At 38.3% G+C, this 288,358-nt stretch overlaps 5 protein-coding genes and 1 long non-coding RNA gene across 41 annotated transcripts; 1 reads left to right on the plus strand and 5 right to left on the minus strand.

The window, feature by feature from the left end:
- Positions 1-4,724: 4,724 nt before the first annotated feature.
- On the minus strand, positions 4,725-38,691 carry LOC121062210. Of its 6 annotated transcripts, none has more exons than XR_005815471.1 (6): positions 38,252-38,385; positions 36,986-37,087; positions 35,949-36,038; positions 29,706-31,595; positions 9,268-9,460; positions 4,725-5,091 (listed from the first exon to the last, which is right to left on the minus strand). It is a non-coding gene; the product is annotated as an uncharacterized LOC121062210 (long non-coding RNA). The 6 variants fall into 6 exon arrangements; XR_005815469.1 differs by lacking the exon at positions 4,725-5,091 and adding an exon at positions 37,789-37,881 and having other exon boundaries at positions 6,318-9,460; positions 36,986-37,171; positions 38,252-38,387; XR_005815472.1 differs by lacking the exon at positions 4,725-5,091 and having other exon boundaries at positions 6,318-9,460; positions 29,706-30,622; positions 30,723-31,595.
- A 33-nt stretch (positions 38,692-38,724) lies between these two features.
- OSMR (oncostatin M receptor) lies at positions 38,725-72,318 on the plus strand. 13 transcript variants are annotated; one of them, XM_040541940.1, is made up of 19 exons: positions 38,780-38,898; positions 42,414-42,562; positions 47,785-47,882; positions 52,234-52,394; positions 54,895-55,054; positions 56,689-56,973; positions 57,604-57,733; positions 59,033-59,199; positions 60,357-60,493; positions 61,774-61,930; positions 62,456-62,532; positions 62,950-63,172; positions 63,784-63,984; positions 64,705-64,806; positions 65,257-65,436; positions 66,841-67,005; positions 68,495-68,573; positions 68,849-68,921; positions 70,298-72,318. In XM_040541940.1, the coding sequence occupies exons 3-19, from the start codon at positions 47,810-47,812 to the stop codon at positions 70,745-70,747; spliced, it is 2,820 nt and encodes a 939-aa protein (XP_040397874.1). In that variant the 5' UTR covers positions 38,780-38,898; positions 42,414-42,562; positions 47,785-47,809; the 3' UTR covers positions 70,748-72,318. The 13 variants fall into 13 exon arrangements, with proteins under 13 accessions (XP_040397870.1, XP_040397876.1, XP_040397880.1 ...); XM_040541943.1 differs by having other exon boundaries at positions 68,498-68,573; XM_040541941.1 differs by having other exon boundaries at positions 42,414-42,477.
- Positions 72,319-72,381: 63 nt separating this feature from the next.
- RICTOR (RPTOR independent companion of MTOR complex 2) lies at positions 72,382-153,456 on the minus strand. Its single transcript, XM_040541935.1, has 38 exons — positions 153,285-153,456; positions 153,077-153,124; positions 137,648-137,745; positions 126,945-127,009; positions 122,388-122,519; positions 121,325-121,388; positions 117,595-117,721; positions 116,603-116,772; positions 116,286-116,353; positions 114,883-114,950; positions 113,201-113,283; positions 112,051-112,138; positions 110,915-111,005; positions 110,723-110,789; positions 110,524-110,604; positions 107,418-107,518; positions 104,981-105,143; positions 104,617-104,718; positions 102,565-102,611; positions 100,176-100,311; positions 99,419-99,618; positions 98,667-98,793; positions 94,002-94,166; positions 93,472-93,548; positions 93,284-93,362; positions 92,280-92,389; positions 92,057-92,144; positions 91,326-91,418; positions 90,309-90,415; positions 89,466-89,695; positions 87,477-88,506; positions 83,265-83,442; positions 81,926-82,010; positions 80,407-80,640; positions 79,429-79,581; positions 78,528-78,651; positions 77,457-77,595; positions 72,382-77,287 (listed from the first exon to the last, which is right to left on the minus strand). The coding sequence occupies exons 1-38, from the start codon at positions 153,331-153,333 to the stop codon at positions 77,213-77,215; spliced, it is 5,142 nt and encodes a 1,713-aa protein (XP_040397869.1). The 5' UTR covers positions 153,334-153,456; the 3' UTR covers positions 72,382-77,212.
- Positions 153,457-164,973: 11,517 nt separating this feature from the next.
- Positions 164,974-233,404, minus strand: FYB1 (FYN binding protein 1). 5 transcript variants are annotated; one of them, XM_040541133.1, is made up of 19 exons: positions 233,290-233,404; positions 206,205-207,354; positions 187,424-187,604; positions 185,681-185,739; positions 184,149-184,168; positions 183,327-183,373; positions 181,751-181,868; positions 180,030-180,186; positions 178,688-178,820; positions 175,703-175,731; positions 174,465-174,534; positions 173,747-173,887; positions 172,986-173,014; positions 171,858-171,924; positions 170,364-170,469; positions 169,883-170,045; positions 167,196-167,229; positions 166,011-166,042; positions 164,974-165,895 (listed from the first exon to the last, which is right to left on the minus strand). In XM_040541133.1, exons 1-19 carry the CDS (start codon positions 233,290-233,292, stop codon positions 165,873-165,875), a joined length of 2,562 nt encoding a protein of 853 aa, XP_040397067.1. In that variant the 5' UTR covers positions 233,293-233,404; the 3' UTR covers positions 164,974-165,872. The 5 variants fall into 5 exon arrangements, with proteins under 5 accessions (XP_040397067.1, XP_040397066.1, XP_040397070.1 ...); XM_040541132.1 differs by having other exon boundaries at positions 172,986-173,017; XM_040541136.1 differs by lacking the exon at positions 233,290-233,404 and adding an exon at positions 213,504-213,553 and having other exon boundaries at positions 172,986-173,017.
- Positions 233,405-235,789: 2,385 nt separating this feature from the next.
- Positions 235,790-256,729, minus strand: C9 (complement C9). Of its 2 annotated transcripts, none has more exons than XM_040540448.1 (12): positions 256,466-256,729; positions 250,501-250,594; positions 249,711-249,858; positions 248,222-248,369; positions 246,357-246,495; positions 244,869-245,087; positions 243,582-243,822; positions 242,343-242,471; positions 239,321-239,499; positions 238,853-239,079; positions 237,856-238,025; positions 235,790-235,951 (listed from the first exon to the last, which is right to left on the minus strand). In XM_040540448.1, exons 1-10 carry the CDS (start codon positions 256,549-256,551, stop codon positions 238,894-238,896), a joined length of 1,569 nt encoding a protein of 522 aa, XP_040396382.1. In that variant the 5' UTR covers positions 256,552-256,729; the 3' UTR covers positions 235,790-235,951; positions 237,856-238,025; positions 238,853-238,893. The 2 variants fall into 2 exon arrangements, with proteins under 2 accessions (XP_040396382.1, XP_040396380.1); XM_040540446.1 differs by having other exon boundaries at positions 250,501-250,618.
- Positions 256,730-258,444: 1,715 nt separating this feature from the next.
- On the minus strand, positions 258,445-282,800 carry DAB2 (DAB adaptor protein 2). Of its 14 annotated transcripts, XM_040540435.1 has the most exons (16): positions 282,195-282,397; positions 271,304-271,426; positions 270,910-271,085; positions 269,704-269,843; positions 268,827-268,925; positions 268,567-268,698; positions 266,682-266,765; positions 266,422-266,445; positions 266,127-266,174; positions 265,892-265,954; positions 264,099-264,734; positions 263,114-263,267; positions 262,077-262,604; positions 261,442-261,533; positions 260,610-260,677; positions 258,445-259,896 (listed from the first exon to the last, which is right to left on the minus strand). In XM_040540435.1, exons 3-15 carry the CDS (start codon positions 271,004-271,006, stop codon positions 260,615-260,617), a joined length of 2,160 nt encoding a protein of 719 aa, XP_040396369.1. In that variant the 5' UTR covers positions 271,007-271,085; positions 271,304-271,426; positions 282,195-282,397; the 3' UTR covers positions 258,445-259,896; positions 260,610-260,614. The 14 variants fall into 14 exon arrangements, 13 of the variants coding, with proteins under 13 accessions (XP_040396369.1, XP_040396372.1, XP_040396375.1 ...); XM_040540438.1 differs by lacking the exon at positions 266,422-266,445 and having other exon boundaries at positions 282,195-282,692; XM_040540441.1 differs by lacking the exon at positions 271,304-271,426 and having other exon boundaries at positions 264,441-264,734; positions 282,195-282,620.
- Positions 282,801-288,358: the final 5,558 nt, after the last annotated feature.

The following is a 288,358-nucleotide window of genomic DNA, read 5'->3' on the forward strand; positions in this document are numbered from 1 at the left end:
TTTTAAAGTTTCCTCCTTTTAGCTAGACTTGCCTAGAAATCAAAGTCATGCTAGTGCAAGTTGAGTTTCGAAAACCTGCCTTGTTATCAGCAGCATCTCTTTCATGCAGACAGCTGTCACCTTTAATGTAAATGTCAATGGAAGGCTCATTCCAGTGCACGGTTTACTTCTTTCTTGTACTTTTCATTTCATTTATCTGTACAAAGATCTTATTTTCCTTTATGTTTTAAGAAATAGGTGTTACCTTGTTTCTTTTGCTTCACATGGTTAAACATACACTTTTTTTTTTAATAACAACAATTCTTTTTCTATCAAATTCAGTGATTTCCATATTAATATGAGGAAAAAAAAAAGCTTTAAAATATTTGGAAATAAACGTCTCTTTTATTATGTAAAAGCACTAGAGTATCTTAAAGGTACTACAAATAATTTATAGTAAATGAGATTATTATTGCTGGGAAAAGGACTACTTAATTCAGGTTTTCTATGGGAAAAAACAAATCATAATAATCCAATAGGGATGCTCAGAAACATACAGCAAATATTAAAAGCTCTAAGGATCCAAAGCAGTAAGTGAAAAGTACATGCTGAGGCATCAATCAGGACAGCATTTGCCTGTTCATCTTTTTTTTAGGGAGGTAGTCTTAGTGTTCCAAAAATGAAGACAGGAAGCCTACTTTATCACTGTGCACCTCCACAGTGACACTTTATATCAACTCATCCAAAGGAGTTCCACCAGCGTAAATGTGGAGTAGTTCAGTTTTGAGACAAGCCTGGATATATAGAGCTGAAATAGGAAGTGTTCAGCATGGAGAGGGTATGAATTACTGTCTGGATATCCCATAAACTGATCTGTGTGGCTGCCCTCAAGAAAGCTGTCATGTCAGGGTAAATTTGGCTCAGCATACCAGTATGGCAATCAGCTAGTAATGGCTCACCTTCCAAAGATAGCACTACTACAAAATTAGCAACCCAGCTATATAGCCACATAACTGAACTGTTAAAAATACAAAATAAGCCTCGAAAATGACAGATAGATGCACAATATTTATTAGATATAGAAGTCAAGAAGTGTATTAGAGGCTGGTCTGTACTCTCTATCTTTTCTACTTTCGAAGTAAGACTTAACATTTTGTCCCATAGAGGTCCTAGATGTCCTGCCAAAAGCCTCAGCTGTAACTCTTAAGTCAAAGGTGATGATGGCATTTGGAGTTTGTAAGATCAACAGTGCAACAGGATCTGTTACCTGGGTGTTGAGGACCGGTCCCTCCCCATTACAAAGTGCATTCAGTCTGAGCTCATACTTGTGCTCTCATGAGCTCTGTTCTGGCTCTCCTGGATGGTTTATGAGACACCGTGGGATTCTGAGCTATTTAATACAAAAAATTATAGATCCATCAAACCTCACACACATGAAATTCATATTTCCTTAACATTGTTCCTCCCTCTCACCTACTGAAGCACTACAAGGAAATGTTTCTGTGTTTTTAACATTCGACACACCTATTAGTGCAAAAAAAAACGAACAAAGTGCCGGCACATGGAGGTGGAGAAGTCTGAATGAGTTCTGGATTTCATCTATCATAAACTTGCATGGTATGAATACCTACTCTAATGTTTAGATTTCCATGTAAAGTAACCCTTAGCATAACAGTTCGCACTTTGTAGAAATTTTTTGACCATCACATGCGATGTAGACTGGAACTATTTAATCTTCACAATAACTCCATCTTAAATACAACAACACTAAGAGACAGAGGGATTAAAGCTAAAAGGTATTTGCCAACTAGATAAATGCCCTTACTGACTTCAGTGGTTTGCTTGAAAGCCTCTTAAGTGTTGAACAGCTAAATATCATTTGGAGACAGGTTTTTACAAAAAAAAAAAAATTAAAAAACACACCTGGCACTAAGAAATTCATACAAGACCCCACTGTCAGGACTGTGAGTGTAAGAAGAACAGGCCTTACCTGCCCCAACCAGCTTTGCCTGGGCTATGCAGTAAGTGTACCTTCTGGATGGCTCTTAGACATATATTGTAGCCTGGTTTACAGTCCTGTCTATGGTTCCACCTCCTGTTCCTGGCTAAGCTCCCTGGATGGACCCTGCACCTGGCTGATCATTTCTACTTGCATGGGACTGTTGATAGAACCAGTTATCAGCATACTAACTCTGCCCTACCTGCTCAGCTCTGATGGGACTGTGTTCTGGTGAGGACACAATCTACTGTGGTTGCTCTTGATTTGTCGTCTCTTATAGATTGGCACTGCTCTTGCTGTTCCCTGACACGCAAGACAGATTTTAGGGATCTTCCCTACTAGGATGAGTGCATGTAAGATCAAAACCAAAACTAGTGTTCTTTTAACAAATGCTTGCACATTTCTATTCAATAGATTGGGCCATCTGCAATCTCAGCATCTACACTGTAAAAAGAGAGAAACTGCATGAAGTTCTCCTATAAATAATGGCATCTAAACAAAGTCAGAATCTGTCCAGAACAGAATATTATCTATGTAAATGTTTGAATGAAAAGGTAATATGTCACTGATAAATTAAAAAGTAACAGATCTCCTTTGAAGACCTATGATACGGCTTCACTTTTTGTTTTGTTTTGTTGTTTTTTTTTCAGGTAAAAAGATCTGATAAAAGCTTTGGGAACATGCAGGCCATTAATATATAATGAGAAGTTGCTCTTGGTTGATTACACATTGAGAAAAAAAATCAAGATAGTAGGTAGAAAGGAGGGAAAAGAAAAACACTTATAGGAAAGCAGATAAAAAACATGATCAGAAAAAATGAAGGCAATAAGTAAATTAATGGGACCTGCACAAATGAACAAAGTCAGGATCCAATTTGGCAGGCGAAGATGGTAGTAGAGATCAATGCAATATATCAATATTTTTTGCTCTATCCATTAGGGTATGTGCAGTAATTTTACTCAAATTCAACTGATGAGGAAAAAACGTGATTAGAACATGTGGACACAGTGACTGCAAGAAATGGAAATTGTGCTGCAATTTTTAAAGGCATAAAAGATAGAAAAAGTATAATGCTCATAGAGAAAAACAGAGTTCAAACACCATTAGAAGTACATTTTCAGCTGAGGGCATGTGGGAATTCAGCTGCAGAACTTTCATTAAGTTTAATTGGTGTCATGGTGTGAAGTCCCTGTGCATCAAGTTGCTAATGTACTCCATCAAGAGTGTATTTATGCTTCTGAAGGTGCGCTGAGGAAGAGAGGAAACTGTGAACTCACCATATTATGGGCTCTGAATCTCTAAAATCCTTTTTCTTGGAGGATATATTTTGTCAGTCCACTTTGACCTGCATGTTAGAAAATGACATTTGCAGCACAGAAAAATAATCAGTGTTGTTAACCATTCTGGACCAGGAAATGGGTCAGGAAGCAAATACTTCTACTTTTGTCCCTTCCTTTTTGCACTCGAGGGATTGTTTTGGCCTTTTGTAGTCATGCTTATTAAATTTATCTGTGTTCACTCAGTGAATATTCACCATGTGGAATAAGAGCTCAGCTGAACAATTTTCAAAATAGGTCCCAGTTTGTCTAGCTAAGTTCAGTATGCTGACTTCTCAGCTGTGACAACCTCAGGGGCTAGTGATTTACTGGCACCAGTGGATGCCAATGGAAAAAAAGGAACCCTCCCAAGTTAGCATTCCATTTCATTCTCCACAACAAATTGATGAAGTGTTGGAAAGCACTCTGACAGGGTTGTGGATTCAGAGAAAGAGGCATCTGAAGTGATTTATAGAGGGAATATATTTAGCACCGTCAAGATTTCTCATTTTTCTCAGGTTACATGTCTATCTTTATCCTGGCTGTCTTCTATCCTTTGCAGGAATGAAGTGGCCACTGAGAAGATGAGCAAGAAAGTGTGAGTATTTGTTATACATCTGCCCAATACCCATGTCCTTTCAGCAAATATTTCATCTCCTTTTAAATATTTTACGTTTCTTTTGTGGTTTCTTTATGATCTGAATATTTCTTTTTATATACCTGAGAAATCAACTTTTATGAGATCAATTATGAAGCAAAGTATATGAATTCAATGGCAGAAGATGATATTCATGATTACATGAACTTATGTCTGCTAAGAGATAACTTTTTGATTTCCAGGAAAAACATATTCAGATCTCGGAAAGCAAGAAACTGGAAGAACCAACATCATTTCAACCCCATATAGATAGTACTTTCCAGTGGGAACAACACCGTAGTTACATGTGGTATGTCAGATAGCGTGGTGCTTGGCACAAAAAAAAAAATAGCTATGCTTGGCACAGCTTGGCTGAATTGGGACTATTAGAAGAGGTAATTTGAAAGTCCAGTGCCTGTCATGACTGCATTACTGAGGTTGTGTGGCACAGGCCCTATTCCTGAGTACCATGCTGTGTGATCTTAATGGTGACTAAAAGGAAGAAGTATAGATGACAACTTTCACAGGGGAGTGGTTGCACAATTTTACCTTTCTTTTTTTTATTATTTTTTTTATTTTTTTTTTAAATTATTATTATTATTTTTCCTACGGAATGTGGCAAATGTCCTGTTCAGGATGGCTGAAAGGTACAGCTCATGTCAGTGTTTTCTGAGTGTATCAGAGCTCAGGCCAAATGGAGACTTCATGATGTCTGTGTGAAGACATTGGCAATTTGATTTTGGCTAAGGTTTAACAGTTTTGAGATAAAAGATCATAAAGAAGGAGAATAAACTCGGTTTAAAATAGAGGAGCTCATACTGAGACAATATAGATACTAAGAGAGTTTATAAGTCTTCTGATTACCTTGCTGTGGATTCAGGCTTGTTCTTATTCCAGCAGTATAATGACTTTCTGATGTGCAACCAGTTCCTCATAATTCCTCAGGTTCATGTATAAACTGCTCTCGGTACTTCCTCCGAGGTCGGCTGGGGGTGTGCTTCCTCCTCTTCTCATCAGCTTCCCAGTTTCTCTGGAAACATTCATACTAACAAGCAGCTCAAGGGCAGAGGCTGTTCCCATGCCCTGGGCCAAATGGTTGTGTCCGCAATGTGCAGAGCTGGCTCTGGGTCTCCTTTGTGCTCCATGTGGTGATTATATGGCTATAAAACATTTTTTTTCATGTTTTTTTCTTTCAATTTAAGACGTCTAAGAATAGAAAAAGCGCTGTGTTCAGGGGTAGGGCCTCAGTCTATGAATGCTTGTTAGGAATAGCCTGGCACACACTGTCTTATCTTCTGACCCATACTCAGGCAGTGTTTGGAGGGTGTTAGCTGGCACAGGCCAAAACTGTACCACAGCGTGGTACCAGCCAAGCAGCAGCGCAGCACTTTGAATTCCCCTTCTAAACCCATCTCATTTTGAAACAGAAACACAGCCTTAGTGCACCTCTGTCTTCAGCTTGCCACACCCCACACTGTGAGAAGTGCTGCCTTTCACCACCTTTCCCTCCTGCTCCTGGTCAGCACATTCCAGTGCTCTTGGACAGGAGTCGTCAAAAGCAGACATCCTCTCTGCTGCCTGACCTGCTTCTTCCAGGACTATACACAAACAAGGCGAGCCTTGCAGGCTCGAGAAAGGATTTAAGAATATTACACTGAATCTGTGAGTGGCTGTTAAGAACTGTCTAGACACAAACACAGGCTGGGAAGTCATTAAGTCACCAAAGGCCAACTGCCTGGACAGTACACCAGGCAGGTCACATTATTGTAGCTCTTTCTAGGCTTGTTACCAGACCCTGTCAGAGACAGGATACTGAGCAAGAGGTCTTGCCTGCTTGACATGCTTGTCAGCATGACAATTCTTACGAAGCCATCAGAGTAATCACTGGATCTTCAAGGAAAGGGGAGGAGGGGAAAATACATTTTTCATATGCCTACCACTTTGTTTTGGGAACCAGAACATGGAGGAGGTGGTCTGTTTTGGGAAAACTTGGCTGCCAGTTTCACATAATGGATACAAAATTAATGTGTTTTCTTACTATCAGACACATTCTTGGTTTTTTCATGTGTTTAGAAACACTGGCTTCTTAGGAAGAAAAAGGATTTTAAATACACGAAAGTTGTAATCTTAAAGTCTCTGTTAGAATCTTATTATTTTCAGCTGTTTTGCATACAAAGGATGACTCAGTTTTAGAAAATCATCACCTTTTTACAGACAATCCTTGCCCAAAGGCAAAATACACTAAATAATTAATCTGTCATTATTTTTCACATGCATGCACTCTTGCAATTATTCCAGGTATTTACTTGGTACTGGGACAAGGCAAATAGGTGTGCATAAAATCATCTTTCAGTATTTGATAATACATGCATTTAAGTTTTTATGAAGAGATAATCTAGCTTTATTTTCACCTCAGTTATTTTTAAAAAGTCACTTTAACAACAACAACAGCAAAAAAGACATGAGATCTATCCGTAGTGATATATTTCCATCATTTTAGAATAATCTTACTGATTTGGGTTTAAAACCTGTAGCAGAACAAGTTGAGGTATTCATTTTTCATTCATTAGCTGTACTTCTTTAGTCGTATCACATTCAGGCTTCGGGAGTCACAAATAAAACCTGTGGGTAACATGGCACTTGAAGCTTATATCTAATATAGGAACTAAAACTAATGTACAATTGACATCACAAAGTCAGACACTGGTCTTACTGCAAGTTGTAGATCTACTGCTATGTCTGAGAGAAGAAAGGAATGAGTCAACATTTTAGAAAACTAGCTGTTCACTGTATGACGAATGCAGACTTCACAGGTGACTTTCTGTTTGATATTGACAGATAGATGCATGCTAGGAAACACGAAGGGGAGTGTTTTCTTTAAAAACAGGGGCCAACATGTGACACAGTGGGACAGGGACTGCATGCTGTTCTGGAGTGTGCCCCTGGCAGGGATCGTTTATGTCAAAGCTGCTATGGGCTACCGACATCTTCCCTCTTTCTGTCCTGGCTGCAACACCTTATTATAACCATTATCTCACTAAGGACCACATGTAGAGGTATCAGTGATTAAGAAAGCACTGACAAGGTCAACCAGATGTATCTGGTATGTGGAGCAGGAGAGAGGCCATGATGCTAAGCTCAGCTCTGAACAAATTTATTGTATAAAAACCACATGTACTTCTCTAGTTGAAGGACAGACAGTTGTGTCCTTCATAGCAGTGGATAGCTTTGATTTTGCACAGTATAGTGCAAATGGAAGGAACCTGGGTTAGATTTTAAAAACATTTTGGTGACTTACACTCTTGGTCTTTTGTATTTTACAGAAGAAGGCCATTCACTGGAGCACCTACCAAGATCCAGTTCTTCTGCTTTCTAAGTGTCTAGCAGCAAATGTCACTATCTCTTTGGCTTACTTTCTCTCCTCTCCTTTCTCTGAGTCACACTGTTAGAGGAGATGGTTTAGGTTTTAGAATTATCAGCTGCAAAAGAAATTGCACTTAAATTTTTCCTTTAACTTCTTATCTAAAATTCTTAACAGGGCTAATATTTTGCTTAATAATAATAATTATTATTATTATTATTATCATTATAAAGCAAAACTTAGGGCCACAAATAGCGTAGGCAAGTATTTGCTAGATATTGTGTCTGTCTATCTCCAACACCTCCAGTTCCCTCATACTTGTCCCCAGATTATCTTAACCAGAGGTCTCAAAGTGTGCCAGCTATTTACTTGCCTAAGAAGGTATGCAGGAGAGAGCCAACTGATAACAGAGTGCATGCCACTTGTCAGTCCAGAACTAGAACAGCATTTCCAAATACTACATTATTAATAACTTTGGATTACCTGGCTGTTATAAGAAATGCAAAGGTCATACCACATCCAAAGCTTAATTTTCACATGACCAATGAATAACCTTCAAGATAAAAGTATCAAATTTTCTAAGAACCAGAAATCAATTACTTAATTACTGCCTCTTCTCTGTGGAATGAAGAATTAAATGAAATTTACCATAAACAAGGCAACTGGCAATATTAAGTTGTTACAATAACATCATTGCACACCTTCACTTTTTTTTTTTTTTTTTTCCCCAAATGTTAACCATTCAAGGAATGTTGCTATGTTATTCTGGTTTGCTTCCAGTTTTGGCAAAAAAACAAACCAAAACAAACAAACAAACAATCCATTCCTGAGAAAAATAGGGAGAAAATAGATTACATTACATTTATTAATCAGTTTCAAAGGATTTCCTTGTCAAGTACTTCAACATTTAAAACTTTTAAACTTTTGTTGCTGATCCCTCCTTCCCAGCCTGCTATTTTGTTTGTTTTAATTGTCTTTTGCATTTCATCATGAGCTTCTTAATCATCTTCTCAATATATTTAAGTAGGATGTGGTACAGTGAGGCCACACACCTCCTATTGGGACTTTGCACAGACATCTGATAGCACTCACAGCTGAAGCTGCAGTCTTGACAATGCCAAGTACCTCTTGACCTCTGATATACCTGGATGCATACACCATTTGTGTAAAAGTCCTTAGCTGCTCTCAGGTGGAATACCTGATCAAAGAACCTAGTGCTTTTTTAGCATTTCTCCCTGGCATCTTCCCAGCTCTCTGAGAAGAGAGTCAACCTTACTATTGTGGTTTGTCAAGTTTAACAGTTTTTCCTGCAATGCTTGTCCTTTTCCATATTAGTGCACTAATATTTCTCATTATGGATAAACATTAGTGTTCATCACTGCTGTATGGTTAGGTAGTTCTAGTTGTGCCTGCAATGAGTTTAAAGGTGTTGAAGTGGGGAAAGAGAAGCACACACACAGTTCTGAGATGAAGCATTGGTCGTGCTGTGTGCTTTGGGGGTGGAGTGTTGGATTTAGCCCTTTGGCAGCTCTAACAGAACAAACAGTAGAAAATATGTGCACAGAGCAGAACCAGGACCAAGACATGTGGGAGCTTTATGTTGTTTCAAATACTATTTTCTGATTCACGTATTTTAGGTTTGGCTATCTCTGCATTCAGAAAATGGGAAAATTCTTCTGTCTTCAGCAGTAGAAGACTTTGAGATCACTGGAAAAGCAGGTGGATAGAAGATATTTCCATTTCTGTGGCACTGGTGAGATCCTACTTGTGTACTTCTGTGCACGTCTAGTATGAAACTAAAACAAAAAGCCAAGAAACATTGCTCTGAGAAAATCAGTTTCTTTTCCTTACCACTCAGCTGCACTGAAACTTTTACTAGTGGGAAGCCAGACCAAAGGAAAGGAAACGTGTCATTACACATTAAAACAGTGTTTGCTTTCAGTGGCTGGAACAAGTCTTTCCCAGGAGACCTTACCACAAGATTTCTTTCTTCTCTCTTCCCTTTTACTCATGACTTTCACTTGACTTTGTCTTGGAATTTCTAAGCAAATTATTATTTTCAGGTTTCCAAAAGGAACATTTTTCCAAAGGTGAAGTTACTAGAACCCTCAGGATCAGTTCTTTGCCAGTTCAGATGCAGAACAAACTTGGATAAAGCTCTAGATATCCTACAGAAAAAAAGCAGAAAAAAAAAATGTTCTGATATTGTGACTACACCATACTAAGCATAATTAATAATATATTGTAATGTTTCTGTACAACAGAAATTATGTACCCTTTTATGGAATCTTATAATCATAAAACATCTTGAGTTGGAAGGGACCCACAAGGATCATCGAGTCCAACTCCTGGCTCCACACAGGACCACCCAAAAAACAGACCATGTGTCTGAGAGTGTTGCCCAAATGATTCTTGAACAATGGCAGCTTGGTGCCGTGACCACTGCCCTGGGGGGCCTGTCCCAGTGCCCGACCACTGTCTCTGTGCAGAACCTTTCCCTAACACCAAGCCCGACCCTCCCCTGTCCCAGCTCCATGCCGTTCCCTCGGGTCCTGTCGCTGTCCCCAGAGAGCAGAGCTCAGCGCCTGCCCCTCTGCTTCCCTCGTGAGGGAGCTGCAGGCCGCCATGAGGCCTCCCCTCAGCCTGCTCTGCTCTGGGCTGAACAAACCCAGGGACCTCAACCACTCCTCACATGTCTTGCCCTCTACACGCTTCACCATCTCTGTATCCCTCCTTTGGACATTCTCTAACAGTTTTATGTCCTTCCTATACTGTGACACCCAAACCACACACAGTACTGGAGGTGAGGCTGCACCAGCACAGAGCAGAGCAGGACAATCCCTTCCCTTGGCCAGCTAGCAATGCAGTGCCTGATGCACCGCAGGGTGCGGTTGGCCGTCCTTGCTGCCAGGGCACACTGCTGGCTCATGTTCAACTTGCTGCTGACCAGAAGCCCCAGATCCCTTTCCATGTGGCTGATCTCCAGCCTCTTGCCCCCCGGTCTGTATTTACAGCCTGGGTTGCCCCCTTCCCAGATGCAGAATCCAGCACTGGCTCTTGTTAAACTTCATATTGGTGGTGGTTACCCAGCTCTGATTTGTCAAGATCTCTCTGCAAGGCCTCTCTACCCACAAGGGACTCAACAGCTCCTCCTAATTTAATGTCATCCACAAACTTACTTAGTATGCATTCAAGTATGCATACAGATCTTTTATGAAAACATTGAAGAGAACTGACCCTAAAATGGAGCCCTGTGAAACCCCACTAGTGACTGGCCACCAGCCTGATGCAACCCCATTTACCAGAATCCTTTAAGCCTGACCCATCAGCCAATTGTTTACCTATCTCATTATGTATTTATTTAGCTGTATGCTGGACATTTTGTCCGGAAGGATACTGTGAAAAACAACATCAAAAGCTTTGCTGAAATCCAAAAAGACTATCAAGTAGTTTCCCTTGGTCAACTAGATGGGTGACCTTGTCATAAAAAGAAATTAAGTTAATTAAACAGAACTTCCTTTTCGTGAACCCATGCTGGCTATTACTAATGAATGAGTTGTCTTTCAGGTGTTCTTCAGTAACTCCCAGAATAATCTTTTCCATACTTTTACTGTGAGAATGGCAAGCCTGTAATTACCAGTGTCTTCTTATTTGCCCTTCTTGAAAAGTGGGACAGTTTGCCAACTTCCAGCCAACTGGGACCACTTCAGATCCCTAAGACCATTGAAAAATAATTGAGAGAGGTCTCACAAGGACATATGCCAGGTCTTTGAGTACCCTGGGATGAATCTCATTGGGCCCCATAGAATCTAACATCCAGCTGGAGCAGCAAATTCTGCCCAAAGTTTGGAGTTGGTTGGGAGTTTATCATTCCTGCAGCTTATGGATGGTTCTGAATTTCTCCTAGAAGAACCTACACGTCTGAGCTTTTCAAGGAAGGGAAAGGGTATTGAAAAGCTCAAGATATCTTACAGGCAAAGCTCCTGTTAGCTCTACTGTGTGACAGCAGTAACAATCTTGCTTGGGAACAGTATATGCTAAAGGAATTGAAGCAATTTCTAAACAGTGTTTCATTCTCTGAAACTTCTGAAGCTTTCTGTAGCTGTTTAAGGACAAAACAGGCTTTTGCTCTGAGATACTAGTATTGTAAGCATGCTCTGACTCTCTGGGCTATAGTCAGAACTGCTAAATGAGGTGGGGACAAGGCAATGCTGATGAAGGTCATTCCACTCAGGAAAAAAAGCAGAAGACAGAAATAAATTAGGAATCAAGTAGAGATGAGAATTAGCACTGTAAACTGTTGGAATCTAATGCACATTCTTACTTTTGAAGTAAAAGTTGAATTTTTTCAAGGTTTACTTCTATTTTTACCATGTAGCTCCCCACCATCTTACTCCTCAGGGTCCATTGGAAAAGAATTTGATGAGTGTCTGAAAATCAACCCCTTGGTCTTTACCTACTGTTTAAATATATGTGTATACATATGGCTTTCAGAAAACTTCAGGACAAAGAACTGAAACTTGTATTAACAGCTGATGGAGGGGTTTGATGTGCATTGCAGGAGTCATGAGATACAACCCTTCTGCAAGTGTTTCTCAGAAACCTTGAAGCACTCCTAGGAGTTTTCTGGAATGCAGAGAAGCCTGTAAGGATAAAAGATCTATGCAGATGCCTACATGCAATGGGAGGACATGACTCTGATTATACGTTATTTCCTGAATTTGTATGTAGGTATTCCTAGTATTAGCTGGTCTGTGGTTTCCCATCCTGCTCCAGAATAGAAAGTGGAACCTGATGGAAGACAAAACAGTCTCTGTTCTGTGTCAGCCTCCCCAAACAGAGGCATCAAGAGCTTCAAGCTTTTCTAAAAACAATAAAGTACTTTAAACAAAGCCCTCTTCCACTAGAGGGTAAACAGAAAGGGGCTTTGATTTCTGGCTGCAACAGATTTCCTGGGGTGAGTCAGTTAATGCCAGTGCCAGAGCAGTAAGAAAGAGAAAAAGGAGAGGGTACCTGCACTTATCAGCTGTAATTTAATATGCTGCAACAATACTTGGAAAGGCTCTGACAATCTACAGCCAAAAGATGCTTCAAGAGATGAGTATCATTATTTGATGTTTCTGCCAACTTTATTCACTTTGCAAGGGCAATATGTAGGGGCTTGCATTAGTTGTGTTCTTACATGGGATCAGGGCTGTCATACTGGGAAAGAGTGCTCAGAAGTACTTAAGATTTGTCTAATTATACTTCAGATATTTGAGAGATGGAAGTGGTAGTTATCCCCAGAACTTCGCTTTATAGAACTATCATTTGGCAAATTAAAGTCACCTTCTAGTATCAAACACATACACTGAGATTAAGGTACTGCTATATCATTTCACTGTGTTAACAGTAGCATTACTGCCAGTCATGGCAGTGAAAAACAGACTCTTAAAAGTCTCCTAAGGCTGTGCAATTTCTTCCATAATTGTGTTGGTTAGCAATAACTTATCAGGCCTAGAAAATGAAGACCCAGAACTGGTGTTCATTCCTACAGCTAAAAACTCATGAGCAGAGCTCTTAGGAGTTTTGGAAGGTAAGATCTCCTCCACTATCAGTGGAGACTATCAGTGCTCAATCAACTCTAAACACTCAGACTGCAGTCGTGACCTTGAATATATGGTTTCCTTCCCAGCAGAGTATCACAGGTAAGGACTCCATCCCTAGAAACATCATGCGTGAAGACAGAAAACAGTTCAAAGACACCAGGCCCAAAGAAAAGACTCAGTTCAGCCCTGGAACAAAATGAAATATAGCCCTCAAGGTTTGCTTTAGCAAAGTGTCTGGACATGCCTACTCAACACAGCTTCAGTGATTGATATACCCAACCTGATACAACATTCTTCACAGTGCAGGGAAAATCACATTTCAGAAGTAATTGACACAGATATTTCTTCAATGTGCTCCAAAGAACTGCACTAAAAGGATATAGGAATCCCATGCATGCACTGAGAAGCAGCCTAATCCATAAAATGTCCTACTGAAGCCAAAGGGATAACATTTATGGTACTGTGTCATCCTCATTGACGGCAATAATTCGCCTTATTTATATGGGAGGGCTTCTGTATTTAAGACAAGCATCAATGGATATGGATTGTATAAACTTGGAGACAACAGAAGTGCAAGTCTCTTCAGAGCTCCAAATGAGTCTCAGAAATTTCAAGAAAATATTTGATCTTAAAATTCTTGTTTGGAATGCACTGTCTTATCTGAATCATCCCCTTCATGGCTACCCTAGAAGCATCTGAGGGGTTTCAGCAGGACCTCCAAATGTGGGCCCTGCTGAAAATTTTTTATGTGGTCTGTTTGGGGAAATCTAGTTAAGCTCTTCCATGTTTACGAGATTTATTTTTTTTTCAGACTAGTGCTCAGTGCTTATCCTGAAATGCTCATCAATCCTGAAATAGAACAATACTGTAATTTTACACTGAAAGCTTAAATTGGAATATTATCCCCTTGTGAAGTCCTTCTCTAAAGCATGAACCACTGACAGTGCCCAAAAGACTTTATCACATCTGCTCTCATTCATAACTTTGGGGCTGATGAAGCTACCGCATTCACCAAGTAGGACAGCCACAGCCTCTGAGGAAAGACCAAAATGATCATTTTCTTCAACAGTAAATAAATTTGACATAATTAAAGATAATTCTTTTCTCTGTGGACAAGAAATCTCTTTCTTTTGTATGCCAGAGACAAACAATGAGGCATCTTACCGCCTGCACAAAGTAAAACTCCACTTGCTATCACTTGCAGCTTAGTTGTGGTATCAGAACAGAGCTATTTTATCTTCTAGATCACATTTTTATGTATCTCTTTGTATATATTATGTCCAACTCAATAGTCTTCTATTCAAAATACAATTTCTTCAGTATCAGTAGCAGAGAGTATCAGTAGCATTGCTCCACTGCACACAGGCTTGATCTTCTGAAGATCTGAAGTGTGGCATGTTTATTAGCGTCTAGCTAAGGCCATATGTAAGTGATGTGTGTCCTATTTACTGACTAGCTAATAGCTCAGAAGCAATGTGAGGGATCCCATCGCCTTGAGACAGAAAATCACTGACTGCTCTGGACGATGCCAGGTTTCAAACAGAATTGTGTGATATCCTAGGATGGGTTCTGGTGCCTCCTGAAGTCTGGAACCTATGGCAAATATGCTTTGTGGAACTGGAAAATTGTGGGAATGCTGTCAGTTGCCATTGTTCTTTGCTTTCTGAACTGCAGTGGAAGATTTTGATTTGAAACTTTCTAACAGCTACAAGTTTCTGCCATGCTCTGTTAACACCAATCATAAAGCGTATCCCATGGATCCATTCAGAAGCTAATTCCTAGACTGCAATTGCAAGAACCTTGCTTTACAAACCCCTGATCTCCGGGCACTGGAGAACCCCCAGTTCTATCCCAGACATTTGCCTGGTGCAAGTCCTGAAGAAGCTATAGAACCCACATACAGTCTTGCTCAAAAGAGCTTCTTTGCTCTTCGCTCCCTTCCCAGGCAATCCACTGGAGTTTTCGTCATCTTCCCCTAGGTCATCACTTCCTAACTACCTGTGGAGTCATCAGCCCCTGTATGAGTCAGATTTTAGCTTTGTTTAGATCCAGACGGTATGCCGGCCATCCCATCCCATCCTATAGATTTATTCCAACAGTTTCCTCTTTTCTCTGATGTGATAGGTTTTTCTTCCTTTAAACAGTTTCTTCCTTATTCATCATCCCCTTTTCAGTATCTAAGGGCTGATTCTCACTGACCAGTTTGAAATACCAGTCTCCATACCTCTTGCTCAAATTTCAGACACATACTCTGAGCTTACATATACAATCACGCAAGTCTGTTCCTTTAACATCCTTACAAATCCTTTTTACAAGGCCATCCACTGCTGATGTGCTATGATAACTGCTCACCAATATGCAAAAACTTTACAAGGGATAAGAAATCACCCTTAAGTACTGTGTTAGCTTTCTTTAGAGGAAAAAAAAAAAAGTATTTAATTGTCAACAATGCATAACTAACACAGCTATAGAAAGCACTGAATTCTGTTCTGCCTCATATATCATCAATAAAGCTATCATCTAAAGCTTTCCTTTTTGACGTTTGTCACTGGAGATCATGACTGGCCTAGAAGGAACTTAGCTTGGCTTTTAGAAATACTGGTATATTTGAAGTCATGAAGAAGGGCAGATGGAATGAAAATAAAATCCCACAGAGCTCTTTTTAGAAAGATTTTTCTAATGACAGCTGGACTTTAACCAAGCCATTGTCCCTGTTTCTAAATGTTGACAGCAGCGACACTTAGCAAGTACGCGTATCTGCTCAGATGAGGAGCTGAGGAAAAAATGTATCAAAAAAAAAAAAAATCAGTAAGCTATTTGACAGCAAATGAAAAACATATTGGAAAAAAAGATAGACCTGTATTAAAAATGAAAAAATGCTTGGAAAGGAAGATGTGCTTAGAGATTATGAGAACGCAAGAGTCTATGTTATAAAGATTTTGTTATAAAGGAATGTTACAAAGGAAGATGAGATTTGTTTAAAATCTCCCTTTCCAATATTTACTTATGCACACTAGGCTATTCCCAGTGAGACACCTTGCCTGCCACCTTCAGGTGCAAGGAACAAGGCTTGGGTTTTGGGTCAGGTAACTTCCAAATTATTATTTTTTTCTTGTGGAATTACAAGTATTCTTAATCTCTTCAAACTTCAATGGCTCCTTCTTTGGAGCTATTTTTTCTCCTCTCCCCTATCACTTAGTGCCCTGCTGCTTTCAGTCATTGTGATATATTCTTTCAGGCCACCTCTCCTCTCTAAGCTTTCCTATTAGAATGCAAAGCATATTCTGACTTTCTGTGAGCTGCAATTTGAATTGAGACACAACTGAGACACAACTTGGCTGTTCTTCTCATTTTCTCATATTTCTCTACCTTCAGCCCAGACTTTCTCCAAAGACTCTCTTATACAGAAACAGAAGAGCTGGAACTAGGAACTATTCTGCTGTCCCTGGTTTCCAATATTTGTCCTTTGCTTGAACCTTATGTGTTACTCTTCAAGAGAGTGGTGGTTCCTTGAAATCAGTCCAAACTATGAAAGATGCAAGGATGCTATCAGAGTGACTGTGAAAATCTTCCTTGTCAAGATCTTTGTGTAAATTGTATTTTCATTAAATCACTCACCTATTCTTTTGAAAGATACAAAATATCTTTCAAAAAAAGTAAGAAGCTAAAGAATCTCATTTATTTCAATCATGTTTTTCCTGATTATCTCTTTGGACAGCAGGGATGATTTTGCTGTTCCATGGAATGTTTAAAGCCATTGAAAGGTGTTCCCACATTTTTTTTTTCCAATTACACTGATGAGTAAGGAAGGCTGCTTCTTTCACCTAACAACACTACACTGAACTATGACACAGTCTGAACAAATTCACCCAGTTGCAGTTAGCAGTTAACTGAATGGTGCTCATTATATCAAGAGTCAATTGGCAAGACTACAGCAAAGTAGTTCCATTAACAAGTTTATCCTTTCGATACAGTTAAGCTGCTGGAATGTGCATTTGTGCTATGTTGCCAAAACAAATTACACTCAGGCATAAAAGTTGCTATTATTTTTTTCTTGTACTGCAACAGATTTCAAACACTTCAGGGCATAATGATCAAGGTACTTTTTCAGATAAACTGTCTCACTGAAAAAGGAGAAAGAACTTGATCGTTGGTCAGAAAAAAGGCCCACAAAAACTGGAAAGTGTGACGAGTTCCCTCTAGATCAATTAGCTAGCTTTCTTAGTAACCCATGCTAAATCATTTGCTGCTCTCTTGTCCAGTGAATTTGACTGGAAAAAGAAATTGCTGAAGTTTGACATTTAGAGCATTTCTAAATCCTGGCTGTTCCAGTGTAGCAGGGTTTCTTTGGTATAAATAGAAAATTAATTTGTAAATAGCTGTGGAGAATCAGAAACTAAGGCTATTTATCAAGGCAAAATAAACATTTGTCATGCTGAGAAGAACGTAACTGTGTCTTCACGTTCATAACACAGACAGCCAGTGAAAGTATGCTGGAAAAGTGGAGCTTACATCTGGAAGCCCAGTACTAGGCATTGCTGGAAAACCTGAACTCTGTGTTTGTCAGAACCTTCAGGTCCCTTAAACCTAAGTACTTTACAGAGATTTTGTGGGTAAGGACTAAGTTACAAAAAACTTCATATCGACAACAATTAAAAACAAGATGCAAAGCAGCTTGCTCACAGTCATGTAAGAAAGGCAGCCCATATCTCCTAATTAAAGTTGAAGCAAATACAAAAATGTTCAAGGCTTAAATACAACCTGATTTTCTCCCTCTACTCATAAGAAAGTGCAGACAGTTGGGAGGAAGTCAAAAAATCTGCAAAAGGATAATTAAAATTAGACTTTACCTGCCTGTTCAGTAATCAGAAAGGTATTGTGTATAGCTGTCAGCACACAAGAAGTATTAATAGACAAATTAAAGGAATATATAGAATAGTTTTATGAACAAAGACCACAACACCACTTTGGATAGATTTGTGCTGCATACTTGGGTGTATTTCTTTCATGTTGATATAGGCAAGAAAATTAAGACTTAGAAGAAAAGGAAGTTTTTGCAATGCTGACTAACAAAGAAAGGTTATATCTATATGGTCAAAAATAAAATCTGAAGAAAGTGCTTTTAGAATGAAAATATAAAATAAATCTGTGTTTCTAGGGAAAAATGGAAAATAAACACAACAGATATATGTGCATTATTTTTATAATGAGATGAGGAAGCTACATGGGTTTACTTAACATGTAGGTCTTACTGCAAAGGCATAGTATCTAGCTAATACTGTAAAATTAGAAAAAAAATCAAATTCATTTCTTACAGGAAATATTTTGAAAAAAAATGTTGGCAACATAATTTAAAAATTGGTCTAGATGATCTTTTGCCTTTTGCAATGAATGAAAATATTTCCTATATGTGTTTTCTTTTTTTTTTTTTTTTCATTTTTTTTTCTTTTTTTCAAGAAAAACAATAGGAAAAGAAAATCAAATTCTTTTGTCACCATTTTTCCTGTATGAGTCCCATACAGTATTCCTGAGTCTCCTAGCTGACTGCCTACATGCTGCCCTTCAGAAGTGACCACTTATGACTGGCTTACAAATACTGGTGTGAAAAAAATACATTCACTAAAGACATTCACTCACTCTTGAAATGCCCTAGGCACAAAAGATTTTGTCTTTTTTTTTTTTTTTTTTCTTTTTTTTTTCTTTGCTCTACTCTTTTAGTAGGTTTTAAGACGTTCATAGCATCAGAAATATTTTCTACTGTATTTGGGAAGAGTGGCAAGCCAGAGGATTTTGGCTAATTAAACAACAGCAGATCACCAGGATGCCAATTATGTTTTATCATGAGATCTGCTATTTTAAAGACAGACTGTGATTACAAGGGACACTTCAAAAGGCAGACTGCATCTCTCAAACAATGGCACTGACTCATGCTGAAAAAAAATCTGCATTCTTAGCTCAGCCCCAGAAGAGACACCAATGGTGTGATCTCACAATTGTTGATGGTGAAAAATTCTGCATCATAATGCAGAGCATGCTTAGAAGTAAAAGCAACCTGAATAATTGTCCTGCTGCTGTCAGAACAGGGCTGTGAGAACACTTTGTCCCACTGCAACCTCATATCTGACATACAATTCCCAGACACTATATACGCTTTTCCTCCACATGCTTCTAAAAAACAGCTCTAGGTATTACAGCACATTGAAGAAGAACAATCGTTACAAAAATCAGCATTTGCAAACCCATTTTCCAAGCATAAATGTTGGACAAATTAAGCACAGGACAAAATCAGTTCTGTGCCACATGCAGCTCTCAGAACTTGGGCAGTTTAGGAACGGCACTACCTGTTCCCTGTTCAACCCTACCCATCTCCTGAGCTGGTAAGGTCAGGGTAGGTACAAAGAGGCTACAAACATTTCATCTTGTGCTGAGCACAGATGACAGGAGATATGCCTTTCATGTCTGCACATTGGACTTCTACCCCTGGCTTCCCTGTCTGACTGTGACTGAAACCTTATATAGAAAAATAGTGGAGGCTTTTGCTTAGTACTGGAGAGTTCTGTGCTGCTCTATGTATGAAACTGTATGGAAATTAAACAGCAAGTTCAGATGTACAAATGCACTTTCTCATAAAATTGAAATTCTAAATGTGGGTGGATGCTGAACTAGGTAGCCAAAGACTTGCTGTGGAACAGCAAAGTATGGTAGTTACTATTCCTGACTCTTGCGTGTCTGCACCAAGCTGCATTTTCCTTAGCTAAAATGATAGAAAGGCTGTGCTATCCATACTGGGCTGAAGTAAAGACCTGGGCACAATTGCTAGAAGTCTCCAGAACACATCAATCATGCTGAGATTGGACAACTTGTGACAAAGCTGCTGAGTACACGAATGTCACACAAGATAGACAACTTCTGGCAGCACCGCTCTTCTCTCTTAAAGTTTTCAATTTAGGAACAGCCACAGTCATATCCTGTAGCCTCTTCAAGGTCATTTTTATCTCTCCTGCTTACACATGCACACACAGATAAAGACGAGACTTGACATTTGTGCAGGGGAGTTTTACTGCAGATGAAAAATTCAATTATTTCTGGCAGGCTGCACTCTTCCTAACTTCTCAGAAGATTCACAGGTGAACTTCCTTCACCCTATTCCACACTTCTTTCAACCCTATTCCAGCAATTAAACTGGTGCTGTACTTCCCACTTTGTCCAGGGATTATTGAGTATTTGCGCTGCTGATTAGCAGAGACAGAGTTGTGGCTATTCATGCTCATATTAATATCTCACTTGAGAAGCACAAACAAGATGCTGTATGTATAGCTGCTGTGTCGGATCAGTTTGGATTTTCAACTCCTGCAGAAAGTTGATCAGCTCTGGTATCACTTTCCTTCACTATTACCAGGCTGTCTGTGTCAAAGCACACAGCCACTGAAAAACTCTGCTTCTCTTGTCACTGCATCTTTGTACTAAAAGTACAAAAATACAGTATTTCTTTCAATTTACCATCTCTAGTCTCATACAGTACAATCAGCCCACTGTTGGTAAGATTTTGACTATAGGCATTTTTTGCTTGGGCTTGAGTTTATAATTTCAGGGAACCTGGCTTCCCTGTACTTTAATATTCCTTCAGTGAAACCCGAACACTTTTTCCAATGTGTTTCTTTAAAATCCTTCTGGTTCAAGCTGTTGGAAGCACCTGATATGTTTGGTTACCATTGAAAAGGGCAGATATAGAGGATGAGAAAAAGTAACTAAATACTGTCTGTACAAGTGAAAAATCTGTATTTAATAGAGAAACTGAATCTATGTAGCAAGTGATATGAAGAAAGTCCTGAACTAATCACATGCTAAAGCAGGATCTCCAGGTTACTAATAAACAGAACTGGAAATTCTCCTGGATAAGAGAAGTGCAGTCTCCAGGGTTGATTTACATGACTGAAATGAAAAGTCACCTGGTAACTTTGGTAGGGCCAGTGGAATAGTCCTGTACAGAAGAGATTAACTGCTCTGGAATTACTGCAACTTCAAACAGAGGAATATGCATATGAATCAGTTCACTAATATAACCCCGAAGAAAGTACCACTGAAGGTCCATAAGGAGTGCTCATCCTAGAAAATTATAATGAAACATTTTGTAAACATTCAATTTAGTGGGAGACTGTTGCTAGAGATGTATGCTGTGTTAGAAGATTGTTGCTAGATGCCTTCTGCAGATGCAAAGCAAACATTGTTAGAATTTAGGAAGTTTATACCAAACTCCTTTCATCACATTTAAAAAAAAAAAAAAACAATAGAGAGGATTAATCACTGAATTAGAAGCTGAGATTAGAAGTCTTTGCCTGACCTGCTTATGTTCCATTATGACAAGCATTTGTCAGACAAGAAGAGTTCTATACTTGTATACATACATAGACCCACACAAGTACTCATTTACCAGACTTGAAGAAATTATTATTAGGGGAAAAAATATAAAGAATAGTAACACTAATTAGAAAGTTTGTACAATGTATTTATTATTTAGTCATTGACTGGTGGTAGGAATATCTCACACTGAGGGAGTTGTTACACTATTATAGAGCCACTGAAAGCAGCCCAGAATATGAATCCATTCACCTCTTCCAAAGGATATGAATACAAACTGTGACTTTTTAAGATGCCCTGAGTACCCATGGTAGTAATAGCAGCCTAATGGTTTATTCATGCTGGAGTAACCTGAAGGGCATTCGAACGACATGGGAAAAACAACACAGAAAAGATCTTTTAATATTCTTAGATTGCGACTGGTGATTGTGATAGATAAAGACATACTTTAGCCAAAATACAAATCATGCTTCAGTAAAACTTGGATCAGATGAGGTTAAGAGATTTAATAGGTTTTCATCTATTAGGTCATACAGATTTTGAAGTCTGTATATAATCCTGCAGATATACAATTTTCTGGATATGGAATATAATTCTCCTTAGAACTACTTGTTCAAACAAAGAAGCAAACAAACAAAACAGATGTTTTCCTCACTGTTTGCTGGTCACCTTAAAATGTCTTTATTGTCTCCTGTCTCTCTTGCATGGTTTCTTCCTTGCCCAACATTCACACAACTACACTCCATTTATCCATAAACATCTACTGTTCTGTGAGCTACTGGACAGATTTCATAGTAGCTTTCAAGGCATTTTATTACTCCAAGTTACGACAAAGAAATCATGCAGCCGTGGGCAACCACAACAGAATTATCATGATCTTGTGATCCCTTTCTGTTACTCAAAATGAACCAAAGCCAGTGCAACCACAAACTCTTCAAAGTAAATCTAAGCACCCACTTGAAGCTTGAAAGATTAAAAATGTCAGCTACTTGAGAAAGAGATGACTGGTCTTTCATCATTCCTTTTTTTCTTTCACATTGCATGTGTAGGATAGCTGCAAGGTAACATTCATCAAGGCCAAAACAACAACAAAAAATTGATAAGATCAAGTTGACATTCATGTATATTCACGTAGGGTTTATGCACCTTCCAGAAAGCTTTTTGGGTGAATAGAATTGGTGAGAAGGTAGATGAGGTGGCCTTACGGTAAGAATTAGAGGTAACATAGGTTTGCTCAGGAGTATTTCGTTCTCATGAGGACTGATTGCGTGAAGTTCTTATAATTACCATTCTTATACTTACCATTTCTTCTGGGATAATGCCTCAGAAGAACGATTAAGCAAAATAAATGTGTTTTTTTTTTATATGAAAGGTATGACTTGCAATTGTATAAAAGGAAATTTACATGAATTTGAGAGCATTTCTTGATTTCTTCTCTATGCCTGCTAGGCGTAAGAACAACAATATTATACATATCAAATTACAAGCTAGTAACTGGGAGGTCATTCAATGCCTGGGACGGGATATAGAAGTTGATGGTAAAACAGTGGATTGGTAAGGACGTGGAAGGGATTGCCCTTCTGCTGTTCAGAGAATCACATGAAGAAACAGAGTAAAGAGCAGAAAGATGTTGAGTGGAAGTGAAAGAGCATTTTCTCTATGATTATGTCAACATGGAGTTAGACTTTGTACTTCAATGATTTAAATGGGTTCAACAGGTAATTCTGAGTCATAAGCCATAGTAGCACACCTCCAGTAATGATGAGTTCCCTGGTATAATCTTGATGCTACCATATAACATAGGGTATGAAGAATAATTCCTAAAAGGAGATTCCTAAAAGAATGAGCCAATGCTTACTACCCAATCAGCAAAACCAAACTCACTCTGTGACGTTAATTCAGCAGAATAAACCTAGATACACTAATAATTTGTCCAGTTCTTTTAATGGGTATTTGATTCATATCACCATATCACCCATAAATTTTTCCACCTGTAAACCATTTGCTGATAAATTTGATGATGCTCTTAACTTTCTCAGAAATCCGCTATGCTTCCCACACTCTTCTTTTCTAAGATACCTCCACCTAGTCACTCAGATCAATAGCCTAGAAATTATCATTGACTGCACTCTCCAATGTCTTTACTGGCAGGCTAGGTCTAAATTTTAAATATCCTTTGCACATAACTTTCCTACAACTTACACTTTTCTATCCACATAGCTAGCTAAACATCTTCTGAAGGTTCTTATCTCTCATGTCAGTCACTAGCAAATTCCCCTCTCCGGCCTTGCACAGTTTGACATGCTCATATCTATCCAGTGTGCTATTGCCAGCATCTTGTCATTGTCTTTCATTTTGACTGGTTACCCTTCTTCCTGTACCACACCACTGACTTCCCTTCTTTGTGATATCAAGCATCTTCACTTTGAAGGTCTTCCATGGACTATTTCAAAGACAGGCAACCTTGTTGACCCTTAAACCACAGGGCTAGGAGCCACAAGACACTTACCATATCCCTCAGAGAGTTGAGTAGAGAAAGAGCATAGTTCACACAAAGATGACAGTGGCTCCCCAGAAGGCCCACAGTTCTGTCTGTGGTTTGGGGTTAAGCTGGGTCGTAGGATTACCTCACAATGCCAGCTCCAGAAACCCCTGCTGGCTTACTGTCTCCCACAGAGGGATACTCCTTCAGAATACTCAGTAGCTTGCTCCAGCTTAGCCCTGTTGACATGGCATAGACCTATCATGGAAGCCATAGTTGAATGGTTTGAGAACCAGATGTACTCTGTTTGCTTCCACAGAGCACCTTCACATGAAATATCATAAGGGCACTGAAATTTCATTGTTGAGACTTCCATATAATCCTGCTACTGTAATTTATAATAAACATTGTTTCTTTGTGTTTCCCTTTCTGCATATCATCATCATCTGTCTTTTACATTACATTTCCACAGATGTTTGGGGTTTACACTTATTTTGTCCAATGTTTGTGCAGGACCTAGCGCAGAGGAGATTAAGGGTTCAGGAGAGAGATCCCTCAACAATTTAATTACCTATTGCTGGCTTTTTCATCTGAGTGCCTTACTACTCAAACTTTCTGCATATATCTCTTATGATTACACTGTACAAAGTGTGTGGACACTGACTCAGTAAAACTGGTTCAGTGGATCGAAGTAGGAGATATTTGCTGTTCTCAGGCAGCATCACCTTGGTTCACACTTCTATATCCACCTAGTTCCTTTCAGTTGTTTTCCTGCAGGATACTACTGTTATTTACCTTTCTTTCTGGTTTACACCTGCCAAAAAGAGTTTTGCAGTGTATGAAAACACCACATAAAGCTGGCATGGCTCTGGCAATTTCAAGAATAGGTATCCTAACAGAACATTACCAAACTGGACCTAAACAAGCCTCTTTCATAACCCCATGACAGGACAAGCAGCTTAACCTGGAACAATTACAAATATGAGCTGTGAGACTTGAAATGAGCCATGTGCTGTGATTCTTGAAATTTCTGCAGAATTAGCCTGCTAAGCAATTGCACTTCTAGCTCAGAGCAGAGCTTGGCAGCAGAAAGCTAACACCAATGTGTCCGCACACAAAGAAGTAGGCCACTTCAAACTGACATGCATGAAGATATCCTATGGATAACCTATAGGACATCTATCCTCCTGTAGGACTAAATCGTGGTGAATGGTGTAAATCCACCACATAAGGTTTTCATGGCCTCTTGCTCTCTGCAATTTCTCTGTGTTGTCTATAGCTTTTGTTCTTATTCTGTGTCTTAGGGCAGACAGAAGGTATTTTGCTTGCAGACGCTCAGCTCAGCCTTGTGTTTACAGAGCATCAGTAACTTCTGCAAGCCATTTCAGGAGTCAAAATCTTAAAAAAAATAAATAAAAAAATTGAAAGAAGGAAACGGATTTTTCCTACTCTCCATTACTGCCTGGATGCTAATAGCTTTATCCTGCCAGTGGCTGAGAATCTCCTGCTAGGAAGTGAGTTTCCTCATTATTTAAATGTAATTTGAGCGCACTCAGTGCCTTGCTGAGGCACTTGACACCTCACAGGAGCAGATGCTAAATGTTCAGTAGATGAACCATCTGACCGTTACCCTCAACCTTTTTGATAATTAGGGTTATTTAAAATTCCACATACTGCTGCTCAAATATTGATAACTCCTCTCCTGACCTCTTCTAAAGAATATAAATAACTCATTAATCATCACTTAGTTATCTTCTGCAAATAACAATACATGAGACAGAATACATGAGACAGACACTTATCTTGAGCTTTTTATGTAAACACTATTCTCTATCTGAGACATGAACAGTTGGCTACAACCCAATTTGGAAACAAAAAATTATTCCATTTAACACTTACTAAGTATCTTCACAAAACTGTCCACGTAGTTCTCCTCATTTTTTTATTTTTATTTATTTTTTCCCAATCAAAATGGCTATTTTTTCACTACTAGGCTCAGCTTTCTTTTTTTTTTTTTTTTATGGTAAGAGGCAGAAGTATTGAGGGCACTCTAATAGTGCATTTTCAGATTTTTTTCCTTTTCCATGGGAGAAAAAGCTGACATTGAGGCTTTTTTTAAAGTTTTGTAAGTATTTGAAGACAGTGGTTTATTAGTACACAAAACTTCTATAAACACACCCCTGCAGTGCTTAAGAGGGCAGAGAGAATGAAATAAACTCTAATTTTCCCAAATTAGAAGCAGCCAAACTCTGTTTACCCTCAGCTGTACTTCTGCTTGGAAGGCACCACACAAAAAACGAGAGCAGTTTTTTGGGGGGGCAGGAAGCATCTTGAATGCTTTTCTGTGTGGACTTTTACTTAGATGAGTATGAAAATGCATGAATCAGGAAAGCCACAAAAAGCAATGATGTTCTTCCACATTAATCAATGTATCAATATGTCAGTAAACATATGAGGCTGTGGAAATTTACAGGAATTTACAGACCTTAAAGCATCTGAAAAACTTTAGTGTATTAGCGTACTGCGCCACCTAGCATTGGCTGGAGGTTATTTACTCTTAGAATTTGCTGACATTGAACAGCATATCATCCAAGAAGTGCATTCAAATACTGAGTACACGCTGAAATACCTCTCCGAGTGACACAATCTAGCATGAGGGTGATATTTTTCTAGCCTGTGTTTCTTGCGTGAAAAGCACTAGAACTAAATCAGAAAAGGTACCCTTGTAGAGTAAGACCTGATCTGCACTATACATATGTCAGAAGAGAAAAAAAAAATCATACTGCCAAGTGATACAAGTATTCCAACCTTGTGCATGGCACACAGCCACACACCTTACATCAGCAGAAAAGCCACCAGTCGGCAGCACCTACTCTTCTCTGAGAAGCAGTGTGAGAAATGAAGAGAACAGAACTTTTCTCTAGTCTAAATTGTACCTGCATCAGAGTATTGCTGATTTAACACCAGGGCTGGAATAACTGGTGTAGGAATGACCAAAATCCCCCTAAACATGGACACCTGTGAGCATAGCCACAAACAGCTATGCTGACATATTCTCAGGGTTGTTTCTTCCAGAGTCTGCATCCCCACTAGTTAATGATTGTTACCAGCATCAGCAGCTACAGAGACCTCAACTCCCAGTACTCTACAGAGTATCTGATTGCTTTGTGTTCTCAGTCCACTGCTCCATGGTCTGCTTTCAACTGCTCTTATTCCACAAAAGCTAGGCTTTTCCAGCCTTGCCTAGAAGCACTGCTAAACCCAACACGGGGATGGAAGAGTGGACAGTGAGGTGGATTGAGAACTGGCTGGATGGCAGAGCTCAGAGGCTTGTGATCAGTGGCGTTGAGTCTAGTTGGGGGCCTGTAGATAGTGCTGTCCACCAGGGGTCTGTACTGGGTCCAGTCCTGTTCAACTTATTCATCAAGGACCTGGATGAAGGGACAGAGTGCACACTCAGCAAGACTGCTGACGACACAAAACTAAGAGGAGTTTTATAATACAGCAGAGGGCTGTGGTGCCATTCAGAGAGGCATGAACAGTTTAGACTGTTGGGCAGAGAGGAACGTCATGAAGTTCAACAAGGGAAAGTGCAGGGTCCTGCACCTCAGGAGGAATAACCCCAAGCACCTCTACAGGCTGGGGGCTGACATGTTGGAGAGCAGCACTGCAGAGAGAGACCTGGGAGTCCCGCTGGACAGCAGGGGAGTTGGACGAGATGATCTTCAGAGGTCCATTCCCACCCTGCCCATTCTGTGATTTTGTGGTTCTGTGATGGTTCTATGATGACACCACCACTTCAGGTAACCAAGAGATTCTGTTCGATTCTACCATCCTCCTTGGACAGCCAATAGCTGATAATGTTCCTGATATTCTTTAAACAGCTCTTGATTTCTCATGCATGTTCCCACTTTCTCGGGCCAACCTCCTCATGCCCAGGCTCTTTTTCACCTTAGCAGGTGATAAGTTGTTCCTCAGTTTCTTATTGTGTCCTCCTCGATGGTCTCTTCAGGGTATACCCCGTGCTCAGGTTTCCAGGACTAGATTATCTTCAGAAGTCCTTTCCAACCCTTCTAATCTGTGATTCTTTTATTTGGCATGGCAAATAGGAAATCCTGCACTAACTGATTCTGATTGTTGCTGAGGTACTTTCAGTTGTATAACATCTGAGAATGCATACCTCCTCTTCTAGATCTCAATTCTCCTTTCCATGAACTTTCTACTGAATAAGATTCCCCAGGAAAAAAATGCTGAATACAAGTATCCAAAGCCAAAGAATGGGACAAAATGAAGGTGTTTTTTTTTTTTTTTTTTTTTTTTTTTTTTTTTTTTTTTTTAACATCACCAAGGGACCTACAAATCTAATTTGTGATTAATTTCATTGACTATTGTGAACTGACATATAAGCAGGTTTAATAATAGTACCATTTATAAAGGTAGTGTTACCATTTGGAGATACTACTCCCAGTTGTTTATACATTTCAGACACTCTTTTGGGCTGGAGTTTTCTATGCTAGTTATCTACTGTAGGCTGCTGTATTTTTTATTAAACTTCAGTCCAAATAACTTCTGAGAACAATTTTTAAAGGAAATCTGGGGACTGTTCAGAGTTGCTCCAATACCCTCATGCTTGCTACAGTGGAAATACCCACACTCATTATAAATAACTAGAATAGATGTCTGAAAGCACTATGTCAAACCCACTTAGCCACTATTTCAGATTTCTCAATTCAGTCTACAGTTCATATTCTGAAACTGTGTGTGAACTGGACAATTCTCTCATGGGTTAGAATAGCATAGCACTAATTCTGGAAAACGAAACACCTATAGAAACAAGTATTTTCTGCAGCAAGCCAATACTCACCCTGTGGAAAACTGCCCTTTGCCTCCTTACTTGTGTAACCAGCTGGCAGAGAAGCCTGCCAGTGTTACATCAGATCCTGTCAGTTGCTCTGTGTGTCCCAGAACTCAGGAATGGCCTCAGGCTAGTATCATGGCACCAAAGAGACTTCAGAGAAGTAACCTTTGTGTCATCTCTTGCTAGCTGCTGTCTCCTACTGGAATACTGTTTTTTGCATCTGGAAGCATTAATGTCCATACATTGATCTGATCTCAGAGTATTCACTCTTAAATTCTTGATTTTTGCTCTGCAAATGTTGGTCAAATTGGGACCTCATTCTTATCTGGATCTCCTCTGGTTACCCTGATTCCATCCGTTCTATGCTGGACAAAAATGCGTATCAACTAAAGCTCTTTTACAGTTATTGGCTTCAGTGGGAAATAGACATGATTTCTGAGTCAGATACTGGGGTTTTAACTGATCTTACATTGGGGTGAAAAGTCCATAGCGCAGCAAGAATCCACAGCGAATCTTCTCTTCCTGCTTCTGGGTATGCCCACCTCCATTATACAGTCACTAAACATGTGCTGTTGTGTTTGGACATGACAGACAGTGGAGTAGAGATGACCTGAATAAGTTCAGTGTAAAGGAAAGCAAGCAGCTCTGCTAACACTATAATGTTTTGATCACACACACACAAATCCTGGGCCCTGTTTTACATTCTAGCAAACTTTCTCACAGCATGAAAAAAGCATGAACCCATGATTTTTTGAGCACGCGATCGCTATATATGACAACTTTGTCCCAGCACCCTAAGTTCTGTTTACTCTCCTGTCCTTGAGTGTTCCATCACACTCTCCGTATTTTATTAGTCTAATGATCCAAATATGGAATGAATTTTAACCCATGACACCCACATAAGAAAAAAATGTTTGCTCTTGATGTATCTTCCTCTAGTTTACCACAAGATGGTAGCACAGAGTTTCTCCTAGGAAAAACTAATGGAAAATATCCTGTGTCCCAACAAGTAGATGTTTTTGAGCTGATTCTATCTGGGATGATCCAGTAAAGCATGCAGTCATCTAAAGAGGTTCTTAGGCAAAAAACAATTCTCCCTCTGAAATCCCATCTAGTTATCCACTAACCTGGAAGTCTGAGTTCAATTGGCATCTCTTCATTCAAATTTCTAGAGCACTTAGACTTCACACACAGAATTCAGTGTGAGGTGCATATAGCCTGCAAAAACAATTCCGAGGTCAAAAGCTAGGTGGAGGAATGCCCAGGAGGTCCATTTCTCAGGGTATGATTATTTATGATTATTGCATGTTGCACATATTTGTCCCTCACAGGAACATGTTGAGGACACCTCCTATTAAAAAGTAAAGGCACACAGTACTTTTTTAACAGCCTACTGGCCACAATGCTCTACTTGTAAGTGAAGAGTGTGATTCAAGTCTATCCTCAGCTGAAAGACGTTCAAACGCTTGCTTGGAACAACCTCAAAGGATGACTAAAGGACTGAATTTAAGGATTGTACAGATGGGGACTTGAAGTGACATATTAATTCTTAATATATACCTTAATAAATATTGTTTAATATCATGAATTTTGTGCCATTATTAGTTAATGGCAAATAAATGATCATGTTTTTTCTTCAGCAGTCCCATAGTTTACTTATGCTACTGTGCTTTTCATTTTTAGAACAGACCTACACTTGTTACATGTTAGCTGAGATTGTTATCAGATTACACACATATAACACTTGCACCATCTCTTGTTAAGAACCACAATTATTACTTGATCAAAGAAATACGCCTGGAGGAGAGACTGTTGCTGGAGCCACACAGGTTTGTGTACCACACATTGCAATTCGATACAAGCTCAGGCCCTTTACAGCAACCTCCCACAGGCAGAATGGAAATGTCTACAGAAAGCACAAAGTTTATTTATGTAGGATACTCAGGGTACACCAGCAAAACAAGTGCAGACCATTCCTCCTACATTTCCAGACACAGTTCATGTTGGCAGCCAAGAATCCTAGCTTGACTCCAAGATAAGATGCCTATTGAGAGGCAAATAATATTAGCTCAATCCACCACTGATATAATTACACAGTTTCACTGGCTTTCCTCTGCAGCTCTGGGATGACCAAAATTACTCACAGAGGTACTCCATGAATACTGTTGAAATCCTGTTGGCATTCTGTCTGCACTACATAGTACACCTGATTCAATACACATTCTTCAGTCCAGTACAGCTCAGCTCGAGAACACAGTGCTGTCCTTTGCTCCAAATCAGTACCAAATCTTCTGCAACTACTGATGTCAAATAAAAGTTGTTTCTGGAGGAAATTAAATCTTGCATGAGGAACACTGTTTATGGAAAATAATAGTTTGTTTTATTTGGGTTTTTGAAGTTATCACTGTGCAGGCAGAAAGCAGTTAACAGTGGTTCACTGTTAAGAAGGAAAAATGTCTTGAGTGGAGTTGCAAAGAATCTGTTTTGTCTGTTAGCACTCAGCAATCCGATAAAACATAAGATGCTTATTGGATTTCCAAATGGTGTGAAGCTATGAAAGATTACAAGCACATTAGAAAACAGAATTAAAATTGAAAATAGACAAAATAGAGAAATGGTGTATCAATAGGGAAAGTGCAATGTTGTAGTGTTAAGCAGAAATAATCAATTGAACAATCAGGATAAAGAGGAGCTGACAACATGATCTGTGGCTTACAGAAGATCACAGGCAGATCTTCAGCCAACAGCATCCTTCTTCTGAAGAAAGAGCAAATAAACAGACAGGTAGGAACAGAAGTGTCATCTGTAAGAAAATGTTGATGAATGTTGATGAATGAGTGTTGATGAGGCTGGAAGTGTTGTGTCCTCTATTTCTTCTTTTAGAACTGGACTTTGGGAGTGATGAGGATAGCAGTGATCACAATCAGTACTCTTTAAACTACTGAAAGAACTGAACTTATTCAACCTAGAGAGGGATGAGGTGATCCTGTGATTTATCTTCAATACTTCAGAGGCGTCTGCCAAACAAAAGAGAATAATTTGGTCTTTGGACTTTGTAGGCAGAAAGTGGTGGGGATAAAAAGCTAGTAAGGATTTTTGGTTTACATATAGAATTTTCTACTGCTAAGGATAGTTAGGTTCTAGCTCTAGCTAGACTGTCTTGGAAAGCAGTAGAATTTCTGGCAATGAAAGTTTTAAAGAACATTCCAAGAATTAGGATGTGGGCATAATTCATTCTGCTGTAGGGTTAAGGATGGCCTTTCAGACTCTTTCACACTATTTTAAATATAAATTTACAACTGAAAGAACTTCAAGCTTTTTCATACAAGTTTCTGCATAAGAGATTCAACGTATGCAGCAAATCTCAAGGAGATTAAGTGTCATGACTACTTTTCTACTCAGTATCAGAATTGTAACCAAGCTCTTCTTCTCTCTTAGAGCAGGTTATTTTTTCTGTCTAGGCAAACATCAGCAAAGAGGATTTGCAAAATATGCAGAAAGATCTGACTATTTTCCTGACTTGTTTACTTTTTAACCCCAAAATCATGCCCACATGAATTCTTAGTGAGTTCAACCCTACACTGCCTGAATATGTAGGCAGACAATGTGAAGAATTCCTAACATTAGTACTTATTATCAACAATCCCTGTCTGAAGAAAGACACAAAAACAAAGATGCACACACAAAGAGGAATCTCTTTATGCCTTTTACTTATCTGATGCATTTAATCTTCTAGTGTTATACATTCCATGGACTTGCTATTTAGAATCCAAATTTTGGTGCATTGCCACTTAAAGTTTCTTACACGAGTCCAATGTAGGCTGCTGTAGTATCCTAAATAGTAATCATTTCAAAATTTGCCTTCCTAAAGCATAAGCTCAATACTTTTCACCTGAATGCTCCTAATAATGAAACCTGCTTATATTAGTACCTGCAGAAAGCAAAGCAAAGGAAAAGACATGACATAACAATGACAACTAACAGATGCAACCAACAGACAGCAGTTTACACATCAGTTTCCATGCTCTGCCTGTAGATTTTCTAGACCTTATGGAAACTTCCACTAGGTCATTGAACTCTCTGATGCCACACATCCCAGAGTCCTGAGGGAACTGGCAGATGGTGTTGCCAAGCCTCTCTCCATCTTATTTGAAAAGTCCTGGCAGGTGAAGTTCCCAGTGACTGGAGAAAAGGAAACATCGCTCCCATTTTTAAAAAGGTTAGAAAGGAAGACCAGGGGAACTACAGACCAGTGAGCCTCACCTCTGCGCCTGGGAAGATCATGGAACAGATCCTCCTGGAAGCAATGTCAAGGCACATGCAGGACAAGGAGGTGATCTGAGACAGCCAGCATGACTTCACCAAGAGCAAATTCTGCCTAACCAATCTGGTGGCCTTGGTGGCCTTGTATGATGTAGTGACTGCATCAGTTGACAAGAGAAGACTGACTGATGTCTTTTGCAAAGCCTTTGACATGGTCCCACATGACATCCTTTGCTCTAAATTTGAAGAGTGAACTATTCAGTGGATAAAGAATTGGCTGGATGGGCGCATCCAGAGAGTTGTAGTCAATGGCTCTATGTCCAGATGGAGGCCCCGGTGATGAGCAGCGTCCCTGATGGGTCCATCTTGGGATCAGTACTGTTTAGTATCTTTATCAATGACATAGACAATGCATCCTCAGCAAGACTGCAGATGACACCAAGCTGAGTGGTGTGTTTGATACAACAAAATGAAGGGAAGCCATCCACAGGGTCCTGGACAAGCTTGAGTATTGGGCCCAAGTGAACCTAATGAGGTTCAACAAGTCCAAGTGCAAGGTGCTGCACCTGGGTCGGGGCAATCCCAGACATGAGCACAGACTGGCAGAAGAACCCATTGAGAGCAGCCCTGCAGAGAAGGACTTGGGGGCTCTGGTGGACAAAAGCTCGACATGAGCCAGCAGTGTGTGCCTGCAGCCCAGAAGGCCAACTGCGTCCTGGGCTGCACCAACAGAGGGGTGGGCAGCAGGTGGAGGGAGGGGATTGTGCCCCTCTGCTCTGACCTTGTGAGGCCCCACCTGGAGTGCTGCGTCCAGGGCGGGGGCTCCCAGCACAAGAAGGATGTGGGGCTGTTAGAGCAGGTCCAGAGGAGGGCCACAAAGATGATGGAGCAGCTCTCCTATGAAGACAGGCTAGGAGAGCTGAGGATGTTCAGCCTGAAGAAAAGACTCCAGGGATACCTCAGTGAAGCCTTTGAGTATTTAAAAGGTGCTTATAAAAAAGATGTAGAGTGACTTTTTACATTGTCAGATAGTGATAGGACAAGGGGGAAGAGTTTTAAACTAAAACAGGGGAGATTTAGATTAGACTTTAGGAAGAAATTCTTTACTCAGAGGTGGTGAGGCACTGGAACAGTTTGCCCAGAGAATTTGTGGATGCCCCTTCCCTGGAAGTGCTCAAGGCCAGGTTGAATGGGGACCTGGGCAACCTGATCTAGTAGGAGGTATCCCTGCCCATGGCAGGAGGGTGGAACTAGATGATCTTTAAGGTCCCTTCCAACCCAAACCATTCTATTGTTCTATGATTCCATGAACTTCAGGGTGCCTGCTACTGCCAGAAAGAGAGAGCTTCAGGACAGAGAAAGCTTCAAGGTATCTTGACTTCTAAAATGGTCTATGAACTTCTATAAAAGGGTGTTTTAAGTTCTTCTTTCCATCATTCCTCTGAGAGGAAGGATGCTAGAAAGAGGCCTGTTTAAGTGCAGCTCACCAGAACTTCTCCAAGGTCCTACAAATCGGAGAGCCTGAATCCTCAATTGGAAGGAGGGGCAAGCAGCATGTGTGCATTGGGTTGGAAATGGAGACTCTCATGATGGTGATAGCTGGAATCTTCTAACTTCTGGCACCAGGAAGATGGCTCCTTCTCTGCCTGCAAATGTGCAGCTACAGAATAGGCTCACTGTCCTGGATGCAGATGAAGGTCTGGGAACTCTGTTTAACAGAGCATCAAAACATCTTGGGACTTGAATCCAGGACATTGTGGAGAGAGAGACTGCTAAGGCTTGCCTGGTACTGACACTAGCATCTCATGCTAATCTTGCATGTGGGCACCAATGATGCTATGAGAGGAGACTTGAGTGTATCAAGTGTGAACATTTGACTTGGAGGCGATGCTTAAGGACATGTGAACTCTGTTGGTGCCTCCTCAACCCTACCATAGAAGGGAAAAGGTTCTTTCAGGAAATGGAGATTTCTGAGGGTCAATATACGTTTGCACAGCTGGTGTCAACACAAAGGAGTCAGATTTTATGACCATGGGACACTTGTTGAGGACTGAGGAGTGCTGGGAGGTGAGAGCCACCTGACTAACTAGGGCAAAAACATCTTTGCCAACAAGTTGGCCATCCCAAAGAGATCTTTAAACTAGGAATACTGGGGAGAGAGATGATGACTGACAATGAAGTGAGGGAATCACAGAACGGCCAGGGTTGGAAGGGACCTCTGAAGATCATCTAGTCCAACACCCCTGCCGAGCAGGATCACCTACAGCACATTGTACAGGAGGGCACCCAGGCGGGTTTTGAATATCTGCAGAGAAGGAGACTCCACAGCCTCTCTGGGCAACCTGTTCCAGTGCTCTGCCACCCTCATGGTAAAGAAGTGCCCTCTCATATTCAGCCAGAACATCCTGTGCTTCAGTTTGTGCCTGTTGCCTCTTGTCCTGTCACTGGGCACAAGTGAAGAGACCGGCTCCATCCTCTTGACACCCTCCTTTCAGACATTTATACGTGAGTGGGAAGTGGTGGACTTGTTGGCAGCCACCCCAAGCTTATGCACACATAAACGAAGCCAAAAGCTTTATGGGGGGAGCTCTCATACTTTTGGGAGAAATCATCATGCCTGGGTGCCCACCTGAAGTGATACAGCATGGGGAACAAACAGGAGTCATGATAGAGCCCTGTGTGCAGGTGCAGAGCTATGATAGTCCCTCTAATTTGCAGTGAGGAAACTGGAATACTGTGTCTAGTTCTAGGCAGTTTAGTTCAAGTGAGATGTTGAGAAACAGGAGAAGATACAGCAGAGGGGTACCAAGATTGTCAGGGGCTTAGAGCATATGAACTGCAAACCTGCTTATTTTTCCAAAGCGGAGACTAAGAGACCACGTATAAGCAACCTACGTCTATCTGAAAAACAGTTACAAAGTGGACAGGCAACTTTTCTTGGAAATGGCAAATGACTAAAGATAGAAAGAGGCAACAGTCAGGAACTGCTTTGAGATGCTCAGGATGAATATTAGAAAAATGTCTTCTCTAGAAGGAAAGTGCAGTGCTAAAACAGGTCACCTAGGAAGGTTCTGAAATTGCCTTTCTTGAAGGCTTTCCAGACTTACCAGACGGGCAAATGCCTGCTTTGAATGGGAGTTGTATTATAGTACTCCTTGGTCAGTTTGTTCAGACGCTTTTAGGCAAGTGCACACACTCTGTAAAAAGAATATACATAGTTCAAAATAAAGCAGTTACTTATTGGCTAACACGCACAAAAGCTAGCTAGGGTTTAATGAGCTATTAGACTATGCCTGCCACTTTTGTTAATTTACCCAAGAAGCCTTTGCAGGGCAGGAAGGCATGAAGAAGAATTGGAAGGGTCACTTCCCATGGCTCTCCTGGACAGGATTCTCAGCATCGCCCAGTTGCCACCCTCCACCAGCTCCATCGACAATGATGATAAGACATATTGATTCCCAGCTAGTCCCCAACTAGACTGACTAGCTTGACTAGCCTTCCCCAGGTGATTTTTCCTTTGGGGATTTTATAACTCTTCATGCTGGTGTTTTCCCTCCTAAATCCTTGAACTGCCATTGATCTCATGTCAACAGCCCTACTTCTATCTGTACTTCTTCCTTGTCTCTCTACAGATGTTCTCACAACTATCTCGTAGCAGTCTGGGTTAAGGTTATGCAGCTGTGTCATGTCAGAGCAGGGCCTTGGACACTTGTATGTGAGCAACTGTACATCTAAGAGGGAGTGGGGGGGAATTCAGAGCTGAAGTTAAAGAGGATCTCAGGCTGGAATGGATGTCTTTGTCTATGCCTTTATAGTCTATATTTCTATGATTCAGTATATAAAGATCTCTGGGACCTAACTTGGGACTTAAAGTTTTTTAGACATTGTAACACTGTACATCGCAGTGCCCAGTTCTCTTTTAGATTTACCTGTGTGTTTTTCTATTCTATTTCAGTCTTTCTGCCTCATATATGAAAAATCTGGCAACTTGTTTTTTGAAATACTTCATAAATTCTTTATAAATATTATTCCATAACTTTTTAGGTTTTTAGATACTAAACAGTACCCTGAACTGATCAGTACCTAGACAACAGTGAGAAGCCTGTTCAGAAGTATGGTGCGTTCAAAAAGGATAAGCTACTACCTTGCTTATGCTGGAACTCCTGGATTATGTGGATCAGTGTGGAAAAGCAGCATCAGACATTACTGCTGCTATCCAAACAGTCAGGTGAGAAGAGGCTGAAAACTTGTAATCCACAGCAGAGTTGAAATGATTAAGAAGCCCTTAAGTATATTGGCAGATTTTTTAACATGTATCTCCAGTAAAGGCCTAAAAGAAGAAACTCTTTCAAACACAGACGAGGGGTCTTAAAGCAGAAAATGACATATTTTATCTTTAAAATAGTATGTACAATTTTTTCCACCCCTACACTAAAAGGCCAAAAGGAGTTCAAATACACCCATTCAAAATTTAAAAAGTGCTAGAACAAAGCTGTCTTAGTTTATTCCCTTTAGTTTTCATTATACGATATGCCATTTTTCCTACCAGATTGTTTAATGTATGAACCTTCCACGTTATATTTATTGCATATTATTCAAAGCCTACTCTCACATACAGAATTGATAAATTTTCAGTATGCTTTTCTAATTATACTGTCTAAACACATCAGAAGACAGAAATTATTAACATATTACAGTGAGTTGCTAACGACCATAAGGAAAAAAAAAAAGAAAAAACATGTCAGAATTTTGGCATCTGATCTTTAGGCATCTGTGACTTGAATTTTCAGTAAAACTATGCAGTTAGATGACCTTTCATGTACTTAACCCCTCTGCATTCTGATGGAGCAGTAAATGTTTAGTACTAGTGCCTCCAAACATCCATGTGGGCAATGCAAAATGAGTAACCAGTGACCATCTATGAAAAGCTCAGTTTACATGACTCACCATGCACAGGAACTCTATGGGTGAAATAGATGTAATTCTCCAGGGTAACACTGAAGAATAAGACTATTCTCTCACAGGAGATCATTTGCTTGACTATAAAATAAAAGCATCATGAAAAAAAAAGGAAAGAAAACCTGACTAAAGCAGCAGGGTGTTACTTAGTAGAGGGTGGGAAACATCTGCCCAGAGAACAATTGGGAAGAAAAGTGTCAGGGTGCCTCAATGCAACATGTTGACAACATTATGCTGTTATGAAAAAAGGTAAACTATGTATCAGAAGGAAGAAAAGTAATACTGGCTGTGAGGACTTCTCAGTCCACATCCTACTGAGAGAAAAGTAACCAAGCTCCAAGAATTGGCAACAATCAGGAGAGCAATGAAAACTGACAGAATGCCTGAATAAAGTTTAACATATGAAAGCAGCTTAGGAAAAAGAAATCATGAGACGGAAGACTTCTCTTACCTAAAACCGCTACAAACTGGGGAAACCTTCACTTTGAACACACTGAGGACGAGTGCTAGGCTTGAAGGAGGCCTTCTGATGGTTCAGTCATGCAATGGAAGCAGTGACCCAATGAGCTTGGGGCATGTCCTTCCCCGAACACCTCACACCTCACCAGGCGCGGTCCTGAAGCACCGGGAAATGGATGAGGAGAAAGACTTGTCTTCCTCCCATGGCGTTGGGAGACTAGAGTTCGGCCTGGTGAACCATACCCTTCATCAACCCCTGGTTCCTCAGCGGGATTTTGGGCGGACAGCCGGAGGAACCAGGCAGGCTGCTGCCGAGCCCCCCAGCCCTCGCCAGCCCAGGGAGGCACAGGAGCCGCGGGGACACAGCCCCGCATGACGCCTCGGCGCCAGCCCCTCGAGGAGCGGGAAGATGGCGACGGGCCCTGAGCAACTGAGGGAGGCGGGACCCGCCCGCCTCCGGGAGGGCAGCCAGGGGAGCCTAGCCGTGCTTCCCGGAGCCGGGAGGAAATTCCTGAGGCGCTCCTCACCCAGTCTGCCCGCGGAAGGAGGGGCCGCCCTGCCTGGCCTCGCCGTCGCCCTTCCCGGCACGTCCTGCCGGGGGTAGACGTGTTTTCCCCCGGGTTCCTGAGGGAGCTGCAGGTGAGTTGTGCCGGGCTCCCCCCCTCCCTCCCACCGCCGCGGTGTTGTTCGAGCAGCCGCCCCCTCTTCCCTCCTTCGTTGAGGGGGTTCACCCCTTCCCCGCCGGCTTTTCGGGAGCAATTTCATCATTTTGGGGTTCGGTGGCTCCCCGCTATTCCAGCCGCCCCTCGTCCCCCAAAACGGGCTTCGGCGCTTGTCGCTCCCCCGCCACCGGAGCCAGGAGGAGCGGGGATGCCGCCGCTGCCCGCCCGCTCCCTTCGGAGCTCGCTGCTCCGAAGCAGCGCCGGGACCGAAAGCCCAGGTGCGCCTCGAGCCTGATAAACCCTGGCCGCTGGAGCCAGGGTGGCACGGAGAAGCGCTGCTTTGCTTTGAAGCACCCGTAATCCCGAGGACAGCGCGGTACGTGAGAAAACAGCATGGATTCCTGTCAGTTCCACCGTGTTCGGTGGAGCCGGGCTGTTTTGGGGCGCAACCTTTCCATCCCTCTTTTTATGTAGACTTTGTGTGCCTGGGCTGGCTGCTGCAGCTCCTTGCACTGCGAGCAGACCATGCCTGCAGCGCATCGCGAGGTGCGGGCCGTGGCAGCCCAAGTGGCAGCGAGTGCTTATGGCTTCGTGTCCCTGTCTAACACTCTCCTTTAAACTTTTCTGGATCATAGGTACTGAAAAAAGCACACACACACACACACACGGTTTAATTACATTTTTGTTTGGATTTCAGCCCTCGTGGGACAGATCATAAGTAATGTTTTCCTGTTTTGGCAAAGCTGTTCAGAAGAACAACATCAAAGAGCTTTCTCTGTATCAAAATACAGGAGATAAAGTCATCCCTAAGTAATGAAGTGATTGTATGTGTATCAGACCTTAATTATATAAAATCCTTTCTTCCATATACAGCTTTTAAAATCTTGTTGTTCACTCATTAGATCTCAAAGGCTTTTTAGGAGCTTTCAGTGTCTTATACACAGTTGTATTTTCTGTAAATAAGCTAAGTGTTATTGAAGCTATCTTTAAAATTACTTGGAGAAAAAAGAGTTGAATGCAAGGACTAAAAGCACTGTTCATCTGCTGTGGATCTCAAATATGCACTTTTTTTTCTTTTTTTTTTTTTTTTTTTTTTTTTCCAGAATTGTTGCAAATCACATTTTGTATAAACTGTGTGACATTTATTTTAAAGAATGAGCTGTTTAGTTGCAGGATGCTTTGGCAGATGCTACTTTACCAAAACTCACAAAGTTTCAGATGATTCGACATTGCTCCCCACTTCGAGGGCAAGTAAAGCCGCCTCAGTCAGATGTCAGCTCCGCACTGTTTATTTGCAAGGGAGGATGCAATATTGGGGATTGCAGAGTCAGGAGAGCAGCAATACACTGCAGTCCAGGGTCTTTGTACAAATCGTTTGCTTAGGGCATTCTAGATCTTCTTGGCACTTTTCTATCTATCTGTCTGTTTAAGAGAAAAAAATGCCTGCAGGGGATGAGTTAGTCCTCCTCTCTATGGCTGCCTTTTTCTCTCTGGTGGCTGTGGAAGGAGTTTATAAAGATATGTTTTGATGCTAAACACATCAGCTACGATAGTGACCTAGTGTTGCCTGATAAGAATTGTGATTCCTGTCCTCAGTCTGTTTGTCTGCCAAGTAGAGGGAATAGGAATATATGATGAAAAATGTCATATGAATCCAAATCTCTATTACTGCATTTGCGTCACTGACAGTCCTCTTCCACATCTGGTTTGGGAAAATTTGTCTGATTGATAGTGCTTATGGCTTAGTGTCCCTGTCTAATACTCTCCTTTAAACTTTTCTGGATCATAGGAACTGCAAGTATTTCTTTTTCCAGCCTGTGTACAAGCTTTGGCTCATTTCAGGATTTGGGTTGCAGGTGGCAGCTGTCTTAAACAAGCAAAGGGTGGCTGAGAAATGAAAATTGTATGAAGCATGATTTGGAATATGTGATGTGACAAAGACAAGACAGATCAAATCTATGGTGAATTAATGCTAGAAATTCATAGCAGGGACCTCCTTTTCTTAGACACATGTGTATTCCAGGCACTGCAGCAGTATGTGCACTGTACAGCTCCAGCTCACAGCCACTGGCTCATGAATACCATGACCTTGATCCTGAAAGAGGTTTCAGTTGAATTTTGGTGCTTTAGTGCCTTGGAAGAGAACTTTGTCAAAATGTTTATCTTAAGCATATTTACGAGATGAATAATTGGAATTTCTTTTTCCTCTTTTCCATGGAATCATAAAAGCCTTGGCCAGAAGGGGACTTACAGCGATCATTTAAACAAACTTTTTTCTCTGAAGAAGAAACAATTTAACTGAAGATATTTATTTAGACTATTCACAAATTACCTGCAGGAAGAGATTTTATCTCTTCCCAAGGTAATTTGTTCCTGTGCTGTCTCCACTTCTTGAGTGATTGCTTGTAGTTGTCAGGTCTCTGAACAATTCCTGTTGCTGCATATTATTATTGCAGTTGCTGCCAGGTCTCCAAAGTGGTTCTGCGCTACTGATATATCTATCAGGACTGATTAATTCCAAGTTAAACTGGGGAGTCCTGAGTCCATTTATGTCTGTCTTATTACACCTCAGGTTACATGGCAAGGGAATTTTTCACATAGAAGAATTACAAGTAGAATATGTATTCATGAGTGGAAAAAACCTATCAGTGGTGCAGGCTACAGTCCAACAAGACACCTGTCTGCTTTATTTCCTGCACAGAACTTTTAGAAGGGGGAAAAGAAAGGGAGGGTAAAACGAAAATTTTCTTGTGCAGCTAACTTTTGTAGCTCTGACAGATCATTTTGTGCCCAATCATCCTCAGCCTAAGGCCTAGTATTATCACTGATTTTATAGATGATTTCACACAGTGTTCCTTGATTTCCTCGCAGAAATGAGAACTGGAGATACTGTTGTTAATGCTGGTGAAGAATTAGAGTGGGCTGGGGAAGCTGGCGGAGTACTTAGGTAAACTGTCACTGATACAATACTGCCTAATAAAGTCAGAGGGGTGAAACAGAAAAGTTTGCTTAAAGCTTGTGTAGTTTTAAGCCAACAGATAACACTTGAAGATGTGTATGGCAGTGTAGAGAAAGTGCATTGCAGTACAGAGAAAGTCACTGTCAACTGCTTTTGCTTTGTGTCCCTTGGAAACACCAGGCATTCTGTGGACCACTGTCTCTCCTTCCCATGTTAAAGCAAAACCAAGAAAAAACACGAGCAGCAATATTTTGCATGTTTTGTGGGGAGTGGGCTGGATGCCATCTTGCTTTTTGGCTTGTGTCAGTAAGTTTCACTAGGTGCTGTCATGCTAAATGTCATTTGTAATTTAAATGCATCTATTTGTCTGTGCTTTCTTTTGGTATCCAGACATCTGCGAGGCCTGGTGGCTCCTAACTGAGAGCATTCACAAGATTCTCTTCCCACAACCTTCACTGCATAGAGTAAAATCTCTTAGGTCACCAACAGCAGTAATTTAATCTTCTTTTCTTCCATTTGCGTATTTCCCTGAGGAAGGAGAGAAGTGGATGAGGAAAGTACAGCATGAGCAAGGAGAGAGAGAACTGAATGGAACAGGTGAGGGGGCAGGAAATCATCAGGGCAACTGCAGAATGAAGACCAGTAGAAGAAGATCTCATAAGAAAATTACAGTTGAAAACAGGTTAGCATTTCATGTATAAGGATGTTCCTTATACATGATCCCTATACAGTTAATGCATAAGGATGTTCCTTTTTTTTTGGTTTCTTTCTGAGAACCACTTTAGAACACTGGTTTGGACTGTAGTCAAATGTATTGTCTAAGTACAAGTATACTTTTCTGCAAGTATAGTAAGTATGTAAGTCAATAAATAGAAAATAATTTGAAGAAAAATATTTTTTGTATGGAAAATTGAAAGAAACTAATGTGGCATTATTTTTCTAAAAGAAACAGTAACAGGCTTATCTTCATTTTTGTGTATATTATGTTACATGCACATTACAGAAGTGGCTGTTAGTGTAGTTTTGTTTATACATACTTTAAACCTCCTTTACGTTGTCTGAGACCAATGTTTCACTTCAAGTGTAAATACAAAATCTAAGGGCCTGATTGTGTCATCTTTGTATTGAGTCATGCTTTAAAGTACTGTGGAACTTTTGTGAAACTGTTCAGAATTCCTCACGAGTGAGACCCAGTGTCCATCTGAAGATGCTAGTTAATTTATATAAACACAGAATAGTAACTGTGTAGGCACTGAGTAAGACGTCAGAGAGCAGAATTGTAACAGAATCATCAAATGATTCTGTGGTTCTCCTAAGAGTCTGTTCACTGTCTTTTCTGTTAAGAGTTCTGGAGATTGGGGAAAGTCCCTGATGACTGGAAAAAGCAAATGTTACACCCATCTTCACAAAATGGCAAGAAAGCAAACCTAAGAAACTGTAGTCTGGTCAGCCTCAATTCAGTCTCTGGGACTATTGGGAAGCAAGCCTTTCTTAAAGCCATTTCCAGGCTTGTAAGGGAAAAGACAGTGTTTGGGAACAGATGCCATGGATCTACCAAGGGGAAGTCAAATGTGAATGACACAATTTATTTCCAATGTTGAAATGGCTGGCTCTGTGGACAAGGACAGAACAGTGGATGTTAACGATTTTTTCACAGTATACGTGTGTCCAAATTAAGGCAATAGATTGGTAGACTACTATTTGGGGGCAAAAACTGTCTGGACTGTTAGTCTTAAGGATCAGTTCTTCAAAGTTTATGTCTGGTAGACATTTGGAGTGGTGCCCTATTTGAGCCAGTGCTGCTTAACATCTTTATCAATGCTCTGGACAGTGGAATGAAAAGTGTCTTTAAATAGTTGGCAGATGACAGCAAATTGATATAAGTAATTGATACTCTGTCAGGCAAGGATGCAATTTATAGGGACCACAACAACCAGGATGAACTGGGCTGACAAAACTTAGGAAATTTAGCAGAGACAAATGCAAACTCCTGCTGGGTGGAGTTGGAGGGAGCAGGGCAGTCAGGGAGCTGAGAACAGTCACACAGCAAAAAAGGACCTGCTGCATGTTAATCAGCAGTGGGCTTCGGTTGCAAGGGTGGCTCACCACGTACTGAGCAAGAACATGGTCAGCAGGTCAAGTAGAGTGGATATTTCCTTTTGTTTGGCACTTGTGATGCCATGTTTGTGTCCAGTTTGGGGCTCCTGATATGATGACAATCGACAAACTGGACCGAGTCCAGCAGAGTGACCAGGAGGGCTTGGAGGCTGGAGCACGCGTAGGAGGAGTAGCTGCAGGACCTGAGTTTGCATAGGCTTGAGAAGAAAAAGCTAAGGGCAGCTCTAACCGTTGTCCTCACTTAACTAATGTGAAGTCATGGAGAAGACAAAACTAAGCCTTTTGCAGAAAGACAAGAGGAAACAGCGCAAATTGTAGAAAGGAAAATTCAGTTTGAATATACAGGGAAAAAATATTCACATAGATACACTGGAAGAAGTTGTCTAGGGGAGCTGTGTCTTCTCCATCCTTGGAGTTCTTCAAAACTCAGTTGGGTGAATGGCTCTGATTCTAGAGAAAAGCTGTTGCAAAATTATTTTGATGACAGAAGTAACTAGAAAAGAAAAAGTATTCAAACTGTGTGTCTGCTGTCCATATTCAAAATCTCTGGCATGAGAGCTTCTTGTTCTTAACCTGCGGTTCATGGAAGCAAATGTCACAGGCATTCCAGGCTGGAGTGTCGTGACAACACATGACTTCTCTTAGGCTTCAAAAAAAAAAGTCAACAGTAATTCATTCCCAGATGAAGAACTGTGGCATACAAGTGTGGCATTTCTCAAAGAATGTTGCTCTATAACTTTTCAGATTGGCAAATAGACAACCAAGCTTTTTGGCAAAACGATGGTTGTGACATTGCCACTTTTCTGGTGGCATTTGGTAGTAGCTCAATAGTTCTCAAAGGCAGTGCTTTGCCTGTTTCAGGGTGGTGAATTTAGATACCTGAAAACATTCCCTGACTACCTTACTCCATCTCCTTTGTTGTTCAATTGCTTTCACTTTTGGCAAAGAAGTAGTTAATCATAATATCATCATGTTATTTTTTTTTTTCATTGATTGATATTGATGATGTGTTTTCTACAAATATTTTGATTCTCTTTTAATCTTTTTAATTTAGACACATTTTAAATGGTTGCTTTATAACAGTATTTAATTATTGATATTGCAGAGTAAGCACTTGACATTTGTTGGTAGCAGTTACTGTACATGATTAATTTGTTTGGCGTGAACAGAAGTTTCTGCATCAAGATGATTTAGGTCAAAATACTACTCATGTATTTCTTTTATGAGTACTGTAAAGGACTGTATATATATATATTTTTAATAACTTTTTTTTTTTTTAAATTTCAATATAAGTCATATTCTCTTTTGTTAGAGAATTTCAAAGCCTTTCCCATGGTAATTTGTTTGATAGCTACAATGTCGCACTTTATCACAGTTTACTTTACAGTGTTAAATGAGACTATTAGCACACTGAATAGTGAAAAGCATTGTAAAACTCCAAATAAGTTTATATTCCAATGGTCATTTATTATAATACACTTTCCTTTAGTAGAGTACAGTATTTGTAGTGTGCAGCAATAGAAATGAGATAGGATGTGTCATCAGTGAACTGGTAGCGTAAATGACCAGAGAGAGGTAGTTAAATTAGACAGGTATTTCAGTACAGTAGCTGACAATGCCTCTGTACAGCAGGAAAGGATTTTTTTTTTTTTTTTTTCCAAATAGGAAGTAGTTTAACAAGTACTCTACTATGTTTTGACTTCCACAGTACTTTCCCACTGGATGTAGTGTTTAGGTGATACATGACAAATAGGTCAAACAGATTTGTGTCCAAACCCAAAGATGTTTACGAAATCAAAATGTCCTGTGGGACCATGTTTTCTTCACACTGATATAATTAGGTGAGGAGTTATGCCCCTGAACCTAACTGGCTACACTTGCATGAAATTGGTCTTAGGGTACAGTCAACTCAATTGCCTTTAAAGGCAATTTGTTTATTTATTATTATTATTATTATTATTATTATTGTTATTGTTATTGTTATTCTTATTATTGTTTTCCTGAGAAAGGGTGTGCAAGATTTGGCTTCGTATTCATTTCCTATAATTCAAAATAAAAACAATGTACTGAAGTGTTTTCAGAATTTTTAGCACAATCTACTTTAGGAAAACTTTCTGTGCTACTTACTTGCCATTCTGCTGCATAGCAAAGAACCGCTCTGCAGTGGTTATTTCAACAAGATGTATCAAATGATTTTTCCTTTTAGATATTAAATTTAATCAGCTGATCAAAAATAAAATAAAATAAAATAAAATGAAAAAGAGTCTAAACTTTGAGAATTCATGAGAAAGCTGATTGCCTGTAGCTCCTGGAACACTCTTAGCTGCAATGTGAATTAAGTGTAAGTACTCAAAACTACATAGATTCTTTATTCATGTTGATTTTAGTGTTGTCCAAATACTCTTGAGGATATGGGCAAGAAAGGCTGCAGAAGCGCATACATTAAGGAAGGCAACTCTCACTATTTATGTTTGGGGGCCTACATGTGAAGCATCTGTACTTATGAGGAGAAGGCTGGGGTACACTCTAGCAAGGATACTTGAGGCTGCCGCATGGCACGCAACTCATCCCCATTTTCCCTTTGACCTTCAGAAACTGTCAGAAAAAGGTTGGAATCTTTTACCTCAAGCCATCGGAGAAATTCAGGGTTTTCCAAAACCACAGTGAATCTAAGACAGGGTCATTTTCTGCAGATCCGAGGTAATAAATTGGAGGTTTTCTTCCAGGAAGATATCCTGGAGTAAATTCCTGGCACCTCTGAAATTAGTAAATATTCTGTCTTTGGCTTTTGTGGGGACAGAAGGTCATTCTGGTTATCTTTCCTGCTAAGCAGTTTCTACTTCTGTTACGAAAGTTGACTCTCTTTATCAATATTCTACACTGCTCCAGAAATGTAGTGTGGAAGCCATAAGTTAAAGATAACTGTATCCAATAGTCCTGTTCCTGTTGTTTGTACTTCTGTACCCTCTGAGTGCTTTTAACCATACTGCTGCTGAATGTTTGCCTCTCCCTTCCACATGGGGGAATGTGCAGGCAATACTCATGTTTTATGAGGTCTGACATGGTCAGTCCCTCAGGACAACACTGAACTGTGCAAGTCAGAGTTTCATCCTGTCACAGTGTGAAAGCTGGAAACAGACTGCTAGGTAGAGCCCTATGGAGCTGGAGATGGCAGTCCTTTTAGGAATGGAAGGTGCTAAGACTTCAACGCAGGTATTTCAACTCCAGCCTAAATATAGCCCTGCATATAGTGTCCTGGGTACTGGCAAAGGCTGAGAGGGACCATGCTTGCCAAAGTTTGCAGGATTCATCATCATCCAAGCTTCTTGGTATGGCAGAAACTGGAAGACCTTTTGCACCTCTGATACTTCTTTTTTCCTTTTTAGAGTGGATCTCTCATTACTTACGAAAGAGGAAAGCCAAAAATACATCAGGACAAACTTTAGTTTTAACGTTCCTTGGGAACACATGGAGGAAAACCACATTTGTGTGTGGTTGTGTTTTATTTCTTTAGATTGAATTTAACTTTTTAAGCGTGATGTATTTTTCACTACACTGTAACCAGGTCCTAAAAATAAGTCTTTTTTTTTTTTTTTTTTTTCCATTCCTTATCTTTCTTTGTTCATTCTTCCTGTATGTCTCACAAATTGCCTGGAGTGTTGTGTGGTTGGGTTTTTATTTATTTATTTGCTTATTCTTACATGCAGTAATAGTATCTGGGCAATTGTCTAGCATATATTTTTCCTAAAAGAAACACATCAATAGAAATATCTTCTTTTTTGTTAGGTCGTGTGCAGGAAAAGGCAGATGAATGATGAATCACTTCATGATTCTGGCAGTACTGCTCCCCCTAAGGACTTGCCACACTGCATACTCACAACAAGGTAAATGCCTTTTTCATTGGAAAGCTATCTCTGAACTTTTAAGGACAACTGAAGCTTTGAACTTGCTCATTTGTAACTCTCCTGTGATTAAGCAACATGTTACATGACTAATCAAGTTATTCATTTTGTTACAGAGATGAAGCAACTTTAAAAACTACCTGTTGTAACTCCATGCAAAATTTCCCATTGAATCAATTAATTGTAATGCCACAAAGCCTGATTGTATTTGTATACCTGTTCCCACTCTCTCATATGTTTTTGATCTGTGCTTAGTCATCTTTAAATAATTCTTCTTTGACAAGTTTCATGCTTCCTGCATCTTCCCTTCACTTTCACTTTCCTGTCTTTCTCATCTGTGAAAACATTAGGACTTACATAGGCTCTTTCCTAGTCGTGCCTTCAAATCTCAGGACCACATTTTTATTTCATACACTTCACATCTGCATGTAATATGGAGAAAAAAATACTAATTTATTCCTATTTTGAAGGAACAAAGATGAATGTAAGGAATTTTCCAGAAGGTTGTGTGTTTTAAGGTAAAACTCTTGCTTGCATGCTTGCTACTGGCAGTAGTATTGGTCATTTTCCATTTAAAGGAAAAAAATAATGAATATTTTTATTGGATTTCTATGACCACAATTAAGAGGCAGAACTTAACAAACCAGTCCTCACAATAGAAATCGTATTGTCTTAACTGAGTTGTTTAAGGATGGAGAGAGTTTTTTGGTATATATATATATATCGATATATATATATATTGATATATATTGATATCTATATATCTCTCTATATATATGATATATATTGATATATATATATATATATATATATATATATATATTTTTTTTGTATGAATGTACTTGGTATCATACCGAAGAGGTGACATATGTATTTCAGATTTTTTCCTCCCTCCATTTTTGAAATTCGTATGTTCACACTGCATTCCGGCAAGTTGCCAGTTACTTAGTTACCAATATCCCTAGGGTGACAAACCATTGCAATGCAGGCAAGTCCAAACAGTTACTGCGTTACAATAACTAAGTCACTTGTTTTCACATGCTGTTTTTCAGGAGTAGAATTTGTCTCTGCTGTTAATCATAAAGCTATTCATGTAGTATGAGTTAGCTTTCAGTTAGAACAAGTCATAAGATGCCTTGATTATTTAAATTTCCTAGGAGGAGAAGGTTGCAACTGTGAATGCTACAAACATTCCTACATGCACAAATTATGCTACAGGAATCTTTATTTCCCAAATTGCAATTCAGTGGTGTTCAAAATCTTGGGCTCTAGAAGAATCCATAGCTATATTGCTTGTGCTTTTTATTGGTACTGTGTGTGAGCCCTGGTTGGTGATGTAGACCGTCTTAAGTTCTGTGAGGTCATCCAAGTAAAAGGAGATAGTGGAGGGACACTTGCACAGATGGAGAAAAAATAAAAAAAAAAAAAAAAAAAAAAAAAAAGAGAGCTTTGTTTTGGGCAGAGTAATTAAACATGGCAGGTAGGTCTCCATGGTGAGAAACAGGATGAGATTTTTAGCTTGAACAGAAAGATGCAGATGGAGAGAAAGAGGCAAGAATATCGTCAGTGTAATAAGCACAGTAGTGACACTTACAGCTAGAGTTGCCCAGAGGGAGAAGAAACTCAGTAGATATGCAAGCCTTTCTTTTAATAGTGCACCCTGAAGGGGCAAGTAAAGGTGTGAGGGAACTACATCATATTTAGTACTTGTGGAGTCTTTTACAAACAACCAGTAGTTTCAATAGCTATTTTTTGATCTGGTATACAGTAACTTTCTTCTGCCTGACTTCAAGGCGTCTTACATTCGTTAATAGATGAACTCTGGTATCTTAAGTCATTATGTTCTTTAATATGACCTCTGGAGGTCATGCTGTCCAACCTCCTGCTCAGTCTGGTCACCTAAAGCACACTGCCCAGGACCACATCCTCGTAGCTTTTGAATGTCTCCAAGGACTTTCAACTTCTCTGGGCTTCCTGTTCCCATGCTCTGTCTCCCTCATGGTGAGGAATTGTTTCTTTATGTTGAGGAGGAGCCTCCTGTGTTCCAGTTTGTGCCCACTGCCTCTTGTCATGTCACTGGGCACTGCTGAAAAGAGCCTGGCTCCATCTTCTCTGCACTCTCCCTTCAGTTACTTGCATACACTGATAAGACTTTCGCTGAGCCTCCTTTTCTTCAGGGGTCCAAGCTCTCTCGGCCTTTCCTCATATGACAGATGTTCCAGTCCCATAATCATTTTAGGGGCCCTTGGCTGGACTCTCTCCTGTACTTCCACTAAGTGTACATCTCCTAAAGGAGGAGTGCTCAGCTATTTTACTGGGACAAGACAGAGGCTTGATTTCTTCCCTAGGGTAAGGAAAGGCAGTCTTGTTCTGGCTCAGGTGAACTGTCATGAAAGAGCTGTCGTGGAGACATGGGCAGATTATACAAACCTGTTAGGTTTCAATTGCACAGCAATTGCACTCATCACAGCATCATGCCAATTTGAGTTCTGTGGTAGGAAGAGTTTTAAAACTGTCATAGAAGAACCATGATTTACTTTTGTTTGAGGCAACCATAACAACTTTGTCAAACTTTGGATTTATAAATCTTTAGCTGAAAAATCAGATATCAGTTTGTACGTATCAGTAGCTATCAGATATCAGTACGTTCTTCTTTTTCACAAGCCTGTTATATCAGTAGCATGCTTGACTTATGGGTCAGGTCTTAAACATTACTTAGAACTTATATGAACTGTTGTCCAGACAATTTCGTCATGTATTTTGGCAAGCCCGTTTACATACACAAAATAAAATCCCCTCAGAGCCTTGGTACATGGTGCTTCAGGTAACAGGGTGGTGAAGGTATAGGTAAGGCTGACCAGAAATGGGCAGTTAAGATTACATACTGCAGAGGAGCAACATTACAGTCAATTTCTTACTGTAAGTGGGATTTTAATAGCCTTTAAGTTGTTTTGATGGTGAAAATCTGTAGAATGTGGGGAGATGAAGTGTGTCTTGTTGTACTTTCCCAAAAGGACATAAGATACACTGATTTCCAGGTAATTTTATGGCTCACTTCATTGCTTTGGTTCCCTGCTTGGCTCCCTGCCTGGTCAGTACTTGTCAGTGAATCTAGCAATATTTCTGTTTTCTGGTGAGACCTAGATTTGCTACTCCTTCATCATTTAGGCAAGTGAAAATTGTTCCTAGGCCCTCAGCTTTGTTTACTCCATTCCAGACATCAACTCCTTATCACAGGTGCTGGGTTTCCTCATGTAGTGTAAAACCGATGGCCATTTTTTTAATTTACTATTTGCCATTCAAAAGCAACTGTCAAGCAGCAGATATTTTTTAAGCACTGTGCCATAACCATGGCTAAACCAGAAATTTTACTTCTGCATGCGAAACGTTTTTGCAGTTACCTTGCAGGAGACATTAATGCTGTCACATCCTGCTGTCATATAATCACATATGTTTGTCGTTTTGCAGTAACCATGTATTAAGGCTGCAGCGAGAATTGACAGAGGAGGAAAATGCATGCGCATGGATGCGTACTTTCCTGAAAACTTTTTAGGATAACAACAGTCCTGTGTCTGAGACTTAGTGGTTGAAAAATGAGACCTTGAATTCTCATTCATATTTCATCTCTTCCAAGAATTGTTTTTGGTTTTGTTTTTGTATTTGCTTTCATTTTTCTAATTTTTGTGTAGTGGTGACAAAACAGATACCTAAAAAGAACAACCATGCATAAGCTCAAGGAGCCTTTCCTTTTCTGACAAGTAAAAGGACTTTAGTCTGACTTCTAATCTGTAGTTTATCTTGGGAATTAAACCCAGGTCCCCAAAGTCCATTTGCATTAACTAGTTCAATCTTCATTACATCACAGAGTAAAAATGAGTCTGGATTTTCTGCCCTAACATTTAGAGGTTTGCTGTGTGTTGGAATTTCACGAGATTTAGTCCCTGTTAGTGTACTGTGTTGTTGCTCTTCATTGGACTATAAAGAGAAGGATCAATATTCTGATAAAGTAGCTAGTAAACTGAGGGCACAATGAAACTAAAGAGCACACTCAAAATAATGGTGGGGGGCTATTGAGTAGATTCAGAAACCTTGTTTTAGCCTTCTGATGCCTTAAGATGAAAGATTATAACTGATTTTGATATTAAGAGCATTGGCCTTGATCCTCCTGTGTTCCAGTTTGTGCCCATTGTTCTCCATTGTATTCCTTTGCCTTTACTAATGACTCCCAAAAAAGGGTAGTGTGGAAATTTTTAGTCTTTTGTAGCTTACCAACATCTGAAGGACTAAAGCGTACATAAACATTAATATTTTTGTGTCCTTTTTGTGCTCCTAGGATCCCTTATATTTCCTGTAACATACTTTAATATTTCCAAGGATTTGGCTCTTCAACGTCTGCTTGTGGAATGGGATGTTGACAAGTCAGCACATGATGCTGAACTAGCAATGTCTTTTGAAATACAAGTCCGTCGAGCAGATGAAGCTACAGTGTGGACAGTAAGTGTTTTTTGTTGTTGTTGTTTTGTTGTTGTTTTTGTTTTAAAGATATATTAGATATTTACATTATAAAAGAAGCTAAAGGAAAATCGTATGCTCAGGTGCATATACAGATCTCTCTGCCTCATAGGTTTATGACTTACAAAGTAGTATCTCCAAAACTGTACTAGAAGTACCTCCATATTTCACTAGGTGACAGACTTGGTTTAATGTTATGTCCAGTTTTTGTGAAAACAAAATATTGTCTCAATTGAAGAGGTAATTTCCACCTGAGGAAAATGTAGATATGCCTTGTATATCTTTATTTAGAGGCTGTGGTGGGCAGACTTAGGAGATCTAATTCCCTTCTGAGGTGCAGGTCCCCTAAGCAGCCTCCCAGAAAAAATCTTTCTTTGCTCCTGAAGGCAGGCTTTTTTTGTAGCATGATTACTGAATGTCACTGGGGACAAATTCAGAATGAGTCATGTGTTGCTGCAACTCCTCTCACCTTACAAACCAAACAGCATAGTCTCAATGTGTCTGAGGCCTTTTAAGAACTTGGCCCAGTACTTGGCCCTGTCAGCAATTACCTTATATTGAACTCTTCTGTTTAGGGAAGAATGTAGTTATGTCTCCTTTGCGAAATCCCTGTCCTGGTAACTTTCTTTAACACCTGAAACACCCAACTTTTCTGAAGAGATGGAGATACCATCACCCAAATCATTATGGCTTAGGCCTGCTCTGGATTTTTTTCCGAAGCCTGTGACTTCTGTGTGAGAATTTTTGTCTCCCAAGAGAATTTCCTCTCCTTGGATCTGGCAGAATCTTTTGGGAACTAAGTGCATGTCTTAGGGATGTTACAGCTTTTTAGGAGTCATCTGCTGATTGAATTACGGAATGAGATTAAATATGTTAAAACTTAGTAAAAACATGTTAAAACTTAGTAAAAACAGAAAACTGCTCCAACTCTTTCCAAACTGTTATTTTCGAGAAATTATATAGACTTGAGAAGGGCTTTTTATGCTGTCCATATTTTTATTTTTATTTTATTTTATTTTATTTTTGAGTATCCTTCCAGCAAACTCTTGTTAACTTGTTAGAGGAAAGTTTTTTGAATCCAGGGACAGAGTTTGTAATGTTACTCATAATAAAGATGACGAGGAAAATAAACAGAATATTCTGAATGTCAGTGCAACACAGGAATGTATTTGCTTCTGTGTTTTTCTGAAGACTGTGTACCAATAAAGAAATCCTGAGTCTGCTCATACCAAAGTGCATACAGTCTGTCTAACTTTCAAAGTTAGACTGTACAACTGTCAACACTCTTCAACTGAAAAATTAAATTGTGTAGTGATTGCAGAGTTCTTCTCAAAGTGGCGTTATTATGAAAGTGCAGGTGTTGCTGATGGAAAACAGTGATGGGGAGCAGTTGTGTAGCTGTCAGGGTGAGTCAGGGCTCTGGTACAGTTCACTGGAGCAGCACAGATCTGTACGCTCAGAATCTGGTGTAGTTGCTCTAAGTACTGAAATGTACGTTCTGTTCTGAAATGTATTTATAATTACAGGTGACTAATACAATTTTTGAGACATTTTTTTCCTGCCTTTTATGGGCTGTTATGCCAGCAAAGATTCATACTCAGGTTATCTTTTCATCTGTCTGTGTTACTACCTTGTGCCCTGGTTAATTTGAATTGCGGTGCTCTGTGTTAGTGCAGCCCACTAATACACAGGTTGGACTTAGTAGGTATGTGCTGAGAGAAATTTGTAGGATATTTTCACTTAGAGCACAGCAGAACTTTTTTTTTTTCTCTTTGCCTGCATTTATATAATTCAATATAAAAGTGTTTGACAAGTTACAGAGTGTTTTGCTTTGATGATTTTTGAACTCCGTTTTACATATTAGGCCATCCTTCTTCTATTACCTTTGTGGAGCTCTTAACACTTTTGGATGTGTTCTTTCATGTTTCTTGCATATGTTTATTACAGCAAACATTTGGGGGGAATCAGCAGGTATTTCCCTACTCTGCCTGGCACTGATGGTCCTCAGACACTGTGCCTCAGAACTACAGTTAAATAATATCTGCATAATTCCTTACTGACCAGTGCAGATGCTTGCTGTAATTCAGAACCAGAGATAGGTAATCCAGAGCATTGGACAAAGTGCACCTGCAGGCAGCAGCATGTGTGCAGAGTGAGGTAACAGCAGGCACATATAACCCACTGAAAGTCCCTGAGAGTGAATCTGTTTCTTGAGAAATGGGGCCTGACACAGCACACGATTACATTGTTAGAACCAAGTGGTCTTGCCAATGTCTCCATCACTCCACCACTGCTAGTGCAGATTTGTAATCCATCACTTAGAGTGAGATCACAAGTATCAGGTGGGATTTCAGAGACTTATTTATCAAAACCATTTTCTTCATTTAAACCTTTTCTCTCTCTCGCACTCTTGGTCATACTTCCAGAGTATCTACATACTGCTGTGTTTTCAATAATTTGCCTTACTGGCCTCTCTTTATAGGATTTTCATAATGTGACACTTGATAAATCAGGAAAGCCTCTTCATTGGATATGGGATTCAGACTTACCTTTGGAGTGTATGTCACACTCAGTGAGAATCAGGAGTAAAGCAGAGGCGTCAAAAATCTGGAGTCAGTGGAGTCCGTGGGAGACTGTCCTGGGTGAGCAGAACAAGACCTTGCAACATTGGCTTTATTTTTTCCAGTACAAAGCTAGATTTTAATTTGTGGATGACTTTAATAATAATGTCCAACTCAGGAGAGACAACTTCGAAGCAAGAATGTATTTGAACTTTTTTATATCTAAGCACTAACCAACTCTATTTAGCTGGAAATAATATTAGTGTTTCAGCCCTTGTTCTAATTTGCAGACTACCTTCCTAAGCTAGTAGATCAAAAGTTTTAGGGCTTCTCTTGCTCACACATTAAAACAATACAGTACATTGAGCGGTATGGGAACTTGGATTTAAGAAGAATCTGTCCTGCTTTCTTGATGCAAGCTCTTGCGTAAGTCGGGGCCCTGGCTCTAGCATAGCCTTTCACCAGGTCAGACACAACCCTGGTGGAGAGGAGAGGAGAAAGTGCATATCTGTGGCTACTTCAACAAATTCATCAGCATTTCCTTTGTCTTGGAATCATACCTTTGATTAGTATTAAGGATGTAGAGAGAGGAGCAAGTCAGCTCCTTATGTCACTTGGAATGAGTTGTGAATTATATGAGAGTAAACAGGAAGTGCACCAATAATATAATCAAATGATGCTGAAAAAACAAAACAAAACACTTTTTTTTCAGATTATAACCTGTTTTATTAAAGCAGTTTGGTATGCAGAGAATTTGGGTTAAACAAAATTTGTAACTGTTTTAGAAAAAAAGATAAGTGATTTTGTAAAGAAACACTCTTCTTGTTTGCATTACCAAGGGTTTTTATTTATGGGAGAAGTTACTGGTAGTAGAAGCAACACAGGTCTGTATGCTTGGGTTGTGGCCAACTAATTGCCCATCTCCTTCACATTTAATGGGAGATAAGACACATTCTTTCTTACTAACCACAGTCTTGGAGACTTAATTTTTTTGATTGAAATTGGATAGGAATCAAAAAGACTATTTCCTTGTCAGAAGCAGATCCTGCATTAGAGACGTGTTTAGAGGTTTCTGAAAGGTGATTCTAGATTTCTTCAGCTTTTAGATCGGATCCTTGAGAGCAGATTTAACTGCAACCTATTCAACAGTGTGTGAGTCACTTAAATATTACTAAATTTTGCACCCAGCAGGGAGTCCAACACTGAAAGCCATAGAAATCTCATTCTAATCTGAGTATCCCCTTATCAGTTTGATTTGTTCAATGTTAGTTTAGCTTAGCTGAGTTCTGTGTGAGGTTCAGAACATTTTCTTTTTTTTTTTTGTTTGTTTTGTTTTGTTTTGTTTTTCTAGTCCTCTGCTCAAAATCTGTGAAAGCAGGCATTTTGGCTGCAAGCATCATCCTGTTCATAGGTGCAGGAGCAGTGTTCATCTGTAAAGACAGTTCTTGAATAAACAATTTGTTTTCCCCATGTGAAAGGCTGTGAGGTGGATTTAGGCCTCCCTTTGGTTGTTTGTTGTACTACATTATATGTGGATGGGTGTTAACAGAAATCTACATGTCTAATTGATCTCTGTATAGGAAAGAACGTGAAATAAAAGAACATGAATGGTAATATAACAGCAGATTCTCATGTAAATGGTCAGTTATGTGTTCTGGTTGAAGGCTGCTCCTGTAAGCAAATTTTGAAATGGTTTATTATGTGTTAATTTACAGGCCTGGATGCTTCAGATAGTTATGGACCAAAAATCTTTCCAGAAGAAAAAGTTATAGAGGAAGGCTTTGGCATCACTCTTTGTTGCATTGGAAGGAAAGGCCAAATCATAAAGGAATTCTTTCTGGATTCAGATGTTCATTATTTCAATAAAACAAACAGACAAGTTGGACTTCTCACTGTGAAAAATGTGACAGTTCGAGGAGCGTCTCGACATGTCAGTGTCTACTGTAAAGAGCCTTGCAGTGAAGAACCTTGCTATGCTCATGCACTTTTCTTTGTGGGTAGTAAGTGAAAGCTTTATTACACTTCTGTTTTCCTGTTGCTATTAAGTCAAGAACAGCTGTAAGGGTTATGAGGAGAGAAACAAAAATAGCTAGCTGTAATTTGGCATTGTCCTGTTAGGGCTAGCTGAACTCTGTTTAATCTCTGACTTAAGGTATGCACACTTGCATGTAGAAGGCATTACAGAACAGAAGCCTTTGTTTTAAACATTTTTAGATTCATCACGTCAATCAATCCCAGTACAGCTCAATAATTTTTAAATATACTTACCCATTTTAAGTTCAGCTTCATTGTCCGTGTGCATGTGGTAAAATTTCAGCACAGTCCCCCTTTCCAAGACTGGTAGTAAGTTTTACAGATAAAAAACAATACAGATTCAATTAATTAAAGTATTAGTATAACAAAAAATAATATAGAGAAGTGTTTGGGTTGCAATTAATTTATGGTGTAGTCCTGATTTTTGCTGCAGAGTTGTCATTGAATAAGTATAATTGAATATAATTACAACATCTGTAGTAAACTAGGCTTTGTACACATCCATTATTTCTAGTTTGTTAACGTATAGAGAACATCGAAGGTTTTTGTCTTGACTGTCGTGCTGTTGGCTTTTTATCGTTATTCCCTCTGACTAGGACCACCTGACACACCTAGTGATTTTTCCTGCCAAACTCGAAACATGACAACAGTGACATGTACTTGGAGCCAAGGAAGAGACACCTACCTTTATGGACGTCATTCATCAAAACACACCTTGTTTGAAGAGTAAGTCTCCTCACTGTTATATTAACCCTAGCCTGTGTTGTACAAAACAGTCAGGTTCTTTCTGCCCTTTAAGATTTGTGGGAATATTTTTATCCATGTTGCAATTAGCTGCTTGCCTCTTTCCAACTCACTGATCAGCTTATTTAACAAAGCTTGAGTAATGCAGAATTAGACTACCTATAACAAAGTTGTTGCTCTGTTAGACCAGCTTCTGCTTGATAAGGCCTGCTGTAACAGCTCTTTTGGGTTAACTTGTTCAGATAGCTTTAAGCTATATGAAGATACCCTGCAAGCTGTATATGCCCATCTTAAGTATAGTGTAATTTATGGGGTGACACAGAATAAATAGCTAACAGATAAAGAGCTGGTAGGCTGAGTATTAGTGTGTTCACAATCTGCTGACATTAACGCTTACTGAAATTGATGGTTCCGTGCTAGACCCCAGTTAGCCTGATTAGCCTCACTAGTTCTTTCTTTATGAATTTATAACTTCCCATGCTGGTGTTTCCCTTCTTGAATTCCTGAGCTGTCTCAACAATCCTACTTCTGTCTATAATTTTAACTTCTTTCTTCTTTTTAACTTTTTTTTTTTTTTTTTTAAATCTCTTTGTAACTTTCTCACAGCTCTTTCTTAACAGTCTGGGTTGAAGTCAGTGGCGTATCAGACCTATGCATTGGCTCCTTGCCACAGAGGCATCTAAACCCCTAGGAGAGGAGGCAAGGCAAAGCTTTACAGAACGGGCTGCAGAGAAAAAAGATTAAAGAGAACTCATAAAACAGTACAGAAGGCTCATATCATCACCACAAGCTTTCAAAAAAAGATCTCAGAAGAAGGCAAATTATCATTGCATAGTACTTTCATGGTCTCTGCATCATTCTCTTCTGTGAGGATACAATGATGATTTAAAAATGGAAGGTTAGACGATGCACTGAAATTACTATTTCATTTAAAAGCATGATTGTGGACATGTGAAGGCTTTAATTCTCGGTAAACCAAGTCCTCAATTTAGAAAGCTGCAACCCCGTGATGAAATACCTAAAAGCAATTTAGCTGTAACTTAAAAAGATAAACTTATTTAAAGAAAGCTTTCTTCTAACTGTAAGGATACCTATATTCGTCTTAGTGTGGGCTAGGGGAAGGAACTGGGTAGCTTCGCGTAGTCACATTAGGCTTGTTTTCTGAGATACTATATTTTAGTTGGGCATCAATGATTTTGACATCTATCTTGATTCTACGTTATGGAAAAATGTCTCTCTCTCTCTCCCCCTCCCCCTTTTCCTCCTTCCCTTCTTTGATAGGTTTTCCCAAAACTTGGTTCCATGCACAGTAAGTTGTTCTGAGCAGTCCTCGCAGTGCTCATGTTCTTGGGATATAGGCCAACAGAGGATTTATAATATCACACTGACTGTTGTAAACGCACTGGGAAGGAAAACTGCCACGGAAGCTTTTGATGTAACTCACAGAAGTAAGGCCATTTCTATTTCTTTGTTGAAGGTCTTTGTTGAAGGCCTTGTCCTCCTTCTGATCTTAGTATCTGGATGCCAGTTTGAAGTAGAAGTCTTTTTGTTTTCTCAGGTTTTATTAGTTCTCTCTGTGCTGTAGTTTTCTGCTGTCTCTTCAGTTGCAGGTTATTCTCTGAGTAGTAACTACGGCTGTGGTTCCTTGTCCTGTACAACAGTGTGCCCCAGGTCCCTTAAGTTCTTGTCTATTCCTACCTAAAACACCTGGGTATTTCCTGCATCTCCAGTAGTCTTTCCTGTTCTCTTCAGTCCTCTTTGTGTCCTTTGGCCCCACCACATCCAACCCAGTGCTGCCATGGTCCTTTTGCCTCCTTGCCTGTGTGAAGAAGCAGGAGGCAATGTGCTCTGCCAGGTTCGGAAGCAGAGAGCCTGATGGGCCAGGAGGCTGCTGGTGTAACTGATGCGTTCTAGCAGTGCTTCCTTCCTCAGAGGCACTGATTTCAGTTTTGCAAGACACGTTTTTTCTCATGACTTCTACGAAACTATGTCCCCATCTGTTATGTGCCTCTCAGACACGCAAGTTGATTATTTGATTGTTTGAGGAGGAAATGGAGCAGGAAGAAAGTGGAAGAGTATCCAGGCCCTGGATCATAGAATTTGACTGCATTTGCAATAAAATCTCTGACTGTTTCTTTTGTTCATGATGTTCTAAAATATCTCCAAGTCGGCACAAGGTGTTTATTATTATTATTATTATTATTATTATTATTATTATTATTATTATTATTATATAATAATAATAATAATAATAATAATAATAATAATAATAATAATAATAATAATTTTTATTTTTTAACTGGTGTAACTTGTATAACATTTACAAAGTCACAGAACATTTTAGATTGGAAGGGACCTCTGGAGGTCATCTTGTCCAACCCTCGTGTTCAAGCCGGGCCAGCTATAGAACAGGCTGCCCAGGACCTTAGGAATTACATTTTAATTCTGAAATTAATTTTTACTAATTTATATCTGCTTTTCCTAGACTGGCAGAGAAATTTTGGACTGTATTTCATATTTGCTTTAATTGCTCAGCTGAAATACCTTAAAATACATTTGTGTATATTGTGATTTACAAGAGCTAACACAGACTTTCTATTGGCAGTTTATCCCCTACCACCTTTCCAGCTGTGGGAAGAATGCACGGATACAGAAATCAAGTTACATTGGAACCATCAGAATAAAGGAATTGAACTCTTTTGTCAGACTGAACTGCTCCAACCCAATGGGAAAGCAGAACTGGTATGAAAACTGCATTTCATACACCAAAACATAGCAAGAATCTTTTTGACTTGAAATACAAAAATAATTCCTCAGCAATATGAGTACACTGTAAATCTTATGAGCATGCTAATGTGTCTGTTTTCTGGATTTGTTTGCTTCCAAGCTTGATGTGCATTGTGTGGCCCACATGGCCAGCTGTTGCTGGCACTAGTTCATACTTCCAACACTGCCTAAGCTGCTGCCTGAAGTGTGTGGTGTGGCTGGTCTGCATACATGTCTCTGTCCTCTGCCGAATGTCCTCTAACTCCGAGATCTGCTGGAGTAGATGAAAACAATTATAGGCTGTATAATTGCTGTCGTTATGACTACTGCAGATTTTTTTTTTTTTGCTGTGTTTTTATAACTGATGTCATCTTACACACACAAATGGTAGAGAGGTGTCTTCAAGGACCACACTTGTTTGATATTAGTCCAGGAGCTTTCTCTGTACTATTGGCTGCACTTAATGGTAGTGTGTATGATTTCTAGTGAGGAAACCCCAGAACAGTTTTTCTTCACATTCTCTTCAACCTCCTTGAAAATTGTTTCAGTAGGCTCCTCATCTTGTTCCACCTCTTTTACAAACAATGCAGTTGACTGACTTTTTGCATGTGTACTGTGGTTTCTTTGTAGCCTTTTTCTTATGAGGGCAGCTTGCCTTTAGCGTATTAAAGGACATTATGAAGATCAGGAACAACCTGTGCTCTGTCTTAAGTATTGCCTAAGAGCTGTTATATCAAATCAATTCTGCAGATGGCCATTGCAGGAGACAGTTTGGATGAGAGGCTTAAAAGCATGCTCACTTCTTGACTCTTACTGGAACTCACCCTGTTTCTTAGGGGAGAGCAAGCAAAAGGGTGGGAGAAATGGAAAGAAAGGTAGCTGTGCATATGTCGAGAGCAGCATCCTACTTAAGCTGAGTAAGAGACCCAGATAAGATGAGAACAAAGTCTCAGTAAATTCCCTCGGCTTTAATGTAAACAGTATTAATTTGACTGGTGGTGAATGCCTCATACTCAGATGGTTACATACAGCCAGCTTGCAGAACTCTTTCTGGATCTCCCAGTCTTTGGATCTCGTGTATATCTTTTTCTTTCTCTTCCTTCTTTTTTTTTTTTTTTTTTTTTTTAAACTGTTGTTCCTCTGTTATCTTCTCCAAGTCTAGATTTACTGGCTATTGTAGTACCTAGACGTAGAACTAGTTTTTCAAACAAAAGCCTGTTGCTTACGAAGCCAAAATGAGCTGTTCTGTTTTGCAGTACAATGGTACTGTGCAGCTACATCATACCAGCATCACCCTGGGTGGACTGCAGCCATACACTAAATACACAGCTAGAGTACGTTGTGGGGCAGCAAAGAACTTCTGGAGATGGAGTGAATGGAGCAAAACCCAGACCATCAGAACAAAGGAAGCAGGTATGTCTGTTGTATTGAGAAGGGAAGCTTGAAAGATGTTCTTCATTTGGTACTTGTTTGTTATTTTCTACTATTCTGCTAGTTGCTAAAGCAGAGGCCACTGCATACATGAGAGTAGAAGCACACTAAGCAAACTTTAAAAAGGTGGCTTTGTAAACAACTCTCATCGTATGCACTGGACTTTGCCATTTCATCCACTGTAGACAGGGGGAAATCCAGATGACTGGGAGGATGGCTGGATTGAGTAACAGTGTTCTGTGAGGGCTAGAGGAACGGTACAGTGATGGGAACAAATATCTGGGAACTGAAAGCAAAGAAAGGTTTTTTTTAGGAAGATGAACCACACATGCATTCAGGAAAAAAAAAGATTTGAAGACAACAAGAAGTTAAAGGATAATGTTTTGGCAAGACCTGAGAGTGATTGGGAAAGAGAGGTTTTGGGGGCTGAATCTGTTCAAATGGGAGTAAGCAATTAAATATCATCTCTGCACCTAGAACATCTTTGTTTTGCTGTATTTATTCCAGCTCCATCAGGGAAAGTGGACATCTGGAGAGAAATTACACCAGTTCTGAGGGGGCGGAACGTGACCTTGTTCTGGAAGGTATGACATGGGTACAGAAATGGAAATAAAACTCTTAATAAATGGGTTGGAAACTTCTCCCATGGACTTCAACAAGTCTATGTGCACTTAATAGCAATTCAGTATGGAAATGTCATTCAAGACAAATATTACTTATAACCTATTTCAGGATGTTTTTAGCTGTATGATGGTGTGCTTTCTTGTCATTTCAGGCATGTATACTTCTGTTTTACCAAGCATTATAACATGATAAATCATATTACTGATACTGCATTTCCATTTCAACCAGTATGTGTTACGCCTGTATGCAAACAAGTGTCTATATTGTTGCAGAAATAATACACTAAAGTAGTTACTTAGAGTTCTAATTGTTCCTCTCATTTTTTTCAGCAAAATTTGCTACATAATTTGAGTCTACTCACATATTTTTTTCCCTAGCAAGAACCAGGATTTCGAGCAAATGGAAGAAGTATTTCATATGAAATAACCTGGGAAAAAGTAGAAGACAGATCTAAACCTGAATGCATCTCCCTCTCATCGGCCTATAATAGCACAAGGATTTTCATTGATAACCATCCCTACAGAATCACTATCATGGCAAAGAACAATGTTAATTATTCACTTCCTTCAATACTGATCATCCCTGGAGCTACAGTTAACAGTAGGAGTATTTTCAGCTAAACCTAGATTTCCGTTATCAGAGTTTTATGTGCACTTGTTATAAGTGAAGTGGTAATTCATCGTCTTGGGGGAATAAATTAACCAGGCCTGATAACTGAAATCACTGCTATCTGGAAATTATTACTGTATTTTGGCCTGTATGGTGGTAACTGTGTTCATATTAAGCTTAAGTGCTTTGATCCATCCCTCACAACAGAAAGTCTGTTTTCCACAGAGAGTCTCTGCAGAGCAAAGTGTGGTTAGCCTTCAGCTGCGTCTCACACCTTCAGGAAGGGCCCCGAAGGAGCAGCCTTCCTTGCAGGGAAATTTGTGCATGCGATTAGCCTCTTGTGACTGCCATTTATGACTCCAGGTTTATGCAGCTGAGTTCTTTTTCTGATAATAATAATTACTGGATGATTTTTGAGAAGTCATTTTTCATTATATGAAGGGATCAGCTTTCAGCAGGTGAAAGAGCCTAAATGTCTGATCAAGAAGGAGCACAACGCTTTTATTATTACTACAACTGCTTAACACGGAAACTATATTGACCTTCATTTCTGCAGGTCTCCTGCATGAAAGTAAGAAAAACTCTGTTTTGTTTATTCCTAGGCATTGAAAAAATGCTCAATGGTTCAGAGCTTAAAGAAGAGAAGGTTAATGGTACAGAGGATGGCATTTTGATTTCCTGGGAGCCCAGACTTATGTATGACAGTTACGTTATTGATTGGTGTAACTTTCTGATGTCACAGCATTGTGATTTGCAATGGGAGAGATTTGGGCCCAACACTTCCAGTGCTCTAATCAACTCAGGTGAAAGCAGAATATTTTTTCTTTCTGATGCCTGTGGAGCAATTCTTTTATGCTGTAGATTTTATTTGAATTTAGGAAACCTGTGGAGTATTGAAGTCTGTGCAGTGCAGGTGCAGTTCTGTAATAGCATGTGACATCATGTTTTGCCCCGCAGCTGAAATAAACACCATAAATGTGTCAGCACCACTGAGCCCTGGAAATCAGAACAATATTTTAGCAAATGTCTTCTGAGTAGCTTGAAGTAACGTCTTGAAGGGGCATGGTGGTGTTGATGAAGGAGTTCAAAATCTGTTTCAGCAGAAGAGAGACAAAATGGAGCTCTGCCTTGTCTATAAGATGGGTGAGAAGTTTAGACTCGGGCAAGATAACACCCACTACACAGTGAGAGGTTTAGTGCTCTCAGTGTACCACAGAGAACATCTCAGCAGCAGTTGGGTGTATTTTATCTCAGTGGTGGCCATTTGACCTCAGTTCTTTCTGGCCATGTGAAAGCCACCATGGTATACTTCTGCAGTTGCGGGAATACAGCCTTCCCAGAGTCTCTTGCAGATGAGATTTCACTTTGGATTGAAACACGTTTGATCAAAATTTGACAGAACACATTTCAATATGCAATAAAGAAACTACACCTCAATTGATTAAAAACAAACAAAACAAAACAAGCCATCAGGGTAACCTGCCTCCTCGTCTATTTTTGTAATCAGTTCTACTCTTTTCTAGCTGCTTTTGTTCCGGGGGTAAGATACAACTTTCGTGTCTATGGATCAGCTGCTAATAGAGCCTCCTTGTTGGAGAAGAAGACTGGTTATCTCAAGGAGCAACGTAAGTTGGCAGTGTATTTAGGGTTTGTGTATTTGCTAAATTCGTCTGTCACAAACAGAGCGATTCCACAGCCCTCATCTGAATAGATGTGACGTGTAATTGCTGTGTTGTTTCTGTATCATCAGAGAAACATTTACAAGTTGTAAAACAATCTGCATGCCCAATACAGAGGATATGTGACTAGTGCAGTTAACACGTTGAGTCCCGTCAGACTAGCGAAACTAAATGACGATTAGCGAAACTAAATGACGATTAGCAGTCACTGTTTTGCATGTAACGTGGGCTACGTGAACACTCTGAAGGTGGCAGATTTTTTGGAGCGCTTTGGCTTTTTTCATTTTTTAAGAGCAAGATAGAAACATCACATGGGAATTTAGAACTTTTTCAAGTGGGACAATACACATTCATAGAATATAATGGCAAGTTTAATATGAATTTCCATTCTTCCAGCTCCCGAGTTCTGCACTGAGGTGAAAAACATTGAACTGAGTAACCATGCAGTTACACTATTTTGGGATCCTTGCCCCACAAACAAGACAGACCGTGGTTTTCTAAGAGGCTACCACATTTATGTATCACCCGTGCAAGAGGATTGCAATTTGAAAGGATCCAAAAAACATGTTCATTCAGGTAACTGAGCCTTGGGATTTGATTTAGGAAGTTCTATCACTGAGACAGGTGAGAGACTTTTGTGGCTGATACTGCAGACTCTTGGAAAGTTCACATTAGGCAGGCAAATTGGCCCATAGGTAAGGCATAGATTTCAACACCTGCTGTTTTTGATTCCTCCCATGTGTTTGAGGTGTTAGTGGGCAGAAATAGGGTCCTGGCTTTGTACAGACCTGTAGCCTCCTGTCCTGTTTTCCATAGATCCCTTCAATTTTATTGTGAGCTCCAGGAAGGATTCTTGTGGGAAAAGATTCTTCTCTGCAGGAGGACTCAGTTTCTGCCTCTTGCAGTCTGAGTTCTGGAGAATTCCGAAAACATCTGTTTGTGGTCTGCTTGGACGAGAGTCGTAAGAAGCATGTTAGTTTTACTAGGCTTTTAGAAACAGATGGAATGCCATTTATTTCCGTCAGAATTGGATCACAGTGGAAATTCCCCATTTACATTTCCTTATAACGAAAGTATTTGTGGCTGTGCTCTACCATGGAGTTCCTCAGGCAGCAGAACTAAGCCATGGTGTGGCACAAAACCATGTTCAACTTTTTATTTCTGTTTTTCCTGCTTCACACTCAAAACTGCTCCAGATGAATTTACATTAAAATTTCCAGGTGTTTCCAAACAAAACCAAAGGTGTTTTTTGTTTGTTCGTTTCCCCCCCCCCCCCTTTTTTTTTTTTTCACCTTACCTCTTCTTTTAGTTGGGTCATGTCCTCTCCGATTCCTGTGTTCAGCAGACAATTACCAAGCTGAAAAGCATAATAGGTTGAACTGGAGCAGTATTATGTAGAAGTTCTTGCCAAAACTAAACTAAATACTGAAGTATCACAGTTCTGCAAGTTATCCCGCTTAGACTTAAAGTGTTTAAATCAAATATTTGCTGTTTTCCAGTTGCCTGATCTGGCAGACAAAGGGTGTGACTGGAAACAGGAAATAAGCTAACCCTTCTCTCCCTGGGGTCTAGGAGTTGCACAATAAGGAGTTTTTGTTTTCTTTTGTTTTTGGGGCAGCGTTTTCTTGCTTTCAATTATCTCAGAAAAACTTCACCTAAGCTTAAGGGCTACCAGATTCCAGGATAAAAAAAAAAAAAAAAAAAGGCTAAAAACCAAATCAAGCTGTAGTAAGAGGAAATGGAAACACAGAATTGCAGCTTCTGACAGCAGGTTGTTAGGTGGTCTACCACAGGACGGTCGATGCTGCAAGAGTCCAGTTAGGAGGGATGTGAGCCCAGCCCAAAAGCACTGAGTCAGGATGACTATCTTTCTCAGAAGAAAGTGTGCAGATTACAAAGAAAGCAAACTGTAAATGTTCTGTTATTTCAGTGGTTTAGCAAACTCGGTTAAGCTGATTTGTAACATCTGTTTCATTTTAGATGGCTCAGTGCTATGTAAATACACAATCGAAAACCCAGAAGAAAGGAGATACACTGTGAAACACCTAACATCAAACACGAAATACAAATTAGCAGTTGTAGCATACACTGGAGGAGGAGAGTTTCCAGAGCTTAACTTCACATACGTAGACACACCATTTGACTGTGAGTATTGGCAGTAAGACCTTTTTTCTCCTAGAAGAAAGGTGGGAGGATGTTTGAGGTTAGAATGACCTTCCTTTCTCAAGGGAAAACCATTTAATTTTCAATGCACTTGAGAAAGGATCTAATTGAGAAATGAAATACGCATGCCATCATGACATTTTGGTACTTTGAAGTAGCTACATCTTTAATTTAGAATAAAAAGAAATTTACAATGACATTTAAATCTCATATCCTTCTTGGAAGTAGCATAATGCATGCAGATTTGCAGGACTAGTGAGTCCTGTTTGTTAGATCATTGAAGAGTTGCATTTCGACTTACTTGTTATCTACTATGGGAAAAACTACAGACCTATGTGCAGATAGAGAATTTCTGTACAGACTCTTGAACTTCTAATGCTGGTTGTTATTCTCATCAGTCTTTAAATCCCCTGCCAAGCTAATTCCTTCATAAGCCAGTAAGAGGGCTGTTGGTTTGAGTATTGTAGTTTACTGACCGGGCAGATAAAAGCAGAGCAGGAAATTACATGCCTGTAGTTCTGTTCCCTTGAAAACACCACTCAGTAGTCTTAGCCATGAGACTTGTAACCCAAATTGGAAATGTCTCATTTTGAAAAACTTGCCTGGAGTGAAGGTGGATGGGGAGGCGTCGACTCATGCAAGGACAGTTCATGTTTTATGCTAACCAGCAAAGGTGTCTAAATGCTCATGGCTCCCTCACAGAGGCAGTTCTGCCTCTTGCACCTGTGTTCCAGCTTCCATGCTCCAGCCTTCTTTTGTGCAGATACAAGCATTTGTACTGGCTTAAGTAAGTCAGGAAAGATAAAAAGGAGAATGTAACATGTTTCTTTTCCTGCTGTGGTTTGTGGTAGGGACACACAAGTTGGCTGACAGGCCAAGATGGCAGGAGCCAGCGCAAATGGGGAGAGAGCACTTGTTCTTTGTAAGGGCCTGCATGTAGTGTCCTGAACCATTTGTGAAAAACATTTTCTAAGGCTGTGTTTTATAACCAGAATTAAAAATACTGAGATTATGTCAGCGTAAATCCTAGAAGAGGAAGAACAGTAGAACAGTGCTAGTGTCAATCTTATTATAGGTACTGAGTTTATGTCTACCTTGTCTCACTGTAAAAAAAAAAAAAAAAAATAGTCTTTGGAAATCTGGGAGGAAACCAGATTTAACAAATAGTTAAGTGAGATTACTACTGCTTTAGCTCTTGAAAATTTACAGTTACAATTAAGAAGCCAACTTGAGTGCAAAATGACGGAATCTAGTAATACTTAAATTGTGGTAATCGATATCCAAAGACATACAGTTGCATCCCAGATCTTACAGCCAAAATATATTGCAACCACAGAACACATAATTTCACTGCTGAGTTTGTGGCCCCAAGTCCCATACTGATGGTATTTTTGTTCCAGAAAATCAGGCTGTATAGACTATAACAGGTGAGAAGTAGAAAACAAGATTTTAAAGTATTTTTCTTTCACAGCAGACATGATGTACCTTCTAGTCCTGCTAGTGATAGTTCCTTCACTAATAGTAGCTATATGCGTCTGGAAGATGAAGTGGTAAGTTACAATGCATTTTATTTCTGTAGCCAGAGAATGCAAATGTTGTAATTCACAAACCGCAGCTGCCACTTGTTGCTCCCAGCCTGTTGTAAGGCCCCATTCATTTTTCCTTTGACTGTCTGTCTGTGGACATTGGAAATATTTGGCTTGCAGCATTTCTGAGACACTCATCATTTACATCTGTTCCTGTGCACATCTGTGTGTTGCTTCTGCTGGTAGAACGTGCTTTGATGAGAAAACAAAACTCACTTGTATTGCTGTCTTATTTCCAGGGTGAAGGAGTGCTGCTGTCCTGTAATACCTAGCCCTAACAAAAGCAAAGTGCTGTCATTCAAAGAGTTTAAGGTAAGGCCACTGAAAATATTTTTAATTTTTGCATTCTTGATTAATGAAGGTTTTCCTTTGATGGCTACATACAAAATGAGTGATACTCATTATACAGAAATTAATATAACTTAATATCATAATTTAGTGGAAAATTTAGTGATCAGTTTATATTCTGCAGTCTGTTACTGCAAAAAGTGAAAGCAAAAACATAGCTTAGTCTGAGTTGGAATGGACCCACAAGAGTTATTGAGTCCAACTCCTGGCTCTACATAGGACCACCGAAAAATCAGACCCTATGTCTGAGAGCATTGGCCAAATGCTTCTTGAACTCCAGCAGCTCAGTGCTGTGACCACTGCCCTGGGGAGCCTGTCCCAGTGCCCGACCACCCTCTGGGTGCAGAACCTTTCCAACACCCAGCCCAACCCTCCCCTGTCCCAGCTCCATGCCGTTCCCTCGGGTCCTGTCGCTGTCCCCAGAGAGCAGAGCTCAGCACCTGCCATCATACAAATCAAATAGTAAATGAAATTTTTTGATAGAATAGGTGCTTCTTCAGTATTACTGTTCTAAACGCAGTACTGTCTGAACTCAACAGACCATACTGCATCATGGTGCGCTTTGCTGCATGCAGCCTGTGAATGCTGTCCGTCCACCCATCCTGCTGCATGTGTCACCTACTGTAAGGTACAGGAGAGCGTGGTAATTAATCCACCTGATGGTCCTTGGAAGCATCTGGCAGGCATTGACAGATCTGGCAGGGAGGAAAAGGCAGAAGGCCATCATCTTCCCCTGCAGGCCCTTGAGCCAGGAGCTGCTGCCTCAACACCGTGTGTAAAATGAGAGTAACAAAACGATGAGTGTGCCTCACCCTGGCAAGTGTGGTGGCTGCTGCTGCTATTCATTCCACACAATGGGAGAAGTCTAAAACATAAGCCATAGGCTGCTGCCTTCCCATTGTTTCACACTTACTTAAAAACTGCACAGACAAAAACACTGACAAAGTCTTTAAAATAGAGGGACGTAATAAAAACTATTCCAACCTAGATGATTCTATTAAGTTCAACCATGAGCCTGGCCTGCTGACTGCCATCACTAAACCCTGTCCCTTCAGGGTCATGGAGTCTCTCTTAAATGCCTCCAGGGCTGGGAACTCTGCCACTTCCCTCTCCGCCATTCCAATGATGTTTCCTTCTGTATCAGAAATACTCTGATAAATTTCACATAAAATCCATCTTCCATCAAACATTTTGTACAGGTTTTCCATTATGTTGGTTTATATGAAAAATCCAAACTCAGAAAATCTATAAGGTAATTTTAGAAGTGCTTGAAGTAATTACTCACTTTCCTTTACTCTAGACTTATTTCATTGAGTAATTTTTTTATGTTTCTCCTGTAGATTGGGTCTGAGAAAGTTCTAAAAATAAGTGACTGCACGCCTGACACCCTAGCAGTGGATAATAAGGTCGAAGCCCAGAAATTACATCTACAGAGCCTGATGTCTTCAACGCCAACAGAAGATAAGACTGACGTTCACAATTCTTCCTGGGATTATCATAATGAAAATGAAAAGAGGAACTTTACAACCACACCTACACCTCAGACTCATACTTGGTTTGAAAATTTGGCTTATTCTTCTCATCTTGCAGTTGAATCTGACCCCTATCAATTGCCAGAGACACTAGAAACCAGCAAGGCAGAAGTGTCAGTAGTGCTATACCAGCCCCAGTACTACCTCAGTATTTTGAATGATGATGCTCCCTCATCACCCGGAGAGGCAGCTGGCAGGAAGACCAATTTGAGATATATTTCACAAACAGATGTACACTGCATTGGGAGGAGGCTTTAATGTACCCTCTTTGATTGTCTGTCTGATGTTTGGGTTACAAAATGAAAACAGGAATTTCTGAAACCACTGCAGCTTCTCTTTTTGACAGAGGCTTTCACAAGCCCAGATGCCTTACTTCTGTTAACTGCTCAAAGCTGTTGGTTCAGGACTAGTTCAAAAACACCAACTTTGCACTGGAATGATGCATACTATAGTTTGAACACAAATTACTGTTATTATGTAAAATTTGCAAGCCAGTGTCGTATGGCCTATAACAAGCAGAGGGAACCACTTTTCTAGCAGAGCAGCTGTTTGCAGAGGTGTTACTGAGGCACATAACCTTTTCCAGCATTAACCCTTGCACTTAGCAAACTCCAGACAAGTAGGTAAGTAGACACAGTAGTCATGCATACATAAATCAATCCCCTTTCCGAAGAACATCATATGCAGGATCCATATCACTTAGATCTTCCACTGCTGTTTGCATGTTTAAAAAAAAAAAAACTTCCTCTACCTAGCACTGAAAGACATGCTAGCTGTAATTTTAAAACTTACCAAAACATTCCTTTTGATACTTACACTTTTTATCTTGCAGCATTTGCAGAAAAGGAATTGAATACCATAGATTTGTTATAACTCCCAGAATCCATACAGTAGGCTGAGGTAAACTTGGTCTTCAATTATGATTTTTAAAAACCGTACATTTCTAATGAAGCAGACTGGATACTATAGTATCTCAAAGACCTTCGTTTCAAAAAGTAGTATTAAAAAAGGCTTGAAAGATATTCTATATCAAGAGCTACATGTGTAAGGAATTCTGATACAGAAACTCAAGAAGTCAGATTAAATTTCATTTTAAATTTCAGCATGGTGCAGGTTAGTCATGCCAGAGGGAATGGCTCTAACAAGGCATGATTTCCTACATCTGAGCTGAGCTGCTGTAGCTTGGCTGCAGTCATTCAGCAGAGTGAGTAAACGGGCAGGATACTGGGGGTGGAGATGAAGCAGCCAGCACTGCCTTCATAGTGCAGTGAGACACTGTGGCCCCTCGGGAGTTCCCATCTCAGCTCCAGCAGAGGTGGCTCCCCTGGTCATTCCCGGGGAGATCTTCCACTGAAGGCATTTTATAATCTGGAGGCAAGGCAACAGTGTACCAGGTACTGCTCTGCTTGGAGACATGAGAAGAGGTTACCACCTCTTTATCTATAAAACGTTCTGCTTGCTGGGCCTGATGGCTGCTGTTTCTTGAAACTGCCTGTGCTGTAAAATACAGGAACAAACTATTCCAAGGGGGATAAAGCCTTTGTGCAGGTTAAAGGGGGCAGTCAAGGCACTAGCACTACCAATTACAAAAATATTTTTGACATAAGGGTAGAGAGACATGTATTTTTTGTTTCTTTTAAACACCTGTCTTGTACTAGTGCTTGAAAAGGAGTTAAAAATAAAAGATATAAAGTTTTCTGTCTTGTTTATAATTCAACTTTTGCAGCTGTTGTTGAAATGCTAACACTTAAAATGTATGAAAATCACAATGGAAAGTAACTAAGTCTCGATCAGTACTCGAAATTTTTAAATAAATATGGTGTACAAACTATTAGTGTCCCCTCTATTTTTACAAGACATCTTAAAGTAAAAATGTAAAATATACTTTTGACAAAAAAATGTTTATTTGGAAAGCTTCAGGTTGTTCTAGTTAATTAGTAACTTACAAATATAAATAAAGTTCCAACTCATTCCTAGTGCTGAGAGGTACATATGAGACCAGAACAACTATAAGAAGTTTAAGTACATTTTATTAACAATGCATCCCTTTGATAAGATTATGCTTCAGAAGGCTTCTAATGCCCATAGACATGAACTGTACACACTATACAAAAAAACACAAAAAAAATCAAGGTGGGCAATACCATTTTGGGACAAGCCTCTGTTTAAATTATACACAGCTCAATGCAATATTCTTACGGAAAATATATAAATACTTTTTCTTTCTATGTTACAGGTATACAATATAAATCAGATTTCAATGTCTGTTCAGTGACCTACAAACACTAGAACCTCCCAATAAGTAGCAGCGTATAACTAAATAAAAAAAGACAATGTGGAACAGGGAGAATAAGTTTTGAGAGTTTCCTTGATCCCCACCCCTCCTCAGAATGATTAATTTACATTATCTCTTGTAATGCAGTTTTAGGGATGCTGACAGCCCAGTATAGGAACAATTTTTCAATTAGATCTATAAAACATCTGCCTTTACCTCCTAAAACATTGCATCTTGTGCTGAAAAAACCTATTCAGTGGCGAAATGGCATGTTACACTTTTTGGCAAAAATTACATTTCTCAAATTAAATAGTGTAGTTTACAAAGCAATTCAAGCAAAATGTGCAATATCTGCATGCTGTGGCATTGCTATCAATCTACATTACAAAAATAATCCAAAGAAAATCCACATTCTTTACTTGAAAAGAACTATCCAGGGAACCAGAACTGAGTTAGACAAAAAAAAGATAGGAGCTTCTACCAAGATACAGACATGGTTTCTACCATGTTCCCAAAGGTCTTTTATAGTTCACAGATTTTACTCTTACCTTGTACAGACCTTTAATATGCACATGATAGCAGTAGATAGAACTTAAAAGTAAAAAAGTTAGAAGCTTTCAACTGGCTCCACAGCAAAGCACCCAGTAACAGGACTTTGGTGCAGCCCTGTGGGAGGAGAACAGAGAGCTTGGAACTGCTCCAAAGCCTGGCATGAATTCCTGCACCTCAACTCCTCAGCTTGAGCTCATACTCACAAGCTTACATAAGATTCCTGAAGTCCAAAAAAACAGATACCAAGACAAGAACATAGACTAAGAAGCAGGAACAACTCTTATCTCTCGCTGTGCTTTAGTTATCTACCCTTTGGAAACATTTCTCAAAATAGCTATCCTCCTCTTCAGGCACTGTGAACAAGTGACGGTGCTATACTTTTTTTTTTTTTTAATCTTCTCACTGCAAGTTAGAACTCCCTCATTCAAGACATATTTAAAACATAACAAAAAGATGAGTGGTACTCTTACTCCTTTTAAAATGTTTATAAGGCAGCTTACCTCACTGTGCCAACCACCTCACCCTTAACTACTGAATATTGTGACTTTTGTGACTTGGGAGAAAAAACATCCAACGACGAAGAAAACAAAGAGCAAAAACAAAGAGAGCACCTTTCAGGTACATATGTCAAATCGAATATAAGAACTGTCATATGAGGAAAAGCGACTGTCTCCAGTACAAGATGCCAGCGGTCCACCACATAAGCTAAGTACCTCAAAGCCTGACCATCTACAATTTATGACAACTGGGAGCATTCAGGATCTCGATTTCAGATACCAAAAACATCCCTTTCTCCAAAAGGATACTCACACCGCCCAGCTTTGTTCTCCTCCCCACTCAGTGGAGAGAAACATGTCCTCTAGGAAATAATTCAAGAGTGCTTTAGTTAGGTCTCTGCCCTTTGGAAAGCACCATCCCTTTTCACTGACTGTATATGACAACCAAGAAAGCGAGCCAGATAATGTAGCAGGCTAAATTCCACTGTTTTCATAGTCGGGCTCTTCTTTCTGTGAAGGCTTTCACCTCAGACCTGTCTGAATATTCTGTATTAGCATATTCCATCAGTCAGGAGTTTTCTTTGCCACAGCAAACTGAATTTCTATATAGTGTCAATGAGCACTATCTGCTTTACCAATTGTCTGACCGTATCCCAAACCATTAGGACTGGAGAAATATGAAGTGGGTGGTCTGTCAGCTTCCCTTCCTACCCTTTCTAGGAAACGTGGAAGAATTCTTTATTAGGTTTAATACATGCACTTATTTTTTTTGGGAAGTTTTATCATGAAGCAAATAAAGCTCCAAACTAAAAACTTTAAAAGGGATATTTTAAAAAAGAAATTGATAGAATTAGAAATTCACAGTTTATAACTAGACCAATATCAAATTCCTTCAATAATAGTATCCCTTCATTTGCCAATTAAAATGAAACACTAATGTGAGCTTAATGTAAATTAATTCTAGAAATGTATGTTATGTACAGACTTTACATCCTTTATGCGTACATGTTGAAATCTACTGACACTCATACACTTTTAGAAAAAACATTTAAACTGTATTTGCAGCAGTAATTCCTACATCAAGTTTCTGTTGTCATAGATCCCCAAACAAGCGAGTATTTCAGAAAAAAAGTAAGATGGAGAAGCTTTCAAAAGTATATTGACGTTGCTTTTGCTTACCTTTTTCAGAGGCCTTCCTATTGCGCTTTCTACTTTAAGTGCTATTAAACTGGTAACAAATGAACAAGGGTGTTTTATTCAAATACAGGCGATAAAACTTGTTTATTTTGCTTAAATGCAGAAAAATAACATGGAGTTGTTTGATGTAACCCCATCTAGTTATTAAAACAAATCTCTTATACTCTAGCCTAACTGAGGTAGTGTTTGAAACTACGGTATAAGATACACCAGCCCCATTTTTGGGAAAACTACATTATTTCCTTTGGAGTATACACCACTATTTGGTCTACTTTGACAGATTTTGGTTTTACAGAAGCATTTATTCCTTATGACCAGAGAAGTCCAATAGTTTCTGGTGTGGTATGTTTTCAGAACATTTCAAACATGTCTTGACATGTAGACATATTACTTGTGTCACTGACCACAAAAGATCTGAATAAGTTTCTTTTTGCTCCTTCTTTCAGTGGGAACTCATGAAACGACAGTCTCAGGAATTAGATTTTGCTATGAGCAGCAACTTACAGATCTGCTTTATGAGACCCTGATGGCATACAGTGCACATAAAAACTCAGTGAAGTGATATCTGCAAAGCAGTGCCTATGTGGCAAGATAAAATTTCCAATAAGAGCAAGTAAATTTCCTATTTCACTGGGAATAATGTTTTACTGTTCACAAGACAACTGACTGAAATCTTCAGTAGCATAGCTAGTAAGAACGGGATTATGAGTATCAGGATAATTTTTTCACTTATGTATTAATCAACAACTATAAAAAATGGTAAAAGTGAATGGATAAAAATACGTCCTACTTAGTACAGTCCAGCTGAGTTATTCACCTATATCAAAATCAAAGGGCAACCCCTTCTATTACAGGCATTCTAACAAAGGTGGCCATGCTACTGTATATATATACACACATTTGCATATATTTATATTACCCTTTGTACAAAGGCTTCTGAATCTTTAGATGCATGATGAGTGATGGGGACTTCTACTTTTTTCATTAAGCTTGCACTCATTACTTTAGAAACCTCACTAGTAGCGTAATAGAGTCAACTGTTTTACTCATTAACAGTCACTGTATTATGTAACTTTTGCAACAAGTCTCAAACACCAATATAAAATTTTAAGTTCTGCTGCTTCAAAATTTGTACTTAAGGCTTTTCACTACAATTATTAGTACTATCTGATGCTTGATTACTCATCCACTGAAAATTCAATCAAGCCTTTGTTTTTTACAAAAGGCTGTTTCCATGGAACTTGGAAAATTGCTCATATTACATCTTTTCACAAAAGCAGCAATGATTAATGTCTTCAAGTTTAGTTTATACAATATTCATTTATCTGATACAAATCATGCTTGTTAAAGGTTTTTAGTTAAGAATAAGACCAACATTCATACTATATGAGCATGAGTGTAGTAACTGCAAATACATGCATATCATTCAGGAAAAACAATTTGATTCCAGCATTTTAACTTTAAATGATTTGTTATTTTTAAATCAAACTGTAGTGAAAATCCTTAACTGGTTCAGATAAGATACATATACGTAAATGCAATGAAATTGGAGAGACTGCTAATAAAATGACTTACAACTACAGTAATATTAAAATAACTTAAAGGAAACCTCAGATTCACAGAGGCTTTTCTTTCTGTCTGAAGTTACAAATCCCCAAAGTAGTGTTACAAACAGTACAAAAACCAACAGAGAAGAGCTAACATTTATCCCCTGGTGTCCATGATCACAGCATGGCTCCCCATTGCTGACAACGGAATGCACCCTCATCTCACCAACTCCTGGTATGCTGGGGTTTAAAAAAACCAAAACAAAAAACAAAAAGCAAGGCATCATTCTGCTTCTCCGGAACAGAATTAGAAGTCAATCAAGTCAATCATATAAGATGTCTCTGTTTTTTTTGTTGTTGTTTTGAATTTATGATAAAAAAATGAAATGAAAACTTGTGGAGGTGTTCAGTGCTCGGCTCTTGCATATTCTGGTAATTACTATTATTAGAACTATGGTAATGTTTAATATATCCCCAAGGGACTCAAAAGACTGGGGCAGTTGGTTGAGGAAGAAAGTTATCGGTTCACTCTTCAGGTACCAGTAGCTTCTGGAACGGTCTAGAAGATGATGCTCCAAACTTTATTTTCCAGTCAATCAGAGGTTGTCTGAGGATTTCAGAAAGTCTGTATGCAATGCACTGTGTGAGACAGACGTCAGGATTCAGCTGATGTATCAATTACAGGCTGTTTTGTTGGTGTTGCTAAAATAGCCTCTGCTTCCTCATGCATCTAAAAGACAGAGAGATGAAGTATTAATGTTGTTAGAGATTTTACCAGAATGACATCACAAAACGGTTTTCTTTAATACGTGCCTGAAGACATTTATTACTCAGAACACGAAACCTCCACCCCTTTGGCACATTTTGGTGAATTCAAAGCATCTCAACCCTCCACTTACTTGCAAGAACTGCACATCTTGAAATAGCTCCTGAATGAACCTTCGAGATGGGAGTCGAAATGTACAATGTGCTAACAAGTAGGACACCTCAGAGTAAAGGCATATGTCATCAAATGCTTGGGGATACTTCTCCTTAATTCTGATCAACAGGAAAAACAGAATTTTAAAAGTCCTGAGCAGATTTCCATCATATTTTTAAAAAACGTTCAATTAAGTTTTGATTGTCATCATTAACAAACTAGAACTCTTCACTAATAAGACATTATAAATTCTGGATCTGATGAATGAAGAAAAGTCAGAATAGACAGCATGATTTTCTACTTAACTGGAAGAAATCTATATTGATGAGACGAAACAGAATATATACTTTGAAAGTTGTACAGAGTACCTGAGATCACCAAGGCTAACAGTAGAATTTGAAAGAACAGCATATCAAAGACAACACACCCACATGTACAACAATACTAAAAATAAATATGGAAAATCTAACTTAATACCTGTACTTTATAAGTAAAATGAACTCTACTGAATTTTCTGTTAGCTGCTGTCTGATGGTTTTCAATATCACCAGTCAAGAAATTTACACTTTTTATTATACTGTTTAGTACATATACATTATTCCTGTATTTTTAACGTTAGTTTTGCCTACAAATTAATGCCAGTAGTTGCACTCTTGCTTAAAGCAGATCTGCATTTCTCAAGAAGTTACTTTCAGATTGTCACTCTGGTTACCTGATATATCTTACTTGGCTCAAATAAACATGAAATAGTTACTGTTTCTTTTTCAAAGATGCAGGACATACTGAGTTTACAATGAAACATCGTTACAGTTAAAATACTGAGTTGAAGAAGAGTGGGTAAGAGTACAACATTGAAGATGGAGCAAAAAATATTATAAGGAAAATCATTTCCTTAGCTTTTACACTGCGTTCAGCTATCTTCAGTAATCCACAATAATACCTGCTTGACAGGATTTTGGAAAGTCAGAATCAGGTGAACCACTGTCTCAGAAAACTTAGAAAGTACATACAACTAAATATTGACAAAACATTTGAAATATATTTAACTTACGTCAGGAGCCCAGTTTCATGGCCCTTAGTTCCCACTGAACTACTCAAATTGATTACTAAACGTAAGACTTCTTTCCGCAGCAGTATTCTGCACACTGGTGTATCATCTGGGATTGATTTTACTCCTGGAAAAATAAATTCAATCATACGAAGTTCAAGCAGGAAGTCTTTGATTGTGCTAGTCTTATGCCACACAAGTCTGTTTTAGCATTTTATATACGCACACACATGTACACAGATTTACATATATATTATGAACTACCAATAAATATTCTAATTAAAACTTAAAATTAAAAATTTTAACATAAGATTTTTTTTCAAGATAAACTAGCAATTCATAAATTCCTTGAGACAATGTGGAAGAACTGAAGACTAAACACTGTGAGATTCAGCTACAGCACTGTCTCTATCACTAGAGCATGTTGCTGGGGTAGAAAAAACCTTCTGTTTGTATCAAATCCTAGAAGCTAGCAACCAGCTACTTCATAACAAGTTATGATAATTCACAATAGAAAACTCAAGTCTAGAAACAAAACCTCTCTCTCACAGAAATTCGGTAATTTTGTTTTTAAAAACTTTTTCCTACAGTTAGGTAAAAAATATCATTTTGATTGCAAGGTAGGACACAGAGCTGTTTAATTACCTGCAAAATGTTGTACAGCATAAGCAGAACAGTTTTAAAGTATGTTCTTCCATCTGCTGTAATAACAGGCAATGAATCTACCTTCCTGGATAATGATTAGGGCATCTATAGGTGGTTTGTTTCTTGTTGTTTGGTGTTTGTTTTTGAGTAATGGACATTACTTTATTGCAGTAAGTACAAATAAAGTATGATTCTTTCATAACACTTAAAAATACTTTAAGAGCTATCGCTTCTAATAATATAAGGTTTTCAAACTTACCTAGCACAAGTTCTGTACTTTTGGTGCTGCTAGCTGAACCATGAGATACTGCATCACTACAGCCTGAAATTCCAGAAAACTTGGAGGAATGCACATCTAAGTGATTGTGTATGGTCTGCCCACACCAGTCAGTATATGGAATGTCTGAAAAATCTGACAGAAATAAGATGTCACATCTTTGTTATTTGTATTTTTCCTTACCTGAAATGCTTTTCATATTTTTCAGCAATGTTAGGTATGCAATACTCTGATGCACTAAGTTTGGTAGATGTCAACATATAAAAACTAAAATAACATATTTAAACATATATAAAACATATACAAACTAAAACTAGATTTTAGACAAAGCATGCTAAAAATGTTTTTAAATCACTTTTTGAATCTTAAAATTCTTTGGTAAAAATAACCAACTCTTAAGCACTGACAGAAGTCTAAAAAAATGCATTCACATGTAGAGCTGTTATTGATATATTTATGCTTTTTTGTATAAGAGATGTTTTTTGTATATGAACTAAGAATTTGTGCATATAATTGTCACAGGTCATGCAGAATGGGCTCTGACTTCAACAGAAAGGTGTGACAATCAAGGATTATTCTGGGAAGTTTCACTACGTATAGCCTTTGACATTAATCCAAACTTTTAAGTTTTTGTGCATTTAATGGAACCACAAAAAAAAACCACATTGGTTTGACAGGATTTTGGGAGACGACCTAGTTCAACCGGTTTAACAAAGAAGGGATCACTTCAAAATTAGATCAGGTTACATTGTGAAGAGTTTTTCCCCTTTATGTTCAACTGGAATTTCCTTCACTACAGAGTATGTCCATGACCTCCTGTTCTTTGGCTTTGCAACTCTGTCAAGAGCCTGGCCCTGGCTCTCTTGTAATCTCCACATGGCATTTGAGGACTAAGAAAAGATGAACAAGCCACAGCTTTCTCATTCAGTTTTATCACACTTCCCTAAAAGGAGCACTAACCTGTACGAGTATATGAAGAGTTCACTTTGTTGTTAGGCTGATAACCCAGAATTTGAATGCAGACACAATAAAGGCAGTTTTCATCTGTGTGCTCCTGTAGCCCAGTATCCTCTGTATTTTCTAAAAACTGGGAGGCATCAGAACGGCTGGTGTTCATTATTTCTGTGAGACTGATCTGCTGTCGGAGCATCTGAAAAGGACTTTTGACTACATCACCTGTACCTGATGGAAGACCTGTAGATAGGCAGATATCAGGAAAAAAACACAACCAATGGTTAATAGAACATTCTTTAAATTAAATTTCCCCTGTTAAGGCTAGGAGTGCAAGATCTAGAAAGATCTAAAGGTTTTTTTTTTTGAATAGTTAGATTCCCAAGATTTGTTATAGCATTCCAGAAATAAACATCGTGTTTTAGTCTCAGCTAAATACTATATAACAGAATGTTGCAAAGGATAGACCTCAACCTCTAAACACCTACTGTACGAAGGCACAGTCAATTCCAATGTTTTATCAACAATAGTAACACCCATATGTTATAAATTTTCATAGTATCAAACAACATTGGTAGAATATACCAGGTGTATAAATGATACAAACAAATGAAAACAAACAATTTAAGAACACTAACTTAGTGCCTGTAACAGCAGGAAACTCAACTCAGTAATGTAGAAACAGGACTAAGAAACTTCAGTGATGGGCTCTTTCTTGGATGGAAGGTACCAACATACACAATTTTGAATGAAAGTTATTTTACAACAAAACTCAAACTACAGAAACACACTTTCAGGAAAATCAGCTTTATATATTATACTGAAAACACACAAGAAAAGATCTTCAAATAATCTTCTTGTAATAAAGGTCCAGTCAACTAAGAAGTAAGATTACAGTTATTCTGTACTACTTTAGAATCAGTATCAATGTTTTGTTTTAAGTTGCCCTACTAAAACGACACATATTGATGCCCTACAGATTTTTGTCCGCTCTTGAAGTAGAAAGAAAACCCTTTCCAGAACAGGCCAAGAATAACAGAGCACTTGCACTTCTCTTGTACTACGTTTCATCATCTCCACTGATAAACTGTCTTGGAAACAACACAAAGACAAAATTTACTTTCCAAAATATACATGTGACAGCTTTATTGTTCCTAAAAACTCACGTGTAATCAAAGGGAGTCAAAATGTAATAGCTCAATTTCTATTTGACATTATATTTTTCTTTCTTAGCTTAAATTTTGTTTCTTTCTCTAATGCACTATTGCTTCCAGTCTTCCTTCAATTAGCATTAGCTCATATTACAGTCAAAGATACATAGACATGCTTCAATTTATTAGATCAAATTCATGTTGAAACAACAGTGCATTATCTTGAACTACACAAATGAAATTAATGGTCCAGTATCCCTAAATCCAGAACACAGCTCTCAAATAACCTTCTCTGTAAACAAAAACAGACAAACCAACATCCCACCCCAAACAACACATGTACAAATAAAGGTACAAAAGAGGAACAAAAACAATACCTCCTGCATCAGGTGCAAAGACCCTAGCTCCACGGTCATCAAATGGAGGTGTAGTTTTCTTCTGGAAATATGGAGTCTCCTTTACCTGGTACAGTCAGGTGATAATCAAAATTAGCACAGGTGATAATCATACCCAGAGGAAAAAGATTTTGTGAGGACAATTTCAGGAAAAAGATCTAATTAGAGGATGAAATGAAGAAGGGGCCCTGAGTACTAAAGAAATGCCAATGAAAACAAAAAGCATACATTTGTGAATGAAAATTTAATAATCAAAGCTTATAAACAGAAAGCAAATAGACAAACAGTGGTGACAGGCTGTAAGAAAATTAGTGACCCAGAAGTGACTATTAATGATCTCTACAATACTGGAGATCTCAGGAGAGCAAAGTAAGAACACCCAGGCCATTTAAATGTTGCCTGTAAAATGCTGTAGAATTGAGCAGTATTGTAGAGTTGAGAGAGAAGAAATGAAGCAACATAAATACACCATAAAGAGTGAAGGAAAAAGAGAAACAGTCATTTCACAGAGGAAACAAACCAGTATGATAGAAGATCTTGCCTTTGCTCTATCTTCGGTAATTTTTACGATTCGTAGAAAGGAATCGAGGTATGAAAGGCAAAGATTAAATAAACTAAAAATGAGAAAGACACTAATTTACCTGTGACATTGACCATGTCCTGTCTTTGACACTTATGTAACGGAATATTAAAATTAATAAAAATTATGATGCATCACTGTTAAATTGTAATGTATTTAAACTAGGCAGAGAGAGAAAGGCAAATGACAAGACATCCAAGTAATCAGTTTTTAAGTTAAAGATACATACCTGTGAAGTTAAGGCAATACAATTTAATACTATGATGATATACATACTAATAGAGTACCATTAAATCAAAATTACTGTAGCAGAAAGTTTACTGTGGGATTACACACACGATTTATAGTTGACTAATGAACTGGTTGGCTAGTTGAACTAGTTATCTACTAGTTGGCTAAAGAGATATTAAAAATGCCCATAGACTATGTTAATTTTAGTATAAAAACTAGCTGCCAACTAAAATCCCATGGAAGTATATTCATGCTGCCATTGTTTAATGCTCTAACCTATTCTGTTGTCATTTGTCTAATAACACAAAACAGACTAGCGCTTTTCAGACTACTGCTTTTCTGTTAACAGGGTTAGAAAAGAAACTCTTGTTCTCCAAAACGCATTCCTTTAGAGTACCACATCCTGTTCTCCTCTTTCTATAGATCTGATCTATTCTAATGGAAATGCAACTGTTCATTACCTTTCAGTAAGAAAGTGTGAACAAACCCACTATGTTATCACATACATACCTGAAATATTTCATTGATATCCACTGGGAGAGCAAGGCCAATGTAATCATCAGAGCTTCCATATGTAGCATTAGAAACCATGGAGCGAACAGAAGAGGAACGCTGAAGTGTATTTTGATTAATAGGACTTAATAAATCTTCTTTGTCTAATGAAGCGTAACTTAAAGCTTTCATGAACCTGTAACATTAAAATAATAATCATAATCTTGGTCTGTCATTTTTTGCACATTACAGATTAGAAGGACTGCGGTCACAAAGACTACCCATCATCTTCCCATTGTGGAACCCAGAGCTTGTTACTCTTAAGCTATAGCTATAGGCTCATTTTTGTAATGTCTCATGTTGTATTGCATCATTTGGCAGTTCCTAGGGTAAAAAAACTGTGATCTTTGGAAGCCCTGGGACATGGACCTGAAAGATATCTGGATGAAACTTAAGAAGCCGCCAACCCTGTAAAAACAACCCTGTCGAAGTCTTCTCCAGCTTCAGTCTTTGCAAATGTATAACCCAGAAACAAATCAGTGAAGATGTAGGCTTTTGAACTGCTAAAAGTCTCATTTTTAGAGCATATCTATCTATACACAGAATGTACCTTTACTGGATATTCACAAACTCAGACCTAAGCAGGCACATTCCTGCAAATGTGAAGGGTGGACATGCTAGGTACCAGAGACACAAACAAGGAACATTTTTTCCTGTACTCTAAAGGAGACTCAGTAGGTGACTTTTAAGTGTAGAAGATGAATTTAGTCAACTTAATAGTATGAAGAACAAACTTGAGGCTGCACAGTGAGCAGTGCTGACTGCGACAAGTAACTGGAGGAACAAACAAGAAAAAATAGGCTGGGAAAATGAGACAGGAGATCGGAGGTTGGAGATCATGTCCCTCAGTGCAGATCAGAGTCCTGGTAATGGAAGTCTCACACGGCCACCTCTCATTTTAGTTCTCATTGAAGATTAAAGACCTATAAATGCTTTCTTGTTAATTGAACTAAAGCAGATTGTCTATGCAGTGGAATAAAATTTCCTACTCCAACACGACCATATAAGCGCTAATATGTCATGACAAACTTCTCCTTTTCATCACCTTTCCTACACAAAATGGTTTTAAAAGGAAAAAAACAAACTACACCTAGAAAGTCATATTATGGCTTATGTTAAAAAAAGAATTAAAATTGAAAAGGTAAGAAGACAAATATTAAAAATATTAACTATACACAGCACATAAGAATTATTACACCACTGTCATGACTTTGGCTGGGGCACAGTTAATTTTCTTCAGAGAGGTTTGGATGATGCTGTGGTTTGGATTTTTGATGAAAACACACTGATGGGTTGGTTGCTGTTGAGCAGTGCTCACACAGAGCCCAGGGGGTTTCAGCTCCTCGTGCTGCCCTGCCACCGAGGGGCTGGGGATGCACCAGGAGCTGGAGGGAACAGGGCCAGGACAGCTGGCCCAGGCTGGCCAAAGGGGTGTCCCACACTGTGTGGTGCCGTGCTCAGCAATAAAAGCTGGGGGAACAAAGGAGGAAGGGGGGACGTTCGGAGTGATGGCATTTGTCTGCCCAAGAAACCATTACAGGCGATGAGCCCTGCTGTCCTGGGAGGGGCTGAACACCTCCTGCTGATGGGAAGCAGCGAGTGGGTTCCTTGGTTTGCTCTGCCTGAATGCACAGCCTTTGCTTTACCTGGTAAGCTGGCCTTGTCTCAGCCCGTGAGTTCTCACACTTCTACCTCTTTGATTCTCTCCCTCCTCCCACTGGGTGGGGGATGAGCAGCTGTGTGGTGCTGAGCTGCCTACCAGGGCTAAACCACACTGACCAAGGCTTAATTACAAAAATCACACATTATTTATTCAGCAGAATTACTGCCTCATTTAATACGTAGTACATGACTGAACTGCACTGAAAAAGACTGCATGTATTGGCCAAGCAATTGTCCAAAGGAGCACTGCTTTATTCACAGCAGAAGTGGAAAACGTTGAGTAAAATAAGGCAATAATGTAATTATAGGCAAAAAAAGTCAGGGAAAATGAATTTGGAGAAGTTGATTTTATCACTAACTCAGCCACAAATTCAGTGTTATTGACAAACATACTGACTTTTTAATAAAAAGAGTAGTTTACAAAAAAAGATTTTCTACAGGAATCTCTACATGCTTTCCAAGTTTCAAATTTTATTTGCAGAGCAGCTGAACGATCCTACTAAAATTCAGATTTGAACAATTCTATATAATATTTACAAAGGGAGAAGGAAGGAAATTACTTCAAGTTATTACACACTAGGAGCTAAAGTACAGTAAACTTTTTGATTTCTTAGGCTGGACATTCTACCTCAAAAATAACTTTCTATAATTTTTTGGTTTAGATACTCTAATTGCATATCTTCCCATCCTTAACAGTTTAACAAATTTACACTGAGATAAGAATAAACTATTGTGTTTTGACCTTGTGAGGCTCAAGACACTATTGTACAATGAGAGAATGCATAACAGATTAGAGACATCACTAGTTTTCCCGATACTACCTAATTCTGACCCATGTTAATTACAGTTGCAGTGACTTGCCATTAAGACTCAAGCCATACTTCAAGACACACATAGTTACTAATTGCACTAGTTATCTCATAATAAAACATTCAACAATTGCTCTCATTACAAAATTACAAAATTCCATATCTAAGTATTAATCCTAAACATTTGCCCCTGCTTCTCCTGGAAAAGCAACCTGATACATTACAAATAGTGGCAAGTGCTGGTAAGTTTTCATGAAATCATGTCTGCAGTTAACTGGGGGAGAGCACTATGATAGGATTTGACATATGCACCTTGACATTTTTGACTGGTCTTTAAAAACACGTGGAAAATTTAGCCTTACAAAACATATGCAAAGAAATAAGCTTTTCAACCTTTTGACAGAATGAAACAATTAGAAAAGTCACTGAAGCTAACTGACCGCTATGATCATCTGAATTTGTGAATAAAGCATAGAAGTCTTTCATAAGACTGACAGAAAGTTGGCTTTGGAAGACAAAAGGGATAGAATCTCTTTCCAATTTACTACTTGCACAGCAGTTAAGGACAATATTTAACTGGAAGCAGTAATTTATGCTAAAATTAAACAGAACACAATGATTCAGTGGATAGACTATGCTGTTACCAAGAAAGCAAAACACACAAACCAGTTAAATTAAACCCTTTCCAATCAATTATATCTGTGGCTAAGACAAGACAACCATCTTTTGCAATATATATATCTAATTTTTTAACCTTCTCAGAAGGATGACAACTTTAGTCATTTTGGTTCAATGGTACATAGGTCAGCTCAAATCCTTGCACATGAGATATCATGACCAGCTAAGCACTAGGAATACTGAACACTGGAATCGAGGGCTACAAGATCTTCAAAAGAGACAAGCAAGGAAGGAGGAGTGGGGGTGTTGCCCTCTGTGTTAGGGAATGGATTGATTGTGAAAAGCTGCCTCTGAGAAATAGCCACAGACAGGTTGAGAGCTTGTGGGTAAAAGTTAAGGACCACACTAAACAAAGGACATCTTATGGTCAGGATCTGCTACAGGCCACCTTATCAAGGGAAGCCTGTTAAGCCTGTTACCTACCTGGACTTCTGTAAGGCCTTCAACACAGTCCCACATGACATCCCAATCCCTAAATTGGAGATATATGGACTTGATGGGTGGACCATTCAGTGAATAAGGAATTGGCTTGAAGGTCACACCAAGAGAGGGGTCAGTCAACAGCTCTATGTCCAAGTGGAGGCCAGTGACAAGTGGTGTCCCTCAGGGGTCTGTCCTGTTTAATATCTTTATCAGCAATATAGACAGGGGGATCGAGTGCACCATCAGCAAGTTTGCAGATGACACCAAGTTGAGTGGTGTGTTTGATACAACAGAAGGAAGAGCTGCCATCCAGACGAACCTGGACAAGCTCGAGAAGTGGGCCCATGTGAACCAAAGGAAGTTCAGCAAGGTGTTTTTGTATTTTTTTTTTTTTTTTTTTTACAGCACTCAGTAAGTTCTCATTAACTTATTATTCTCTTAATATCAGTACTGCTCTCAGTGGAGATATCTAGCACCCTGCAATAACTGTCACTTTTAGATGAAGTTGGAAAATGGAAAAAATACTAGAACAGTATGTCTGTTATTTAATTGCTTTTCTAGCTTTGAAGAAAGAAATTAGCACAAAATAATCTCTTACCTGCTTGGCGTTAGCCGAGAATCCAGGCTGCCAGACTTCATGGTAATAGTGTCAGTAAAAAGCACATCCTTTGCTGGAGATGCAAGGGCTTCTGAGTGAGATAGTGAAGGATGCATCCTCTGCTGCTGTAAGCGTTTTAGTGTAGCATAACCAAAGGCATCTCGAGAACTTGTGTAGCTAAAGTTATAGTCAGCAAGACTTTTTATTGTAGCAAGAGAAGGAGCTTTAAGAGACTGGGCTCTTCGAGGAAGTGTATGAGAAGACCCTGGGGGTACCAGGGATACTGAGTTGGATTTTGAGAGAGGCAGGTGGTTAGACTGTGGTGTTGAACAGTGAGATGGTTTAACTGTTTTTGTGCTTACCACAGTACTTAAACTTCCACAGTCAGTGTCTACATTTGTAGTGTCCACACCTACAGTCTCCCTTGAAGGGCTAGAGCTCATTGAGCTTATGCCACTTGTTGTGGTATCTGTATTAAAACTTAAGCTACGGCTCTTGAAATGTGTTTGTGTAGTACCATCTCCTATTAGCCTTTCTCTGCTTGTGTTTTCCCGGTGAATTTCATTTCCAAGACCTTTTGGCAGCTTCAAGTCATTTTCACCAATACTCGGGGTACTATCAGTATCTTCCATGTGCTTACTTCCAACAAAAGAAGTTTCTAATCGTAAAGTCTGGATTTTAGGAACTCTGAAAACAGGGTTGAAATCTTCACCAGCAGGAATGTCTATGCTACTGGAAGGTTCTGTTACAGTACGATTTCGCCTCAAGCCCGATTTACTGTCAGATGATGTCAGCTTTCCTCCTTTTGGATCGCTGCTACTCCTGTGTTTTTTATTAGGGAGAGTAAGCGAATTTAGAATGCGATTTTTCACAAGTCTGCTAGAGGAAAAGAAAGGAAAGGGACTACGGTCTTTGTCCTTTGAAGGTCCAGGTCTGTCATAAAATATTTGTTCTGCATCTTCTGTAATATCTAGGAAGAACGTACTAGTTGAAGTACTACCAAAACGGTCATCCTCCATGATGAACATACCTGAAATGAGATGAGACTTTTGTCAATGAAAAAGATCATTTCTTCAACATGCATCAACTGAATCATGCAAAAGCAACCTATTTGATAAAAGCCCAAACTGCAGAGCATGTGGTTTATTACAACTTTAAATTCAACATTTTTTCTTCACAACTTAGCACAGTAAATGAAATATCTTCAGGAATATCTGAGTTGAAGGTTTCTATGCTTCAAAAGAAAAGTCACAGTATCTTACTTCAGTGCATATAACCAGCTACTAAGACTACAACTGATACACTCCTTTAATGATATCTAAATATGCTATATTTCTGGATTCAAATTCCAAATATCAATAACATTAACAATTTAAATATAGCAATGCTATATGTACTCTATTTTCTAGACATCAACAACAAAGTAAACGTACACTTGAGTATGCAGTTTTCTGTAGGGTATTACAGCAAACTGCCATGACTTATCCAAGTGATAAGACGAGGGGAAATGGCCTCAAGTTGCACCAGGGGAGGTTTAGTTTGGTCCTTAGGAGAAATTTCTTTACTAAGAGAGTTGTGAAACACTGGAATAAGCTGCCCAGAGAACTGGTTGAGTCACCATCCTTGGAGGTCTTTGAGAAACAAGTAGATGTATAACTTAGTAACATGGTTTAATGGGGGACTTTAGTACTAGATTAAAGGTTGGACTAGATGATCTTAGAAGTCTTTTCCAACCTGACTGATTTTTATGACTTGACATAAAAATTAGTAAACTCCCCTAATGTTAAAATTCCTTACCTCAATGCCAAATGTAGATCTAAGACATTGTTTTCTTGTCTACATCTCTCTGAAAGTACATAAAACTGTCCCCTGGCTTGCACTTCTCTTTGTTGGTAACATCACCTTTGAACCACTTGCCTGAACCTCATCCTGACAAGAAGTTGATAACAACAACAGAATACTTGTTTTGTCTTTTTTTTTCCAACTTACTTGAAGGTGCAGATTCACTTTCACTGTTATGCCTAGAACTGGTGGACTCAGAGTTCAAGCTAAGAGTACTGGGTATAGAAGAAAGTTCATTGCAGAGCTGCTCCATGTCATCAGGGACCACTGGCCAAGGCTGTCTACGACTGTGTCTCACTGCATCCCAGTTGTGATGCTTCAAAATGTCACATCCTTGTTTAGTTTTGGCTATTAGACCAAGCACGTAGACACACGTTCTGTATTTAACGTATATATAGAAAAAAGAGCAACAATAATAGCATCTAATTTAACTAATCTTTTTTCCTTTTTTGAAAGGAAAGTTTCAGAACAGTTCAGAAGAAACTTCACAAAATTGCCACTTTTTGTTCCTGATTTTCATTTGTAAATCAGTAGAAACTTAAGTACGCTAAAATATCCAAAACACATTAAAAATATACTATACAAAAATAAAACTCAATTATTACAAAAAGCCTGATAAAACATTGATACAGTAGCACTATTAGGCAAAAGACCATCTATTTATGCTCTCTTTTAAAGACTCAATAGATAATAAATAAAAACGATGGAATAATAAATCAATTCCAGAGATACACACTACATATTTTAATTGCTTTTTAAAGCAGGCAAAGAGTAATATAATTTTTTTTCCCCCCATAAGTTTCATTTGCTTGTACTTTTGAACTTCCCAAACAATTCTGAGAATCCTCTCAAACCCTGTTATCAATAATTCCTAATAATTGATTACCAAATCAGTGGCAAAATATATATCCATGTGAATAAAGTACAGGTATTTGAAAACCTACTGGAACTACCATCTTTACATTTTGTTTAATAATTAAATACACATACCCTCTAACAGAGAGAACCTCACAGTGTTGGGCAAGCGTCATTATATCAGGAATTACATTCTCCTCTTGAAGCAAGTTAAGACCCCAATTTGATGATCCAATATTGCCCTGTAATAAAATAGTTTGTCGAGTAAGTTTTGATTTTGATGTGATCTGCAGCACCATTGATGTAAAGTTTTCAACACTTCTGTTTGTAAGTAGTAGAGTTCCCATCCACAATCCTCTCAAAGGTATTAGAAAATTGAGCAGTTTCTCCCTCCTTTTTAATATCACCTAGTCATGCCATGGGTATCCCCAAATTCAGTAAAGGACTGAGGATACTGTAACAGCTAAGACTGTCACAGGTAACTATATGTATTCCTCAGTTTACCAGTTCTACTATAACCATCAGTATAACTTTTTTTTTTAAAAAACTTATCTTACATTCCTCTTAAACAGGCATTTTATTACATACCTACAATGTCTTCCAGTAATAGTCACCCTGAACAAGTGTTCCAAAACAAACTTTGGGGAAGACAGAAAAAAGGCAAATGAACACTTAAGGTGGCAAAGCAGCTTTAGAAGTGTAGATTGGATAGACACATACACTGTTTTTTTTCCAGGTTATCCCCAGTACCGAGGATGTCATAACCATATATTCACAGGCAATCAACAGCAGCACAAGCGTTCCTCCAAAAACTTTGAATTTTGGAATACTACAGTAGATGTATCACACAGCAAGTTGTAATCTCTGGCTCCATACTAATACTGTTGTTGCACGTGGCAATCTGTTCTTTATATTTGTAAAAAGTGACAACGAAAAAAGCTCAGAATAAAACAGATGCAGTGAACAATCTTCATCTGTTATTCCAGTTATGGTACAGAATGTCAGCTTGGCAGGGGGAGGGAAAAGTTGCACATTTTATGAGAAAAATACCTAAACAATGTTTTTTTTAAAGGATTTTGCTTAGCTATTTCAGAATCAAAAGTTTTAACAGAAGTCAAACAGCTGCAAAAAGATTGTAAACCTATTACTAACCAAGGCCCAAAGGGCTGCTTTCAGCTGCTTAATTCCTTCCCACTTATCCAGCATTGGGGAACGAACAGTGTAACTCAGATCTGTAACAATACTCTGAAGGAGAAAAACAAAAAAATAATTAAAAATGAGAGAGAGACCTCAGTGAAACAGGCTCTCTTGCATTTTTAGCAAACAAAGAACTAATTTGAAGTACACACCCTGAAATAAGCATAAATTAACATCAATGGTAATGAAGGTGGAAAAATGTAACATAACCAGTGAATGCATCAGGTCAATTCAGATTTTATATGGGTAACGTTCATCAGTTTAATACAGGAAAACATATAACTTTTCACTTGATTTTTTCAACTATTAAATACAATTCAAAACATAATTATGTAAAATCACATTAAAAGTCAATTTAATTAATGAAGAACTGATTCTTATACACAGATTAAAAAATTATTCCTACTTGCAAGCTGCTTTACTAGCTGCTTTACTTTTTTTTTTTGCTAGCCATTTTAAGAAAAATAGTGCAAGGTATTTCTGATATTTCAGTGCCCAGAAAGAATTTTACATGAAATTAGATGGAAAGATTGTTTTCACAAATTTTTGGCCCCAAAACACTTGAGACTTTCGTAATCTACTTATTTTGCAGTGACTGTTTAAATGACATCTCTTAAAACATTTCTTTAAAAAGAGTTACAGTACTCTTTAAAATCATTCAAATTTTAAATCATTGCTATGCTCACCTGAGACTCCAATAAATGGCAGCCTGTTTTATGGTGCACCAGTTGGCCATAAAGGTGAACTGGAAGGTAGACATGTGGTCGCTGTAATCTGGTAGGAAGAAAAACCATATCCTTTTTCAGGAATTCTGAAGCTTTCCTTTAACGTAAGTTACACTGCATTGTAATGCAATGAGTTACTCCTCATCTTTTTCAGATGAAGAAGATTCTTGTGGTGAGTGTTTACCTTTGATTGCTCCGACGAACATAGTTATCACCATCAACAGGTTTGCGATATGTTGTAAGTGCTTCATTAAGTTGTTCTTCAATCAACTCAACATACTTTAAGTTATATTCCTAAAATAATATAGACAAATGTTGACACGCTACGTTTAGGTGGTTTAATTTTTTATAGTAAGGTACTTTATAAGGAAGGAACAACTGAAGTGCTTAATGAAGGATGAATTTCTTTATAATTTGAATGCAGTGCTCACCAAAAGTACTGTACTTCATACATAGGATTTTGCAGAGTCAACAACTGATTCCATAATTACTTCAGAGAAAGTTAAAAATGGTAGAAAATATTTCACTTTTTACTTTAACCTGAAACATCTCAGACCACCACACATTTCAGTATTCTTACATAAGTAACAGCTTATAAATTAGTCAAAAATTACCTAATGGCCCATAGGATTTTGACCTTTACAAAATGCTTAACTACTACCTTAGGAAAATAAGCACCTAAATTACAAAATGATGTATGACTACTGACTTTAGTCTGACAACGATGTATTTTTCTTAATGCGTCTTGTGTTTATCTACTTCCTAACTGCATAGGCTAATTCTATCTTCATGAGTTCTGGATTTAACTTAATTAGCCACAGCTAGAGTTGACAGCTATCTTGAAAAGTAGTGTTCCTTTCCATACTTTTCTGGATAAGACCTTACAACTACCTATTTTAGAAATTCATTAAGTCACTACACCTTTAAGTACTTTCTGGAATGTCAAAATTATATAAAAGGCCTTGTCAAATGAAAAGCATGCATGTACAGAGCAGCTATGCACCTCCAAGTCCCTGTCAATATTTTTCAGGAATTTCCTAGGTCACTGAGGCAATAAATGCACTGGCAATAGAAATACACCTATATGAATGCACAACATCATTATCTTTGACCTTCTCAAGCCCACGTATTCAAACTCTTCCTCCTCCTAATTTCAAGCTAATGCACACTTTTTACGCTTAGCATTACCTTTTGCCACTTTTCCATTTGTTTTGTTACATAACCTCTTTCATTTAGATATGAAAACCCCTTTGGAATGGAGAGAAACCTGTAAAGTAACGTCAGACAATCAGCACCCCACGTAAATCACATAACTTGAATACAAACCAAATGCTTTGTTTCCACATTATAAGTCAAACAGCATATTCAATATTTACCTTAGGAGTAGAAGCAAACCTTTATCTCCAAGGTGAGAAAGAGCTGGTTTCATCTGGATAAGGGCATGAAGATTGGCCTAAAATAATTAAAAAATAAGTCTTATCTGAACATAGTAACACTCTGAAAACTACAACAATTACAACAATCTGTAAGCAATGATGTAACAAGTTTATCACACAAATAAGTGTGTGAAACTAACCTCATCCTAATATTGTCCACTTTTGGTACCTTCTGGCATTAGATATATGTTCCCTTACAAAAAGTATGATTAAAATAGCTGAATTAGTGTGAATTAATATTTAATAGTAAGCGTAATCCAAACATCTACTTTTTCTTGTCATTAATAGTGTAGTTTGTAGACCCATGCTGAAATGACTATTATGAAGTCCATCATGGACAACCAAGAAAACAAACCATCAGTACCTTCTTGGATACTTTGCTACTGGGGGGGCAGGGGGGAGGTGAGGAACAGCTTAAAGTAGCATACCACAAAGATTGAAAGGGAAAAGATGCAGGAAATGATGCTCACCTTGTCTTCACATGCCTCATCTAGAATATCAAGTGCTTCAGAAGAAATAGTTTTATTTTTATCATGTAACTGTGTCACCAGTAACTCAATCCCCCAGTTGCTGAAGAATTCTACATTTGCTCTCAGTAACACTCTTAAGTGTTTTGTTGCATACAACCTGCAGCTCTGCAAAAAGCAAGGAGAACAGAAGAAAAATAGCTAATGTAATTAATGACTTATCACTACTGAAAATACATTTTCAATGACCATATTTTACAGCAACTAAGTGCGATTCATGCCCTATGTGTTAAAACTGTCATCTTTTAGATAACTGTATCTTATCAAACAGAAAATGCAAGTCTGAGATTAATCTGAACTGCATGTTCATTATTCTTAAGATTCACTTGTCCAAGCTGATAAATTGCTAGTTCTAATAATTTTTAAAAATAGGTTCTCCCTATGGGACAGAAGAGTGACTAGTATAAATTGGACCACATTTTTATTTTTCCCCTATCATGCTTGCTACATATAAAACAAGTACCATATTTTGACAATGCTGTTTCAGAAATCCAGACCATAAACCTCAGAAAATGGCAAACACCTGCCCTAACACCTAAAGCAGATTTACTTTCAAATTACTCTGTAGTTAATGGAACTACCCATGCAAATATGTCAGTACAATATTTCCATACCCCTTCTGGCATCTTATCCTCTCAGAACTGACTACTCCTTCCACCTCATAAATAATTTCTGGAAGACACTCGTAGTTTTGCCAATTACAGTAGCTCAAATATACCATTTATACCACTAAATTACAGTTAATACAGCTAATCCAGAATAATTAAAAGACTTTAGCCTTTGCATAAAAATAAAGCTTTTAAGCTTTTATCTTCTACTGGGGACACATACACCAGGAACTCTAAACATAAGCATTTTGTCCATTTGGTACTGACAACATTCTTTACACCACGTACTGCCAAAGTACTCTTCAACAGGTTAACATTTTGCTTTTTTGTCAAGAGGTATTCAACAAAATTTTCTCCTCAAAATCCAATCAGTTCAATCACCATGAGAAGAATGCATGTGGCTGGGAAAGAGTTTAAGTAAATCATCAATATACGAAATCATCTGTGGTAGATGCACATGTGGATTCATTTCTGGTCGCTGAGATGGTCCATTCTATTTGGAATTTTCCTCTTTTAGATCAAAAAGACTAAAGTATTTCCTTATGAATTCCAGGAACTCCAAGCAGGTCAACTAATCAGGAAACAAAAATGCCGTGACGTATCATCTAATGTTCAAGAAGTATCAAAAAGTCTGACTGTTTAAGAGGTTCAAGAAGTAATGTAGACAGGATTCTGATGGCACTGCAGTGTACAAAAACCAAGGATACTCTCATCCAGCGCAATATTAAACTCTAAATAGCAGAATTTAAGTCACCATACCTTCCAGCTATGAACTTGTTTGCCATTACTATAGTTACAGACCTGCTACAACTGACTGCACAACCAGCCCTGATATAAAAGGATTATTGGCCAAAATCACTTCACATGCAAAAAAAAAGGTATATTTTAATTACATAACGTGTCAGCATCAGCCAGCTGTAAAGAGATACCCTATTCTTTTACATTTCAAAAGACTGCCAAAAAAATAGGTAGTTACATAGTCTCTGGTGTTTTCTTAGACAACAGTGCTAGATCAACATACCAATGACAGACTGGTAAATTAAAGCATTAGAACTCAGTAGCCATAACACATGCTGAGGCCATAAAACAGCACTGATGCAAGAAGATATCAGTGTATTTGGAAAGATAGATCCCTACCTTTAAAACTATTTAGGTCTGAGCTCCAAACTTTGAGTTCTTCTGTTTCTGAACTTGTAGAATGTATCATAGCTTTCTCCAAGGAGTTCAACCTCAACATACATCAAGGTTCAGCATTAAATACTTAAGGTAATACCAGTAGATAGATCATGATCTACCATGTAATCATGTAATATATCATAATCTATTACACTTGAGATCATGATCTCTAATCCTTATTACAATCACAAACAGACCAGAGCTGAAATGTGTAAACCTGGAGGCTTCACCATCTCTTAACTTCTAAGGTGCCGGGGAGTGACATCTACCCTATTCATGTGAAAAATACAAGTGTTTATTAACCCATTGTTCATTATGCCAAACTACTGATCAATGGAATTCGCATTTTCAGTTAACATCTCAACAGCAATGGTAGCTTCCCAACTGCTTTCTGGCTCTGTATACGCTCAGGACAGTATGTTCAGACAGTATCTGCACCCCATTTAAAGCTAGTCTGCTAACAGCTAGTGATATCTGCTACAGAGTTTAATACCTTATTTTTTTGTTTGGTTTTCCCTTACTAAGATTTGTTTTCCCTTCCTAACATTAAAAAAAATAGAAAAAGTAGGTCATTATGGAATGCATGGAAGATGATCAACAACCCAAAATTTTGGTGTAAGTACTGGATATTTGAAAATGTCAGAACAGAAATCATCATACCCTAAATATCACAATCAAGAAATCTTCCCAAAGGCTAAAGCACAGATATTAATTCCCAATAAAATGCTAAAAATTATCCGTATAACTATATACCTCATTGAAGAGACTAGGACAGCACATCTGTACTTTTTTTTTCCTTGTTGTTAACTAGCTGCATTTGGAAGCAACTGAAATGTTGGTGTCTTTTTCCCCCTTGCCTCACCTTTTTTTTTCCCTCTTTTTATGTTAAGGAAAAAATATCTGGGAGGTTGGTGGAGAGGACTGGACATCAGTAACTATTGACACAATCTCATTTGAAACAGCTCAAAGTTCTACAGCCTAAACTGCTCTCAACTAGCAGTCATCTAACAGAAGCTTACAAATCACATAACGATACAGTCCTCACGACATGTTAACTTCTATTTCCTTGCTCAGACTAGGCAAAAAATAGCCTTGGAAAAAAGGATATCAAAATCATCACTTCATTAAAACACTACTTAAAAATAGTCAGTAGGAATTCTCATCCTCTTCTTTCACTGAGGTATTCCTTTAACCCCAACTAGCTACATTACTTCTATACTGCTCTCTTTACCTATAAGAATCTAAGTCTTTAGTATCCTCTGAGAAACATCCTTGATTTCTTTCTCTCTGCCCTTCTTAAATACAGTGAGACTTTTAAAGCTAGCGTCTACCCTCTTGTATCCACTCTAGAATACATTCTGCCTTGTCCAGTTGAAGGAAGAACAGGTCTTGCAAAGTACTGGAAGCTGTTTCCTAGTTATATTTAAGCTTAGTAATTGTCAATTCCTTGATATCAATGCTTGCATGTCTACTGTTACACCCGACTGAATTCTCTTTTCTCTCAGTTTCTTGAACTTTTAGTTCAGGAGCTTCCTTTCTTACATCTGTATGTTATTTCCACTCATCTCTGATTCAAAAGTACAAATCCCATTGCCTATTTTGAAACCACTCCCTTAATCCAAGGGGGATAGCTTCTTGTCAGTTCCACCACAGTGATCTCAACCATTATCAAAACACTAGAAGCTCACCCTGTTTATTACTGCTAGAAATACACATTTCTGTTTGTGAAAACAGTGCCTTCACGATTGGTTTAGGATGTTTGATGGCCTAGACGATAGTGTTATACTTGGTTTACACATTTAAAGACTTCAATTCTCTTCATAAATGAGAGAAAATTCTGTTTGAATGACTTAATATCTTGAGCACAAATACAGTAAAATGTGTGAAGTCCACAGCAAGGTCAAGATCTACACCAACTAGGAGTTTCTTTTCTCTAAAGACAAAATGGAAAAACTTTTCTGAAGTTCAACAATACCATGTGCAAGGTTCTGCATATGGACCAGGGCGATCCCAAGCACAAATGCAGGCTGGGTGGAGAATGAATTGAGGGCAGCTCTGAGGAGAAGGATCTGGGAGTGTTGGTGGATGAGAAGCTTGACATGAGCTGGCCATGTGCTCTTGCAGCCCCAAAAGCCAACCATATTCTGGGCTGCATCAGAAGAAGAATGGCTAGCCAGGTGAGGGAGGTGACTCTCCCTCTCTGCTCTGCTCTCATGAGACCCCAACTGGAGTCCTGCATTCAGCTCTGGGGCCCCCAACATAATAAGGATATGGATGTACTAGAACAAGTCCAGAGGAGAGCCACAAAGATGATCAGAGGGCTGGAGCACCTCTCCTATGAGGACAGGCAGAGGGAGTTGGGATTGCTCAGCCTGGAGAAGAAGGCTCCAGGGAGACCTTAGAGTGACCTTCCAGTACCTAAAGGGGGCTTACAGGAAAGCTGTCAGGGGGTACATTGATAGGACATGGGGGAATGGCCTTAAACTAGAAGACGGTAGGTGTAGATTAGATGTTAGGAGGAAATTCTTTACTCCGAGGGTGGTGAGGCACTGGAACAGGTTGCCCCGCAAAGCTGTGAATGCCCCATCCATGAAAGTGTTCAAGGCCAGGCTGGATGGGGCTTTGAGCAGCCTGGTGTAGTGGGAGGTGTCCCTCCCCATGGCAGGGGGGTTGGACTTAGATGATCTTTAAAGTCCCTTCCAACCCAAACCATTCTATGGTTCTATGATATAAAAAAATCTTAAAAACAAAGTCACGCATCTTGAAAAACAAAATAAATATCTACTTGCAAATAACAACGGTACATAAATTGAATCAAACTTACATCAGTAGCTGCCGTCAGGATTTTAGAGAGGATGACTCTCGCTAAGCCATCTCTACTGTAATCCAAACTAGAAACAGTCAGTTTTAACAAGTGATCCTGGTTCTTCAAGGAACAAAGATTGAGAAGACTGGGGAAGGGAAAAAAATATATCAGTATTTGAATCCAGTTAAACCCAATTATTTACCCAGTCAACAATTTAAACTTAAGTACTCTGAACAAATCTTTCACTTCTATAAATGCAGAAGAATACAAAGTTCTCACACGAAGTGGAATAACTAAACTATTACATCTGTTACAGCCAAAGGGGACAGAATAATGCACTAAACTGCAAGGAAAAAAACTTTCATTTTGTAACTGCTCTGCAACAGTTGTCAGCACACTTGAATTAGTGATTTTGAGTACAAAAATAAATGTTCATGAAGCTTTGTAAACAATTCCTCATTCTAAAACACTGCAAAACCGGGGAGGAGGTAGAAGAATAGAAGAGGGGATGGTGTTTTCAGTTTGCTTTTACTTCTCACTTCTCTGTTCTATGATTCTATGATCTTCAGAAAAGAAAACAAAAAGAAGCCACTCCACACCGCCATTCACCAACAAAAAACCCCACTCCACAACTGGGGAGTTTCTACTTGAAAATAATCACAAGAATTTTGAAGTTTCCAGCTTTATAGACAGTGGTCCTCATGCACAGTTTACAAATTTCATAATGATTATACTCGTAAGCACAATTCGAACAGAATAAAACCACTCACCACTGAAACACATTACATTTTTCAAGCATTTTGACTCCATGAGGGTGACAAGAAAGAGTACCAAAAAATAGAAAGTAGTGCTGACTAAGCGTATTTAGTAACCCATTATTTTGAAGACTGCGTTCAGGTTTCATTCCTGAAGAAGTGTTGAGCCAATGTACAATATCTTTAACTAATTCCTCCAGGTAACCTTGTCCATCCTAACAAAACAAAGAGCAACAGTATTATTAGCAACAGAACTTGTACTTTTTTTTAAATCAAAATCTGTCACTAAGTTTTTTAAATGTAAAAACAACACAGGTACAAAATAGAAGTGTTTATTGGCAACGAATTCAGACTAAAAAAGGTTTCAAGGCAAATGAAACAAATTCAGTTTGGAAACAGCTTAGGAGCAATTCTGTTCTTTCTAGGAAAAGAACTGTTCAATGACATCTTCTCCTGGTCCTCTGGCCCAAGGCATAGCACACAAGAAGAAAGAAGGTAAAGAAAGGACATATAGACACAGCAAAAATTTCAAAAAAACAAAATGAAACTTAAGCTGCATTCAATAAAACTGTATTTAATAAAATCACTTAGACACAGTTACCTCCCCAGTGTCTCATTAATTCACAATTTTAAGCTATTTTTCTTAATTATGCTGATGATTTTAGGTTTAATACCCAAAGTCTACAGAAGTTTTTATTAAAATTAATGTTCCTTTAAGTGGCACACAGCAGCTTAATCACTCTATCTCATCTTCTAGCTGAAAATTTCTTACCTCTTCTGATTCAAGAAGAAATTCTGTAAACTGACAACCCACCACAGTGAGCTGCTTAGCCTTGGCATAGTCCAGATCCAGATTGGCATATAGTTTACTGCTAGGCTTGTAGAAATATAGTAATCTTCTTACAAACCTAGGGAAAGTAAAAAAGAATGTTATTTTTTTCAGTAAGACAAGGAATCCCTTAGAGTACAAAATGATGGCAGTATTAAAGATACTTTATCATTAAATTAGCTTATTGGCAACATTTTTTTCAGAAGTTAAGAGAGTAGCAGGCATCAGTAATGAGTCTATCCAGACAATTTCAGAAATGTAGCTGTATCATACATTATAAAGGGTTTTCTGTCATGATTTACACTAAGCACAGGAACATAAAATCTGTGCTCTTCAAAAACATAGCTTCCTTCTCACCCATGTTTATAATTTATTCTGCTGTACTTCTTCCTGTGGCAAGCTTCAAAGACTGTTCTATTTAGACTTTTAAAGAACTAAAAAAGTGTCTATGTTACATGACTTTTCTTCAGCTACAATAGTACTACTGTGAAAAAATGTCATGTTCTGCCATATTTATTCAGCAACAGTATTTTCATTCACCTCACTTAAGCATTTGAAACATAATGCAATGATAACAAATGCAGACTGTCACTTTGACTTTCTGAAATTACACGGAACAATATAGCCCGAATACTGCATTGCAGAAATAAATATTCAGCAGAGCTTCCCCCTGTCAATTCTTATTCAAAAACCAAACATTTGTGCTTTATAAGAGCACAATGTTTTGTCTGAAGGCAGATATGTCAAGCATAAGAAAGCTTAACTAAAGCATTGTCTTTAGTTAAAAAAGTAAACCACTGTCTGAAGTCCAATACAAAAAACTAACTATAAAGGAAATCTGAGAGCTTCTTTAAATTTGTCAAATGGAAGTGTAATTTATTTTCTTATTAGTGAAATACACATTACAGGTATTAACACACGCATTCATATGACTGTATTACATACATATGTGAGTGCATGTATATTTACACATATATGCATATGTACAGTGCATTAACATTTCTCTCTGAAATGAAGGAATCTATACAAAAATACCTGTATTTTCACTTTAATAGCTGTAAGATCATCACAAAAACACTATCAAAAATAAGACATTAAAAAAATCAAGGTACAGAAGGCCCATTTATTTTATACTTCGAAAACACAATGTTGCAGAAAAAGCTTTATGATCAGCAATAAAACTAGAAAGATTTGGGAGTATAGTTTTAATTGAACATGAAGAACAGCATTTTACAGCTGTTAAAGCATGTAACCCACAATCCTACAGAAAGGATCAACTAACTCTAGAAGTTTAATACTAACTCAATCCTAGGTTTTCCAGTTTTCTCACTGAACAATACCTGAGTGCAGTAGAAACACAGCAAACAGTAATACTGTCCCAGGTAGGCAAGTAAGTAGGTAAAGGAGTGGAGACTACAGACACTCATTTAGAGAAGAACATTAGAAAACCACCAAATTTGATAAATAGTTCCTTAACACCCAGAACAGACTAGCAACTGATATTCAGGTAAAGGAAAAAAAATTACAAATGCAAAATTAAATTATGACTATGATTACACAATGGGAATACCACTTATACTGGGACCACTATACAAAAGTAGCCCGATTACTTTTTAATTAAAAAAAGTAAAATGGAGCAGCGTGAGCCTTTCAGGATACATTTTAGCTTTAGTTTTTTCCTCAAATCTCTGCAAAGTGGATTTCCGTGCCTACCAATACAGAACTACTCTTCAAAATAATTTACTTAAATCAAATCAGTTTGATGTACATGTTGAAAGTGACAAACAGGAACTAATTTATAACATGATTACCACACGTGCACAAATTGGAATGCCTTAATGCCAACAGACATGAAAGAAACCTGAGTTGCACTGTGCTGTTTTTTTTTTCCCCTCATTTGTTTGGTTCAAGTCACACACACTTCCCTTGCCATTAATAGCAACTAGAAACAACTTCCTCTTAGGTTTTGATGAAAGCTGCAATGTTACAGCTGTATACTTATAGGCCTATTCTGCCAAAATTTGTCAAGTGTTGACATCAAACACTAGTGTATTAAATGTCAGAGAGGTAATATTTTAAGATTTAGAATTAAATAGGGTTTGTGAAGCCTGTATTACTCTTGTTGGGTCATAAATATGAAATAACTTTAAGATGTAGTGATTTATTTAATGCAAAAATATTACAACCTAATTATCTAAATTTCGTTTTTGTTGCTCATCTCCACATTAAATTTTAGAAATGTGACATATCCAAGGAATAGCTTATTGCAATTATAAAAACGAGGCTTTCCAATTTTCTTTCTTCAAAGGAAGTCTACATAATTTTTACATACCTGTGCAATTGTTCATCTTTATAGTTCCTTAGATTTACATTTGGCCACTAGAAAAACAGCAAATATAGGATTATATCAAACTTGTACATCAGTCTTTGATTAGTCACTAAAATTTACTTATTTCTATCACCTAATTGTTACAGATGTTTTTTGCATCTAATATTAGCTAAAAAAAACTTATTTTATTGAAAAGCCCACACTTCTTGCTCCAGTAACTGTTTTAATTTTTCTAAAGAAGGAGTGGAAATGTTGCGAGCATGTTATGTGTACAAGTCCACAATTCTAATGAAAACAGCAAACTATGACATGCTAATGAAAAATAAACAACTTTGGTCAGCTTCTTCTCTGTAAATAAAAAAAATTTGATATGCATAATGGGGAAATTGTGTTTTGGCTTTTTGTTCTCGTTTCACTATTAATCTGATTTATTTGAGAAATTACCATTCACTTAAATACTGCTTATTTAAATAGTCTTTAAACTCTTCTGCTGATAGTCTTATTCCCTCCATCCTGACCACTGCCACCTTTAATGTTCTTTTAGCAGTTTAAACAGCAAGCTAAGCAAGTAAAAAGGCAGTAAGGGATCATTGAGAAGTAGGTAGTAAGGTGGTGGAAAGGCAATGCTCCACAGCCATAAGGCTCTGACAGAGTTGGGAGGAAGGAGGTGGCAATCTGAACACTGGAATCTGGTCCTGTTCATTCAGGAACTACAGATGGACAGCTCTGATAAACTATACAACATCAATGTAAACTAAGATAACATCAGCAGGAAGGGAAGTGGTTAGCATTTAACCAGAAAACATAGTAACTACTCATTCTGAAAGACAGAAGACCCTAATTTTGAGGCAATTAAAACTGTTTGACAGGGCACTGTAAAATATACTGCAGAGGAGGTCTGAGACAGCAGGGAAACTGACAGCTTGACTTAGAAGTTTTTCTGCTCTTACATTTCAGGATAAAAATATTTCTTCACGGTCATCTACATAAAATTTCCATTATCGAAAAAACTACACAGACTAACTAAATGTGAGATTCCAAAGAACAGTTTCTTGAGAATATCTTATTAATGAGTCAAAAATACTATCCGATTAATGTAAATTTCATAATATTACTGTAAAAAAAATGTAAACAGGCAAAATTCAGCAGAGCAAGGCTACATATTCAAGTTTTAATAGCAGACAGATTCTTGCTTTCTCAATCAATCCCTGAGAAAACGCAGAAATATTTTGTGGTTTGTGTTTTTTGTTTGCTTGTTTTGTTTTTGTCTGTCATCTTGACTACTTTTTTCTACTTTCACCATATTTACAACAACGTAGTAAAGACTTTAAGAAAAACATTACTTGGGGGCAACAACAGAAGGAAAGCTTTGACACAGAATGACAGAAGCTATTTTGTCTCTAAGACTATACTAAGTACTCAAAGGAACTTTTCTGTTCAAAAAGAGTCTCTTAAAAGCTTTGCACTAAATATACATAAGATAAAGACCTCCCTATCAGAGGTATTTCCAGTTAGGAAGTGTTTCATACAAACAAGTTAACTTTGTAATGAACTTGATGCTATGGGACTAATTTTATTAGTTCAAAACTTATAAGACTGAATTACCGAAGCTTTCATATGTGGCTTGGTCTACACGTTTTAAGCCTGATCTATAACCTACCGCCAACCTTAAGCTTCAACTCATGTTATATGAAAAAAAAACTGCTATGAAACTGAACAAGGCAGTACTCCGCTTGGACTGAAGTATTAGTAACTTTAAAGTTATCATCTCATTCTATAAAGTCTATTTCTGTGCAAATAAAGTTATACAAATTTTGTGTGCTCATTAAGAAAATTGTGGAAAAATCACTACAGTTAAATTCACACAGTTTAAGGGTTGTAAACAAAGACTGTAACAATACTGATTAAATCCATAACATCCGGATTTTCTGAAATAGAACAAATTATGACATATAGTATAGAATTAATTCTAGAAATCAAAGCTCACATGTGAAAGGGAAACAGTTTTTTCAAACAATTCCATAAGAAATACTATCCTGCTCTATTTATGCTCACCTTCAATATGGTCCCTATCAGATTCCAATTCCACTCAAGGTTCTCTTTATGGTTGAGAACCTGGCTGTCTCTGAGATTCATTACAAGTGCTTCTTCTGTATCCTGGAACACATACGAGAAGTTACATTAAGTTTCCTTGCATCATTGTTGTCTGTGTTGTCACATGATACACTTACTGTTCACGTAACAACCAAAGAGTAACTTGCATCTGAGAGCAAATTGTATGGTTGTAGTACTGCATTATGAATCTAACAACAGGATATAAATTACTGAATTATATGAGAAAGTAAAGCTGGGGGATGGGGTGGGATTTAAGTCTCCAAAATACATCAAATTAGTTTTGAAAGCTCAGCAATGGTAATACCTTTAAAATAAAGATGTCTTTCTGCACACGGTATTGATCTCTTTTTTGGTGCGTTGAGATTGATTTCTGAATAATGTGATCTAAATGGAGGCTGTAAGGTTTAGGCCCTCTTTTCTTCATCTCGTGAAAGCGTTTTAAGCAGTTCAGCGCGGCACTTGCTCGTCTGATAGAAAAAAAGACTAATCAATATTTGACAACTGTTATCCAACTAAAAGAACTCCAGTGCTACATACTGAGTTAAATAAGTGTAGCTCAAGAAAGAATTCACTAAGAATTCTGAAGCCATGAAAGAGACTATACTTTTCCTGATGCAAGTTTTCATACATCCATAAACTTCAGTCTTGTATTGAAATTACATAAAATTATCTTTGAGAATTTCTGGTACTGAAGAATGAGCCTTACTAACACCTTTTCTTCTACTCTGATATTACTGGTGTCCTTCAGACTCCACAGAAGAACAGAATAGAACAGTTCAGTTGAAAGGGACCTACACAGATCATCTAGAACATATTGCAAATTTTAAAATTGATAAAGTATTTTAAGATGTCATTGTAGATCAACATTCTGCAGTATATGTTTGAGGGGGCTAGCTTTGACTTTGTCTAATGAAATATTTAAGCTCTTTTCTCCCATGAAATCCACCCCTGAGGACACAGCAGCGTACTATCAGTAGTATACTTCTTCCTCCATATACATGGTGTTGCTAGGCTGTTCAGGTAAGAAAATTCGCAGGAAAATATAGGAAACAAAAATGACAGCTGATGAGGGCAGGAACAGTTAACCTAAAAACACTGCTAGCAGTAAACACTGCCGAGCAAATAAAATAACGAAGTATAAAAATTAGGAGGTAAGCCTGCCTTTCCTATAAACAAAAAAGTCATAGGATAGGAAAATGTTTTCATTTTTGTACATCTTCAAATACATAAGTACCTGTGAATTTGTTCACTTAAATTATATAAATTTAATATATGAAAAGGCTTACAGGTTTTCAGAGCATGAAACAATGCCGTGATCACAAAAAACAGGATCCCCTAATATAACAAATACTGTTGACAAAATATTTTTCTTCTAACAAAAACGACTGTGTCTTCAAATATCAAAATCTTTTGGTGACATCAATCTTCAAAACCAGAAAAACAGGCAGAAGCTTTCTGGAAGCAATCTGCAGCATCATTTACCATTTTACAGCAGTTTGGAAAGATTTTGTAATTTATCACTGAAAACACAACAGAAGAAAATGTGAAGTTATGATACTTTATCAGAATGAAGAACTGACAAGCCAGATCAAGAATGGGAAGAACAACCAGATTAACAAAAACATTTCCTATAACTTACTATATGAAGAAAAAAACACATACAAACAGAATTTAAATAGTCTAAAAAGAAATGCAAATAAGAACCCTGAGTTGCAGGCGCACATTTTAAAGAAACTGGAATTTAAAAAACTGACTTTCTTCAAGTAGCTTAAATGATGCTAAGTACCCAGGAGACGGCATTTTATGACATAGCACTTCAGAGGTTAAATTGCAAGCTTAGCAGTTGTATAGAGAAATTATTTAAAAATAAGTAAAAAAACATTTTCTAAAATGACAAAAATTCAGACTTTTCTAGTTTACCAAGGAGTTAGAAGCTTCTATAAACATTCATTTCAAATCATATGCCTACATATACCTCTTACTTAACGAGTTCCAAACAGTTCCTAATACTGCTTAACAACATGCCACTGCAGTATGCTGCACTACATTATATAAAATTTGTTCATTCATTCTTATATTTAAGTTGAATTTAAAAGAACTGCAAAAAATTAACAATGCAAACTTAAATAAAGAAAGCAGCAGAAAGTTTTTTTTAAACAAAGGTACTGTTGTACAATGACAATTTTCTGCTGAAAAAAGGATCCATGAAACAGAGCCGTACCTATTTTATATTTTTACTGTTGCTCACACCTATAATGATTCACTGATTTGGTCAATTACTATTTAATTACCTATAGATAAACAACAGCTGAAGAGAAGAATTGGCACAGGCATTCTTAGGTTAGGAGGTTTAATTGTATCAAAATGCCAAAAAAAGAAATGTGAAACAATAGAGATGTTAAATGAACAGAACATGATTCAGATGTTGTTTGGTCAAACAGCAGGTTATAGTCCATTTAGGAAACTTACATAGGAAAAATATTGCAGCATATGCAGGAGTGTTCTGAAAAAACTATGTAAAACTTTCTAAATTCCTAAGCTGTTACGGTAATATACTTCTGGAATCTTACTAGAGGAAGTTTCTAGTGCATGAGCCAAAGAGCATTTCTATGTAGATGCATTTGTTTTTAAATAAAGACAGCAATGATTTCAACCAACAGAAAGCTTGTAACGTAGGTTTTCATTCAATTGCAGGGAAAAAGCACGTATTTTAGCTTTTTAGTACAAATCAGAATTCTTACAGTCTTTTCTCTTTCATGATGTCAAAAGATGCTGCCATGTTCATTAACGTCGGTAAGCAGTGCAGGTGATGGCTGTGAGAATGAGGAAGGATTGTGTTTGCCTAAACGACAAAAAAAGACTGGTTAGAATAACCCACTATAACATTTTCAGCCATCTTGTAAGGATCAGAATTTGTAGAACCTATTATTTTTCACAATACTTTCACAAATGAATGAAAACAAAAATGTATTCTGTATAACATCATAGCAATAATTAAACATACCATTTTGAATTTTTTATCTATTTAATCAATCTGAAGCACAATCTAATGTAATTAAGGAATTTTAGGACTTGGAGCCTTTTTTTCCTTTAGTAGTTTTTGAAGTGGTAGCATGCAGAAACATGCATAACAGCCATCCTTACACCATATGTACAGAAAGTACTAAAACATATAATAGTACTGATATATATCTATATTTATGTGAAAATCTAAAACTATTCAAGCTGATGATGTCCATTCAATACATGTAACTACCAATGTTTCTACACACACAGAAGAATTATCTGATGAACTAAGTTACTTAACCAAGTAACTTAACCAAGTAAAGTTACTTGATATTTAGTTCTTTTTACTTTAGGATACACAGATAGTTGTTCAAATATTTTTGAAAACTATGAAGAATAATGAAGATAAAAGGGCTACTTCAATTTCTTAAGAGTACAAGTATCTGTTCAATATTTTGATAGTCATTTCAGACTAATCACCTCTTCAGAAATCCAAAAAATACCTGTGCTTTGCAGCAAACCATGAACTGAAACTGCAGTTCATCTAGTCAATCCTGCACAAAAGCATTCCAGAAACCAACAGAAATAGCATATGCTAATCCATACTCCTCTGTTTAAGCTACATAGCTAAATGAATACTCAAGAAATCGTGCCAATTATTTAAAGAAAAATATCTCTGAAAAGACTGAAGAACAGATTCATTCTGGTTTTGACCCATGCTGCTGAGGTGAGATATTGTAAATCACTATGGTAATAAGTAAACCTATATTTGAAAACTGTGGTCTTGTTTTCTGCAGTATTAAGAGGAGGCCAAATTATTGATTCATTTCAGTGGTACAGGATTGAAGATATGGACTATGTATGATAAGTTAAGTTTTGTAAGACAAAGCTTATTTTGATATCTTACCATCTCTTCTGGAGTAACATGATTATTTGGAAAAAAGACAAAACAATCCCCAAGAAACATAATCAAAAACTACTCCACTACAGATAATATTCTTGTTGGCAAGAAAATACGTGAAAATGAAAGAATTGTTTGTCAAGTAAGGTAAATCATACCACATTCCCTCAGGGGTCTGTCTTGGGACCAGCGCTCTTCAATATCTTCAATGACACAGACAATGGGATTGAGTGCACCCTCAGCAAGTTTGCAGTCAACACCAAGCTGAGTGGTGCAGTTGATACGAAAGGAGGAAGAGATAGATTCAAAGGGACCTGGACAGGCTGGAGAAGTGGGCCTACATGAACCTAATGAGGTTCAACAAGTCCAAGTGCAAGGTGCTGCACCTGGGTCGGGGTAATCCTAGACATGAGCACAGACTGGCAGAAGAACCCATTGAGAGCAGCCCTGCAGAGAAGGACTTAGGGGCTCTGGTGGACAAAAAGCTCGACATGAGCCAGCAGTGTGTGCCTGCAGCCCAGAAGGCCAACTGCATCCTGGGCTGCACCAACAGAGGGGTGGGCAGCAGGTGGAGGGAGGGGATTGTGCCCCTCTGCTCTGACCTTGTGAGGCCCCACCTGGAGTGCCGCATCCAGGGCTGGGGCCCCCAGCACAAGAAGGATGTGGGGCTGTTAGAGCGGGTCCAGAGGAGGGCCACAAGCATGCTTAGAAGGCTGGAGTACCTCTCCTGTGAGGAAAGTCAGAGAGCTGGGAATGTTCAGCCTGAAGAAGAAAAGGCTCCTGGGAGACCTCACTGCAGCCTTTCAATACTTAAAGGGGTCTTATAAAAAGGATGTAGAAGGACTCTTTACTTGGGTAGATAATGAAAGGACAATGGGGAATGGTTTAAAAATAAAAGAGGACAGACTTAGACTAGGCATTAGGAGGAAATTCTGGCGCAGGTTGCCCTGCAAAGCTGTGGATGCCCCATCGCTGGAGGTGTTCAAGGCCAGGCTGTATGGGATCTTGGCCAACCTGATCTAGTGGGAGGTGTCCCTGCCCATGGCAGGGGAGTTGGAACCAGCTAATCTTTAAGGTCCCTACCAACCCAAGCCATTCTATGATCCTGTGAATTCACATGACTAACAGCTAAAAGAATCAGGTTAAGTTCTGTTTTTCAAGCAGTGTTTTTTTTTGTTTGTTTGTTTGTTTTTTTAGGGGGGAGCAGGGGGATGGGGGATGTTTGGTTGGTTGTTTTTGATCTGGAACAGTCTAGCACAACCTGAGCAAGACGAATACAATAAAATAAAATTAAAATTCCTTCTCCTCTCCAGCTGCGGAAGTAAGTACAAATCCTGTCAGTGTGGAATGGTAAAGACTTTAATCTTGTTGGGATGCAGCATAAAGGAAAAGGAGAAGCTACTGTAAAATATGTTAAAGAGAAGCAGGAGGCATTAAGCAAGGTTCCTTCAAGCTTCTCTGTGCTATGCAGGGGATACCAATAGCAATGCTGAAAGATCACTTCAAGTTGGGAGTCACTTGAATGCAATATGAAATGCCCCAAATGAAAATGCAGAAGTTTCATCTGCCCAGTCTGTGAGACAGAAAGCTAAGAATGCTGCCAAAGCTACCATCACTCAAAGAAAAGCAAAAATCAGCTGTAGACTTTTCCCAAACACAGTAACAAATGAGTGAGTTTGAAGGACTCCAGCTTAAATATACTACTGGATACTGAGGCAAGGAGAACTGGTGAGAATTTGGGAGCTGGGGGATCAACTGCCTTCCCATCATGTCATGTTTTTAATAATATAAAATGACATATGGTGTAATACAAAATAAACCATTATTTTGATGAAAAATGGATGTTTGAAGTTCCTAGAAAATTCAAATCTATACTAGAAAAATAACTATTTTCACTGAGCTACTTATACTACTTATTCTCAGCAAGAAGGCTTACTTACCATGTGCAAAAGTTCTCCTAAAAGGATAGTTGCTCTAACAGATACATGGTCATCACTACTTGTGATCACTTCAACCAGACCCTTCAAAAAAGTTTAAAAAATTACAACATTTAACATAGGATGTATGTAATGTATCTTATTTAAATGTTTATAGGATGGAAATAGCAAGCATCTATTCATACTTAAGTCAATTAATTACCTCTAGAAGTCCATTGGTGATAAAAGCTGAGAGCACTAAAGCCAAGTAATTATCCATGAGATCAGGCCTGAGAGGAAAAAAAGTACGTAAACAGTTTAGAAAATACATTTATTTTATTATTTCTGAAGGAGAAAAACAATTATTGTCAACAACAAATATCAACAGCTTAGACTGAGTTCATGAAATGCCCACCTTGACCTGGCTCTGTGGGGTAATATAGTTTTAGCTTCAGCAGCTACAAAGCCATCAGAGAGTCTCCAGCAGTCCTGAAACCTGCTTGGATCTGTAACAACAAAAATATATGTATAAGTACATATAAAAACAATAAATATGTATATGAAAACAATGAACAGGGTTAATTATAACCCTGGATTTCAGTGTTATTTTAATTGTAGCCTGTGGGAAAATAGTTCTTCTCAACAGCTGTTTCTTCAGGCTTGATATTACGGAAAATTTTAGTTCAGAAGGAATCTCCAACAAGTCATCTAAACCACACTCCTGCACAAAGTGATGCTAAATTCAAAGCTAGGAAAAGGACTCTAAATATCAACCAAAATAATAAAACTTCCAATTCCTAAACACAAACTTGTTTAACAGAAATCATAACACCTATCATTTTAAAATGTATATCCACATGTAGCAAAGTCACAAGTCTGCAGCAAAGAATAACTTATTTGTAAGTGGAACAAGGATTAAGCTTTCATAATCAAACCATGACAGACATTTATACCCAGAGTTTGAATAATGCTGGACAGACTTGCTCCTTTCAGTCTCATGCTTTTGTGAGACAAAGAGGATACTCTTAAGGTTTAAAAAGCAATAATTCTAAATATAAATGATTAACTCTACTATAGACATGAAAGCATACATATCTGCCCTAGGAAAAGTCTGCTGAATTGCAGAGGGGATAATTAGCAGATACACAATATATAGAAAAAGAAAATGTAATGAATTTTATGTGACATTCACCAACACTTCCATGCTACCAATGCTTTTAATACTCCAAAGATGACTAATTTCTAGTATTGTACACAGTTTTGTGTAAATGCTCCATTATGCTCCACTACTGTTTGCAACAAACAAATTATATAGTAAGGATATCAGAAAAAGTTAGACTGGTAGCTTGATCACTGCTGAACTGTTGATAAGAGATTTTAAACCAGACTTAAGAATACCCAATGAATTCAGTGATGAAGCAGTTAATACATTGAAACAGTTAACACAGCCAACCAGCTGACATAATTCACAACAGAGGAAACGGTAAAGTGTTCAAATTTCTATGAGTTTAACAGACAGAATTCCTGTGTGAACTAGTCCTAAATACTTACCTACACTGAGAAGTGCCTCAATAAATTCTTCGGCAACAACAGGGAGAGGAAGGCGAAATATATCATAGAGAACCTCAAGCAGACCTCTCTACCAAAAAAAAACAAAAACAAAACAGCAAATTTATATTTAAGAATGGTCTTTTTGTTCATTATTTAAAAAAGAACTTGAAATTCATTTCTATAGCATAATAAAATTGGTGTCTATTTTGGGGTTTCTTTTTTGGATTACATGTTTATTTTAATATCTAAGGGAATCTGGAGAAGAGAAGTAGGGAAGGGGGGCTTGCTCACTTTAAAATTGTGCTGCACTGTAACTGTGAATCCTACAGATGCTTAGGCTACTTTGATCATTTTTTAATTTTTTTTTTGACCAGTCACTGCTGTGACCATCAACTCTTTGTTTTATGCAGTAATTGGGAAGAAACACATTCATTTATCTAAAATCCAATGCTTTAAACTCATAACTACAGCTACCATGAGTTTGCTATGACCTGTGGTCAAAGCAAAAAAAATAATTTATGCACTACTGATCTAGTCTGAGTCCATGCAAGTGATCGACTTTCATAATGCCCACTCTTTGCTTCTAGTAATTATCAGCAGACTGGAGACTTCTACCATACAAAGTGCAAACAAGAAACTAAAGAACGTAAAACCAAGAACAACAGCTGAAAGCATTTCACAGTACATTAATACATTTTTAATTTCATTTAAATCACAGTGCAATTCTAGAGTTAATTCAGAATCTACATAAAATAATGAAAAGGAACTTAAAAACTAAACTAAACAAAAAAACCTTCATTTACTTTCATATTCTATAATCTATTTCACTGACAAAAATATTTGAGCATATACAAATATTTTATTACTTCCCCATGTCTTTTCCCTTTTTGCTCCTCCATTCCCTCCTGTTAGACATACAGGGTGTGCTTTGATTCACACTTCGTGGACACAGAGAACAAGTCGCTTGTTTAAGATCACACAGGAAGTTTATACAAGAATTATAGACTCGAATTTGGGGGCCAAATAAACTTGAGGCTACTAGTCTCTCAATTGGAGACTGTGTTTAGACCACTAAATTTTTTTAAAAATGTAATTTATGTTAAGACATCCAATAGTATTCCTATTTCAATGCTAAATATTTATCACCTACCCGTATTTCCATATTTGGTATACAGAGTACCCCAATAAGAGACTGAATCCCAGAATTCCCAGGTTTGCACAGACTAATAATACCTAGAGAAAACATTGAACACATAATCACTCAAACAAGAATAGCATTAGGCACATTGTTAAATCTAATTTCTAGTTTGACTGCAAGTACAAATGACAAAAAGATTTTTCACCTTTGTGTCACCACAGAACAATGTTTAACAAAACTAATTGTACAACTGTTCCCTCACTAAGAACTATAGCTACTTTTGCCCTTTCTACTGTGAGCAGAATTTAAGTCATTCATTTGCATTGAAGAAATGGCAGAAAAGACAAAATTGCAAATAAAGATTTATTCTTAAAAATGAAAGATATAGGTAGAACTGAGCACTTTCTGCATCAAAAACTATCTTAACCTAACCAATTTTTTAGTTCTTTTTAACCTCTGGTGAATTCTAAACAGCAAGTTTAAGCATAATTGGAATAACATTCCCTATCCATCATTTTTAATCATCTTTATACAAATGAGAAGGGCTTATCTCCATAGTTTTCAACACTTTTTTTTTTATAGAATCTTGCCGCCTTTCCCGTAATTTGCTCCTTTTATACTGTATTTCACTCAATGAGTTTAATATTTTAATATTAACAGGGCAAACCCTCAAATTCCTTAAAATGTTATAGAATACCACCTGAAGCTAACCATTACACTGATTTTTACAGTGAGCCTTAAACTGAGCCTTAAAAGTACCACTGCAAGTAATGTATTCCAAGACAATTGCTTCTTCAGGCACTTGACCTTTTCAGGCTTATGGTGCTAATTCTAAGCATCTGAATTTGGGAACATGCAACAACATTCCTACGAGAAACTGGTTCTTAGAATTTTCATACTTGTCACAAACTCTCCAAACTTCCTCCCCAGTCATTTGAGAACATGAGACACTTTTGAAGGACACCTGGATGTTAAATTTAGCTTACTGATCCTTTCCAGACTGTTAAAAAACAACACAAGTTGTCTTAAAAAATCAGGAAAGTTTTCTATAATTTCTGAATCTTTTCTATGTATAACCTGTAAAGAGCCTATCCAAATGTTGGTAGGTAGTCATACCATCTGATTAGTTTATTGTGAGACACTGACTTGACTAAAAGAATGAGAAATCCCCTGAGGTATTATTCACATTAGGTACTGTAACATTACAGGGAAGGGCATAAGAGAAATGAAAAAGCTCACTTTTTTTCATGTAGAAAACATTTCTAACTCAAATAAATAGTTCCATACTGGAATTTATCTTCAGCTATAACACTTGGTAAAAGCATGTGCTAATGAAACTTTTTTGTTGAAAATTCTTTGTATAAACAAATTTATTATTCACGCTGGCAGAACTATCTCAAAGGCAAATTCTCATGATATGATGCTATTTTCAACATCCTTCCACCGATCAAATAGGAAGTACCACCACCAAAGTATAGCTGACATGGTATTCTATACTGAAAATAAAGCTGCAGCTTGTTGGTAAAGAAAACTATGTACATGTCCTCTAATTTGATGATATCAAAACATATTTTGGTATCATTATAGGAAGGTAGTAATAGAAAAAACAAGAGAGAAACTCTGTAGTTAAATAAACCATTCTATTACACTGAAAAGTCCCTTCCAGTTATTCAACTTAAACAAAGAAATCTTACCTGCCCACGAACGAAATGCTGCCACTATTCCCATTTTGCTAGCTAGGAATCGTGCTTCCCTGTCCTCTCTGTCAGGAAACAACAAATATCACAATACACAGTTAATTACTCTAAAATAGTGTTATTAATACATCAAGTAAAAAATAGTTAAGAAATTTTTGGATGGGGGACAGAATCAAGAGTAAGAAAAATCTTACGCCTTTTTTGTGTGTATATATATATATGCAATATGCATATACAAAGATTAGAGTTTTTAAGCATTGATACTTGTTCTTTTCAGCGGAGTTTCTACAGCAGGAGTATCACAAAATAGATACCTATATTTGGCCTATCAGATCAGTCACTCTGAAGTCACTCTGAAGACAGGGAGACTACAGTAGGAGCCTAAGGATTTGGACACTGATTCAGTTACACTGACCTAAGCATCTATTGCCATTTGACGATTACAAAACAGGAAAAACCAAAACCCATTAAGTCAATAGAGATGAGGTCTCTATTCCAACTTCCTACACAAAGAAGTTGTCAGATACGAGACCAGTTATATACTCAGGGCTTTATCAAGTCGGTTCTCAGAAACTCTCAAGGATGAAGGCTACAGGACTTCTCTTGGACAGCCAGTTGCAATGCTTAACTAGCCGCACAGAAATTTTTTTTCTTATATCAAGTTGGAACGTTTTTTTTCATTATTTTTCCCTGCTGTTTCATGCCCTCACACCATGAACCAACACGAAGGAAGGGTTAGACTACATCTTCTTGAAAACCTCTGCATGGTATTAGACCCAAAACTGGATGCAGGGGTTTACATGAGTTTCAGCACAGAAAATAAACGACAAAAACCACATCCCTCTGGATGTCAGGGATGCCCTTGATTCTATAAGTTATTCCCCCAGTTTGTTATCATCTGTAAAATTCACAAGAGTGCACTCTATCCCATCCTCCAGGTTATTCATAAAGACATTAAACAGGATAGGCTTCAGGCTAAAACCCTATGCTTTTATACTCTTTATACTCTGCTTTTTACTAGATCCCACACAGTCCAATGCCTTAACTACTACCCTCTGAGTCTGACCATACAAACACCAAACATGAAACTAGCACAAATATACTCCCATTTGGGATATATAAAGCAACATAAAAAGGAACCTATACCTGAAGAGAGTTGCTTATATATGTTAATTGAAAGAAATAATAGGGGAGGGAAGAAGAGTATATCTAATCTCCCTTTTAAATCTTTAATTCCTAACAATGTTTTAGGAATTTGCATTCTAACCAGCTATTGTGTTCAGCTTCATATAGTTTAGTGTTAGTTCATTGCTGTTATTTTGTCACTTTGGAAAGGAAAATAGTTTAATTATAGTTACATGAACACAACTAGTAGCACAAGTAACAGCAATAACACTTACTTGAGCTGTCCTTCTGCTGTGTCTGGATTATGCCTGTAGTGAAAATCTGTGTAAGGAGCTAAAATTCGCTAAACAAAAAAAAAAAGACATGCATTACTTTCATATAAGAATACAGTTAATGGGTTTTGCCCTTTAATCAGTCCCACTCCGATTTGTCACATTATTTCTTCTTCATAAATCATTAAGCTCTTAGCCTGAAATGTTGCATTTTAAGTATTTGGCATTAACACAGTGTGAAATCTGAAGTAAAAATTAAACATTTTCTTTAGCAATACAATGTTTAATTTCTGTCACTAAATAAGTAAAACTGAACCCACCTCTAATTCTACATCTGCTCGCACATACTGTCGGGTCTTTGGATGATTAATGAGGTGTAAAACTGTAGTTATCAGAGCCTCATTTATTCGGCTTAGCTGACAATCAATCACATTTTTCAAGATGGTACTTAAACCACCCCGAAGAGCCACCACCTCAGGATTCTGAAGTGCTAGATGACAAAAAAAATATGTAACTTCAATGAGTGATATGAAAGAAAACATTTCAAGACTTTTAGTATGGAAAATTTGTCTGTTTAGTATATATATCTTTTTCTTCCTGAACACTGCTGAAGCACACAGAAGGCTTTTAATGGAACTGACCAACATTAGCAATGAATTGTGATTTTAGACTAATTTATCAACTAAAATTCTGGTCAAGAAGTTACCGTTGTACAGCAATTTCTCAGCTTGTTTCCAACCAAGTTTCCATACAGCAGAGCCCATATTGTTTCACACTAGCTGATACAAAACTAAAAATACTTAAAATCAGCACCAACATAGGGATTTAGTATAGGTCACTGTTCAAGTAACTTTTACATGGACACATACTGATTTCCAAAAGACAGCTAATCACAGTATCCTTCGTAAAAAAAAAAAATATATATATATATTTTTAGTTCTCTGAACACTGGTACATTTGATAGCACTTCATGTATGGAGTTCTCATGACATCCAATCCATTCATTTTTAGAAACATCAGCTGTAGCAAGGGAGTATTAAGATAACACAAAAATTGGCAAGTATTGAAGTATAGCACAGTACTTAAAATCTTCAGGTACTTAACATCTTTAGTGTAAGTTAAAACGATTGTTTTACATCAACCTAATGACTAAATTTATGAAACATATCTACAACACTTAACATCTGATTCAATAGTTGTTAAACAAATTCCCTTTATTATACGAAAAATCTAATATAAACCCCCAGAAGAGAATTTCTTTAAAAAATGAGGACACTCACGTAAAGTTTTAATTAGATTCCAGTTATCTTACCTAGTTCACAGATAATGGCTATACATGCTCGAACCATTCTGTCTCTTTCTTGAAGACCATCATTGCCAACTGCTATCAAAGAATTAGTAATAGAGCTGGGGAACAATGAAGCATTCACAGTGATCATCTGCCAAAAATAAAAAGAAAAAACCCTCTGGCTTCTTCATAGTTCTCTAAATATACTCACAGATTCACCAACCTTCTGTTTCCTAGATAACACCAGACAAACCATTTTATAGATTAACTTGGCTATATCCTGGAAATACTAAAACTATTTCTATTGTTCTTGAAACTGTTTGTTAACTTAATTTACCATTATCTTCCTGCTTCTGCTTTCTATATTTTTATTTTGTTACTTACTAAGATAAAAAAAAGATGACTGCTGCAGACAGAACCATTGCTGCCTTTTTCACATCTTTTCCAAGAATTTCTTTATCAACAGAGAACTCTATCCACTGTCAAAAAGTAGCCTACATGCTCTTCTAGATGATTAATTCATACTGCACCAAATTCTTCGATATCTATTCAACTTTAATTAAACTTGGCCTAATTAGCCAAGACTGAAATCTCATGTTTTTAAGGACTTTCATGAGGGAAGAGACAGTCACAGACTACAAAAAAGGATAGTCTAAACTAAAGCTGCAGCTACTGTATTTGGATTCACCTCTGAATCCTCTTGTGTAGTACCTGATGTTAAAACTGCCACATTAATTCAGCTTTACCATAAATTATACTGGTACATCATAAACCCTACAGATCTTAAACATCTGGTTTCATCTTTGCTTTTCAGTTTAAGACCTGCTTTCATAAATCAATAGTCATTAAAGCAAGAAAAAAATGCAATAAATTTGGGATGTAATAAAGGAGTTTAACAATCAATGCTCCTTTGCACTACTGAAGAACTGTGCCATAGAGAACTTCAGCTGCTAGTTTAAGATAACCAGAATTTAAACAAGATTAAGGAGCAAGACTATGAACACAATAAAGAAAAAAACAAGAAACTCCCCAGCCCAAATAAGGCTTTGAATACAAAGACATTTCCTCACATTTTTCAGTTTGATAAAATTAAATATGCATATCTGCTGCATACTATGGAACACTAACATTTACTGAAGTTAAACAGATATATTACTAAGGGGAAATATTTTTTTTTTATCTGTTTTAAAAGGGAACAACATAATGTTATAGCCTCCCCAACCACATCACATTTTCTACTAATAAAAATTTAAGATGTCAAAAAAAATGCTCCATCAAACATCTAAACACGTTTGCAAGCTAGTTTTCTAAAGGTTTTATTTAACATTTCATTTCCAACAAAACTAGGCTTATCTGCATTACTCTCCCAAAATTGTTTTGTCTCACATTCGTTTTACAGCTCCCTTAGATGTCTCACAGACATGTGCTCAGCCAAAGGAGATTAAACTTTCCTCCTTCTTTACAATGTTCAAGTGAGAAGAGAGAAACCATTATGACGAATATTTGAACACTTTAGCAAGTTTATTTTTAAGACGTTTTTGAGAAACTTCTTGTCAAACATAATGTTGTTACCCACAAAACAGGAAGCCTTAAGATAGGGCTCTAAAGAAAACCCATACTCTTCCCCACCCACACAGTCTTTCATTTTTACAACAGCAAAAAGTATTAAAGAAAGAATTAGCAATAGAATGGATGTACTAATCCACTCTTTCTACTGACATTAACATGTAATTAGCATGAGGACACAAGCAGCATCTTAAGAATGTTATATTGTGGAAGGGTTTTTTTGGTTTTAAGAGATAAAGGAGAAAGATTTCTTTTAATATTCAATTTCAAGTACTTTAGTAAACACAAGTTTTGCATTTCATTCTGCTCTATACACTTAAATACAATATTAAAGACAAAGCACAATAGATGCAAGGCGAATTATAAGCATGTATGATGAAGTCTGTAACAAAGACTCTGAGGTCTTTAAAGATTCATTAATAAAAAATAATAGAAGGAAGGTGGTTCATATACCTCCCCTTCACTTCTGTTTCAAAAATAAAAACACCTGCCTCTTAAATTATTTTAAAATATCCTCTTAAATTATTTTAAAATATAAGTTTGACCATGACTTCTATTAGATAGAGAAATGCTTCCTGAAGTAACTTCAGATCATTGTTCTCATGGCTGAAGACACTTAAATTACTAAACTCTCACCAGGAAACACTGCTGACAGGACAAAACATTACCAACAAAAGTACAGTTGATAGAGAATATAAGCACTCAAAGCCCTCAAAAAAAAAAAATCAGAAACCAAATTTTAAAAGTTTAAAGTTGTTTTTCTTCTCTCTTGTTCCACTACCTTAACCTGCACTTCTTTAAAAACATAATTATCACTTTTTAAATTGAGAAAACAGGACCAATATTTTACATTTTGCTGTTCTTCTTTATGAAAAGGATGAGAAAAAAGAAACAATGTTTTAAAATTCTGTATCTATACTATTCGCAGGCATTTTTGCTACCAAATTGAAGTAAAGAATTTTGTCTAGACTTTAGAATGGAAAAGTACAGTTCTGAAGTGCTGACAAGACCCAGTTCCACAGCTCACTAGTTAACAGCATCTTCTGTGTAAATTAATTAATTCTGCCCAATTGTAATATTTGCTGTTCATTATCCTCTCCTATACCTTTATACAATCTTTTAGGGATCCTGGTGTCACACAACCAAGTATGAGCTGAATAAAAACGAATCATAAATATGTTTCCATTCCATCTTCAGATTTAAGTTGTTACAGCCTGACACTGAAGCTCTCTTTAGATTATCAAAGAACATTTATAAATGGAGACTTCCTGAAGGACCTCTGCAACTTACACAGATGATCCATTTTTTTTTGCCTTTTTTTAAGCTTTAAAACTTTCAACAATTGTGCCAAACAAGCATATTGTCTCTTCTGAAAGAGAGAAGACATTGCATATCAAGGCTCCATATTTTCAACCTAAACATATACACATGTGCACATACACTCAAACTAATTAACATTATGCTCCTGGGTAACAACTCTTCCAAATAATTCAAACCTTACCCTAGTCTTCATTAACTTTTTTTTAACGTGTTCAGTAGAAGTAAATGAGCAAGATAAATAACAGCAAGAATAGAAAAGTCCAGTACAAAGACAGAGTACTACATTACCTAAGAAAATAGCTTCAGTAGCTGTAATATGCTAGTTTCTCAGGGATCAGCTTACAGTAACCAGCAAAGACTAAGTATGTTTTATTGTGTAACTGAGAAAACTATGGACAGCATTAACCTCTAAGGATAAAGCAGTAAGGCCAGAACCATTACTTGATCTGATTATTCCAACAATGGCAATTTGCCTTATTCCTCGAGTGGCAGAAAAATCTTGAATCCTTCATTCACAGATGCTTAAAGATATTATAAAATCAAGTTAAATCATAAGAAGAAACTTAATAATACCTTTATAACCCTTGCACTCATCATTTGATAAACTGTTTCCAAATCTTACTCAGTTTTATGTCCATCAAAGGAAAAAAAAAATCAGGAAAATTTTTGTAAACCACTCAAGATTCTCAGTCATAAGAGATTAAAACCAAAATAAGTCTCAGCACTTTTTTTTTTTTTAATTAACAGCTATAGTTTCTTCTCACATGATAAAATGAGAGGCTGTGAAAAAGATCTGCTAATGAAGAAAACCTGGAGTCAACACAGCTGACTACCAGCCCTGGTAAGACCATATATACTTAGATTTTACCTTTCTGACTAATCGAAGTGCTTGTGTTCTTTCTACTTCATTACTCTGCTGTATGTCAATGCACCTAAAATAAGTTAAAAGAAATTTTTGTTTATATCAAAAGTAACTTTCACCTTAACTGTTAACATCTCACATTAATATTCATACAACTGAATAAAGAGAACATAAATTATGAATGATTGTTTAAAAATCTGCCTTTCAGTAAACATATTCATGATTAGACAGTTTCAGTTTATTTTCAGTTATCCTCATTACAAGTAAATCACTAGAATGCTCTCAAACATACAATGACAAAGCATAACAGTTTCAACAATTCTGAGCTAGCTGCATGTGTCATTTCAAATAAGATTAAACAAAAGCATTTGTAATATTTCAATTTTTTTATATGCTTTCAGAAAAATCCCTTTGCCAAGAAAATTTATCACTACACAAAAAATTTATCATCACACTAAAACTGAGAATGTGTGTATATATGAAAACAAACACATATCAGAACATTAAATCTGATAATTTTAACAAAGGAAGCACTAGAAATGATAATTAGATCTAGTCACCACACTGGCCTTATTATCTCATTGTTAGTTTGCCCTTTGGTATCTTTGTGTTGGGTCATGGTTTATACTTAGATTATAAATTCTTGGGCATGAACTACTTTTTCGTCCTGACTTTGTACTAGAGGCCCTAAAGCAGTATGATGATACTAAGAATTGGAACAAATCCCACAAAACTAGAGACATGAATATTACTATGGTTTCAATTTGCTAATAATACCATGGACTAATTTACAATTAATGGCATTTATGATACAAAAACATTTTTAATGTGTCTAATTTTTTAGATTATTCTTAGGATGCCATGTACTAGGATAGCATTTTATTTGGATTAGCTGGTGTGATGTATTATCAAACTTTTTAAAGAAGTACATTATTCACACTGAAAAAAACAGACTTTTATAAAAGTATATGTGAAGAATATAAGAGGACATGAAACCATGTTTTCTCACCTCTCTCAACAAAAAATAATAAGTACAATTTTGCAATTTGCAACAAGAAGGCAAAATTACCTGGCTATTAAGTAATCCACTTTCAACTTTAGCACCTTCTGGAGAATACTGGAGTCTCGAATGAGATAGCGGAGGGCTCGCAATCCTGCTGCTCGCACCTCTTTTGCTTCATTTAGTAAGGCTAATCGCAGACTACAATGAAGGAAACAAAGGGGGCAAACAATTATATAGCAGCAGGTACACTTCACCATCTGAGATGCAGATACTACTAACTTGTTTAAAATAAGTCAGATTTTTGAAGAGAAATATCCTGTACTAATTTTCTTTGAGATATTCACCTGTACAGTCTAGAAGACAAACCCTCACCTTGCCAGCAGATGTAGACAATATATTGATCTGAACAAAGTCAGATTTTTTGTTGTTTTAGAACAGTCTGTATACCCTTGAAACAAAATATGACCAAGACCTGTATATGACTTGTTATTTGACAAAACAGTTGAGCACAATATTAATCCTGAAAAAGTATTCCAGATTAGTTAAAATTTTCAGGAAGTTTAACAGACAGAAAGCACTTCGTACTCTGCTGTACTGTTAATCCATATGTATGGATCTTCAGAATAGATCTTCAGAATAATGTCTAGACATCCGAGACAAAACTCACCCCTGCATATGGCAGGGGCGTTGGAATTAGACAATCTTTGAGGTCCCTTCCAACCCAAGCCATTCCATCCTATGAAATTTGAACCTTAACTATTACATGCATTGCTCTCTAAAGATATTATGAGATCAGTATGCTTACATGAAACATGGATGTCAATGGAAAATACGTAACTTAAGCAGTGCTACATAGCATAGATTTCTACACATTTCATTTCAAAATATAATTGAAACATTTCTCTTTAGACAGATTTTGAAAGTGTTTTGCTCGTACACCAATGAGCTCTCCTAAACCTAACATGATAATGTAATCCCTAAATCCACCAGCAAGGTTTAAAAAAAGGGAAATGTGAAAAAAATGAGATCTTGAAGACCTCCAGAAACAGAGTTTGAAAGTATTAAGTGACACACTGTCCTTCTGAAGTTTCTCAAAAGATTTTCCCGTCTTCCTTAAATACAAAGGAAGAAGAAAAACTCTTAGCCACATGTTTTAGGAGGATTGTTTCAGTAGACATCTGAGAATGTGAACACTGCAGCCAGTGAGACTGACTTTCAACCTATACAAATAGATTTTTCTCTTGTTCTTATTCTTAGATGGTCATGCATGGTAATAAACCATTCCAAGACCAAGATCTTCTGAATCTTTCTGAAGATGAGTTAGTCAGTCCATGTAAGAGTCACTATAAAAGGAATCTACTTCCAGGTGATGTCTAGACCAAGAAGAAAGGCTGCAATACTTTATGCAAATACAGATAAACTGACTATTGCTTTCAGCACTAAGGAAGACAATCACTGTTGTAATATCAGATATGATTCTTCATATAAAAACTTTAAGCTGAGCTAGTAGAAAAACATGAGGTTAGGAAAACTTCCTTTACAAGAGCTGAACTACGCGAGTTATTTCCAAGTCCCTCAAGAAAAGCAGACAAAAGGAAAGATAAGTAACCATCTGCTTTGAACGGATAACAGGTATTCTTTAGATCATGAAACATATTTTGTTTCTAGTGTTGCAGATTGGTAGAGATGGAAGTCAGATGAGCATTAGACTCACATCTTCTCAACAGTATTCTATTTGGGCTTCTACCTCACTATTTGTAATTGGTTTGGATATTCCAGTTTAAGACACTTCAGTGGAGATTCTAAGACAGAAGATACCCATTTCCCATGAAAACAATGATGAGGCTATGACATTTCTTATTAGGATAGCCAAATACAGCATCTGGATTTTTTTCCCCTCCATCAAGAAAAGTACATTTACTTTTATATTTGAGAGGAAAACCTTTTTTGAACAGCAGAGCAAACAACCTTTAGACAAAGATAGGTGTGTGTGTTTGTACACATGGACATAGGTTCTGGCTTCTCAGGCAGAACTCCACAAGCAGAAAGTTTTTAAAAATGAATCACAACACAGAAATAATAAAGCAATTAAGAGACAGAAGTATGAGATAAACAAATATTTTCTTCATATTAAGTCATTGTTTTGGAGATGCATGTGGAGATTCCTATCCTAAGTCTTTTTTAATATATTAAATATCAGACTAAGAAGTGAAAATGGTGGAAGAATGGAGGAAATCCATCAGTATTATCACTGGCCCACCAAGCTTCACATCTAAGAGTCTGGAAAGAACATTAATATGAACTATCTTCATATATTTGCTAGCATTTGCACAAAAAGGATTCCAAAGCTCATCCAGATGACAGTTTATCAGATATCCTCTTAAAAAAAGCTAACTACGTGAAGCAACCAGAATAGTTTATGAGAACTATATTCTGCTAATCTTTTGAAAGAGTTGGAAAGAGTTATTACAACAGTGTACTAAAAAGGAAACACTTTCCTAACATAGTAATAACCCAAAACTTTCACATAAGGTACTGCTGAAGATTGTATTAAAGGATATGAAGAGGTTATAGGGTGATGAAAAGTAATCACACAAATCAAAATCTGAAATGATGAACGCAAGGAGCAGAGGTGAATGAACAGAAGATTTTTATCCTGACAAATTTTATCCTGATTTTTATCCATTTAAGTATCAGGTTCACAGTCTCCTTTGGTAGACAGTACTTAATATACAATTTGTAATTTGAAAAAAAGGATGGGGGGGGATTACAGGGGACTTAAGGATGGGGCTATAAGAATCTTCAAGGGAATTTAAAAATTATGCCTATGGAAAACTGGCAAGATGAAGAAAACTGAAGATTGTTACGTGTGAGTTAATGCACAGAATTCTAAAACAGCCACCAGATCAAGAAAATGATTTTCATCTGTACACTGTGTGCATCTGTGTCTGAAAGCTGAAAATGTATTATGATGCAAGAACAGCAGCAAACTTATCCAAGTATTTTCAGTGTCACTACAGAAATGAGAAGTGCCACCTAAGACAGCATTAGGGCTGAAAACTTTAATACTGCTAAAAATCTGGAAAAACTAACAAAGGATGGAATTAGAAAGAATATTGACTAACTACTTGGTACTACAGGAACCTACTACTACAGGTTCATTCTTAAACTTTTCTCTTAAATCATCTCATCTACTCACTACAGTAAGATAACAATGGTTTTGACAGATCTCTGATCCAGTCAGATAATTGTATATATTGTGAATCTTGTATGGCTACAGCCTCTTGGCACATTACTAAAAGACCTCAAAAGTTTCTGAGGCCTACCAACACTCCATTTTCTTCATGGCTCAAGGCTTCCTCTCAGCTGTCAATGGTATGGTGCTCTGGGAACCGGCAAGACCAATCTACACTGGGAATGACAACAAAATGTGTCACTATTATCTCCAACTGCTGGCAAGAAGAAACTATAATCAGGTACCTGGAGTAAAAAGAGAATGGAGTCCTAAAAAACAGATCTTTTAACTCAAGAATAACTGCAATTACTGCAGACTAGTATATCAGAAAAGTGCAGACTACAGCTGTCTTTAGTTTAGTTAAATTGTCCATCAAGGTTACTGACTCCAAAACCCAAAACTTTATAGGAAAACCTCTAGTTCTCCTTGAAGTCACTGATTCCCTTATAGTGTAATACTTTGAAGTTAACAATTCATACTCCAAATGAAGAAACTTGTACACTATTTCCTGCATCCAAATAACTGTTCTCATCTTCAAAGAAAAACAAGTTTGTTCTGTACTACAAGAAGATTTGTATATGAAAATCTAGGATAATGTTGAGAGAATCAGAAGAGCAAATTATAAAATTACACGTTATTTCCAAAGGAATATATATACTTAGCCTAACTCAAGGTCGCTTCCTAAAATAATTTAAAAATTCAGCACTTGCAAATTTCTCAGAATAGCTCTAACCTATGTAGCAAAATAAACCGCAGACAGAATATTGAAATATTAAAACATGAAATCCTAAATCTGTTTCTTTTTCTACCACCAAAGCTGAGCCTAAGGACCAATTTACCAACGTCTGCACAAAAACACAAGTTCTGGAAACAGGCATGTAGTTCTTTTGACTGTCAGACATTGAGACAAGATATAGGAAAATTCCATTTGAAAGTATATACATAACGTTTTAGGAGTAAGGAAAGCAGTCCAACAAAGCATACACACACACAGAAACTAACAAAATGTTCATCTTTAAAATCTTAGTTCTACTACATTAAGAGTATGCTCCAAATTGTTTAAGAGAACATTTTTATATAAGTCCTTTCTGCAAGTACTGAGATGTTATATTTTTTACATTTCTGAGAAAATACAACAGAGAAATCTACACTTTCATTTGGAGTTTTTTTCCCCCTCTTTCTGAAAGTGTATAATGTATTTCTGACTTTACTCATTAAAGTACTTGTAAAGTATGCATTTGCATTATGACATTTTAAACATACTGGAAATACAAAATTCCAGTTTCAAAAGTACAAATAAAATTGATTTAATTTTACCTAGAACAATGAAAGTACCCTACTATTACCAAAGTACCCGAAGTATTACCCTAGTGTTCCTTATTACTTACCATATTATGATGCTGTCATACGTAAATCCTAGCTTTTCTTCAGCATGGCCAGTATTACAAAGAAGCTGAAAATAAAAGAAGGCATCTATTACTTAAAATTCTTTAACAATTACTATTTAAAACCTAAGATATTTGGTAATGCTTCTGAAGTAACACAAGGAATTTCATTCATTGCAAGGGGAGGGAAGTGTACCAACTTCAGATTTCCCTGAAAATTTTTGCTGACACTATTCAGTTCCTACATACGCACCAGACACACAAGCCTTTGGCCTCTCTTAGTAGATAGGAACTTGCACAACTGCCTAAGTTGCCTACTGGTCAGTTTTTCAACTCTACTTTCAGAAGCTATGCTTTAGATTGCTCCTTTTGCTGCCTTTAGGCTCTTTTTGGAAAAAGCAGTGATTAGGCAATTGGTAACCTCAGCAGACAAAAGAGACTGAAGTCAAAGCACATAAAACATCTGCATTCAAAAATACAGCTTGGGTGACAGTTTTGAAGTAAAGCTAGACACTGATGGTCCACTGTAACGTTTCATTCACCACAGCAGCACAGGCACAGAAAAAAACTGAGAAGTAGTTGCAAGTGGTAAGGGTCCCACAGCTGCCATCTACCCTGACCTGCCATCCATTCCACATGATTAGTGATTTTTTTTTTGATACCTCTGAAAAATCATTGCAAAGATTGAATTTACACCCGTAAGCTGTAGCAATTTCTGAACGCTTCAGCCTCATCTGTCAGTTTTGAGCACAAAACTACAGACTTACAAGTGCAGTTTTTAAGTCCAAAGCCAATCTCTCAAAAGGAGCAGTCTACTGCCTGCCATGTTTTAACCTCTCAAGAAAAGAACAATAGTCTCTCCTTTAAGAAGTACTGGTATTGTTCTCTTTTACAATGGTGGCAAAGATCCTAGTCTTCTCATTTATCTAAAATAATAAAATAATTTAGTATTAGATTCAAATGCCAAAGCACTCGGACAAAGCACTTCCAAGAACTCAAATGACTAACACTGATTGCAACAGATTTACATTTTGTCCTCTCCTTTTGAAATAGGTATGCATTCAAATCTAAGCCACTGTAGTATCAACAGTTTGCCCTCAGTGAGAAGTTCAGTGTTTGTACAACTAGTGAATATTACTGGTCTGAAGTTATTAACATTTATCAAACACTATGCCCATTTTTATTAAACCCATTTTATTAGCATGATGGTTCAAATTCAAACTGTATTTAGGTTTATGCTCAATCAGAACAAGTTCTTCCAAAGATGACATTACATTTTAGGAAATTATTTTTTATATTTTAAAAAATATGATTTAGATTATGCTGAAATCCAAAGTTATCAGTGAAAGATTATTTGAGCCAAATATGGAGATGATCCATGCCAATTTAATAATCTAGACTTAATTGAAATATTTTCAATCTTCCATTTTTCTTAGCAGTGGCTATAAGCAGAGAAGACTGTAAAATAAAGAAAGTTATTACATAACCCATTCTACTCTACCTTTCCATTTTAACTGAGAACCACATAGAACCACACAGGTTGGAAAAGACCTCCCGCATCATCAAGTCCAACTGTTAAACTGGCACTCGCTGCCAGGTCTACCAATAAACCATGTCCCTAAGCACTACATCTACATGTCTTTTCAATACCTCCAGGTATAGTGACACAACTACTACTTCCCTGGCAGCCTGTTCCAATGCTTCCCAAGCCTTTCAGTGAAGATTTTTTTTCCTTCAAACATCCAAAACTCCCCTGGTGCAACCTGAGGCCATTTCCTCTTGTCCTATTACTTGTTGCTTGGGAAAAGAGACTGATCCCCATCCTGCTACAGCCTCCTTTGAGGTAGTTGTAGAGAGTGAGCCTGAGCCTCCTGTCCTCCAGACTCCTCAGCTCCCTCAGCCACCCCTCATAAGACTTGTTCTCTAGACCCTTCACCAGCTTCGTTGCCCTTCTCTGGGCACACTCCAGCACCTCCGTGTCCTTCCTGTACTGAGGGGCCCAAAACTGAACACAGTACGCGAGGTGCGGCCTCACCAGAGCCGAGTACATGGGGATGATCACTTCCCAAGTCCTGCTGACCACACTATTTCTGATCCAAACTAGGATGCTGTTGGCCTTCTTGGCCACCTGAGCACACTGCTGGTTCATATTCAGTCAGCTATTGACCAATACCTTCAGCTCCCTTTCCGCCGGGCAACTTCCCAGCCAAAATGAAACTAGGCAATCATGTGCATTAACTAGTCATGACAATATGTCATATCCTACAATCAGTCTATTTTTGCCATGTTGTTGGACTGCCTAAGGCCACCACTGCTGCTTTAGCATTTCTATTGACATCTTATGAACTGTAAAAATTGGCTGGCAGAGTGTAAGCAAAATAGTGTGAGAAGACAGTGAGTAAAAACACTTTTGTTCAGTTTCAGACAGGCTCATCAACAGTTGTTTAGGCTTGTCATTTATACATCTAACCTCACACCATCATTCTATCCCAGACAGAAATGAGAAATCCTAATTTAACATACACCAGACTATCTTCAACAGCTTTTTTCCTACTTCAAAAAAATTAAGAAGAAATTGTAATTATGATATGTGGACTTTCTTTTCTGAGGAAATAAAAGATAAGCAATAAAGTTTACAAAGTAGCTGCAATTTAGCAACAGCTGAAAGTATGTGCAACTCTTTCAAGCCTTCAAACCCAAGGCACAAAAACAAGTCTTTCTAATATGACACTTGATTTCAGCTATACAACTGCAGAACAATTCTGCATTATTTATTTGTACATAGACTAGAGAAGTAGCCTTTAATTAAGAGAAGTCAGAAGACTGCTTAGCAAGGACTTGGAAACGTTTTAGGGCAACCAGTTCCACAGTCACCAACATATCAAGGGGATAAGGAGTAGAGAAGAAGTCATTCAGCTTTGTTAGCAGCAGCCTGAAGCTCTTCCCTAACTCACGTGTGTATTAATACCTACTGGTGGTAAACTACCACCTAAACAGAAATTAACTAAAAATGTAACAGGTATTTACCCTTACAGACACTGTCAATATACTTTATACTGTGAAGAATATTAAGCACTGCTCGTCATCATTGCTCAAAATTGAACAAAATCAAAACCTTGCTTTTGCAGAATAAATTATAAGTAAATGCAAAGATATGGAAAATTCTGTTTAAGTTTACATAGGAAAGTAAGTACATTGCCAATATCTGTTTCCCACCCTTACTCGAGTGACATTCATTGCTAGATTTCTTTAAATGGTACATTAAGCAGAACTCTGAAAAACAAAGATGCTCATCTTCTCATTTTAGTTTAGTCCTTCCAAGAACATCTAATTTTATTTATTTTCCCTACTGCATCATTTTCCCACCCACCATTAATTCTTCACTAATTTTGTTAATTCTAACAGCACTTATGGATAGATAAAAACCTCACGAAACTTGCTCATTGCACCTACCAAGTGTTTTACTTTGTGTCCCCCCCCACCAGTGTTTTCAATGTGCCAAAGTTATGTACCTTTTTGTACTTGCTAATGGTTCTGTCCCGCTAAGTCCAAAACACTGGCATGAAAATAAATGTACTTAGTGCTTATTGTAATAGTTCCATGGACCACAGTCTCAAAACATGTCCCTACTGACACACACTCCTGTTTAACTTGCAAAGGGAACTATCATTACAAAATGCAGAGATTTTACTCAGAAAGCAATTGGCAAGATGAAATGTGACAAATCACTGGTCCTGATAAAAGACTGTCATTACAGGTACTCTCATGCCTTTCAAAGGAACAAGATCTTTTTTATTCTTCCATTAATTAAAAGAGGTGCTGCAGCTGCCATGCACACAACAGTAGCCTGTGGACAAAGGTCAGATTCTGAAGTGCCACTACATTGCCCCTACCATCTGGAACACATGCACTCTTCTGAGGCAACTCTTCTGTCACTGCGCTTACCACACATTTTGTTTCAGTGGTCCCAAAATGAAACTAAAGCAGAAGATGTGTTCCAGGAACACACCTAGCCTGCTGCAACTACTAAAGGGCATTCAGTTCTCAGGGCTGGACTAGTAGTCCAAAGTAACCACTCTTTACCAACTGCATGCAGCGTTACCTCTTCAGTAACGACTATTTTTCTTTATGTGAGTACTCCCACCAAGCACGACTTCATTGATAGATACACCTGGTCTTATCTTGAAGTTCAGTCATGAAACCTAATTGTATTTTGGAAGTTTCCTCAAGTTTAATTGCTCTGTGGATACAAATATCTGAATGCGATAATCATTATCAAAACATAATAGTGTTTACATGCACATGGAACATCTCTCACAGAGAGAATGAACACAAAATTGGCTGAAAAAATACAGAACTAGCTACTGGCTGTTTATTCTCATTCCAAGGGGCCAGTTACCTAAGTATTGACTTTCCTTAGAACTTACATAATGTAGTGTGCTTACAGGATTTCCAGCTAGAAAACAATTTAAAAGATGGACAGCAAGATCAGAATTCAAAATCTTACAGTGATTTAAAAGGAGTGCCCAAAATGGGTAATAAAATTCAATTAAATAAAGGGAACAGTGTATCACGTCAAGTTAACACATTAAGAGTCATAGAGAAACTAAAAGGAGCCCAGCAGAGAAATACAAGCTGTCCAGAAAGCATTCAGAATGTCAAATACAGTAACAATTCTGAAAGTAAAGCAAGATCTGAGTTACAGCAACCTATAAACTAAATGAGTTAATGTGATGTCATCTCCAAAAAGTAATTTTACCATTGAAAATAATAGGATTGCATTATGTCAGATTAAGAGAGATTTTTCTACTCAGGCTACTCTTAAAATGCAGTGCCCCAAATTGTGTTTTAAGACCGGAGAAACTGGAAAAAGTACAGCAGCAAAATATACAAGGCAGGCAGAAAATACACCCATGAAGGTTGAGCAACTGGGTTTATTTAGCCTATTAAAAAAGAAGACTGGCAAAAGTAAGGCTGGATTGACATACGTTTAAAAGGGAATAAAGTCATGGAAGCTGCTATAAAGAAGATACTGTTCAGTTGGTCTTCGTACTTTAGGTATTTGCTCAGTTACAAATGTCTGGCCTTAAATATTTTGAAGGTGAAACCTTGCCACTTTCTTTACATTTCACTTTCAAATAACATTAAGCAAGTTAGTGATTATGGACCAAAAGCAGAGATTTTTGTTGATGGCTCAATTCCTGACAAAGCTAAGCCTGTCATGTTTTTGACTGTAATATTGAACAAGTAATATGTATTTTGTAGTACTATAAGTCTGTAGGCACAGGCAGTACCAGAATACTACAATCTGCTTGTGGCTTGACATTGCTATAATTCACTAGAATAGCAATAGATTATCATATCATTAAAATTCATGGGATTAAGCAAATACATTTATATTTTGTACACAAACACGACATATGTTTTGCTTGTTAGAACTGCCTGCAAGTCAACTCTAAAATTCAGAGTTTTTGATATTCATATAAAAGAATGTGAACAGCACAGAGTATCTTTGAGCAGATGATTTAATACTAGTACAAAATGATCCTTACTCTAGGTCAGACAGTGACTAACTTACAGTGAAGGTTTTTTGCATGTTTACTGTCAGCTATGAGTTTTTCATGCTACTTGGATGAGTCACAGCAATATGAGTAACACATCAACATGTCTTGGAAACAGTAGCTCAAAACAACAAAACCACAGGAGGTCAACAGCACACACAAATTGAGTGCAATTTTACATTTTACACAATAGCCATAGCAATTAACAGGTAAATTTTGATAGTATTCCGTATGTCCAAAATGCAATTATTACACTAATTTTAGAAATAGTTTGATCCACCAGTGGTAATATTTATGAGTAGAACACCTAGTAGATTCTAGTCTTACTATAAGACTTTACCAAAACTACAGACTCTGGATTTAGACCCATTTACTCTCCAATTTTGTTCTGCAGCAGAATGCCACTAAGCAGGTGTTCTGTTCCTATCTGCTACATATGTTTATGAAGTGGTATCAAGTTTTGCCTATAGTGGTATAGGTATTTGGACAAATATTACAGTCACCAACAACTGCATTCAGATTCAGAGATATTTGGGTTTTGCAAAGGACGGACAAGACCCTAAAATGACAACAGAAGCAGAGCATAAAACCATGCAATGGACTATGAATCAGAGAGAAACTCTGTGAAAACCTCTGTAGCCCCAAACTCAATCCACATCCTATCAAAATTCATCAGCATAGTCAAAAGCAAACAGATACACAGAGCAGAGCAGTAGAGCTTCATTAAATGATGGAATTAGCCTTGAGCAGACTGGAAATATCATTTTCAATATCATTGATGCTATTCAACTGCTAGGGCCAAGCTAAAATGAATTGTTTCATTTTATCCTGAAAGAAGCTTTCTCTTTGAATTAATGAAAAACATTAACAGCATCTGTGAACATTTTTTAAAAATTCATTATTTAAATATGGTTTTAGTTAAAAAGGTATAAACAATATCTCAGAAGGTAGGAGTGGAATAAACCTTCTTTAATGCAGGATTCTAAATGAATACTTCAAATCCAAAAGATAATTTTCCACTAGGTAAATGCAATTGTACAGTTCCTTCTGGTTTTCAGTAATTTATCACTTACTACTTCTCATGGGGGTGGGGAAAAACCCAAAGAAATAACAATCATGTTTTGCTATTAATCAGCAGAAGTTGGGAAACTTCAAGGTGCTTGCTTTATCTGTCTGGCCATACAAACGAAAATTGGTTAAGCCTAGTCAGCTCGCTGAAGCCAAAGGCACATACAGCGTAATGAACTGCTGCAATAACTGAAGATGTCCCTGACCATTTATGAGAGGTCAAATTCTCAGTTTCCAGGTCAAAATTCAGGTTAGTTTAAATAGTGAGACAGGTAGTTTGAAAGGAACAGGATTACTTTTGTCTAATATAGGCTAGGCAGTAGTTCATAAACCATTTTACCCACAAAACTCCAGCTTCAAGCATTAGCTGATGAGCAGCAGACAAGGAGAAAAAATTCGTAACAAAATGTACTTTTCAATAGTCTGAATATCACCAGAACTGTGAATACAAATGTCTTTGAGAATAAAATGTTAATGTTACAGCAACTGTTAGGTAAGAATAACCCCACGTTGACTCAAAAAGCTAAGAACATGAATATTATGTTTTTTTATTAATAACAAGTACTATCTAATACTTGATGAATGAAAACAAGTTTCTAAAAAAATATCACGTATACAGTATACTGGTTCTTAACTGTGCGAAGTAAGTGGTGATTCAGACACCACTAGTTAAAACTCCTCTTGAAGGGAAGGAAAAATGAAAATAATATATCTGACGTGCAAATTTAATACAAAAATATCTGCCTCACAGCATCATTCTTGAACATAAAGAAAGAAATCATGCTGACTGCTAACCACATTTATTTTAATCAATTTTATATAAAGTTATTTTATTTCTGCATAAAATCCTGGAGTCTAGTTCAATGATTTTTTTAAAGGATATTTATTTTCATTCTCCTTAATTAAAAAGGATGAAAAAATCAAAAAGAATCAAAAATCCAGTCCTCTTTCAAGGAAAGAAACCCAAACTTAACATATCTCAGACATCTTGTTATTAATGCCAAACAAAGTCTACCACAGTCTCTGTCAGGAAAGTCCATGTTACCTAAAATTACTTGTTTTCACATGCATATAGGTATTTTGCTTTATCTGACCAGAAGAGTAGAATAATATTTCTTCCAAATGTGAGAGCTATCTTTGAAGGAAAAGAACTGGGACAGCAGGGAGCAACTGCCTGGTACTGACATTTTCCTACCTTCTTGTTTTGCCTTTTTTTTTTTTTAGTGTAATATTTCTAGAGGAGAGGCAAGTTTTATAGATTTTTCCATATTATTTTACCAGAAGTACTCTAATTTTTTTTTTCCAAAGATACTTTCCCTGCCCATACAATAGATAACCAGGGTGACTGAGAACTGGAATGGGTTGCCCAGAGAGGTTTTGGAGCCTCCCTCCTGGGACACATATACAAAAGCCATCTGGACATGGTCCTAGGCAACTGTCTCCAGTTTGATCTGCTTGAGCATGAGGGGGATGTTGAGCCACATGACCTCCTGAGGTCCTTTCCACCCTTAACCATTCTCAGATTCTGTGAATTCGCAGCCTTTCGCACAGAAAATAAAATACAAGAATTAATGGACAAATCAAGTTTATCACCACCAATATCCTCCAAGCTGAAAATACAAACATCCTCAGCTGCTAACATATCAAACATCACAAAACCCCACTGTCTTCCCCACACTCCTATTTCAAAAACAAGGAACTGAGACTACGTCAATTCATGGTAGTAGACTGGAGTACAAAAAGGAAATAAAACCATCTCCCCCTGTCTCCATGCTTTCACTCTTAACCACTGGAATGAAAAACACAGAACTGTTCCAACCACCAATGAGACAATACAGTATGTTTTGCAACTTTTATTCTATCTTCATAACTGAATTCACAATTCAGACGAAAGTAGGAACAGTTTTCAAAATCAAATGTACAAGTTATACATATATATTGTCCTCACTGAAATATCTGCTTTGTAAGTGCTAAACAAATGCTAAACATCAAGGAGTAGGATGATTACCTTACACGTGGTCACTCTGATTTAGGATCAGAGCCCAGTTATGAATTACTGTTTGTCTCCAGAAGTCAGGGATGTGAGTTGCCTACAGAAACTCCTCATTCCTTGCCAGTCTTAAGTTCAGTTTACAAAAACCTTCCTAGTGTTTTTGAGCATATTTTCCAATTTTCACACTAGGTCAGTTTAAAGAGCAGTAACATTTTTTAAATATTTAATTATGATACTATTCATTTTTTCATATTTCATTTATTTTAAAAGAACTTTTGGTTCGTCCTTTAATTACATTATGCATATCTACTAATTGACCACATTTACAGGTACTTACTATGTGATGATTTTCAGTAGAAAAATCAATATTGCTTTAAGACCTGCTCAAATACTAGCTTTTTGCTAGGAATCACACACCTGCAAACGTAAATCCATCTCTTTCATTGTAAGGCAACTAGAGAATTTGGAGGCACCTAAATTAAGTTTCCAGATCAGCACAAAAAAAGAAATATAGTTATGACTCAGCCTTTTCTAGCAACTTAAAGGGGACTTTCTTGAAATAGTTCAGAATCTCAGTAACAACAGCAGTGTTTGTCATAGTGGATGCAGATGCAATAAAACAATGACACAAAGAAAAGATTTTAGTGTAAATAAGATCCGATTCTCTGCAAATGCTTTGTACCCCCATGTGCCCTAAACTCAGAAAACGAAGCACTTGCAGATTTCTTCCTAAAACACTAGAAGACAAATTGACTTGCTTGGTAACTTTGTTCTCTGTACTCACTCTTCTGCCAATTGAAACTCATACACTACCACTGAAGTGTTGTTGAATCTTACAAGAGCTTTCAACAGCCAAGAAGCATTCCTACTTCAAGGATTATGATTTATGTTTGTCCTTCTCATATCAACTGGTCCCCCAGATCTGCTCTTGAGCATTCATTCCTTCACTTGAGATTGTCTCAGAAGTGTTAAGCAGCCTCCTGCTTATCTTACTCAATGTTATCACATACAATGAATTTAAACCTTACTTTCCCCACTAAATTATCCATTACTACCTCCTTTTCTATCTACTGCTCATTGCAGAACCCATTCTGTGTCACTGAAAGTTGGGTTTCATTTCCAGGCATGTTGCCCTATCTGTGACACTGTCAGAGATGCGTACAATTCACCAACTTTTTCTGTGTATCAGTACATTAATTCAGGTAACACGCACACCAAAGCTCCATTGTCTCCAACCTCACTTACTGTAACGTACTTACTTTTACCTTACCTTAACAGCTGGAACACCGTCCAGCTACAGCCTCTCACTGTGTTACAACAAACACCATTTACCTAATTCACTGCTCACCTCCCATCTGTCCTCTCTGCTCTTCTTCACCAGTTCTTCATCTACCAAAAAAATGTCTTTACCCTCATTCTGAAAGCCTTTCATGGTCTCTTTCCTCAGTCTATCATCTCTCATTCTACAGTAAGTTATTAATTCTTGCCTCCAGCAAGCTCCCAACATCTCCATCAAACTTTCAGGCAAGTATCTTTCACATTCTCATTATCTGCAAGCTTACAATTGGAAAAAGTACCTAAAAAATCAGCCAGTTTTTAGAAAAAACAGACAGTTTTTAGAAATCAACCCTTTAGATCTTTTTCACTAAAAAAAAAGAAAACATAATAGAAGTTAACAGTTCCTATCCTGCTAGTGCCCAAGACACTGAAAATCATGCTCAGTGATATAGTCCTCCTCCTTACCATACTTTGCCAGTTTACATCAAACGTGTCTGCCATTCCTATTTTTTGATTCAACCCTGTGGAGCAGGAACCAATCCTTTAGCTTTATTTATGCAACTTAATCTCTGAATTAGGAGATAATTCAGATTTCTAAGCACTATAACAATCCTTCCTGTAGAACACAAATTTCAGCATGATCTTCCATTCACTTATTTACTTGTCCTTGCTTACTCTTACTCTCTCACAGCATGTACTGTTCCTATATGCAAAACTGCTTCATGAATCTCCTAGACATTTGATATAGGACATATAAAATATTTTGTCTGTATGATCACATGTTCTGACACCATTCAAGCACCTACCTTAGTAAAATTATTCAAGTGACCTAGTTTCCTCATATTTGAGACACCTTGCAATTTGGCCACATTTTGGAGAATCTCTCTCATATTATCACAGGGTTCTGCAAAAGAAAACAGGTTATTAGTAGACAATTACAAGAATCAGAAGTATAAACATACACTCAACATGCAGTTTCCAAAACATAAAATGCTATTTTGCTAATCTCACTTAAGGTTGTAGATCATCTTCCTTCAAGAAAGATCAGCTGGATTTATGTCTAGAATGCAAGCCAGGTATACCTGAGTTCTGAAGTGCTAAAGTCCATTGGGGAGAGAGACTCCTACTTTAAAACAGATTTTAATCAAATATCTTAGATTTACAGTTGACAAAGATATCCATTTAGTGACTTGAACTCCAGTCCTAGCATGTCATAGCTGAACACTTATCCTTAATCCCCCTGTATTTTAAAGGCAAATAGTAAACTTAAAGACAGAAGTAAAAAGACAGCAGTTTACTACAACACCATATGACTTTTTTTCCCTCTATAAATATAGGGTCAGTAGGATTTTGGGAAGACAGGACTCTCTTCTGCTCTCCATATGAATTTCTGTCCACAAACACTGTAAACTTACTAGAGGGCTGGGAGTTTCAAGCAATATGTGAAGAAGAATACTAGGTAAGCAAGGTGACTGGGAACTTTTTCTCCTAATTTTCTTCCTAAGGGCCCTAATATGAAAGAACATCCTAGTATGAAAGGATATCCTAATATTACCATGCAGGATAACTTAATATGAAAGAATATTTGTATATTTTTCATTATCTAAACGAAACCAGAGATCCAAAGAAAGCAGCTTCTCACCACCTGTCTACACAGCAAATCAGGTTTATTACTAGCTTCTCTAGTTTAAAAACTAGAAAGAGCAATAAAATTGAAAATTATGGGTACGAACATCCCCATATCACAACACTTTTGAACCCATAACATATCCCCATTTACACCACAAGACCGACCAGATGTGAGCAGTCTCAGAATGTTCAACCTCTATTCTCTGAAGAGCAAGCAGCAACAACAACTTCACAAAGTAAGTAGAAATATTCTTGTAAATTTTAATTTTGAACATGTGGATAGTTACACACGAAAGTTAAACCTCTACTGAAACTAAGCTCACTATACAAACAGGAAAGACACGAGATCAGCCAGACAATCTCTGGCATATTATTGGCAAAGAACATCTCTATCTGGTTGCCTGATGCTGTGGTTGCAACTTGGAACAAAGTAGCATGTTCTCCGCAGAAAGGCAGCCAATCTGGATTTGAAGAAGCTGGAACATGATGATGCTACCACATCCCACGTCCCATTTCAATACCTCTGCAGCTATGACATACATTTATAATGAGGCTGCACAATTAAAATGTGCACCAAAACCATTTTACTCTACATGTATATGTAAAGTCAGAGCAACTTTTCTAATATTGTACTCTTTCTGCACAGAAAAATCCTCATTTCTAGGGACAGAAAAGTTTGATGAAAACCAACTTTGTAGTGTTTAGCAGAGCAGCCAGCATTTCCCAGAAGTTTTACTAGGAAATAAGTAATTTGAAGCAAAAACTCCAGCAACAGATCTAGAACACAATAAGAACACATTTCTACTACCAAATTGAATTGATAGTATCGATCATATGAATATAGCAAATTATTTTCCTCATAGTTTGATTGTATCAACAGTCCCAGCACTGTAGGAAAAAAACATACAAACAAAAAGAGACAGGAAAGAAAGAAATACCCTCTAATAGCTTAAGTCCTCAGAAAGAACTAAAATTATGGAAGCCTTTTCAGTCAGCTGTGTCAGTTCAAGTCCTGGTTTTAATGTGGGAAGTGATTTTTTTCAAGAAGGTTCAAACAAAAGAATTGTGACGTTTTAACTTCAAGGAGAGCCTATCCCATTTTCCCTCTTCTGGAAATGTATCATATATTAGAAAAAAGCAGAAATTTTATTCAGATACTCTAACATAATTCATTTCTATTAAAAATAAAGCCATCCTGGAAGATAGGCAAGTCTAACAGAACTGCACGAGTTGCAGATGTAAAAGAATTTAAACAAAACGATGTGACTTCACAGATGTAGTCTCTTGCTATTATATGCTTCCTAATAAAATGTCTTAAAAATAGACTAAATATATTCTGCATTCTCCCAACTAATCAACATGGCTTTCTGTTAATCAAAGATCAGAGCCAGGACTGCTCATCTTCCTGCCACGAAGTCTCATTCAAAAGCACTGAAAAACACAGATTAGCCCAGAAATAAAATAAAACAAAACACATGGCACGCAATCCGAAACTGATCTCCCCAAAGAAGAAATATTATGTCCCTAACTCTTCATTGTCAAGCTTAACAGGACATGTTAATGTTGATAAGGACAAACTTTTTTTTTGATGACCCCAGGTCAGACTAAAGCCATAGAGATTTCTTAGCTCTGATTAACGAGCCCTTATTCTTTACTCCTTCAGTGGCTCTTGCTTTTCTATCTGAAAAAGATAAAGAGAAGCTACTCATCATAATTTTAAGACCCTCACAATAACCTATTATTTCCTGACTTACCTCATTTATCACTGAGATGCTGACTCATTGTGAGTTGGCCCACAACAGCAACAAAGTATCTTCACATTCTTTCCCATGGTGCTTCTGAGGGTGGAGTTGTGCAAAACGATGTAGCTGATCTTAGCGCTTTCCTCTGCTGAAAGATGCACAACCCCTTCCCTTACTTTCTTTCCCTCTACCCTATACACTACTCTGGCTCTACATCAACTTCACATTAAAATGATTCTGCATACCAATTCTGCAGAATGCTTTTTGTTCTTTTGGTCGTGTTAGTTTTCTGCTGGGTTACTGAATCAAATTGAATCCCTAAGACAAACAAGCTCCTGTGCACAAGCATCTCTGCCATCGAGATGTTCATAAGCAGACTGGTGGAATCAGGACACACTCTTATCTAATGAATCTTTTCAGCTGAAAAGTCAGACTTTTTTTTTCCCACCTGCACTTCTACGCTTGTCCTGATCAATGCATACAAAGCCACAGTCTCAAATATAATCTAAAAACCTGTGCATACATACAAAACTTCCAAGCGAGACCACTTGTGATCTGCAACAACAGCTTAGCTTGCTGATCATTAGTCTTATTTTCTATACGTTTTTCCTTTTTGGACAGCAAGCACATTGAAGAGGCAAAATAGTTCTATGTATTTCTATTCCATAAAACACAGTTCTTTACCCGCAGCTGTTTGCACCAAATAACATCCAGTACCTACAGTGATAATCTTCAGCATATAGTGATATTTACATTTTAAAAACCCTAGCCTTGAGAATTCAGTCATCTGTGTACCTTAAAGTAATCCATAGATGCATATATATTAAAAAAATCTTCAAAGTTGTTTTTGTTTGCTTCTAAACTCTCATGACCTTTTAGGGCTTGACTCATTTTTACACCCCTTCAGGACCATGACATTGTTTTTCCCCAGTGAAAGTCATGATGTGTTCTGACAGATCCCATTGTCCAGAGAGAAAACAATATCACCACATAGCTCCAGCTACGCAAAACAAACAGTGCTCCATCTAATGCAGGGATGAAACAGGACTAGCAATAGCTATATTAGCATGAGTGACGACTCCTTTCCCCCCTACCATCCTGGCAGATAGAGCAGCATTGTTGACCACATTGGAAAGGCTAGCAGCGTGCCAATTCACCATCCTGTTATGCGCATGTTAAGAACAGGCAAACAAGAACAGCGGGCTTCAGCACACAAATAATTCAGTAACTCCTAAGTCTGGCATAACAAGTTAAACTGAGGAGCATACATTTTATATGCATCACTTCTGAGATGCTAGGCCAGTAGCTGAACACAGCATCTAACACACATACAGTAAATAAACTCACAAGTGAGAGACTGCGCTAGTAGCTGCTTATCACACATACTAGCGTCACAGTGCCAAGAAGTGAGATAAGAGACTAAATTTGGCTAAAGACTCCTCTTAGAGGAGGAAGTTGTACTTCAGTAAGTTAAGCATTTAATAATTGTCTAAGAACAATGACACAAGAGATATCTTGAAGGGAAGAATCACAGTATAAATGGATGACCTTGGTTAACTTACACATCTGTTTAATAAAAAAATCAAGATAAAAAATCTTCAAGTCTAACTGCTACACAACTGTACATTTCAAGGTTGCTTTCAGTGGCTTGTTAAACTACATGCTGCAAAAATGAAGGAAACAACAAGGAACACGAATGCAATGTTCTCCTTTTCCACTGAAACAGCCATGAGTTATCAGTTAGCGAAAGCTGTTAAAACCTGTTACTTAGAGGTGCCATGCAAGCTCAGATGACAGGTAATCAGTCTGCTAAAACACTTTTTCTCAACATCTGAAAGAATGAAGTGAAACACCAGTGAAAAATGCATAACCTTCCATTATGAATTTCTGAAAAAAATCAGGGTAATTATGTAATCTCTCATAACACGAAGTATTTTTAATTTACATCTAATTCAAGATGTGGAAACTGCACAGAAGAAAAACAACCAAGTTCTGAGAACAGTGGAAGAAAAGACAGCTACATAAGAAAGAAAACTGCATGACACAGAGATCACTTCTGAATTATTGATATGAACACAAAGACCAAACTCTACCAGACTCAAAAAAAAACAATTCACATTCAGCCTATGATTCTCAAAAACACAGTAATACACATTATCTAAATTATTTAAAACATTACAGAGAATTAAACAGGTAAAAACATTACAGAAAATTATCTCTACATTAAATGTATTTAGTTACTATTATGCTGAAAAATATAAGAGTTTTAATACTAATCATAGAGGGTGTCTATTACTACCCTTGAATCAGCAAGGTGCAATACACTTTTCACTGGTATAGCATGATGTGTAAGTTTTACTTACATTTTTTGATAAAAAATTAGAAAAAAAGAGAATGTATTACAAGTTTAACAACTTCGAACATCCCCTTGAAAGGTAGAGATGACCAAAAACAGTGATTCCAGCAGAATGTAAGCAGCGATTTGTTGTTTCCTATACACCTTTCACAGATGAACAATAGATAAAGTACTGCCATTTAAATACAACTTAGAAGATTCAGTAAACCATATTCATGAAAAGAGAGAAATAAACTCAGATTACTTTCACTCTTGCTGCTTAAGAAAGTTATGAATAGATAAAAGTGCCTCAGTAATACAGAAAAAAAAAGCTCATCTCTTTCATTGTAGTTAGAAAGAAGAGAACCATTCCTCTGCTTACATCAGTCAGGTAGAAATTAAGCTTCATATTTACAAAATTGTCTTTTAAGTAGAAAGCGATACAAGAGACAGAACATCCAAGGTAGGATCCAGGAATTGCTACAATCTCAGAAAACAAAAAAGTCTTAAGTCTTATATTGGGACTACATTTACAAATCTAACCCTTCATATCTTACTATATGTAGATCTACACTTACACATACATCTTTCTGTAAGTAAACACGCAAGTAGAATTTAAAAACCTATTATGACTGTACAGAATTCTCATTTGGAGATTTGTACAAAATACCATAAATTAAATGTTTCTGTTTTTCCTTTTTAAAAGATTCCTCAGTAGAGACAGAGGTTACATCAAATAACATTCTGGTTTTACAATCAGCTTGAAGTCGTGAAAGCAGTTCAAAAATGGACCACTTTCCAAATTATTTTCTTACAGTATTATATATCTAACCAACACACCGGGATTATACATGTAGAAAAGCCATCCTAAACTACGTTCTCACCCTCAGAACTATGTTAATTACTCCTAGTGTGTGATCTTGTATGCCAAATTTGTAGACTTCCTTTACTGCTAAAACTCCTGAAAAACAGGTTTTATAGTTGAAATGTTAACAACTTTCATAGCACCTAAAACTACAATATTATCCCTCCAACAGAAGCACAGAACAAAGCTGAAGAGTAGCCACATACAAATTTTTTGATTGATGGTGAGAACTTAAAATACCTTTAAACTTTAAACACAGTAAAAGATAACCAAAGACCATTCCAAAAGATAACAACGCTGATTTGAAAATTCATGTTTTTTTTTAACTCATGTTTTTTTTTAGCGATTTTGATGTCTTATAGTAGTATAAGACACACGTATGTTTCCTCACTTACTAGTTCTGAAAATAATTTTCAAGTTAGAACCACATAATGTACCACAATAGGTTTGCACTACTTGTCAGTTTAGAGAATGAATGCCTGCTTTATTCTTCAAATACTAGGAGGATACAACGTTAATGCCAAGAACCTTGGCAATCATCGTTATGACATACAATCTTCATATATTACTCGCCCCCCAAAAAAACACATTATTCCATCTTTCTACAGTATTAGACACATACCTGTAACTAGTGCACACTGTGATGATTAAAACCAAGCTGAAATTACAGTCTCCTAGTAAAATTCCTGTCATTACCACTTCATAGTAAAATAGAGGTATAAATTATTCTAGAATGTACGGTTAAACTCTAGAAGAACTTGTTCTAACACACCTAAAGGTTTACATATTAAGAAAAAAAGACAGGAAAAAAAAAGCACGAACTGATCCATAAACTGCTGGAGGCTGGAGAATGCTCCATGGCAGTGTGACTGCATGCCTTCCTTGTTCTCCAACTCTCTCCTGTGCACCAATTAGCAGCTGTTGTCACTGACAGGCCACAAGGCTGGGGTGACCCAGTACAACTGCTCTTGTGCTCAAAAGCAGGTAAAATCTTGGAGGTCAAGCCTTTCCCAGATCCATAATGCTGGCTATGTTAGGATGGAAATCAAATCAGTATGGAAATCGAAAACATCGCATTTGAATGGGGGACACAGGGTTACTGTAATCATTTAGAAAATTATTCTTCATTCTTCCAAACTCATTTTCTTATTTCTTGCCAACAATTCTGAACAGAAAATTCAGACCAGTCACAATATCTATTTGCTTTAAACAAAATATATACACTGACTGCGTCACATCATGCAACTACTCTTTAGTTTGTGTATCAGGGAAATCTTTCAAAACTACTCAAAAATTCTGATCATGCATTTCTTTGAATATTATTGAGCACACAAGCAGGTTGGGAATACTATCAATGAGATTAGAAGAAAATTTCTGAAAGGGAAGAACATGATCGTATCTAAGAATGTTTCCCTATTAGCATTTTGATTATTCTCTGCATCATCTTAACTTGCTCAAGAACACCAAAACATAAATGCTATCCAGCTAAAAGGCCCTTACTGATAAAAGTTCAAGCTGTCAGTAGTTAGCCACTGTCCCCCAAAAATCCTGTCACATAAGATGCTGTGTAAGAAGCAATAACCTAGCCCCATTATCAGATGTAGGATCACCCAGTCTCCGGACAAAGACACTAAGGGCAATTTGTAAAAGGGAAAGAGCAAAGTAACAACATCTCCAAATTGAAACACTAATAAAGGTACATGCAACTGTAAGCTGCAGGTAATTCAGAAACAGCCCTAACAGCAGCAGGAAACCTTTACACTGCGGTGATTGTATGACGTGATAACTACTGACCTCAAAATCTTACGACCAGAACATTTCAAAATAGCACACAGACTGACTGAAGACTGTTGGGAACTTCAGCACATCATGCTAGCAACAGGACAGTCTCACCTGCCCACAGTTGTGACCATTCAAGCCTTTTGCTCTTTTTCCTAAAAAAAATCTCAGAGAAAGGACAGAAAAAGTCAATTATATTATAAATTTTTACATATGATAAAGAAGAAAATTTAAGTTCATCTTTTTAAGCACAGAGGACATCTAATTCATAGTTACATTTTGACTCGAAGAAATCTACCTTTATGAAGTAACAGGCTAACCTACAAAACTGAGCTGGAAACACCACATTTATGGAAACAGGGCAACAGCAATATTTTTTCCATTTCTCTTTTTGAATTTCAAGAAAAAAATCCACTCAATCTATCCATGAGAATCACATATGGTTTGCATAAAGGAGACGAACAGATTTTAAAATTCTCTAGATATGAGGTTGCTAAAGCTAATTTCTGACATCGTTAGTGTTCAAAAGATGATAAAGGGAAAAGACATTATAGGTTTACTCTTTTTTTTTACAGCACTAATTGTCAGCCAACATACTTGCCTCCATACATTTTTAATATGAAGAGATTAACAAAATTATTCTTTGTTACTATTCCATTGTAATTACACATTTTCTATAGATCAAGACCATATTGTTTTGTTTCAAATACCTTTTGTCTATGCACAACTAATCTCCCACTAAACATTCTGTAGTCTTAAATCAGCAGCTGTAGTTCATTTCACAACCATTACATTCCATGTAAATTAGGTATAGAGATGTACCTCCTTCATTTTAACCAGAAGTGCTAACTGTCCCTAGCCACCTCAGATAGATGGTTGATAACCGTCCTATTTCATCTTTGCCATTTTGCCATCCTGTTGGTTTTAGGCTTAAGGTTGTTCAAAGTATCACTGATAAACAGCATGGAATTGTTAACTAAACATTTCTTGAGTGGAAATGGAATTCAGAATCTTTATGCTTTTTATTTTACACCTTGGACAATTAAATATCTTCAGTTTCCACAAGAAAAAAAAAGGGAAAAAAGTAGCTCGCTGAAGTATTTGAGAAGCTGCTAGCTACCTGAACAAAAGATCAGATATAACAAAAACAGTAATAAGTAGAATCATAGGATCATTAAGGTTGGAAAAGACCTCCAAGATCATCTGGTCCAACCATCACCCTACTACCAATGTCAGCCACTAAACCATGTCCCTAAGCACCACGTCCAACCTTTTCTTAAACACCCCCACGGACGGTGACGAAAAAAAATCACACCTTTTAGAAAACTTTCATAAAAGATTTTTCACTCAGCCTAAGGTATGGATGAACTACTTGGATTCCAAGAACATTGCCACAATTTCGTGAAGACACTTCCTCATAATATTTAATTACCTAAACATATTCAAGCCGCTGTTTAGATGCGGCTTGCTACACACTGATAAATGTAAGAGAAACAAAATGAGTCTTACATAGCTATAAAAATTCAGTTATGCAACTAAGAAAATGCAGCTAAGTAGGGGTTTTTGTTCTTTTTTGGTCTTTTTTTTTTTTTACATCTTTACCAGCATTCCTCCTCTTTATCAGCTGCAAGGACTGCGTAAATACACTCTTCATTAATTATGTTCTGAAGTTCTGCTAACTTCTACTTTTCTTCTGACCCATTCTACCCAAATTTTCCATCACTGCAGCACGTTTGGCAAATGAAAAAGAAACTGCTTGTGCAGTATACATGAATATACTAATATTGGAGATTTCTAAACTACAATAATGCAAAATATATTTCATTATGAAAGTTCTCAGTGCTCCAGTTAAAGCAATTTGTCAGCTGTCAGCCAGCACTGGTTTCACAGCATTACGGCACGTTCCCTTCTGTATCAGGACGTACCACATGAGTGTTGCTGTATGCAGTGACCTGTGTTATGGTATAAGCACCTGCCCACCTGCATGCCATAAAGCATGCTTCCAATGAAAAACACACCCCTTATTTTATGCAATCTGTTGTGTAGTCCAAGCCTCCTGTCACATGCTTACGTCTCAGTTGTAAGAAAATAGTTTTACGGTGGATAACTCATGTCTGAAAAAAAAAGTCACAGGGAAGAGTCCCATTTAGCCTGAAAGATAAAACACAAACAATTCTTTACCACATTCCTAAAACCAGTCAGCCATGATTTCAACATCAACTCTCAAGCCACCCTGAAACTTTCCTTCAATGTCTGGATTTGGATGGGTCTAACCAGTTAGTTTGTAAACAGATATTTTTCAGTATACCTACTACACTTCTTCCCACTGTTAACACTCTACCTGAGATTGAGCATCTCTTACATGCTGGTAAGGAAAAACTTTCTAGTTTCCCAGCTAATTGGTAAAGTATGCTGGAAGATTCCAAGATTGGGCAGAAGTCTGATGCATTTCTTTCTGGAAAGGCTATCATTGACTTAGCTTCCTTATTTACTGTAATTATGATGAAGGGTGTGTGTTTCTTTACATAGCATCTACCCTGGACGGACTCTGACAAAAAAAATCCCAAAACTCCTATCAAGAGGGCAGCAGTAATCAAGAGATTTTGGTATTTCAGCATTTTGTAAGATTCAAATGACCAGATAAAAAAAAAGCAAAAAAAAGCAGAAAACTAATGTGAAAACACAGCATTGCTTAAACACCTAAGAACTTATTTATACCGATCCAAATCCCCAAACAACCCCTTCTGTCAAATATAAAAAGAAACCACAAAATATTAGAATGGTAGTTTTAGTTTCTGCCCTTCAGAAGAAAAGTGCTGACATTTGTTGACAAACCTGAACCACTGCAAGAAAAAATATACAAAAATCCACCCATAAAAAAAATAAGTTACCATACACAAAACTTTTGAAGAAACACGAGCACAGATTTTGAAAGACATCGTAGTGCCCAGCTCCTACGGATACTTTAATGGTGAGCAAGGGTTTAAAGTTGCCTTTTTATGAGATTTTCACCTCATTAAACATCTAGTTCCTGTTTTCAAGAAATGAAAGTGAAAATACTGTAAGCACATACCATTTTAGTAGTTCTGAAAAGTCTTAAGACTGTAAAAGTAGTAATAATCTAGGAAACATAGCCAGAGGTATGCAAATGTTATCAATATAACCAGGCTAGTGTGCTTTACAATTTGAAAACAATGCCAATTTAAAGCACAAGTGCAGATAGAAAAGCTAAGCGTATGCCTTAATTTTGGAGTGCATATACTGAGCTCCTCTAACTTGCTTTTAAAACCTACCAAAAGGTAGGTTTTGCCTAAAAACTTAGCAGGCCACCATCAACAGTCATGTACCCCTTGGAGTCCAGATAGGCAAAAAAAAAAAGATCAATATTCAAGAATAATTGCAGTAGAGAATTTCTCAGACAGCAACACAAGTAAGATGTAAGACTCCAACTGTTTTTGAAGTTGACTGTCTGTATCCCAGGACAACTGAAAAAAACCTGTTGGTAAATACCTTCTTGCTCCTATCAGGGTTTCTGTTACAGATTCACAAAGAAGGAAGTAAAACACAGCACTGTGTGATTTGCTCTAATAGAAGTTACCTGTTACAGTTAACCATCACAATCATGGTATGCAGTGAAGGAAGGGGTAAAGGTGCCCACACATTTTGTTTATCTGGATATTTTTAAAACAACATTTCTATGCGGCTGAGGAGCCCCACTTCCCCCTATTTTCAAGATGGATCACCTACCACGAGAGCATGCAAAGAAGAGCCTGAAGTCTTTCTGTAACAGTCCTGCCACCAGTGTGCAACACTCACTGCCTTTGAGCCACCAAGAAAGCACACACCCACCAGAATCTCTGCATCCTCCTTACCGCCTTGCTACAAGGACTCCAAATATTTTTCCCCCCGATGACTTGAACTCTCAGTACTAGACAGGTGCGCAACATTCCTCCCTGCTGCTTCTTTACTGATGAAGAAAGTTGGAAATGGAGTGGTCACCAAATCTCAAGCTGAATTTGGAAACAAAATTCATCTAGCCTTCTTTGACTATCCCTCAAATAACCCTTGAAAATGCCCAACATTTTTGTGGGCTGTAAACTGCAAATAGCCTCCTGAGACATTTGCCCTGCATGCAATGCACTGCAATTTGCCATGTGGGCACAGGGAATCAAATACAACATGGTTTAAAGTGATGTAAGCACAGTAAGAAAAGCAGTATAGTTGTGAAGTTAAGCAGAACTTTTGTGTCTTTGTGTTAGAAGCAAACAATGCCTAAGTAAGAAAAAAAGAAAAAGATTTTTTTCTTCTCATAACACTGGGCCAAACTCATTCTTGAGGAGAAAAAAGCCAGTCCTCAGCTACTTTATTCATATTTGTCTCCTGTTGTAACTAAGAGACTCCACACTTGCAGAACAGAGAACTGGATGTACAAAGAGCTGCTAAATCAAAGTAGTGTCTCGCAATGCCTGTAAATTAATAATAAATGAAAGTATCGGTGCTGAAGATAGGTACCTTTCAATTAATTAAAAAGCACAATAACAAAAAGTGAAGACTGTTACCCTCAGAAAGAAGGAAATTGAGACATATAGTCACAAACAGCACTTGTCCTCATCCACCATCAGCAGTTCTATTTGCACCCTGGTTTATCTCAAATACTTCAGTAAATAAACTGGATAGTTCCTAATAGGCAATGCAGAGTCAGAACTACAGGAATACAAAAAAAAGAAACCACCACCAATCCCAAACCAAAAAAAAAAAAAGAAATACACCAAGAAACAGGGATCTCTTGACAGAAGGACATTTAAAGGTGTCTGTCTATAGATAAGGTGCTGCCTGCAATTCTCCCCACCCAGGCCTGCACAGCTCAAAGCCAGCAGCAGAAACACCAGCAAGGCAGGGGTGTAGGTCACCTAACAGGATAATTTGTTACTGAAGCAGTAACAAATTTTCAAAATCAGTTGGTAAGTATACTCAGTTACAGACAGGAGCAAAGAACTTTGCAGCAAACCAAGCGTGGATTACACAAGCCTTTCACAGTGCCTAGGGCTCTGGGAGGTACACCAGCTCTGCAGCTCAGCTTGGAATCCCTGCAAAATAGTCAGAACCAAGACGAATTTTGCTAAAAGCACAGCATACTTGCAGCACGGTTATGTACACAGCCGCAACCGGACTCAAAGCAAGAATTCCTGCCAAATGCGATAACTTGGTCAATAATTCCAATTGTCCTCTCTGGCCTTAAGAAGTTATGAGCTTGATTTCAAGAGTCTAATTAAACCAGTATGCCTCATCCCATTGCTAATTCCTTCCAGATGACTGCAATGGGAGTTGCGCTGGTGGTGAATCTGTCCTCCTTTTCCTCTTCTGTTCTATTCTGAGCAGGTAATAGAACACAAGGCCAAAATCTGAGTACGGTGAATCCCAATTAACAATTTTAATTTCATAACCAACAGAAGACATGATGTATAGCCTTAAATAGTCAAAAGTGACCAGTTCAACATCTATCTTTAGGGTTTTTTCTTACTGTAACAACATTACCAACTCTACTAACATTATGTCCAACATATATTCACGTTGGGGACAATTTTTCTGGAGCTGATCATGTTTTCAGAAAACTAATTTTCTAGGGAAAAAAGGTTAAGAAAATCATTGTCCTAAAATAAAATTAATCAAAATCATCTTAAAAGACAGTGCACAGCCTGGGCTGAGCAGCTAAAAAGTTTCAAAAACAAACAAAACCCAGAAAACCACAAACTTTACATTAATATCTCTAACCAGGTTAATCTCATACAGAGACTTCACACATGTAGTGCACCGTAACATAAAACACCCTTCATAAACTTTATTACATCACTTTTGAAAATGCATAGCATTAAAAAGCTCTGAAGAGGGAACTCTTGCTGTTCCAGGCATGGTAAAAACACATAATAAGAGAACAACAAGGTGAGTTCTGGGAAAACATGGGCAACCCTCAAGGAGCAGTGAGGAGCAAACAACAAGTAAGCAGAGAAAGGTGCATCAGTTCTACATGCAGCAAGGCACTCCCGGAGTCTTACTGCACAAAAAGCCAGGAAGAAGTAGGAACTAAAGCAGCACAAACAAGGCTAGCATCCTCCCTGCATCTATTATTAGTTCTGAAATACTTAATAACAGCACTGGCCTCTTGCACAGTCCACAGTTACGGACTACTGAAAGCCTGACTTGTATATTAAGTCATTTTTGTCTAACCATCACTAAATGAGAACCTGCTTAAAACAAGGCAATACCAATTTAGTTTCACATATTCGTAACAGAGACCACTGCAGCTAGAAGCACATGGCTGAGGCATTGTTTCTGGCAACTCTCTACTTTGCACAACACAGATATTCTAGATTAATCAACACAAAATTCAATTGTCTGGGGGAAACAAAAAAACAATAGAATAATCTTTTAAGATACTGAAAGCGTGAGCCTTATGAAAAACTATGTGACTGGCTCAACATAGTGAATCAAAAAACAGGGTATTACTAGTACAGAATTAGTGTAACAATTTAAAATACTTAAACTAATTGCTTATGTAACTATAGTAACAGTTGGAAAAAATAAGTGTTCACTGTGATTGTGTGTTCAGTGGGGAAATCAAGTTATCATCTAGCTTAGTTAATGCCATGCTGAGACATTTTTTATTTTAATTTTTTCTTTAAAATTCTCTATCCAATTACTGATCAGTCAGTTATAGTTTCTCCAACAAAAAAAAAAAACAGATTTTTGATGGGGGCTACATGACTAAAGGTAAAGCTGTACCTTATGTAATTGCGATTACCATACTAATGTTTTTTGGTTTTTGTTTTTTTAAAAACAAGCACTACACAGTGCAAAACATTTTTTTTCATTGCTTTAGGAACTCATTTTGCATCTTAACTGAGACTTTTTTTTTTTTTTTTACAACAGGATAAACATGATATAGTTACAATGCTATTACTACAGGTCTCATGGGATCAGTAGGTAGCTTAAAATACCTCATAGGAAAAAAAAAATCAATCTCAATGACAGTCACTTTTTGAATTCTGAGTAAGAGATTTCAAACAGACCACATCTAAACATCACTACTCCAGCATTTAAATTTTGTGTATTGTTCTGTCACATCAGAACAATTTAGCATTACACAATGTAAAAAAAGGTTACTAAAGACATTCATTAAAATCCCGATTCTGTAAGTTTCATAAACAGATAACACTACTTACAGTAATAGCTGTGTCATGTGTCTGAACTGTTAAGGCCTTTGTCCTGCATTTTGTTGACGAAGTTTCACTCGTTTTTATTTTAAAGGCACAAAAGCAACCATGTGCATGTGGAGATGGGGTGGGAGGACAGAAAAGAGCCTGTTCCTTTAAACTGAAAAAAAACTCAGAGCTTTTCCTCAAGAACTAAAACACATTTGTAAATAAAATATATGTATGCAGAGATCATTCTTAAGCAGTTTTACCTTGGGCTGAAAATTAAACTCTAAAAATAGTTTGCACTGGGGAAAAAGAAAGAATCGGAGGTGGAATCGGTGAGATACAGCCTAATTCCAAGGCGAAAACGTTACTGCCACCGCTAATATTCGCGCTTCCTTTACGTTCCGCAGCCCACTTTCGTTTCATCGATCCTGTCACTTCTCCGCCCGGCTCCTCGCAGAGCCGAGCTCCCCAGCACGGCGGCGGCCCTGCACCTCCCCCCAGCCCCGGACCTGCCGCCTCTCCCCCTGCCTTCCCCCGGCCCTTCGGCGGAGCCGGGACTACCGGGCGGCGGCCCCGGGGCGAGGCTCCCACCAGCGGGCAGGCCTCCGCCTTCCTCCTCCTCCTCCTCCTGCTCGGCGGCGGCGGGGGAGGAGGCGGCGCCTCCCGGCCCGTGCCCGTCCCCGTACCTCGGTTGAGATCCAGCGGGACGTTCTCCTCGCCGCTGTCGTTGCGACCTGCGGGACGGGGGAGAAAGAGAGCGCGTCAGGATGGCAGGGAGGGGCGGGGTAGAGGCAGCGGGCACCGGCGGGGGGACAACGGGGGCCGGGTGCGGGCCGCTCGGGGCCGAGTCCCCCTCCTTGCCCCGCCTCCGCCGCCGCCGCGCGGGGCCCTCACCTCGGATGCGGAGGTGCCTCAGCGACCGGGCGCGGAGGCTGACCGCCATGTTCGCGGCCCCGCAGTCACAACACCGGAAACCTCGCCCGATCTCGCGAGGAGACGTCCGGCGGGACAGGACGGCACGGGGCGACGCCGCCGCCGCCGCCGCTACCACCTCCCTCCCTCCGCCCGCCTCGCGAGAAGCCCCGCCCCCTCCCACTGGGAGGCCACGCCCCCGAGGCCCCGTCTTCTCCCTCAGGCCACGCCCTATAGGCCACGCCCCTTCTTACGCGGAGGCCACGCTCCCTCCCCACACAGAGTACCCCCTTCCCCCCACCGCCCCCGAGGCCCCGTCCCCGCCCCAAGAGGTGGTTGCTGGAATGAGTTCCTTCAGTTTAAACAAACGCATTCATTTTAACTACTTCCTTACTTCAGTTTTTGTTTATTAAATAAGAAAATAATGTTCTTGAAGGACCGAGGTTCCCAAAACTACAAGGTATAAACGATAGTATCTCATCCATCCGTAACACAGGACCACAACAAACTCGCTTTAGTGGTTTCATCAGCCTCCCTCAGGGCTGATAGTCAAAATTTCACATCCAGGGAGCCCCTGGCTTCCTAAAAATGCTAAATGAACTGCTGCTTCTAGTGGTATTACTGTACCCCATTTCTGAAAACACTACTGGGACTAATTAAATTCACATTAAAAAAAAATGAAGTGTCGGCCCTGTCTTAAACTTCTGGGTTGGATTCGAGCCTGTAATCTGCATGTGGAATGCTTTGGACCCTCGCACTCAATGCTGGTGCCACACAGCACTTAGTTCTTCCCTTACAGATAAAATAAGCAGTCAGACAAACTGCATTTTGAGGGAACCACAACACCTTACAAAAAAAAAGATAGCAAGAAAGGAGTAATGTTTAAAATCTGGGGTACTCTTTTAACATTTTGTTCCTGCTGACAGAAGACACTGTTTAATAATCAAAATATTTCGCTTAATCCTTTGGGCTTCATCTCTCTTTCACTTACATTTGACTTATACAGACAAAATTCAGGTTGTCTATGATACCGACATGCAAAATAATGTCATAACATCACTTATAAGAGGAAACCCACAAGGGTACATTGAAGATAATTTGGGTTGTAATTAATATTTGCCACAACAGAAATATATATATATATATATATATATATATATATATATATATATATTTAAATGTCTATGGTGACATGGAAAATAGCAAGTATGAGCTAGCTTTGACTACCAGTTAGGTAGGAGCTCTCCACAAAAAAATAAAAATAAATAAAATAAAAAAATGTGTGTTGCAAAAGTGAGCCTGGCACTTAAAATATAATGGCCATAACTAGTATGAGGAGTCTGTTAATAAACTTTATAAAAACTTCAGTCAAGCTATGTTGATAAGAAGTTAGCCTAGTGAATTCAACTGAGCTATGGTGGTTTGTACTTGTTGAGCATTTTGTCTTACCCAAGTGTAATTGTAACAATATTCCTTAATTTTCAATATCATAAAATCGGCTCTAAATAGACGTTAAATCCCGAATGACAGTGGGATGAAGAGGAGGAAGTGAAAATCTAGTGAATGAAAAGGTTTGAAAAAATCATTGCTTTTTTTTGCTATCTATACCGTTAACAAGAATTTTGCAATCATTCTATTTGTCTAACTTTTTTCTTTATGTGAAACCCATCAGACTGCTTAAGACAGGATAAAACCTGAGCTCTGTTTTGTACTGTCAAGAAAAATAGTCAACGCAGATATAAAGCAGAAGGTATAAAGAAACAATCACACATTGAACAAAGTATCTTAAAGGGGGAATGGTGGCCAAATTGGCTGCTCCCTGGCACTGTTTAAGTGACTAGTATGGGCACAGCCCCACTGCCTGGGCTTCAGCTGGTTATGGGTAAGGGGCAGACAGACTGCTCAGACTGGGGTGGTGCAGAAAGTGTGTGAAGGCACCGTGAGGTTTAGGTGGATGCCGAATATTTTCTGGTGAAATTTTAAGCCACGCATGTAAAGCTCCACATCCTGCTTTTTTTTGATCTTTATTCATAACTTTTGGTCTCATGTTCACCAAGGTGCTTGGAGAAAAAACAAGGGGCATTTTGCTGTTTGCTCCCTAGGGAGGTTTTTTTTCACTGAATTCGCTTTTTGAGGTGATTGCTTGCCTGGCGAATGTGGTGTATTCCTAATACATTCCTATGCTAGTCTTTTCAAATACAGTCCAACAGGTGTCTTTCTACATATACTGTTACGGAAAAGGAGTTCTATAAATAATGTTTTAAGTTACACAGAAATAAAACACAAAACAATAATTAAATGAACAGTAATACAGTTTGCAAAAGCAAAATGATTTGGCTGAGGAAAAGACAACTCCTAACAAAATGTTTAACTCAGTAAACATGTTTCTGGAGTTGCTCTGATTTTGAAAAGCAATGCAATCTAAGTTAATTCATGAATGTAGTGCCCTTAAATCCAGCTAGAAATAAACATGATTAATAAAATCTGAAATGATTGCAACTGGGTAAAAAGTTAATATTTCTTAAGTATACAATAATGGAAAGAATTAAAAAATGAACACAGAACGTATAGCAGAAAATGATGTAAGAGTGTCAATAAGTAGCATACTAAAGCAACAGTGACCAGCTGCAGAATAACAGCATGTCAAGTGATGCAACAAGTCTTCCTGATTAACTGGACAGGTTGCTAACTAGATGGTTAATTAGTGAATTAGTGTAACCTCACATTTAGTCACCCATTCATGTCAGATTTTTCACAGCATTCTGTGCTGCATAATACTATTGAAGCTGTGAAAAGCAACAGGTGTTCAATTGGCATATGGTTAGCATATTAATTAGACCTGAGTAAAAAAAAATAAAAAATAAAAATAAAAGCACACAGCTGCTAAGTGTTTCAGTCCAAATAAACTCTAGTTATAGGGCTGAAGCCCTATACTTATGTGTATAAGTATAATTTATCATTACTCAATTTAAAATCTATAGGGCAGCAGATTTTTTTTATTATTATTTTTTAAAGTTTTCATTGCTCTTTTCTGAAACTGAAGAAGCCCACAAACATTTTTTGGGCTTTGGCTGTAAAAGGCTTGCTGTCATTTTAATAGCAGTACTATTATACGTCATGCTATCCATTGGGAAATATTTGAATGTATTTAAAATTGATCTATTTATTTATTTTTATTTAAGCTGTAAGTAGTAAGATTTACTTATATACAGCATTCCAACTTAACTACTGAAAAAAACCTCTTCCAAGCACAGAAGGAAGGTATGTTTGGCTGGATTTGAAATGCTATGGGAAAAACAGCATAGAACACAAAATACAAGAATTGTTAAGTCCTCTCAGTGGTCAGTGAGTCATAAAACCTCTGATGGTGTCACCCACAGAGCGGGTCCAAAAATGGGCATTTAAACAGAGCAGCTTTTAAAAACGAGACAAAAGTGCAAGTGCCAGGAGAGGAATGCAGAAGTAGGGGAAGGGTTCAACAGGATGAAAAGAGAAAGGGAAAAAAATAAATAAATAAATAAAATAAAAACAGAGGCAGGAGAGGCAGGAAAGCAAAGGACAGAACACCACAGTCTCAGAGGATCAAGGAAAAGAGGAATAACTATGAGGAAGAGGAAACAACTGAGCAAGTGAGTGGAAGCATACAGAGAGTATCCCAGGTGGTAAATGAGGGCAGTCACTCCAAAACCCAGGATGTCTTCGGGTGGATAAAGAAAGAAGAAGCTGGGCTTACCTGTGTGAGCCGGTGTAGTGGGTTTATGTGGCAAGGTTTTGGTAGCAGGGGGCCATAGGGGTGGCTTCTGTGAGAAGGATCTAGAAGCTGCCCCATGTTTGGTAAGGGCCCCGCTGCTGACCAGAGCTGAGCTAATAAGTGATGTTGTTTTGCGCCTCTGTGAGAGCATATTTAAGACAGGAAAAAAAAAAAAAAAAAAAAGAACGACACTGCACCACACAGCAGCTGGGAGAGTGAGAGGAGTGAGGAACAGCCTTGCAGGCGCCAATGTCAGTGAAGAAGGAGGGGGAGAGGTGCTCCAGGCGCTGGAACAGAAGTCCCCTGCGGCCTGTGGTGAGGACCATGGTGAAGCAGGTTGTTCCCCTGCAGCCCATGGAGTACCACGGTGGAGCAGGGTTCCACACTGCAGCCCGTGGAGGAGACCACAGTGGAGCAGGTGGACCTGCACCGACAGAGACTGTGGCCTGTGGAAGACCCCTGCCAGAGCAGATTCTGGGCCGGACCTGTAGCCCGTGGAGAGGAGACCATGCAGGAGCACATGACCTGGCAGGAGCTGCTGCCCGTAGGGGATCCAGGTTGGAGCAGTTTGCTCCTGAGGGATGGACCCCGTGGTACGGACCCATATCTGGAGCAGTTCACACCGGATCAGTTCACCAAGGACTGCATCCTGTGGGAGGGACCCCACAGCACAGGGGACGAGAGTGACTGAGAAGGAGCGGCGGAGAAGAAGCACTATAGACTGACCATAACCCCCATTCCCCTGTTCCCCTGCACAGCTTGGGGGGAGGAGGTGGAAAAGGGTGGATGGGGGGGAAGGTGCTTTTGGTTTCTTTCCTTTGTTTTTCACTTCTCTAGCTTGTTAGTAATAGGTAATAAATCTTACTATCTCCCTATGCTGTCTGTTTTGCCCGTCCCGATAATTACTGTGCGATCTCCTCGTCCTTATCTCAACCCTTGAGCCCTTTTCATTGTATTTTCTCCCCGGTCCTCTTTGAGGAGGGGGAGTGAGAGAGTGGTTGTGGTGGAGCTCGGCCGCCCACCCGAGTAAAACCACCACAGCCGGGCAGTGTACTGGGGCAGGAGCATGCGAAGGAGGCCAAGACACAGGAGGAGGAAAGGGCTCATGGCAGGGTGTCCCTTCAGCCAGCACAAGGAGGGGATGGGAGCCCCGCACCCTGTTCCTGGGTTTCGGGTGCATTTTCCAGCACATGCATGCGCAAATGAAGGAGCAGGAGGCTTTTCCTGCTAAGAACTTGAAAATCAGGAATCTGGCCAAACAAAAGAATTAAAACCAGGAAAAGAAAGCCGGTGCTGATTTTTCTTTTCTTTGTCAGTCTCATGATGCCTGAGCTGTAGGATTTTACAATATTACTGAAGTAATGCAAATTGCAGTGTGTTTCTTAAAACCTTCGGTATCCACCTAATTCACATTTCATTCACGTACGTGTTGACATTTTGCATGCTTCCTTGCCACCTAATGGTGAACATATTAAGGTTAAGCAGTGTTTCTATGTGCATTAAGAAAGAAAATAAACTTTCCTGTATTCTTTTCAACAAGGCCCATGATACAAAAGCCTTGAGGATGAAACTCTATATATTCATTACCAGCTTAATCTTCTCTCTCAAAGTGCTTTAGAAGGAGGCAGAAAATTTAACAAATTCATGTATGTTCAGGAGCCAGTTAGCTAGACTTGAGAACAGAAAATAAAAGCTTTGTGAGCTCATTGCAATTTTGCTTCACCCAAGCAAAAGAAGGGGAGCTGAGTCTGTCATGCTGCTGCAGGTGGCATTCTGCAGTGCTGCGGCAGAGCTGGGTGGCATGGAGATCTCTCCCAGCCAGCACGGGTGCTAGAAGTGCTTGGGATGGGCAACCTTTCAGGGGGACCACTAACTTGCTCCCTTAGTATTCAAGGTGGAGGGCTGTGCTGCTCTTCTGGATGAACAACTTCTGAGAAATAAGTGAATGTTCTCTGAACATGTCTGGGTGCCTCAGCCTGGCGTGTCCCCAGACCATGCACATGTAAGGGAGTAATTCTGGCCAAAGCCGTACAGCTGACTCAAAACCATGCCAGCAAACTTGGTGTCGACATGGGACTCATGAGAAAGAAAATGTTGTAAGCAGAGGGAATAAAGCAGACCGTCCAAATCTAGAATTTGCCCCCAGTTTCTTACATTCCAAAATATCATCTACACTATTATTTTCATGAATTTTAATCAGTACCCCCTATTACTGCAAACTTGGATTAAAAATATAAGTTTTTGGATGCTTGTACTTTTTAAGCATGATGCAGTTTATGTTTAACCACAGGTAGTAAGGAAAACGAAAGCACTAAAAATGTCATTAATCTAGATTTAGCAGTTTGCATTTATACCCAGAACTGTGGATACGTGCCACAAATTGTTCTGCTTGTGCCTTCCTTTCATACACTAACATGAGGATAAAATATTTTCTTTGTCTCGCAAGAAAAATCCATTCCTATTCATGGAAATCAGAGATAGCCTTGTGATGAATACCATGAGATGCTAATACTTCTGGGTGCAGCAGAGAGTGGGGAAGATTTGCACTAAAGAAAGGAGTGGCCAGAATCTGAATGAACAGGGCTGAACAACTGCCTTTTCTGTTAACTCTCGTCCAGCCCATGCACTAAATGAGGCGGGGATCCTGTGGAAAAAACTCCTGAGCCATCCAGTAATTACAGACTGCACACACATTTAAAGACATATCCACAGAGGCAGGCAGGACCGAGGTTGCGCAAATACAAACTCATTTCTTGCCCTCTCTAGTGTCTGGGTGCTTCACTGAGTAGCGAGGCTGTGTGTGAAAAAACCTTTCCATGTTGAATGGTCTGTGGCTGCTATTCAGAAGTCATAAGACTCCTTTTACAGATCCATCTGTTTCCAGAGAAGTTGCCTTATTTGCCATAAAATGCACACACAGAGATGCACACATGCATGTGTGCACCCATTTTAGTTGTAAAGCAATGCGATGCTAAAGGCTAATCCTTAACACAGTGAATCTGGACTCCTACACTGAATTTCCTTCCTCATAGTAAAGCACTAGTCTTTGCTGTTGAGGTTGATTATGCAAGCAGATCGGACATAGAGGAGGGTTTTGTTACCACCAAGGGAGGAGTAGCCAAGGGATCTGCAATTATGAGGATCGAAAATATAAACCTCTTAACGCAGGAATGCGCAGGAGATCAGTGGCATTCCTGCAGCCCAGGAAAAGGCCTGTGGTCAAAGCAGGGAAAATGCTCTAAAGCTGCTGAATCAGAGGAAAGGGTCCTTTTCACCCTCCCAGTTTTTGTTTTGCTTAGCCTGTTTACCAGGGCACCACAGAGGCACAACATGGATGGAAACCAGTAGTATTTAACTTGACTGGGGCGTCCATACCAAAGCCCGCTTTTTATGTCAATATTTTGCTGTTTTCAGTGCTGAATATTTTAGCAGGCACAGTAAAATACTCCAGGATGGACTTAGGAGAGGGAAAAGTGTCCAGAGAGAGAACAGCTTTCCTTTTATTTCTTTACGACTTTGAAAAGATAATACAATAAATTACAGGTGAGAAACCCTTAAGTATAGTCTTTATTAAACTGCCTAAGCATAGATTTTCCTGTCTGGAAGTTTTTCTGCTTGCATTTCACTTTCTGAACAGCAATTACTGACAAACAAATGCTGCACTGTAGCTGTGCTGCCATTGCAGCAATAATAAAGTTGATTTTCACTGTGCTGCTCAGCAATAGTTTCCAGAAATTATTTTTCAGCTACTGCTGCTCTAGTTTGGCAGAAGATGGTGTGCCCACATGTCTTGTTAGGACATTTTTATTCAGAAGGAAGAAAAAGATTCTATGCAGCAAATGACATTGGTAAAATAATAATAAAAAGAAAGAAATAAGGTAATTTTTCAGTGTATAATAACTCATAATACATTTCAACACTCTGTGCCTCTCACACTAAGTTTTGGTCAAAAAATACACAAATCAAACAATGCACAAATCAAACAATGCACATTTTTTAGCTTAAAGTATGTTATGATTATTTATTGTGATGATTTAATGTATCATAAGACCAGTCTAAAGTTAGGTAAGGGAACATGTTGCCTACATCACATCAAGGTTAAGAAACTGTAAAAACTATTCAAAATATGCAACCAAAAAGTGTGACAAAGAATAAAATTTACATCTCTGCAGGGGAACAAAAGAGATTTGTATTCTGTTGAGGTCTTTTAATGCAAGATAAAACAACAGGGAATTTCCCTTGTTGGTTTTACGGCAACACGTGGAGTTCTTCTATCAATTGAAACTAAAACAGGATTGTGCACATACTTATAAATTTAACACAAACTCATTTTGAGATAATTAGCTATATAAAGCATGAAAATTTTTATCCTATTATTAACTGACAAGGGATCATATATTTCTGAATGTGCAAGGTTCTAAACCAGAGTTCACTCCAGTTCATTGGCACATCGCTAGTTTGATGCATATACTCTCTAGAAAGTCCCCCAAAAGTAAATCAACCACCAGAAGTTCATTAGCCAGCCAGATTCATTGTGCTTAACATAAAATGTAACATTTTAAATTTTTGTGCTGGTGCTTATGTTTACTCATAGAACTGGTGTTTGTATGCCTGGAAGACAGTTTGAACAACAAATTTAGGACTGGAAATGCAAGTTTGCATATAGCTTTTCAGTATATTATCAGTGATTTTAAATACAGTGTAAAGCAGCTTATGGGCTATTATCTCTACAATAATTTCATTTGTTATCATAACATTATACTTTAGAAATTTACTGTACTTAGAACCATCAGTAAAAGGCTCTTGCATAAGATGAAATCGCATCTCCACTGAAAGTGAGACCAAATGTCTCACCGATTTATACAGAGACTTTTTTCTTTATATTTATAAGCTAAACTTGCTAGCTTGCTACGTTCTACTGTTTTGCATAGTGTATTTCAGGGCCCTTGAAGATCACAGGAGACTTGATTACCTAGAGAACTTGCACTGATGCAAACGCATTGGTTGTGACAGTTTTTTGATTATCTTGCAAAACAGCAAAAGCATCACGCATTGCAAACACTTTTCATTTTCTGTACTTGATCACCTTCTTTATTGACTGTAAACTTTTGAATTCCAGTGAGTTCTCATATATAAGCAAATGCAAAGAGATTATTATTATGGCACATCCATTCACTTTACTTTGTTTTGCTATCTGCTCATGCAGCTACGAGCATCACCAATAATCTTGGCCACTTTAGGAATAAATGTTGTTTTTACAATGGATTAGCATGGAAATGCCTTATTTAGATACTCTCTTTCCCCCAAGTCCAGTGTAAAAAATAATCATAGAATCAGAGAATATCCTGAGTTGGAAGGGACCCAGAAGGATCATTGAGTCCAACTCCTGGCTCCACACCACCCAAAAAAACCAAACCATATATCTGAGAACATTGTCCAAATGCTTCTTGAACTCCAGAAGCTTGGTGCCATGAGCACTACCCTGGGGAGCCTGTCCCAGTACCCAAACACTCTCTGGATGCAGAACCTTTCCCTAACACCCATCCTGACCCTCCCCTGTCCCAGCTCCATGCCATTCCCCCGGGTCCTGTCGCTGTCACCAGAGAGCAGAGCTCAGCGCCTGCCCCTCCATTCCCCTAGTGAGGAAGCTCCGGAGCCTGGTGTCCATTGTGTAAGGGCACCTGGAAAGGTGAGGTAGGCAGGGAGGGCATTTGTCTGCCACCCCAAGCAGAAACTTGCTTCCATTCCCTCCTCTATCTTAGGTCCCTTTCTTCTACCTGGTGGTGAGAGGGTAGTGGGTCCTCTTCCTTTCTTGTGTTGTGGCTGGCTGACAGATCTCTCTCATGGTTGGTAGGATATGATTCCACCAGCCAACCTCCTTCTCCAACTCCCCGATGCTCCTCAACCTGTCCATCTCCTCCCGAAGCTGTGCCACCAAGCTGAGCAGTTCTTAGTTGCCATCACTGAAATGTGGTGGGACCACTCCCATGACTGGAGTGCTGCAGTGGATGGCTACAAGCTCTTCAGAAGGGACAGGCAACAAAGGAGGCACAGTGGTGTGGCTCTCTATATTAAACAGTGTTTTGATGTTTTTGAGCTCTGGGCTGGGAATGATAAGGTAGAGTCCCTGTGGATAAGGGTCAGGGGGTTGGCCAACAAGGTGTACATCCTGGTGGGGGTCTGTTACAGACTGCCAAACAGGACAAAGAGAACGATGAGGTGCTCTGTAAGCAGCTGGCAGAAGTCGCTCAATTGCCAGCATTTGTTCTCATGGGAAGCTTCATATTCCCAGACATATACTGGAAATACTGTACAGCCCTGGGGAAGCAGTCTAGAAGGTTCCTGGAGTGCATGGAAGACAGCTTCCTGACTCTGCTGGTTAGAGAGCCTACCAGAGGGGGTGCCCCGCTAGACCTGCTGTTCATGAACAGAAAAGGACTGGTGAGAGATGTGGTGGTAGGGAGCTGTCTTCTCTATTCTTGGTGAAGTCAGGATGGGGTTCAGTAAAACTGCTACCTTGGACTTCTGGAGGTCAGACTTCGAACTGTTCAGGACACTGGTAGGGAGGGTCCCTTGGGAGTCAGTCCTGAAGGGCAGGGGGGTCCAGGTTCATGGAAGGCAAGTCCTGCCTGACCAATCTCATCTCCTTCTATAACCAGGTAGCCCACCTGGTGGATGAGCGAAAGGCTGTTGTTGTAGTCTACCTAGACTTTAGCAAAGTCTCTGACAGAGTCTCCCCCAGTATTCTCCAGGAGAAGCTGGCAGCCCACGGCTTGGACAGGTACACTCTTTGCTGGGTTAAAAACTGGCTGGAAAGCCAGGCCCAGAGAGTGGTGGTGAACGGAGTGAAATCCAATTGGCAACCGGTCACCAGTGGTGTTCTCCAGGGGTCAGTGTTGGGGCCCATCCTCTTTAATATCTTTATGGATCATTTGGGTGAGGGAATTGAGTGCACCATCAGCAAGTCTGCAGAGGACACCAAGCTGAGGGGAAGTGTCAACCTGCCAGAGGGTAGGAAGGCCCTGCAGAGGGACCTGGACAGGTTGGGTTGATGGGCGGAGGCCAGTGGGATGAGGTTCAACATGGCTAAGTGCCGGGTCCTGAACTTTGGCCACAACAACCCCATGCAACACTACAGGCCTGGGGCAGAGTGGCTGGAAAGCTGTGCAGAGGAAAAGACTCTGGGGTGCTGATTGATGTTCACCTGAACATGAACTGACAGTGTGCCCAGGTGGCCAAGAAGGCCAACGGCATCCTGGCTTGTGTCAGGAATAGTGCAGCCAGCAGGACCAGGGAGGTGATTGTCCCCATGTACTCTGCCCTGGTGAGGCTGCACCTCAAGTACTATGTTCAGCTTTGGGCCCCTCACTACAAGAAAGCCATCAAGGCCCTGGACCATGTCCAGAGAAGGGCTATGAAGCTGGTGAAGGGCCTGGAACACAAGTCCTGTGAGGAGCGGCTGAGGGAACTGGGGTTGTTTAGTCTGGAAAAGAGGAGGCTCAGGGGAGACCTTATTGCTCTCTACAACTGCCTGAAAGGAAGCTGTGGGGAGCTGGGGGTCAGCCTCTTCTCACATTTAACTAGTGATAGGACTAGAGGGAAAGGCCTCAAGCTGAACCAGGGGAGGTTCAGGTTGGAAATGAGGAGATATTTTTTCTCAGAAAGAGCAGTCAGGCATTGGAACGGGTTGCCCAGGGAAGTGGTGGAGTCACCATCTCTGGGGTTACTTAAGGAAAGGTTTGATGTGGTGCTTAGGGATGTGGTTTAGTGGGTGATATTAGTGGTGGGGGGAGTGGTTAGACTAGATGATTCTATGATTGGACCTGGTTGCACCTCCCACAGGTACACACACTGCTGCTGTCAGACACTGGCAGAAAACTCAGGCTAGAAACTAGTTAGAAAAAAAATATAGCATCAAAATGGTGTGATAAATATATATATTTTTAATATAGAAATTATTTCCAAACAGTTTGTAAGTCCATTTTAATGCCTACATTACTATAGTGATAACAACATATCTAAACTAAACAAAAATTAAATCTTAACCTAAACATTGCAAAGATATTCTGAGCAACACTACACTATAAAACAGGCTCTTCTATGGTTTATATCTCAGAGTGCTGTACGTAACGTAACTAGTTAATGTTTTACTATTAATATTAGTCAGAAAGTACTTACAAAATAAAGAGAAATTTAGGAAACTGTAATCTATCACTAGTACAACACAGAAAAATAAACTTCAGTAATGGAGTCACATGGCTGTACATGTCAGTGTAGCTAATGCTATTACAACTGGAAGAGCAGGTCAGCAAACTGATGCCCACTTTTGATTTCCTGTTTTCATAACAGGATGTTATCCCCAAAAGAAACATTCCTTTTCAGGATGCTCTCATCCCCAGAGTGACAGTCTCTGCTGTTTACTAGAACAGAGTGAACAGCGGTGAAACCTGTTCCCAGGATTTGTTGTCCTCTATATCCTTCATAGGTCTGAACTGGCCTCTTTGGGTGTAGCTAATTGAGGAAGAATTGTTTTTGTATGGATTGTCACCAGTGTAGAAAGGAAGTGGAAGATGATAACTTTAATTTTAGTTCATATTCCCCATAGTTTAATTGCTCTGATAAATGGCACTATATATATCTTACAAAGCAACTGAGGACAAACCCCTGAAATCCTACAAAAAGATTAACAAGTAATGTACATTTAGAAGAGTGTAACTGATTAACTTGGAATCAGCTTTAATGGCTTCTTGCTTGACAATTAGGAAGTCCAAAATTGATTTTGGTCTTTAGTGAAACGTTTACTGTCACAGAATTCTGCATTAGTCATTATCATAGATGCAATCTGAAATGGAAATGGAATGCCAAACATATTAGTATCGTGTAGTGCTTTGAGTCAGGATAAAATTATTTGTTGTAATTTAATATAGTTATTGTATTGTTTAAAATGTTCAACATACCATCACCGATATCATCATAAATCTCTCCATCACTGTAAGTAAAATAATAAATAAAAAATAAATGTATTTAATAATTAATACATTAAATTTAAATAATAAATAATAAAAAATAATGTATTTAAAAATGGAGACATCAGATATTACTATTTACATGCAGCTATGAAAAGGTGTAGCAGTATGGTGCAGACATGCTATCAAGTATTCATTTGCTATTTAGGTAATAAAACAGTGTTGAGCAAGACGTTGAGGCCAAAGGAGCTTCAGTGAAGGGTAAAACTGGATATGTTTCTTTTTAAAGTGAAATCCATGCTTTATTAAAAGATATATATATATTTTAATTATGTTTTAAAGTAGCTGTTCTAAAAAAAAAAAAAAAAACAGAGGCATTTGCATTAAAAATGAAAGACTGAATGATCTTTTTAAAATCAAAGATGGGAAAGATGAGTGAAAAAAATCAGTATGGTCTTGAAACGCTTACTTGTTTCTGTACTTGGCAATACTATAATGGTTTTGGAGGAGCAGCTTTTTGCATAATGAATTCAGGTAATGTCTGTAAAAGATATCTGCTCCATAAGTAGGAATTTTCAAAACGTCAGTCAGATACATGGACAGTCCCCTTGAAGCCAATAAAGCTATATATGTTTGTAAGCTAAGCATGTGCATAAGGCTTGGATTTTAAAATTGACATCTGATTGGATATTTAGAGGTCCTGCACAAAGCACATTAAAGGAAATGGAAAGGCTCTGTCTGATGAGAGTTTTGGATTACAACCGTAAAATTATTCTGAGGGATGGAGCCAAACCTGCACAATCCCAATGAGACCGAAATAAAAATTAACCTAATGAAAATTTGGTCCATTTTAGTTAAACATTTTAAATTGGCATCAATACACCTAATCACATTAATCTACACTTTAGTAATAGACTGTAGTCCTGATAATACTCCATTTATGTAACTTTTCAAGGCTTAAACAAGAGTTTGTGGTTAAGCAATGAGGAATGGCATACTGGATAATTTCCAGCATAGAATTACATGACTAATTCTTGAGAAATATAAACTTCATTAAAATATCTAATTTTAAAGGACTAAAATGACATACTGAAAAAAATAAATGTCATATTTATTTAACAAACAGTTTAGAACAAAGTATATCTTTAAAACAGTTTTTTCAAAAAGATAACTTACTTCTCAACTAAATTGCTTCTCAGAACATACCCATCTGTAAAACAGAAATATGTGTTATATGTGTTAAGTTAAATTTAAGTATTCATGATATTTCTTCTCTTGCTAGCACTAGTGAAAAGTAGTTTTTATCTTTAAAATATTTCAGATAGGAAGATATACAGATGTATAACAATGTATGTTGTTATGTAACATGTTCATGCAAGGTTTTGCTATGTCTAATTGTTCTTATCTACCTGTTTAATATAACATGGTGCCTTATATTTCCTACAGGGACAAAAATGTTTTCTAAGATATATACACCAATGAATTATTACTAACTGTAATTGTTTAAAATGTTTAATTGTATCTAAATTGGTAAAGAATATTTGTATAAAAATATGAAAATACCTTAGAAAAGCTATTCAGTAGTGAATTAATCTATCTCTCTGTTGCATTGCTATTGAAATCAGATAAAACTACACATATTCTTCTTCAACAAATTTAATCCCTTGAAAAAAGTACTTGCTGTCTTTTGAAAAATACATCAGCTGAAATACTTGTCAAATGGTATAACATACCAAGCAAAGAGAAAGCTATGACAGCAATTACATATTTGTAGCTAAACAATGGGATGTTTGTACAAAGATAGAAAAAGTTTTAAAGTAGAAATGTCATTTTATGTTAGATTTGAAATTACTGCAAAAGTTTCCCTATTTTATTCCCTAGAGGCTTAAATGGCCACAGTAAAACTACATGTTTTTAGTAATCCATACACTGCCATATTAATTACTTTTAGTATAAATTTATTAGCTTTACTTGTAAACATCCTTTGCATTCTTGGTGCTGCTGCTGCTTCATGTATTCAGAAGAACCACTGTAGACTACAGAAAGTATGAGTTTTCTGCTAGTATGCCTGGTGGTGATCCTGCAGATCAGTCTATCTCCAGGTCTTACTGTTTTACTTACAGGAATTATTTCTTCTTTCATATGAACTTTTTGTTTGTTTGTTTGTTTGTTTGTTTTTCCCAAAAATCTGCGGAATTGAATTGAAGGATTTTCTGTATTTCAAAAGGTATGTGGTTCAGACAAAAGCAAGAATAAGGAGGACTTTTAGGGTAAATAAAAATAAGTGATAAAAAAATATGTTCCTAAGCACATCAGTCCTTGCTTAACAAGGTGGGAAGACCTTACAGTATAATTCCTAATTTTGTTTAACTGGTGGTAGAGGCATGAAACCATGGAAGTGCTCTGTAAGTTAAAGACCAAATGGAAAAATTAATGTGAAAGAAAGTAAAAAAAAAAAAAAAAAAAAAAGGTAAATATTAATTTTATATCTATCTGGCCATCAAAAGGTAAAATTAAGATATGAGGATACTCCAACTAGAAAAATAACCACAACTGTCATGTACTTAAATAAAATAGGACTCCAGTTTTGCTAATTAATGTGAAAATTGACAGAAATATATTCAGAGGTTTTCATGGAGGATATTTTTATTTGTTTTGCTCTTTTATGCATAGCAAAGCAGTAGCTTCTGTTACTGTTTGAAAAGCTTTGAAGACTATGTAAGGAAAACAGACAACACGAACTACTTTCTGCTTTGCTATTAGCTTGATTCAAAAAATGTGACATCGACGGCCTCACTTTGCGAAGTGGCTGCTGTAAGGCAATACATATTTTGAAAAACTTGTGTTCTTATGCAAGAAATTCTTCTTCACCCTGCAGGCCTGCCAGGAAGATGGCTATACTCCAGATTGTAACAGATGAGTACAGAGGGGAAAGAAATAGAAAGAAATTGACTGAATCCTTGTCAGAGGTGTATGGTTTTGGACTGTCTTCTACATAGGCCAATGGTTAAAAGCAAAGGCAAGTGGAAAGATGTTGCCACTTTGGACATAGTCTATTAGAACACAGTGAATTTTTATGAGGAGGTTTGAAAAGCACTGAAACAGAAACATACTAAGAAACCGAAACCAACAGTAGATGCTCCAGACTTCTCCAAAGAATGCAAAAACTTCTGCCAATGCATACCCTGTCCAAGGGTTTCAAAGAAACACTGAAAGGCCTTGTGCAGCTCCCAAAACAGGCAGGGATGCCAACAAGGACATATGCCTTGGATCAGTTAGCAGGGGGAAGACACTTAAGCAGTTTTCCCCACAGCCTGTTGAAAAGATTAAACTCCAGCTCCGGCAACCCAAAGGAAGAATATCGTCATTGATTTTCCCTTGGCTGCAATCTATGGGCAAGAACTTCCAAGAGGTGCAGCAAGGATTTTACTGTTTTACTAGATTTTGTAGGGTATCACAGCAATACTATTTTTGGCAAATGGAGGGAGACAGAAGCAACAAAAACATCTCCTTAGCTAATGCAAAGCAAGGTTTACATAAATAAGTTGTGATCTCTCTCACGTTTGGTATGTCTTGACTATTGGAGTTTCAAGTTTTTTAACTTCTGACACTTTTAACATACTCAGGGAGCTACTGTAAGTAGTAACAATAATAAAATAACAACAATATAACTATATAACTCCTGTCAACCATCGGACAAAGAGAAAGACAAACATCAGACTTTAGTATGACAGGAAGAGGTTTGTTTTTTTTTTTTTTTTTGATGTCCTGAGTCATGTATTCTCTGACAATTTAATTAAATTAAATTTTAATTTATACTTTCACATATGCATTCTGTACTACAGCTTTTTAGTAAGACTTACATTTTCCTTCTTCATTCCTGCACAGCACCTTGGTATCATCTGTATTTTGTATAATTTCAAGAGACTCCCCTGGCTTAACTTGTAAGTCTTTAGATCCCCACTTCCTTTGGGGCAAATCCTGGACTGTGGTGGTAGAGTAAAGAACTTTGATTTCACCTTCAAACTGGAAAAAAAACAAAAAAAAGAAAGACATGCCAGATTAAAACAACAACAACAAAACACTATAAGGTAAATCTTATGATCATGCATTTTTATAACAATATATTCCCATTTATTACTAGATTTTTGAAAACTAGGCAAATCATCGTTTATACTATCTTGTATGTGCCCAGGCTTGCCATTTGCACTTACTAGGGCTCAGATCACTATTTTTACAAGTAGTAATGCTTCACTTGTCAAAGGCAAAATAATGGATTATTTACAAATTTGAGGATACCATGTGGATATATTAGTCTTTATATTTTATGTGAACAAAACTTACTTTGAACTTTCTTCTGAACTCCTTCTCTTCTCTTTCCATCTTTTTAAGCTTTTGTGGATCTTTTTCATCTGATTTACCTTTTCCAAGGTTTACCGGTTTTGGTGAACTAAAACATGACATTACAAATAAAACAAAATCAGTAACACATTTGAGGTATTGACAATCATTGTGGTAATTTTAGTGAAAATGTATTTCCTTTCACGTGTCTTAAGTATGTTTTCTTCACTCTACAAAACTGACACGGATAATACAACATAGGTTTGTTTGCAGAAGAAATAAAAAAAATGGGGTTGTCTTTCCGACTCTTTTTTTTTTTTTCCCATGAGTTCTGATGTTAATGTATCTATTACACCAGTGAATATGGAAAATTTTTCAAAGTATCTAGCCATTAAAGCAATGAGAACTTTACATCTACCAAAAATAGTTTAGATAAACAATGTCCATCACTTTAGAATGTTTAGGCAAAGGACAATTTTTGTGAAGTCTAGGTATGTTTGGGCAATAGGCTGAATAACACATGTCCCACTTTGGAGGCAGCTGGAACACCTTAGCCTTTCATACAATAGCTTAGTCTTTTGTGCCCATAAGAAGAACTTGCTACTCCAGGGAATCTGCATTACATGCTCTATTTAGAGTTCTGTTCTTTTTTCACATCCCTGATACCTGATTTGTGCCAATGAACAAGAAAAGGTTTCACGTCCTAACTGCCATTCCTGATGCTGTACCTGGGAATTTAAAGTCTGATCTTGTGTTCTAATCCTTCCTGTTCTCTGCAGAGTTGTGGATGATAGTTTCACTGAGTGTGAATGTATGTGCGTGAAATAACTTAGCTTTAAGGCGGGCCATGCTGTTTCCTTTGGATATAGAGCTCAGAAAGATCTCTCTGTTTTAATGCCTCTAGACTAGATTTTTGTAGTGCAATCTGCTTGTAACTCCACCTGAGTGAAATCAGTGACAGCAGAATGTGACATGTTGCAGTCAGCTCCACAGACGCATCTGTGCTCATAACATATCTGTGTTCCAGAGATGGTTGTGACTTCCTGGTACAGGGATAAAATTTTCCAAGCTCAACTTTACACCTCCAGATGTGTTTCATACTGGTAGTGTAGGGCACTATCTCCTTTTCTCACAAAATATTGCAGCAGCTGAAATCAAGTGCAATACATATCCACTAGAATCTCCAGATTTTGATAGAAAGATGACTGCATGCAAAGAATCTACTGTGAAGGGTCTTTAGGTCACTCATTCATTTACACTTCTTGTCCCTCAAGGGCTAAATTTGTTGAAATTCAAAACATGCTTATTTATTCTGCAGTCTAATACCATTATTATTACAGTCTGTAATAAAGGCCATTGTCAAAAGCAAGGTTATGAAAACTACAAAACCTGACACCACCAAATAAAGCATATTATTTGCCTCTAGTAAACACTTTGAAAATGTGCCACAGTGTACTAAAGATTTTTAATTGGAAAAGTAATTCCTGTTTTCCTTGCCTGAAGTCAGGTGGTGGAGGAAAGTCTGAGGAATCTACATCATCATAAACATCACTGTCTCCACAATCTGAAACAATAATATGTAAAAGGATTCAAAATCATTATGTTATCTCTGAATGTGAAAACATTAGTAGTGAATACATTATGTTATAGTCTGCAATAGAATATATAAGTTGACAAAAAAATGCAGCAAGTTTTGTAGTTTTTTACTTTCTGTAGTAACTGTAGTAACAATCTACTGTGCAAAACATATACCAGCAAACCTTTTCATAATAAGACTCTTTATGAATAATAATAGGTATTCACTGATAGTTTAATCTTCTTAAGCTGAAGCAAGTTTTTGCACATGTTGGCTAATGCAATAGATTTTAATCCTCATTTTAATTAGTCTATTTCCCACTGTGTTGCATCAAAGTATATATTTAGGATTTGATTTTAATATAAACTCATGTACTTCCATAGCACTTTGGTCAGTGTAACATTGCCTAGAATTGGGTATGAATCACACATATATTAGATTTTAGATCACCTTGCAGTGCCAAAGCAGTGGAAAGAATACTTACTGCAAGAATATACTTTGAATCATATCCAGCATATTTGTAGAAAGGAACCAATTATTTAACTCATCAAATCCATGGCTAGAAAAAGTCACAGTAGGAGATACAAGGTTTAGACCTCATTTCAGGCAGCAGCCACAACTTGTAAGAATTTGCTTTTTATTCTGTGGCTGAGACAATATTTATATGTTATCTTACACTGCAAGTGATAAAAATAACAGCAAGCATCTCATTATTCTTTTGAAGTCTCTCATTAAGTGTTTCTTTCCAAGTTTATCTATTCATACTTAATGCCAAATAAAATGAACAAGTGGAAGTCTTAAATAGAAACATCATGACTTTAAAAATACATTAATTTGTTTTCTAGGAAGTTTGCACTATATTGGTATCTCCTTGTCTGTAGCCAAATCAGATGCAATATATGAAAATTGTTTGCTGGAACTGGATAAGCAATGGAAAATCCTGTTTCCTTCCTTAGACATGTTTTTGTGACTAACATGATACAGAGTAATGTATGCAGAAAAAAGGATCATGAATCAATATGGAGACAAAACCACAGACTATTAATTACCTTTTCCAAACTGCTTTGTTGAAGGAGACCTGCTTGGGTAAAAAAAAAAAAAAAAAAAAAAAAAAAAAAAAGGAGATGCTCATTAAGTATTTATATCACATTAATAGGCTTTCACATCATTTACATCCTTTGAAAAACTTACAAGGGCTCCAAGTAATCTCCAGACATTTTGAAGCTCTGCTGACACTAGCAATAATAATAGTTCACAGGCTAAATGTATTTTTACCAGTGGATCAAAATAAACTAGTTCAGAACTGAATGAGAAAAGATGGTAGTAAATATGTTATTTCCTGATCTAACCTCTAGGCAAGTTGGAGAGAGGACAGTCTTTGCATTTTTCTCTGTTGCTTATTATTCCTAAATTTTGGATTAATGGTATTGGATTTACCAGTTTTTCTTGGCTGTACTGGTGAGCAACATTCATTTTAACTGAGGATACAACAAACTTGCATCACCAGAGTGGAAAAGAGATGATGCATTATTTGTGTGTTCTTCAACAACAACAACAACAACAAAGTGTTATATTTTAGTTACTAGGCTCATGCAACAAATACAGCTTGTAAACATAGTAATTATGTTATGAAGTTGAAAAGAAAAGTGATCAATATAAGGACATTTTTTTTTTCTTCAGAAAAGTATCATCCTGATTTGCAATTTGATGCATGATTCATTAGGCTGCTGTGAGAACATGTTAGTAGCATGTAATCAATGCTTTATTAGAATTAGTTAATGTGCACTGTGATTTCCTAGCAGACTCTTACAACAAATCTCCATTATCTTCTGCCCCATTGACTTTGGTAGTTTTTTCTCGTATACTTTTCTTTTTGTTATCTTTGACCTTTAGCTTCTTCAAGATTCCCCAGGACCAGGTATCACTCTTATCTTCATCCTGTGATACAGACCTTTGGAGTATGCATGCAATTATCACAATGTAAAAGGTAACATTCTTTTTAAATGCTCCAATTTAAAATCTTGATTGATGCACATAATTCTCATTAATGATAATGATGTATATATCACAAAGTGAGGACACTTACTGTCTAAAATGCAAAACTACAAGTGTGCATTTTAGATTTTTCGTAGATATTGAGATATATAAATAGTTATAAATATTTGTCTACCAGATGTCTGTTTTCGTCTTGTTACTCAGCAAGCTAGCATTTTATTATTTTATTTTGTTGTTTTCATTTCAGAGCTATTCTATTTTTCTATTGGGGATTTGCATGACTGAAGCTTTTTTTTTTATTTCTTTTTTTTTTTTTTTCTGACATAACAAAATTAATTATGAAATGAAACTTCTCCAAAAGACAAAATAACTTTTTTTTTTTTAAATTCATGTATCCATCCTGATGTATATCCACTTGCTGATCATCCCAATACTTGACTCAACAGTTATTATGTCAAATTTAAGAATAATAAAAACCAAAATGATAATACACTGCTAAAGACACAAATGTTTTAAATGATATGAAAACATACCTAGTAACAGCATCGGTATCATCAACACCATCATAAATTTCTTGATCAGAAGGAGGAGGTGGGAACATCTCTTTAACAGATCAAACAGTGAATTAATGTGTTTCTATTTATTGTTCCTGAATAGCATATTAATTACTGGCCTCAGCATGTCAGATATGTCTGCAACGTGTGTGTAATATCCTTGTAAATGGGGTCTTTCTGTAGACCTGCAGAGACTATTTATTAAAACAGCAGTTTAGCCTTAACCCAGTTGGGCACGTCATCCACAGAATTTAAACGTGACACTGCCAATAATTAGAGAATGAATACTGAAAAAAAAATGCATTTGTCTGATGAAATTCTAAGTAGCTGTTTTGGGCCCATTTGTTATGATGACTTTTTCATTTTCGTTTGAGACTAACCATGGCTGAAGGTGTCAGAACAACACTTCCAGCAAATGACACCACAGATGTCAGAAGCAAATGAAATGTAAGTTCCCCATTTTGGTGGCAGATCTGACCTCTGAGCACCACCTCCTTCAGTGCAGGGTTAGCTCAGTTTCCACGTCTAGTTCCAGCCACTGGTCAGAGTACTGACTGAAATCTGTACTTAGCTGGCAGCAGCTTCATTCAGGACTGCCAGGGGATGCTTCTCCCATGACTAGTATCTAAACTCTAAGCTGAGAAGATGAGCTGTTCTCTTGTGATCAACGGAGAATGCTACATAAATATATGTGCTACCAAAGAGGAAACCAGTTTGAATGTCTGTTTTTGACAGTGTGGGAGTGCTGCAGACATACTGGTTAGGACTTTAGAGTATTTCTGGAACTGAAGTTCCCTTTAACCTTGCCAGCAAAATGTAACTTTAATTGGTAATATCACTGGCTATTTCAGAACTGCACTTCTGGATAAAAATTCTCGATCATGTTAATATTTTGCCAGTTCTACATCTGGTGTTTTGTGAAATCATTTAACTTCTCACAAAACAAACAAACAAACAAACAAACAAAACTTAATGATCTGTAATCTGGCATGCTTCCAATACACAGTGTGAGAAGACAAAACATTTTCATCCCAAGTGGATCACATAGGTAGAAAGAAAGTGAAGTTGGCCACCATACTTCCCTGTTTGTTGTCTATTAGCTAACGTTTAGCACGCTTCTGGATAATTACTGCGTTATTTGGAAGCTGCAGAAGTCTGGATTTGAAGGTAAGCAGTACACAGAAACAAATACCCCCAAAAGTGCATGTAGAACTTACTTCCAGCTCCATTTCGACCACCACTCTGACTGGAAAAACAAACGCAAGAGATATCTTAGAGAAAAACAGTCATTCTTTGGAAAAAGAAAACACCATGCTTTTGTGGGTCTTAGTTCTAAACACTTTGGCTTTGGCACTCCTTGTCTATATTGTCAGCTGAGTACTACTAATTCTATGCTGAAAGCTCAGGCGCAGGCTTGTATGTTCTATGTTGACAACAACTAAATGTGCCAGTTCTTTTTTTTTCACTCTGCCTTCACCAAACACATTGATTTCTTACAGTCATATAGTAGTTACACTCTTACTAATGCTAAAGAAAATGTGCCATCGAATTAGTGAGTGAATTATCTCCAAGATGAGGATGGATTAATTTTTAGCAGAGTCAGGTAAAGGAATTCAGGAAAAGTACTCTGTTTTTATCATTGGAAATAGTTCATTACAAACCAGAAGAAAAATATTTTAAAATACTATCCACAATAATTCAAAAGGGGGAATTATCAATATTCTCTATATTTAATGCAAAAGCAAAAGGGACACAGTGTATTTTAAGTGAAGCTCTGAAGGAAATTTGCATAAATCAACACATAGTTGAAGCCAATAGATGTGCATATTTTTGTATGAGCAGAACATTTAGCCCTAATTGTTGGTAATTGGCTGTACTGGGAATTTGCAATATTTTATCTTGATTTCAGGGAGATGCAAACTGATGTCTAAAACTATTAATGATTTACAGTATTTAGAACATATTTTACATTACTATATACATATTGCTAAACTAAACATGAAAGATAACTTACGACCATAGGATAATTCAGGTTGGAAGGGATCTCAGGTGGTCATGTAGTTGAACTTGATGGAATTAAAAAATAACCTGACTGATTACTTGAGAGTGCATCCACTCCCTTTATTCATAACTTACGAGGCAATTTTTGTGAGATGAAATGGTAAGCAAATGAACTTATTGTTCAACTGTCTTTTACCAGGTGGTGCTTTAAACCCCTGACTACACATTTCTAACATTTCAAGGATTCCATATTAGCCTAATGTTCTAACAGTAATTGTAAAGAACCTCCTAGGCTTATAGGTACTGGGATTATTTCCAGGTCAAAGACTTTTTTAAACTTATACGTCAAAGCAAGATATTTGTTAAAGTCTTGTGCCAACAACTCCTGAAACACAGCAGACCTAGTCATTTATTAAATCTGGAATATTAACAATAGTACTGATAATGAGATAGCACTGTTTGGTCAAGAGGCTTTTTATAGTATGGCATTCTTACAGTGGTTTCAAAACATCTTGATGCATTTCAGACCTTCTAACGATTCATGCTCATGAACTGGACAGAATGCTATTAATCTCTAGAGAAGACAAAAATGTTGAAATACAACTTAAAGGATTTAATGAATCTGAGACAATCATTCATCCATCCAAGTTCCTTAACCTGTTATTTTATAAGAACCAGTGTAAGTATTCTTGTTTGCTTTTGAATTCAAGGGATATTCCTACATTCCTTGCTCTGAGGTTGTTAATTTTAATGCTTGCCATAGTGAAATGGATTGGCCAGAAATATTTCTGCAATGAATGCCTAATGCTTAGATTACCTAAAACCTAGAATAACTGAAGTAACTCTTCTGACTGTCATTACCATGGTATGAGACCATTGCACAGTGAGGGAAAATGTTAATCATCAACCTACAAAAATATCAGATGTATAAACATACTTGTTACCTAAAGAGTGTCACCCCAAATGCAGATCTTCCTAAGTGCTGTTTCTAGAACTCACAGGGATGTCCTAGCAGCTGAGGATCATCTGCACCCAGCAGCAAGACTGCTGTGGTCCCTGTGTTCCAGCCAGATCTCTGAGCTAAGGTTCTGGGAAGCACTAAAGCCAGGTGTAATGACTGGGAGTTGCAACATAACATCGAAATCTTCTATACCTGTATGCAGATCTCTTATCTGAATCCCAGCATATGTGAGTCTGCACATAAGGACATGTGATGGGGAATGAGCACTGTTTTTTTGCATCATGTGACAGAGGCAGACTTTTATGTGAGGCCAGGTAACAAAGGCACTACCTTCTTGTTGGGTCACGTGGTAGCCTCAGCTCCTGTCACAAGATCACGTGTATATTCCCTTGCCAGTAAATTTGATATCTGCTGCAGATGGAACTTTCCTAGCTGCAGATCCCTTTGACATTAAAAATATGGTACATTGAAGTAGAGAGGCTGCAATGTAGCACCGCATCACAAATGCATGGGAGGGTGTTCTGTAGAGGAACTTGATCTTGTGGAAGATGTCTGGGTCCATGGCAGAGAGGTTGGAACCGGAGATCCTTAAATGTCCCTTCCAATCCAACCCATCCTATGACTCTGATGAAGTCAAAAGTATATCTCATACCCATCTCAGGGGGTTTGATAGTTTTTGTTTGTTTGTTTTTATAGAGAAGACTAACCTCATTAGCCACAGTCTCTTCCTAAGCGTCATTCCAGTCACTCTTCCAGAAATCCCTTATCTTCAGAAGTAAAGAGGTAGTAAGGCTCATAGTTTAAGAGCAGTGAGGGTGAGAAAGGGTCTCCCAGAACAGTGAGTGCTTCTGGAGTCTTTTATTCTTACACATTAGAAAATGCAATATGTGACTCAGAGACAAAAAAAAAGGAAAGAGAGGGAGGAGAGAGACTTGCACTTCCTGCAGGTGATTTGTGAGTCCTGCACGTTTTGTGTTTTGTTCTCTTTTGGGTTGTGATTCTATAGTATGGATAACATGGATTCTTCCTGAGGATGAGTGCTTATAGATGCTAGACTCCAGAATACATTCTTGTTCCTCTGACTACTTCAGAGTGAATAGCTCAGTTACATGTTTCTCATATAAGTGATTTTTTTTTTTTTTTCCCCTCACAACAGTCTACTTTGTTGTTGTAAAACTTCCCCTTTCCAGGCTGACTGTGGTGATTCATTGGTTCCCTTAAATGTGTTCCTTTTACATACCTGCTAATACTGTCCTGTTCTCCAACATCATCATATACTTCTTGGTCACTCTCTGGTTGTTTCACAGCAGTTTTTTGCTTTGTTTTTAAAGAGTCATAATCAATCTCCACCACGGTCGTCTTAATGTAACCATCTAAATGAATGAAACCATGTAATTAAGCAAATAGAGTTTTAAAGCCTGAAGTAAAGGAATTAGTTTAACTGAAGGTTCAGAATCAGTGTGATTGAGCTGTATTGGACTATCTTTGAAAACTTCAAAAAAAAAGAAGTGTCATGCGAAGCAACCTCAGCTTGAGTCTCTATCTGCCCACATATGTACAAATCTCAGAAGTCTCAGATCTCTACCCAAGCCCTCTTCAGCTGGTGTCAAGTTAACTTCATCTTTATTTATTTCTCAGCTACACCTGAGGAACTTCCTGTGCAGGCTGCAAAGAGCAGGGAAGGACAAAGATTCTGACAGGACATAAGGAGGGAGAGACATTTTTTTTTTTTTTTGCATGGATTGTACTTTGAGTTGGTAGACACACTGGATCTGTACTGTCCCCTTGTCCCTGGAACTTCACCAAAGAGAACTGGTTATACTCCTGAGTGTACTGGCTCAGGAGAAACTTTTGCAGCAGATCAGCTGGCCAGTCCCAGCTCTCTCATCCCCTCCCCATAAGGAAGATATCTATAGTACTGGATGTTAGAAGACATTAAAGAAAGTGCTCAGCTGGTATTGTCCAGTTATTCATGTGTGAACTCTTACTGAACTTGTCATTTTGGTCTCCTCAGAATTTTAGCTATTGCTTTTAATAACTTTTACTGATTTTAGTGACTTTTGTTGATTTTACGTATCAGTCTTTTGATATCTTTGCTATAAACCAGGAGATAGATCACCAGCACAGACTCACTGCTATGGGGGTCATTTATAAAAGTAGAGAAAGATTTTAGATTTCAGACAAAAAAAAATCTAAAAATCAGTGATAAACCCACAAACACTTAAAACAAGACCTTATTTTAGGCACGTTCATTTTATTTATAATAGAATGCTATGAAAAAGCCAACCTCATAACTTCCACAGGGCCAAATTCCGATGTTAATTTAAAAGATAACATGGAATTACCTCTCGTTCTTAACTTATTCAAGTGCCTGTTGATGTTACATAATGTTGTACAATAACTATGAACTGAGCCCTGCATGCCAGGTAAGGACAGCTGGATTAGTTGCAGTAATTATTTGCTTTGGTGGCCAGTGACTAAGCCTTGTTAAGGCTACTCTTTGCTGTAATGCTGCATGCGCACACATGTTCACTGTCTAATAGTGAAAACATTCAGAAACACGGTGAAGGAGCAGAACTTACAACATCCTTTTATCCTGCCCAGCCACTTTCCTTCTGGGTTGTCTGTGAGGCGAATGATTTCAATCTGATCCCCCTGTTTGACAGTCAGCTCATTCTTCCCTCCCTTGCTGTCAACACGAGCTCGTGCCTGATGAAGGACTTGGATGGGTCCTGTTAACTGCAGAGAAGAAGCAGCAAAAGAAGTCACAGATGTGGAAAAATGGATTTCTTTCCTAAACATTCAGGCAAAAGATAATATAATGATAGTTGTATAACTCGTTTCATTAACATTTAAATACTCTAGAAAAAGAGACATTACTCCTGTTCCCAACTTCCCAACTATTAATTTAAACTGGCTTTGAAAAGAGAAAGTAACAGCATAGTGATAAAGTAGCTGAAGGAGTGACAGAAACACAGAAATATGAAGACTAAAACCAACAGGCTAATCTGTAGAGCCGTTCTTCACAGAACAGATTTGTGTTTGATTCCAATGGGCAGCCCCACATAGTTCCAGTAGAACTACTCATATGAATAAATGTTCATTAAGATAAACAAGTCTTTCACATAATGTTCTGTGCTTACAATTATGCTTTATAAATGATTCTAAAAGTACCCCCAAAGAGATGATCGCCCTGTTTGTTAGAATTCAGGATTCTCCTTGAGATCTTTAGTACATATTAAAAAGAAAGTTCTTTGGATTTTAACTTCTGTGGCTTTAATGTATATGCAGTCTTGTAGAGTATCCATCCCTACATAGGTGTCAACTAGAAAGAAAATATGATTTAAACACATTTGTTTGCATATAAGAATAACAACACTTTAACATCCACAAGAGAGCAGTCTGCAGTCTAAAAGCTTCCAGTGTGCTAGTGTGTACACTTAGGGGAGTGGTCTGAAAAGTCAACATGAGGCCAACCCCCTGACGAGCACCGGCTAAACCACTATTAACTATTATTATTTTCCTTTAGTATTTGCTCTTCATCTCAGCAGCCCAAGGCCATGATATGGGAGAATCACAATGGCTTTACTGTATATGGAGCAAAATAGATGGGGAGAAAAACAAAGCCACCCGCTACATACAAGGAAACTGAAAGAACAACAAGAACATCAAGAACAAGCATCAGTTAGCAGAAAATGACTGACTAGCAGTTTTATAAACTGCAGGAGCACGTTGACCACCAGTTATATAAAAATGATATAAAGAAGAAACAACTGTCACATTATTTAGCACCTGGGCTTTTACAACGACTATAGCTCCCCTGCAAATGTATCCTATTCCATTCCTCTGTATTTAGTCTGGAAGTCCCCTTGGGCTGGAGACCAGGGCAAGGTGTTGCAATTTAATGTTGAAACCTCTTAAGGGCTGGATATGGTTGTATACAATATGAAGTATATTTGTCCCAATTCACACTTTTGTAAAGGGCTTTTAACGTAATTTTAGTGAAGGAAATGTGTTTTAAACAGAAAAGTATTTTTTTTTAGTAAAAAGAACATGAGAAGGGATTTTTAGCAAAAATTATATAAGCACTGAAAAAATTTCCTTGTTCCTAGTACTGACTTCAGTCTCTGTACTGCCAAACATAAAAGGGTAGATTTACATTTACTCATGATTTATCAAGGTGCTTGACCTACCTAGCATGACAAATAGTTCTGCAGACAGCTGAAAAGAATATTTTGGACTAAACAATGCTAACTAATACTTCTTACACATCTTTGCCCAGATTACAAAACAAAAATCTTACTTTGAACTTCTTCCTTATTTCCTGCTCTTTCTTCTCTTTTTCCTTTTGTTCTTTCTTCTCTTGGTCCATTCTTTTCTTTTCTTCCTTGTCCCACTTCTTCTCTTTTTCTCTTGATGGTCTAGAAAAGCATTGCCAAGACTGACTATAGCAGTGAAGCAAATCTCACTAGAGCTTTCTTATCGAAGGCCAATTAAAAACTACATGTGATAGAAAATGGCTTCTCCCAGTGAAACCTAAGATACATGTTTAAACCCAAATGTGGCTGCAACAGACAGAGGAAGCAGCCCTTTCTCTTATATTACATACATAATTTAAAGCAGCTGTTTTCAAGAGGACAGTATGCCAGAAAGGGAGACTGGCTCTGCATGTGCATGTCCAAACACATCTGAGCTAATTTTGGTAAGCAAGTTGGCAAACGGGTAGTAATCTCGGTGTTGTGGCACTGTCTGCAGCTGCTAAATACTTACCCAGGCTATCAGTGGTTGATGAAGCCAGACCTGAAGCCTGAGTTATCACTGGACTGCTTTTTTAAAACTAACTGAAAGATTTTCCAGTGGTCTACAGCAAATGGCAATCAGTCTTCTGCACTGCTCCGTAAGTGTGACCAATACACCAGGGTACATCACCTGTCATGACTTGCATCCTGGATGCTACTGAGATGTGGGCCACGGGAAGTAATTAGGACTATAGCTACAGCTTTGTAGGTTGCTGCCAGCATTTTTACTTGAAGAGCTATTCTTTACAGACCCTATGGAACCGATTAAGTGAGGCTCTCTTCTCTTCCTTTTTTGGTATTTTTGCTAAACAGAAATGATCAAATTAAAAAAAAATTAAAAATCTATAAATAAAAATACAGTCTGAATGAGGAACACTTGTTTTGATTATATAGTTTTAAAATTATCTGTGAAAGAGAATTCAACAATAAATTACTGCTAAAAGTCATTCTACTTGCGAAACAAGGTATTCTGGTGTAGGAACTTTAGACTATTTACTCCAATTTAGAGGATTTATTTGGATCTTGCCACACAATGAATCCGATAACTTCAGATATTAGTGGGGTGAGAGACTCCATTAAGTGAGGGGTTAAAGGGTAAGAGACAGCAGAACTCTTATTTTGGCTCTGCAGATATGCCAGGGTACGTGAACCATGAGACCTGTACATCTGGTCGCTTATAGGAGTTCTAGGTACATTTATGTAGAAAGCAAGAAAAGCAACCACAACAAAAGAATCTGTCTGTGACCATAGTATCTAGGGGCTGAACTTACTTTTGCTCCTAGGCTGTAATTCCAAACAGTGATTCACACATGTTCCTTAGATCAGAAATCAGACTCTTCTGTTATCTAGATCACAGTAATCACATGATTTTATTACAGGAATTTTTCCACCCCAGGGCATATTGGATCTAAGTGGGAAATAATCTGTGAACAACCTGATTTTCTCCAGGTGAAACGAATGAATACAATGATGCTTGGCAGGGGCTGCAGTGGAATCACACTTCTGTGCCAGGTGAGGTACTTTTGCTAGCAGTCTTTTGGTAATAAAGATACAATAGGCTACAGGGTTTAAAATTTCTACCTGATTTCATTTATGTCTTCATACATCTCTCCATCACTTCCTTGGCCCTGTAAGAAAATTTCAGTTTTCAATGGCCTATATACATTTGGAAACGCATGAAGAAAATGGGCTATGTAAACTTCATACAAATTGTATAAAAACATTTACAGCAAGATGTAAATACAAATTCATTTAATCTTCCAAAATCAAATTGCTACATTATTCAAACCCATTAATTCTCTCCTTCCTTGTCTCATCCTTGCTTTTATAATACCACAGCTTTAAAATCCTGGATTGTTACCGTCACACTAGCATGTTGCTTAATCCAAAGGGGGATGTTTTAATTGCAGTGTTAGTCCTGGAAAGTCTTTATCTGCACTGATGATTGCACTGCCATGATGAAGGCGCCAGGGTTAGCAGTAGTTAAACCGGAATGCTAGGGATCTAAATAGGATTCAGATTAAGGTCTCAGAGACTGTTTTAATCCTAGTACAGCCAGGTGCTTAAAGACACCAACACAAACGTGTGCTTAATTGAAACAAGTGGTTTATTACTAGAATAGAACAGTGCCCTTGTTTCTGGAAAATCTCAGTGAAATGAAATGAAATGTCAGAAGAAATAGTTTTGTTTTGTGTTTGAAACCTAGTTTTGGTGCCTAGCCAGCTTTTATAATTAGTTCCAGTTTGCTCAGCTTACTTGTTTTTATTTCTGCCCTTCAGAGTAAGTGTTTCTACAATTTATTGTCAACATGTTGGATTCATTCTGCAATTACTTTTCTAATGTATTGAATTGATTTTACTAAATTTGTCAGTTTGTACTGGAAAGGATAAGTTTATCACTTACCGCCTCTGTATTTCCAGGACCTATATGACAAAAAAAAAGAAAAAAAAAAGGGGGGGATATTAATTTTTTTATTTACTGTACAAAACCCAGTTCATTATAGTGTTAACTGTTTACAAACTGCTAACAACACTATTAGTATTAACTAGAAATACATGTAGGCTCTAGCGTTCAATGAGGATATGAAAGTGAAAAATCAGAGCTTTTCCAGGTTGCTTTTACAGTATGCTGTAAACTAGAAATACCTGGTACAAACACTTCACTTGTTTCCTATAACTTAGCACATTTCACCATGTACTTTTGAAAGGGAAAATTTTGTTTTAATTATTCATCAGGGTCATTGATAAACCTACCTATGCTATTTGTTTACAAAAAATGCCTACTGATACAAGAAAATCATTGTTAAAACAAACAAACAAACAAACGAAACACAAAACAAATCAGTCTGGATAGACCACAAAGAACTTGCTTGCACCAACTCCACAGCTGAATAAGGCTTTTCTTTAAGCGAGCCTCTGCCCTGTTCTGCAGAAAAAAACCACTAAATCTGCTGCTTCCTCTGCCGGTAAATTAGGTAAGCAAAGAGCTCAGGAACAGTTTCAGCTCCACGCCTACATTGTTGTACAGAGGGATGGTCAGCACGCTAAGCGATGCATACTGTGCCTGGCACAGACCAGTGCCTCCCGAGGAGAGATCAGAAGGCGGACTGAAATTCTTTGTGTCACAATCTGCTTCTCTGGCAGCTCCTGGTACAACATAGTGACTCTCTGCCTCCTATTGAAGGCAGATCACAAAGCCACACTAAAAGCACAATCAGGAAGTTATTATTAGTTTTTTAATCACATATAAAACAGTGCCTGTTTTGCCAGAACACACAACTTCAGCTCCGAAAGAACAGCATTCATTTTGGTTCAGATTCTGAAATCTGATAATTTATTATTTTATTATTATATATTTATATTTATATTCTTAGTATTTATAATAATTATAATATTTATAATAACTAATATAATTAACATAATTTAACAATTATAATATTTATATTTAAGCAATATTAATATTAACAATATTAATTATTAAAAATAATAATATTAATATTGATGTTGATAATAATTTTAATATTTATATTTTATATTTTAATATTTTATATTTTTAATATGTTTATCTTTAAATTTATATTTTATTTTTATTATATTTTATTTTATTTATTTTATTTATATATATATTTATATTTTTATATTTTTTATTATTATATTATTATATTTTATTATAATCTGGTAATTTATTATATTAGTTCCAGTATATTTACAACAACAAAAAGAAAGGGGTGGGGGGTGCAGGAGAAGGGAAGGGAGATATTTAAAGCAGTTCCTGAGAGTCTGTCATATTAATTATAAAGCAATTAGTGTTATGAGACAACCTTCTTAGCCCATAAAACTGCAGTACCAGCATAATTAGTTGCACAACTCACTCACGAACACAATATGCTTTTGCTTATCTTATAAATACAATATGCTTACAGCTTCAGAACGTACCCATCTTACTCTGTGAAACAAATTCCACATCATCATAATTTTCTTCGTTGTCTGGACTTCTGCAAGTATGAAAAAGGGAACATGTGAAACCACTAGATGGTTTTATGACTGCATTTTCATTTACCATTTTTCCGGTGCTTTTTTTTTCAGTTATTTTATAGAATGGTTGGGTGCTCTGTTGAGCCCTATGTGCTCCTTAAGTACCCGTGAATGTCTCTTCCTGACTGTGAGTAGGTTTTTCAGGTGGAGACACCTTGATCATGAGTGTAAAGGGAGAAAGGAGCCAAAGGCCCTCAGACACGATGGTGATGAGTAGTGTATGAAATATATAATGGGCAGATGGGCCTACTGACTGGAAAGAGTTGGGTTTTTTTAACCATCTTCGCAGGTGCAGGCTCCTCGCACAGTGCACAAGAGGAACATCAGACTTTTGTACAACGCTAAACGTAGCTCTAAGATGTGCTCCTTGACTTGTATGGCTTAAAATCTATACAAGGGGCAAGAGAAACAGAGTCACAGAGTTGTAGGGGTTGGAAGAGACCTCAAGAGATCACCAGGTCCAACCCCCCTCCAAAGCAGGTTCCCTAGAGCAGGCTGCCCAGGTAGGCGTCCAGACGGGCCTTGAATATCTCCAGAGAAGGAGACTCCACAAGCTCTCTGGGCAGCCTGTTCCAGTGCTCCATAACTGCAGCATACGGTTAGGCCGGGTGAAAGGGTTCTGGTGCTGGATTAAAAAACCCGGAGAAGGAAGAAGCTGAAGATATAGCTGGCAGTTTAGGGACCTTTAACTGCAGCCGGCAATTTTCAGGGGCCTCTCACTTCCGAAGGCTGTGTAGCGGTTGAAGGAAGCCTCGGGCCGCCTACCCTCGCCGGAGGGGTGCTGTGAGGTGGGATAGGGGCACGGACAGGACAGGGCGAGCATCAGGCCGGGGGCTGCTGCCGGGGAGCCGCGGCCGCTAGAGGGGGCGGCGAGCGCGGCTGGGACGCTCGGGTGTCGCCTGTCGCATGTCGCATGTCGCCTGTCGGACGGCACCTCGCCCCTGCTCGCCGCGGTATATTCTCCTTATCCTCCGGCTGCTGGCTGGAGAGAGGCTCGGTATTTATCTTCAGCTTGTTTCCGGCCAGTTTTCACGCTACACCGAAGCGCTTGCAGCCCTCCGCCGCTGGAGGGTTCCCGATGTGCACGAGGTTTTTCGGAGAAGGGCAGAGAAAAGGAGCCCGGTGTGTGACAGTGGCTTCTAATATTGTCACAGCAGGCCACGCCGCATCCCGTGGTGCGGTTTCGCAACCAGCGCTGAGCTCAGTTCCTCAGGCTTGCAAGGCTGCAAAGCAGGGTATCGGCTGGAAGGCCTGACCCTCCTGACTCCTTCCCCACAAGAAAAATGCAGGGGAAAGGTTCAACTATTGATACAAATGATTATCTGCAAAAGTAAGAAATCTTTTTATACTACTTTTGAGTATAAAACCCAGCCAGGTATTTGTCCGCTCCATCCCTTACCCCCTCACCAACAGGGCAGAAAAAGTGTCCCTGCATATAAGACTATTTAGTGAAATGACTAAATAGTCCAAGCTAATGAAAAACATATCCAAACAGGCCAGGGAAAGGGCAGGACAAGCACAGCAGCATGGAAGCTCAGTGCACCCAGAGATCTGCGAGATGGTCTTCACAGGTTACAGCATGAGCACAGTAACAGGTGGAAAAAGGAGAGAAAATGAAAGATCTCATGTTTTATGTTCACTTACGTTGTTTCAGAACTGGGCTTGATGTTCCTGGGAGGCAGGCTGGGAGCTGCTGGGGCCTGCAGGGATGGGTGAAGGGCTGGTGGAGGAGGTGGCAACTGCATGGCAGAGTATGGTGGAGGTGCAGGTGGCGAGGCTGCTGCTGAGGAGAGTGCTGGCTGTTTAAAACCTTCATTTTTAGGGCCTGAAAAAATAACAACAAAAACAGGACAGAATAATTAATCAAGCAAATAGCTCAAGATGGAAAGAAAATAAAAACCTCACTGTTTACGTGACGTATTAGGATAAAATATCACTATTGCACACTGTCTAAAGCAAATATATTTTGTGAACCTCTTTCTTAGATATACTTGGTGCCTTCCTGTACCACAGGAGAGAGGATCTGCCTAGAAGAATTTACTGCCTACAGTAGGCCTTGAAAATGTCTTTAAAAACATGAAAATGAGACACACACAAAAAAAGAAAAAAGTCCATCCAGTGTATAAGTTCTTGTGCTTTCACATTATCATTTAGTTCTACAATTTTCTTGCAGAGATCAGCTGCAAAGTGTCACATGAGCAGTGCAGTCTCACTGGAGTTCTTGCTCAGAGACAAAGTTTAAAGGGAGGGCATGAGAAAGAAAAAGATGTTTTGGCATTGATTAAAAGTTGTACAGCTATCTCTACAACTGTAAATAGATTTGTAATGTAAGTTGTAAAAGGCTGGACTTAATATTCTACACTAGCAAGCCCATACTAGAAAAGGGGCAATCTGAGAAGCTACACCCTCAACAAACAGGTGCAGTCTTGAAAACAAGATGATGCAGTGCACCAGAAACACAGCAGCCATAGTTACACGAGTAGGCTGGCGTGCGTGTGCTGCACCGAATTCATGCCCCATGTACAAGCCACAACCAAAACCATGGTAACTATGGCTTCGAAAGTTCACATTCGGAGAAGTTATTCACACACAATCAAATGAAATCACTGCCTGGATACCATGTTGTCAAGTCTAGAATTGTGTTTCAACTATCGTTAAGCTACCCAGAAGGGATTGTCCCCATCTGTATGGAACAAAGTACAACAAAGTCTAAGGAAGAGGAGAGCAGAAGAAAAAAGCAAATTCACAGTTCAGTTAAACCAATAAGAATCAAAAAGAACCCCATTGTCTTCTGGAGTTTTTTTCAAGTTCACACCTGCATACTGAAGATCAAAATCTTGTCAAGAAAAAAATCTTCAAAGCATTGGAAAAACAAGCGTCTCAAACACTGAACTAAAAATATTTACTAATGCCTAATACCCAGACTGAAAGTTAGTTAGACTATTAAAAGAGCTTTCTTTAGCTGTTTGGTTGTCTGATTTTCAATGCTACAACTTCTTGCACAGATTCTCTTTTCATAACTTTTATAAACAGAATCTTTAATTTATCCATGATGCAAGCAAGTACAAAAAAAAAAAAAAATAATAAGAATCCTATTACCTGCCCCTTTCAGGATGATGTCGTTGTTGCTATTTTAACAACATAATGAGACACAATGAGGAGCGTGAAGCCTATTCTGCTAAACAATAAATCACAGGACAAATAAATAGTTTGTGCCGCATTTCTCCACTTCAGATCACTGTTGGAAGCAGAATATAGGAGCAAGAGTTATTCTTATGTCCTTAAATTACTTAGGAGACATGAATGTGGTAGCAAAGTTGCTATGCTAGTTTGGTTTTCTTTGTTTTTAGGCACAGAATACCAGAACAAACTGAACTGGTCTTGTACCCTGTCTCCAATGATGGCAGACATTGCTGCTTGGAGCTGGGAAAGCCTGTATGAATAGTACTTCCTGATAACCTCCCAGACTCTAGCTACTCTGATTTTAGAAGCCTCCTAACATAAATGTGGTTTCTTTATGTTAAAAATTTTCAAATAATTTCTATTCCATTGATTTTTTCCAGCCTCTCCTTGTCCCCATATAACTACACTATAGTCAGAATACACTGGCAAAAATCACAGAATCCTTGAACAACCTGGGCAGGGAGGGACCATTAGAGGCCACTTAGCCCAAGTTCATGTTCTAAGCAGGGTCACTAGCTTAAGGATCTCAGGGCCCTGGCCACCTGAGTTTTCTGTTTCCAAGGCTGGAGTTACCATAGCCTCTTTGGGCAACTAGCTCCAGTGTTTGACTACTACCATGGTGTTCTCCCTACTACAGGAAGGTCCTTGGTCAACATGTCAGGCCTGCAAGACCTAAGAAAGCAGCTATCTGCTATCCTCCAGTTATTGAAAGCTCCTGACATTTAACTTTATGTGCTTGCTGTGCTTCTTAGGCCAGTATCCAGGCAGCATAAAAGAGAACCAGAAAGTAGTCTGGACCTTGTGCATAAATATAAGGAAGATAGATAAATGTAACATGCACTGAGTGGGTCAACCTGGACATGAAGAAACTAAAGAAGGGTTCCTTGGGGTACAGAGGAGAAGGGGAATCAATAGCTTAGAAGGTCCTCTCGCACGTCACACAGAAATTAGATGGAAAATACCAAGCCTTGACATTTTTGTGCTTACTAACAAGGAACTCAAAAGTTCATGGATAAATGGGCTTCATGGCTCCTTGGAGCAACTCATCAATGTACAGGCCAATGACAGTAATTTTGAAATGAGTTAAGTTCCACCATTACTTAAACAGCAAAATACTAAAAGTCCCAATAGTGCTGATTACACAGGTGAATCCATTGGTATTTTTAAAGAAAAGTTCATAGCCCAGAATCAGTCCATTAATATTTAAGAGATGATGAGATTAAAATATGTGAGATCATAAAACTTTAAAGACAAAAGTATAATTTTATTTAAAAAGCTAGCCCCAAAATAATATGAAATAATCCTTTCACTTAGTATTGAGGAGGCTTATAGCAGCGATAATGTGTGCCAACCGGAGAGAACCCAAAGAACAGAGAGAATGGTTAGAGGTACAGAGAATAGTTAGAGGTTCAGAAAACACAAATTCCAGGAGATATTGAAAAAAATGAGGTTGTTTTGTCAAAGATGATAAGACTGAGGGAAATCAAAACAACAATAACAACAAAACCTAAGTCTTGGGCAAAGATAAAAGTTTTTTGTTTTGTTTTGTTTTGTTTTTCCTCTCCCCATTTCCATGGTGCAGAAGGCAAGAAAAAATGTGCTTAAAGGCCAGCAACTTTAAGGAAGCACTTTCTAATGTTCTTATTTTGGAATGCAAACAGATGAATATCAAACTAAGGACCATTAGCAAAAGCTTTTTTTCCCAAACTATATGACTGTATGAAGACTTCTTAAAGGTAAAACTCCAAAAAATTAGGGTTACAGTCTCAAAATCACTGTGCATTAGATCTTTCTGCCACAACATTTTCCTTACTTAACTGTAAAGATGTTTATCCTCTCTGATATTTCGATTTTTTTTCCAAGGCATTACACTACCACATTTTGCAGGTATGGTTTCCGTTTGTTTATTCTACATGAATTTGCAGTTGCATAAAGTCAAACACTGTTTAATTAAGCCAAGATTACAAATGATCACGTCCTCCTTGTATCTGATCTCTGAGGAGTGCATGTTCTTATTTAACTCTTCAGAGTCTTTATTCATACAGACTTTATCAGCTATAATCTCTTAATGTTCCAAATTCCCTGATAAAGATGAATAGCACTGACAATCTAAGCATTTATTTGCAGTAGAATTCTTTCAAGCAGATTCTACCCAAGGAATGAAGGCAGAAATAAAAGGCTTTTATGTTTTCATAAAAGCCATGTTAACTGGTATTAATTGTACTCTCAAATTTTTATGTTTTAATAGTGAATCCCGTATCAGCTTTTCCACGGATATATATGTGTTGCCATAATACAGTGTTGCACATGTGCACAAAAATCGCGTGCATGATAGCATGCATGCATTATATCATCATACAGTATTACTTCATTGTGATTAGGTTGTAGGACTAAACCAAAAATTCTGCCCAAGTCCCTGTGCGTAATACTTCTCTCATCTGTTGTCTCATAAAAGCCAAATCCAAACAATAGGAAACAGAGCCAGGAAAGGACAACATATGTATTTTAGATTAAGTCCTTATTTTTAAGTATAAAGGCTGAACACCTGTCCCTTTTTATCTATGTACATTGCTAGAATCTAGCAATAACTGAATGATCATCATGATAATGGAAAGGTTTTTTTTCTGTCCTTTTTTTCTTTTTTTTTTTTTTTTTTTTTCTAACTATAGAACTGACTCTTGCCTGCCTTTAGAGGTGTAATTACCTTCACTTACACTGAAACTGCTGTGGGTGTAAAATGTTTTAATTCTAATATTGAAAATAAGGGGGTGAGTTAGATAGGAAGGCAACATTCAGTATGAAAAGGCTGTTACAATCAGGCTCACAGAGACACAGCTATCATGATGTTTTAGTAGTGTTTTGTTTCTTGTTTTAATTGAGCATTTCATTTTGATCCCAGTTCCCGCTTCTTGTGCCTTGTAGGCTTGCTACTCTGAGTGCCCGGGAAGGTTCTGTGCTGGTAGTGGAACTGAAGTCAGCTCTGGACACTCAGAATGAGAAAATAAATTGAAACTATATTCTGGCTTTACACGTACCCAAAGCACTCTCACCACCAGAAACAGGGTGACAGACCATCACTGCAAGATAGCTTTCGCCACTACTGCTTCAGTTTCCAAATAGCCTCTTCTCTTTTCTTGGGTCTCTCAGTTTTTTCACATGCTATTTGGCACTGAAGAAACAGGTGGAGAAACCAAACCTTTTAACAAAGAACTGAAAGAATGGATCAAAAAGAAAGAGTTCCTCAAAATCTGTGCAGCTGTAAAGCAGCTAAGAGAAACCTGCCATACAAACTGTCCATAAAGAGTAACAAATATTTCTGCTAATTGTGATACTAACTTTCTTTAATTGTCCTTAGAGCTTTAGCACTCACACCAGGACTGTGCACAAAACATTGTAAGCAGTTCTCCTGTGTGCCTGGGGGGCCTTCACAAACAACTTCTATACATGTAGCAACCCAGAGGTCACCTGCATTCCTGCAGTGTTTGTTCATCAGGAAGTTCAGGACACTGAATTTGTCTTGATGTAAAACTTGTGACTTTGACCCTTCCTATTCCTGGCTTGTGAGAAACACTGGTGTATCTTCAGTAGCTAACACAACATCTAGAGAAAGAACCCATCTTCCCTTTGTGTCCAGATATTCTGTGTTCAACAACCGCAGAAAACAAACTGAATTATAGCAGGTCTCAGTAATTTCCACACTTTTCCTGTGTGAACTCAAAGAGAAACTAGCCAAACAAACAGGCAAACAAACAAACAAATAAACCCAACCATTTGGAACAGATGAACTCTATGTGGACACATACAAGTTTCAAGCTAGGATTAAAAAAACATATCCACTCTTACCTTGTTAAAAACCTTCTGTAACTGTTCTGAAATACTGCCTTACTCAGTCTTGAGGTACCAATACCAGAAATGAGTAGCAGAATCTGGAGGGAAATTCCAGCAGCGCCTGGAGTCCTTACCATGCATGCAACAAGCAGCACGGAGGTGGGACAGAAATCTGATGGGAATCAGTAATTCAGCAAGAACCAGTTCTCCCCACTCCTTTTTAGATTCATAAGATAAATTGTACTCATGTACAATGATGATATAGGCTCCAGTGCTGACAAAGCTGAACTGACATGTCTTTATTTATTGTCTCCCTAAATACCAGGATGTCTCATTTCTTGGATGAGAGATTGGCACACAGATGAACAGTATCTAACTATCAAACTGACCAGAACAGAGGCAGTCAAACAACAACAAAACACGTTTAATCACTCACACCTGCAGTTCAACACCTATTGGTTGAAGGCATAAATTGCTGATAAATTCTGTATTACAATAGTATGTGATTCCTTGGCACTAAGTTATTAATTGGCAACAATGAGAAATAATAGTTCTGATCATCACCCATGGAGTAGGAAGCTATCCCAATCTGGCAGGTGATGACCTGGCTTCAGCTATTCATATTTTTCTCACACCTTGGCTAGACTGTAGCAGTAATGTATACCTGTTCCCAAAGTCATTAATGCTTAAGAAATTCCAGTTAGCTGAGAACAGCTGAAGCATATTTCCTCACAATGCAATCTCTTTCAAATGCATTAGCCCAGCCTCCATTTTCTACACAGTCATCTTCACAGAATCATAGAATGGCTGAGGTTGGAAGGGACTCAAGCAGGGACACCTAAGGCAGGTTGCCCAGGATGATATCCAGGTAGCTTTTGTAATCTTAACTGGAAGGACTTAATTCTGAATTATACTGAAGGTATCAGGCTGTAGTATAAAGGCCATCTATTGCCTCAATCCAGACATTTCTAGTTGAAGATTGCATATGAAACAAAACTGAAACCGTACATGTACACCACACTAACTTCCATTTCAAGTTCACTCTCATCTCACCTACTTCACCATAAATATAATAATATATATACTACAGAAAATACCTTTCCTAGCAAGGCATTCTCTTGTACATACAGGGGAAAAAACTGAGTATTTTTTTTCCACTTCATATCCTAACAAACAGACCATCTTTCTCTTTCTCTAGTCTAGAATACATCCTTTGTAAAGACTTTGTTCCCTTTGACGCCTGATGCGGTGAGCTACTGATGAGGTGTCACCCTCCTCTGGCTTTATTAATGTAAAGAAAACCTGACAATATCAGCTACTGCAAGGGGACTCCATACATTCTGCAAGAAAAATGCCTGGAATTTTACACCACTCAATTTAATGATGATTTTTTTCTTAAATGAAAAAGGACTTCAGGATTTTTCAAGCAGTTATACTGCTGGTCAAAAGTTTTGCATTTTGAATGAAACATTTATTTTATAAAACAAAATGCTTTTGATCTATTTTGCAAGTGCAATATTGTTTTTCAATTTTACTGCAAAACACGTCACCATTTCTACATGCAAGATCTGGGAAGCTTTCTGGGCCTTACAGAGAATTTACTAAGAACCTGCAACAACATTTGCAGCAGCTGATCACCCACTTCCTACTTTATTCATAATCTGCAGAGAGCTGTTCTTTGCTCTGCTTCCCTAACTTGCATATTCATTTAGATACAAGCCATTATTTCAGGTTTCAAAATGATGCTACTTTGGAGCTGCTCAGAGTAAACAGGTACACTTGCAACATTACTGAAGCTCAGTGTTTTTGATGTGATGTTGTCAGATATGCTCTAACAGTGGAGACACTAAGATTACTGGAGACACTGCTCATGCCCTGAAAACAAAGACCACAGAACAGTTTTTATTATTGCCCTCCCTGAGTCCAGGTCCAACTTAAATGAATGCCTGGGTACAATTTTTTTTTTTCTTTTGTTGTCCTCAGCTCCTCTGAGTTTCTTCCCATCAGATGGTAAGCGTGCTTTTTCAGCTTTATGTAATGGAAATCACCTCCACAAAAGGGGAATTCTGGAGGAAGGGAAAAGGGGAAAATGGATACCTAGCACAGATCTCCATCTATTTTAAGATAACTTTGCTGATATTTGCTCATACATCGTGAACAACATGATCGGAACAGATGGAGAATTTATGCCTTTTTTTCAAGCAGAACATCTCATTGATCTCAATTGGTAAATTGTGTTTCCAGAGCAGATGCACAGACTACTTCAAGTTTTTTTTTTTTTTTTTTTTTTTTTTTCAGATAACACAACACCTATTCTTACATTCTCAGAATGACTAAATCTCAGACCACATACCTGGCAGATGATGTATCCCATTCTATGTGAGCATGTAGAGACAAACAGGTAAAATATAAACAACACCAGAAAAATCTACATTTAAAGTTGATATTTGAACAGTTGTTATTAAACATTCATGCTGTCTTACTCCCAAAAGAAAACCTTCAGGTCTCACCTGAAGCACTATGCTATATAAAAGCTTGGAGGACTGAGCCTTCTGGAGACTATGAGGTTAGATATTTAGAATGCTTTTTCTGGGCAGAGCTGATTGGCATGAGGAAAGTGATTTCAAACAACCGATGTGTAATCTTATGCAGAAGCATATCCTTATCTAAAGGGGAACCAAAATTGATTCTCCTTTGAACTGTAGGTTAAACTTTTTGTTGCTTGATGAAAAACCTTTCATGGTTACTTTTAAATTCTTCATATTATTTTAATGAGAAATATTTACAAACCCAAGCCAGTTATTTTTATATCGTATAGAAGTCATTTCTTATGCAGGAAAAAAACAAAAACAAAAACAATGAGAAGTATTCAGAGATGAAGGACATAAGATAGCAATAGTATAAAATAAATCTTCAGTAAACCACTCATATTTGAAATACTTGGATGCAAAGGCAAGTAAAAGAAAATGTGCTAGAAAAAATTTACTTAAAATATGACTACTTATTTTCCAAATAAACAACTGATGAAGGGGTAAACAATTTCATCAACCCATTGTTCAATGTGAAAATGCTTACATCATATATAGTATTCAGTTCTATTTAAAAATTAGTCAAAGGAATATAAACACTGATTGTCTATATAATGAATCAATTGCATAAAAAATTCCCATGCTACAAAACCTCACATTCAAAGCCAGGGATTTTTGCATGTTTTCCCTTCAAGATCTGCAAACAAGGAATATCATTGTTTCAAATGCATACATTTCAGGAAGTTTTGGGTGGAAATTAATGACATCAAAAATGTCCTGTAATAAAATGAATCCTTTAGGATACTAATTGTAGAATATCTTTTTTTTTTTTTTTTTTTTTTTTTTTTAAATCACAAAGCTTCCTAACATCTTTACTATGAAATGCTTCTATTTTTGTTTGTCTTTATCAGTATTGAATTATCACTTCAGAATTCAATAATTATTATCAAAGTATTCGAGAATGACTAGTGGATTCCTACAATTAAATATTTGGATGACTAAATAAACTTTAAGTTAATATGATTTTCAGAATCCAGATATAAAGGACTTGAGGAAAATTATCTTTCAAAAATGTAAGATACTGGAGATATCTCAAATTGGAGATGGAAGATTTGAAGCATGAGAAGTAACCATCTTTCAAAATATGAGCTATGTAAGTTTGTAAGCCTGTAACACTCAAGAAAAGATCTCATGCCAGTTTTAATGAAAGGCCATATATAATTCTGCATTAAATGCAAACAGCCACATTCTTCTACATCTGATTAAATGCTACAGGATCTTTTTCTGAAAATTTGAGAAGAAAAAAAAGTTCATGTTGGTTTTTCAAGTCAAAGTAGATTTGCAAAAGTATGTCATAAAAACGTAAAATCTGAGTCTTCAGTTTAGTTTTGACTTGTTTTTAATAAAAAATATTAAATTTCTTTTCTTTTTCCTTTCTTTTTTCTTTTCTCTGTGATCTTGACAGAATATTTAATAAAAATAAAACGCTTGGCAGTAAAAATCGATATTCTTAGTAAAAAGTTTTCTGTGTGCCTTTAGAAGGACAAATATGAAACAATACAAAGAAAGCTTTGTATTTTGTTTACATAACAAGGTTTTGGTGGCAGTGGGTGGGGGCTACAGATGTGGCCTCTCTGAGAGGAGTCTAGGATCTACCCCGTGTCAAAGACAACCTGGTCCAGCCAACTCAAAAAGGAACCCACCATTGGCCAAAGCTGAGCCCATCAGAAATAGTTGTGTAACCTCTGTGATAACATATTTAAGAAAGGGTAAAAAAATACTGTGCAGCAGCAGTGAGAGAGAGGAGAAAAATGCAAGAGAAACAACTCATCTGACACCAAGGTCTGTGAAAAAGGAGGGGAGAAGGTCCTCTTGGAGCCCATATGGAGAAGACCATGGTGGAGCAGGCTGTTCCCCTACAGCCCATGGAACACTACATTGGAGCAAATATCTATGCTGCAGCCAATGGAGAGCCCCCGCAGGGGCAGGCCCCGGGCCGGAGCTGCAGCCCGTGGAGAAGAGCCCACGCAGGAACAGGGGATCTGGGGGGAGCTGCCGCCCACTGGTGGGGGACCCGTGCTGGAGCAGTTTGCTCCTGAGGGATGGACCCCGTGGTACGGAGCCGTGTGGGAGCAGTTCTTGAAGAGCTGCTGCCTGTGGGCAGCCCCCGCAGGCTCAGTTCGGGCAGGACGGCATCCCGTGGGAGGGACCCCGCCTGGAGCAGGGGCAGGGAGTTGCTGTGAAGGAGCAGCGGAAATGAAGCGTCAGGGACTGACCACAGCTCTGATTCCCCATTTCCCATTCCCAATCCCCCTGCACTGCTCGGGGTGGGGAGGAGGTAGGAGAGTCAGGAATGAAGTTGAGCCTGGGAAGAAAGGTGGTCGGGAAAGGTTTTTAGCTTTTTTTTTTTTCTTACTATCCTACAGTATTTTTAATTGGCAGTAAATTCAATTAATCTTCCTCATGCTGAGTCTGTTTTGCTTGTGACAGTAACTGGTGAGCAATCTCACTGTTATTATCTTAGTCTATAAACTCTTTCATCTCATTTTCTTCCCTTGTTCTGCTGAGGTTGAGAGAGCATCTGTTTGGGCACCTGGCAGCTAGCTGAGGTTAATCCATTGCTGGATTAAATATATAATGATGGACATTTTCAAAGAAGCTATAGAATCAATGTTAATCAGATACTGTCCCCTATCCCAGACATCAGTTTGTGAAACCTCCAACCTGGCAATATCTAAGAGAAAGTAGGAGATCTATGTGCCTTTCTTTGACACTGATATCCTGGAACATACCATTTGGCAGAACTGGACTGCAGAATCTATCACCCACCTTAAACATAAACAGCTGCTTTCGGCTTAAGCAGCTGCTTTCACCTCAAACTGGCTGCAGCTGCTTGAAATAACAGGTGCTTCTTGTCTGCATGGCCTTACACTGGGCTTGGACTAAGACTCAGATCTTCACATTATTCTATTAGTGACTTCACCATCGGGGGAATTTAGGAGTGTGGTAGACAGGCAAGATAGAACAAATTATTGCTCAGAAGAATAACTGTAGACATTACCAAAAACTTTTTCACATGTACGCAAAAAAACTACTAAATTCCTGTTCCTTACAGAGACCAAGTCAGCCAAAGTTAAGCACTATTTCCTAATTAAGCTATTTCTCATGCAAGGGGAAAAAAAAAAAGACCCACTACACTTTTTTTTTTCATACTTAGATGGATACTTAGATAATCCAAAACACTTTTAAAACTGGGTATTTAATAAAATAAATATCAACTGCTGTTAAGTACTCTCACAACAGCACATAACTTGCTAACTGTTTTATGTCTGATTTTTTTTTTTTTTTTTTTCAAGGAAGGATTGTAGAAAAGCATATTTGACCCCAATTCTCCCTCTGAGTGCTACAACCAATGTTCCAAAAAAAGAGAAATAATACTAATCAGCCCTGTGCCACATACAGGAAAACAAATATTTCTCTACGATGGAACTAGGAAACGTATTCTGTGCTTTTGAGAAAGTTGTTTAGAAAAACTTAATTCAAAGCTCAGAAGTGGTCAGCAGTGCAGAAAATCAAACTTTTATGATGAAGTTATTAAGTTGTGCACTATGACTTACATAATATGATCAAATGATGAAGGTTCATAGAAAATATTTCTTCATGTCAACCAAAACAGGTCTAGAAAATAACAGGATAGAATGGAACATACTACTTATGCTTTATATCTGCAAACCTCCAGGGAAATGTTATTAAAACAATACAAAGAAATTAAGGCTTTCCAGCCCAAAGACAAACTTCAGAACATGTCAGAGTTCAAAGATATGAGAAGTATATGCCAAATGTTCTTGTAAATGGAATACAAAGCAGATGTTTGTGTCTAGCTAAATGTGAGAACTTTACACTTCAAAACACATTTTCCAATAATTGTATCAACGACATGTTCAAAGCTTCATGACCACATGCATATTTTTGTATATCTGGGGAAAAAAAAAAAAGTCTCTATTTCCAGCTTTACCATAAAGCTGCCTATGAATTAATGTGATATTTTCGATATACTTAATTGCTACAATTAGTTATAAAGCAGATTTTGAGCAAAATACGTACCAACATAATAAGTGGGGGAACTTCCAGCCAGTTCATATCATTCTTCTCTCACTTAAAATTGTTAACATAATTTATATTCTCATACTTTTCTGGGATACAGACATGTTTCAGAATACTCATGACTTTGTTACAGCATAATAACTTGTCTACCATTACCTACGTAATGCAACCAAATGATGAAGGTTCATCAAAAGTGTTTCCTCATGTGAACCAAATAGGTCTAGGAAATAAAAAGATTTCAAAGACTGAAAAAAGAAAACATAACTTAAAGAGAATTACTTGGTTCCGTTGGTTTTACTGTTTTTCTGTCTAGCAGTTTCCATTTTCTTTGACACTTTCTATGATAAAAGATGTTCTAGCTGTCTTTTTCACGTTTCCTTAGCAACTGTCCTTTATAAGTCATATTCTGAATACTCTTCCATAAAGACTCTTTTTTTGTATGTGGTATAATCCTAAAGGCATTGTGTTGAGCTCACCCAGCACTGACCCTGCTTGAGGGTGGACACTGGATTCTAATACATCACAACACATCATTTAGTTTCATTCAGTCCTTAGCAATTCCCACACCAATTCAGAGTATATATTAGGTATATACTTTGATTCAAAACAGAAATGACCTCAAAACAATTTGAATCACACTGTTAATGTGTATTTGGAATTGTTATTAAGTGATCATTATGTTTCCTCAATAGAATCAATAGCTGCATTGGTTTATCCTCAGAATCTTAAATTATGCATCTTAGATACTGAAGTCTCAGCTCAGGAATAATTATAGCTGACTCTATAAGATTTAGCACAGTCAACTGCAGAAATGACTCTACAATGCATACATAAACTGTAAGTGCATACATGAGAAAAATACAATTATGTGCTTGCCATTCATACTATGATATATACTGTCTATATCTTACTGTTAATTTTACCACAGTCTAATCATATGAAAGGTAATGAGTATACCACATAAAGTGTCACAAACAAAAATGGAGACATTTAGGTGAAGATCCATGAACTATGAACTTCAAAAATTGATTCTTCTGTTTCTTAGCCATTTAATATATTTCAGTGAAATGTTGCTGAAAGAATCCTTTGCGTTCTCCCATTTACAGAGACAGCAAGAGAAAAATGTCCTTAGAGGAAAGCTGGAGAGTTTTTAACTTAGTTTCCACTATAAACTACATGCAACTACTAGTCCATTTATTTATTTATTTATTTATTTATTTTATTCCAGGCAGATCTAGCAAAGTTACATTCATGGCAGACCTGTATGATCATAATTTCAAGTTCACTTCCATAGTTTTCAGGTAAATCTGTGATGGATCAATAACAGTAGATATTAGCACTATGAAATCTAAGAAAAGACTAGGGAAAAGATCTTGAAGGTCTTAAAATCCCCATGAATACTCTTTCTTTAGTAAATATTTTTGGTATAGTTCAGAATTCAACATTTCAACTATGTATATCAAAATCCAGACATTAACTTGCACATAATTATCATGCTATTCTGATCTTTTGACACTTCTCTGAGGTGTACAAGGTTTTATGGCATGCTATAGTTCCTATGTGCAGAGGCATCACATCATTACACATCACTACCACCACTCCACCCTAAGCTGCATTGTTTGATATCACCTAGTTTTAGTTCCATCTGAACAGATTATGTATCTCAAATTACAATTTGTATTATCCCCTTACATCTTATGACTGAGCTGTTGTGTAACTTTATCCAACCTGACACTGAAGTAAAGAAAGAAAACCTCCAGTGACCTTTTAAGTACTGATTCTACCGTAAATAGCAGTGACATCCTGTGATAAAAAAAAATCCCCTATTCTTTATAACATTGGAAGTTTTTGTTTCATCTTGCTGTCAAATAAGGGCAACAATTGGTTGGTTATAAGGGGCTTTGCAAAAACAGTTAGATGCTTACTGTCCACAGGAGCAGTGCTTGTTTGTTAATTACTTTGCCAACAGTGCTGTGCTATTTTTGTTGTACTTCACACTTCCAATTTAATTCCTCTATTCTCTCTTTATGTCTTATCCAACTCAAAAAAGCCATGTCACTGTCAGGGTACACAATACATCTTGGGATAGACCCTCAAGAGGGGCTGCAGGCACTACTGCAACCCATACCATAAACTGTGAGAATTGTTTTGCATGTATTCTTTCCTCCTTGATTCAGTACAGTTTCCTTTCCTTTCTCCCACCATGGCTTGAAATCTTCCTAGAAGAATTCAGAGCACTGGGGACTCTGAGCCTTCAACGGACTTTGTGTGGCTGGCCATCTGTACCCACACAAGCGCACTGAAGTCAGCCCAGGTGCAGTTCTCTGAAAGCAATAGTGTGGTTGTGGCCTCACATGAAAAGGTGTCAGCAAAATGACTTTGTTTCTCTTCTTTTATTTATTTATTGTTTTTTCCCCTAATGAAGCCCTGTTTGAACTTTGGGTGTATGTTATTAATGTTATCATTAGTATTATCTTCTGAATCTAGAAAGCACGTGCAGCCCATTGATTTCAAGTTGATGTAAGTTTGATCTACTCTCAGGAGAATAGCTTTAGAGGAATGTAACACAAAAATTCAGAATCAAAGAATCACAGAATATCCCAAGTTAGAAGCGACCTGCAGGATCATTGAGTCCAACTCCTGGTTCCGTACAGGAGCACCCAAAAACCAAACCCTATGTCTGAGAGCATTGTCCAAACACTTGAACTCTGGCAGCTCAGTGCTGTGACCACTGCCCTGGGGAGCCTGTCCCAGTGCCCGACCACCCTCTGGGTGCAGAACCTTTCCCTAACACCCAGCCTGACCCTCCCCTCTCCCAGCTCCATGACGTTCCTTTGGGTCCTGTCACCGTCCCCAGAGGAAAGGTAACATTTTCCAGGGTGCCATGTATTCACAGGCCGAGACAGGAATTCGTTAAAACCTGTCTTCACTGGAATGTAGCAACAAACTGACAGTCAGCATTTCCTCAGCAACACACTTGTATCTGCAGGGGTGTTATCAGGAAAAGTTTTTCAGGATGAGATTAACATTTCTAATCAAAAACAAAGCAAACCCTACTATTTACACAGGACAGTTTAAATCTTCCCTCACAAAAGAATAAGGCTGCTGCATTTGAGGTGAGCACTTCAGCCTCCAGCATCTAAGGTTTTTCCAGCGTCAAACTCTGGGTTCCAATCAGGCAATGCAAGATTTCCTGCACCCCAGGCACATGTCCCTAACACAATTATATCAACTGCCATGTGTGAAGCTCTTCTCTTCACAAAGGACACCACAAAACTTTGACCCTAGTACAGATCAAAAAAACAAACCAAAACAAAACCACCACCAAAACAACAAAAAGACCCATCATCCCAGAAGGTTAGATCTCAGAATCCCATGTTGCTGAATGGGAAAGCCTTCTCCATTTGCTTGTTCTTTTTGCTCAGGCCCTGAATCACAGCAGAAAATAAAGCAACTATGGCAAGCTTCTGTTTGTTAGGACAAAGTAATGAGCAGGAAGAATTTGTGCTGCGGGGGTGTCATCTCCCTGGCATGACTTTCACTCTTGAAATGACAGCTAAAGAAAAAAAAAAAAGAGAGATAGAAGGCCATTCAGTTTAACTGCCTTTCCAAAGCAGGTATGTGTTGTCATTCAAGTTTAATGTTCCGGGAAACCCAGCAGTGATAAATAACGTTGTCGAGTTGAAAACAAGGTTGTTCAGATTTAGGCTAGAACATAAGGTCTCGCCACCAAAACTGTTCTATGTAAAGTTCTGGCCACAAAGAAATAAGCTTCATTAATTAAAGCCAAGCATAACATCAAGGTCTACATACCAACTCTTCAGGGGAAGGCTAAAGCTCAAGGCCAGTATGAACAGCTTCATATTGATGTGGTTTCAAAATCTTTCATTCTTGCCCTGACTCAGAGTGTGAAGTAGAGAAGACCATCGCTGACCACTCAGTTCTGTTTAGTTGTGTGTGTATTAAGTTGGGTGTGTATCTTCTAACATATTTGGAGAACAACCTGTGCCACCACGTTGGGTAGCTCCATCTTTTGTCCCTCTCCCCATTGCAACTCACCCAGGCTGGTAGCTGTCCTAGTACTGGTTAGTGACAACTGGAGATTTTCCTTTCAACAAAAATTCTGGTGTTATCCTTATAGCCCCGTTCACACAACCAGTTCATTTGAAATGTGTGGAATAAATATTTCTAACCTTCAATTTTAAAAAGAGAGTGAAAAATGTATTGTGACTATACCTGCATGGGCAGCAGAAAACAATAATAATAATAAAAAAGTTGAATAGTAAGATAACAAGATATTTTCTCCATTAATTACTTAAAATAAAATTATCAAATATGTTTTTAAAATAATTGCACTTCTGAGTGATTCAGCCTTGGTCAGGATTTCTCAGTGTTCTAACTAGCAAAGCTCATATTGCTTTTGTTTAATCAAAACATTTGCTGTTGTCCTTTGCTGAAAATGCTATCGTTCCATTTTGAACCTTTTCTGGGCACTAGAGTAAGGACAGTCATGATGAACAGTGCTTTGTGAAGAAGGGATGACTGCTCAAATTGTTATAAATTGGCATACCTCTTTTAAAAGAGAGAAACAAATTTATACCACTCGAGGGCCTGGCCCTGTTCACGCATTTGTGAGAACAATTCCTCATACGGAGAGAGAGGAGAAAAATGGAATATAAACTTGACAAGACAGTACATTTTATGTTATTTACGTTATGCTCCTCATTTTTGAGTAGGAGAAAATAATAATAGAATATACTGTTTCATGCACACTCTGCTTTTGGTGTGACTTTTTGTGTTCACAGAAACTCAGCTCTGAGCCTTTTCATCCGGTCATAACACCTTGTAACGTCTTTTGTCTCAGGAAGCTTACTCTTATGTGTATTACAAAACTGCTGAAACACAAGCAGTGTTGCATTCTAAGTACAGAAGACACAAGGACAAATTCTGTATCAAGTAAATTACATAACTGTACCTGATGCATTGCACATGCACAGGGTGGAGTATTTTAGAGCATCTATTCTCAGCTCTATCGGGCATCTAACTTAAATGCCCTGAAACACTTCATTGGACTTCTCCCTTTCCCACTCACTACATTGGAAATTTGAATCTAAGTTTGATCTGTTTAATTAATCTAAGAGAGATGCTTAAGGCAGACTAATGTAGGTACTGTGAAATGCCCCTCACTATCAGAAACTACTTAGCTGTGTGTTTTACCTGACTCAAATTGTTGCAGGACCTAACTAGTTAAAATGACTTGAGCTAAAAAAATATATGTGAGGACTGGATATACACTTCGCTTCCTAATCTCTGTGCAGGTAACAGTGTACTAAGAAAAACCCAGAAATAAATGAATAATAATAAAAATGTAACAGAAAAATACATTTTTTGTTTCTGTCATTGCTTCTCTCAGATGCACTGCATTCACCTGTACCCATACACCTTAAAACTTTGCTTGTAAAATATGATCAGTTTCATATGCAATCATAGTTCCCAGTGCCTGGCATTATAAGAAAAAAACAGAAAGCTTCCTTCATGTACACTAAAAATTGTAATAGAAACATGACAATTGGCGTCACCTACTCCAGCTGGAGGTAAGAGTAACTGATTTTAGCTTTTTAAAATTATCGAACAATGCCTAAAATGCACTGGCAGAAAATCTTGACCCAAATGTTTTAACAGGTGATATAAGGGAAAATTAAGGACACGCAGAACATCTGAAAAACTCATCTCTTCTTCAAGGAGGAGATAGTGGATTTCTGGGTCTAACTTTAGGAAACTATATTTTTATCTAATAACCTCAGATTTTCAAGGACGTATTTTGAATACCTCAGAAACAGCTCATATTTGTGGCAACTTGTCCTATGGGATGAAAGGAACCTGCTGAAGCAGAACTTTTTGTGTGAGTAGAGTCAGAGAAATTCCATTTTTTTTCACACAAATGTGTATACTACCAGATATTTCAAATATATTCACAGATGTTCTCATCACACACAAAACCACCTCAAGTTTTACAGAAAGCCTGTAATAAACCTTAATATTCATGCCTGGACTACAACCAGCAGAAAGTTAAGTGGCTTACTTCTTCATAAGAACAGTGAGGCAGAGCCTCAGGTGCTACAAACTTCCATGCAACTGAAATCACACAAATCTAACAGAAAACACTAAGTGCAGAAGATGCTTATAGAGTCTGGATTCAGATCCGAGTATGAAATCCATGCAGCTGTACCTGGGAACCCTTCATTCTGTAACAGCATAGTGTTCTAACTTTCTGAACATACTATAAAATACAGCAGCTTATAAGGATGTGTGGTTAGTCACTGTGAAAGGCAAAAAAAAAAAAGAAAAAAAAAAAAGGTGTGGTTACTACAGGTTTACTATCATTTTGATAGCCATCAGACTGTGCCCAGGAAATTCATAAGAGAACAAGACACTGAACACCAACACCTCGTTTATAAGAAGTCAGGACTTCAATGTCTGTTGAGAAAAATACTTAAACTCTCTGCTACAAGTAATAGCTACTTTTAACAGTTTTGAAAAACAAGTGAACTAACACAGAAAACATTCCTCCTACACTCTGTGTTGCTGAGGGAGAGAGAATATAATTTTAATTTCTGCACTGTACAGATGAGATATAAGCATAGATTAAGGCTTTAAGTGGATGTCAGATGCACAGGTCTTGTGTTATTTCTGAACAGAAGGGAGGATTCCACCCGAAATAAATTGAGTGCTAAATGGGTTAAAAAGAAATACTCATGAAAGAAAGAACAGAGAGGACTCACTGTCTTTTGGGATGCTCTTCTGGAACTTTTCCAGGTCCACACTGGGTGGTCGGCAGGGTTTTTGCGGGGGCTGGCCCAACTTGAATAGTGGGGGCAAGGCTTTCCTTTTCGGGACTCCTGAGCTCTTGTCCCCATCCTCCTTTTCTTCTGACCCACCCAGTGACTTTCCTGCAGCAAACACTGTGCTCATCTTACGGAACTTGGGAGGAGATGAACCAGATTCTTCCTGGCTGATTTTGTTGAGAAAGATATTCCTGGCAGCACTCACTCCTTTTTCTTCAGTCTTTTCATCCACATTTTTGGGGGTGCCTTGAGATGAGCTGGACCAGTGGCCAGTAGGTTTCAGAGCCATGTTAGCAAAATGACTGCTTGCAGTTTCTGCAGCACAGTTACTATTTTCATCTGTTTCCTTTGCAGCTTTAAAAGAATGTATTTTTGGCCTAGGACCTCCTAGTCCTTTATGCAGAAGCGCATTTTTACTTGAAGTGTCTTCACTGTGGGAGACCTCATGGTTTAGAGAAGGTTTCTGTGCAAGAGCTGGTTTAGAGGAAGGAGGCTTGGGCTCATTTTCTTGTGATGCGGACATGAACTTTTCCTTAACTCCAGCTACTTTTGAGAATACTGGTTTTGCCTCACTCTCCTGTGGTTCAAAATTTGAATTTGGTTTTGTTCCCAGAGGTCTTTTTTCTTTCTCATGAGGAGCAGTGCTAAGAGGCTTGTTCCCTGCAGGTTTTGGATACAGAGGCTTTGGCTCTTCTTTTGCCAAGTCACTGATTTTGGTAGGGGGTTTAGTGCATCCAGTTTTTCCATCATTTTCCCTGTTAGTTGTCTGAAGCTGAACCCCAAACCTTTGTGCCACTGGTTTCAAATACGGGGGCTTTGGATCCTTTTCTGTCTTATCATCAGCTGAAGGCTTGACCCCCAGAGGAGTCTTAGGATGAACAGGTTTGTGAAAGGTACTGGGTCCTGAAGGAGAAGTTGCATTTCCTTGACTTGCAAATTTCTCAAGTGCTGCTTTCCTTGTCTGTAATCCTGAATGGAGAGGTTGTCCTGCAATTTTGAAGGGTCGACTGTTACCAGAAACATCCTCTGAGGGGTTGTTACCCGCGTTAAATTTCGCCATGAGTGACTTCACATCTGCTTTGCTGTCCTATGAGCATAGAGAAATAAAAAAGAAACAGCAGCAATGAGAAAGTCTCAGTTGCAATGTTCACACATACTGTACTTTAAAGAGTTTCCTGGTCTGAGGCTTGTAGTACTGCTGATTGGCTGTGCAGATATTGTAGCACATCTTCCTGTAGTGTTAGAGAAGCTGAATATTTTGTTAGATCATTGCTATGGTTATGTAATCTAAAATTTTCACTCTAGGTAAATTTTCACTCTAAAATGCCTTTAGAGAGTGGTCATTCAGCTCCTTCCTACTATATAGTAGTATGGTTCATACTATGGTAATTCATACTATAATTTTTGTTTATTTCTGGAATAGGGAAGTGAACACCTGAAAAAAATGCGAAAATATCTACTACTTCAAAATTAAAGCATCCCTAAAAAATTATGAGTCTCCTACAGTGAGAGGTGTAGACTGTGCTGGAACCTAGGCTATATACCAGACTAGTGTTAATCCCATCAGATCTTTGAAGAACTGAAAGCTCCCTTGTGAAAACAGAAAGTCTTCTGGTTTGGGAGGATTGGGTGTCAGTTTTTCTTTCCCTTCTCAGCAATTATATTTCCTTCTGCTCTCTACACACCCCCGCCCCACCCCCCTCCACAATCTCCCTACCCCTTTTGACAAGCTTTGTCCTTGTTTCTGTTCTACATTTTGTATCTGACAAAAACTGTGTACGGTCAGATGGAAAGTGAAAATGCATGGAGAAGAATAGGAAGAAATGACAATCAGTAAGCACAAATACTGTCAAAGATATTTAATCTCTTGGAAAAAAAAGAAAAAAAAGAAAAAAAAAAGTGAACTTTTACCCAATTGTTTACCAGGTGACTAAAACACAGTTTCGCTTGAAAATATCTTAATTTGTCAGATCTATTCATTACTGTTCTAGACCAGCCTTCAATATGAACTGAGAACAAAAGCTCAACACAGTTTGATTCAGTGAAATTATAACACAGTGCAATGAAGGACCTGGGCAAAGTATAGTGAGCTGGTCCAACCACACTGGGCTGGGGCCACTCTTGGCCTCTGAGTGTCCTCAGCAGCAGGAGGGTCCTTTGCCAGCAGACATTGTTGGCAGAGTTGCAGGTACTGTGGATACAGAGACATAACTGATTCACAGCTTGTACTCAGTGGGATCTGTTTTGTGTGGGGAAGTCAAAAGGTAAGCCTTACAATATGAAGCAGGGATGCTATAACTAGGAGCGGCTCTCAATCATTTGTTTGGAAACACAGAGGATCAGTACGAAGTATAATACATAAGGTTCTGAAAAAAAATTTTAGAAGGAGATAGAAAAGTGTACTATGTCTTCACTCAGTACAGTTTCATTGAACGTTCAGTAACATTTTTTTTTTTTTTTTAAAAAGAAACTTCATTAACAAGAGCTTATGAATTGTGGTCGTCTGCTCCTTTTGCCTCCTGTTTGATTGTATCATGTTATGAATTGTCCAGTACATTGTAGTAGTTTCACCCATGACTTCTGCAATATAAAGTTAAATTTCCTAGTCTTTCAATATCACCAAAAAAATTCAGTCTTTCCAAACTGTATTGCATGACAAAGTTACTTACAAGAAAAGAAGCCGAAACAAGATGAAACCTATCCCCAGAGCACCTTTTTTATCTCTTTTGCTCATGTAGGGATGGGAGGAAGTACACGTTTACTATGGAGATTATCAGGTTTAAGCTATCTACTGCTGGTTACCACAAGTACACTCAGACACACACACAAAATCACAATGCAGAGATACATATATCAGAATCATTCAAGATTCCTCCTTTACTACCCCACAAAGCACTGATTTTACACACTTAAAGAAAAAGTTAAGCTAATTGCATTGCCAGAAATAATAACAAAGGCTTCTGTCTCTGGTCTATTTGAATTAGTACTAATGCATGTTTCATTGGTGTTGTTTTTTTGTAAAGAAATCTAAACCATCAGAATTACTGTAATGTTCCCTCAGTGCTTTAAGTCTTCAGAACTTGTAAATGACAATCTGATCAACTGCCTGGCCAACTCAGCAGCTCATTTCTTTTGAAAGGTGTAAGAATAAATTGATTCTTCTGCTATTTCTTCCTTTTGTAATTTAAGAAAGTGTACTGTGTTAAACTATAGTAATGTGGATGTTCTGGACAAGAGACTTTAAGCATATAGACTTTTTGGAAGCTGGAAATATGATTTTAAAGAAACTTTTCTTGTTATGATATGCAGTTTCTGAGAAATTTTCTGCATCTTGGCAATAGCAACATCAGTTATATTCATACAGACTTTCAAATGCACTAAGCAATCCACTACTGCCGTGTTAGGACTGTTTATTTTCTCTCAGTCCTACTGAAGTCAATGATTTATTTTAATAAATTTTTTCCCAGTACTGTGAAAAGAACCTTGACCTAGTCATGTAGATATACCAGCTCTTCAAGAGTAAAAAACATCACTCCTGGGGATGCACAAGGGCTTAAAAACAGCACTGCAACTTCTCTTACTTATTTACAGTTGGTAATGAGTAGTAAGGGTAGCACTCTAAGAAATCAGGAGGGTAAGGAACTGGGAAATTTTTCTGCTTCTTTTCAATGTACATCATCAATTATTGCTTTAATAAGCTTACTTTATAGCAGGAGCCACATTGCAGATTGTAATGTGCAACCTGACTGGCCAGGTAGATGGATGGGGAACTGGGAAAAAGAGGATCTTTTGTTTGTGACCCTGCTCACAGAATAATCCCCACAGTTTCTGCATTTCCCTTCCGAGAAGTGACAGCAGTTACCTTTTCCATTAGCACATACAACAGGTTGTAATTCATGAAATGGGAACTTGAAAAGATTATGAAGTTAGATTAAGTTCACGCCACCCTTCCCACCCAAAGTGCAAACTTCCAGTTAGACAGAGGATTCTCATACAAGAAGTACATAGGTCACTTTCTGAACTTTCTTGCACTTTCTTGGGAAACTGCAAAATATTTTGGCCTTTCAGCTTCTGAACTGAAATGGAAGCAGCACAAGGTAAACAGTAACATTTTCTTTGCAAGGAGATTGATGCATTGTTCAAATGTGTTGGCTCATATCTAGAATAATACCCTTGTTTTGGTTCCCAGATTTGTATGTACAGCACTTTCTCAGCTTCCACTGCCTTCAGCAAGAACCCACACATAACAAAAGTTATAAAAAGATAACAGTTATAAAAAGTTATAAAAAAGTTATAAAAAAAGTTATAAAAAGATAACAGAAGTCTTCCATGAGAAGACTATATAACTACTTTTTTTTTTTTTTTTTTTTTCTGTACAGAAGTACATTATAGTGAGAACACAAGAAAAATAAAGGTTCAAACTCTGTTCTTCCTGACTTTTCTCTGAATATCTAAGTCCCAAATAACCTGTTAAAAACAAAACAAAACAAAAACAAAAAACACACTTTTGTTTTGTTTTGTTTTGACATAAATATATGTTATTTAAGTTCTAGTCTTGGTGAAGCCAAAAGATCATTTCACTTCAACTTCCCCTTGTGGTTGTTTTTTCTTCAAATAAATAGAAACACTAGATCAATGACAGAAACAGAAGATGTCTGTATGTAATTCCTAGTTAAGCAGATAACCTCTGTGCAACTGTTGACTGTACAAGGAATTGTGCAATTCTTCAAAATGCATGCAGGTCTGATTTATGAGACAAAAAAACCTCTTTTCACTTCTCACCTGTAACTTTTTCCTTTTTATTGCCACATGATAATGTCTCAACAGGTCTTTTAAAACTCATATTTTTTTAACAGAATCAGATCTTGGTGAGTTCGCTAGGAGGTAATGAAAGAAAGATTATAAATCTACCACCATTTTAAGAAGTATGTATACTCATGAATTCTGTGACAGTGAAAAAAACACAGAAGCTTATAACCACTGAATGAATTGGCCTCTAACCCATGGACAGGATATAATGATAAGGAACAGAATAAGGAAAGAAAATCATGGAAAACGATGGATTAAATAGAGATCTTATCTTAGTTGGCATCATAAAGGCCTGATTTGGGCTCTACTAAGGTTAATGGATTGAGGGAGTTTAGCTGTTTGCATAAGATGCTAGTGTTGTTCTAAATTCATGATAATTTATTGGAATTTTAGTGGAACAGGTTTCCCAGAGAGGTTGTGGATGCCCCATCCCTGGAGGTGTTCAAGACCAGGTTAGATGAGGTCCTGAACAACCTGATCTAGTGGGTGGCATCCCTGCCTATGTCAGGGGTTTTGGAACTAGATGATCTCTAAAGTCCCTTCCAAGCCAAGCCATTCTATGATTCTATTGCTTGACTATTTCCCTTTCCAGATGGAGAGACTTCAAAATTATCTTTATGCAACACTTTTTGTTTTCAGAAGAGATAAATAATTTCCAAGTTACTTTTATTCCCCTTGAGTGTAATAATAATTACTAGTTAAAGAAGACTTCCTCTAATTGCGAATTCAGCATTTGGACATTGGAACTAAGATGTTGCACTACTCTGTACCTATGAATGTAAATAGCACAAGTATGAAAAAAAAGGCAGAAAGACAGCATCTGTCCAAGCCGAAAGACTTGCTGATACAATGATTGGCATACAAGAGAAAAGAACCCTCATCAAATTCTAAATACTGAAGAGGCAGGCTGTTCTGCTCTTTGCTTTTGTTTTGAAAGACAGACCTCTACGATGGAGAGAATAGCCAGAAATCTAAGAGATTCTTTGGAGAAAGACCAACAGCCTATATGCCCTCCTGACTGAACCTTTTCAAACATCTCTCTAACACCAGCAGACAAAGTTATCACATTCACATGGATGTGCAACTGTTGAAATTAGACAAGAATGTTCCAGCGTGACACTATCTTCTTCATCATGCATTCCTCTACATCTCTTTTGTCCCTCTCTTGTCACATTTTCTCATCATTCACATAAATCATAAGACCAACAACATCATGATGCAGAAAAATGTGAAGACAATATAATTCTTGCACCCAAAGTGAGACCAGGACTAGTGAAGGCATAGGGCTTGACCAGAACAGCTAGACGACATCCAAGCTTGGTCCCAAAATTGCTGTCACATCTTGTGCACCAGGCTAAAGGATCTATCCATGCATGGTCATCTCTTCATCCCTATGGTCTGGTAATTTCAACAGAGCTTCATTTTTCTTTTCTTCCTTCTTTTTGGTACTTGTTTACATCAAAACAGAAAAACTTTCTACCACCAGAAACTCAGTCTTCAACAACAGAAGCCTGGGAGCTTCAATTTTCCACCAAGCAATTCTGTCCAATAAAAGCTGATTGACTAATACCATTTTCTGAGAAAGTATGTTGATATTTTTTGATTAACCTGGTTTTATATAAGCACTGAGTTTCATGATACTTAATATTCTTTTTTTTTTCTCATATGCTAATCAACGACTTTCAGAATAATGTAATTTTTATAGCAAGTATGCTAAGAAATGAAACAGCCAGATCCCTTCCTACTCAGAACCCTGTTTGCATATAGTATATACAGCAAATACTTTACGAGCATCTTTGATTTGACTCCAGTTATTCCATTACAATTAAGGTAACACATCTGAGTCACAAGATAGAAAACCTTGAGGTCCTGACACTGAAAAGTTCCTACCACTATATTTTGAATTTTAAGATCCCATATGATTTTAAAGGATTTTTTTTTTTTTTTTTTTTTTTTTTTTTTTTTTTTTAGCATTAAGCCATTGAATACTGTTCTGACTCACTGCTGGAAAGAAAAACGTTTTCCACAACCCACTACAAAAAGATACTTACTCACACTCACACTGATATCTTAATTCGGAGTATGGTGTATTAAAAAATACCCTACCACAAAACAACCAGCCACAAATATTGCAAAAGGAATTACAAGAAAAATAATTGCCTCATTTCTGTTATTCTTCAAAATGCAAAGGTCATTTAAGTTAGGGCTGCTTTTAGTAAAATCTCAGGGAACCAAACACAAAGCTTTGAGAGAGAAAAGACCATTTAATCAACTTAACATCTTTTCAGCTCCACAACTTATTTCAAGTAAGATCTACAATTAGCATTTCCACTTACATGAGGTTATATGCAATATATTGTACTGATTATCTTTTTATCCTGGAACTTGACATTTTTATTTCTAAGACAAACATGTACATCAATTTACCTGGACTCCCCAAAGCTCCCAAATATTTTGATACAGGCAGAAAAGCTGGCTCGCTCAATGAGAAAATCCACGGGGTTTGTCACGTTAGTAGCCTGTTCTCTTTGCTAAGAGGAGTTCTGCTTCTCAGAGAGGGTTTGCATAAGAATGTTGCTTGTGGTTTTTATTATCATGATCAGTAGAAAAAAGCTGCTCTCCGCAGGATATTAGGCAAAAAGCAGTGGAGGAAAAGGGAACTAAAATTTGTTCAGACTGCTTTGGTGCTGCCATCAGCAATATTCACTATGTGATATTTAAAAGCAAAGTGAGATCCAGTACTGCATTTACCCCATATTGCAGAGTCCTGTGAAGCTATATTGGTGCATACAAGCTTGAATTTTTACTGAATAATATTTAAGAAAACATGTGTGGTAATTACAAGCTTAAAGACAGTGGACCTCTTGGGTCATCAAGTCTAGTCCCCTGCTGCCAGCAAGGATCACTACATCCATTCCCACTCATCAACTAAAGACGTCAGCTAACATGTTTGTTTGCTCCCAACTTTGCCAATAGGTTCTGGCATTCTCCTGTCCAGTGTTTTAAAGCATTTGCTTTATAGAGGTTTTTTTGTTGTTGTTTGTTTTTTCAAAATTATGATCTATTATGATTTATTTTACTCTTTTGCCTCTCAGTTTATTACACAAATCAAAGTATGACATAGGATAGGGAAATTAATATTGAGAAAATAAGCTTCACAAGAAACTCTAAACGTGGAGCTAAATCCAAACCACAAAGGCAGAACCCTCTGCTAAATAGAGCTCAGTGAACTTGCTGGAGCTCTGCATGGTGATAAGATTGCATTAGAAAAATTTTGTGACTGAGCTTCATTAAAAGTTGTTTGGCTCTTCCTCATTGTTCATCACTTCCCCTTCTGCACAACCTTATTTATTTATTTATTTATTTATTTATTTATTTATTTATTTTGTTGTCTCAAAAAAGCATTGGAGGTACTTAATACTTCTAGATTAATTTTACAAACACCTCTATTTTAGCTAGTTTGGAAGCCTATTAGTGTTGGATGGAACTTATCTGAGATAAAAATACTATTACATGTTTTATATTTGTCACTTTCCAATAATAATTTTGTTGTTGTTACATTGGGCAACATTTTTTTCTTAGTGGGAGATATGCAATTCTGAGACATTCATGAGTTCTTTATGCTATTCATTCTGTTGTACACAATTTGATTTATAAAATCATATTTATTTTTGAAAATAAACATTCATTGCCAGTGGTGAATCATTTATCATTAATCTTAAGGCAGATTGTGACTGTTGTTCTAGTTGGCAGTTTGCACAACTGTATTACAATGTTAAATGTAGCAATATAGACCTTTTTCACTGGTAAACAACACTGCAAGATTTGGCTCACTGTATTAGCACTAGGCAAATCATACTGTGATCAAAGAATGAGCTCTTCTTTGCAACTCTGAGTGCTAGACAGTTCCTGTCATCTTCCCTTTCATCCAGTGCACAGAAAATAAATACTTCTCTAACTGATAGAATGCTGCTGAGGAAATAAATTGGAACAAACACAATAAAAATATCAGTTTAGGCTGTGAAATTGCTCTGAAAGTTGCCCATGTGCAATATCTGCATTTTATGCTTCATTTCACACTTGGAGATGCAACAGCTTCCTAGATCATCCCTCTTTTTTTCCACATAGTTCTGTGGAGGATGTTTGTGAGTAGTTTGAGGGAATTAGTTGTTTTTAGCAGATGAAAGAATCTGAAGGAATTAATATTTTAAGGAACAGGACCTTCAAACCTGAAAGCACATTATAGCTATATTGCTTTTTTTCTATTATTTCACCAAAAACCAAAAAGCAGTAGCAGCAGAAACAGCAGCAATAACAGCAACACAAAATTATATTTAAGCAAGACAAACATATCAATAATAATAATGCCTTCCATACATAAGCATGCCATTCCAGACTCTGTGTTGACCAAAACTGGCATCTAAATCCCAGCATAATAATGGCAATGGTAGTAGTATTCTCATGTGCAAAATTTATTACTGCAGTGATACCTTTTTTTTTTTTTTTTTGTAACAGAGCATTTACTCAGCTTTAGTTTCCACATACCTTTGGGAAAAGTGGATGCTTAAACATTAAATTTGTCCAAAATAGATGAAAAAAAAAAAAAAAAGGAAAAAAAGTACTTCACTGACTTGTTCTGCTGTAAATGCTAGTTCAGCTTTTTAAGGTAACTTTTATGCACTGACGTTGTCCTGTACTCTGAAATGGCTGGAGAGTCAGGCACTACTATCTGAACAGCTTAGGTTTCCAGTTCAGTGCTTACAAAAAATATAGTCATGATCTTGTTACCTCTGTGGCTGCAAACCATAGTGGTGAAATGACACTGAGAAAAAGCAAGCAAATAAAGAAACAAAAACAAACAAACAAAAACCCACAAACTTTTTTCTTTCCACGTTGTTTTAACACAGTTCATTTCACTGATCTTAGTCTACTATGTGGTCCCAAAACAGGTGTGACAACATAACAGAACTGATGGTGAATGAAGATGGGAGATGAAGAATATAGAAATGATTTGCTTTATGAGGTAATGTTTAAAATACGCCTAAAAAAAAGCACATAAGAGATCACCTTTGGAACCCTACAAAAATATCATTAAAGCAAGTTGGCAATCCCCTTTCTAAATCAGAATAATGTTGTTCCATCTGTAATATACAGTACATATATGTGGAGTGCTTGAGAAAGAGAAAGTCAATTTTAAGAGTTTTTCACTGAAGCCTCTATTTCTATCTCCTGACCACTCTCAGGAGGTCTTTTGCCTCCTAGTGGCAGACCAGGAGCAGCAGAAGAAATGATGCATTTTTCCTGCTGAAAATCTGCTTACACATCCCTGTACTCAGAGGATTAGCCTATCTGGTTTCATGCCACTCCTGAGGGATAATATTTCAAGTATTTAAATGTTGTTAAAGGACAAGACAAGAAGTTAATATGCCTGCTTAACACTGCTGTGCCAATCCTGGGAGTCTGGAATTCTGGGAAAAAAGTGTCATTCAGATGTCATCCGCGACAGGTAGCCACGGCAGTGATTTGTTACAGTGATCCTTTGGAAAGTACCTGAAATTCAGTAGAAACTTGACATTCCTGAACACTGACAGTAGCTTCTGCATTCATTGCATTTCTTGTTGAAGCAGTCTACATTATCTTTGTATCTGCAGACAGGGCCAGACTTCCTGAAACATGTGTTGTTCCATTTCCCTGAGGTTGCCATTTGAAAGTGGGTTTAATATTTCTGACAGAGGTTTGGTGTGGTCAGGATCGAAGTAACATCATTGTCTCAAGTCTAAAATGTACTGTCATGTATACAGGAAGAGCTGGGCTTCCCAGATATTATTTGTGGACAGCTGACAGACAGGATTTCCCAAAAGCTCCTCAAGTTGAAGCTGTGGCTCTTTTAAACTGCCATAATTCAAACCTTATAATCTTATAGCTGTTGAATTTTATTACAATATTTATGTTTGTCCAAACCAGGAGTACGGAAATCTGTTTCCACTATTTAGATCTCCTTATACTAAAAGAAGGTAGATCTGAAGAGCGAAGAAAGAAGGCAAAAGATGATGTCAGAATCTAGGTTGGTTATACTTTGTAAATGATGTATTTCTGTCATCAAGGAAAGACCAGTGTACTCCAGCGTCACAGTCACATGCATGCCTTGTGGAAGAAAAGTTAAGCTCCTGGTTTTCTGCTTGGTTGTAAGCACTGGTGCTGCTGATGCAAAGCACCTTCAGTTAAAAAGTAAAAAAAAATTAAAAATCTTTCATTTGAAAAGTTTTTTTTTTTTTTTTTTTTTTTTTTTTTTTTTTTTTTTAGTTTGACCATAGCAGTGCTCTGTTGGCTCACATCCTAAGCAGTCCTATTTTGAAGGCAACCTTTTCATTTGGATACAAAATTTATCTCCACGTAGACTGGAAGGAAATCCTGGGCTTTCACTAGATAGTTCAGAAAAACTCTTGAAAGCACACGGCTCACTGAGGCAGGCAGCAGCCATGACATCCTCAGATGAACTATTGCCCCTGGCCTCCCTTACTCCACCACTTGTGCCTTGCTGAGAGCCACAGCTGACCACCATTGGCAGCTTGACTGGATGGTTTAATGAGCTAAATTGCAGGTGATATGTTTTTGCTGCGACTGCTGAATTTGCAGTTGCCAACTCCTGGGTAGAAGGAAGAGGTGCCAGCCACAGGCCTGCTGGCTATTTTGGTAAGGCAGGCAAGGTGAGAAGCTGCTAGAAGCAGTGGATGAGGGGAAGGTGGTAGAAACCAGGATAAGAGGGAGGACAGATGAGCATGGTAGGGCTACAAGGAGCTGGGTGGGGGCAGTTCATGTGGGGAGAAGAGCTCTGGAAGCTGGTGAGGCTGGGTAACCTTCTGCCTTCCCACATGACGTTGTGCTCTGTCAATTCCCCCTGTGCCTCTTGAAGGTGGCCTGGCCCTGCCCCACCATTGGATCGTGGGGCCCTGCCTTGCTCCATCCTCCCTGCCAGGGCTGAGCACGTCAGGGAGGGCCCCAGGACTGGCTGGAGCGAGCACACAGGCCTGGAGCATGGGGCAGCCATCTTCGTAGTTGCTGTGACAGCAATGTCCTAATAGTGAGGGAGAGGAATGAAATGGGGAAAGGGGAGACAGGGTGAGAAGTGACGGAGGAAACAGTGTTCTCAAGGAAGAAGTTACTTCAATTCCCTATCCTTACCATATACCCTTATTCAGACGGGGAATTCTCTACTGGCTTGGCTTCCCCCTCAGCATCCCCCCTAGCTGCTGATACCAGGACGAGGAAGAAGTGGAAAAGCAAGAGGAACAGCCAGCTTTAGCAATAGACCCCTGACTTCCCTTTCTCCTCCATGTGTCCTTCCCCTCTTCTGTCTGGGAAGAAAACAAACATGCAAGAACATGCAAATCCCTCGCCAGCAGTTGTGCAAAGGCTGTGGGAGGGGAATGTCTCTGGACTCCCCATGATTTCGCACACAAAGTTAACACCCTCCTTTCCTACCCCCTCACAGAGTCACAGAATGGCCAAGATTGGAAGGGACCTCTGAAGATCATCTAGTCCAACCCACTTGTCAAGCAGGACCTCCTAGAGAACATTGTGCAGGATGGCATCCAGGCAGGCTTTGAATATCTCCAGAGGAGGAGACTCCACAACCTCTCTGGACAACCTGTTCCAGTGCTCTGTCACCCTCCCAGTAAAGAAGTGCCCTCTCATATTCAGCTGGAACATCCTGTGCTTCAGTTTGTGCCCATTGCCTCTCATCCTGTCAGTGGACACAACCGAAAAGAGACTGGCTCCATCCTCTCAACACCCTCCCCTCAGATATTTATACACGTTAACGAGGTCTTCCCTCAGTCTTCTCTTCTCCAGGCTAAACAGGCCCAGCTCTCTCAACCTGTCCTCGTATGACAGGTGCTCCAGTGCTCTCATCATTTGTAGCCCTCCTCTGGACTTGCTCCAGTGGTTCTCTGTCCCTCTTCTACTGGGGAACCCAGAATTGGACACAATACTCTGGGTGGGGCCTCACCAGGGCTGAGTAAGGGGTGGGAGGATCACCTCCCTTGAGCTGCTGGCAACACTCTTCCGAATGCAGCCCCAGATACTGTTGGCCTTCTTGGCCACAAGGGCACATTGCTGGCACACGGTCAGCCTGCTGTCCACCAGGACTCCCAGGTCTCTCTCTGCAGAGCTGCTCTCCAGCAGGTCAGCCCCCAACCTGTACTGGTGCTTGTGGTTATTCTTCCCTAAGTGCAGGACCCTGCGCTTGCCCTTGTTGAACTTCATGAGGTTCCTCTCGATCCTACCCTCCAGGCTGTCGAGGTCCCTCTGAACAGCAGCACAGTCCTCTGGATTATCAGCCACTCCTCCGAGCTTTGTGTCATCAGCAAACTTGCCGAGGGTGCACTTTGCTCCATCATCCAGATTGTTGATGAATAAGTTGAACAACACTGGACCCTGTACTGACTCCCAGGGGACACTGCTAGCTACAGGCCTCCAACTAGACTGTACCACTGAGCAAAACCCTCTGAGCTCTGCCATCCAGCCAATTATCAATCCACCTCACTGTCCACTCACCAAGGCTGCACTTCCTGAGTTTGTTTATGAGGATGTTATGGGAGACAGTGTCAAAAGCCTTGCTGAAGTCAAGGCAGACCACATCTACCGCTCTCCCCTCATATACCCAGCTAGTCATCTCATCTTAGAAAGCTATCAAATAGGTTAAGCATCATTTCCCCTCGCATGTTAAACCCCTGACAGCTCTTCAATTCTCATCTGCTTTTAGTGTAGAGAAGCAAATAGAACCCCACGATTCCTAAAAAGCATCTCGGCTCCAGGCAAAGTCTTGGTTTCACTGCTTTCCCTTCTGGGCACAAAGGACTCACAGCTGGTGTCTGTGCCTCTTCAGGTATCACCTTATCTCAGTTACCATGAACTTACCCTGGGAAGAGGGTAGCAAAGGGCCTTTACCCTTCAAAATCTCCTCATTAAATATCTGAAGAAAATTGAATTTGTGAATTCAGCAATATAGGCTTTGTTAGTGTCATTTGATTTCTTATGAACAGATATTTTCTTTTTAATTGAATTAAAAACTGCACTATCAAAACTACATTTGGTAGCTAATGTCTGAGTCATATCAGTGGTGGGCAGGCTGCTTTTGCTATAGAAAAGATGTTTATTTTATCAAACAAACAAACAAACCCATCAAAAGCAGACTTTCATGATCAATTTTGGTAAGGCAAGTGATCCCTGACAAAAATGTATTTTAATGAAATGCAATTGACATTGTTCTACACTTCAGATGCTCTCAAGCAAGTACCTATAACAAGTATGTCTGAATTTGAAACATGTGGAATAAAGAAAATGAAGGCTCAAGTTAAATTCTCAGTTGTCATGACTCTTTCACCATTCCGCCTTTGCACCCCTTCATGAGGCTTCTGTGATAATTAGTGTTATTTAGTATAACTGCAACAATTAACAATTTTAGAGTCTGTTCTCATGGTCTTGGATTTTAACTTTTTAATATATGCTGTATTACAAGTATTTTAGTGTTCTAAAATAGGAAGGGGGAAAGGTCAGGTTAAAAAACTTGGTGCTTTACAGTTTAACCTTAATTATATGTTAGGAATGTTATTTATATTGCAATGAAACCTTCTTGGCTTATGTTGTAAAGTCACTTTACCCAGACAGTCACGTGGGTAAAAAGTGTGCATTTTTGCCTGTGTATCATTAACAGGTTTCAGGAAACAGATAGTTACTTTCTCATGCAAGTCCTGTTGATTCACTGGAGACTATGATACAGAAGGAAAAACCTATTATTTTCAGGCTGGAGCTCTTTTGCTTCTGCTCAAGTGGCAAGAATAACACAAGGAAAGTCCAACAAGGAGATGCACTGTAGAGCTTACCAAACACCATGTTCACCTAAGTAAGGTACCATGTAACACCAATCTCTGATATTGTTGTGTAATATCTCTTTTTCTAGCATTAATGTAGTACTTTGCAGTGGGGAACATTTACAAACACTTCTATTACATCTTTAATCTTTTATGACAAGCTTCTCAGCAGTTGAGAAATGCACACAAGAATTAATTTTAGCTGGAACTAATTTTACAACTTCAAGCACAGTAGATTAAGCATGAGATATTTTGTCTACCTCTTAGGAAGGACTGAGAAGCTTCTGGAAAAAAATATTTCTGATTCTAGTGGCTCCAGCTGATTTGCAAAGGCCAGAAATGGAAAAGTACTACATACTTTCAAGGATTTTATCCCCAGTAGCATTTAATGACTTTTTTATAGGGACTCTGCTTTCGAAGTTCAGAAGCAGTTGGTAAAATATGTTGTGTTCTGTGAGCACTACATGAATTACTTCAAAATGAGACATAGTGACTCAGCTTTGCTTGCACTTGTTGCTGTACAGATGTTACCTCATCCACACCCGAACTGCAGATAACGTGCCTCCATATAAGCAATTATTGTGCTTATTGCATGGCTGGTCAGAGACTTCACACAGGCAGTTTCCACACAGCAGCTACTCAGCTGTAACTTGCCGGGCTGTGCAGCTAGATTACCAATTACCTGTTTCTCAGCTCATTTCATGATCTCAGTGCAGAGACTGAGTGCTAGCTGAGAGTGCGGGATCTAGGCTAAAGCACAGTGAAATGGGACTTGGCAACTGAATGCATATAAGGTTCTTTTTTGTAGAGCTAAAAATGTGTTATATGAAGGTAGAGAATACACTGGAATCCCTGCCTATGTACAGCATAAAGTAGGAAGATGACTGTAGAATCAGGGTCTGGGTTATGAAAGGGAGGATATATGATAAAAGAGTGAGGGAAGAAAACACTTCATGCTCAGGTACTGCCACTGGGCAAATGGAGTTTTAGAATCCCTTACATAGGCCTTGCATGCTTGCTTTCTTGCTGAAGACCCATTATACATATAGAGCATCATTCATCCATTTGCCACTCATCCTATGCATAATTCTGCAACTTCTGTAAGTCAACAGTTTAACTATATAATTGGAAAATTCACAAAAGAAAAAATGAGCCTGTGCTGCCATGGTGTTCAGTCACCTTGGCCAGCTGTACGTTCTGAGAAAGCAACACTTTCTCAGTGTTGATGTGGGGCATGGGACACCACACAATTACACCTTAAAACAGTGTAACCAAAGAGCTAGGATGCTGTGTAATGATGTCTACTGTTTTTCACCACGGTTTGTAACGGTGAAATTCCAATGGGGGAAGCAGTTCCACACCCATAGCCCACAGGTTTGGTACTATAGAAATTTAAGACTGTTATATATCACATCACTGAAAAAATGCAGATTGAAAATATTCAAGGAAAGAGAAGAAGAGGAGAGAAAAAGAACAAGGGACTGTGGCATGGGAGCAGAAGTGCTTTTCAGTCTAGATTATTTCACTGCTTGAGGTTACAGAACAACACATTTATACTAACAATAAAAAGAGACAGAGGATTAGAATAACTGCATGAGAGGAGTGACTGTGCAAGGAGTCCCTAAACCAACGTTGGAGTGGAAGAGAAGGAGGGTAGGAACATACTCTTTGAACATAGCTTCAGGACAGCTGTGTTGGTTAGAGAGGAACAAAGAAAATACATATAGAAAGTAATTTCTGTGCCTCACATGGGCAGAATCCTTCTTGTTCCCCTCACATCTCCCAGCTGCAATGTCTACCATACAAGCCTTTTGTACATTTTGATACTTTTCTTCCTGGATCATCTGCCCAGGCACAGGACTGGTCAAACCTTAGAATTCTTTACACAGAAAAAGCTTGAAAAAGCTTGGCAGAGTGGCTGGCACACCAGAGGCCTGTGCAGCCATTCAGAAAGACCTGGACAGACTGGAGAGCTGGGTGGAGAGGAGCCCCAGGAGGTTCAACAAGGGCAACTGCAGGGTCCTGAATCTGGGGAGGACCAGCCCCAGACACCAGTACAGGCTGGGGGCTGACCTGTTGGAGAGCAGATCTACGGAGAGGGACCTGGGGGTCAAGGTGGACAGCAGGCTGACCACGAGCCAGCAATGTGCCCTTGTGGCCAAGAAGGCCAATGGGATCCTAGCCTGCACCAGGAGGAGTGTGGACAGCAGGTCAAGAGAGATGATCCTCCCTCTCTACTAAGCCCTGGTGAGGCCGCACCTGGAGTATTGTGTGTGGTTCTGGGCTCCCCAGTACGAGAGGGATGTAGAACTTTTCGAAAGGGTCCAGTGCAGAGCCACGAAGATGATTAAGGGATTGGAGCATCTGTCTCATGATGAAAGACTAAGCAAGCTGGGCCTGTTTATCCTAGAGAAGAGGAGATTGAGAGGGGATCTTATCAACGTCTACAAATACCCGAGGGGACAATGTAAAGAGGATGGGGACAAACTTTTCTCAGTGGTGGCCAGTGATAAGGCAAGGGGTAATGGGTATAAATTGAATCACTGGAGGTTTCATCACCATTTGAGGGATAACTTCTTTATGGTTCAGGTGGCAGACCACTGGAACAGGCTGCCCATAGAGGTTGTGGAGTCTGCTTTGGAGATATCTAAAACCTGCCTGGATGCCATCCTGTGTCATACGCTCTAGGTGACCCTGCTTGAGCAGAGGGGTTGGACTAGGTGACCTCTGGAGGTCCCTTCCAACCTCAACTATTCTGTGATTCTGTGATTGTCAAACATGAAATCACATATCTGAAAAAAATGTTCAATCAGAAATGTTGAAGTTTAATTAAAAATAAAAACATTCCTTTATATGACTTCTCAGGTTAGTACAGTTCCTGACATCACTATGATGTGGCCTAAAAAACAACAACAAAGCGTATCTTCCTACAGAATAAACACTTCAAAACACAAAATAACTTCAGAAATGTTCCCATGGGAGTTTTAATCAAAGACAATAAAGATTAAAAATGAAAACCCAGTTCGATCGAAATAGCTTTAAAAAGGATGTTTCAATAAAATTTTCCTAAGCACTTCTTCTTAGGATTAATACCTAACACCCTTTCTGTGGCCCAATCCTTTGGGCTTTCAAAAGGTTTTTCTTTTGACTACCAATGAATTCTGATCCTTGCAAATGACAACTGGCTGGTCACAAGGCTGCTGGCTTCAAAGTGCATGTCCACCTGTGAGATAAACCCACAAAAGAAATGGAAAATGAGGTTAAATAAAAGTGCATTCTTCTGTTCCTCTGGCAAAGCAGAGCAGAAAACTAAGACCCGTTTTCCATCTGCTGGAAGAATCTCTTTGGCTTAGTCAACTTATGTAGAGAGTGTACACAAACCCCATATTCTGAAGCCAGCTGGTACATTCACAGTTTATTCTTTTTAAAAAAGAATTCTTCTTCCTTCCTGTACTACCATTCTGCCTTTTTCCAAGATTCCCCTTTCTACAAACCTTGCTCAGTCCCTTTTTATCCTATAGCTTGCATGTGCTAACTAGGAAACATGAGAGATGAGTGGGCAATGTGTCCTCTCTTCCATCATATGCCTGTCCTACAGTCAGATAGATTTCATTTTTCTGTAGTCAGACAGAAGTGAACACTACTTCACAGAGAACTTTCTCTCTACAATCTTGTTGTTGTTGTTGTTGTTGTTGTTGTGTTTTCCTTTTTTAAAATTCTTTTTCTTCTCTTTCTGTGGAGTCATTCCTTGGCACTTGCACAACGGTGACCTCTAATGGAGGAACCACTCCCATTATGAATCATAGCCTCACAGAATAATTTAGGTAGGGAGGGAACTCCGGAAGTCATCTTATCCAACTTTCTGCTCAGAGAAGGGCCAATACTTTCCTAATTGCTCAGAGCATTCTCCAATTGGGTTTTGACTACCTGCAAGGATGGAGATGCTGCAGTCCTAGGCTATCTGTTCCATTATTTGGTTTCCCTCACCAGGGTGTGTGCGTCCAGCTGGGTTTTCCCTTTTTGCAGCTTGTTTCGAAAGCCCGTTGTTTCCATTGCCATTTCCATTTAATCATGAAAGTGTAGCTTGCTGTGTCTATTATTTGCAGGCACTGGAATCTGGAAATGAGAAGGGGAAACCTAGTTCAGCAGGGTCTATTTTAGTTTTACTATCTCTTCACAGTGGCTACAGGCCATGACAGATAAGGAGGCTGCACATACCAGCTTTTCTGCTCCAAGGACTAACAAAGTGTATGGGGAAATGTGCACACTGCCTTTTGTTGTTGAGCAGTGGCTAGACTGATGAAAGCTAAGGCTAGTCAGCTGGGCATCCATTTAAGGATGAGCTGTTGTGAAGTTCCTTGATTGCACAGGATACATATGTTGTGGAGGATAGAACAGCTACTGGCTGTGGTGGGGAAAAGAGAGAAAAAAAAGCAAAAAGAAGAAAGCACCAGTGTTGGACTAAGGTAGGTCAGTTCATTCTTGAAGGCCAGTACATAAATTTTAGCCCTGTCAGCTGCTCTCAGAGGCTAAGTGAAAGAGATTTGACAGAAAACTCATGATGTGTAAGGAATATATTCAGATCAATGAAAACGTTGTTGTAGAGTAATGAATAAATTAGAGACAGAGGTCCAAAAAGGTCTAAGTGGGGCCAGCTGTAAAGACAGAACCACTGTGGGATAAACTGCAGGGCCTGCAAACACTTGAAAAGATGAAAAAGATTCAAAAAGGATTGGGAAAATAGTTGAAAAAAATACTGAGAGATGGAACAGATCAATGGTTGTAGCAAAATTACTGTTTTGCGAGGCTTTGAACAGGGGACATGATTTCCAAACATTTTTCTTCTTCCTCCAGTGAGAATAAGAATACCACTCTCCCTATGACTTGTCCACAGAATCAAAATGCAGACACTCTCAAAAGATTAGAGAAGGGCTCTAATATTGTAGTGGCTGTGACACTTCTTCAAAATTTTATTACACAAGCGTTAGAGATGCGTCAGCAGAAATAGAAGGAACATCCAGCCATAGCTGTGAATTCAAATTGCATAAAAATTCTCTGATCCTCATTCAATTCTGTGAAAATGTAAGCCCCTCAAGAACAGTTTAAATATATATTTTGACAAATTCTATGGCTTGAGTTTGGCAAAGGAGTGTCCCATTTTTAAGAACACATAATAAATAGTTACTATGAATTTTCACAGCTTTCAGTGATGACATGAAAAGCAGGGGGCCGTTGTTCACAACTTCAATACAATAACATGGGTGATGCTTTTGTTTTCTTCATATCTGTTTTGTTGTTGTTTTTGTTGTTTAATATTGATTTTCTGTGTATTCCAGCTTTTGGATTAAGGGATGTTGCTGAAGCCAGATGCTATTTTTGTTCATTTCACATTATTTCTATTAAGAACCCTAAACTCTGATGGACAATAATAATAATAATAATAATAATAATAATAATAATAATAATAATAATAGATTTGTTGGATTTTCTTAATTAAAATAAGAATAGTGTGCATGTTCTCTCTGTAAGAAAAAATAGCTTAAAAAAATGTCTTTTTATTAAAATGGACCTACAAATATCCCCAGGGTCTTAATCCCAGGCTGCTGATGCAAATATGGATGACTTACTGATAAATATTTAAATATATTAAAACAATTCACTTACAACTTCAAGAAATAAAAAGCGCACATATTCCTCTGTGTCTTAAACTATCAGGAGACATTCACAATGTAGTTACATGAGAAATGGGTAGGGTAAATGACTACTGAAAGTTCTCATATAAATATAAATATTCTGTTTTCAAAAGGAAGAGGATATTAGGGAAATGTTGCTAATTACCGTCTTTGAGTTAGAGCATAGAGAAAGGGAGTAGCTGTAATAAACGGTGACCAAATATGATTTCAAGAAAAGGTGTCAAGATGTGTAAGCCTTTTCTTGAAAGCAAAATGTTTGTATTTTTTCAGCTCCTCCTTCCTTTAAAAGCAGCTTTGGTGTTTTAAAAAGCTGATTTTGTTTGGCAGCACTGGGAGCATTGCATTAACTTGTACATCTTACTGTTAGTCTAGGAGAAGCAGACACATAAAATACAATGCTTTTCATGTTATAACTTGGGTGACAAAGGGAAAGATTGGGATCATTTTGTATCTTAGAGTGAGGTAATTAAATGTGGTATGTTCTGTCTCTGCTTCACATTTGTTTATGAATAATTTTTATTGTTTTCTCATCTAGATACCTAGCTCATTCATTCTACTTCTGTTAAGTAGGCCAAGCTGATTTTAGTGTGGATGGGCTGATCACAAACATATCTACATGTAGCTAGTTCTGGCTTGCCAGTGTTTTTCTTTAATGATATAATGGGTCTTTCATGTTTGCAGCAAGACATTTTGGGATAACAGGGATGCCAGAGCTTGAGATGTTCTGAGTGTAGTTTGGCCCTCTGTAACAATATAGAAGCATCACTAGGCATTATGTCTGCACAGAGTTTGGCTGTCTTAGAATATACTCTAGACAATCCACTACTTTTCCACTGCTTGACTAGCTTTGTCATTACACTTTTTCCTTGGTGTCTTATACAGTGAGCTAGAAAGAATTTTTGGATTTATTTGAAACAGATGTTCATTTGTATTTCAAATAATTTTGAAAGTATCTGAAAGATCTAGAAAAAAAATATTTTTTTTCTCTCAGATTTGTTTCTCTCAGTCTTTGTTTCTCTTTGCTTCTTGTGCTTCACTTGGGCTTGACAGACAGAGAAGTGTGCCTGGCTCACAAAGACAATAGCATTCTGAACGTTTTCTTTTTCTTAGTCCTGGAAGTTGTGTTTTTTTTACTCAAAGCAATTTCAAAATCAGCTGTGTTGCCAGTTAAGCAAGGCATAACATGAGTTGCTGGACTTCTGCGGCTATCTGAAGTCCAGTGGCCTCTCTGGTCTTCGCAGAAAGGTAGAGGTCACTTTGCACAGAATACCTTGCAAGACTGGTCCTTCAGAGTGTGGTTAGGTCTTCTGTTTGTCAGAGAAGCCACTTTTGTGTATTCTGGTACAGAATCATCAGGACTCCATCAAGACACAAAAGTTGGACATAAAATATAGCACTAGAAGACAGGGATTCTTTTTTTTTCCTGGTGAAAATAATGATATTAAAATGTATTGGCCTGGTATCCCTCATATCTCTCTCTCTCTTTTTTTTTTTTTATATCCTATTATAGAGGAAAATTTGAGGCATCTCAGTTATTGGAAAAATGTCCTTTCCTTTTAAAAATGATCAGCTGCTCTTAAATTTCATTTACCTCTAGGTAGTGGTCAAAAAATAAACCCCAATATAAGAGAAACCCACAGCTCTCCTGAGAGTGCCCTAAGCACCAGATAGAATATTAATAATGGTTGGTGAGAGGTTTCCACCTCTTTTGTTGACAGGGATTGGTTTGCATGAAATATGTGAGGATTCTTTGGTTCAGAGAAGGAGAAAGTGTAAAGTGTGTCTATAGACTAGTAATTACAACACTCACTTAGATCTAGTTTCCATGCACTGCTCCAAACACTTTATCTATCTATCTATCTATCTATCTATCTATCTATCTATCTATGACACACCAAAGGTAACTCTTTCCCTCTTGTCTACTTTGGTCACAGAGCAATTGAACTGCTGGTGATGCAGCAGTCCCTTCCAAATGGGCCTGATAATCTGATGAGATAGAGAAGAATACATAATTTATAAATACATTGAAATGAGTCATAAGCAATCTTAAATGGGGGAATCTGCATGACCAAAACTTTCTTGTCAAAATCTGAGACATATTCAAAGACAGGCAGGTTTTGAGCCTATCAAGTGCAGATTTGTAGACACTGCATATTTGTCTCTAACTTTGTCTTAGCCTTTTAGAATGAACACACAAAGTTTGAGGGCCTGAAGTTTCACGTGATCTACCTTGTATTGACATCTCCTTTCCTTGCCTTTATTTCTTTTCTTGTGAACTAGACAATGCTTGTAAGGTGTTTAAACCTCTTATAAAACTCTGAACTCCTCCTTGATGAAAGAACATCAAGATAATATCTTGTCAAACATACCTGCCTCATTCCTAAAATGGCTAACCAAAAAAATAGGTCTCCATAATCTTTTCATCAAAGCTTCCAATGGCAAAGTTTTTACAGTCTGATCAAGCATTCTGTTCCCATACTTTACTATCCTCAAAATTTTTTTTTCCTAATATTTAAGCTGAAAAATTAGCAGATTCCTTTATCTGTGAAACTATACCATCACCTTCTTTCTCCCCTTGATTTCAAATGAGAGCATGGCAAAATAGAGAGACTTCGATTTGAACAACCTTAGCCTTTGCTGAAATGATGTTAGCTCTTCAGTGGTACAGCTTTACTGAAAGCATGACGTGTTTGTGCACCTTCCACTGTTAACTAAAGCAACTCAACTCTGGGACCTTGAAACATTTTCAGAAGTATGCCAAGAAATAAAGTCAGATCATGGAAGATTCATATCTTCCATGAAGAAGATCATATTCATTTTTCTGAAGGTAAAGTTTAAGAGGAAGCGTTAGTATAACTGTTTGGAAATCCCTCAGGGTTTTCCCTCTAGGTAGTATGATGGTCTGGAAAAGAAAAAAAGCCATAATTATATGAAACCTGAAACCTCTATAAAAAGAGCATCTTCTACCTTGTATATCAATGAAAAAATGAACAAAGTTATTTAGAGGAAAAAATAGGTTTAAAAGAAGTCAGGATATCACACACTGTAGATTTCTGAATGGAGGTGGTTTGAATCTATGTGGTCTGTGGAATTAATTCTGTTTCATATTTCAGTGGTTCTATGTACTTCATTAATCGACTCTAATGGTACTGAGCTTGTTCATTCCATTCATGCCAGATTCTGTATTTTTCTGCATGTGCCTTGGGGACAAGATCACTTTTTCTAGACTGCAATATTTATTTTTATTTTTTAATAACCGTACTCATGAATTACATGCTTCGTGTTGCCCAGAGAAGTCATGGATGCTCCATCCCTGGAGATGTTCAAGACCAGGCTGGATGAGACCCTGGGCAGCTGATCTAGTGTGTGGCATCCCTGTCCATGATAAAGTATGTAATCCTAGCAAGCATCTCAGGAAACAAACATCCCTAGCTTTGACATACCCCTTAATGTATTTCTTTGTCCTCTGCTAGGTCACTTTATAGGCCTGACTCACATCTAAGGATAAGTGCTTATTCCACTTTTTGTTGTACATACTCTTTCAAACAAATAAAGAAACCCAAGGGGGCACTTTTCCTTCATTTAGGATATAACCACTTATAAATAAGAAGAAGCTTTTTTTTTTTTTTTTTTTTTCCCTGACTATCCATTAAAACAGACCACTTGTTTAAGTGGCCATTTGTTCTGTGTGACAAATGTTTGCTCTCAAAGGGCTAATATATTTTGACTGTCTTGGAAGCAGATGAAATTGTCTCCAAGACAAATGCAACAGAAACACAGCACTGACCCATTAATGAGTCATTTCAAGGCAAATTATAGTACAATAGTTGGTTTCCAAGAATTGCCAGTATGGAGATTTTTTTTGTTAAAGGTCATATATATGGTGAATGACAGAAACTCACAATTTAACTGTGAAGTTAGTAACGTTGCTGAGGCAATGTGAATGCCTTCCAAATTGGGCTACTTAGAAAATGTGGGTTTAGGTTTGCATTTGTACTTCAGATCTTATTATGAGATACTAAAAAGAGTTGGGGATTTCTGTACAGTAAACTTGAAATGACCTTCCTTTCTGTGCCACAACTCACTGTTTAACTGCTGTTCTATCTCCATGTGGATGTTATGACTAAGTGGATCCCAGTAGTTCTCTTTGCTTTTATGGATTACTTTTAACAAGAATTCTTTGTTAACAAACAGTAAATCCAAATAGATTAACCAATTTCCTTAGTTAGCCATATTTATATTAGTGGATTTATCTGAATTCTCATATCTCAAAAGTTCTTTTGCTTCTGACAGTGAATCTATGAATTTCCAGTTACACTGCAGGAAGACAGGCATGTTAAATGCTATTTCTCTAGCTTAGAAATCAATGCTAGTCTTAGCTTTAAGTCAAAGGAAAATGTGACCTTTTCCCTTTGCATTCATCAGCTCCAAACTCACATGAAGCAATACCTACCACCAGCTGTTAGGGTAGTTCTATGATTTTTTCATGCGGTATTATGTCTATGTGTTTTGTTTTAAACTTGGCTCTGTTGTGATGATCAGAAATGAAATACTGAACTCTGGGTTTTTATCCTATGGATCTTGGGATTCTGTGGTACCTCGCTCTCCTCCTTCCATCTCTTCCTATATGTAGTAAAAACAGAGCCAGCCAGATTGTGCCAATTTAATTTCATTGGCTATTTTGTAGGGATAAATTTGTCTTGTCAACCACTCTGACATCAGCCTTGGGTAAAACTGTCAGAAAACATCCTTTCCTTCATTACTCCACACTCTACTTTCTTCAATAGCTTGTTTTTCTTTCTTCTTTTTTGTTAATTTTTTTTTTTTTTTTGGTCTGACTTATAATGCTATACTATTAATTTCCACACCTGCGGTATCAATAATATGATTTACTTTCTTGGTGAGGCTGTTGGGATGCCTGTGATGCAGAGATGAAAGCACCCCTTTCCCCATAGTGCTATATAATTTTGTAAGGTAAATACAAGAAGAGTCTGAATTCATAGTTAGCGTTACTTTGAATTGTCAATCATATTTGAATTCTGAGAAAACAACTTGGAGCTTTAGAGAGATTTACAGAAAAAAAGTGGCACTGTTAATTGTTGCTTATTTTCAAACTTCTTTTGGCAACAGCAGAAGCCCTGCATCCAACATATTTGCATATGTGCATACTCTTTCTAAACAAACCCTCCTGTGAAAGCAGCTAGACAATTGAGTCATGCCAGTAGAGCAACTTTATGTTTGCCTCACAACTTTTAATGCAGGATTTTGCAAGTGCAAAGGCTTCATGTATATTTGGCCTTCCTGAATTGGTAACTCGAGTTAAAGAATCTCTGCAACAACAGGAGTTCAGCATGCCACAGCACAGTGAGATGCTAATTTGCTATAACTGTTGTGCCTATTTAGATCCCTTTTACACATGCATAAATCCAGAGTAAGTCAAGTGACTTGAATTGAATTTTTTTGTAAACAAGTATAGTATTTTTGTCTTTCTCAGTTGATCCTACACATTGCAACATTACAACAGAACATTACAAAAGAAATTAATAGAATAAGAATTATCAGTTTTGTGTTTTAAATATCAAAAGGTCATTTAAACAATTCATAGCCATTTTTTTTCAGATTCAGGGAGAACTCAATCACTGTATAAAACAGAAAAAAACTCAGCTAAAACCCTCCAAACTTTGCAAAGCACTGTTAAATGTAAACTGTATTATGTATTCAATCCTATTTCATGTTGTCATTTTATGAGTTTCTTGTAATGGACGTTAGACATTTTTCCCCATGAGGATACTAAATTCTGTAGCTTGGATTCCTATCTATATTTCATAATGTACCTTTTCTCTCTTGGAACAAGATGGGCATATTCAAATAAGAAACACCTCTTTATTACCACTACTTTCAGGAAAAGATTGCTTTATTTGGGCATATATACAATGACAAAAATATACAAGCTACTCCAGGAGTCTTGAACTATTTCTTGGGGAAAAGACAGTCTGAAAGGCTATTCAGATTACACAATTTTTACCATTTATCTGAAAAATCATTTGCCTCAAACTTTTTGACACAGTTTGTTAGTAAAATAGTTTCAAAAAACAGCTGCATATATTTAGGTTTGGAATTTTTAAGAATGTTTCTTTTTATGGAAAAAAATCTAAAGATTAGTAAAAAATACAACTATGCTGCAAGTTTACAGATAAAAGCACAAATCTTGTTTGTTTGTTTGTTTGTTTTTCATTTCAAAGGACTTCTGAATTAAACTAGGATAGTGCAGTGGCTTCCTAGAAATGTAGTTAAGGGTCTTTACTCATTCCCATTTCTTGCTTGGTGTCTTATTGACACCTGGCTGCAGAATTCCCCTAGATACACAAATAAATTTGTCCGCTTAGCCTTGAAAGAAGCTGTTGCCTCTTCCTTAATCTTGAATTTCAGAATCAGTAAGACATACACAAACCAGTTCACATGGTGAAGAAGCTGAAAAAACTAAAAAGTCTCTTCATGCCCTCAAAAGCAGGAAGTCAGCTACAAGGAACTGAATTGAAAATTATTAGAAATATGTTTAGAGCTTTACAGTTACATCCACTGCAGTTTTAATAATGAATCTTACATTTCCATGTAGTAAAAATAAAATTAATAGAGCTCTGTACTTACCATAGTTTTTGCCTCTCTGTCTCATACAAGTCTGCTAAAGAATATGTACTGTACTGGAGAGAGTCAAAAATGTTCTTTGTCCTTCACTGTGCACTTCCTATTTTGAAAGTGTATGTGGTCTCTCCAGCCTTCACAGGAAAAGATATCAGCAAAATCCTTGTTTTGCATATTATCAGAGACCTAACAGAAATTTTAACAGCATTTGTTTGGGATACACTGCAGCACTGTGAAGGACAAATGACAGTGAAGGAGCATTCATTCATTTTATGACCTCCAAGATTATAATGAAAAACATGTATATGCTGATGAGAAAAATATATAGTTACGTTTTCACTAATCTTTTGCAGAATTAAAAAAGCAAATATATTTAGTTTTTTGTCTTTCATACTCAAGGTTCCCAAGTTTTCATGTATTTGAACTTCATAACCTACCTCATATACCACTTCTTCTGGCTCAGATTTGCACAGATGTTTAAAATCTGAAGCCACATTCTTCCTCTAATAAGCTGACCTGTATTTCTGTCCGCTAACTTCTAACTCATCATGTCTTCATAACTCATAGTATCAGAAAAATAAGGTTGTTCTGGTCCAGCAGGTTATTAAAGCCCTGCACCGCCAGACCTCCTATGCACAAAAAGTTAAGGAAGAAACGGGATAAACCTCACTGGGGTAGGTGTAACAAAGGAAGCTAAAACAGAGGTTCTTCAGCAACATGATTGAAAAGACATGAAGGAAGGAAGGAAGGAAGGAAGGAAGGAAGGAAGGAAGGAAGGAAGGAAGGAAGGAAGGAAGGAAGGAAGGAAGGAAGGAGAGGTGTGAAGCACATGCTAAATGCAGGGGAAAGTGAGGACTCTGATATACTTCGGGTGAAGTCCAACTGCTAAATAAAAAAGCAGATAAGTTTTCAATAAGCAACCTTTGTATGAAGCAATGAGGGACAAATGAAAACAATAATAATGTAACAGAAAATACTGTATCTGTATCACAACCAAGATTTAAACTCTATTCTGTGATGAAACCAAGATTTACTCATAATCTTGGTAACAGAGCACTGAAATGATTGCTGCATTGCCGCAGTCCCAAAACATTGGTTTTCAATTAAAGTTTTAGTGCAATATATCTGTGGAGCTATAATAGCAAATACCACTACAGGTAATTATAAAGGCAATTAACATACTTACTATTTATTTTCTAGAAAACAGAAAATTAGTGTGGCAGCTACAAGCTCGTGTGTTTGAGCACAATATTATGCACCTTTGAGAAGGGATTTGAAAAAACAAATTGAAAAAGAAAATATTACCTTTGCACTCGGGAACATTCACCAAGTGTATTTCCATTTCTGTGGTTGAGTAGGAACAGTTTATGGTGACTGAAACCAATTAAAGACCTTCTTTTTTGGTCTGCATTTGTAGCACAGGGTGTGATTCACTTTCTTTGGTTACCATTTCAGTATAGTTTCACTTTTCAATTCTCTCCTACTGTAGGGACCCGGGGAACAGTTCTCTCCCTTGTTTCTTTTGGTAGTAAAAGTCTTCAGGGCCACCTGTAGTGGGCAGCGGGCAGGAAAAGAAGGTTCCAGGAGACTCTTCCAGACTTGGACTGCATGTATGTAACAGACTTACCTCCCTGATATGTGGTTGCTACTATTCCTGTGTTTCCAAACCACTCAGCCCTCATATCCCTTAGTTCTCAGTATTTTAAAATAATCTGTTTTCTTGTATCTTGCATCCCTGTTGATCTTCTTGAGCGTAGTAGAACAGCTGAATTCACACTAATGCCTTTCTACAACCAGGACACTAATTTTCTTTTGTTTACTCAGCTGCTTTTTTTTTTTTTTTTTTTTTTTTCCCATGAGACTTCCGGAACTTTATATCTTTGAGAACTATCCTTCCTCCCCCAACCTAATTAAATTTTCTTAGTTGTCTACCAATTTCAAAAGTTACTCAGGATACTGATAGGTAGTACAATTGCCTCACCCTTGTCTCTTTCGGGAGTTTTGCTAAAAATATAGGTGGCATTATACCAACTCTTCTACCTCTTTGTAATGTAGCTCTGATTTCATAAAAAAGTCTTTAACACATTGACATGTACAAGATACAATATCAAGCTCTTCAGCAAATGCTATAATAACTCTAGTAAAGCTGCATGTCTTTAAACATACCTGTGATGCAGGGTGTGAATTAGATGTTAGATGTGAGAGTGGAAATAAATCCAAAAGGGCTTTCTAGTCAAGATCGAAGTCTCTCTCAGGTTCTTTGCTGACAATATACTATCAAATGGCTGATGTTATATACATTATTCTGATATTCATGCTGGACTTGAATTCTTGAAAATCAGTTTGAAAACATTCACCCCAAAGAATTGTTGAAAATAAGACAAAGGGGGACTATTATGCTATTGACTAACAGACATAGATGATAGATGATTCATGTTCTAATGACAGCAGGAGACAAAAAAAAAAAAAAAGAAAAAAAAAAGATGGACAACACCCACTGCATCAGCTCTTCTCCATTAAGATGTTTATTGGTATATTACTTTGTTTTGCTAAGCAATCATTTAAGGTGCAGATGCTTTTAATTCATGGTGTTCTGTTGCTCTTGGGTAGCAAGCTAACCATTGGAAACTGTGATTTGTAGAACTGGTTTGGAATCCATTAACCATTTCTAAAAAAGGGGAAAAAACAGTGAAAAAGTGTTAGAACATAGTTGCTATGACATATGTATTAGTCAATATTTAAGTGAAACAGTATTTTCATGGCTCATCAAGAACATGATTTCACTGTGTTTCAATTATGATTGTAACATAAACTCATTATAATGAAGAAGAAATCAAACCACATGTGATGCGCAGAAGCTTTAAGCGTGGAAGCTCTAAGCCAGCTTCCACTGTCTTCAGTTGGAAGAGTGAGTTCTCAACAAGTCTGATGTTATTGGGAGCCAAAGTAAAGTTATTTTTGTTTTTTAAAAAGAGCTTTTAATATACAGGACGAAACATATCTGAGTATGTATGCATCATGTATAATCATCATGATATTTACCATCCTGACTGAAAAGGACATGTCATTGATATATTTATTGAAGGAAGAAAACTAAGGCTGCTCATTAATTTTAAAATAATAAAATAAGATTTTAAAATAAGACCCATTGCACTGGATCAACCAAAGGCTAACTTTTTTATCCTGTTTCTAACAATAGGAAAATAGCACAGACCTGGAGTATGCCCAGGAGTAGGGAAGCACGTAGAAATATTTCACCAGAACACTCTCCCATCCCAGCAAAATTGATACTTCAGAGACTACATAAATGAACGTCATTTCTATATGTTTGAGAAACTTCTGTTAGTTTTTCCTAAGGTTTCTAAAATGTGTATTTCCTTTTGGTATGTCCACTGTGTAGAAGACCAGTCTACAGTTTGTTTATAATCTGCCACTTGCCAGTTTTATTTAGTGTCTCCTAGTTCTTACACTTGTTAGCCTCACATTACCCTGGATTTTATATCTCTCTATCATATTCTTTCAGATTTTGCTCTTCCAGCTGTGACATAACTTGTGGAATGAGTAGCTTTGATAGCATAGAGATGAAGTGCTGTAGGAAGCATTTCATAATTGTCTGATTTAGGACTAGACAGCCCACAAGTGGTATCATGTCCTGCTGGCTATGCTTGCTTCAGAGTGCTTCACAAGTAGATTAGTGGACCTAGCTGAACTCTGCTGAAGGTGAAAGAGCTGGCTTGGAAGAAATGTTCTGTTACGTATCTTTGGCTCAGGTATAAGTCATTTTGCAAGACCATCAAGGTGTTTCAATGGTGAAATTTGCAAAATCCTTTCCCTATTCTGCTACTTCTTTTCTTCTTGTGGCCTTGGAGAAAAGAGGTAATTTATTAATATACAGCATAAAATATTAAGCATAAAACACAAACACTTCCTCCAGGCCCTCTAAACTCTTACTGTCATTTCCACGCAGCATGAAATCTTCTTCAGAGCAGATGAAGAAAGTTGAGATCACCTTTCCATTCTATGGACCAGAGCATCCACTCTCAAAATCCTGCTTACATGTTTTGCTTTGCTTTGCAGTATTGTTTTAGAAACAATACCTCAAAACTGTGTTGCTAAACATTTTCTTAAACTAACTTTTTCCAGGTGAAAAGTTTTAATATTACTATAAGAGTAACTCTGTTGGATTTAAGCATACTACTTATCAAGTAAGAGAATTCAGACTCCCAAACTGTCTTTATATATCTTGTGTGGAAAATAGATCTTTTCCAGAGACATAGATTTTCTAATGGAAAGTCTGACTGGAGGTGAAATCTGGATTTCAAGAGCTGGATTTTTAGTCTGTTCTCCAGAATTCTCATAGTTCTGTGATATAATGTTACTCTTGAAGACATTCAAAGACAAATCTAAAGATTCACCAACTGGAGCTATGAGGTATCTGTTTTTAAAAGTTCTGCCATCACAGATTGAAATGAAACATGTAAATGAGCTTATGCATGTCACTGAAATGTCTCAAATATTGGCTGACCACTCAAAACAGCAGTAACAGATTAGTGCTTAAGAGACGCTGCTTACCTGCTTTTGAACATTTTCTTCTCAACAGGGACGTTTTTCAATGGCTTCTCCTTGGCATGGTCTGCCTCCTGCTTGTGGTGTAGGATTATTACACTGGCAAGTTCGAGTGCTTTCACCATTGATGCAGGTGGACCAGGGACTCCAACAGATCCAGCCTCCATCAGTGACAGCTGGTATTAAGACATCATACTAGGATTAGTCTAATATTTTTCTGTCTGCTGTGCAGTGACAGATAGCTCATTAATTAGAGATTTTTACCCAGCACTTCTGAGGGTCGACAAGGTGGTCCATGATTTAATTCTAATTTTTGCAGTTATGGTGACTATGCAGATCATTCCACCCTCTAGCATATATCCCAACTACACAGATTTGGCTTTTGAAAATGCCCTTGTCAGTAGCACTGTTCAAGGGCCCAGATGTTTCAGCATTTTTGCCACCCTAGGAAATTGCATGAATATCAAGTTCTAAGGCATCTGCACTTCAAAGTCTCCACCACAGGTATTGAATTTACTGCACATTATTATTTTTTTTTTCCCTGTACACAACTGCATTCAGCTCCCTCTTCCCCTTTGTGGAGCAGTCTAATATTAATCTAACACAGGAAGTATGAAATATGGTCATGTGCTAGCAGTAATAGTGCTTTTGCAGGAAACTGAAGACAAAAGAGCTTATGACATGTTGAGATTGCTTTTGTCTGAGCTCAACTTACAGCCTTGGTCCTTACCATCATGCCGCCATCCTCCTACTTAAATGTATTTGGATTTTCATTTCAAGATGCAATGATATATGTGGGACAAAGAATTCTATCTTAGAGTGCCTTTATCGTCAAAAGAACCCAGTAACTTCTACTAAGATCCACACTCTATACCCATGAGATTTGACTGGAGTAGACATAAGGGAGTGCTATGACATCCTTATGTCCTTATGAAGGCTCATTTTGTCTGGATATTGATCTGAAAACTATGCTTGTTTTAGTCTGCTTGGAGAATTTACTAACCTTCAACTGTCGTAGATTTGGGAATCTGACAAGCAATTCCCTTAAAGTAGCTTGAGCACATGCATGTACAAGCTCCACTGATGTACAAGGGTGCCTCCATTTTTGCAGGGTTCACATTTGCACACACTGTATTCAGTAATGTAGTCCTCAATTGCTCTTTCCAAATTTTGTTTCTTTAAATATGAGTTTCTTATCTTAACTGGAACAAGTGTATGTATTGGAGAAGGCTGTGGAAGAAAAAAAAAAAGCCCATGTTTAACAGATTTTTCTGTAGTTCTGAATACTTTTGATAGCAATAAAGGATACCATCCTTTAGTGCTGATATACACATCACTAGAATAAGCATCTGAAGAAATTGTCAAAATGAAGAAAGTATCTGGTAGTTCATGATACTTGGAGACTCACCTCCATTTTACAACAGAAGTTTTCAGATTCTAAGAGGCACAGTTTTGAAGAGGATGTACTTACCCGTTCCTGTATCACTACTGGTGCATCAACCAAGGACTTTGCCCACTGTACGTAATCATCTACGTCAACCATTTTGGATCTTCGCAGTAACATTTCTTTTATTTTAACTGAAAAATCAATCTTCCCTCCATCAACTAAAGAAATAACATCATCAATGATAGCATCATCTTTATATTCTACTGCAGAAAGAAAGAAGATGAAGAAGAAAGTTTAATGTCCATACATCTTGACGAACAGTTGTCCTTCTAGCACAACCAGTCCACCTCTGTAAAATGGCAATTGAGAGAGGAACCCTTCACCCACTGGTCATGGTGGAATTCCATATTTCTTTGCTCATACCTATTACATGGGATGAAATCTTCTATTTTGCAATTAAATTAGAAAACCCAATATCTGAAAGAAAAAGAAGGCATAGAGCAAAATGAGAGACATTATGGAGGTCATAACCATTTAATAAGTCAAAGATATTATGAATACTGCTACTCTATCACCTGAGCTGAACCAGAAAAGGGCAGAAATTGGAATAGTAGAAGCTTGTGCTTCATAACTAAAACACAACAATAGAGCACTACAAGACTCGGAATAATTGTATTTTATGTGCTGAGTAGTAAATCCTTCACTCCTTGCCATTTGAGATTTTTAGGGCATTTGATAAAAGACTCAGCTCCAGAGACACAGAAGAATAGAAGGGAACATTGACAGGGAGAGGAACCTAAGTAGCTTAATAAGAGAAAGGGAGACTCTGCCTTGGCTCCCCCCAGGCCTGTTCCAGGAGAGCTGTCAGACCCATTGGACAGGACTGAGAATGAGTCTGCAGCAGGATGAGTCAATGGAAAGACTCTCTGGATGCAAAGAGCAGGGTTCGAGGACTGTACAGAACTTAAATACTTATGGTATATTTAGGAAGGTACCATTGAAAAGGTAAGATGGGATCAAGGTAGTTTTGGGAGAAACAAGCATGGGAAAGAGAGGAATAAAGACAAAGAAGTGGCTGATTGCATATAGAAAGCTGGATGATCAATGAGCTTGTCTGGACATGTGCTGTGCCTGATCTTTGCAGTCTGTCCAGGCTTCTCATTAAATTCCATTTCTGTCTTCCTGGGTGAAGAAACTCTATTCTGCATGTATACATGTGTACGAAGGGCTGTGTGCCAGCAACTGATGTTGGACCATGATGGGGACCTGCGTGTTTGTGCTGTCAATGGCTGGATCAAGTGAGGATACATATGTCAGTGTGTGATCACTAGCAAATAACAAAACAGAGTAGCTGGCAAGTAGAGTAAGAGGGCTGGGAGCCAAGTATCAAAGTGGTTGTAAGTCTCTACACATAAAAATCTATGTGCCTGGGGGTGTTCAAGGAAAGGATGGATGTGGAGCTTGGGGACTTGGCTTAGTGGGTGATGTTGGTGGTAGGGGGATGGTTGATGATCTTGGGGGTCTTTTCCAACCCTTATGATTCTACAATGAGACAACTAGAGGAGCTGGCCACTGGAGTAACTGGGGTTTCGAGGCCAAATACTGTGAGGTCCTGGTTGACCGAGACCTGTCTGCGTGTGTGTGTGTGTGTGTGTGTGTGTGTCTCCATTTGAAGCAACTGGAGACAAGAGGACTCAAGGGACAATTGCTGGATAGACTAAGCATTTAAGGCTGATTACTGGAGTCACCCATAGTGTGTGTGGCATGTATGTGTGCTGGTGTGCATCAGTGGGTCTGCTGATCCCTACCAGTAATGTAAGCGGACCTGTGGGCCTTGGAGTGTTGTATATCCAGGTGCCAAAAATAGGGTGAACTAAGCATATAGGGAACATTTAATGCATCATTTAAATGTCTAAGGTCAGCTGCTGGAGGTATCTGTATATATCTATATATGTATATTGGGGAGAGGCTGATAGACCTGAAGGTTGTGCTGCTGTACATATGTACAAGTTCCATAAAGGGAAGTGCAGAGTCCTGCACCTGGGCAGGAACAGCCCCATGCACCTGTATGTGCTGAGGGCCAACTGCCTGGAAAAAACAGCTTTACAGAAAAGGAGCTGGGGATCCTGGCAGACACCAAGTTGAACATGAGCAAACAACGTGCCCTTGTGGCAAACAAGACTAATGGTATCCTGCACTGCATGAGGAAGAGCTTTGCCAGCAGGTTGCAGGAAGTGAACCTTGCCCTCTCTTCAGGTGACTTTAAGGTCACCTCCAGAGCAGTGTTTCCAATTCTGGGCTCCACAGTACAAGAGAGAGGTGGAACCACTGGAGTCCAATGAAGTGCTGCAAAGATGAAGCATCTCTATTATGAGGAAAGACTGAGAGAGTTGGGACTGTTCAGTCTGGAGAAGAGAAGGCTCAGGGGGATCTCATCAAGGTGTACTAATATCTGAAGGGAGTCTGTAAAGAAAGTAGTACCAGGCTCTTCCCAGTGGTACCCAGTGACAGGGCAAGAGGCAAAGGACACAAACTGAAACACAGGAGGTTCCTTCTGTGCATATGGAAACACTTTTTTCACTGTGAGTGCGACTGAGCACTGGATGCCCAGAGAGGTGGTCTATAGTCATGGAGGTCTTCATATCCTGTCTGCACATGGTCCTGGGTAACCTGCTCTAGCTGGTCCTGCTTGAGCAGGGGGCGTTGCACTAGATGACCTCCAGAGGTCCTTTACAACCTCAACCCTTCTGTGATTCTGTGATGTTTCCGCTGACTGACCTCTGTACTGATCCAATAGTGAGGAGAACAGGATGAAGCCATTGGTGCTGTTTGTGTTTGTATGAGTGCTGTGTTTCTATTTATATTGATTAGTTTGGCCATGTATATATCTATGGATGTGTTGTATATGTTGTACATGTGTGTACTGGGAACACATACTCAGCCTAGCTTGGGAGTGTGGAATTATGGCAGCTTTACCTTTACTGGGGTACGCGATCTGTCATTTCCCTAATAAATAGCAATAACTATGTTGATTTTTGCAAGAAGAAAAAATTGTTATTGCCTTTCCTTAAGCAAAAGATATAATGTAAAATAAGTATATACTTACATTTATCCTGCATTTTGATCTTCCCACATTTATCACCGGACATTTCAAGACGGCCGTTAATTTTGTCATATCCAACACTGACATCAAATTGATATCCAAGACATTTCTTCACATCTTCTACACCGATACCTGGAAGCAGAAATAATTATGTGATTATTAAAGGACAGAGTGACCAACAGCACAAAGTTGCTCCAGGGGAGGTTCAGATTGGACATTAGAAAAAAAATTCTTTGCCATGGGGGTGGTCAAACACTGAAAGAGGTTTCCTAGCAAGGTGGTTGATGCCCCATGCCTGTCAGTGTTCAAGAGGCATTTGGATAATGCCCTACATAATATGCTTTGACTTCTGGCTAGCCCTGAGGTGATAAGGCAGTTGGACTTGATGACTTTTGGTGGTCCCATCCAACTAACTATTCAGTTCAGTTCAGTTCAGTTTATTCTATTCTATTCTATTCTATTCTATTCTATTCTATTCTATTCTATTCTATTCTATTCTATTCTATTCTATTCTATCATATTCTATCATATTCTATTCTATTCTATTCTATTCTATTCTATTCTATTCTATTCTATTCTATTCTATTCTATTCTATTCTATTCTATCCTATCCTATCCTATCCTATCCTATCCTATCCTATCCTATCCTATCCTATCCTATCCTATCCTATTCGAGTGTGATTATATTATTGGAGGATAAGTTTCAGTGCTATAGGCACTATTGGAAATGTTTATGCTTTCTTCTTCCTATTTGTATTCTGCTTTCTCCTCTTCCATGCAATGAATTTGAGGATGACTGTATTTGAAGTGTCTGCACAATTTCTAGGAAGTACTTGAATTTATTCCTTATTTTATGCCATCACCAACTCTTAGAGTTCCAGATGAATACACCGACTAGCAAATTAGATTTAAGGTTTTGACAGATTTCCTAAGCACTGGGGACCTCTTGTGAATTATATCGCACCAATTACTGTTATGTTTTGAAGAAGTTTGTTTAAGATTTTGTTTTCTAAGTTGTAGACTTAGAAAGCAGATTTCAAATAATACTGGAAGTTACAGAGACTCTCATCTCTGTTGAACTTGTATAATTTGAAGTGTCACTGGTGTGCCACAAGGAGAACACATTGAATTGTGCTGTTCTTAGTAGTGTTGTATATACACAAGTCTATCCTCACCCATCTCTGCATGACTGGAGACTTGGTGCCAATCTGCATATTCTAGCTAGACCAACAGAGCACATACCTAAGAGAGACATAACATGATTATCCAGCACATACACAAGTTCGTATTTTCCTCCCACAGCTCCAGAGGCTGCATAGTGAGTTCCATAATCTTCTAGGAATTTGAAATATTCCCCCTTATCATATTCAGCAGGCAGAAAATTTAGATCATCAAGGAAAGTATCTGTGAGACGGATATCACGACTCCGCATTTGGAATCTTCCCAGCTGAATCTTTCCTTTTACGTGTAGAAAGGTTTGGTTCTGAATGCAGGGAGAAGAAAACAGATGAGAGAACCATTCTGGTATGAAATACAGCAGGAAAATATGTTTTGTTTTACTCATAAAGAAACTGCAGCCCTTTTAAACATGGTATTCAATCTAGCATTTTGGACACGAACTTGTTAAATTGAAACAAAACTTCTCCAATTTAAACTGAGGAAGAGGCAAGAAATTTAGACTTCTTCATTTCTTGCAGTTTTGTGGAAGTCTCCACTTGTTAATTGCAGCAAGCCCTTTGTGATCCATTTGATGACAAGTTTTCTCTTTAGGTACAATATCTAAAATTCTGACTTTTATAACAGAAAATTAATTCCATATGGCTTGCCAGATAACAGAAGCTGTTCCTGCATGCCTATTGAGGTCAGATGGAGTTTAGTCTTTGTTTATAGTTAAAGCAGAACTACGTTCTCTCTTATTGTGGATCACTTCTCTGTTACTCTCAGACTGTCGGCATGAAAGACTCCAATTAAAAATAAAATAAAATAAAAATTCACTCTTGTATCTTAAAATTTATCAAGAAAAAAAATCCTTTCAAGGCATGTGACCCATACATACATTTTAATTGTAGTATTTAGTAACTGATATATTCATACATTACACTCTGTATATTTTTATCATAGTCTAAACTAGGACCTAGCTGCTGCCTGTAACACATGACATCTTGTGAAATAGTTGCAGTTAAGACTCTAAGTAAACACATGCCTTCCAAACCCCATTATTTTCTGTAGTACTTCTCTTAACACTCCCTTAACAGCAGTGCCTAGTAGGAGGTATAAAAAAGTAATTTAACAGCTGACCATTTAAAGGATCATAAAATGCTGACTCAAATGCTCTTAGAACTGACAAAATTCTTCAGGCATCTACATTTCCATGAAGAAATTTTTGTAGGTACAAATATTCCTGCCATTCAGCAAAAATCCCTTACTTTCTTGTTGTCCCTGGGCTCTTCCTGCTTTTATGCTAACACTGTATAAATTTTACTATTTATAAAATGATTACATTAAATACTCTAGCTTGATTAAACTTACCCTTTCTGTGAATCTAGTCAACATAGATCCTAAATTTGTAGTCTTGCTATAGTGAAACTTTAAATTTCCTCCTGCAGAAGTTTTGTTACTTCCTGAAGTAGGTGCGTATTTCAGAGACAGGCCAACGTTGAAGCTTTTTTGTTTGTCCATGTACACCTCTCGTATCATTTTTAGGTGATCACGATAGAACTCAGATGTGAAGGTTTTGCCTGCTTTTGTCTTAGAAAAGAGGATGAAAAGGTTATATGAGAAGCCAGAACAGGCAGTAACAGGAAAGTCTATGTAGCACTTTGAAGTTGCACGTTTTACTTATCAAGAACAACAAAAACAACAAAAAAATTATAAATAATAGGCACTGATGTGAATACAGCAGAGAAGCATTAAAGTTGGGAAGCAGCCACCTGTCTACTTCGTATGGTATCCAAATTGACTTTGAACATAAAGAGTAATTTTAAGAGAAGATATTTTATCTGAATAGCAAAATAATTCCACAAAATGTATCAGTAAAGGCTTCATGACATTTGGGAATTAAAAAATATGTTTTGACAGAAAAAAAAAAAATTCTAACCCTTTACTATTTTTTTTTCTCCTTGAAAATTTTCAATTTTCATTGGAAATGCACATTTGAATCTCTAAATAATTTGACTCAGCTAGAGAATGGAATTCAGTAAAAAACAGTAATTTGATTTATCTTGATTCTCTCAGAACCTCATGGGAGTTTTTACGCAGTTTCCTTGTATATTCAGGATCTCCTGAGACCCAGGCTCCCAAGACTGTCTGCATCCTTTTAGCTCCATTTGTGGTCAGAAACTGTTATGGAAAAAAGCCCTCACTGAGCGGAGAGATGATGCTGTCCAAGAGCAGATGTGATGTAAGCAGCAAGTCTTGTCTTCAGAAGAAAACAGGAACACAATGCCTTGATGGCAGTGTATATTTTAAAATGTGGGTTTTTCACAAATGAAATATATATATGCATATATATACACTAATATATAACAGAATTGCATTGAAAGTCTTTTTTTTTTTTTTTTTTTTTTTTTCCCAGCAGGAGAGAGAAACTTGTCACTGATTAAGAAACCTAGAGAGCACCAGAGTATCCTAATGGTATTCCTTCCTTTTTATCACAGTCTTTCTTGTGTCCTTGAAAAAGTTTTGATTGCTGCTCTATCCAGTAAAATTAGGTATAGTATTCATTTTTTTACATCTCCTATGCATATCATCCAACCATATGGTAAATATTCCAGAAAGACATTTTCATTTACTATGCACAGGTACAACAATAAATGTGGGGGAAATTATCTGGAGCAACTGAGTTTAATTGCTAAGGCATATGATAACATAACCAGTTTCCCTCCGGACTTTTCTGAAAGTATGAGGCTAAAAAGCTGATGCTAACTTACTCAAAGAGGTTTCAAGCCTTCTGAGAGGAAGTCAAGATTCAGCATTCGTTTAAAACATTCTAACTTGCATAGAAGGACTTAGACTTACATCGTAATTGAGAACACCAACATTCCATGGCTTGCGGTAATATGTCTGTGTGTTCCCATCACGCACCCTTTCACAAAGACCATTGAAAAACTCATTGTCAAATGGGCTGGCCATTGGCTGCATCCCTAACACATTGATTCTGCAAGAGAAATACAGGACAGGTTATGCTTCAAAAAAGAAGGTGACAGCACATGTAGTCTGGAAGCACTGGTATTATGAACGGAAAAGCCTAATTTTTGTAAGAGATGGATACTATAGCTGTGGAACTGAATCCTTAGGGATAAGGCTCCACCATGGCAGTTTGTCTCATCTTTTGTTTTCTTCATTTCTCATTCATGTAATGGATAAAATACTACATATGTGTAAAGCACTTTAATGGTCATACATGAGAAAGAAACAGAAAAATAAAAGATAGATATTGCAGTGAGAACCTTACGAATGGAAGGAGGGAATAAACATTTCTTCTTGAGCAACATATTTATGAGGAAATATTAAACTATTACATATAAGTTTAAAAGTTTTATTTATTTATTTATTTATTTTCCTGCTTAACTCATTATTATTTTGTTTGCTGTTAGGAACTTTGGTATCAAGAATGCACAAGATTCATGTAGAAGGAATATACAACAGCTCCTAGCTTTGTCTCTTCTCCCAGGGAGTGACTTGGAGGAGTAACAGAACTCGCTGGAGAGGAAATCTGAACCACTGCAAACCCTGAAAAGAGGGCACGTTGACTATGTAGTTCTACACGTCTGCCTACCAATGTACAAGAATTACTTCTGAAAATAGCTGCTCATTTGGGAATTCTGTATTGTTTATTGCCTTTCTAACTCCTTCATAGATTCGAATCTTTCCAGGAAGCACAGTGTTTATGTCCGATACATGCACCTAGCTAACTGCAGAAAATGGTTATTGGTTCATCAAAATTGTCTGCATTGCGTACCACAGATGTGCATCTATACATTTCTCATGGAAGACATCAACACTGGATTTTAAAAGAAATAATAAAGTAGCTGCTTCTAAAAATAAAATAAATAAATGTATAAATAAATGCCCATCTGGCTTAGTTCCCCGTACTACAAAGGCAGAGATTTTGCACCTATGCTGTCATGCTGTTCCAAGATGAAACGCAGGGTGCACCCTTTTCTTTTAAACACAAGGTGGTGCTGTAGTATACTTTTATTTTCCTCTGTTCCCGTTTGGATAGCTGTCTTTTGACTCAATTTGTAGATGCACAGTACGTCACACCTTCTTTCTGTTTGAAATTAAATATATACAGTATGGTCTGAGAAAAGAAAGATAAATTTTCGACTTAGATTAATGAGGAAAACTATAAATTAATCAAGATCTGGGGAAGTGAAGAACAATAATGAAAAAAAACCACCCTACAGGCAGAATGTTGTTGCAGTAAGGCAGCCTGTAGTATAAAATAATCAAGGGAACTTTTCTCCCTTTTAGATGCTCATGTTAGTAAAGTAATGGGGAATGACTGATTCCTTATTAAGTATCACTTGAAAAGATATATATATATATATATATAAATATAAAATATACCTATATATTTTATGCTGAAATAGTAAGTGTTTTAAAAATACTCATGTAATATCTATGTATAATTCTGCATATTAACATAATGATTGATTTACTTAGTATTCACTGTCTGGATAAATATTTATCCTCCCTGAGTACACAATATAAAAAGTAGTCAGATGTTCTTCTGAAAGTTATGTTGCATTTCTGAATACAAATGAAAACATGATTCCTCTTTTGGGAATGCCAGTGTCCCAGCATTTTCAGTTGGCTTTGGAGACAGTCCTAGACTCTTCACAATGCCAAATACTTCTTTTTTTCCCTTCATTCCATACCCTTGCCCTGCAGTCCTGCCAACTTCAGACACATCGATATCATGGTTACGGCATGGTGATCGTGGTTCAGATTCACAGTTATCTTCATCAGAAAAATCTCCACAGTCATTATCCACATTACACACAAGTCGTCGCTTTATGCATCGACCTAATTACAAAAAAAATATTGAATGAATCCAATTCTTTCCAAGATGGACAATAAGTAACACCCCCAGCTATTGTTCATTGAGATCTTTCTTTTTGTATAGTTTCACCAGTTTCACAAGGAATTTTCCTTCTTCCTCCTTAGAATGAAAAAAAAAAAACAACTAAAAAACAAAAAAAACCCCACCATACTAATAAATCTGCTTATTAGTTTACTGAGACGGAGAACTGCTGTCATTTGCAGAAAGTTATCATTTCTTGTGGTTATTTCTATATTAATTTTTCATTATTAGATTTTTTAATATATTAGGAGAATACAGGAAAACATTACTTCAATATCAGCAAAGAATTATTTCTTAATTGTTTAAATTGTTACTATTTGTAGAACATGAACTATAATGATTGATATTCTAATGCAACAGTAAAAAACTAATTCTACTGACTTCAGGTATCACAGTTTGTACACAGTTTGATTTTTTTTCTACAGAATTTAAAGATTTGAATAAATTTAGCCCTAAGATAATAATAATAATAAAACCACTTGTTAATATTAACTATCTCACCTGTAAGTATCACACAATGGCTATGAACTAATAATTAAAGACACACTTTTTAATTTTTCTTTCTCTACTTGGACTTTCCAGAAAGATACAATACTGACAATAGCTTGGAACTCAAAATTCACCTAGCATCTTTCCTTTCCTGTTTTGATTAGTTTTACTATCATTAACTTATTCTATTTTGTTTTCATTTGTGATGAATCTTGAATTCATCTAATTCATATGCCATGCCTGTATTGCTTTACAAATTAAGATTTTTGAATCTAGAGACTTGCTGGTCCCCAGTTGGCATGTACCATACCACATTAGTCATTTAGCCTCCCTATCCATTTTGCTAGAATTCCTTCAGTCCTAGCTTTATCCCAGTGATTTTTCATAAAACAGGATTGTGTACCAGGTGGAACAGGGATGCTAGGAGAAAGAACAGTGTATGGATAGCTTTTAAACATGGAGTGAAAAACACAGGAAAATAATTTAGATCTGAGGCAAATTATTTTGAGAGATGGAAGGAATGTACCGCTTTCTCAAGCATTTTTTATGTTATGCTTTCGATCTCATGGCTTTGCAACCCACTTATCTACACATTTGGGACTGTCTTTAACCCCTAGCAATAATGTTCTGCTTCAGGAAATCATCCCCACATAGAAGAGCATTGAAGCATATACCCTGTTTTGTGTAAGCATTTTGACTTCAACACAAACTGATTGAACTTCTTCATAGAACTGAGTGAGATGTCATTTGCTGAACTATTGCACAACTCACGGTGGTATGAAAACAAAACCTACCCGAATTGCATTGAAAGTCAGCACCGCAGTCTGGTTCTATTTCTTCAGGACAGACTTGGTCACTTTCACAGCTCTGTGTATCTCCTAAAGTCTCCACGCATGATTTTCCACCAAACTGGCCGAATCTTTCGATACTTCTAGAACGAAACTTGAAATATAAATAACAGTTTTAATATTGCTTCAAGATAAAAGAGAAGACATACCAGAACTGGAGAATTTCCATCTGAACTTAGAACTTCTCAAAATGAGGCATCTTTGGTGATATTATTGGTTGAAAAATCATAGGCATAGCTTATGCTGTAAATTTACAGGAACATCAAATCAGTATCGTAGCAAATATATTATTATGCTTATTTTTCACACACACACACCCCCCCCCCATTATTTTTTATCCAGGGAGGACATGCACCATACACATTTTAGATGCTTTTTTGGTAGTTTTATAAGAACTCCCCTAAGAAAACAAAAATCTGTGTTTGCTTAAAAGATTGCTTCTTATTTAAAAGGGGAAAATCTGTTAAAAAGTGATGCTCTTTATAGAAACATTTACATGGCCATAAAAGATTATTTCTATCAACAAAACTTTTTCAATGACAGCTCTTGAACAGTTTAGTACATCTGGATGCAGTCTTGCTTACTGTTACGGCTTCAGGTCTGAAATGATTATGGGTTTCATCAAATCACAAACATTCAATATGAAGAGTTGCAATATTTTCCCACAACTAAAAGTCAGACAGATAACATTAATTTGTTTGTTGCTTTGTTACAAAGACTTCCAACTACAGCTTACCCTTTGATTGGTGCATGGGTCACAGGGCCCCCACTCACTCCAGCTGGTCAGCTTACAGTCTATCGGATATGGAGAATTCAGTTCTCTCGTCTCCCTGTGGAAAGCTTTTTCTGAAGAGCTGTCAAACAAAACATTCCAGGGCAGTACACTAAAATAACATTTGAGTTTGCATTTAAACCATACACCAGTATTTTGGAAGCACTTTCAAACTGTTTTCTCCTTTGCTTTTATAGCAGTTCTTGGTACACAAAATGTATACCACTGCTTAATCTTAAGTTCTTTGTTGATTTAAAATTACGCTTTAAAAAAATATCATTTACTCAGCCTGCTTTTTTTTTTTTTTTCCCCCTTTTTTAGATCATTATGCATACTCATACTTCTGGTGGGTTGTGCTATTGAAGAGAATCAAACAATAATACACAGAGAATATCTGCAGTTCCCCTATTCAGACAGTGGCTATACTCTGCATACTTAAAGCTAAATACAAAGGCACAGCAGCACATCTCAAATTGGTATAGTACTTCAATATATCTTTCTAATTTCTCAACTATTAGCTGTGTGGGGTTGCCCTTAAGTCTAAATAAATGTTTAAATGTTTTCCTGAGTTAAAAGAAGGCTCATAAATAAAAGTATTACTTGTTAACTGTCTAACTTACATAGTTGGAAAAAGCAGACAAATGTTTAGCTATCTAAGTATTCTTCAGCTTGCTGAGTTGAATACTTTGCCAGTTAGATTTCAGCCAAAGGCCTTCATTTTCTGGAGTGACTGTTCATTTTAGTGTCCAGTTTTAAATACTAAAAAACTTCTGGATTTCAGTAAGTGAAGGGCTGTCACTTTACAGAAATTGAGTTTCTTGAAAGTGCCTACAGCTAGACATTAAAAAACTGATGCACTGTAGAATGACCCTTCTGTTCTGAAAAACAAGTCCAGTATTTTACTGCTGACCTTAACCTCACAGGTAGCAGTGCTGAAAGTGGAAGAATGATGGGGTATTGATACCTAACTTTTACTCTCTACCATTTACACCAATTTTGACATTTATATGCTGAATATTCATTCACTGCAAGGCAATTCTCTCTCTGCGTCTCTCCACGTTAATGCTGCTGCCTCTGTTCTACAGTGGGACCCTTTTTTTTCCAGGCCCCAGCTGGCTGACAGATCTGCAGCTCCTGCAATGTGATGTATGAGCTTTTGTCACAGGCAGTGCATTACCCTCCACTCTTTGACCCCCCTCCCTTATACAAACACATGAAGAAACCAAACAAATGTAACCTGATTCCACAAAATTGAGAAATCTGTTGTTTGGACAAGGAAGATACACCAGTCAGTTCAGCTTTTGAGTGCTATTTATTGTATGTTCAGGTTACATACATAATAAACTGTTACTGAGATACTAACTAGACCTATGTCTCTTTCCAGTCATTGAATCTTAAGCAGCCTGGTGGCCACTGGGTAGTTGTGCAACCCTTCATACATACACTGAGCTCATCCATACTGGCTCTGATGCCTCAAACTTTCCACTGTCACACACACCAGCAGTAAACAGGCACTGCAGCTGCTGCTGGTAGTATTCATAACGCACACTCCCACTGTCCTGCCTGCTGATCCTAAACAACTCTTTTCCCAGAAGCCTCTTAACCTTAACCCAAGGCCTGCAATATATGGACCCGAGACAGAGGATGTTGCTTTTAACAGGTGAGACTCTAAAAAAAGGAGACAGCAAAAATGCTCAATATCTCTGGGTAGCAAAAATGAGATAAGCAGAGAATTAAGAATCCTTTCCATGCAATAGGGACCTCTCAAAATCTAATCTGGTAGGGAAGTGTGAAGCTTTTTTGTGTGCCAAGCACCAGGAATTGGGGTAGATAGTGCAGAATGCAAATCCAACCTTGTGAAAAGTACATTTTATATGTAATTCCCTTTCACTAACTTTGTGCTGGACTCTAGATCAAAATCAATAACATCTAAACCAATAATCTGTTGTTGGCAGCTGAAAGGGTTGTGAGCTTGGGAAATGACATTGAATACTTGCTTTGTTCTTGCTACTTTTCTTGGATCATACTCTAATGGTCATTACCAGAAACAGACTTTTTTTTTTTTTGTTCTTTCTTGTCTCTGCTCTGATTCAGCAGTTAGATTAGATCAATCAGTGTACTCTTACTCTGAACCTTTTATTTTACTTTCATGTTGTTAATTAGGGGCAAACTTTATTTTTCCAGTGCTGTTGGGGTTTACAGATCACAAAACTTTCTGGAAGGTGCATGTACTTCAACGTTTGACTAAGTATGCATGCTTAGGCATGCATATGTAAGACAAACATTTCAGTCTAGGAGACCTACTTGAAATAATTCCACCTGAAGCTGCACTGCAGTCACACTTACTTTGTGCTACATTAAGAATGGATTTATAACTCAAATTAGGAAGAAAAAAAAAAAAAAGAAAAAAAAAAGAAAGAAAAATACGTATATCTCATCTCACAGAAAATTCTACAGAAGGGGTAAATTCCTATATAGTGGAAGTCGGATGCAACATGCACAAGTTGCTTCAGGATAAGTGCTGTCTGAATACAAAAAAAATCTTTACCAAGAGAACAATTAAATATTAGAATAGGTTCCCCAGGGAAATGGTAGAATGTCTCTCACTGACAATATTGAAGAATGCTTGTCAGGACACCTAGATAACCCAAACCAAGGCCCTGCTTTCAACTGAAGGTTTGTACCAGATCTTCTCCAGAGGTCCCTTCCATACCAGACTTTTCCATTACTCTACAGTTCTATGAATTTCTGGGAAGTCATAAGATATTTGCAGTTTGATATAGCCCAGCTGCCATCCAGCACCTTCAAAACCAATTCCTTTGCCTGCAATTAGCTCATCTTAGAAATATGTCATCTATACTACAATTTACTGTAACTTCATAATAAGTAGAAAACTGTACAGCAGTTTTTCAAAGCATTGTCTATTACATATTTTTCAAAACTCTGCATGACAGTAACATCATCAGAGGGAAGAAACAAAAACTCAGTGGTCTGGCAAATGGATAAGAATCATCTTATTCTTCCCTATATCTACAAGTACAGCATTTGTATGTACTTACTGATGTGAGACTATAAATCTCAAAGAGTAACACCACCTATTCTAGCATTTTGGGGAAAAGGTTGACAAGTTTTTCTTAAAGATAGGAGTTGGAACTCTCAGACTCTAGACCTTAAAGATATATTGGGACACCTAGTAGGATTTCTATAAGTACCTGGATATCTTACTCCTAACAATAACCAAGCATTAAGGTATTATAGAAGTTTATGTTGAAATGCATTTCTGAACATTTATTACAGTAAAAATGCAGCCAAAACCCTTTGCAGAAGTTAAGAATGGTCCCTGAAGAGCAATATCTATGAGTAGAACCTAAAGAAGGGATCATACTCAGGCTAATATAGAATCTAAGGATTCTCACGAAGTTTCTTATAAAACATTATTTTGAGTCTGCAATAAAAAATAAAATAATAATAGTAATAATAATAATAATAACAACAACAGCAACAAAACAGGCAGGAAATGCCAAGTTGAACTTTGCAGTGCAAACTGAAGTTTTGCCTTCAGTTGCCTTTCTGCAAACCAGAGGTGACGGTGGTCTTTGAGCTTTCAGCCAGAAGTGTTTAAATAAACTCAGCCTAGCAACTTCTGCAAGAATATTCATTCTGAGTGAATACGTATGGAGTACTCATGCATATTGGTCCCTTCCAGATTTGGACACAAGGTTCACAGGATTTGTTGCAAGTCCAGGTTTGAGGTTTTGGATCTACTTGACTTTACAGCAGGAAAAACAAAAAAAATTAGAAAAAAAATCATTGCAAGTGAGCGTCATGAACTGTGAAATGCCAACACTATCTATATTGATCTGGAAATTCAAATGGACACCTATGGAAAAAGCATTTTATTGAACAACATTGTTTAGAAAAACAGACATTAGGAAAACTGAGTTTTTCCTGAGCTGGGGTTGTTTAGCTTGGAGAAAAAAAGTCAGGGGAGACCTTACTGTACTTTACAATTACCTTAAAGGAGGTTGTACAGGGATAGGGCTCTTCTCCCAAGCACCAAGTGATAAGATGAGGGGAAATGGCCTCACGATGCACCAGGGGAAGTTTAAGATGGATATTAGGAGAAATTTCTTTACTGAAGGGATTGTATTGCATTGGAATAGGCTGCCCAGGGAAGTGGTTGAGTCACCATCCCTGGAGGATTTCAAGAAATGTGTAGATGTAAAACTTAGCAGTATGATTAGAGGTGGACTTGTCAGTACAAGGTTAAAGGTTGGACTAGATGATCTTAGAGTTCTTTTCCAACCTGAATGATTCTATGATTAAACCCAGGGAGAAAATGTTACAGAAACGTCATGCTGAAACAGGAGATGTTGAGGCATGCAATTTAAATATCAAAGAAAAGAAAGCATTTAGGTTTCTAAGAGTGTCACTGAAGGTGGTAAATCAGAGCAAGAATTTTAGAGACAAGTATGGAAATCAAAATACTTTCTGTGCTATCCATCACTGGAAGGCTTGAGGAATGGAAGAATGGTCTTTTGAAAGAAAAAGGCATTTCGCAATCAGTACACAAAAATTGCTTTCACCTGTCTTAGATTGCAAAATACTTTATTGGCAGCTTCAAGCCAACCATCCTCATTGATTTATTGTTGATCCGTACATCAAAATACAGAGCTATTCAGTCCATCATTTAAAAAACTGATGACTTGGAAAAGAGGGTTGGTCTCATAGTTAGAACTGACCAACAAAGAAGTCATGGCTCCCTTGTAACTGAAGCCATGATAGCATTACATGACAGTAAACTTAAACAGGTTCCCCAGAGACTTAGTCACAGCACCAAACTTGTCGGAGTTTAAGAAGCTTTTGGACTGTGCTCTTAGACATATGGTCTGAATTTTTGGGTAGACCTATGTGGTGCCAGGAGTCGGACTTGCTGATCCTCGGGATATTCTGTGATACAACTGTGGCTGCTAGCGCCATCTTGCAGCTGCATGGTCTGGCCCATGTTGCCTGCTTCAGAAGCTGTAATAGTCTTATCTTCTGGCTGGATTATTTCTAAATGAATATATCAAAGCTGTGCTCTAATTAGATCTGGATGCCCAATTAACCATCATCAAAAAGGGAGAAACATAAAGCCTTATGGTTTTGAAGGCTCTTTTTTCAAAGTCTGTTCGGGTATTTCAAGCATCAATAGCAGTATCCAGCCTCAGGCCTAGACACTCTTGCAAGAAGCAATATTTTTTTTTTTTTTATACAGCATTCATGTCATCACAAAACACTCCACATACCACAATTTAAGTCTTAAAGCAGGCAGACCCTGATTCGTTCTTAATGTACATTTGGCTATTAAGACTTACATTCTTACACCACTTAGTACTGGCTATTCTCATAAGTGAAATATAGACTAGTCAGAGCTATTTCTGGTTGTGTAGCTATTCAGTTGTTTTCAAATGATGTTTTCATAGAGACTGAGCCTGCAGTCCTCCTCCTTCTAGTGATGCTTATACTGAAAACCAAAGGCTATATTTCCAAAGAATTAGAGATGTGCAGTCTAGGAAACTTGAGATATTAATATAAATACTATCAGCATAAAATTGTGCATCTTCAGAAATATGATTGAGATTGTATTATATTTTCACACTCAGCACATAATGGAAAAAAGCTGCTTGAGCTCCACCCTCACTATGAGCATATAAGAATAAGAACATAGCTTCAATAGCTATCAATGTAATTGATGGCAAAATAAGTGAAGTGAATAAACCATTTTGATTTAACTTCTTGAAAAAAAAATCTTCAAGGAAAGAAATTCCCGATTTCACTGAATATATGAGCAAGCTGCCCTGCCAGTGGAAATGTTTACATTGGTGGCTTATGCTGTGTTGGAGAAAAATAATAGCACAGGCAACTATAGAAAACTGAAGACACTTACCTTCTGCTTTCTCCCAAAAGTGAGGCAGACACCTCTAAACTGCATAATATGAATATTAGCTGCAGGATAACATGCATGCTTCTCATTTTGTATCTGAGTAGGAAAGAAATGCTGAAACTGAATTTGCAAAATCTTTATTTGTTCTGTTTGTTATTTATTACCAAGAGGAGAAAAAAAAAAGGCAGCACTTACTGAAAAATACCAGTTGCTAGCCAAAACTGACTTACGGTAAGTGCTCTAAAGTCCACTTTTCAGAAAGTTTGGCTTTTTCCTCTATGGAGATTGAGAAATAGTATAAAGTAGTTTCACGATGAAAGAGCATTTACTAGTATCTTTTAAATATAGGGAAGACGTTTTCTATTCAATTAAAATAAATTAACTGCCTAGTAACAGCAATCATAGTGACTTACATAAGGAACAAGTAGTTCCTAAAGCAGAGCTGTTTACAAGGGTAAATTCAGTTTCATTCAGTTTCTAACATGTTTGGAATTCTCATTTGTTGCATTTGAGGAAAAAAAAAGTCCTAACATTCCTCCCTCCACTCCCACCCCCCAATGCCAATATAAAAGAGCAACAATTTTTTTTTTTTTTATGTTTTGAAGTAGGTTTCTACTTTTCACTCTCTCACCAAAACCCCAAATATGAGCTACTCTTTAGAAGGCCATTCTTATTCAGCAGTTTTTTATAACCCAGATTTAAGGCACTGTGGGCTGGACAGAGCCACAAAACAGAAGTAACTCATAGATAACCTGTTTTTTAGCAGTTAGGCATTACTTAAGCATTTGGACTCAAACTTTAATTAATCTAGTACAAGGTTATTCTGCAATACCATGGATAATAAAAAATACTTTTCCCCCCTGTTCCCCTATTTTATTTATTTATTTATTTTTATAACCCATGCTTGACTTGGGATAATTTCTTCTCTAGGAAGAAATTTTATGCAGCATCAATCCAGCTTGATGAGTCCAGTTACATTAGTTTGTTGAACATGAAAGCAAGACCATGACACAGACACTTGTACTGTTTCATCATACCTGCTTCAGTTGACGTTAAATATACCACCAAGTTCATGGTTCTTTAAAACAGAAACTAAGTCAGAGTAAATGGCCATTCAAACTTAACTAGCAGACCAGCAATCATCTTTGACCAGATTGGAAGAGGTTCTTCTAACTTAGTGATTATCCTGACAGCTATTGTCAAGCTCCAGCTAGAACTGTTAATTTTAGCTTGAACAGCAAATAGTCATTTACATACTTAGTTCAAACTATGCTGGTAAATATATCCCTTCTCTTAAGCATGGAGAAAGAACACTTGTTTTAGATTAGATGGTATTTTTGAATACTAAATTACATGTTGCTATGCAGAAAAAAGATTCATAAGACCTATATTTCAGGCTGGATACCAACTCCCTTCCAAAGGAATTGTTTTCAATCCCAATCAACTGGTATTGGCAGAAGCAAGTAAGCACCTATTCTATTTTAGCCAGCCTGACTTTTTTGCTGAATGTTACAGGTCTGTCTCCAGTACCAAAGGTGAATCTAAGACAGTAGCTTTCTGACAGATTTGTTCTTGTTAGCCATCTGCATTAATTGTAAAGTGGCCTAGATCTTTTCTCCCTTCCTATTCAGTTTTCCCTGAAGGAGTTTAGGCTACTTGCAAAGTAGTTGAAATAGACACATTAAATTACACTACATTTAGAAGCTTCATTCATTCATGTCTACAGCTTCCATGGTCCTAGAGAATCAAGCAAGAAAGCATCTTTATTAGCAGAAACAAACAATTTACTAAGTCAGTTGAAAATTTTATATTTTGTGTTGAACAGGCCTGAAGCTACAGAAAGACCTAGGACTCTGCTGTCAGACAGCCAGTGTAAGAACCAAACTGGAGACAAATAGTTCTTAGCAGGCTCTGAAATCCTAGAATCAACTGAGGTGCAAGATGGAGTTCTAGGGACAGAATTAACAGCCACACAGATATTAGTTTGCTATGAAGAGTTGCTTCTTTTTAATGTCATTAGGTAACATCACTTGAGATACTACAATTATATAACAGTGTAATATCCATAAGTTTCTACATTTCCAGTTTGAGACAAATACTTAAGTTCATAGCCTTTTTGCATTACAGAAAGTGCAAGAGATTTATATACACGACTAATTGCATGACTGGCTGAAGTGGGTACTAAGGCTCTCTCCAAGCTGATTTTCTTAGCTTTCCAGTTCAGCAAACACTTAGACATTTGATTTAACAATACTATTTCAAGTTTATGCTTAGTATTAACAGGAAAAAACTCAGATATCAGCACTCACCACTGGCCAAGAACATAGCTGTTACAATTGGTCATAACTGACTGATTTAAAGGTCTGTTAGTAAAGAGGTTCTTTAGAAAAGGCACATTTAAGAGATGGAGGGCTACCTCACATTAATAGCACAGAGCTGGTGCACCTGTTCACAAGGAATCTAGGCATGGATTGAAGCCATGATTGTCTTTTTGCTTTCTGACATCCTGGGAACATGTCATGCTACACCGTGTGAACTTAAACTGAGCAACACTGGGGACATTCACTGAGATATAAGCAAGAAGCCTACCTGCTTGTTCCACTTGTCTGCCAAGCCACCTTAATTTAAAAAAAGTGATCTAGTAGATTTCCCTCCCTGAATAAGCCATGTTAGCACCAATACAACAGTTAGTGTCAATGACTAGCTCAGTGTTCTTCAAGAAGTGTTTTGTCTTATCTGACCCTACACTGTAGACCTCTAGTACTCAGGACTCCAGCAATTCTGTTACAGACCCCACAGTTCATCCCTTTATTACATTTCTGTGGCAGAATGCTACTTTTATCATTAGTTAAGTGGACAAGTGTTCTATTTCTCCTCCACCCATACAATTTACATCTCTGTGGCTTAGAAACCAAGTCATATGTCCAGTCACCAATTAGAAGTGAGTAGTATCCACTAACTTTACAACTGGCTGCTGTTATGGTAACACGCAAATGACCTAGTTGTTTAAAGTGTGGAGTTTAGCTACTAATTCAATTCCCTTATGTGAAGGCAGCATTTCTTCCCCAGGTACATTCAGTTCCTATATTTCAGGACAGTAAGTGCTGCAGAAAAAGGAAGTGAGGTGACCATGTTTACAAGACACATGACTTAGCATCACTAAGCTCTTCCATGGAATATTGCACGACTAAAGTAAAACTAAACATCCAGCAATTTGAGTTTGGGTCTCCAGGCTGTGTACAACTTTCCATTTGTTTTGCCCTGAATTACCATCTTCACAGCATACTGTTGAGGGTTTGTTTCAATCCACCTGGATGTGTTTTAGATTACAGACATCGTGGAACAGCAGTAGGAATGGCAGATAGCAAAGTGAAACAAATAGAGTCATGTTGAGAAGAGGTCCAGTTATTCCATTTGTCCTTCCCTGGTTGTGCCTAGTATAATGAAAAGGGCTTAAGGTTAGGATGGCTAGAAGTTAGAGTTTCACAGCTTAAACTAGCTTAGTACCACTAAGAACAAAGCTAAAGCAATAAATAGCAAAACTTGTCTGTAAACAAGTAGACAAGTAGACTGTATTTCAGGGGATGACAAACTACTGTATTTACTCCTCTGCCATACATCTAACAGTTTGTGTTCTGTAGTTAATGGTAAGAGAACTTGAATTAATTTATAATGACAAAAGCTCATGACAGCCCTTCTCTTGTTATTACTTTAATTCACCCAGAAAATGTGCCTTCAATGTTTACGAAATTAAACTGCATGGTGGACTGTCTGCTACCATTCTGCTAAAGAGATCCCACAGAATGTAGTCAGCACATACTTACTCATTAACTTTCCTCAAGTTAATCTTCCTACATTTCCTACATTTCCTTCCTAATTTCCTACATCTCTTGTGGCTTTGAGATTTAAGTCCATAGAAAAACAAAATCTTTATTGCTCAGAAAGTGAAATTGGTTAGACTTAGGCAGACAACATGTACAAGTCTAAGTAGAGGCACTCTAGCAGAAGTATACTTTAGGAACTACTTGCAGTACTTCAGAGGAGCAATAAAGTTAAGCCAGTGTAGTTTTCAGCCTGCTTTTTGCCAAAGCTTTTCTGAATCAGTTTCAGAGCATGAAGTAGGTTGTCTTACTAGTGGAAGACTTACCTAGTCTATGCAAAGGGGTTGCCAAAAGGATCACCAAATGGACCAGAAGGTTGTTTCTGAGATTCCTTCTATGAAAAGGAAAGTCATAGACTCAGTGGATTTTCAGGTTTCACCAGGTTTATTCTGCTTGACTGTATCAGCTAGTTTGGGTTTCAAATGCTTTCTGGAAAGACAATACTGCAGAGCACCTGCTAAATACATATCAACTGTACTGCTTTAAAGAGTAAAAAGGGGGTCTAAAGCCATGTTAGTAGTTATACTAGTTGGAAGCAAGGTACGTTTTAGAAAAGCCATGTGTATTTCATTAACTCATTTGTAGTTGAGCCAGTATAGTCACTTTGAGATCTGTTTTAGCCAAATGCTAGATGTCATAGGCCAGCATTCTGGAAGTAGTCCTGATTTTCCACCAAGGGTTTCAAGTACTGTGTCCCAAATGGAGTGATGTGCGTAGGCCACTTCCTCCCCCAAGGGATACCAGCCATGGGAACCTCCCATTCAGTCCATACTAGCCTGCAGAGGGGTAAGCATAGATGAAGTGGAAGACTTCTGCAGCTGCACCATTTACAGACCTTTGTAGAAGCTCCCCATATAGAGCTGAAGAAGTTTCCAGGAGGATTTATAGTTTGTAGCATTTGTTATGGACCCAGGTCAAATGGAATCATGCTTTGTTAGCCTCTTTGCAACAAATGCCCTCTGTTAGATTAAATATTAGCCTCAGGTATGCAAGAAGTTTTGTTCTATAGCCCCTAAAAGCTAGAACTAAGCGAGTTCTCAAACACAGGGATCCCTGTTGGTAAGGTGGAGGGACACAGTGGAAAGTTTTAGTACTTACAGGTGAGGCATTGAAAAGGTCTGCTTTAGGTTGACTTTCGAATAGGCTATCAGCTGGCAGTGCACTTTGTCGGGGAACAGGCTTTGGTAATTCTAGAAAGAAGAGACAAACTGCTATATCAAACAACATATCAAACAAGTACTCGTCTCTTTCAATAAACGAAGTCTCATTCAGTTGCACACACAAAAACGCAAGCAAGAAGCTTTATATGACCTCAATTTTATCTTTGGCTTGTCCCTCAGTATACTTGAGCCAGATGAGACTTGTATAGATGTAACAATCTACAGACCCAGTTTAGGCACTAGATATCCCTAATAAATTAGTTCAGGCACTAGGTGTCACTGTTTGGCCACTGGCATTCATCAATTGTTTAACAACAGGGGAGACAGTCCTTCAGTTCTGTTTCAGAATTTAAACAAATAAAATGGTTAATGTAATCATTACTATCAGATGCTACTTGTGATCAACCATCCCTGAGGTGATCAACCTCCTCCCTGAGCAGCTATTTAAGCTGAAGAAAGACTTTACCAGTCATTTTGGCAGACAGCTTGCTAGCTTCCATATTATTATGATCTGTACTATCTTGAGGAATGGCTACTTTACTACTAAACAATTAATGAAAGCTCCAGAAGCACCTGAAAGACTCTGCTGTTCTCCTCTCCTTGCTGGTACTGCAGGTGGCTTTGTCAGCTGGAAGTCTTTGAACATTTCCTTGACATCCTTCATCTCTCTATCACCAAGTGGATCCAAAGCAATAAAAGCATCGCTATCTTTCTTGGATATCTCCTTCTGAGGGGCAGTTCTAGGTGGTGGCTGAGGTGGGCTACTTGTTGTTGACACAGATGGCAGTACAGACTGGGGCTGAGCAGATAGTGTTGAAGGTGGGAATACACTACTCTGGAATGGATTTACAGCACTGGATGGCTGTGCCCATGAAGTAGATGTAACTTGTGCTGGCTGTGCCCAGACACCAGGGGACTGAGAGGCTGTTGGACCAAAAGATGCAGGCTGGCTCCAGCTTGACACTGCTTGAGTGCTGAAGGCAAGTGGTTGAGTAAATCCTGCAGGTTGAGTAGACATCATAGACCCAGGAAAGACAGATGCAGCCTGGTTGAAGGCAGATGTCTGTGTACTCCATGGTGATGAAGATACAGGCAAGCCACCTGCAAGGGGAAGATAGTTACACAGCACTTCAGTGTTCTGAAGACTAAGTAGGAGTGTATCAATTTCACTGGGGGTACCAGCAAGGCATTTTCCATCAGCTGTTCGCAAAAAATTGTTAATTTACACTTAAAAAGTCACTTGGAGAGGCTGGTAATAAAGGGGTTAGTATTGTTCCCCTCACTCCCTTTCAGTTCTTGAAGAACAGAATTGAGGTTGGTAGTTACTTCCGTGTGAGTAAGATCCTAAGATCCTGCAGCAGTGTTACCCCGGCCTCTCAAGTTGTGATACATTTGCACCCTGTGTACCTGGAACGGCAAGCTGCTGTCAAAAGTTTCAGTTCTAGTTAAGGATGCAGAGTTTAAGTGTCTATTCACAAAGTTCAATAGTTTAGGGCAGACAGCACTACAGCTTATCTATGGATTAAACACTGCACATTACATAAAGCAGAGCTAGAACACCAATGAAGTGAAGCTCTTGCACCAGTCTAAGATACCTATCGTGAACTAACCTAGACCAGTTAATGGAGGTGCTGTGGTAGGGCTTGTTTTGAAGAGGTCCAGTGGATTAGCTTGCACAGGTCCTGTCTGCGCCACTGAGGTTAAGCCAAGGCTCTCCGTAGTTGGTGCAAACAAGTCCGAGCTAAACAAGTCATTTGATGTAGTCTGGAAGGAAAAAGAGCTGTTGTGAGATAGCATGGCAGAATATTTATTAAGACCAATTATGATCAAGACTCTGTCTGGTGGTACAAGCTTTTAGCTACAGCAGAGCAGGAAGTTTTGATGTATTCTAAAAGGTACTAGGTATCCTAAAGGAGACCAAGCATAAGAGTTTCAAACTTCAGTTTGTTTATACCTGCTGATATGCATGGCATTATGCATGTATAATATACAGTAGTTGCAGGTCAACGGCAGGAGAATTGACTAAATACTTGCCATCATAATGAGATTCCCCTCCCTCAAACACTCCTGTCCAGTCTGCAATGACACCTGAAGTTGTATCAAGGTCAGTGAGTTTTTCATCATTTGATTACAAGATAAATGCAGCTGACCCAGAACCACCCTGTGTATGGTCAGACAAGTAACTGAAATTGCACTCAGTAGACAGGTACTGTGAAGCCATATAGGATTCTGTAAACTACTATTGGTACCTCATCATTGTGAAACCACAGGCTGATGACTCTACAGCTATTGTAATGGCTTATTGCATTATATCAAGGGTCAACATACTTAGCAGTATACTTACCAGACCTTTACAGAAGTATGGCAGCATTAAGGAAAAGAGCATACATTTAGTGATCATAGCTATATGAAGCATTCATGAGTGTTAGGATGTACCATGGCTGCAGATAGGTTAGAGTAAGCATGGCATGTGGAAGAGATACACTGTGAAGCTGTTTAGTCAGTTACAGAGTATGAAGAAAGAAAAGCTTCCTTCACCCAGCTTCTTTAAGTAAAAGCATGCATATCACCATTAATTACTTGAACATTGTTCACCTTGACAGACCTCCTTCCTCTTCCTGGCTTGGTACTTTGTGGTGGTGGGCTAATTGTTATAGACTCATGTGACATGAGCTGGATATTGCTTTCAGAATCCAGCTTTACTCCATTCTGCAGAGTTACTCCTTTGGAAGGACCTTCCACAAAGAAGTTTGATGGGGCTTTAAGAAAGCCATTCTGTTCTCTGTCTGGTACCCCATTTGGAGTTCTTGCTGCAGGTGGCTTACTCTCAAATAGCCACTGGCTTGTTAGTGCTTCTCGTTTGCCAGTTCTATTAGATATCTGGTCAAACTGTTTACCAAAGTAGTCAATATCACCATTTGAAGCACCATTACCCACCGGTGTCAAGGTGCTCAGATTTTCCTTCTTCTGATCAGCAGATTTTAGAGAATCAAATGAAGGTTGTGCAGATTGGTCTGTCTGTGCAAAAGGATCATCACTGAAAGGGTCTGGATTAGGTGTGGGAAAGAAGCTGAGACTGGTAGAGAAAGAATTTTCTGGCAAGAATGGTGGCTGTGGCTTTGGTTGTGGAAGAGAAGTTGTGATGCCATTCAAGAAGAGATCCTCTTTTGTAAAAGTCTGTTTGGTCTCAATTTCAGAGTTTAGGTCCACTAACAGAATCTCTTTAGCTTCCTATTTGTTCAGAAAGAAAAAAAATGTTAGTTTCATATATGACTGGCTGCAAAGTACACAAGCTCAAGGAAAACATCTGCAGCAGGAAAGATGCTGGTATCCAATACATCATACTAATATGTATTCAACATCACAGTGAAGTGACACTAAGGCATTAAGTCAAACACTAAGTAGCTGTGATTTAACCACAGCTTGCAGTTTCAGAAACTGTTAAAAGCACATTTTAAGATCGCTTAGTTTAAGGGAAGTTACAGTAATTAAGCACTTACTACACCTAGGCTTTCACTGGAGTCAAGTACCCTTATTGAGATCTGGTCTTTTTTTTTTTTTAAGAAGTTGTGAAATCACATTGCCTCAGTGTGACTTCAAGTTGCAGTCTCTTTGGAGTAAGATTAGAAAGCTATTTGTATGTGGAAGAGGTTAACATACCATCTGTCTACCAAGCAGACAGAAGGGTCAGACCTAGTCACTAGCTAGATTGACATCCATTCCAACACCAGTTTTTGCATGGCTGATTGATAGCTTATAGTGCCAGAATAAACTAGTGCAATTTGGGGGGTGGGGGTCACAATGAGCTGTGACAAGGTAAATGCATAGTTTTGTGCAGTTAGGCCCCACTGTGAGCCAGGGCCACTTATCTGGAATAGGTAGGTGTCCACTCAGAATACATTATTTAAGGATTCTCTTGTACCTAAAGTGAGCTTCAACTTCAAAGGTCATTAGCTGGGTTTCTACAATCGCCCTTACGGCAGAGATATATCCAGCTAGTTAAGTAGGTGTATACAATAAAGTACTCTAAGTCTCAAATGACTTGTCCTGGATACAGAATCACAGAATTGTTGAGGTTGGAAGGGACCTCAAGAGATTATCGGGTCCAACCCCCTTGCCAAAGCAGGTTCCCTAGATCACAAGTTGCCCAGGTAGGCATCCAGATGGGCCTTGAATATCTCCAGAAAAGGAGACTCCACAATGAATGACATTAGCTACTCTAGTTAGTAAGTAGCTACTATTACAGCTCTAGGATGCTAATACATCGCTGATAACTAGACAGATGTCTCAGTGAAACTAGAACTAATGAAGTAAAAGTAAATCTTACTACTAGGACAAAGTTTGATATCAAAGCTGGAACTGAAACAGTTAAGCTACATTCTACTTACTGTGGGACTGCTCACATCAGGAGGTGTTGACATATCCCCAAACAAATCCATCTGGTCAACTCCCTGAAAGCCAGAAATATTGAAAGAATTGGTGTCTGTTAGAATTCTTGCAAAAGCAAAACCCAAGTATTATATAGATCTACTGAATATCTATACATCCTGTATCTACCACACAATGTGGAGATAGTCAGCTACTTTTTTTTTTAAATGACATTATCTCTAAAATTTAACCTACCAGTTTCAGTTTGTCAGCTTGATCAGCAGACAGTGCTTCACTACCATTCTGGAATAGGTGAACAACAGTGTCAGTGACAAATATCAAAACCTTCCTTAAGCAAGGAACTTGCAGGCTTGAAAGAGTAAGTCAATTATAGAAAATTTATGGGAGATTACTACCCCTTTTGCTCCCATTTCCACTGTAACTGGGCATCTTATGATTCCTCCATAATATTAGCACTATAAAGAAAGACAGAGCTAGTTGTATTGCAGCAGAAAACCTAATCTGCTGAGGCTGAATTGGAGAGACTTACCTCAGTCTTATTTGCTTCTTCACTCTAAAGAAGTCTTTTAGTATCTAGACATCAGGTAGAATATCCAAAGCCTTTTGCTCTGGATAGCTTATCTCTAAATCTGGTAAACAAACTGCTGGCACAGCTGACAACCAATAACCTCAGATAATTCTGGCTCTAGATAGACCTTTTGCAAGTCTCTTAAGAGCCTACAAGCCCAGCCAAAGCTGAAACAAGCTTTATTCTATGCAGACTAATGCAACTTCTGTAACTTTACTTGCCTTCTTCTTGTCTTCTTCTTCCCTCTTCTTCATATTATATATTAGTTGGAATAGGTCCTTAAGGTCAACAACTAGGGGCTCAGCCTGAAAGAGAACATAAATTTAAGCTATGTGCTACTTCGCATTTTGCTTCAGCAGAAGCCCACAGGGCAGCAACAGTAATGTTGAGATACCAGGAAACATCAAGACTCTAAAGGATTGCCTAGTCCCTGCATAAGCTCTCTTATGTAGAGAGCAAGGGTAATGGGGTAAAAATCAGCCCAGAACCATTAAATCCCCATGGAAAGTGACAGTACCTATGCTAAGTATACTTTTTTTTTGTCCTGCTAAATAGCATGTAGCTCAAGACTTCATGAGTACATGGCAAGTCCTAATCATATTTGCTCAAAAGTGCAAAGAGTGTTCAAGCTCCATGGTAGCCTCATGGGGAGTAGGGGAGGGAAATTTAGTTTCCTGTGTTTCTACCAACTTCAACAATGAACGTGGAGAAAGCTTCTATAGCTTGTTCTAGATTTTAAATAGAATGCAAACAGCAAAACAGGAAGGCAAGCATACAATTAAATCAACATCTCAAACACATGGAGCAGACACCTGTATGGTGTCTTCCTGGATGGAAGTTTAGCATGAATTAGAAAGGTATTGCATTCACATGTGACCATCATCCTCTCATAATTAAGGGTTTTAAATATGCAACTGCAGGAAGAGCCATTTCAAGGGTTATCATCTTTGACAAACAGTACAGCTGCAGCAGTCTAGAGACGCTTACTGAAGTTCTGCTTACTCCTCAGCTAGACATGTTTGTATTTAAAAACTAGCAGCAAGTCAAGAGTTGTCTACAGCTTGGTTAAGCTTATAGACTAGCAAGCAGTACCCCACACTGAAAAGCTCAGAACAGACTCCACTCAAGAGCACACATAAAAGGCTTTTGTATTTGATCTACACTTCCAGTGAAGCCGGTACTACACAGGAGCCTGAAACTAATAAAACAGGCTTAAGAGTGCAACAGCCGTTACTAAAGTAGTAGCATGCTCCAACAAGGAGCCCTCAGTCCCACCTGTAGTGGGTTTGAAACTGCCAAAAGGTCCTCCAGGAGGGCAGGATGGGATGTATACAAGGAAATTTCTAACTTTCAAGTCTTGGCTCTACAAGTCATTACAGTGACTATTATAAAGACAATCATTTATTAGCTTTTCATGACAAAACACCTGAATCAAAGTTAGATATTTGGGAAGCTGCACAATGCCCGGTATTAATTTCAAATAGCTTGTTTCCAACACTGCTTATGTACAGTTACCCTTTGTAGAAAGACAGGCTCTGCATACAGGATTCTGCATGGTGGAAGCCCACTACAGGACCAGAATCCCTCCCAGTAGAAGCAACTATAGGATGATCAGTCATGCCATTCATTGATCCCAGAATGCTGCAGTTAAGTCTGCTTTCACTGCTGCACAAGACAAAGCATCATGAAGACCAGACTAGTGTGGTTCTATGATTGTTTTTCTACTAATTGAGCAAAACTCTGTTTAACTCAAGAACTAGTGTTCTCACTGACAGCAACATGCCACTGTATAGGAAAGTTCATGACAATGTCTTCCATTAGAGATGAACTGTTAAGCAAGAATAATCATAGTAAGCAAGGATACTGGAGTGTTTTCAAGGATACTGGAGTGTTTTTGTTTTGGACTATGAGAAGCTGAACAAAACGAGAGCCACTGGCAATACAGTCAGCTCCTACCACCCTTTTTCAGGAGACAGACTAATACATCTGCTGATATTTCCCTGCACCTCATAGGACTATCAGCAGAACATCTGTTAAGGGCCTAACGTCAAGTGTTTACACTGTAGCATCACTCATAGCATATGGAAAAGGGCCTCTGATCAATACCTGTTGTGCTGTTTTTATGGCAAAAAACTGATGTTGGCCTTCTCCTCCACAAATATAGCCAAAGGCACGATTATCTGTTACATCTCGAGCAATAAAGGAGATTTTGTTCACTGGATGTTCATGCTCTATGACCTAGAATTAGAAAAATCACAAAAAAACAAACCCCATTGGTTTACATTGCAGGATCTAGTCCAGATTGGTCTACCTCCTAAACTACTCACTTGCTTTAAGAATCACATTAAGAATGACTCATTTCTTACCCCGGTTTTCTCATCTATTATCTTGATACCAGAGAGAGAGATGTGCACCCAGATCCTCTGCTTGTGTTGACCTTGGGAACGAGCTGCCACTGCCATTCCCTAAATAAAATGAATATCAAAGCATTGATGAGACTTGCACTTGATTGAGTGAGTTTTAGCTTGTTTCCTAAGCATGTCTCATGAGCCCATAGCCAGTACTGTACTAGTGCTAGTCTAGTTATTCCTCAACTGTGCTATGGTTTGAGCGACATTTCTCTTACAACATATGCCTGGCTAGGTTAGATGTGATATCTCAAAACTAGACTGTGTTTCCTTTGTAAACATTTAGGAGCTTTAGAGCTTTTTTTTTTTTATACATAGAACTACTGCAACAGCAGCATCCTTACCAGGCCAATTCAGCTTTCCTGGTCTGACTGAAGCAAACGTGAGGGTTCTGCTATCCAGAAGTGGTTATCTTCATTGCTGGAGTGTCTTATTTATCCCTTGGTTTGTCTATGTATATTATTGTCACCATTGCTACAGAATGTCAGCTTGGGCTTATAATTATTATGATAAATATCACAAAGTTCCCCCCTCCCCATCCAATACCAAAGCTCACTATTTGTAATCAAGTTCATACTTTGGAATATAGTATGGATGATAACAAGAGACCCAACAGACTATTCCCAAGACAGTAGAGAAACCATGATCAACTGCATTTAAAACTACTATCTTATAAATGGGTTACAGCTTTAAAAGCATCTTCCATCCAAGATGGTGCTGTTATCAGTTGATATTCCTATTAAGCAATACTTGGAATTGTGCAAAAATGACTATTTGATCGGCCTTCTGAAGGCTAAGCAGAACACTTTCCTTGCATGCCAGCTCAGGCTTTTACCTTCAGCTTCATCATTGAATCCTGACTCATTTTGTCTCCTCTTGCCTCAGGGACATCATCAATGCCAATCAGTTTAGCTTTGTATCTTACACCATCACCTTTGAATCTGGCCAAAAGAGATTCGTCTGTCTTTTCAGGCCCTGGAGACAGAGAAAGGTTTTAGAAGAGAAATATGTATGGAAATATGTATGTTGTGGCTTTGGAAACTTAAAATATGTACTAATATGGTGTATTTTTCTTGTAAAAATTATCAGTTGACTATAACAGACTAACAACCTAAGTCCTTCTAGAAATGTGTGTTCTTCAAGATAGTTATTCCTTTAAGGTCACAGTGATCTTACAGATTTTGACCTGTATTCAAAGAGTGGGGACCAATGCTTAATGTCTGGGAACTTCAGAACAGTCATGAAACATTGAAATCTTTGTGGGCAACAACCAACTAGGCAAAGAGCAGTACTTCCTATGGCCATAATGGATGATCAACAAGCCTTTCAGGTGTGAGCCTGCAGTTCTGGTCTAGTTAGATCTTTTCTTGGTCTCTAGGAATCTACTAGTCCCTGTGCTAGAACTTGCTATCAGCACCATCACCTCTAGAAGTCCTAGTACCTGCATCCCTGTAATCACTTGATATTTTAGCTGTATTTTCCATTTTCACTATTACCATTACTTCTCAGAAAAGCTTCATTTTCTTCCATATACTCAACATATAGAATGTGTACCTCGGTATGTATTTCTGTATGAGGCAGTTATATTTCAAATGACCAATCTAAAGAGCTATTGCCTAACAATTATTCTCATGAATGATGTATCCTAGCTTCTCTGGACTAGAATCTGAGTCCAGCGTGTCACTCCCTCTTTAGAGGGTGGAGAATAAAGTGAGGTCTGGTTCAGAGCAACAGCTACCTAGATGGCTGTAAGTCTGGTCACCTCCACAGGAGACCTTCATTTCTCCAGGCTTTCAGTAACTTTAAGCATCTCATTTGCTGATCTTGACAAGTAGAACAGAAAGCTCCAGAACCTAGAGCTAAAAAAAGCTCTCAAGCTAAAAGCCTACCTTCTGGTTAGATTATACTAGCTTATTTACTCACCCTCCCAGTCAGCTTGAAACCTTTGAGTTATTTCAACTATGCAGCAAAAGTAATCTTAGTTTTAGGCAAAAGATTAAGGAGACTGACTAGGAGTGTTCAAGAGGTAGGTATTTCTTACCTTTCTTTTTTTCCTTCTTTGAAGGCTGTACTTTTGGTGGAGCCTGCTGCTCAGGCTGGCTGTTGATAGTAGTAGTAGTTTCAGCTTCAGTAGACATGATGAGATGGTGGTCAGCTGTACTTGTTGTAGTTCTTTAGAATCCAAGGAACAATCAGCAGGCAGGCATAATATTTTACCTTGAAAAAAAAATATTCCCATTATACCTGTTAGTCCAGTTTTATTCTGCTGAATACTGAAGTGCAGTATAGGCTGGAAATTTTGGAAGTTTTGGAAGTGGTCATACAGGAAATCTGACTCACTGTTTCTTCATCTCAGGCTACAGAGAGCATGAAGTTACAGCAACTAGGTGATGACCCCTTACCTCAATAATACCTAATCGGTATATCATACTGACCTACATCCACAGGCTGTACTTGCATCATCCTGTTTTAATCTGTCAACCTTTAGCTTTTCACCTTTTAAAGCTATTTATAGCACCTCAGATATTTGCTTTATTCTCCTTCACTGTGAGCATCATCTGTAGTAGCATAGGAGAGAACGCAAGAAACATTTACTAGGACCTGTTCTAAACACTCATGAAGATAACATCAGAATACTCAGAAGAAACCATCAGATCTTATTCATATTCCTATAAGTACTGAAGTTGTAGCACTCAACAGGTAAAAGCAAATAAATTCATTAGACTGCAAGAGTGCTTCAGAAGAAGACAAAAAGCTCCCAAACACCCATACTCTTGCCTAAAGTTGTCAAGTAATCTCCCCCCCAAAAAAAAGGTCTCTGCAAATTAAGTCATAGTAGTCCAACTCCATGCCATGATACCTTTCTAGCCTCAGAGAACATATTCATAAGACGAACAAAGAAGTACACATCACCACCAACTGCAGCCACCATGTTTTGTTCCTAAATAGCTGAAACACTGAGTCACACTTACTAAATAAAGGGACTTGTGTTTATGGAGATCTGAAGATCACCTATGCCCAGCCAGAAAGATCTGGACATTCACATTTGCTACAGAAATTGCCTTGTGAGTCTTGTCTGAGGTATTGAAGTGGTCTGCTGAATTTAACATTGATAAGTGAAGCCAAAAGATGGTTGAGAATTAAATAGCTGTTCTACATTCTCTACTAGCCATTCCCTCTGTTTCCAAACTGGTAGCAACAGACCAAATCACCCCTTTTATTCAGCACACTATTTGAGATGTACTATGTAACCAGACAAATGCTGTAGGCATTGCATATCTCGTGGTGTTATAAGCCTGTAATTCTCAACAGCATATTTCCCACTTGCCTCAGTTATGCCTAATGTTTTATCTATTACTTAGAAGTTCCTTTATGGGTTTTGTTCCCATTTCTGCTTCTCTTCTTCCCTCAACTCATTAAGTCAATATGTACAAATCAACTCATCCGGTTTGCAACTAACAAAGTAATGCATGCCAACGCTTAACTGATTCTTAACCTAGGAAAGACCATGAGATTTGTGTTCTTAAGAGAAACAATTTCACCTTGAAGGCCTCAATTTCTATTTAGCCTGGGAGGACACAGTGTCCATTCTGACAAAGGAGCAAGGGAGAAAAATATTACAACACACAGGGGTTGGCATGACATTTGCAGAAGTGCTAGAAGGTTTTGCTCATTTGGGAAAAAGGAAGCACTCATTAATCAAGTCAAATAAAGCCAATTGGATCCCGCTTTAGGTCTAGTTCGGCATCTAGTTCTGATAGTAGAGTTTCAGGTGGAGATAGCCTTTACACTTCAGCGTAGTGGACCATTCCCTAGATTTATCAAGTGCTGTAGAAAGAGAGGAAGGAAAGATTAAGGTTGAACCATTAGTCAGCCACCCACCCCCATCTGGAAGGTTACTGTTGAGAGAACAGAAAGAAAAAGCCTGGAGAAGAACAGAGCTAAGGCATGCTCTCTAGCAGCTGAGTCACAGCTTTAGGATGTTCTGCCCAGTTCTGTGCCAGAAAGAAGAAACAGCAACCTTGAGGCACTGAGTCTTGCCCGTAAATGATCCTGCTTCCCCAGTTTAGGGGAATGTGTTATGCAACCAAAGTATCAGACTCTGAAGACCCCCCCCCAAATTAAGAGGAAATAACAAGCAAATATCCTAGAAAGAAGCAAATATGCACAAGAAGCATTCACTGAAGAGATATAACAACTGCCCATACGGAGGTCTCTTTATGTGCCAGTTAACCATCCATTATTAGCCATCTACCTTCAACCTATGGAAGCCAGACCACTTAGTTGCATAGAGCCATAAAGCACAAAACCCTGAGGTGGAAGAAAATGGGCAGGGATACACACAAGTATGATCTTTTCCACAGGAAGACAGGAGGATTTGCAAGGGTTCAGCCTCTCTCAGTGTCAACAGTTAATTGAGAAGATCAGTGAGAGCTTTCTGACCAGTTTACAGAACCAACTCTCTCCCATCCGAGGTCTGGCACAGCTCATCTCACCTGGTAAGAGTTCACAGTACATGACTTATCATACCTTCAGAGAATTCTGTCTTTGATAAATCCCACCTCTTGAGGAAGAGAATTAGCTGCTAAGCTACAAATGCAAAGATAGACTGTTTCAGGCCCTCTACACATAGTAGGCAACAGCTCATAACTCAAGGCCCATCTCAAACCAGGAAGCTCTTCATTCATGCATTGTATGTGGTTTACCACATATCTACCCTGGGAAAAGAAATCAGTTGTAGGACTTTAAGTATATTGTACTCTCAATGTCTATTCTGAACTCTCTGCAAGGAGAGCTGTTTTTAGAGACAAGACACCATTGAAATACCCATTTCTTAGCAAAAAAATGGAAGCACATTCCAAACGGTTTTGTTCTGAAAGCATCTCTTAAGGTAATCTAGGTGTTGTTCAATTATTTCTCTTATTTGATCAGAGCGGCAATGTGGTGTCTATCCTTAATGATCAGATTTTTTTTTTTTCCTGTGTAATTACATGGGGGATTGAGAATCTTCATTATTGTCATAGTCTGTTATGAGTTTTAAAAACTAGGCTACCTTCTCCCAACAGACAGGTTTACTGTCCTCCCCACCCCACCCCCAAAAATAACTGCCTTAATGTTAAGGAAAACTCATCTAAGAGGTTAGGAGCACTGCAAAAGTCAGAGCCAAGACAGATAATCTAAACATCTGTTCAGTCTAATAGTTTATCCTCTTCACAACCTCTGTTCCTTCTTTGTCCCTTGATACTAGAAGTACATGATTCAGCTTTAAGAGTTATTGCATGTAAATATTAACCTCAAATTAGAATCTGAGAGGCAGGAGAGGACAAGAGTATCTTTTACTGCCAAGTCCATTATAGCCTGTTGGGAAGAAGTAGTAACCAGAAGCACAGCAATAGTTCAAGTGCTAAACATACCTCCTCAAGGCAGGTTTCCCCCCCCGCCCGCTATGTGAAGAGTTAGCCAGGTTCTTCTTGTTAGAATGTTGTATCAGTACCTGCACAACACAACTTGAGAAATATCTTATCAAATTCTTGACAAAAGAGCTGTTTTCACAAGGATGGTAAAGAAGCTGTCCACTTGAGTGAATTTGTTACAGGACTTCAATTTTGCAGACTAAAGAGACAGATTAATGGCTAACAGTAATACAGACAATGACTTGCAAGAGTTGAAGCTCTAAAGTCAGATAGATTTAGAAATAATGAACAATCTTGACTAGAAGGTTCTATGCACAATGGAAGTATAACAGTGCATTTGTGTGAGCTCCTGTATGACTGACATTCACATCTAAACTTGCTACATGCAGAATTGAATACCTCATTTTCTTAGTTCCTGCTGCAACAGCAGTGAATTAATGAATAAGAAACATGAACATGCTATTCAGACATTTGCTTTTGGAACAGGGTCATTGGTAACAGGGAGTCAAATGAAATACCATTTTAAGTATTTTGTTTCATTACTAAAGCACTCATTGCTCTAGCACCTGACTGTATATGAGTTCAAGTTGAATAGACCTCCTGTGACATGACAAGATTGCTATGACTTAAGTGGAAAATTCCAGCAGCTTGCTCTGGTGCAAGTACTACTACCATTAGTTTGTCTCCTCTACTAAACAACCAGATTAATCTATTAGGAACTAGTGTAGCTGTGGCTAATACACATGAAAGATATTAGCCTTACCTACAAGTAGGATTATACCCAGTATATGTTGTTCACACTAACTCATAACAAGTACCTGCTTGAAGACAAGTGGTAGGAAAGAGTTCATAGACAGCCTGTGAACTGTTCCCCTCCAGTTTGTGCCATGTCTGGAATGCAAGAACAGCATCATGTGCCAGAAAGTTGGCTAAATACAGGCCCTTATGCTGCCAAGTCTAACCCAAGCCCCTGTGGTTAGTTTTGTAAGAGACAACCAAAAAGGATATTGGCTTACCATGCCTAACAAGTGAAACTGTCAGTCACTCCCACAATCAGTAAGGTCTAGATTAGTGATGACCCCACCACTCAGTTTCTCCTGCAATTCCTTGATAGCAAGGCTAAAACCACTGGTCTTGGCTTACCAAGTTCAAAAACATGGAAACAAACTGTTCAGCTATGCTGTTTAGCCTATAGGTAATTAGAAGCCTGATTTGTAGTTAAGAGATTGTTCCTTCAGTGTCAGGGCCTCAGTTAAACCATACTTGATCTGTTGGCCTAAGTATTTCTAGATTAACAAAACTTCACCCTGGGAATTTGATCCTACTTCTTTCATGCAACTTGCATTAAGCTCTGTTTAATGTTTTGTCTTCTCACCTAGAAGAGGATGTATCAATACTTTTTGCAGGGGTATTAAGACAGCCCCATCCCAAATGCTTCCTCTGCCAACAGATACTCTTTCAGAAAAAGCTACAGCTGTATTTGTTTATTGCGGAACAATGCACAAGGTCTAACTGTCTTGATAATACATAATCAAGAAAGTGAAACAGCGAAGGGTGATATTCATCTGCTCCTTGGGACAGAAGTGCAGTAATGGATCTCTCATGGAATACCCTCTTCATGCTGCTGCCTTCTCCCTCTACCTACTGGAAATAGAAATAGAGACAGATCTTAATACTCTAGTTAGTCATGTCAGCTTCAGATGTTAGCACATACCGCTGCTGGTGCAGGACCATGCCTGTGAGCCACTACCCAGACATCTTACTATTTCAGCCTATTTGCCAACTGGTATTTCATCAGCTGAACAGAACAGTCTGTTCTCATTATATCAGCGCATCAGTCTGAGCTGTTTGTTTTTAGAAATTCAAACTAAGTTCCCAAAAGTGTTTTCTGCATAATTCATCGCTGGAATTACAGTGAAGTGAGCATCATTGAATTAGCAGCTAGAACTGAACAGGTCACTCAGTTCAAGTAATGCAATTGGACTGGTCCTTTTTGCCATAGTACTATGGCTTTAAACACAAACACTGATGAGATGATTAGTTACATCTCAGCCCAGTTTCCACTGTAGCTCTACTTTAGATTTTTCTTCTTTGGAAATCAATAAAGCTGCTGCAGGCATATTAGAACAGAGGTCTTAAGAGAAATCATGACCAGTTTAAACAGGCTGTATCTGGTTAACAACTTGGTATGATATAAATTAGCAAGCATTGTCCTCCACCTTTTTTCCTTCCTTAGAAGTATCTTCATAAGCTATTGCTATCTGTTTAACCGATTACTTCACCTCAAATTGAAGGGAACTAGGACTGCCTTGTCAGTTTGATAGACTAAAGTTATTCTTCGGACAGAGACTTTAGTGTCCGAAGTCAGCATCCAGACACTTAGCTGGTCTGTCTGAACTAATGACTTATTCTGGGAATAATGCAGCATCTTACAATGAATCTTGGTAGCAGCTTTTCCAACCTCTGTGTTCAGCATTTAGAATCCCAACCTCTTAGTTCACTTTGTAGATTAAGAAACCCCTTCAGTCTTAGCACAAGCAATACCAGCATCTGAACTCTAAGCTCTTATTTTAGAAAGAAATTGGAAAATACTCCAGTATGCTCTATTTTTGAGAGCTATTTAGCTGATAACACAGGCTTAGATTATATTCTTATAGAAGGTCACTAGCCTGCTTCTGTAGTCCTTACAAGAACATTTCCACAAGAAATTTCTTCATATCTGTCTTCCAGAAAGACAGGATGCTTTCTGACTTGTTAAGGGACCACTCCTGCATACCACTCACTTCAGTTTCCAGTGCTGAAGCCTCTGGCTCAGGAGCCACTGTCTTAAGGGTCTTCAGCTGTCTGCTCTAGCCATTGCTCAGAAAAGCATCACCTGCTACTCACAGGATGAGGAATCTCAGGCCATATGCTGGCAGTGCCTACTGTCAAGACTATTTGCTGAGGCTCACTGCATACATTAAAAACTGCGTTGCTTACAGGTTGCTTAATTGATGCAGCTAGTGTATATTCAGATGCAAACTGGATTTTGTACCAGAGAACAGCTCAGATACTTCACTTCCAACCGTACTCCTAACTCTCTCCTGCCTAGGACTGTTCCTGATCTTCCTTCTGGTTAGTACGGCAAAGGACTGTTGCCAATAACTGCGCTTTTCACCCCTTTCCTCAGAGCAGGAACTTGACACATATTGAAGCTGTTATCATAGGTTATTTCAGCTGCATGCTGTTAACTGTCCAGTGCTGGCAGAGTTATCCAGCTTTACAGTTTGGGTGTGTGCAAGCTGTACTGAGAGAGATTGCATATGTTCTGCATAGCCTATACTGAACTATAAATGTTCAGTTGTTACTGTGTTCTACCTGTTCACAAGTCTATCCACATGAAAAATGGGATTTTGTTGTATTACTCTTGAGTTCACCCAGTTTAAAACCATATAGTCATTACAACAGGGTCAAGTGTTGTCGTCTGCTTATACAGAAGGTGCTCAACCAGCCAATTAACCTTAAGCAGGCAGAAGCCTGTCCTTAAATGTTAATTTTGGCAATATTTGAAGAACCTTGCACCTAGCCACCAGCTACAGCCAGCCTTTGGTTACATAGTTTGTTGTAGCAGTCATTGGTCGCAAAAGTTGCTCCTTGCTGTCTCCTATAACAGATGCAAGTTATGCTCTTGATCTCTCATTGAAAGACTGATGATTCTGTTTGAACTTTATGAAGACAGGTTCTTCTACAGCAGTTTCAGTCCTCAATTTGGTAGTATCAAGCATTCTGGATTATAGTATACTATGATTACTGTTGCTTACAAGATTAGTCATCACCAAGGGCCCTAGCTTTATTTTGTTTAACTAACCATGCCTTTCTTGCCACCTAAAGCAGAGAAAAATCTAAGGGGGAAGGTACACAAAAGTCAATACCAGAGGTTAAAAAGAGATGTATCTAGACATGATGTTCAGAGCTCCACTGCAGCTACTTCAGTAGCTGTCCTACTGAACAACTAGTCAGGTTTCACAGATGACTATTCTGTACTAAGGTTTCCTTGTAGGTATTTGTAGTTATACATTCATGATGCACATTAGGGGTAGCTTATGATATTACTCCTAAACCCAGACTCTAAAGTAATCCTGATCAGGGTCCATTTAACTTCCCACCTCTGTGATGATCTTGAGGTCAGATTACAGAGATGTCTCCCATACACCAGAAGAGTGCAAGAGCATGAGCCTCCCATCCTGCTCTAGAGTTTATCTTCTATCAGCCAGGCTGGCAACTGTTTGCAGGTAGATCTGCTATTCAAACTACTATAAAACTACTACTTACTCATACAGTGACCTTTGTGCCCTCCTTTAAAGCACAAGTTACCCTGTTTAGTGGAAGCGCAGAAGTTAGTCTCCAAGGTTGCATACAGGTTGCAGTATTAACACTGCATCCTTTGTGTTCTCTACTTCTCCTGTCCATCCCTAAGCGTTTTAGCCACAGGGAAGGTGTATTACAGACCCCTCCTAGGAGGGGACTTGCAGTTACGTGCTGCATCAGCATTAAGTGTTCAGTATACTTTGCTAGGACAAATGTCCACTAGGATCTTGCTCAAGAAGCCTCCTCAATGTCAGGTAAAACATCTGTTATTGTGGCCCTCTAACCTAGCAGTTCTGTTTAAGATGTAATCCTCATACAGTATTTTACTTCTCATCTTATTGCCTAAGAATGCAACATGAACTGACAAAACAGCAGGAAATTGAGCTCTGAGGCCAACAGTATGCCCTTAACTGGCCCCAAAAGGTCCAAGCTTTGAGATTTAAGGTGACACGCACCAGCTATGAAGCTTTATTAGAAGCTTTTAAGAAAAAACACATTGATATAGTTGGGAGTGAAGATCTACAGGGCATTTCAGCACTTCATAGGCACTTCATAGCACATGCAGGGCACATCTTTTCAGTAAAGAGGAAAATGGAATGGTCTATGCCCTCATCAACTCAGGACATCGGGAGTTAGACAGGAGATGATGCTTTGTTCAGTACTCAGCCTCTCAGCTTGTATAAACATGTTAATCCTCTTCTAACTGGTACATCTTGTTTACTGACTTGGCCTGCCACCATATTTTATCCAGCTTCTTTATAACCCTGAGACCCTTGAACCCATATGCAACCTCAGAACTGGGTTCCTAAAGTCATCTTATTTTGGAAGTCACACTTCTTTGATACCTTATTCTCTTTGATCCTTCTAACAGAACTCCAAATTGCATTTCTGTAGAATCCATGCTGAAGCAGGGGCGTACTGGCTTGTGCCTGGTTGTGCTCCACGACAGAAGCTTAAGACATCTTAGCATTTCCCTCCCCAGCCTCACAGTGGAGGAGAAGTTTTAGTTCCACTACTAATCCCTTAATCTACATGCAAGAGCTATTTTTTCCTCTAAAATCCTTGCAGATAGCATGAAGCTACCTTGTAATCTCTTCATCACTTCTGACAGAATCTATACAAACAGGATTTGCTCTATCAGTACCATTTCCAGAGTCAGCTGGCTTTCTCTGGATGTGGAATTATCCCTTCACTGTCCTTGCAAATTCACATCTCGAAAGTGCTTGCATATTGCTAGCTTTGCTGAAGCAAGTCCACAAGCAGCCTCAAGTACTTGGTTAATCCAGCAGGTCACACAAGAGTACTAGCAGTGTAAAGTTCACAAGGAGAAAAGCACAATTTTCTCAGGAGAGCATTCACCTGTTCAGAGTGCTTGTCCTGCATCTGCTCATGAAGTAAAGGTGGTAAGTAAGAAGTATATCCATAACATCTACTGGACAATTGTGTCCAGCAATTGGTTTATGCAGGTACTTTGACAATCAATGCATTTCTCACTGAAAAAGTGGGCTCTATACATACTGCAAATGTACAGATATACTTAGAAACATAGCAGAAGGCACGTATTGGAATGAATAACCATCTCTACCTTCACAAAAGGAAGCTGATGCCAGCTTTCTGGCATTTGGCTCATCCTTCCAAACGATAGCACTTTGCGCAGCTGCTGGTGCTCAGCTAACAGCTTTGTTAGAAGTAAGAGCACAGTAGATGAGAAGGGGTATCAGAAGTTACAGGACTAATACAGTAGAGCTTGTTATGGTCCTAGCCTTCTGTCTACAGTAATAAGCTCAGAACACTGTCAGATTCCCTGTAGCAGAACCACCTCATCTAAGATGGAAAACACCTGGCTTTCAGCTCACTGTACCGAGTCTTCCTATACCATAGGTCATGAGGTATGCTAGTTAAGCCTCTGCTTTGATGGGTCACCTGACATTCATTTAGCACTCACATCTTCCTTACCATTTCTACCACTCAGTTCTCCTCCTCCAAAAGGAAATTCTAGTGACTTTCTATTAATAGAAGCTTCTGCTCTAGACTTGACCACATCCTCAGCCCATTCAGGGCAATTTGGAAGCTGGACTATGCCTCAAGGGCCATTTGAGTTGGATGTGATTACAGTGATTCTTTAAACAGACAATCTTGTGTCTCAAATAACCCCCTTCCCAGCTGAGAAGACTTGATCTCAATTTGCCCCTCTGTTTATCTACCCACTGTATCCCCTACAAGACACAATAATCATCTGATGCAGTTAGAAGGTCTTCATAACAACTCCTAACCTCCTGATAGTGACCTGTTAGACACCCGGTCACATTTTCAATTTATTAGCAGCTAATAAATCTTCACAACCAGACAGAATACGTAGCTTTTGTAATTACTTTAATCTCAACTTCTGTTGTTCTTATCTACACAGCAGTTCCCATCCCTAAGCATACCTACACCCATTCCTTAGCATACAATGAGAAAAATGTTTAAGTCTATAAGCTTTCAGATCTGCTCAATTTTGGACAGCCTTGTTTATGAAAGCTACAAAAGTCTTCTGAGGCAAAAGTGTAACCCTTTAAGGCAAACCAGATTCATTAATATCAAAGTGATTCCTTTATGCTCACTCCACATCCCCCCCCCAAAAAAAAAGAAAGTTAACTTAATCCTACCTTACCAGTGGATTTACATGCTTCTTTAGTGCGCTTACCTGCGCTTATCTTACTGCTCAGATCACAGGCACTACCTTGAAACAACAGCCAAAGTTAAGTGACATCACACAATTGTTAGAGACTTGAAGCCTCACCAGCTGAGAAGTTAGTTTTCCTGAGGAGAGCAGACTCATTTCAGTTAATCCTAGGCATCTTTAGTTACACCTGTTTACCACAGACAGAAGCATCACCCTGAAATTCACCAGCAGAGTGGTGCTCAGCAAGGATGCTCCATCTAAAAACAAAACAGAAAACCCACCCCTGCTTCACTGCATCCTAACCCTTCCCTCCTCTCTGGTACTGGAGGATTCCCTCATCTCCACGACTAAACGCTTACGAACACTAAGTTTTACAAATTTTCCCCGTCTATAACCCCCGCCCCCCTCCATACACAGGAATAAAAATACATGTTTATTTTGCTTCCAGCTCAGGCTTCCTCAGGGAGCCGGCCCTGCCGGAGCAGGATGCAGGCGGCTTCCACCCCGCGGCACAGCCAGGACGGGGGCTGCCGGGCTGGGTGCATCGCGGCTCCCCCCCGGGACCGGGACCGGAGCCGCCCCTGGCGTCCTCCCCCGACCCTGCGGCGCTTTCTCGGCTCCGTCCGGCGGCGGAGGAGCTCGGCCTTGTCCCCCCCGGGGCTGCGGGGAGATGGGGGCAGCCCCCCGCTGCGGTGGCAGCTCCCCTGCAGGGTCCCCGCTCCGTGAGCCCCGCAGCACCCCGGGGGTCAGCCCCGCTACGGGCACCCACCGACACGTCCTCGGGCAGGGAAGGAGGAGGAGAAAAATGGATAAATGAATGAGTACATACATAAAATAAGCGCCTTCTCCCCTTCCCCGGTGGCTTTTCGAGAGCCGAGCCCCGCTTGCAAAGCTACTTACGAGCTAGATCCGTGCCGCCCCGTGCATGATCCGACGTCTGCAGCCGGTAGCCTGGCGAGGAGCGAGGGCCCGGTTAAATATTCAGTTGTACTCTCGCCTTCAGATTAGTTAGCCACTCACAGCGAGAGATATGGTTTTAATCAGATGCTGGCAGCTGAGGACTACCCAGGAATGTGCTATGATGTTTTTGCTGCTCGGTCTTGGCTACTCCCCCTCAACGTGTCGGTGCTTACTAGGTTAACCCCTTGCGAGCCGCCGCTGCTGCGGGAGGAGGGGAGTGGGGGGCCGGAGACAGCCCCCTGCCGCGGCCGGGGCTTGGAGCCCACTCGCGGGCGCGGGGTACAAGGGGGGCGCCCCGTGGGAAGGGCCACTGCTTACGGGGCGCAGGTATTTCGTACTCCCCAGGCGGCGGTGAGACCGACTCTGCTGCACAAAACGGGTCCCCTCGTGTGTGTCTGTGTGCCCGTCTGGTTAAACGCGGGTGCGGTGGTGGTGTTCGAAGTGCAAGCCCAAGCCAGAAGCTTATTTTCTGCAAAAAGGCCAAAACCAAAATACCACCCTCCCACCACCCCCCAAACCTGTGGTGAGCTGAACCAAAATATTGGGTCAGTGCAATTCAGTTTCTGGGTCACATCCAGACCTGACCTTTGTACTTCCCACTCATCTTTATTCAAACATCTCTCATGTTTTGTTTCTCAGTGCAGTACAGCTGTTTTCCAACTTGTGTGAAAAAGCCTCTGATAAAAAATCACTTTTTTGTCCTTGTAGCAGAACTTCTTATTTATTATTATTATTTTTTTCAAGGCTGTAAACTTAGCCTAACATTCATTTTCTCAAAACAGTGCAAAATATTTCTGTCCAAAACTATGATATTGACCTTTGCAACAATACCCAATTAAAAAAAAGAGAGAGAGGGAGAAGGAAAAAAAAAGGAAAGAAAAGAAAAGAAAAAAATTACATATTTTTTCAGTATTACAGCTGCAGTTGTAATACATTTGATAGACATTTTAAAGCACTTTAGACAGGGGAGTATTTAATGCAAAATGATTTTGCTACAGTGGAGTTCAAGATTCAAAACTGATGAATGCATTTGTTCATCATGTAAAGGTACCAAAGGATATGATACTTTCCTTGATACGGTGAAGTGCACATTTTTGTGTCTGACTGCTCAGGTCTGTAGTAGCAAAAGTGGTAGGAGCCCTGTGCCTGAGGTTACTAAAAGCTGATAGTTGTGTCTCACTTGCCTGTATTGGTCTTTCATTTCAGAAGTGCTAATTTTAACCAGAAAGGACTCCTGAAGGATGTATTTTTGTACACCAGCCTAGTGTTCACGGAAGGAAGTGCATACTACATAAGTGAGGCATTTGCTACAATTAACAGGTTGCTGGCCTCGCAGACTGGTATTTGCAGGATTAGATCTGAATTCTTTGGGACACTGTCATATTCATGTTTAATAATATTGGTTTTGTACAGTTTGCACTACACTGTACATTGTTTTGAACAGCTTATGCTAGAGACCTACCAACAGGACTGGAGCTCCTTGTTGTTCTATGGCAGCATGTATTTTAAAGAATAATGCTTTGCTTAGCATATATTGTGGAAGTGAGTTACACAGACTGCCTAAAATGCAGGATGAGATTTTGCATAGTTTAAACATGGTGTAGTAACAAAGCAACTTCTATAAAGCAGTCCAGCCTGCTGCTGGCATAAGCAGGACTAGCACTTTTTAGGCTTTGCCTACCATAAAACCTAGGCACATTTTACTGGAACACCTTGACTAGTTGCACTAATGGTTACCAATAGAATTTGTACTATTTGTTATTAAATTTTGAAGAGATTAAAATGTTTCTCTTTCGCTCAGAGAAAGCAGTTTAAGAGCCCTTTTGGGGTGCAATGAAATTAGCCTACTAAGCAAATGCCAAGAGGTCCTTTACCACCTACCAGTACTTGGGACATAACTAATAATATCATAGGAAAAAAAAAAAAAAAACACAAAAAAACAGCAGACCAAAGCAAACCAAACCTAAAACAAACAAACAAACAAACAGAAAACCACCACCACCAAAAAACAAAACAAAACAAAACAAAAAAACACTTTTAGTGATAAATGATTAAAAACTAACAAAAAATACACTTTTCTTCGAGAATAAAAAATATCACAACCTTAAAGGACTGCAGTATCTATTTTGTAATTCAACTCAATACAGCTCCCCTGATGTCCCACATTGTTGAGCTAAATGCTGAAATCCAGAACTGTTACATTAAACATATGTAATAAGCTTGCTTTCTGAATGTAGGAGGAATCCAGGAAGAAAGCCCCGCAGGAATTCAGTTATTTCTTCTATGCTGCACTGCAGGACTTAAAGGGCATACTTTACACTTATGAAAAGTAGAAAGATTTGTATTTTGCCACAGTAAAAACAGAACCAAATGGACAATGACTGTTATGACTTTTAGCCTGATTCTTAAAAGATTATAGCAGAAAGACTGCTATGTTTTCCAGGATGATTGCTTTTTTCTCATATTTGTTGTGTCTGATCTTACTATTGCTGGCATAGTTTCAGTGCCCTACCCAAGGTTTTTTTGTTTTAAGTCAACTGCTTATTGTACAGAACAGTATCAGCCTTGGCAATTCACAAATACAAACCATTTTTCAGCAGGTCTAAAATTATCTTGAAGCTGCAGCTGGAAAGCTTCACCTCAGTGAGTTTTTCTATCACTTTTCCGGATGTTAACTCTGCCTAAACCACAGTCTGTCATTAGGATCACTGGGATTCCAGTCTGGGTAGAAACTGGGGTAGCAGAGTGAAATAAAAACACCGAAGTGCAGAGACCTTCAGAAGACATCAACTTTAACTTTAGAAACATGAGTGCCTTGAAAGCAGTATCAATAACAGTTTGTGAAAAATCTGCTTACAGCAAAGCAATGTGGTAGCTAATCCTGCGATGGCTTGCTCAAGAATGCATGGTTTATTATTAAAGTAATCTTTTAAGATTTTATTGGAATGTGCTTCCACAGTAGTGTTGTTGCCTTTGTGGGCTTTACTATGTGTGTGTCATCTTGTCCACAATTAAACTTTTCACTGACAGACCTGGGACTTTTTTTTTTTTTTTTTTTTTTTTCTTAAACCTCCCACTTTGAATACTGGAATTTCATTTGAACTTTAAATACTACCTTGGAATTTGCCATAAGGTAAACTGTCTGCTCCTCGAAGCTTCCCTGTGCTGCTACAGATGTTGCAGACACACAATAAGCAACTGAATGTAAGAGAAACTGCAAATTTTTGTTTTAGTGTTAAAAAAAGACTGGTGGGAACAAAAGAGTTGTTCAGATGATCAGGTTTTCCCTAGAGAAGTCTCAGTTTGGAATATATGGGAATGAAAATTAATGGAAAACTAGCCTAGAAAGTACATTTTCAGTGAAGCTTCACTGACGTCTACCGAGAGAAGGTGAAGTATGTCAAAGGAAACATGAAGGAAGAATTTGTACTTCAGCCTTTGGACTTCTCAGCCAAGTTTCTCATGTGACTTGGACTTGCTGACCACTTCTTTTTATAAATTCGGTTAAAGATAAAGTTCACTGAATATCTGAAGCAAAAAGCAAAAAGCATCCTTGCTATTTTAAAACCTTAAATTAGAATATATAGTTCATTTTAGCATAGCTCTAGGCATAGAGCTCTGGGTAACATAGTCCATAGGTAACAGCCTCAGTACCCAAATGCTGGATCATCAACAGACCTCGAACTTGTCTTGAAAATAGTTTCTCCTGGAATCAAGAATAGACTTGAATAATTATTTAAATAATTTTTTAAACCAAGGCTTGTTTGTGGAGGTCTAAGTTTGGAAGTCTGAGGCTTAGACTGCCACAGGGATTTAAATTGCTAATATGTTTGGCCATTTAGAAGTGATTGAATAAGAGAAATGTAAGAGCTATTGCCCCTCAGCTAAGGCACAACAGCTCTCTCCATGTGTGCCTTAACCAACTGCACTGTGAGGCAAAACCAATTATTTTAAACTGCCTTCAATGGTATTTGCTAACAATTTCAGCTGAACTCTCTCAGTTCTCAGCTGAAGACTGCTAATATTTGGTTTAGAAATGATGACTTCCCATAGCTTTTCTACCCCCTCCCCCCTCATTCCCCAACTCCCCCCCCATTTCCCTCCCAACCCCCCAATGCTTCAGGCAGTGATATTTTGGGAGGATATGGTGAAATTTATGACTGGAATCTCATTCATTGACATTATAGCACTCCATCCTGGAGGTTCTACCTATCCAACATGGTCATCAGCACAGGGCAGGCTTCTAAAACACGAGAAACTTTGTGAGGCTGCTCAGCAGTTTTTTGTATCTCTTCCTGTCTGCAGCCTTAGTTTGCCTCAGGCCTGGCTGTGAATGTGTGCTGGCATGGAGAGTAGGCATGTGATGTATCATGTCTTACATCACACAACAGGGTCACGGTGTGTAGCTCACACAGTGCCTCTGTTCTAGCATGTCTACGCTCAAGTCATCTCAGATTTTAGCTGAGGCAGCACTGACATTTCCACCACTGTAATATAAAAAAATATATAAATATATATATATATATTTAAATATATATGTATATATATATATATATAATATAAATATAAAAAAAAGTGTGCTTGGTCACTCGTATGGTCAATTAGGACCATGAATTCTTCAGAGCAAAAAATATGTTTGTAGGCATCGACTCATCTGAAGAAGTACACTGCCCCAACCCATGTTAAATAAATAAACAGAATATTTTGTTTGGTAACACTAAACATGAAGAAAAGCTGATTTCCAAGCTGTAAGGCTGCTCTGTAAAAGGAAGGAGGTGACCACTCTCTGTCTTGAAGAAAGACTGACCTGTATCTATGACCCAGATGACATTGTGTGCACACATACATTCCTGTGTACAGGAAGGGATTTTGACATGGTGCATTTCTTCCCTGGAGAGGTGTTATGTCCAGAAGGGGGAGAATTTCAGATGCATCCCTCTTGGCAGTGTTTCATGTTGGCTAGCTGTAGCTCCTTCTGTTTGTGCAAGTTATATAGTCTGGCTCTGGTTTTTGAGTCCACAGCTGGTGCCTGACTTTTGGGCTGCATAATATTTAGCCTCCAAACATGTAAAATTATGGGGTCTGGCCCATCGTTCCTAACTTGTACAGACTGTCAAATGCAGTTTGACAGTTAACCTGCTTAGCTGTGTTTGCAAATTCTACTCAGAAGTGCCTTCATGTTTTAGGCATCCACATAGCTTTAAAAACATGGTTTTACTTCTTTTAGTTAATAGAAATCTGGTTTTAGCATTCTGTACCATTCCTTTCCTATATGTATCACCATGAAAGGTTGTCCTTAACCCCTGTGATATGTAAAGTGGAGTTTGCGCTAATTATACATTACAGAGGATTTAGATCTAAGCAAATCCTGAAGAATGTATTTAAACCCACAGAACCTTATTGATGTAACATAATCAAGTGTAGACATTTTTTCTAATACAGCATCTATTGCATTTTCAACAATTGGCTTTGTAGTTATAAAGTAGCATGAGCAGAAGGGAAGCTGAGAGAATATAACTTTATCTGAAATTCTAAGAATTAAGTCTCACCTTTGAATTTGGGCAAGTAACTGAATATTCAGGTAAGGAGCCTAGGTAAGTATGAACTTATGACTGAAAAAGGTGTCAGGTACATCCACTCGAGATCCTGACATTAGTTTTGTGTTTAACTCAGAAACAGTCAGTGGCAGGAAACAACATTTCTGGGATCAGTCATCCAGAAGAAGAAATACACATAGTTCTTTCATCTACTGTCTCTAGATAAGCTGTTTTGGTTACAGACTTTCTTTGTTTGGGTACTTTCAGAAATCTTCCTCAAATGGCATTTACTGTGTAGGTTAAGTCGTCCTTATTCAGTTGCTGCATCCTGGAGCAGTATTCCATTAGTAAGGACTACCCCTGGCATATTTGTGCAACAATACTCACAACAAAGTATAAATACTTCCAAAATTTTTGTTTAGATGAAAATATGCAGTGTAGTCCTGTGTGGAGTTTTGATTTATAGTTTTGTTTATCTGCTTGTCTTCTTTCTCTTATACCATGTACTTTGTGCTTCTAAGTTAGAAATACAGAATGCAGCATAGAATACACTTTGGTTATTGTCTG

Source organism: Cygnus olor, chromosome Z (genome assembly GCF_009769625.2).
Source record: "Cygnus olor isolate bCygOlo1 chromosome Z, bCygOlo1.pri.v2, whole genome shotgun sequence".
Taxonomy (NCBI): domain Eukaryota; kingdom Metazoa; phylum Chordata; class Aves; order Anseriformes; family Anatidae; genus Cygnus; species Cygnus olor.

Bases quoted from the DNA above. Each gene is read 5' to 3' on its own strand.
- OSMR (XM_040541936.1), top strand. From the start codon at position 47,810: ATGATGAATCACTTCATGATTCTGGCAGTACTGCTCCCCCTAAGGACT. The intron at 62,533-62,949 runs GTATGACATGGG...TTTTTTCCCTAG, and splicing joins ACGTGACCTTGTTCTGGAAG to CAAGAACCAGGATTTCGAGC. The intron at 64,807-65,256 runs GTAAGTTGGCAG...CCATTCTTCCAG, and splicing joins TGGTTATCTCAAGGAGCAAC to CTCCCGAGTTCTGCACTGAG.
- RICTOR (XM_040541935.1), bottom strand. From the start codon at position 153,333: ATGGCGGTCAGCCTCCGCGCCCGGTCGCTGAGGCACCTCCGCATCCGA. The intron at 113,284-114,882 runs GTAAGATTTCTT...TGTTTTCTCTAG, and splicing joins AGCATTTCGTTCGTGGGCAG to GTATTATTAGTCTGTGCAAA. The intron at 107,519-110,523 runs GTAAGTAAGCCT...TTTGTCGTTTAG, and splicing joins TAGGAGAACTTTTGCACATG to GCAAACACAATCCTTCCTCA.
- FYB1 (XM_040541132.1), bottom strand. The intron at 181,869-183,326 runs GTAGAAATTTTA...ATGCTTTTCTAG, and splicing joins GAAGACATAAATGAAATCAG to ACCATCAAGAGAAAAAGAGA. The intron at 173,888-174,464 runs GTATGTTTTCAT...CATACTCCAAAG, and splicing joins GATACCGATGCTGTTACTAG to GTCTGTATCACAGGATGAAG.
- C9 (XM_040540446.1), bottom strand. From the start codon at position 256,551: ATGAGAAGCATGCATGTTATCCTGCAGCTAATATTCATATTATGCAGT. The intron at 249,859-250,500 runs GTAAGCTGTAGT...TTATATTTCAAG, and splicing joins ACCCATGCACCAATCAAAGG to TTTCGTTCTAGAAGTATCGA. The intron at 246,496-248,221 runs GTATGGAATGAA...TTTCTCTTGCAG, and splicing joins GGCAGGACTGCAGGGCAAGG to AATCAATGTGTTAGGGATGC.
- DAB2 (XM_040540432.1), bottom strand. From the start codon at position 271,006: ATGTCTACTGAAGCTGAAACTACTACTACTATCAACAGCCAGCCTGAG. The intron at 268,926-269,703 runs GTAAAAGCCTGA...CATTTTATTTAG, and splicing joins ATTCAATGATGAAGCTGAAG to GGAATGGCAGTGGCAGCTCG. The intron at 266,446-266,681 runs GCAAGTAAAGTT...AGACTTCTTTAG, and splicing joins AAGAAGAAGACAAGAAGAAG to AGTGAAGAAGCAAATAAGAC.